General features: G+C 49.3%; 8 protein-coding genes and 2 long non-coding RNA genes across 39 annotated transcripts in view; 4 read left to right on the forward strand and 6 right to left on the reverse strand.

The window, feature by feature from the left end:
* Positions 1–1,896: 1,896 nt before the first annotated feature.
* Positions 1,897–15,180, reverse strand: ZNF821 (zinc finger protein 821). Of its 19 annotated transcripts, XM_075039709.1 has the most exons (9): positions 14,948–15,176; positions 14,528–14,736; positions 12,922–13,013; positions 10,647–10,992; positions 5,907–9,390; positions 5,268–5,410; positions 4,579–4,683; positions 3,524–3,690; positions 1,897–2,798 (listed from the first exon to the last, which is right to left on the reverse strand). In XM_075039709.1, the coding sequence occupies exons 5-9, from the start codon at positions 6,073–6,075 to the stop codon at positions 2,144–2,146; spliced, it is 1,239 nt and encodes a 412-aa protein (XP_074895810.1). In that variant the 5' UTR covers positions 6,076–9,390; positions 10,647–10,992; positions 12,922–13,013; positions 14,528–14,736; positions 14,948–15,176; the 3' UTR covers positions 1,897–2,143. The 19 variants fall into 19 exon arrangements, with proteins under 19 accessions (XP_074895810.1, XP_074895818.1, XP_074895814.1 ...); XM_075039717.1 differs by having other exon boundaries at positions 10,754–10,837; positions 14,528–15,176; XM_075039713.1 differs by having other exon boundaries at positions 10,647–10,837; positions 14,528–15,176.
* A 138-nt stretch (positions 15,181–15,318) lies between these two features.
* Positions 15,319–26,288, forward strand: IST1 (IST1 factor associated with ESCRT-III). Its single transcript, XM_075039726.1, has 10 exons — positions 15,319–15,522; positions 18,646–18,745; positions 19,404–19,584; positions 19,851–19,938; positions 20,260–20,343; positions 20,759–20,869; positions 21,271–21,477; positions 22,580–22,672; positions 23,862–23,907; positions 25,023–26,288. Exons 2-10 carry the CDS (start codon positions 18,658–18,660, stop codon positions 25,220–25,222), a joined length of 1,098 nt encoding a protein of 365 aa, XP_074895827.1. The 5' UTR covers positions 15,319–15,522; positions 18,646–18,657; the 3' UTR covers positions 25,223–26,288.
* Positions 26,289–26,644: 356 nt separating this feature from the next.
* On the forward strand, positions 26,645–31,028 carry DHODH (dihydroorotate dehydrogenase (quinone)). Of its 7 annotated transcripts, none has more exons than XR_012652118.1 (10): positions 26,645–26,678; positions 27,068–27,268; positions 27,687–27,886; positions 28,107–28,189; positions 28,733–28,920; positions 29,406–29,519; positions 29,875–30,028; positions 30,102–30,261; positions 30,391–30,565; positions 30,772–31,028. XR_012652118.1 is itself a non-coding variant. In XM_075039345.1 (10 exons), exons 1-9 carry the CDS (start codon positions 26,661–26,663, stop codon positions 30,537–30,539), a joined length of 1,260 nt encoding a protein of 419 aa, XP_074895446.1. In that variant the 5' UTR covers positions 26,645–26,660; the 3' UTR covers positions 30,540–30,565; positions 30,772–31,028. The 7 variants fall into 7 exon arrangements, 6 of the variants coding, with proteins under 6 accessions (XP_074895446.1, XP_074895443.1, XP_074895448.1 ...); XM_075039345.1 differs by having other exon boundaries at positions 30,398–30,565; XM_075039342.1 differs by having other exon boundaries at positions 30,398–30,488; positions 30,768–31,028.
* Positions 31,029–33,447: 2,419 nt separating this feature from the next.
* On the forward strand, positions 33,448–35,517 carry LOC142036220 (haptoglobin-like). Of its 2 annotated transcripts, XM_075039348.1 has the most exons (5): positions 33,448–33,532; positions 33,870–33,931; positions 34,098–34,199; positions 34,440–34,514; positions 34,705–35,517. In XM_075039348.1, the coding sequence occupies exons 1-5, from the start codon at positions 33,522–33,524 to the stop codon at positions 35,466–35,468; spliced, it is 1,014 nt and encodes a 337-aa protein (XP_074895449.1). In that variant the 5' UTR covers positions 33,448–33,521; the 3' UTR covers positions 35,469–35,517. The 2 variants fall into 2 exon arrangements, with proteins under 2 accessions (XP_074895449.1, XP_074895450.1); XM_075039349.1 differs by lacking the exons at positions 33,448–33,532; positions 33,870–33,931; positions 34,098–34,199 and adding an exon at positions 34,219–34,314.
* A 571-nt stretch (positions 35,518–36,088) lies between these two features.
* On the forward strand, positions 36,089–46,525 carry DHX38 (DEAH-box helicase 38). Its single transcript, XM_075039727.1, has 26 exons — positions 36,089–36,656; positions 37,178–37,365; positions 37,523–37,627; positions 38,043–38,208; positions 38,323–38,441; positions 38,579–38,655; positions 38,878–39,033; positions 39,711–39,872; positions 39,958–40,065; positions 40,986–41,098; positions 41,202–41,339; positions 41,593–41,779; positions 41,870–42,055; positions 42,507–42,647; positions 42,827–42,937; positions 43,013–43,129; positions 43,365–43,472; positions 43,591–43,703; positions 44,240–44,448; positions 44,527–44,681; positions 44,759–44,914; positions 44,990–45,124; positions 45,202–45,327; positions 45,723–45,818; positions 45,987–46,108; positions 46,255–46,525. Exons 1-26 carry the CDS (start codon positions 36,328–36,330, stop codon positions 46,337–46,339), a joined length of 3,708 nt encoding a protein of 1,235 aa, XP_074895828.1. The 5' UTR covers positions 36,089–36,327; the 3' UTR covers positions 46,340–46,525.
* On the reverse strand, positions 46,511–49,463 carry PMFBP1 (polyamine modulated factor 1 binding protein 1). Its single transcript, XM_075039728.1, has 9 exons — positions 49,234–49,463; positions 48,953–49,106; positions 48,415–48,603; positions 48,106–48,261; positions 47,853–48,020; positions 47,265–47,371; positions 47,109–47,183; positions 46,838–46,931; positions 46,511–46,636 (listed from the first exon to the last, which is right to left on the reverse strand). Exons 1-9 carry the CDS (start codon positions 49,443–49,445, stop codon positions 46,517–46,519), a joined length of 1,275 nt encoding a protein of 424 aa, XP_074895829.1. The 5' UTR covers positions 49,446–49,463; the 3' UTR covers positions 46,511–46,516.
* A 367-nt stretch (positions 49,464–49,830) lies between these two features.
* Positions 49,831–105,611, reverse strand: LOC142036193 (uncharacterized). The gene is made up of 5 exons (XM_075039313.1): positions 105,177–105,611; positions 76,855–77,001; positions 51,034–51,285; positions 50,220–50,321; positions 49,831–50,130 (listed from the first exon to the last, which is right to left on the reverse strand). The coding sequence occupies exons 1-5, from the start codon at positions 105,210–105,212 to the stop codon at positions 49,831–49,833; spliced, it is 837 nt and encodes a 278-aa protein (XP_074895414.1). The 5' UTR covers positions 105,213–105,611.
* A 552-nt stretch (positions 105,612–106,163) lies between these two features.
* On the reverse strand, positions 106,164–170,714 carry LOC142036511 (uncharacterized). Its single transcript, XR_012652162.1, has 4 exons — positions 170,661–170,714; positions 170,145–170,251; positions 108,421–108,488; positions 106,164–107,232 (listed from the first exon to the last, which is right to left on the reverse strand). It is a non-coding gene; the product is annotated as an uncharacterized LOC142036511 (long non-coding RNA).
* A 13,535-nt stretch (positions 170,715–184,249) lies between these two features.
* LOC142036512 (uncharacterized) lies at positions 184,250–188,851 on the reverse strand. The gene is made up of 3 exons (XR_012652163.1): positions 188,806–188,851; positions 186,644–186,737; positions 184,250–184,291 (listed from the first exon to the last, which is right to left on the reverse strand). It is a non-coding gene; the product is annotated as an uncharacterized LOC142036512 (long non-coding RNA).
* An 18,987-nt stretch (positions 188,852–207,838) lies between these two features.
* ZFHX3 (zinc finger homeobox 3) overlaps positions 207,839–269,261 on the reverse strand; it is a 665,716-nt gene continuing 604,293 nt past the window's right edge. For all 5 annotated transcript variants that reach the window (XM_075039729.1, XM_075039731.1, XM_075039732.1 and 2 more), the window contains 6 exons: positions 246,953–247,060; positions 234,721–234,854; positions 234,313–234,513; positions 225,140–225,242; positions 218,296–223,758; positions 207,839–213,346 (listed from right to left, as the gene is read on the reverse strand). In XM_075039729.1, the coding sequence (XP_074895830.1) occupies positions 211,755–213,346; positions 218,296–223,758; positions 225,140–225,242; positions 234,313–234,513; positions 234,721–234,854; positions 246,953–247,060 (7,601 nt within the window). In that variant the 3' untranslated portion in view covers positions 207,839–211,754. The remainder of the gene's footprint in view (positions 213,347–218,295; positions 223,759–225,139; positions 225,243–234,312; positions 234,514–234,720; positions 234,855–246,952; positions 247,061–269,261) is intronic.

Consider the following 269,261-nt stretch of genomic DNA (forward strand, 5'->3'; position numbering starts at 1 on the left):
GTTTTGCTTCTTGTTTTAACTTTACTCTTCTGATCTCAAGTAGGAATCTTGTGGTCACCATTTCTAACTTAATGCAGAGAAACAGCCATCGGAGAGAAGACAGTAGCTGCCAACATATTTAGACCACCATGGAACTGTAGTGCAGACCTTAACTGGAGATGCTATGAAAGCAGTAGGGGTCTTCAAGCTACAAAACATAGATGTGTGGCACACCAGTGTCTGGTGGGCTGATGTTTGGAAACCACAAAGCTACAGCATGCATTTTTAGATGCTCATTCTTAAAGAAACCAAATAATGGAGAGTGTACCACCCCTTTGCCCTCCCATGAGTCCTTCTGTGCTAATGTTTTGCCTTTTCCAGTTTAAACATGCCTAGATTTAATTCCCATAGTTGTGTAGTTTCATAATGATTTCTATTAGCAATGGGAACCTTTTCATATAGGTACAGACTATGATCACATTTTGCCTTGGCTACCTCTTGAATAAACTAAAGAAGGTTTAAATTCCCTACCCTCTGGCAGGTTTTTCCAGGCTCGCTTACTGTAGCTTCCCATTGTAGCTCCCCCCTTTTTCACATTCCTTTCATTGGTTTTGCTGCTGAGTGTGGAAGCAAAAGCAACTTTCTTTTCTACTTGTGTGGTTCTGTTTACTCATGGTCCCCCCCTTGCCCCACAGTGTTATCTGCAGTGACCACTGAAAGTCACTGTTGGTCACAGAGGAATTTACTATGAGAATGAATAACTTGAGTGTGATCCGTGGTCCTAAATGAGCAGTGTTGCCTTTGGTTGTATTGAAATGGTTTAACAAGCTCGGCTTACTATGAAGTCACAGAACGGCTGAGGTGGGAAGGGACCTCCGGAGGCCATCTGGTCCAACCCCCCCTGCTCAAGCAGGGCCACTTACAGCCAGCTGCCCAGGACCATGTCCAGACTGCTTCTGAGTATCTCCAAGGTGGGAGACTCCACAACCTCTCTGGGCAACCTCTGCCAGTGCTCCGTCACCCGCACAGTGAAAAAGTATTTCCTGATGTTCAGAGGGAATTCCCTGTGTTTCTGTTTGTGCCCACCACCTCTTGTCCTGTCACTGGGCACCACTGAAAACAGCCTGGCTCCATTTTCTTTACACTCTCCCCTCAGGTATTTGTACACATTGGCAAGATCCTCCCCTCCTCCCTCAAAGCCTTCTCTAGGCTGAACAGTCCCAGCTCTTCCAGCCTTTCCTCATGAGAGATGCTCCAGTCCTTTCAGTTATCTTAGTGGCCCTTTGCTAGACACTCTCCAGTATGTCTGTGCCTCTCTTGCACTGGGGACCCCAGAACTGGACACAGTACTCCAGGTGTGGCCTTACCAGTACTGAATAAAGGGGAAAGCAAATCCGTACAGTACTAGAGAACTGACCTACCCTTATTGTTTACCATTCAGTCAACTCTTTCACTTGCAAAACTGAAATGCTGTTTAAGTGAAAATTAACTCGTGAGTAAAGCAGCAAACTTGTTTGCTGTTTGCTTACCTCAGTCAGCCTTTCTGTTAGTGTTTATATGGGGTATCTTAGAACAGGAACTCAGTTTCCTCTTAGTTTTTCCATGGCTGCTACTGCAAATAAGCACATAATGATAGTGTTAAGAGAAAGGATGTGCACAGCCATTTTCAGGGAGATGACATCCTTCTTTGCTTCCTTTTCATGGGCGCAAACTGCGAGGTATTTAATCCTGGAGGAGTTGTGGACTATCGAACTCCTCAGCTCCATAATTCATGCTGCAGTAAACAAGATCCCTTTTTAGTGAGGTAGGCTTTCACCTACAGCAGAACTGCAGCAGCCCAGACCCATCTACGGGGCAAGGGTCCAAGAACAGGACAAAGCACAAAAGGTAAAGAAGGGGACTAAATAAACATGAACATTAATTTATTTTCCCTCTGTTCACAGGCTGTGACTGGCCTGCAGAGCAGACTGTATCCTCAGACTCTGCTCCCACCACGGCTACTTTGGCAGACATCTCTCAGCTCTGTTCTCCTATGTTCAGGAGGAAACCAGAACCATCTGTCAGGGAGAGTCAGCCAGGGACCCACAGCAGCCTCCCGAGTGTAGAAGCCTGCTAGTGCACCTGTGGCAGGTGCAGCAGAGGTGGCACAGTCCTTGGCTGCAGCTTAATGCAGCGCACTGTTGCTCTGCTCCTCAAAGGTCATTTTACCCAGCAGCTGGCTCTCCAGCTCCACATTGCTCACTGGCAGCTGGAAAAAGTTCATTTCAGCTGCCAAAGCGGCCATGGCAGAGGGGTCCTGGCCAAACTGTGCCCGGAGCATCATGTCCATTTTCTCCAGGCGCCTCTTGAGCCTCTTGGCCTCGCGCTCCCGGATGAGCCGGGCCTGTCGTTTCTCTGGAGTCTCGTTTGCGCGTTTCAGTCGCATGGCTTCCCGGTCTCTCTGCAGCCGCCGTGCCCGCTGCTCATCTGTCTCTTGCATGCGCTGCAGGCGCTTAGCTTCTCGATCCCGCATACGCCTCACTTCCCGTTCTTCAGGTGTCTCATTGTCCCGCCGGCTCTTCTTGGCCGTGCGCTCCCGCTCCAGACGCTGCAGCCGCACTTCCAAGGGCTCGTTCTGCCGACGAAGTGCCCACTTTCGCATGCCAGGTGTCTGTGCCTCCAGCAGCTTACGATAAGCAGCACAGTTGTTGCACACTAGGAGGATGCCTGCAGGATACACAGGGGTGTGAAAGGCAATGTCTTTCCCCTCAACACTGGAGGGGCCCTCGCTCTGTGGTGCCGGCAGGCGATCTGCACTGAGCACCTCTGGCAGCTTCTCACTGGAAAGCAGAAAGAGCAGAGAGTCAGAGACTTGGTGCTGACAGAAGAGTCCCCATCTCAGACTGCCCAGGGGGCTGCAGTGAACAGTGCCCCTACTACAGCCCACGACAGAGGCCTCTGCTAAACCATCCCTGCCCACAGACACATGTGAGTCACTAAAATGAAGCAACATCATATCCAGGGGTAGGAAGCAGGTTAGCCCAGCGCAGTATCTGCGTTGGAAGAGTGCAAGAGCAGGAATTAGCCAGCAAGCTGCTCCTCCCCATCATCTCCAGATTTCTCCTTTCAGCCCTACTCTACTGGTCAGTGGATAATCTTCCACCAGGCAGGACACAAACAAGGAACATTTTGGTTTCTGCCTGTAGTCCTGCTCTGGAAATGATGAACCTATCTGGACAGTACAGACCTACTCTGACAGATTGCTGGGCAAGGGAAGCAGCTGACTGTTGTCCAGTGACTGGAGACCCCAGTGCTTTCTGCACAGTTCTAGTTCTTCACATTGCTAAGGAACACCCTTTTATCAGCACAGCCCATGGAGGTCTTAGCAGGTGATGCAGAGCTGCAGGCAGGAAGGGATCAAGGGAATCTCACTCACTGAGGGTGTTCACAACTCTTCTACAGGCTTTAGTGGGTCCAGAGCTGTGACTTCTGTGTCATTTAGGGCAACCCACCTAAACTTTAACGTGGGTACCCTAGCCCACTCACCAGCCAGGGTGACCCTGACCTGTTGAATGTGGCGTGGCTGGTGAAGCGTGCTCCACACACTGCACAGTTTGACAGCTGGTCCTCTGAGTGGATCAGGAGATGTCGCCCCAGGGATCCTGGTGAGCTGAGGGCTCTGCCGCATACAGGACACATGTAGCTCTTGGCACTCACCACAGCTGCAGTGTGCTGCAAAACAGCCACTAGGTTGTTAGTTACAAATTGCCCAGCTCCCTGCCCAGTCTGAGGCAAGCTCAACAGATACGGCAAACCATTCAGTTCAGCCTCTTGGAATGGGAACACTTTACCACTAAACCTCTGTCTAACAGCTCCTAGACCAAGCTCAAGACATTTGGGGTGTCAGAGGTCAAACAGCAAGGAGGAAACCTTTCTACAGAGAAACAATTAAGGCCAAAACACTTGGATCCTAAGACCTAACCCTTGTTTTCAGAAACACATCTGAGGAGCTGCTGTTGATGGAGAAAGCATGACTGGACTAACAGTAGGCAGGATGCTGGTGAGGAAGCGCTTAGATGGAGACAGTCAGCTGGTGCAGGTAAGTGGCCAGTTCAGTTCTGTTTCCTTCCTTCTTTTACAGATTTTGATGTGCTGTGAAGAGAGCACTGACAACAAAACCTGTGAGATACCAGCACAGATTTCCTGCAATACTGGAATCATTTCAGAGGAAGAACAGCTGTTTTCATGGGTAGGAACTGTGATAAAGGTACAAAATAAAGAACTGAGTGATTAGGAGGAAGGTTTCTTATCTCACTGAATGATGTAAAAATTGCTTCCATGTTTAATCTGAAGGAACTGCCTGGTCTCAGCCTGCAACTGCTTGCAGACACTGCCTTGGGAGAGAGTTGTGTTTTCCAGATCTGCAGGCCAGTGCCTTGCTGATTCTTTCCCCAGGACACCTTCTGGACACAGTTTACTGCTGTAAACTTCAATCACATCCTAGCTAGAAGCTCAGTTCTGTGACTGCAAAGACAGAACAAAGCCACCCTGTGCTTTGGGTTGTTTCTGGATTTGGGGCTTAAGGCCAGAGATATGCCACAGTTTGGAACCATTCCGTACCTGGTATACGTGAGCAATGAGCTGCTCTCTGCTTCCACACTCCAGCTGGCAGAGGGGGCACCGGGACAGTCCCACCGTAGGGTCAGCATTCAAACTCTCAGGCACCTACACGGAGGAAAAGCCACTTTGGTGTAAGGCACACAGATCCCCCTCCACAACAGCCACCCCACCCTCACTTAGTATCTAGTCAACACTGCAGGCAGGTCTTGACCAGATCAAGTGCTGTGTGCCCAGTCCCGCTGGGGCTGGTTTGTGTTCTTGCAGTCTGAAACTTCCTTTATGTAGCCTCTGAGCAAAACTCCTGCTGCTCCAGGGAGGACAGGCAGAGGCCTCTTAGCCTCCACTTGCACCCAGGCTCTTGCCAGCACAGTGGCTCTGGTAGGCAAGGCCTGCTCCGTAGCAGAAGGGAAGGGGAAGTCAGTCAGAGAAAAGCACCAGAACTGGAGGAAGGGGGCACAATCTGCACAATCATCTTGGCCAGCCAGGAGAATGGCAGTTTGTGCCTGCTATCTCCTGTTCCTGGCAGCCCAAGAGCTCTTCATACCCTTTCCTCCTGCCAGGAGATGTTGTTTGGAGGAGGTGGGAGGGACAAAAAGGTAAGAAACCATGAAAGGGAGAGGAGATATTTAGACAGTACCCTTCTCTCTCCCTGGGAGGCTAAGGTGAGTGCAGAGCCAGTACACACTTGCCTCATTTTCTCTCATCAGTGGAGTTCCAGCCACAGGTTGTTCTGCATTCTCTAATTCTTTCTTCACTTTCACCATTGAGCCATCCTCCTCAGATGTATGGGAAGAAACTTCATCCTGCGTGGTTTCCTCGTCATCACTGCCACCTGGAACATGCAGAACAATTATTCCAAGTGTCAGGACCCTCAGGGCACTCATAGGCCTTAATTGTCCTGATCAGCGTCACCTGGGGCCTCTACCCACCCCCTCCAACCAGGGTTGAGTGCTCTGAAGTGCTCTGCAGAGTTCCTGGATCTAGCCTCTCACCCTGCCTTGCTTGACAGTCAGCGGACCATCAGCTGGATCTGCTGCTGCTACCACCACCCTGCTGTGGTAAATTGGGACTGCGTCCTGGTGGTGAGGCTGTTGCCCAATCTGTGTTGTAGTGGTCCTTGGCTCCTGGCTTGCCTTCCCTTAGGAAGCAGCCTGGCTCTTGCTATTTGCTTACAAAGCCCTGCACAGGCGCCAAGGGCTAGCCCAGAGAAGGAGATGGAGAAGATGGTCCTCAGAGGACCCCCACAAGCTGTGCAGTACCTAGCCTCACCCCTTGTCAGAGTCTCCCCACACCGCTACCTTGCCATTATTGGAAGGGGCAGAACTCACTGCTGCTGGAGTCGGGGTCTTGCAGCGGATGAATGGCTGGCCTTTGGTCCCCAAGAGCTCCAGGAAAGTTGTTTTTCATCATGGCTTGGCGGGCTTGCTCCTCCAGCCCTGCAAAGACTTGCTCCCCTGGCAGCCACAAGGACAAAGAGTCAGATTGGTGCTGTTCCATTCCTTTCACCACCAAGGTTTGCCAAAAACCCAACAGGTGGGGCTGCTCACCTGCACTGTGCAGAACCTCTGAAGTCACCTCTCAGAAAGCATTTAAGTAACCTCTCTGCTTGCCTACCCTGCAACACCAGCCTCTTGTACCTGATGATGCGAGTCCAGTCCCTGTGTGTAACACAGTCTTGCTAGTGGAAATATCCAGCATCAGGGTGCTCTCTGCACACTCTTTATATGCCACTCCAGCCACAAAAAAACCTGGGAGTTCCCATATATCTGCCATATGTAGCCAGGTGGCTTTCTCTGTTACCAAGCTATCTGCCAATAGAGCTATAGCACTGCTCTAGACAGGGGGGAAGCCACTTGGGGATTATAGCAGGATCCCAGATCAGGCATAGTGCTATATCACTCTTCTAAATCATCAAGTCCTATTCCCTACTATAACAGGCAACTTGCACAAAAATAGTATCTCCCCAAGTGCCTGGCACCTCATCTGTTCTCCACAGTAATACTAAAATCAGGGGTTGTCGTTGGCATGCTCTGTCACCACCTTCTGTCCCAGGAGGACTGAGGACAAGCTGCCCTTCAAGAAGGTGTTTGTGCTCGGAGCTGGTGTTTCCCTGCTTACGTGATGCGTAAGTTGCTTCGCTACCTTGCCTTGCCCAGGAGTGGCTCTGGCTAAAATAAATCTCAGTGACACTTCATATGCTCAAAACAGACAACTAAGGGAATGAACTCAGAAAGACGAGATGCTTCTTTAGGATAGCTTGCAGTCTGTTTTGTTGAAAGACACTGATCACTAGTACTGCAACTCAATAGGAGATGGCAAACACATTGAAAGAAAGCAATTATTTGTGCTTCTCTGAAAGACACCTTCTTACAGCAGTCCCTGCTAAAGTCCCCCTTTTGGTTCCAAAGAATAACAATAAAAGGCAACCATTAATTTTCATATTAAATCAAAGAAATGACTTTGTTCCAGGTGTAGCTGTGATTTACCTCTCTCAGTAGATGAGCTGGGAGTGCTTGGGACAAGGTGCTGAAGTTCCCAGCAGGCTAGCTTTTGGGTTAAATTTATCAACTGCTTTGTGAGTTCTCAAGAACCACTCAAGCCTAAATGCTAAAATGCTAAGGAAGACGCAGTGCATTTTTCACATAAAACAAAAGTCAAAACATAGCTTTCTGAAGCAAATTGTACTTTTTAGTATAGGGCCGCAACTGGCATCAGCATAACCAGGGAATTGAATTCCTCACCCATTGAGAGAGCACCAGTCCTGCTACAAGGACAGGTATATTCCCACATGCTAAACTGTTTCAGCCAGCTCTGCCCCATACTCATACTCACACTGCCTTTGTGGTGCTTACCTCGCAATTTCCGGCAGTGCTTTAAAAAGCAGTAATTTATGGAAGATTTCAAAGACCTTCAGAAGTTTCACGGAGACTGGGAGAAGAGTTTTAGTTCCCAACATCCCCATGGAGGTTTCCAAAAGCATTTGAAGGCATTTATCATTCTGTTTCAGAAATGTGAGAGGTTTCTGTAGGGAAGACTTGAGAACACAATCCATGCAGGCTGAAGAGAGGTTCTGAGGAGCACCCTAAGTCTATTTCTCACTGAAAGGAGCAAGTACCATCATGACTGCTGTGACACATGTACCCCCATCAGAAGCCATTCCAGCACTGTATGGTCTTCATAATCTGGAGTGCTGCTTTTATGTCTGGACCACAACCTCACATTGGTGGGACTGAGATACAGACTGTATGAACAGTGGATGCTACAGAATTACAGTGCCTCTCCAAGAAGCAGATATCCCCAAACCACCAGGATAAAAGCCCAGACTAAAAAAGGATTGCAAGACAAAGTATGGTGAAATGAGGAAGCCTGCAGAACACAGGACAGATGTAAAACTATGGTGGGAGATGTGCTACCTCTGACAGAGTTACAAAGCAATTCCCAACTGCTAGTGGAAGCAGTTACGTGTTTGATTTCTTCCCCCTTTCCCCTTCCAGATGGCTTATGTTTCCACGGAGCAGCAGCCTGGAGTCTAATGGCAGGTAGGTTCCTGCTCAGATATACAGACTATGCAGACAGTCTGTAGGACTTTAAAAGCTGTGATCTTTGTATGAGGCGACTGAGGAGGGAACTCCTATCAGTAACACTAGCATCAATCACAACAACTAAGAGAGCGAGCATGTCTGCCAGTGGCCTTTCTGTACAACATACCCATAACCCAGTTAGCATTGATTCAGCGCAGTGCAGAGAACTATCAGCTTATAGCCAGAAATGCAAACTGTTAACCAAACCAGTGCTGTTAGCAGACGACATATTGTGCATTCTCCACTAGCCTGCATCTAAAAAGGCATCACGGGATTGGGAAGGAAACCTTTAAAAAACACTATCTTTAGCTTATACAGAATTTCTTATGTATTAAACTAATATTGCCTCAAAAAGAACTTAGGGAAGAGTGTCCTGTTCATCTACTGATGGACCAAGTCCTACTTTGATGAAGCTTTAGAGCTTTAATGTTTGATAGGTACAGGATTATACTTTTATTGTTTCTGCACACACATGCTCACATACAGACACTTACACCCCCACCTCCACCCCACTTTGAATACACTTCTGTTCATTTGGAAAGGGAGTGAGACAGGCAACAACTTTAGGATCACTGCTATCAGTAAAGGACGTTATGCTCATAGTGAATTCTCCAGAAGTTTCTTTATTAAATACAAAAAGGGCTGCAGGCTGACCACAACACCAAAACAAGTTACTGTATTTGTTTTACAAACAGCTAGAGGTGTAGGACAGTGAAAGATCATACAAATGCCTCTGCTCTGCATTCCAGTTCTCCTCTCCATTATCTTGTAAATGAGTGGGATGTCGGGTGAGCAGCCATGGAGGTAGGGGGCAGCCCTGCAGTACTGTGCAACAGGGACAGTAATGACTGCTAGGATCTGGTGGTGTATCAAGTTGGTAGCCAGAAATGACTTTTTTCCTGAGCCCTTCCCTTCTTGAACTGTATGAATGCAGGATAACTCTCAGGTGTTCTGGAAAATAAACACACAAACAAACAAACCCCACCCCAAAATCCACAAAACAAAATCAAAAGAAACTGCATCATTCCCCTGTCTTCCTTCCTAAACAGAAAGGTCTCTCAGAGATGAGCCACTTTATTCCCTCCTTGTACATCAATTTAAAGTCCCTGTTCGTGTAGGTCTTCTCTGTGTTCCTTTCCTGGACCTGAAATTTGCAAGTCTTTCCACCACTGTGGATCTAGTCCACCTGCCCCATCGCTATTCTGGGTTGTCCACACTGCTGTAGTGGTTACTGAAATGAAAAACAACACAATTGAAAGAGTTAATAACGGCAGCCCACAGAGCCTTTAAGAACGAAGGATTTTGATGCAAGTAACATTTCTGCTCAGTTTTGAATGCTGGGTGCTATTTCTTGCAAGATACTTTCTCTTCAAACTGGGAATGTTATAGACAGCAGAATTCAGGGAACACTGAAGAGCACAGAATATGTGCGTGTGTCAGAGGGAGAGGGAAGGAAATATAGGATTAATGGGATATTGGCACCATGATAAATAGAGCTAGGAAGTGGGAATTAATTTGACTAACAAAAGCTGTTCTCAAGAGTTCTAAAATAAGCATCACTTGCAAAGGGTACAAGCAATAGAAAGAAAAGCAGCTCATGGGACAGCACAGAGAGAAAATAAAAGTGCACACTAACACTTGCAGCAAATTTTTGGCAAGCACAAGAACAGCGAGTAGCTCATAACTGATGGAGTGACAGTGCAGCAATGGATGGGCTTGAATGCAAGATCAGATGCTTAGAGACATTTTATACTTTAGACTCTGGGAGAAAATGAAGACCAAATTGAATGAATTACAGTATCTCCACAGGAACAATGTAACTGCATTGTATTTTTCAGTTGAATGCGGAATGGGCAATGCAATAAGTATATTCCAATATTACAGTTTTATTTGTTACCACTTTGTCAGGTGTGTTTTCCATGCACCATGGGGCAAAACAAAATTAAATTATTAAGAGCCAATTATGTGCTGCAGCCATGACAAATAGAAAATAACTACAATTAAAACTGTAGAAGGACTGGCCATCGTGCACAATGAGACAATTTTTATCATTGTTTCTGCATCATTTTGAATTTCCTTACACATCAACTTCCATTTAAAACTGTTTTGACTTGTAACGACACAACTTCCCAGCCGGTCACTCTGCGTGCCAAACAAAGTGATTCTGTGCTAAGTGAGGACAGCAAACCATGTTGTTGTGACAGCAAGGTTAGATGGGGGCCATGCCAAGGCTGGAAAGTAACCCTGGAAAGAGATGGCACCAAGCAAGCCAGGGAGAGATCTGCAGCTGTAAGTTGCCCTAGTGAATCCAAGAAAGAAGATAACATGGAGTGGCCATGCAAAGAAGAAGTAGGCACCATCCTCCCACAAATTCGTCCAGTAAGATATTCACAGTGGTATTTATGCAAATCCAAAAAGCACCTCCCCAGCCCCGTAGCCTGCCAAATCAGACCCCAGCTGCAGACAACTGCGTAGAAAGCTGCATACCTGCTGTCCCTTTTATTCCTCTCCTCCCAACCACTTCAGTCCCTGTGAAGAAGTCTCAGTAACGTGTCTGCTATGTCTCAGCCTGACTCCTCATTCTGCTGGCTCACCCAGTTCTTGGAGCTGATGCTCTCTCCGATTATCCTCGTCAGTGCACTGCATGGCATTTCTGGGCCCTCCAGATACACAGCAGGCTAGGTAGACAGAGAAGTCCCAACGATTTGGTGGTGTTCATCATAAGACAGACAAGATTTTCCATCCCAAGGTGGAGACATCACCATTGACATGTTTCTTGTATCTTTCGGTCCCTTTATTTTCTTGTGGTCCTACTTGCTGCTCCTGATGGTTCCTGTTGAATAGTTGCTCTGTAGCAATGTACTGCATGTAAAGGAGGTGAACAGGTCCCAGAATTCCTCTCTATGGCATACCAGATGCCATAACCTCAACCTCATGCCTGTTGGTAGCATGTTTGTCAGATAGCTTCCCCTGAGACCAAAACTGGAGATACAATCACTTGTATTGCAGATTAAAAAGCAACGTTCACTGTGAAAATAGTGCACAGCTGAACTCCATAATATGTATAGTTTTGTATATAATAGTACAAGCTTCTGAAGGACATAACCCTTATGCAGTGGAGTGCAGAAAAAAGCCCACCTAAACACCATGGAAACTACCTGCACCATTACAGCTGTTGCATCCCTTGGTTTCCATACATGAGAGACCATGACTCTACACCAGGGGAGACAGCATAAGTGCATGCCTTATATAAGTCTGATCTGAACAGCAGCAGTAATATCTGGGCACTCTCAGAAGCAAAAGTGTGTGGACACAAGATGCGTTACTGGCATCATAGGATGAAACACAGGACATATCAAATTTCTCTAAGGAAGACAATTCCAAAGTCATTAATGTACTATCAGGCAAATCAAAACTATACTCCACCCACTGTTGAACCCAGCACCCAGAAGCAGAAATTGGAGAGCACAAGTCAGTGCAGATGCCAAAAGCCACGCCTCAAGACTCTTATGCTGGCCACCAAGGAAAGCTTTGCCAGCTCTCCCATGCCTAGCTCTAGCAGTCAATGGGGCTTTCAAGTCCCAGACATGGTAAAGTAATTCCCCCCAGCACACTCACTGAGTGTGAAGAGTGTTAGGCTATATCACAGTGTATTTTCCCCTAGTTCAGAGAACAGCATGCATATATCCCTGTTGCCGTACCCATACAAAAAGGCAGCACAGAGAAACACACAGAGACGTGCAAGCCAGCAGCATCAGCAAAGTGAGGCAGTGTTAGGGCTGCAGCATTCAGCTCCCTGTCCTGTACTCCTGACAGCTACTACAGCTTAGCAGTACCCAGGGCCCTCTCATCAGCCTTGCTTTCATATGTTTACAGAAATGGAAATTTGTTTTCCTCATCCCAGCCCAAATTCCAAACGCATCTCCAGCCACAAAGCTAGGTATGAACAAGGGCATAGCTTCAGTCTCCCCAGCTTCCCTCTACTGCAATCAGTCAAACGAAAGCCATATATATGCAATTTCCCCTTTGCAGCCAGACATCCATACGTGTCTCCCAGCTCCACTAACATCTTGCTGTAGCCTGCCCACAAGAAGTGCTGATGTACAGCATCTTCAGCCCTTTCACTATCAAACAAATGCCAGGGTCTTGACAAACGCTGGAGAAAGAGATCTGTCCTATCAGCTCAGCTCAAGAACAATCTGACAGATAGCATTCATCTGTCCAGTAAATTACTTAGCCACTGTCCATTCCCTGCAAGGAAAGAGCAAATGGCTTTATTTATATTATCTGGTAGGAAACCGAGGTACAGTGAGCTTAAGTAATATGTCCAGCTGAGTCTGTGGTAGGGCAAAGATCAGAACCCAGGACTTCCTGGCTTTCAGCCACACACCCAAACCACCTTGCCTAGAACCTTCTTTCCTACCCAAGACAGGCCAGAGCCCTGAAGTCACATTTCTTAGTATACTAACTTGCACTTGTGACAGTGTGAATGCAAAGCACAGCTACAGGCCCTGCACATACACACCCACCTTTACAGCATTAGTTGTTCGTTCAAGCCTATCCCTGTCCTGCCATGCCAGGACACAGCCAGCTCCCCTGATGCACAAAGCTCAGTTTCTCTTCTTACAGTCCCTAAGATGAAACATGAGTAACCACCATTCCCCCACACTGTACCTTTTCATCATTCCCCTCCTCCCCGTCTCACTCCACAACAATCCAGCTAGGGCAAGGATCCCACAATGCTGTGTAACAGAATACTCACAGTGAACTTTGTTAGGAGTGGTCTGTTTCCGACGGGACATGTTTCCCTGACCTGGGAGCACAGAGTGTTCGTTCCCTCAGCAGAGGGCTCACCTGAGAAGAGAAGGAACACACCACTGGAACCTTCTGAGCCTCTGGCAAAACGCAGCTGGCTCGGGGTCATTCCCCACCCTTCTGTCTACAGGTCTCATTCTACATCACCACAGCCGTACTCGGTGCCAGCATCCAACGTGAGCCACAAGCATTTCACAAATCACTGTGCATGGGCAGTCCCACCCAGTTCTCAAGCAAAGTTATAAGCAATCCTGTTCCCAGCATACAAAAAGCTAAGAGTGCCCCACTTCAAGAGTGACTGCAATCTCAGTCCAAACACCCTGCTCCCTCCTCTCCCTTCCCACGGCCGACAGGGCAAGAGCCTAATCAAACCTGCAGACCCTGCCCTACCTCTGGCCTCCCACCCAGAGAGAGACTGAGGGGACACAAGGCCCCACCACACCCAGAAGCCTGGTGTCGGGCATCGGATAACCCAGCCCAGACAGACAAAGGAACCGGCCGCCCTACGGGCACCGCTCCAGACACGGCCCGGACGGCTGGCCAGCCCAGGGACAGGTCTCAGACAGACATCCCTCAAAGGGCCCGACCTCACCGGGGCTGCTGTGCCCTCCCCGCTGCTGCCAGGGCCTCCCTGGGCAGGCAGGGCTGGGGACAGGCAGGTGGGGACACACCGCCTGCCCTCACATGGGGGGACACACCGACCCCCTCAAACTTTACAAGGGGGGAAACACCAACTCCTTGTCCTCAGACTGAGGAAGGAATCAATCCCAACGGTCCTCTCCGACAGTCAGACAAAAGGAGGAGCTGAACCCATTTCCCCCTGGACAGACGGACACGGGGCACCCGTCAGCCTCCCACCGACAGACGGCCACGGGGATCTAGACAGACGGACGCGGAGATCCCGTCAGCCTCCCGCCGACAGTTGGACACGGGGACACCCTCAGCCTCCCGCCGACAGACGGACACGGGGACACCCTCAGCCTCCCGCTGACAGAGGGATCCAGCCGGCAGCCCCGGCACACGGGAGGCGGCAGGAGGAGCCCATAAGCGGGCGGACACGCAGACAAACGGACCCCGCTCCCCCGGCAGCGGGACGGACGGGGGAACCCAGAGCGGGCGGGCCCCCGAGGATGCCGACGGAGACCCAGCCCGACAGCCCGGGTAGACAGACCGGCCCGGCCCCTCGCAGGCAGAAGGACCGACGCTGCCGCCCCTCAGGCGGACGGCGGGATCCGGCCCGCCCCTCGCGGGCGGACGTTCCCGGCCCGCGGCCCGGCCCGCCTTACCCGGTCCCGCTGCAGACGACGGGGAGCCGCAGACAGACAAAGGGCCGCCGGACAGACAGACGGGCAAGATGGCGGCGCCGCCAGAGCGCGCGGCGCGGGCACGGGCGCGGGCACGGGCACGGGCACGGCCCCGGGAAGCCCCCGGCCCGGCCCGGCCCCGCCGCGGGAAGCCCCCGGCCCGGCCCGGCGGCGGTAGTGCCGCGCTGGCTGTCCGAGACGTCGCCTGCACCCTCCGGGGCCAGCTGTTCGTTATCGGAAGCGCCTCACCTGTTTTTCATGGATCCGTCCCAGCCGGCAGCTCCTGCCCGCCCGAAGGAGGTCATCCGTGCCAGCTGCCGGCCTCGCGTACCCCGGCGGGCAGCCCGGGAAGCGGCGCCGAGCCCCGGCCCCCTCCGCTGGCAGCTGCCGAGCCCCGCCGCCCGGGTCGGGAGGCGGCTGCCCCTGCGCCACCCGAGCTCACCAGAATCTCGCTTACCCTGCAAGGTCAAAAATCACGATTTTACTATTAATTTAAAAGCCACCACGTGCGCTGTGAACTCATGCGTCCGTTTAGAAATGAACCGCCCCGCCCCGCAGAGTGGGGGGGCCTCTGGGCTGCTTCCCCGCGCGGGCCATCGCCAGCCCCAGAGCCGCCGCCTCCGCAAGGGTCTGCGGGCACCGCCTGGGACCGACGCCGGGCCAGCTTACCCTCGGGGCTGCGCCGCCCCGCAGGAACGCGGCGGCAGGACCGCAGCCCCTGGGACCGGGACCGGGCTCAGCCTCGGCCCGACCCTCCCTCACGGAGGCGCCACCGCCGCCTGGCCTTTAGAGAACCGGAGACCCCCTTCGCCCGCCCGCGACCCTGCGCGGTGTCTTTCAGCCGAGCGGCTCCCGTCCCCCGTAGAGGCGGGGCTGACGGCAGGGGCAGCCGCAGCCGGAACGCTGTACTGCCGGAACCTCCGCGCCGGGGGGCGGGTACCGGCGGGCGCCTATCGGGAGTACCACTGAGCACTTGCGCCAGTCGAATCCCTCCGCTGGGTCATTTAGTCCCTCGGCGCCGCTCTCCTCGCTTGTGCCGCTGCCGCTTCTTTCCCGGGACGCCGCCGCGCCGGTGCGGCCGGCATGTATTGCGGCCTTGCCGCCGTAGCTGCCGCAGCGAGCTCGGTCGTGCCCCGGGTAAGGGGTGGGAGTGCCGGCGCCGTAGATCCCTCCGCACGCGGTGAGGTGGTGCGGAAGGAGGGCCGCCATTTTGCGTGCCCGAAGCCTGCGCGGAAGGGCGGCTGGTGAGTGGGGCTGGGGCTGCGGCGGCCGGGCTGGGGGCGGTGGGGCGCGCTCGGTGGCCGAGAGGGTGCTGGTAGTGAGGCGGATGCCTTGCCCCAAGTGCTGGCTGGTGGGGCTGAGGGCAGGTCCGGGGCCTGCCCCGCCCGCGCGGTGGGACGTTCCCTCGCCGCCGCCTCGCTGGGGACGGCGGCAGAGACGGAGAGGGATCTCTCCCCCTCAGACGCGTCGGCGTGCAGCTGCGCCGGTTAACCCAGGACCTCCTGCGCTGCCTGCGCACTTCTCTGAACTAGCCCTGGCCGTTGGGCAGCTACGGGGCGAGTCTCGCCGGCTGGCCAATGCCCTTGGAAACCGCCCCAGCAACAGGCTAATTGCTGTACGAGTAAAGGTTAATTTCGGTCTGGTCAGAGTAGCAGCCCGCCTACAGGAAGGGATGGAAAGGCAAGGTGCAAGGAAGGAAGAACTGGGTCAGTCTTCCTGCAGCAGCGTGGCTGAGAGGCTTATGCGGGAGAGTCGGGACAACAAAACTTTATGGAACGACAGCAGGATGGTTGCAAAAGAGTGGCTGGTGAGCCGGCTGCTACTTAATGGCTGTATTTTGAATTAATCTGTTAAAACAGGTTGTTAATCAGAATAGTTATTTAATAGGTACTTCTACAGAGACGTTGCAGCTTGTGCTGAGACTGTTTCTTGCAGCACTGTGAAGTTATTTTAATGTTGTAGGAGTATGTTCCAGTTACAGAAGAGCAAAACTTATTTTTTATGGCATCAGACTTACATCATGCTGTGGTGGGTTGACCCTGGCTGGATACCAGGTGCCCACCAAAGCCGCTCTGTCACTCACCCCCTCAGCTGGACAGGGGAGAGAAACTATAACAAAAAGGCTCATGAGTCGAGATAAGAACAGGGAGAGATCACTCCCTAATTGCCATCCTGGGCAAAACAGACTTGACTTGGGGAAAATAAACTTAATTTATTACCAATCAAATCAGAGTAGGGTAATGAGAAATAAAACCAAATCTTAAAACACTTTCCCCCCACCCCTCCCTTCTTCCTGGGCACAGCTTCAATCCCAAATCCTCTACCTCCTCTGCCCCAGTGGCACAGGGGGATGGGGGTTGGGGTCAGTTCATCACATGTTGTCTCTGCAGCTCTTGCCTTCTCAGGGGGAGGTCTCCTCACTCTTCCTCTGCTCCAGCATGGGGTCCCTCCCACGGGAGATAGTCCTTCACGAAGTGCTCCAGCATGGGTCCCTTCCACAGGCTGCAGTTCTTCAGGCACAGACTGCTCCAGCATGGGTCCCCCGTGGGTTCACAAGTCCTGCCAGCAAACCTGCTCCATCGTGGGCTCCTCTCTCCATGGGGCCACAGGTCCTGCCAGGAGCCTGCTTAGGCTTCCCACGGGGTCACAGCCTCCTTCAGGCATCCCCCTGCTCCGGTGTGGGGTCCTCCGTGGGCTGCAGGTGGATATCTGCTCCACTGTGGACCTCCGTGGGCTGCAAGGGGACAGCCTGCCTCACCATGGTCTTCACTGTGGGCTGCAGGGGAATCTCTGCTCTGGCACCTGGAGCACCTCCTCCTGCTCCTTCTTCACTGACCTTGCTGTCTGCAGGGTTGTTTCTTTCATATATTCTCACTCCTCTCTCCAGCTGCAGTTTCTGGTGCCTGGTTATTCCCGCCCCCCCCCCCCCCCCCCCTTCTTGAATATGTTTTTGCAGAGCTGCTACCACCATCAGTGATAGGCTCTGCCTTGGCCAGCGGCAGGTCCATCTTGGAGCCAGCTGGCATTGGATCTGTTGGACATAGGGGAAGCTTCTAGCAGCTTCTTACAGAAGCCACCCCTGTAGACCACCCCCGCTACCAAAACCTTGTCACGCAAACCCAATACACATGCATATATATTTCTGTTGCAATGTTTTTTGAGCTTGGTTGGCTCTGTGCATCATTGAAATAACTTGAATAGACCAGTTAAATAAACTGGATGTACTGTAGATAGTAATAAATCTTATGTAAACCACTTGTTATGTGCAAAATGCTATCACTATCCAAAAGTCTGCACCAATGTGTCCTTCCGGTACAAGCCAAGGTCTTTCTATGTGATAGCTCTTAAGGAAGTGTTTTTTGATGAATAGTTCTTGGCATAATAAAATGTCTTCTGAGTTAGTTTTCTGTGGGACTAATGAGTTGAACTGGCTCATGAGAGACTGGAGAAGTGCCAGAGAATGTGTTCAGTAAGCAGGAAGAGTGTGGGGAATATGGAATGGCAACTTTTCCTTCTGATGACAGGACTGTTACAATCTTAGTTTTTATCTCCTTGGATTAATTATACAGCTGTTTTACAACTTGCATATTAATAGGACAGAAGCTGGCTTGGTTCTTGCAGTTGACTTTCATGTTTCTTTAAAAATGTGGTTTTATCAATGAAGTAACAGAGAGAGAGAGGATTTGACTGTGTGATAGTTGTTGCAGACAGCATCTTGAGGCATTGGTTCACTTCCCTCACCTTTTGAAGTACGGGAATGAAAGCATGTCTTCTAGTAGCTATGCTGTTTTTTGGGAAATCTGAGGTTTTTTTCCACTTGGGCGTCTTAGAAATCTAGGACTGAATAGAACCTCAAAATACCACCTCGGTAAGCTCAGCTTACTGAATTGAGGCACAATCACATTTTCCTAGACCGCTGCTGGCAGGTGTTTGTCTAACATTCTTAAAACTTTACTGTCCTGCAGTATTCACATCAGTGGCTAGTGTCACTTATCTAGGTTAAATAGACCCAGGCCTTTAACTTCTTGTTTTAGGATATGTTTTCTAACCCTGTTCCTATTTATGGAGTAGCCCCAGCTTTTTATCATCTTACATCTGTTTCTGGGGTGAAGGTTCAGTCTGACAGAATGGGAATATCCAGGAAGTTTCTGCCCTGTTGGCCTTGGTTAGGTGCAGCGTTGTAAAGTGGGGAAGGGAATCATGAGTAGGTCCAGTCATTTGTAAATAACCAGATGCAGGAATAGCAGGCCTGTGCCTCTTTGTTTGGAGAATTTGTTTGGCTTTCCCCCCCACCAAGTAAAACAGTGACTGGTGTCCTTCTGACCAACAGCTCTTGGTTCTAATGACCTTCCCTTCTTCTCCCACAGAAAGCATTTATCATGTTGGGCTCTGGGTTCAAGGCTGAGCGCTTGCGAGTCAACCTGCGCCTTGTCATCAATCGCCTCAAACTGCTGGAGAAAAAGAAGAGTGAGTATTTGAGGGGGCAGGTGTGACCCAAGATACTTTTGGGGCTCAGGAGACTTGAGGAGATTTTTATGGAGTCAGGGTACTTTCATGGGCTGAGTATGGAGTAGCCTTTTACTCTTCCCTGAGGGACGTAGGCCTTGCAGTCTGCCCCAGTGTGTGAGTACCTGGAGGAGCAGGCTGGCCGCAACGTGGCCTCTGTCTACCTTCCTGGCAGGTATTGGGGTGCAATCTATGGGGTGCATGGTGCGGAGGGACATGCTGTTTTGCCCTGGGGGGCCTTTCTCTGGCCTTGTGTGCTCACAGCATAGTGGGGAACTTCCTGGGTGCTGTGGGAGGCTCTCCCCACTTGTGCTGTCCTGCCCTGCCCTGCCCAGACACAGATAAGATCCATGGTTCTGATTGACTCTGTGGGGAAATTGAAGGTGTAGGAGTGTTTCTAGCAGCTAAAAGCCCACTGTCCTTTCTTCTGTGAGTTAGTGTGCTAGGACCTAGACACAAGGGCTCTACCAAGCCATGGCTGAGTGTCTTGCCCTGCAGAGGCTTGTTGAAGGAGAGAGGAAAGCTTGTAATGGCTTTGTGTGTGGTGGGGACTGTGGGTGGGTACAGAGGCAGCAGCCCTTGCCAGCACAGTGACTGGCCTTGGGGATATGTGCTGTAGCTGAGTTGGCCCAGAAGGCAAGGAAGGAGATTGCAGATTATCTGGCAGCCGGAAAAGATGAGCGTGCCAGGATTCGTGTGGAGCACATCATCCGTGAAGATTACCTTGTGGAGGCCATGGAGATCCTGGAGCTGTACTGCGATCTGCTGCTAGCCCGCTTTGGCTTGATTCAGTCCATGAAGTAAGCTCTGGCCTAGCGGGTATGCTGTGGGAGAGGGTCCAGGCCCCCTGGGCTCAGGGAGGGGTACTGCTGGGGGCAGGCCTGGGGTACAGAAGGGCACCTGTGTTTGTCTCGGTGTCCTAGGGCCTCCAGAGACCTTTTCTTCCCCAGTCAGGGAAGACTCTGGAGCCCAGCATGGAGGATGGGGACTTTCAGGCTAAGCAGATTGAGGGCAGCAAAGACTAGGTGCTTGGTGTGGAGATAGGATTGTCTTCTGTTGTCCTCAGGGAGCTGGACTCTGGCCTGGCAGAAGCAGTGTCTACGCTGATTTGGGCTGCACCACGACTCCAGTCGGAAGTCGCTGAGTTGAAGATTGTGAGTAGGGTTGTTTGGGGAGTGTTACATATGCAGGGTGGGGGTGACACTGCCAGAAACTGGTGGAAGCCTTTGTCTGGGACTCTGTGTCATTTAAGACAGAGGATGTGTTTTTATGGGCTCTGCTGATGGACATCCCATTATAGGTGTCCCAGGAGCATCAGGGATGGCTAAGGCTGCTCAGCTGGGGCACTCAGTGGCAGAAATGAGGACGACCTGGGGAGGGGGGTGTGGGCGGCTCTAGGGGCTACAGCAGATGTGCAGTGTGTGGTGGGGGAAAGCAAAGGTGTGCACATTTCCAGAGTTTCTTTCCTGCTGCAGGTTGCTGACCAGCTGTGTGCCAAGTACAGCAAGGAGTATGGGAAGCTGTGCCGGACAAACCAGATTGGGACAGTCAATGACAGGGTAATAAACTGGTGGAACAGCTGCAGCCAGCTGGAGCTGGCAGAACAGAGGTGCCTGCTGTGGCTTTCTGCCCCTTTTTCCTGTGGCCAGTGGCTGATGTCTGTGGCTCACTGCAGAGTAGGGTGGGCCAGCTGTGCTGCTAGGGGTCTGCCTGCATTGGAGCATGGGAGCGTAGTGCTGAGGTCCCTGGCAGGTGGGGCCCTGCTGTGCTGGCTGTGAATGGAGAGGAGCAGAGCCCATGGAGCCCTGGCCTGTGGTTGCCAGCAGCGTCCTCTGCAGCAGTGCCGTACTGGGAGGAAGGGCCTCCCCAAGGCTGCACTGTGCTCCCTGCAGCAGGTGGCCCTGGCTGGCATAGCGCTCTGCTGTGCTGCACTGCCCCGGTCCCGCTGAGTGTTTCTGCACCCTTGTGTTCCAGCTGATGCACAAGCTGAGCGTGGAGGCACCGCCCAAGATTCTGGTGGAGAGATACCTCATCGAGATTGCCAAGAACTACAATGTGCCCTATGAGCCTGACTCAGTGGTGATGGTGAGTGAGGCACCTGCAAGTCTGGAGCTCCCTTCTGTGTTCCAGTGGCTGAAATGTCCTGTTAGTGCTGTGCAGGCTTTCAGAGCACAGGGCTGTGGCATTGCAGCAAACTGGGTGGTAGTTGTGCTTTGGTAACTTCTAGACAGCCCTAGCGTAGCATGATCCCTGCTCCTTCCCACAGCCCTATGGCATGTGGCTGTAGTTAGTCATGCTGTAGTCAGGTTGCCTTTGATTCCCATTAATATCACTGTGTAGCTGCTGTCTGTTCTGTCCTTGTTGTGTTGTGTCCTTGTTGTGTTGTCCCATCTTGTCCGGTGACAAATGCTGCATCTAATGCTCTTCAGAGGGCTGTGATCAGAATAGAGATGTGTTGATGAGCAGAATTCTTCCACCCTCTCCAGGCTGAAGCCCCTGCAGGTGGAGAGGCAGATCTAATTGATGTGGGATTCACAGATGATGTGAAGAAGGGCGGCCATGGAGGGGGAGGAGGTGGTGGGTTTACAGCCCCACTGGTCGGTCATGATGGAATAGTACCCATGCCAGTGATGATGCCTATGCCCATGCCAACACCAAATCCGCCCTTCTCCTATCCGCCTCCAAAGGGACCGGTAAGTGCCTTTGCTTTGAGCATTCCTTCTTTCTGTGGAAGACTCTGATTGTGGTGCTTAGCCCTGTCCCTGCTGACTGGGAAGTGTCTGTACCTGGTAGCTTGATGTGTCAGAAGGCCATTGTGTTGGTGTGAGACTGCGTGGGATGGAAACTGTTGGCAGTTCAGCTGAAGCTTCATGTTGTTTCTTGACTGTGGAGGTTCTTACCCCTGTTCTCCAGCCAGCCCTCTTTGCCTTCAGGGAACAGAGGAGTCCAGACTTAACTCCTGAGGCAGTCTTCTGACTGCCAGGCTTTTGGCCAGGGGTTGGAGCTGCACTTTGAAGTTGGTAGGCTGGTAGTGTGCCAAGATTCAGTCAAGGAAATCAGGTGAGTTTTGTGGGGTGGGAACAGCACAGAAAACCGTGGAAGCACACTGCTTTCAGACCTGCAAGGGAAGGGGACTAGGCCAATGGCAGATGATTTGTTGCGAGGGTGGCAGGTGGGAGCTGAAAAGAGCACTCTTCTCTGAATTCAGTCATTTACAGGATGTCTGTGTAGACTGGAGAGTGGTAGAGCAGTGGGTTGACTTGGAATCTTAATGTGGTCCCAGCAATGCTGCAGTGTTTTTTGTGGAAAATCTGGGTCAAGTATCATCAGCCAGCTGTTGGCCCAGGCATAAATATGTTGAGGACTTGTGCCAAGTCTAGGTCTTTGAAGCACTGTTGTGTTACAAGTAAGGGTAATACAAAGCCTCGAGTGAGCCAGAGACCTCCTTCCTGTTTTGTTATACTGCACTCAGGAGAAATGGCTCAGGTGTGCTTATTGCAGGGTATTACCCTTTTTGTCCTGGTACTTCTAATGCCTTGAAAGATGAAGTGTTTAGTCATGCTGGTTCTTTAGAATAACCCATAGTCCTGTTTGCTGGGCCTGATTGCTGCAGGTGACTACATCTGACTTGAGAATCTTTTCCTAGTAAGTATAAACTGTATCAGGTTGGATACTTCCCTGCATTTATCTTAGACTACTACTTTCTCTGACTCCCATAGCAGCTGTAGGTGTATTGTGTCCCATGGTCGCTCTCAGGTAAGTAGTCTGGTACGTGACTCTAATCTCTCTGTACAGGAGAACTTCAATGGCCTGCCAGTGGGGACCTACCAGCCTTTCACTAACATCCATCCACCACCAATTCCAGCAGCCCCACCAACATATGAGTCTGTAAGTGCCTGAGCTGAATCACCGTTGTAGGCAGCAGAGGGAACCTCAAAGAGTGCAGGGTAGCCACAGAAAAGGCAAATGTTCATTAAGCACACTGCTGTCAACCTTTGGAGCTTTTGGGGTGGTGCTTGGCATTGCTTATGGGTGTGGTGAATCACGGAGTGCATGTGATGGGAGAATGACTTGTGAGGAGAAGTTCCTCATTCAGCTGTGCTGCAAAGGAAAGCCAAGATTTATTTTACTGCGGTGCTAAAATGGTGATAAACGCTTAACAAGTAGAGTCCACAAATTCTGTTTTTTGCAATGTGAAGGGTTTATCACCTTCAGTCTGTTAAATTACAGCTTTTGAACTAATTCATAGTTAGCCTGGATGATGGTTTTGGCTGACCCAAATGATGTATGTTTAAACACTTTTCCTTTCTCAGACTTTTCTCAGTCCTTGGGGACAAAGGAGGAAAGGCTGGAGTCTTCTCTTTCCATGCTTGTCTATGTGTTTGTTGCTGCAGTTCATGATCATGCCTCCCATTTTGCTTTCAGCAACATGCTTCTAGTTTTGGCAGTTTCCTGTATAGGGATGAGCATCGCCAAGCACCTGCGTGTACTAACACCTTGTACTAGCTGCACAGCAGTGTTTGAGTCCAGGAGATGCAGGCACAGATGCAGCAGTTGTTAGCTGGTTGAGGATAGATGTCACTGCAGCCCACAGGGAATGAGGAGTTACACCAGCAGAACTGACCATGCTCTGTGCCTTTGTCCCAAGTGGACCAAGACCTGAGATGGGGTCATTTAGTACCTTGCTGCTGGTTACAAGGACCTATCTATTGTTTATGAAAGAAAGGAAGCAGTAGCTGTGATTACGCGGATGAAGAGGGCAGTCTTCTCCCTTGATAAGTATTTCAGATCTCCTAGTGGATATGCTCTGTTTATCCAGTTCCAGAATATGGCCAGGGAAGCTTTGATTGACAAGAGAGGGAGAGGAAAGTCGAAGCACTGCCTCCTTTTCTTGGGAAGAGAGGCAGATTCTTCTGAGTGCGCTGGAAGCCAGGGTTGCCTGCCTTCTTGGGGAGGGGTGGGGTATGCATTGCTCTGCATGGGTGTGGCTGCTGTTGCCCATTAGCAGTGCCTACACAAATATGTGATTCTGTGTCTGGTAGGAGAGTGAGCTGTAGTAACTTAGAGTCTTTTTCAGATTGATGAGCCTAATACTGACAAGGACGCTTCTGCGCCGGTGGCTGGTGAGTATGTCAAGAGGTCTGGGAAACCTAGGGTGGTTAGGGGCTGTGGTTAGCTTGGGATCCTAGTGTCCTTGGAAGGAAGCTTTCCATGTAGGGAACAACGTGTAGAAGTTGACACATCTTGAGAGTAGGATTTGAGTTTGGAGAGGACTCTGATGGAGATGGAGAGTATCCTCTCAAAACAGGGAGAAGCCAGACTTCCACTGGGAAGCTCAAGAACTGGAATCTGACTTTGTAGTCAGTACTGGGTCTCCAGCTTAAGCTGCCTCATCAGACCGAGTATAGGGGATTGCAGGATAAAATGAGAAAGCAACAGCTGTAAGTGATAATATATTTTTACATGGCATTAATAATACTGTTCTGCAGCAACAGAATGAAAGAAGTAAGCACTAAGAGGGTAGATAGGTTTATATTGATGTCAGTGTTGAGGCTGCATACAGCAGAGCAGGAGTAGTAGAGATAGCTGTTATCCCCTGGTCCATCTGCCTAAAGGCTTGCGAGATGCTTCATGCATCATAATTGGATCATAAAAAAATTCTCCTGCCTTGTACAGTGTGATTCTGCTCTCTGTGTTTTGAAAGCACTTGTTATCTCTAGCACTTGATAAGGGTGGAGAGGGTTTTTAAAGTAAGTGGACGCTTGCCAGCTCCAGCAAGGATTTCTAACAATCTAGTGGAGTCCTCTGGGGAGTGTTGGTGGTGTGTGCTGAAGAAGGTAGGCCTATGGCTGCACTGGATCTGGCTGTGTGTCTTTAGGAGGTGCTGGAATGGAGGAGACAGGGATTTTTGAATCCCCATGATGCAGTCCAGCCAGTATAGGCATGTGGGAGCTTCAGCCCACTGGCAGCCGGGCTGTGGGCAGTGGAGGGGGATCTTCTACTGTCTGGTGCAGCCATAGGATAGCAGCCCCTTGCAGCCATATAAACCTGAAACATTGTGTTTTTCCCCATTGAGTCTACACACAGTTGGAGGTGTGTGATCACTGAGTCCTGTTCAGAAAAATACACTGGTGTACTGCCTTTTTGGTAGAATGACCTTTCTTTTGTGTGGCTCTGTTTGGCCTGGTAAGAGTGTGATGATGATGAGGTGAAATGGTATTTCTCTTATTCTAAATAGGGCCTGGGCCCAAGTCAGAAGCTTCTCCTAAACCAAAAGCTGGAGCTCCTAATACCTTCGATAACTTTGTGCTGCCTGAATTACCATCCGTGCCAGATACACTGCCGACAGCATCTGCTGGCGCCAACTCTTCTGCCTCTGAAGACATTGACTTTGATGATCTTTCTCGGAGATTTGAGGAGCTAAAGAAGAAAACATAAAGCTGACTGGGCTCTAACTCCAATATGAGGGGCAGGAGCTGTGACAGCTGCTTCTCTCTGAAACAGACTCCCCTTGAAACTGGTTTCCTGTATTAACCTCAAATGAATGCGCTCTTCTTTTTGAGCTCTCTTCCTGCTGTACTTAAACCAGGTGGTGCCACTTTCCCGATCCTTGTTGCTCCAGGAGCTGAACTGTGGGGAATCTTTTGAGACTGGAGCAGGGAACAGCCTTGTCGGACTGGGTAGCTCTACAGGAAAGCTGTGCTTGGTGTTCTGGGTGCCATTCCTGGCTGCCTCCACAGTGGCTCTGTGCCCCCTCCCACAGAGAAGAGAGGCAAAGGCTGGAACGGAACAGGGCTTTCTCCTCTCCCCTGATGGTCTCAAGAGCAGCACCATCCACAAACTGCCCCTCCCTGCTCTATGGCCTGTACAATAAGGGTGATTAAGTCCCTTTGGTAAGACTTCTAACTAGTTGGTGCAGGGAATACAGTCATGAGGAGACGTGGCATTGCCCTTGAGGCTGTGCAGTATGCTGGCACTTCTGCCATCTCTCTGGCTCCAGCCCTGTCTGCCTGCGGTTTGCTTGATGTCCTCTCTGGGCTCGCAGGGAGCCTCTCTGGCCTTTGCTGGCTTCTCAGTGTGGGGCTCTGTTCCCTGCTCGCAGGAGGGTGGCACTGTACGGTTTCCTCTTGGGCGGTGTGTTCCACCTGAGCCCGCCGGGAGGGTGAGGTGGCCGGGCAGAGGGCTGGCAGAGCCATGCTGGCTGCACCAGCTGCTTTCTCACTGGGCACTAACGTGTATGGAGAGCTGAGGTCAAGGGCCTCTGGTGGGATATGTGGCAGCAACTTTGCTTACCCCTGAGCAAGGGGATGGGAGACGGCTGACCTGAGCGCTGCAGCCGGTGCTGCTGCTGTGTGCAGGGAGCGGGGGTGCTGCTGGAGGTGACCTGCGCTCTCCTCCGTGATGCACCTGTACATAATCCTTTCACACAACTTTTCTTTGGAGTTTTTGGCCGATTTGTATCTTACGGGTTGGTTCCTAATAAAGTCTAGGCTTGTGAGCTGCTGTGGGCCGTGGGATGCTTTCTCGTGGGGGTCGCACAGCGGCGGGACCCTCTGCCGCAGCCGCCCGGTTGGGGCTGGGCCCCCGTCCCTAAAGCCCCGGAGCCCGAGGGGGTGACTGGCGTCAGCCTGGGCGGGGCCGGGGCCGCCCAGGGGCGGGGCCCGCTCGGGCTCCTCCCCGTGGCCGTCCGGGGGCGGGGCCAGGGCGGTGTCGTTCCAGCTCCCGCCCCCGCGGGGGTCCCTCCCCTGCCGTTCGTCCCGCGATCCGGCCGCCCGCCCCGAGTCCCGCCGCGCCCCTATTGGCTGCGAGAGCCCGGCCTCCGCCAATCATCGGGGCGAGCTCCAGGAAGCATCCCGCCACGTGTCGGGCTGAGCAGATGGCGGCGCCGCTGCGCGTGAGCGGCCGGCGGGCCCTGCGGCGGTCGGGGGTCCTGGGGGCGGCGGGAGGGCCCGGGACACGGCACCGGGCACTCGGGAGCCGGCCGGGCGGGGCGTGCTGACGGGGTCCCCGGGGGCTCGGGCTTGGCCGGGGGCGGCTAGGGCTGGAGCAGGTAGTGCCGGGGCGGGGGACGGGAAGGGATGGGGGCCGTGCCGGGGCGGCATGGGATGAGGAGGGGGACCGGTATGGGATGCAGACGAGGCGGGGTGCCGGGGGCGGTGCCGGGGGCGGGGTGCCGTGCCGTGCCGGGGCGGGGTGCCGGTGCGGGTAGGGGTACGGGTACGGGGGCTGGCTGCCGGTACGGGGGGCGGGCAGGACGGTCTCGCTGCTGACGGCCTCCCGCAGGGGCGGCTGCGGGCGCTGGCGGCGACGCTGGGAGGCTGCGGGCTGCTGCTGGGCTCGGCGCTGGCGGCGGGCGACGAGCGGCTCTACGCGGCGGCGATGCCCGCGCTCCGCGTCCTCCCCCCCGAGGCCGCCCACGGCCTGGCCCTGCGCGCCGCCGCCCTCGGGCTGCTGCCACCCGCCCGTCCCGACGGCCCCGTGCTGGTACGGCTCTGTGGCGGGGGGAGGCCGGGGCTGGGGTGGCCGAGGGGGTGGTTCAGGGACCGGGGCGGGGGAGAGGGTGTGTGGCCGGAGGGGGCGGCCAGGGCGTGGGGGGCGGTGGGGGCATCGTAGGGTCCGGCGGGTCCCGGGGGGCGGGGGGGCTGTGGCAGTCCGCGGGGGGGGCGATGAGCTCTGGCAGCCAGCGGAGGTGCCCAGCAGGGCTCCCAGGGCAGCCCCGGGTCCAGGAGATGGTCCCGGCAGAAGCCGTGGGTCCCCCGGGGCAGGCGCCCAATGAGGGCACCCTGTGGAGCAGGGGGAATGGAGGGGAGGGGGCCGGGGCGAGGCCCTGGCTGTGGCTCCTGGCGTCGGTGGGCTCTGGCCCTCCCGGCTGCCCGTGTCTGACCCAGCCCCTGCCCCATAGGAGGTGCGAGTCCTCGGGCAGCGGTTCCGCAACCCGGTGGGCCTGGCGGCCGGCTTCGACAAGCATGGCGAGGCCGTGGATGGGCTGTACAAGATGGGCTTTGGCTTTGTGGAAGTAGGGACTGTCACACCCAAGCCCCAGGAGGGGAATCCCAGACCCAGGGTCTTCCGGCTGGCGGAGGATGAGGCGGTCATTAACAGGTGGGATCTGAGGGTGGCTGCTCTGCGGTGTCCCGCAGGCTGTCCACCCAGAGGGAGCACCTTTATTTGGGTGGTCCCAGCTGTGTGGTCCATGCTGTGGTGGCTCTTGGGTTGGATGTGCTGAGCGGAGCTGCAGACACCATACATCTCCCTTGTGTTTCTCCTGGGTCCTGCTCAGGGCTTGTGGACACAAGCCCTGAACTTGTCTGTTCTGGTGCAGGTATGGGTTCAACAGCCACGGCCACGTCGCAGTGGAGCGGAGGCTGCGGGCCCGCCGGGAGACACAGCTCAGGCTCACTAGTGGTGAGACAAGCTTATAAGCCTTTGCTCTTGGGGTCTGCAGGGTGGGTTTGGGGGTCTCCTGGGTAGCTGTTGGCTAGGAAAGGTGTGTAACGCTAACCTCCAGGCACGGGAGGGCCCTGGCTGGAATGAGGTGGAATTGGACAGCAGGAACTCTCTTGGGGCTGTAGCCTCTTCCCCCTGGGACTGTGACCAGGCACCTTTCTCACACTATTTTCTCTGTGATAAGGGCTCTGCTTGCTGCTTTGGGCAGGACCTGTCTGCTGAGACTAGCCAAAGCCAATAGTGCCCCAGCTGGGCAGTTTCCGAGGGCAGCCCCTGCTGGGTGGCCAGGCTGGAGGCTGCGGTGCTGGGAGGTGCTGACCAGGGCAGCTGTGGTGGTGCTCCTGTGGCTGCAGAACAGTCCCAGGCCCACCCCCGTGAAACATGTGGGCTGCATATCTCCATCTTCATTTAGCTGGTCCTGGGGCTTCCCTTGTCAGGTGCTCTGGCCCCTTGGGTGGTGGTTGGTCCTGCTGCCCTGGTTCAGCCGTGTCTGTGTTGCAGCGGGGATGCCCCTTGGAGTCAACCTGGGCAAGAACAAGAGCTCTACTGATGCTGCAGCTGACTACGTGGCTGGGGTCCGGATGCTGGGCCCTTTGGCTGACTACCTGGTTGTGAATGTGTCCAGCCCAAACACGCCAGGGCTGCGGGACCTGCAGGGCAAGACTGAGCTGCGGGACCTGCTGACCAAGGTGGGTGACCCTCACAGCCAGCCCAGACTACAGCTGCAGCACTGGATGCATCCCATCCCCCAGCAGCGCCTGCTCTGCTCCAGCTGATGGGTTTGCCCCAGCGCAGGGAGGAGCGTGGCGGCTCCCTGGAGTGGTGGGCAGAGCCACCGAGATGCCCCTTGATCAGCTGCTGGCGTGGGGTTCACCAGGGCACTGTACTCCAGCAAAGGGCACGCGAGCAGTGAGGTGTTGTGCTCTGCTCTGCTCCTGGAAGGGGGCAGCGAGCCACCCACCCCGTGGCATCGGGAGTCGCTGCAGTCCTGTGCGGGTCCTGTGCCCCAGGCCCTGTGCCGTAGCGTGTCCGTCCCGTTGGCAGCGCCATGTAGGGAGAGCGGGGCCTGTCCCTGTGCTGCCTTGTGGCAATGGGTGCACGTGTCTCCCCGGTCTGAGGCAGGAGGTGTTCTCCAACCACGCACTGCTCTGTTCCCCCATGCATTCCCCTGCAGGTGCTGGTGGAGAGGGACATGCTGCCCTGCGAGCGCAAGCCAGCCGTGCTGGTGAAGATTGCCCCTGACCTCACTGCGCAGAACAAGCAGGACGTTGCTAGTGTTGTCTGTGAGGTGAGGAGGTGGGAAGGGGAGACTGGCGAGGAGCTGGGCTGGTGTGCCTCCTGCCTCACCTCGCACAGCATAGGGGCAAGACCATGGTGCTCCTGGCAAGTCACCTTTCTGAAAGGACAGGCAGACCCGCGGCTCTCTGGCTGCCATAAGGATGGTGTCCTGGGTAGCTCTGAGTCTGCGAGGGCCTGTGTGCATCACCCAGACCTTGGGGATGGTCCAGGCAGTGAGGGGCAGCTGCTTTGTCCCCGGGCATGTTGCTGGGGCACTTGCCGGGGGGGCCGGGCCTGGCAGCCTGGGGGATGAGAGTGGGGAGCTGCTCGTGGCAGCTGTGTCCTCATGCTGCTGCCCCCCCCAGCTAGGTGTGGACGGGCTGATTGTCAGCAACACCACCGTGAGCCGCCCCAGCAGCCTCCGGAGCAGGCAGTGCACAGAGCCTGGGGGCCTCAGCGGGAAGCCCCTGCGGGAGCTCTCCACGCAGACCATCAGGGAGATGTACTCCCTCACCCGAGGTAGGGGCAGAGCAGGGCTTGGGGGTGCGTGCTGGCATCGCCCGTGCTGTCCTGACCCTGCGTCTGCCCACAGGCCGGGTGCCCATCATTGGGGTGGGTGGGGTGAGCAGTGGGCGCGATGCCCTGGAGAAGATCCGCGCTGGAGCCTCGCTTGTGCAGATGTACACGGCGCTCGTGTACCATGGGCCGCTGGTGGTGGGGACAGTGAAGCGGGAATTAGAGGAGCTGCTGAGGTGAGTGAGGGGCTGGGCACCTCCCCAGGGAGCCCCTGGGCAGCCACATGCTGGCGCATGAGCAGTGGTACTGCGGGGCTGAGCCGCAGTGCCAGGCCGACCCAGCCGTCACATGCTGTCCCTGGTTAGGGAGCAGGGGTTCAAGAACGTCATGGAGGCAGTTGGAGCAGATCACCGGTGCTGATGTGCCACAGAACCAACGTCTAGCCAGGAGAAGCCGTGGCCAAGCAGGGACAAGTCTGATGCTTCCAGTGCTGGGCCCGCTGGGACTGAGCTGAGGTCCTGATCCCAGCCCCTGAGAAGGGTCAGTGATGGGTGAAGCTGGGGCTGCACTGGTGGGGAGCAGGGGAGGGGGCCTCCACACTGGTGCCGCTGTCCAGGGCTGTATTTTGGCTTTCTGGTGGGTTGGGGTCCCCAGCAGAAACCAGCGTTGAGTAAGGCTCTGCTGGGTGGTGAGGAAAGCTCCTGAGGGGACAGCCCTGCAGTCCTGTGCCCTGCCTCCTGCTGCAGCACTGCCCCATGGAGAGCACGCCTTCCCTGGTGTTACTGCCCAGAGCCGTGGGCCAAGCAGTGTATTGGGTGTCCCTTCTGCCGGGGATGCCACAGCCCATGCTGCCTTCTCTGGTTGGTGCTCGGTCCTCCTGCACCGCAGCCTCTGCAGGAGCATCTGCCCTCCCTGCCCTCCTCCCTTCTCCGCATGTGATCCTGTAACAAACCTGCAGGTCCTGGGTCCTGCCTGAGTGTCAATAAATGTTTGGCTCACCTGGTCCTGTGTGCTGATTCGGGGACACCTCTTGAGTCCGAGGGACGCAGCTCAACTCTCCTCAGCTGAGCAGGATCAGCTCTCTTTATGTTGTTACTGGTCAGTGCATCTTTTCCTGGTGGTAGAAACCACAGGGTAGCTGGGCTCTGGGATGGATCCATGCAAAGCTTGCCAGGGCTCCCCTTGCAAAGACCTCTGCCTGGGGCTGGGCCCTTGTGAGGTGATGGGTGCTGTTTCCTCCCTTTGCTGCTGGTGTGCAGATGTTTGGAGACAGCTGCGGTTATGCCCTGTCGCTTATTATGGAAAAGCCCTGTTCGTTCACGCTTCTGGAGGCTGTTGGATTTGTCTTTGGGGCCTCTGGCATTGACTGGCACTTTACCCTGGACTCCCCGTGGTCATCTCAGGCTTTTCTTGAGCAACACAACTTGACCTGGACACAGTGTTCCCTCTGCAGCCTCTTGCAATCCACCCTGCAGAGCAGGATTGCATCACAAGCACTTCAACAAACTTGTTTATAGGAGGAGTGGGACTGCTGACCCTGCTCTCAGTGGCCCTCAGCTCACGTCAGGGCTGTCACCTGCCTGCTCCCCTGCTTCTGCAGCCCTCTGCACCAGCCTCTTCATTTACTAGATTCTCTGCTTCTGGCAGGTGGTGCTTATTGCTGCTCTAACAGGGATGTGACCTGGTCCATTGGCCAAGGTTTTGATGCGCTTTCTGCGGAGAAGGCCTGGGAGGCTCTCACTCTCCAGGTCTGAATGTGGCTGTCATGTCATGGGAGCCCGAGCTTGAGTTTCACGTTGTCCCACGGCACTCTTGTCTGTGCTCTGCAGCTGATAAGTGACTGTGGCTTGGAGACAGTCAGTGCCTTGCACTGCCACAGCAGTCGCTGGCGGTGTTGGTCTCAGGCATGGTCCTGCGCTGCCATAGCCCAGTGCGTGGGCTGTGGTCCGTGCCCCACGAGCAGGCTGGAGCGGCTTCCCACACCTTCCTGCAGGCAGTCCCTTTGTCCGAGCTAACCTTGAGGCTGCCGAGTGGGTACCAAGGCACAGTCGTGTGTTGCTTTTTTCCCTCTGCCAGGACATGGCAGTCTCCTGTGGAGGGACAAGCCTGCTGCAGTGGGATGGTGCTATCTAAGCCTGCCATCGTCAGATGCCACAGCACCTTTCTAAGTGCTGGCGTGGTTCATGGATCGGAGCTGTCAAGCCCCAGTGCATCCTGTGCTGGACTCTAGCCTTCTGTGTTTCAAGTGTGGTTGCATGAGTATGACCAGTGCTGGGCCAGACGTGTCAAGCCCTGTGCTGTTTAGGGCCCAGGTGCCCCATGAGATGTGAAGAAGCTTACACAGGATGGGAAAGCCGCCTTCTGGAGCACCTGGGACCAGACACAGATGTCCCTCCTGAGCCTGACAGACTGGCAAGATGCTCGCTGGTGAGACCCCCAGCATGCCAGGCTTCAATGGCTCAGGGCCAGAGCTGGCCTCACATGCTCCACGTGGTTTTGGGGTGGCCTCGCTTCAACACTGGCACCCCGGGGTAGGTAAGAGGGTGGGTGCCTGTCCCTTCCCTTCTGTGCTGCCCCTTGGTTGTGCTCCTGCTGGAAGCAGACTCAGCTTGTAGGGGCAGGCTGATGTGCTCTGCCCCGTGCCCTTGCTGCTGGCCAGCCACATCCAGCTGGGCACTGGCCAGGGATTGCTGCTACGAGTTCCCGTAAAGCTGGGCTGGGCCCTTGCCTCTGCTGATAAACAACCTGCACCCGAGGGGCCAGGGGCTGCCAGGATGTGGGGCTGGAGCCCGCTGCGCGGGAAAGGGTGGGTACTTGTGGGAAGAGGTCGGTTTGGCCAAAGTCCATCGGAGCCTGCAGCGAGCGGGCATGGGACGGGCTGCATCCCTCAGCCAGCCGGGCTGGTGCTGCCCAGAGCGCTGGCAGTGCCGAGCCCCGCTGTGCCCCAGCTTTGTGGGGTGGCTGGCAGGGTGCGCCCCGGCTACGGGTAGAGCCAGGCACAGGATGGGATGGGACTCGGCTCCTGTGCCCCGGCTTCGCCTGCTGGCACAGGGACAGCTGCCCGGGCCCTGTGGGGCTGCCGGGTGCCCCCGCAGGAACTGCTCTAGGCGGTGGCACAGGGCAGTTTTGCAGGGGGCAGGGGCTGGCTCTGCTTTCTGTGAACCTCAGCTGGTGTTGCAGCCCCAGGGCACCAGCGTCTGCAGCCCGATCCCTCCCTGCATATTTGTAGCTGCAAAATCCCAGAAACTCCTGGCACGCTGGCTTCCCATGGGGGGGGTTGGCAGGCTCTCCCCAAGCCTCTGCCAGGCCAGCTGTGAGCCAGGTGGGGCTTTCTGTGCTCCTCCTGCTGGGAAAGGTGCTGGCTGCATACTGCAGGGTCAGGAGGTCTGGAGCACAGGGGCTGCCCAGGGCAAGGGAGGTGGCCATAAAAGGGGTGAGGAGGGAGCCCTGAACAGCATCAACCTGCAGAAGGAGGCTGCTGCGAAGAGAGGGAGCTATGAGCATGGGGTGAGCGATGTCAATGTGTGTGTCCTGCTTGCCTGGCTGAGGACCTGGCCCTGCTGTGAGCTGTGGCAGGACTCACGTTGGGCCGGGAAGCGCTCTGGGTCCCAACACTGCAGCCTTGTCCTCCACAGCAGCAGGGTCTGGGTCTGGCCCAGGCAACTTCTCCAGGCTGTGTCCGATGGGCAGCCCCAGGGGTGTGGGGTCAGCCCTCTGCCCTCTGGGGGAGGCAGCCCCCAGGGACAGGGCATGAGCCTGGCCAGGGCAGTGGTCCTGGTGGAGCCCGCAGACTGGGAGCGGGGGGTAGGGGCCCTCTGCTGAGTGTGCCCTCTCTTCCCTGCAGGCCTGCAGTGCTGCTGATTGCTGGCCTGGCCTGGACCGTGCTGGAGACTGCAACCGCCACAGGTACCTTCCAGGGCAAGGGTGGGAGCACCGGGGCTCGGACGAAGCCAGGGGCAGCTTGGCAGGGAGCAGGCGTGGGGCAGGACAGGAGTGGGGAGGGACCTGCCAGAAGTGGGGGTGATGTCCTGGGCTGAGTCCTCTGGGCCAGCTGAGCATCCTCTGCCTGCAGACTGGAGCTGTGCAAAGCCTGCGGAGATTGAACATGGCTACGTGGAGCACCTGATCAAGTACCGCTGCGACCCGTACTACCAGCTGCGCGGCTCTGGTGACGGTGAGGCAGGCGGCGTGGGCGCAGCACCCAGGGACGGGGCTTGTCCCTGGCTCCAGGGGATGCATGGGGCTGCCCCAATGCCAGATGATGCAGCCCACCCCCCCCTTCCTCCGGGGTACGACTAGCTACCCCTGCTCACCTAAGCCCTGGGGAGGTACAAGTACACCTGTGCCTCCCTGGCTGCGGGGCCCTTCCCCTCCCTCGCAGGGCAGGGGTGCTGACTCCAGTTTCCCTCCAAAGGCACATACAAGTGTGACGAGGATCATGAGTGGGTGAGCCCTGAAGCTGGCAAGGAGGTGCCTGTCTGCGAGCCAGGTGAGAGCAGAACAGCAGGGGCAGGGCGCGTGGGGGGCTGTAAGCGGTCGGTCTGGGCAGCCAAAGGGCTGCAGGGGCTGCTCACAACCCCCATCTTCAGTGCTGCTCCCTGGGGCTGCCCCGGGCCGGGAGGCATCCAGCACCTGCTGGCCTCAGAGGGCTCACCGGGGCTCTGCTCTGCCCTATGCAGTGTGTGGGAAGCCAAAGAACCCCCCCAGGCAGATGCAACGTATCATCGGCGGCCTGCTGGCCGGGAAGGGCAGCTTCCCTTGGCAGGGCCGGCTGGTGACCCGCCACAACCTCATCGTGGGGGCCACGCTCATTGGTGACCAGTGGCTGCTGACCACGGGCAGGAACGTCTACCTGAACCACAGCGAGAACACCAAGCCGGAGGACATCGCCTCTACGCTGCAGCTCTTCCTGGGCAGCCAGAAGGAGCCTGCCTTGGGCATCGAGCGTGTGGTGCTGCACCCCGGCTACCCAGAGACTGTGGATCTGGCCCTGCTGAAGCTCAAGCAGAAGGTGCTCCTCGGGGAGGAGGTGATGCCCATCTGCCTGCCCCAGAAGGACTACGTGCGCCCGGGGCGGGTGGGTTACGTCTCAGGCTGGGGCCGCGGGGCTACCTTTGCCTTTTCCGACATGCTGAAGTACGTGATGCTGCCGGTGGCAGAGGGCGAGAGGTGCAGGGAGTACTACGAGGCGCGGAATGAGTCCTACTGGGTCCAGCCTATCCTTAGCAATGACACCTTCTGTGTGGGCATGAGCGAGCTGCGGGAGGATACATGCTACGGGGATGCCGGCGGCGCCTTTGCCGTGCAGGACCCCGATGACAACACCTGGTATGCGGCCGGCATCCTCAGCTACGACAAGACCTGCACCGTCTCCAAGTACGGTGTATACGTGGACGTGCAGCGCGTCCTGGCCTGGATCAAGGAGACGGTGGCGGCTGGCTGAGGGGGGTCTGTGGGGGAATAAAACTGCGTGGGGGAATAAAACTGCTCCACACCTGGCCGCGGGCTCTGTCTGCCTGTGCACAGCACTGCAGGGGCGTGCACGCGTGTGTCTGTGCAGGGGGGCGAGCGGGTGTGTGCGCCGGCCTCTGGGTGGGGTGCGGCCTGTGGGGTCCGTGCAGGCCTTCCCCTTGGGGGGGGGGGGTGTGCCTGGGGCTCTGGGGGGGGTTCTCCCCCTCCCCCGCCCGTGGGGGTGTCTGTGGGGTTCTCTTCCCCCATCCCCGTCCGTTTGGGTGTCTGTGGGATTCTCCTCCCCCCTCCCCATCCGTTGGGTGTCTGTGGGGTTCTCCTCCCCATCCGTGGGGTTGTCTGTGGGATTCTCCTCCCCCCTCCCCATCCGTTGGGTGTCTGTGGCGTTCTCCTCCCCATCCGTGGGGTTGTCTGTGGGGTTCTCCCCCCCTCCGTGGGGGTGTCCCTCGCCGTCCCGCCCGTGTCCCCCCCCCCGCCGCTCTCTTCCGGCCGCGCCCTCCATGGCCGGAAGTCCTCCAGTGGCCACGTGACCGCCCCGTTTTTTTCCCCCCACGCCGGAAATCCGCCGAGGGACCGGTGGTACGTCTTGTCTAGCGGCGGCTGGACTCTATGGTGGCTGCCACTCCTATGGGCTCTGGCCGCTATGTCTGTGGTACAAGTGGCTAGAGCGGCTCTTCTCGCGGAGCACTGTGGGGCCGTCATGGCGGCGCTCAGGGCGCTGGTTTACGGTCGCTGAGGCAACCGCAAGCTGGTGTGGGGGCTGCGGGAGCGGGGCCGGGCCGGGGCAGCGCTCCGGCGCCTGCTCTCCCGCTGACGCCCGGCCCTGCGCGGCGATGGCCGCGGCGAGCGAGGAGTCGCTGCACCGGCTGGCGGGGACGAGCCCGGAGGCCGAGGCCGGCGGGCTGGTCCTGCGGAGGCGGAGCGCCGCCGCCGAGCAGCACGTCTTCAAGGCGCCGGCGCCGCGGGCCTCCTTGCTGGGCCTGGACGTGTTGGCGGCCCAGAAGCGGCGGGAGCGCGAGGAGGAGGCGGCCGGCGGGAAGCGGTCCCGGGTCTCCTCCTACAAGGACTGGGAAGAGGGCCGTGACGAGGCGGGCAGCCCCGAGGAGGACGAGGAGGAGGAGGCGGAGAGCGGCCGGCGCAGCCGGAGCGCCCGCAAGGACAGGTGGGGTCTGCGTGGGGGCTCCCGGCGGCAGCGGTGGCACCGGGCGCTTCGCAGCCCTCGGGTCCCCGCCGGGGAGGCGGGGGTGCGCACCGTCGGCGTCCGAGGGGGCTGCGACCTGTCACAGGCGGGGACAAAACCTCCGGTGCGGCAGGGAGGTCTGGATGTCTCCCAGGGGGAGGGCTGTGGGGCACCTCTGTGGATCTGGGGAGGTCTGGGAAAAGCTCTTTCGCTGGTACCCTCCCGGAGGCATTAGGGGTAGGCGCGCTTTTAGGTGCCGTCGGGCCTGCAGGTGCCAGCCGTCCTAGTTGCGAGACTGCCTGGAGGCAGTAGCCTGCTCAGAAGTGTGGGCGTCTGAGAGTGTCAGCAGACTTGGTGGGCTGCTAGCAAAGGACAGAGAGCGTGCTTTTAACCATAAGCTTCTGCTGTAGCAGAGGTTAGAACTAGAGCTGCGTGAGGCAGGTCAAAGGCCAGCCATTCCTCAGCACTCTTAAGCTTTTCTTCTCTCTGCTCTGCCATTGCAGGCATTACCGTTCTGTCCATGTGGAAACACCTTCCTACACAGGGGGTGTCAGCGAGGAGTTTTGGGAACGCAGCCGGCAGCGGGAAAGGGAGCGTCGGGAACATGGTGTCTTTGCTTCCTCCAAGGAGGAGAAGGAACGAAAGAAGGAACACAGTCGGGATCGGGACCACGATCGTAAACGGGACCGCGGTAACTGCTCAGAGACCTTTGTGACTCTTCCTGCTTAGGGTTTGGGCTTATCTCTCAGCCTGTTTGTAGTCCTTAGCTAACTTTCCTGGTATTTTCTGCAGCAGACTTGGGAAGCCCATTTGTGCACTGGGCACCTGATCTTACTTTCATTTTGCAGAGGAGCGGGACAGAAGTCGTCACAGCAGCAGATCAGAGAGAGATGGCTCATCAGAGCGGAGCAGCAGGAGGAGCGAACCAGAGAGCCCCAGACATCGGCCCAAAGGTAGAAATGGGACCCAGTAGAGTTCTCATGTGAGACTTCACAGGAAGGGTCTTGTTCTTTTTTGTTTGTTTGTTTCCTGCTGGTTTTGTCGGGACAAGTGTGATAGAAAAGCCTGTATCTGTTAATGTTTGTGGTTAGGGCAAGCATAAAACTCCTAGCTTGACCTGGGTCTGGGAGCAGTCTGCCAGCTCTGTGTGTGTGAAAATCTGGCTGATCGCTGTGCAGTGGGGTCTGCTCTGGGTGCATGTGATAGAAATGTGGTCCTTTGGCAATTTTCCTTGGAATTGCTGGGTCAGCCCCCTCTCTTAGAGGGGGTACCCTCTCTCCGTCCTCCTTGCTAGAAGGTGTAAGGTGGCTCTAGGTGCCTGGGGTCACTGTGTGAACATCAGGTGTCAAACCCCATCTCTTCTGCTAGATGCAGCCACACCGTCTCGCTCCAGCTGGGAGGAAGATGATAGTGGCTACAGTAGTGCCCGCCGCTCGCAGTGGGAATCTCCCTCACCCATGCCTTCCTATCGAGACTCAGAGCGCAGCCACCGGGCACCGTCACTGCGGGACACGGACCGGAGAGACCGGGACAGGTATCAGTGCCTGGGGCTGTGGCTATGAGCTGTTGAGCTGCAGAAAGGGGAGGGTGTGTGTAAGAGTAGCGTCTGGTTGTGGGCACCAACTCCTCCCTCGTGGTGTTTTTTCAGGTCTGTAAGGAGCAAGTACTCGGATAAGACACCGCTGCCCACCCCGTCATACAAATATAACGAGTGGGCTGACGACCGGAGACATCTGGGGTCCACGCCACGGCTGTCCAGAGGGAGAGGTGAGGAGCCTGGGCTGAGCTGCCTAGGCTGGGCAGTGGCAGAACCCCTTCCCCTGCACAGCACAAGGTCAGGCTCTGTGGGATTTCCTACAGAGCAGCTGGACTGGCGCCCAGACTGACCAGCTCACCCCCTCCAGGGCGGCGTGTAGACGGGGAGGAGGGCATTGCCTTTGAGACGGAGGAGGAGCGGCAGCAGTGGGAGGACGACCAGCGGGTGAGAGCCCAAAGGCGGGCAAGGAACAGTGCGGACAGCAGGCCTAGGGCTGGGCTGGGCTGGCCGGGCCATGGGGCTGCTGCTGGCCAGCGGGAGTGGTGGGGCGGGGGGCGGTGGGAGGACCCAGCCTGGGGAGCCTCTCCGCAGGTGTATGCTGTAGGGGGCTGTCCAGTCTGGCCTGCGGGGCTGGTGGAGCTCAGGGCCACGCTTCTCCCCTCCCAGCAAGCTGACCGGGACTGGTACATGATGGATGAGGGCTACGACGAGTTTCACAACCCCTTGGCCTACTCCTCTGAGGAGTATGTGAAGAAGCGGGAGCAGCACTTGCACAAGCAGAGGCAGAAGCGCATCTCGGCACAGCGGCGGCAGATCAATGAGGTAGGGACGAGATGCAGGGTCAGCTACTCTGAACATGTGGGTTTTGCTGCCCCTTGAGAGATCTGCTTGCTGGCAGCAAAGGCCGAGCCCTTGCTCTCGGGTGGAGAAGGACAGTCTGTGTCCTGGCCCAGACTGAACAAGGGCTCACAGGGAAACTACTGTTAAGTTCCCCTGGAAAGTGTAGCCCTGTGTCTCCTGCGTGGAGCAGAATTCACCATCAGAGTGACTGTGGTGGATTGCACTGTCCAGGGCACCACGAATGCAGAGACCTATGCTCTTGCTATTCTGGGACATGAGTTACATTACAAGGGTTTTCTAACGTTGGCCCAGTGGATGCTGCGGGCTGCTGCCCTCTGCACATGAGTGGCATTATGTCCAGGCTTCCTGGCATATTCTGGGTATAGCAGGGGTCTTGTGGACAATGTCTGTCCTGCATTTACTTGGAGACAGTCCTGTTGACCATGTGCTTCATATGGCCAGTCTGTGTTTCCCGTACCCTGCTGTTACTTCCAGTTACTGTTTCTTCCCTAGTGCTTACTTTCAGGCTCCCCAGGCTGGAACCATCAGTTTCATCCTATTGTCAGTGCGGGGCTCAGACCTGAGCTCAGTGTTCTGGTGTGGTCTCTCATGCTTTCTGTGGGGCTTGTGTGTATTTTCTGATACGCTGTTTCTTGCAGGATAACGAGCGCTGGGAAACGAATCGCATGCTGACCAGTGGTGTGGTTCATCGGATTGAAGTGGACGAAGATTTTGAGGAGGATAACTCTGCTAAAGTGCATCTGTTGGTGCACAACCTGGTGCCCCCTTTCCTAGATGGAAGGATTGTCTTCACCAAGCAGGTAGAGACCGTGGCTGAAGGTGCTGGTGGCAAGGAGCCCCACAAGTCTGAGCTCTCTGTACTGAAGCAATACCTCTTTTCTCCAGCCAGAGCCAGTCATCCCTGTCAAGGATGCCACCTCAGATTTGGCCATCATAGCCCGAAAAGGCAGCCAATTGGTGCGCAAGCACAGGGAGCAAAAGGAGCGTAAGAGGGTATGCTGTGACCTTTTGGCTTACTACCCCACTGTACGCATTATGTAGTGACTCACAGCCTTTTTTTGGACTTTGCAGAACACAGGCTTTGGCAGCAATGATGAGAAGGAGTTCATGTTTTTATGATCTGGGATATCCTGGCAGCCTAGCTCATTACATTGTCTCATAAGCAGCTGCTGTGATGTGATTTTCTCAGGCACAGCCTGGGACACGAATCACTGTGCACTTGTGCAGAGGAGTCCGATCCAAAGGACATGCGGATCATGGGAGAAGAGAGCAGGTGGAAGAATGCAAGGTAGCTTAGGGACAGTCAGCAGTCAGTATGACGGTAGGATGTAGCTTGTCATGTCTCAGCAGAAGAGTTGTGAGGAGGAGTATGCAGTAAGGTAGCATGTTAGTTTTGGGGGGTGTTTTCTAGGAACTTTCTCTAAAGCTTATGTGATAGCTGTGGCGAAAGCACAGATGTGTTCCTTGTAAATTGAAACTGAGCTGGATTTGAGCTACGTATACTATGAGTGGAATGGAGGTGTAAGCTAAACTGATATCAGAGGCAAGAGCACACAGGAAGGTGGGAGAGAGGCCTGTGAGCACCTGTCAAGGGCAGGAAGATTATCCCTTGTTCAGATTTGTGAAGGTTTAAGTTCAAATTTACTGGAAGGGTCAGCAGCTGGAACCATTTTCTTAAGAAGTGGTTGGTCATCCTGTGCCTGAAGTCTCTGTATCCAGACTAATGTCCAAAAGCTCTGCTCCAGTTCACTTGGAAGAGAGGGACTTGATGTAGGAATGGGGTGTGTGTTCTGCATTGTAGCGTTGGGGAATTGTGGGACTAATATGCTTTCTTAGTCTTATGAGTAGGATTGGAGAAGAATGGTTTGTCAGTGCTTGCTGTGGCAAAGTTATGCTGCTCTCTGTCCTTCCAGGCTCAGCATAAGCACTGGGAGCTGGCAGGCACAAAACTGGGAGACATTATGGGGATCAAGAAAGAGGAGGAGAAGGACGAGATGGTGACAGAAGATGGCAAAGTGGATTACAGGTAGGAGCTTGCTTTGAATTATTCCTGCTCAGCTGGTGACATGGGCTGTAGGCATAGCAAAGTGTGTGGAGAGTCAGTTTCAGAACTTCTGGTGCTTCCTTAGGACTGAGCAGAAGTTTGCTGAACACATGAAAGAAAAAAGTGAAGCCAGCAGTGAGTTCGCCAAGAAGAAATCAATCCTGGAGCAGAGACAGTATCTGCCCATCTTTGCCGTGCAACAGGAGCTGCTCTCCATCCTCAGGTATGGCTGCTGGGGAGCTGCTCATAGAGCATCCCAGGGCATTGGCCTACATGTCAGGAACCCAAGTGGGAAATTCTCCTAGATACACGGCCTGTCTGTAAACTGTACCCTCAGGAAACAAAGCCCATTGCTTTGTGTGGTTGGTGGCAGCTCTCCTGCCTGAGTAGGGTGATGCTTGGGTGGCCAGCCAGGGCTGTGAATGCAAAAGCGTTTCTTTGTGGCGTATGAATAAATGCTTCTTCTCTTTCTTCAGAGACAACAGCATTGTGATTGTGGTGGGGGAGACGGGGAGTGGGAAGACGACTCAGCTGACGCAGTACCTCCATGAGGATGGCTACACAGACTATGGCATGATTGGCTGCACCCAGCCCCGCAGAGTGGCGGCCATGTCAGTTGCCAAGCGGGTCAGTGAAGAGATGGGAGTGCGTCTGGGAGAGGAGGTGAGCCTGGCAGTGGGTGCAGGGGTGCAGCCTGATGACAGTGAGTGTATGGGCCTGTTGGAAGACTTGCTGGTATCTCTGCCCTCCCAGGTGGGCTATGCCATCCGCTTTGAGGACTGCACGTCCGAGAACACAGTGATCAAATACATGACAGATGGGATCCTTCTTCGAGAGTCACTGCGAGAGGCTGACCTGGACAACTACAGTGCTATCATCATGGATGAGGCACATGAGCGCTCACTCAATACTGACGTGCTCTTTGGCTTGCTTCGGGAGGTGTGTGTGAGCCTGGACTAGAGGACAGCAGCATAGGGCACATGAGCTGGTCTTAAAGCAGAGTACTGGTAGGGACAGCCCTTCTCTACCAGGTCGGGGAGAGGGAAGCAGAGCTGCCACATCTCTGTCTGCACTTGCTGTTCAACATCCTGGTCCCTGGTTCTGGGGATTAAATCTCCCCTAGTGCCTGAGCGCTGCCAGAGGCTTGATGGCTAACTGTCAGAAACTCTAGGTACAAAGATCTCTGCTGGCTTAAGGCTTCCTGGACTGAGGTCAGCAGGTCTTTTTAACTGCACAGATCATATAGCACCTGTGTTCCCTAGCAGTAGTGGCCAGTGCCTCTAGAGTACAGCAGAAGCTCTGTCCTGTGCTGTTGTCTCAGTAATAATGGAAGCAGCCTGCAGCCATCCACAAATGCCCTTCCTTATTGTTCCTTTCATCTGCTTTCTAGGTGGTGGCCCGACGCTCAGATCTGAAGCTTGTTGTCACCTCGGCCACCATGGATGCAGATAAGTTTGCCTCCTTCTTTGGGAATGTTCCTATTTTCCACATTCCTGGGCGCACTTTCCCTGTTGATATTCTTTTCAGCAAGGTATGGTCAATGTTGCAGAGGGAAGTTCTGTTCTGACGGGGGGGGTTGTGACCTGGGTGTACTGTACTCTGTGGGGGACAGAAGGGATAGAGAAGGAGTAGCTGTGCTATGATGCAGTCTTGCACACAGGATGGGGCAGGTGAGATCATTTGCGTCTATAATGAGGCTGTGCCTTTCAGACCCCACAAGAGGATTATGTGGAGGCAGCAGTGAAACAAGCCCTGCAGGTCCATTTGTCTGGTGCTCCTGGAGACATCCTTGTCTTCATGCCTGGCCAGGAGGACATAGAGGTAAGCTGGAAGGGCAGGCAGTGTCCTACCCCTTTGTTGTTTTAATCTTATGTTTACACCCCTCTTCGTGTCTAGGTGACCTCAGAGCAAATTGTGGAACACCTTGAGGAGCTGGAGAAGGCGCCTGCTCTTGCTGTACTGCCTATCTATTCTCAGCTACCATCAGACTTGCAGGCCAAGATCTTCCAGAAGGTGCTGATGTGTGCTCTGTGATAGGAGTGGGAGCAGGGGAGACTATTGAGCATGAGTGAGAGGTGCAGACACGCCTTTTGTATTGCATGTGGAGGGCAAGAGAAAGCACGTGTCCCCCTCAGCTTCCCAAGAGTCACCCCTGTCCTTCTGGGTTCTGTACTGCTGCTCTGCACTCTCGCTCAGTGGTGCAGAAGCTCTTGTCCAGGGATTTGACTGATGTGCAGTATGCTTGCAGGCTCCGGATGGGGTCAGGAAGTGCATTGTTGCCACTAACATTGCAGAGACCTCGCTGACAGTGGACGGCATCATGTTTGTGATTGACTCGGGCTACTGCAAGTTGAAGGTAAGCCAAGATGCCCTGTACTGTTTATGTCTGTGATCTCTGGGGTTGGGTTGAGGGAGTTCTGTGGTAGTGATCCAGCCTTCCTCTTACTTCAGTCCGTTGTTCTTGTGCCCTGCAGGTTTTCAATCCCCGTATAGGCATGGATGCGCTGCAGATCTATCCCATCAGTCAAGCCAATGCCAATCAGAGGGCAGGCCGAGCTGGCCGAACAGGCCCAGGCCACTGCTTCAGGTAGGCACATCACTGGTGTACCTGTTCCTGTCGTACCTGCAGCTTGGCTTCAGGTTATATATATTTTTTTCTCACTGGACCTGTTCATTATCTTGAACTTCTGGGTGGATAAGGGCAGTACGCAGGCCTTGAGGCCTTCTCTTTTGGACCCAGTGCCTCTGCAGGGAAAGGATATGCTCCAGTTTCTTCCCTTGCCCACCTTCACTTGTGGCTGTTCCACCCTTGGTGGTGTCAGGACAACAGCCAAGCCAAAGGCAGCTCTCTCAAGGCTTTGCTTTGAGACTGGTCTGTGCCCAGGGAAGGGCTGTCCTCGAGAGGGATGTACACTGTCCTGCAGCCCAGGCACCCATATGTGCTGGGGAGGCCACACTTTGGCCAGGGTAGAGGTTCCTCCCTGGGGTCCTGCTGGCTGGCCTGGCTGAGTGCAGAGTTGCTGCCCTGTGCCACACCTGGCTGGGTTGGGCAATGGCTGGCGAGTCAGTAAGGAACACGGTGGCCTGAGCGGGAGGAGCATGGTCTTGGCATCTGTTCCCCAGGCTCTACACCCAGAGTGCCTACAAGAATGAGCTGCTGACAACCACGGTGCCCGAGATCCAGCGCACCAACCTTGCCAATGTAGTGCTTTTGCTCAAGTCCCTGGGTGTGCAGGACCTGCTGCAGTTCCACTTCATGGATCCACCCCCCGAGGACAACATGCTGAACTCCATGTACCAGCTGTGGATTCTGGGGGCCCTGGATAACACAGGTATTGGTTGCCGGGGCAAGCTGTCAGCTCATGGGACTGGGACCTGCCCAGCTGCTGATCCCTATGCTGTTCCTACAGGTGGTCTGACCTCAACAGGACGTCTCATGGTGGAGTTCCCATTGGATCCTGCACTCTCCAAAATGCTCATTGTCTCCTGTGACATGGGTTGCAGCTCTGAGATCTTGCTCATTGTCTCCATGTTGTCTGTGCCTGCCATCTTTTATCGGCCTAAGGTACCTGTTTGTTCTTTCAGCACTTTGGGGCCTTCCCCTGCCCTTTGACTAACCTGTGTTCTTTGCTCACCCTTCAGGGCCGAGAGGAGGAGAGTGACCAAGTGCGGGAGAAATTTGCTGTTCCAGAGAGTGATCACTTGACTTATCTGAATGTTTACCTGCAGTGGAAGAACAACAGCTATTCTACACTGTGGTGCAACCAGCACTTCATCCATGCCAAGGCCATGCGGAAGGTGAGGCTGTAGCAACGAGGTTGGGGGAGGGAGCCTTATGCAGGAGAGGGATCTGACTGCCACACACCTTTGCAGGTGCGGGAGGTGCGTGCCCAGCTCAAGGACATTATGGTGCAGCAGCGGATGAGCCTAGCATCCTGCGGTACTGACTGGGATGTTGTCAGGAAGTGCATCTGTGCTGCGTATTTCCATCAAGCTGCAAAGCTGAAGGTGAGAGGTGTCTGTGCTAGTCTGGGGGCTGAGGCCCTGTCTGGGTATAGGTGAGCTCACCACACTTCTCTTTGCAGGGCATTGGGGAGTATGTGAACATCCGCACAGGCATGCCCTGCCACCTGCACCCCACAAGCTCTCTGTTTGGCATGGGCTACACACCAGACTACATCGTGTATCATGAGTTGGTCATGACCACCAAGGTGAGCTTGAGCTGAGGGCTAGCAAGAAGGCTGAGGAGTGCTCTGAGGGAGATGGGAGGGCTTTGCTGTGATACCAGGATGTATCAGAAGGGCAGTTCTCAGCCTTTCTCATCGGTACCAACTAGGCATGTCTGTGTCAGCTGCAGAGCTCTGTTTGTCCCTTTCCCAGTATTGTTCCTGGCCTGTGTAGGACATGTTTGAACCTCTTTGCGGTCTCACCAAGTCCAGCCCATAGCAGCTTCCGAGGCTGGGAGGAATTGTCTGGAAGGGCTACGGTCCCAGCCTGAGAAGTGCCATCAGCAAGTGCGGGAGGGAGGGAGCTGCCATGGCTCTGGAAATGGCCAGGCCCTGAGAGTGCCATCCTGCTACCCCGGTCTTTCCTTCTGTCCCTGCAGGAATATATGCAGTGTGTCACTGCTGTGGATGGAGAGTGGCTGGCAGAGCTGGGCCCCATGTTCTACAGTATCAAACATGCTGGCAAGTCACGCCAGGTGAGTCTCCCATCCAGGATGAGCTGGCAGACAGCAGGCCCACTGCATGCCTATTCTAGTGCAGTGTGTTTGTGTTTTGACATGGAGGAAGCAGGCCTGTGGGCCTGCAGAGAGTCTGCTGCTGGCCAGCCCTCTGCCTGTCCCTGACCTGCTGCTGCCTTGCTCCAGGAGAACCGCCGCCGTGCCAAGGAGGAAGTGTCTGCCATGGAGGAAGAGATGGCTTTGGCTGAGGAGCAGCTGCGTGCCCGCCGGGAGGAGCAGGAGCGCCGTAACCCACTGGGCAGTGCAAGGTATGTGCCAGCCCTGCCTGGCCATGGGTTGCCTGCATAAGAGCAGGAGTAGTGAGCTGCGTGGAGGATCCCAACTTCCCGAATGGGTGTTCTGGTGCAGGGAAAGGTTGCGTATTCCACTAATCACCCTTGTCCTCTCCTGGCAGATCTACTAAAATCTACACCCCTGGGCGGAAGGAGCAGGGGGAGCCCCTGACACCACGACGCACCCCAGCCCGCTTTGGCCTCTAAGAAGGCAGTGCCCAAGGCTTAAAGACTTCCAGGAGCAGCCGAGTCTTAGGAGACTGCCCAGCTCCTCTGATCGCTGTACTCTGTGAGGTGCTCTACAGCTTGTGGCCCAGGAAGGCTTTGGTGCTTGGCACCACTTTTGCTACAGAACAGAAAGAATTTTATTTGTTTTAAAGGTTTTCAGTCTAATCCTTTCTTTGTTTTCCACTGCTTCTTGTCCTGGAGGTGAGTGTTGGGTGGAAGTAGCCCTGCAGAATCATCATGCAGGGCTGGTACTGCCAAGTTGTTGCCCTGTAGAGCCTGGGACAAGGTACAGAATTACACTGACCTAGAGGGCAAAGACAGCTTGGCCCTGGCCCAGCCCTGGCCCATACTACCGCAAAGGCAGTTCTCCCACAACCCATGCCCTGGGCAGGCAGCCAGTGCCCAGCTGTCCCTGCACACGTAAGACCATAGGCCCAGCCCTGTTTCAGGCCACGCTGTGCCAGGAATTCTGCTCACCTTCAGCTGCTCACACTTGTGGTGCTGCTCATGTGTTCTGACCGTGAGGTACATGTTTTCCTCCTGCATCCTGCCCAACGTGTCTTGAAGATGCCTGGAGGAAAGGCAGTGGCGATGAGGTGATGCAGTGCTGCAGAGACAATCTTGATCTGCTGGCCTTGCAGGAACTTGGGTAGTCCAGCAGTTGTCCATCTGTCCCATACACCCCTGCCGGCAGCAGTAACTGGTGTGTGTGGAGAGCTCAGCCCTGCTTCCCATGTTCACAACTTACTCTTTTTTGCCTGTCGGCTCTGTGATCTGCTTGATTTGCTGCTGGATCTTGTGCCCTAGTTTCTCATTTGACTGCCTGAAAATAAGGTGTGAGCTGAGTGAGTTGGTGTGAGAAGGCCACCTGCCCCTCCCTACTCCAGTAAGGCTTCTCACTCACATCTCCTTGACACACTGGCTGATGTTGACCAGCACCAGCTCCCTCTCCTTGCGCAGCCCGCTGCTGTTGGAGCATGGCAGAACATGGGAAGAGTGCAGGATTTCTACCTGGAAAGAATGACCCCCCCGCCCCATGCCATATATGAGCCAGCATGTGACTGCTCTTCCCAGCCTCTATGAGCCCAGGACTGAAGGCAGTTGGAGAAACCAGGCTGTGCTGAGGCAGTAGCCTTGAGGCTGAGCAGAGGGTCTGGAGAGGCTGGTGCCTCAGGAGAGCTTCTCTGGAGAAGAACTGTTACCTCAGCACTACTGGCTGTGAACTTCTGTCATAACATGGTAGTTCCATGCTGAGGGGCTTCTTTCTAGCAATGGAGCAAAGAGGGCTAGTTTAAGGAGAACGAGATGTTCAGCCCTGCTGCTGCCAGACCCACAGCCTCCTCCCTTGGTGGCCTGGGATCTCCAGTACGCTGTCCCCTGTCCTCTCCACCTCTCCCCTGCCTGTGGGCCAAGATCTGTCATTCCCTGGTGCTAGGGGCCCAGCCTGCGCTCCTGCCCTCGGGCTGTGGTGCTGTCTGTTGCTATCCTGCACCTGCTCCGTGGCCTTGCTGAGCTCTTCCTTGAGGAAAGCCAGCTCCACCTTGCAAACAACCAGCTCCTCATCTCGCATAGCCAGAGCTTGCTCGCTGTCCTGGTGTAGCTGTTGCCATTGTTGGGCTCGGCTGCTCAGCTCCTGCAGCCTCTCCCGGAGGGAGTGGGCCTGCCGGTAGCACAAAGAGATAGTGAGAGAGCCAGGCTGAGCACAGGCTCCTGGTGCCCTGTGGGAAGGCTTGGGACACACTTACCTCCTGCTTGCTCTGCTCCTGGGCCCCCTGCAGCTTCCTCAGCTCCCACTGGAGCTGCTGCCTCCCTTCCTCGTAGGCTGCAATCTTCTCCTCCTGCTCAGCATTCTCTTGCTGGGCTTGGGCTAGCTCTGCCTGCAGGGTGGCCATGTCCTGCACCTGCATGCAAAGTTGTGGGGCAGGGAGGGTGGTTGGCCAAGCTGTGGGCAGGCTGGGGCTCCCCCCAGGGGCTAGTGCTGCCCAGGAGCAGGCAAGGGCTCTCTGCAGCACTTTGCTGCTCTGGCACTGGATCTGTCCTGTCCCTGCCCTCACCTGTTGCAGCAGCTCTGCCAGGTGCTTTCTGTTGGAGGCCACTTCTTGGTGCAGGTCTTGGATGGTCTCCTTGGCTCTGCTAAGCTGCTGCAGACTTTGCTGCTCACGGGCCTGGGTGGCTCTCAGCTCCTCCTGCAGCCAAGCCAGGCTGTGCTGCAGGCCCTGGCTCTGCTCCTCCTGTGCCCCCAGCTGCAGGGAAGGCAATGCGTTAGCGGGTGCCGCATCGCAGCACTAGTGCCGCTTCCTGGCAGAGCGAGATCTGTACCCTCTCTCCTGCTGCTGATCCCAGCTCACTGCCCACTCCTGCAGCACAGGCTTTGCTGCAGGGCTTATTCTCTCTCGTCCACTCCCTCACCTGCTGCAACTCTTGCTAGAGCTTTCCCTTCCCGTCCTGCTGGCAGCACAGCTCCCCTTGCAGCTCCCGTGGTGTGGTAGCCTGCTCCTGGCACTGGGCAGGCTCTGGGTTATCCACGGGGGCAGAGGAGACTGGAGCCAGGCTGACGGAGGGACCTCACAGCAGGTCTTGCCCACGACCTACCTGCTCCCTCAGGGCTTGGAGCTGTTCCTGACTCCTCTGCAGCTTCTCTTCGGCATGGGCCGCAGCGTGCATGTGTTGCAGCGCCTGCTCGAGGGTCACCTGCTGTTTCCACTGCCACTGGCTCAGCTCTGCCTGGAGCTGTGTTGCCAGCTCCCTGGGGACAAGGGGACAGTCTCAGCTGTCACAGCCCCAGGCTGTCCTCCCTTGATGGAGTGGATGCAGGCAGACCCCTAATTGGGCCCTGGCTGTGCCAGGGACAGCCAGCCTCGGGACCTGCCTACCTGCTCCGTGCCTGCTCAGCTTTGCTGCTGGCTGCTTGCTTCTGCAGTGCTTGCAGCTCGGTCTCTGCCTCGCAGTTGGCCTTGTGCTGCGTGCCCTTCCCCAAGCACAGGCACGGCTGCTCCTCTGTGTGCTGCAGGATGTTCACAGCTGGCAGCTGCTGTGCTGGTGCCTGGGCTGCTTGAGATGGGGGCGGGGGGGGGCAGGCTGGCATTGCCTCCCCCCACCCTGTCCCAGGGCTTCTGGGGGAAGCGGAGCAGGGCTCAGCCCTGCAGCGCAGTTTTGGGACGCTTGCTTTCGTGCCTCCCGTGCTCCCCTGGCTGCTTCCTCCCCAGGCAGCTGCCTCTCCACCTTGCCAGAACTGCACAGGGAAACACTGTCTGCCCTGTAACTCTGCAACTAGTGATGCCCCAAAAGCACAGGTAGCCTGTGGTGCCCACAGGGTCTTGCCATTCCCCTCCCCTTGCATCCCCTGTTGCACCAGGAAGGACTGGGTGCTGCTGTAGTGCATGGACATGCAGTAACTGATGGGGAGGCACTGCCTGCTGCCTCCTGGGGTGCTTTCCTTCCTCATCCTCCAGCTGTGTGTGCACTGACCCTTATGGGTGCCAGATGCCTCCTTGCTGCTGCTCTCTGCCATGGGGGCGAGCTCTGGCTGGGCCTGGGCTCCCCACTGGAGCCACCAAGAGCGTGGAACCCTGTGGTGCTGGCTGCAGGCTCCAGCCTTCACGTGTCCCAGCCCTGTGGCCCTGGGTGCCCCCCTCCTTGCCCACCCCACTATTCTCAGCACTGCTTCGCTCGGCTGCCCTCCCCAGCTGCGTGTCCTGTGCCCGGTACTGGCGCTCCTCAGCCGCCCACTTCTGCCTGAAGTGCATCATCTCTGTGTGTGCCACTGTGACCTGTATGAGCAGCACAGCCACGTGCTGTCTGCCGGCTCCCGTCTGGCCCCACGCACCAGTGCTGGGGCTACTGGGCTGCCAGCACTGACCTGCTCGAGCAGCTCCGTGCACTCCTCCTTCAGGATATTGCAGCTGGTGTCAGAATGGCTGTAGGCAGTGACCTCTGTCTGCACCGCCTCATCTTTCTGGTCCTGTGGAGAGGTGCATCACTGGGCTGTGGGTACCCAGCATGGTGTGGGACCCCCTGGATTGCCCTGTGCCCCTGCTGTGGAGAGGCTGGGGCTGGAGAAGCAACCAGTTTGGGACAACCCGCGGGCGAAGGGCTGCTGGGGAGGACCTGTGGCAGAGGGATGTGGCCCGCACCATGTGGGAAGTAGGATGGCTGCTGGCTCCTGGCCCGCTTATCCCTGTGCATCCCCCATAGTGCCCTCCCTGTTGTGGCAGTGTCTGCTGGACAGCCAGCAGCCCTGGAAAGGCAACCCCGTGGTCCCTGATCTGTGACAGGACACGGGCGCAGGAGGAGAGCAGTGAGCCCAGTGCGCTGGCGAAGCTGTGGGCTGCAGCAGTGCCACCAGCCCTGGGACAGTGCCTAGGGTGCCAGTGAGGCCGCTGGGGGCTGCAGACTTCCAGCCCTGCTCAGCTGCAAGGACCGGGCCATGCCAGCCATGCCTGCCCTCTGTCTGGGCTGCTCTGTGCAGGGTGCGGTGCTAAATCCCTGTCCCACATGTGGCTGGCAGGACATCCCCTGCCCTCCCCTGGGGGGCTCGTCACCCGCTGTTTTCACAGGCAGGGCTGTCGGGCAGGCATGGCGCCTAGGCTGTGATGGGATGGCGGGGGGGGGCATGGCCAAGGGAGGGGGATTCATGCAGCCAGGCCTGTGGCCGTTTTGCCCAGCATTGGTACCTTGCCCATCACTGCCTGGTACTGCTGCATCAGAAAGACCAACTCCTGGTGCTTCTGCTCCGCTGCACGCTCCCGCTGCAGCAGCTGGACCAGCCGCTTGTGGTTCGTGCCCCTGCAGAAGTCCAGGTCCAGCTGCAGCGCCTGTATCGAGGCCAGCACCTGCGCTGGCTCCAGCTCCTGCTGCTGCTGCGTGTCCTGGCATGCTTGGGGCTCCCTTTGCCGTGGCTCCAGCACTGATGTGTGCCTTTGGCCCTAGGACATAGCATAAGCAGCATCCGTCTGGCTCACTGCTGTGGCCAGCCCATCTTGCAGCTCCTGCCAGGCACTGGAGCTGGACTGCAATGCTGGCAGTCCAGGTTTTTTTGGTCAGAGAGCAGCAATGGAGTGTGTTGAGAACTGGTGGGTGCAGACACCCCCCCCCCCCCCCCAAGGCAGCACCCCCCTGTGTGTGTGTTCTGACAGTTCCCCTGGGCTCATGAACAGCCAAGCCCCCGAAGCTGCTGGCACTTGGCACTGCAGCGATGCCAGCGTGAGCTGTGGCTACTGTGGGAAAAGGTGGCAGTGGGAGCAGTGCAGCCGCAGCAGGACTGGATGCCCCTGAGCCCTTTTGTGCTTTCCCCAGACCTGGAGGCCGAGCTGTCTGGTGGCACAGGCGAGGGCTGGCCAGGGCCTCCTATACCACCCGGCCACCAGCCTGTGGCTACGTGACCAGTGCCTGGGGTGGCAGTGGGGTTGGCACTGCTCACCTGGAGCTGCCAGGTCTCCGTCTCCTGCTGAAGCTGGTGGATGGAGCTGCTCAGCTCTGATGTTGCCTCCTCCGCTCCCGGCAGCCCTCCACAGGGACCCTCAGGCTGGCCCAGAGGTGCAGGAACCTCCCTGGACGTGCCACATTCTGGCCACTCTCTCGCTGCTGGAGGGACCACAACATGGGACAGGCCCTTCCCACTGGCCCCAGACAACCCTTGGTCCCAGGGAAGGGGCACCAGGAATGTCACCCAGCCCTGCCTGGGGCAGCCCCACCATCCTGTGGCATTGGCACTGCAACTCCCCATCTCAGGAGCACCCCGTGCCAGCAGGAGATGCCGAGCCTGGGGCTCCTACGAGAGCATGGCAGAGCTGCGTGAGGGCCCATGGCCATCCCCTCCAGCAGCACCTGCCCCCTCTCTGCAGAGCACAGCCCCACCGCTGCCTGCAGCCCTCACCGCAGCCTTCACGTGGCATGTTCCTCCTCGACCGCGCTCGGTCCCTGGCATGTCATGACACTCTGCCCTCCCTGCAGCCGGTGCCCTGGCCCGGTTCTGGGGACAATGCCCAGAACTAGAACCTGGTGACCTCGTGCGCCAGGGAACTCCTCCTGGTGCCGGTGCATCCGGCAAGCCCCGTCCTGCCCCACTGGCATACACGGTGATCCTTGCGGCATCCTCGCGCCATGGCTGAGCCTCACCAGCCTCACACTGCCCTTGCACCCCCTTCTCTCCGAGCTATCCCCCCCCTTGCACCATCCTTGTGCCATGCTCTGGCCCCAGGACACGCTGCAGGCCTGCAGCCAGGGGCGGGTGCCAGTGGGGACGGCAGCAGTGCCACATTCGGTGTCGTGCCCCTGGGACAGCCGGGCACCGCTGCCTCCCACTGTGCTGGCCTGCGGCTCCCTGAGCTGCCTCCCAGAGCTGCACCGCGCTCTTGGAGGAGCTATTGACCACATCGACTGAGGCTACTGCTCCGTGTTTCTCCCTGTCCAAAAGGGTAAAAATAACAGGAACAAGTTGTCGGAAATGAAATTTCAATTTCTCCACGCCCTTCCCTGTCCATGCGGCTTCCCAGCACAGATCAATAGTGTTTAGACAGCCAAGGCGATTTTTTTTCCACTCTTAAAGCACCAGATCAATAGTGGAAAAAAAAAACCAAACTCAAACCCAAAACAAACCCTCTGCCTGTGTGTGTGCGCTACAGTAAATGTGAACAAACCAGGCCCAGGGCTGCCCAAGCGGTGTGACGGCAGCGGCTAGGGGTGGGTGGCTGTGCAGCGTGGGCACGGCTGGCGAGACCCCCCGCAGGGGCACATCCTGGCAGGGCTGCAGGCCACCGGCCCCAGGGGAGGCTGAGAGTGCCCCAGAAGCTTCTTGGGACAAGTGCAGTGCCCGTGGGCGAGGAGAGACTCTGAGGATGGAGATGAGCCTGGCTGTCAGCCCGGCTGCTGCTGGGGGAGTCGATAGAAACAACACTGCATCAGTGCGACACTGATCTGCTGGGGAGAGGGCAAGCAGCTTTTGCAAAGGGAAATCCTGCTGTGCAGCCCTGCAGGAAACCTTCACCCAGGGCTTTCAGGAAAACAATCGGTCGATGCACAGGGGAGGGACTGGCGCTGGCAGGAGGAATCAGTGTCCAGTCTTGGCAGGCAGTGACCTCCAGCCAGTTCTGGGGGCACAGGAGACCTGCCCCATCCCGTCGGGTCGCAGGTCACCCGGTAGCGGGTGGGAGGCACGGATGCAGTTTGCCGAGCTGCCAAAGGACCATGTAAGACAGTGACCAGAGGGAGAAGCAGTGCTAGTTCTGTGTAGATACGTGTGCAGATGTACGAAAACCAGTCCACAGAGGCAAAATGCTGCTGCGGATGGGATCGCTGTCTGGTCAAATGGGGTCTGCGGTGCCTCAGCTGGGGGGCCGCTGGGTGAGCCTCGCACGCCAGGCCAGCGTGCTCACTGAGATGGGGGGGAGTGGATGGGGCTGCCCCGCCATGGCTCAGCAGCTCTGGGCAGCAGGCGGCTGGTCTGCCCTCCCTGCCTGGGGCCGCACTGCAGCAGCGCGGGTGCCCCGGGGTAGCAGAGCAGCTCACTGGGTGCCAGCGCTGCCCTGAGCGCGGCTGCCCAGCGATGCTCTGGGCACACGCCTGCCGCTGGCCCTGGCTGCCTGTGCCACAGGGTTCCCTGTGCTGTCGCCTTCGCTGATGCTCGGTGCAGTTTCACAGGTAAGTATTTTAACTGGAAATTTCCAAGGCCAAGCTGGGCCCAGAAGGTGAACACAGATGTACCATAATAGAAATCATCAGTTGCCATGACGACCTGCTCCACCAGCGGGTCGCAGCCACAGGCAGTGGGAGCGGGTGCAGCACCAACAGTCCTGCGAGCAGGGCCACTTAACCCCCACTGTGCAGAACACAATTGAATTTAGCCCTAATTTCTGCCAGTGCAAGGGAACAAAATTTCCCTGCAGATTTCAATCTTGTTCAGGCAGTGGCAGCCAGGGCACAGAGCCTCCACGGCTGCCATCCTCTGCCTCGGTGCTCCGTCAGGGCCTTACTGCTGCTTTAATTAAAGCTGGTTGCCCTCCCCGGGCAGCACCCTGCACGTAGCACATAGGCTGGGACTGAGCCCAGAGCAGCCCGCGCCGCTCTGCATGGCGCAGCTCTGCCCAGCACACGGTGGCACAGCTCGGCACGGCTCGGCATCATTCTGCTGTCCCACAGCAGTACGCGCCCAGATCTGCAGCCTGCAGCACCACGGCTCGCTTGCAGCCACTGCTTACGTGGGCCTTTGCCACCTCGTTTACCCTCCTTACTGCATGCGGCAGCCCTGGCTGTGTTGCCAGGCTATGCCCGCTGCCAAGCTGGTTATTGCATGTGCTGCGACGGTCCGCACTGCCGTGCCGCGCGTGCTGCACTGTGCTGAGCTGTGCCATGCCATGCTGTGCTGCAACCTGCCACGCATCCTGAGCTGTGCCATGCCGTGCCACGTTACGTTGTGCAAAATGCAACGCGGTGCTGCATTGTGCCATGCGTGCCACGCCGTACTGAGCTGTGCTGCGCTGCCTGGACCCAGCCACCCACTCCTGGAGTGCGGGAGCTGTGGCGGGGCTGTGCCTTGGGCTGGGGCTTCCAGAGGCGCCCGTTGGCTCCCAGTGCCTGGGCATGTCTGACCCACTGCCGTACCCGTCCTCTCCTCTCCTCCAGCTGACGTGCTGCCGATCCTGCTGCTGCGGGGCTGCAGGCAGCGCCGACCTTGACAGGGCTCAACCCTGCTCCAGCTCCTTGTGAGCCTGTGGGGCAGCCCCACGGCCCTGGCCCACAGCCGCCCGCCCCTGCTCGCCTGGTGCTGGGAGGACGGGGGGGCCAAACTGGACCCTCTGCTGGGTGAGCCGGCACCACGCAGTGCTGGGGGTGGGAGTTGTCTCACTTTAATTACTGCCGTAATGTTATTCTTTTCAGTGCCACGTTAATTGAAATTAAACAGCTGCCACGTTCTGGCTGGGACAAAAGCGAATCCTTTTTCATTCCCCTCCGGTTTAATGAAGACTGACGTGCTGAGAGAAAACAAAGGCGATCCAGCTGCTGCCTCTCGCCGGCACACGCACCAGCAATTACCAGGGTCCCGGTGAGCCAGCAGAGACACCCTGGAGCACCCTGCAGCCCCCAGCCCCTGTGCCCAAAGGGTCTGGCTGGGGGGACGGGGTGCCCATGTTGCGGGGGATGCCGGCATGGGGGTGTCAGGGAGAACTGCGGCATGCCCAGGCACCGGGCCCAGGCTTTGATCCCGTCTGTTAAGAAGCGTCCGGCCACCAGCCCTGCCCCAGCGCGGCTCCTTGGCCCTCCCGCGCCATCGGGGTCGTCCCGTCCTCGAGGGCTTGGCCGGCCTTGGCCTCCAGACGTTCAAAGTCACCAACCGGCCCACGCAGCCTGAAAGCCTGAGCTGAGACAGCAGTATTAGCTGAGGAGAGTCTCCCTCTACAGCCTTAAGCTTTTTTCTGTTTTAGGACGAGGAGCTTGCTTGTGATGCCATTCCGTACTTTAAAATATGCAAAATGAGGCACTGGTACAAACCTCATTAACACCCGCCTCCAACATCATTAAGATGTTTCCAAGAAAATTAATTGAGAGACTCATTAAAAATAAATTAAGAAAAATGTGTTGCAGAGCGCCTGCTCTGAGCTCGTAAATCACGGCTCAAAGCTCCAGGCCGCTGCACAGGCAATTAACGCCAGCCAATTTGTTTTATCCTGACTGCGAAAATTAGAAAGCAGACATGGAGATTAGATTAGGGATGTCTGTCAAGTGGAACTTGGAGTGAATATTTTAGGATACAAAATGGAAATCAGGAAAACAAAGCTGGGACTTCATTCGGAGGAGCTGACAGGCAGAGGTGGGGAGGAAGGAGAGAGATTTAGATGTTTTCTGTTCCAAGGAGTGGCACCATGTCTGTATTTAGATATACACCCATCTCACTCTCCCACTACCAGACAGCTCTCCATTTTCATCTGCGCATCACCAGTCCTCTGTGGCTGCGTGCACAGATACCGACTGCCCCTTTCGGGAAGCGTGAGCTCATATTGAGAGCGCGCTTTGAAGTTGCTGTGTATTACACAGCCTGAACCAACATGTCGTCTATGTATACCCTGATTACACACTTGGATTAGCAAACACAGTACAACTGGGTGAGACCACTGCTTGGGACTTAGTCAGCTTTGTGCCATTAGTACTCCTTTGTCCATCGCTAGCACCTTCCATCAGAGGATCTCAAACCACTTTATATTCATGAACTGAACAGCAGAGCCCTTCTGCAAAATGAGCAAGTGTTATTATCCCCATTTTGCACAGGGAAGCCGAAGCAGAGATAAGTTAAGGTCTTGCTTGTAACTATGTGAATGCATAAATAGCTCATGCAGCAGCAGATATTGTATTTGCACATACCAGCAGTGTGTCCGACACCCCAGTGGCTATTTGTGCAGCCAAACGTCCAGCCATGGCTGTGGCAGAATCAGCCATGGTGCACACGAGGGGGCAGTTTGCAAACATGCACGCAGACAGCTAACAAAAATGCAGGTCACAGTGTCCTGCCTGTGATCAGCTGCATAACAGGAACAGATCTGGAGTGAGCCGGCAACGTGGCCCTGGAGCAAACGCTGCCTCTTCCCCCTCACACGGACCCGATGCCCGGGAGCCGATGGGCAGCTCTCTGCTGGCTGAGGGGGCTGTGTGTGGTGCTGTCTGATCTTCTTCTCAGATTCAACAGATGCTGGCCTCTTCCGTAGCTGAATATTATTTCCCAGCAGCCGTCCTAAATGGGCAGTTTTTAGAAAACAATGATCATGCTTTTGCACACAGAAAACAGGAAAATCCTGCCCTGGACAGGGCAGACTTTAAATCCTTGTTTTCTTTGCTTTCTTATCTCACATTGACTAGACATGCCTGGTGCTCATGTCCTGAGGTCCAACTCCATAATACACCTGATGGTTCTGTGTGGTATTTTAAAAGGAGAACTCTCCAAGGATGTAAACTCTTCAGTAGCTCAGAAATCTCCAGCATTTTAACCTGCCTTTCTCTGACAGCCCTTTCTTCACTGTCCCCTCCATGGAATGGCGGGATGCTGCCTTTGTGCAGCCACTACATGTCAGTTCAGTTAAATTTCAGTATTTAATGTGTATGCTAATAATATACACCTCCTCTGTATCCTGTCTGGTTTTGATGAGATACATCTACTGGCACCAGTGTGAGTCAAGCCTACTGATGGAAAGTTTGTTTGTTTGTTTGTTTGTTTGTTTGTTTGTTTGTTTTGCCAGTGCAGTATTTCTACTGGAAGCATCTTTTAACATAAGGAATGTCTGCTTTCCCACCGAATGTGGGCCTACGCATTTGTGCACATACTTTCCCCCACCCCACCCCAAACGCTGCCTCACTCTCTCCACGTGGGTTCCTGGACTGCATGGCCTCTGAACCAGTGCCCAATATACTGCAATTGAGCAACTGGAAAGGAAGAATCAGTCTGGAGTAAAACCCAGATGGGATCACTTTAACATGAGCAAGATCTTGGAGCATGCAAAGAAGCACAGAGGATGGTGAACTCCTCTAGCAACTGCAAGGCACCTACGTCAGAGCAGATAGTAGTATTTTTACCTAACCAATGGAGGAAAACAAAGAAATGACTGATCAAATCAATGAGAAATTCATGCACACAGGGACAGGGGGACAGCAGAGGAGGCAGCCCACCACTACAGAAACTCTGGATGCTGTGGTATGCCAGGTGCAGGCAGATGACATGAGGTCACTGCAAAACGTAAAATCTGGCTTTCAGGAGCAAAGCACAGACACTGCTCCAGCAGTGCAAAGACCTGTCCTGGGAGCACAGGCTTGGTCTTGGAGATTAATCAGCAGCTTGTGGGTGCTCAGTGGAAGCTGTGGGCTAATGAGTCAGCGTGATTGCTGAGTTAGCGACAGGCACATCTCAACAAGGAGCTGTGGTCTCTTGGTGGTGGCGGGAGCTGGCGTGCTCCTGGTGCTGACGGTGCAGGGGGATGCTGGAGCTCTGGGAAGGGCTCCAAGAGGAGCCACAGGCACTGCCCCAGCCTGCAACACTCAAGTGATGGTGCATGTGGGGTTTAGTGGAGAGGAGAGTGAGGGGTAATTTGCTCACACATCTGTATGTAAGTGGTTTTGTGGAGAATGGAGTCGATAAGAGAAGGCTCTTAGATCGAGCAGGCAAAAGCACATCTCAATCTGATGACTGTAAGATGAAACAAGCCAAACTTAAACTGGAAATAAAGCATATGCATTAACAGTTAACTCTTGGCAGAGTAAACTGAAAGCTGCAGGAGATGTGCCATCAGTGGACTTCTAAATCGAAGTTTGGACAAAGTTTGTTTCTCTGTTCAAACACTTACCGATTCCAAAGCTGACATTAATTCTGGTGGTCCTGGGATGGGGTGGGAGATACCGTGCTGGGTTTTCACTGACCCGTCGGTGCTGAGCCAAACACACCCATCCCTGGGCTTGTCTGGGGGGGTATTGCTGGGCTTGTGCTTAAAGGGGTGATCCAGGCTCTGGGTAAGCTACTGCAGAACTACTGAAAGAGGTCTTGGGCTGAAAGCTTTATTCAGGTTTTTAGTCCTGCTCAGAGGGGCTATTCCTGTGCAGCAGGCGAGCTGAGGTTACGTGCGCATCAGTGTTTGCAGGCTGAGGGGACCATGGGCATGATCATGTCATACTCAGGCTGAAGTCCTTCTACAACACTTCTGTTTTGCAGCTAAAAATTTCCATGTTGAGCCTTTGTGTAAAGATGCATTTAATTCAAATGTTTGATTAGCCTCCTTTCAACTGTTTCTGAGTTATGGAATGAGTGGAAAAATACTTGCATATAAAAAATTGCTAGTGTTAAAAATAATTCTAACCACAGGAAAAATAGCTACATTTTTTTAGCTTAACCAGACTTCATCCTCATGTGGCCTAACTCCTTCCCAAGAAACAAACACTTCCAACTACACCAAAAATGCTTTTGAGCATTTGGGCAACCATGGTATATGCTGAGCCTACGGGGGGGGGCGGGGGGGAGGAAAAAGGAAGGGGAAAAGAAAGAAAGAAAAAAGAGTAAAAACTAATGGAACCCCAGTTTAATCCCACTGTCTCCCTCAACCTGACCATGGAGTGATCTGTGGATGTCATTTGTACAACAGCACTGAAAAAGGAATCTTAAAATAACCAGGACCCCACCTCCCCATATACACCACAGAAATCAAGCACGTGCCTAAGACCTGATAAAGGAAAGAATGACAGCTTATAGTAACACCTGACATCCCACAATTTAGAGGCTCTATGCTTTTTTATTGTTCTGCAATTTTTCAGCTGTACTTTGTGTGTATGCTTGTTTACGAAGACCAGAGATCTTATGAAAGATGCCTCTGCCCGGGATGCACGTGCCCTCCCACCCATTAGACACGCGGTGCAGGAGGACACAAGCTCTGTCTCAGGGGGCAGCCAGAGCACCCACCCGCTGAGGCTGCCCCAGCAGATGCGTCCTGGTCTGCTGGGACCAGGGTGGGTGGACTGCCGCAGAGGGGCCATAGCGGGGACAACTGTGCTGCGGCTCTGTGCCGCAGTGGTCCACGTGGAGAAGATGACTCACTCAGGAAAGCTTCCCAGGTTATTTGTGGTTTCAGCACTCAGCCCAAGCACGACTGGAGGCAAGGGAGAAGGAAATCGGGGCCGCTGGGGAACAGCTGGATTTCTCCAGCAGGATTTAATGAGGAATGTGTTTAGTGTCTGATCGGAAAATAGGGGACAACCAACTTGCATCTAGAGCTAGGGAGCTCTTCCACCTCGTGGGATAGACACAATGCGAGAAACCACACTTAAGAGAAGTACAAACGTCTCCATGGCCATCCACTGACGCCAGCTCCGGGACAGTGGGACTGTCTGTGCAATGTCCAAAAAAACAAGTGCCCCAGAATTTATTTGGGGAAGGGTTAGTCCAGAGCTCCTTGAAGAGCTGTGGAGGGCTGCACCACTTGAGGACTGGTGATTGACAAATTTAACAAAGGTGACATGCAGCAGCCTTGCCGAGCTCCCTGCATGGAGCGCTGTTGCGTTGTGCTGCAGTGTGCCAGCTCCCAGCTGAATGATTCACGATAGCCCAAGCAGGAATTTTGAGCGAGCCAGACAGGCAACTGCCAAAATGCAGTAAGAGGATGACAAGAAAGAAGAAGCTGCAGAAGGGTGGGAGGCTGAAAAGGGGTGGGAGGCAGAAAAAAGGCTCAGAAGCTGACAAGAAATTAAAGGCCAAAAAGAGGTGGAGGCTGATAAAAGGTGGGAGGACCAAAAAGGGGTAAGAGGTTAAAATGAAAGAAGAGGCCAAGAAAGGGTGGGAGAACAAAAACAAAGTGGGAGGCTGAGAAGGGCAGAGAGGCCAACAAGAAAGTAGAGGCCAAAGAGGAGTAGAAGTGGAAAAACCAATAGAGGCTAAAAACGAGTGGAACACTGATGGAGGGATGGGAAGCCATCAACAAAGTAGAAGATGGAAAGCGATGGGAGACCAAATAAGGTTGGCAGGTGGAAAAGGACTGAGAGGCCAAAGGGTGAGAGGCCAAAAAGGAGTAGGAGGCCAAAAAAAGGATGAAAGGCCAAAAAGGTGTCGGATGCCAACAAGAAATTAAGAGGCCAAAAAGGGGTGGAGGCTGAAAATAGCTGTGAGACTGAAAAGAGATGGGAGGCCAAAATGGTGTGGGAGGATGACAAGAAAGCAGAGGATAAAAAGGATGACAAAAAGCACAAGAAAGTAGATGCCCTTTTTGGACACCTAACCCTTTTCGGGCTGCCACCTCTGTACAGCATCCCACCCCTTATCGGCCTCCACACTTGTTCAGCCTGCCACCCATTTCCAGACTCTCCTTTCTCCACAGCCTCCCACCCCTTTTTGACCTCTACTTTCCTCTTGGCCTCCCATTCGTTTTTGGTCTTCAACCCCATTTAGTCCTTCTACCTACCTCTTATTGGCCTCTACTTTCTTGTTGGTCTCCCACCCCTCTTCGGCCTCCCACCCATTTCCGGCCTCTACTTTCTGCTCGTTCTCCCACCACTTTTTGGCTTCCCACCTGTCTTTGGCCTCTACTTTCTTGTTGGCCTCCCATTTCTTTTTGGCCTCCCAGCCTTGTTTGGTCTCCAACCCCTTTTCAGTATACCACTCCATTTTGGCCTCCAAGTCCTTTTCAGCATCTACTTTGTTCTTGGCCTCCCCCTCTTTCTGGCCTCCCATCCATGTTTGGCCTCCCAGCCATTTTCGGTCTCTACTTTCTTGTTGGCATCCCACCCCTTTTCAGCGTCTACTTTCGTTATCAGCCTCCCAGCCCTTTTCGGCTTCACACCCTTCTTCAGCCTCCCACTCCTTTTCGGCCTCTACTGTCTTGTTGGCCTCCTACCCATTTGGCCTCCCACCCAAGGCTGGAGGCCAGGTGGATACTGAAGGTGGCGAAGCCTGGAGTACAGTTAGATGCTGAAAAAGAGTGAGTGGAGACCGAAAGAGAGTGGGAGGAAGACAGGGGGCAGCTGGAGGCTGAAAAGAACATGGAAGGTGAAAAATAAAGTGGAGGCCAAGCTTAAAATAGATGGGGAGGCTGATTAAAGAGGAGAAGACTGATAAAAAGAGGGGGGATGCCAGAACAGGGAGGGGACGCTGGTGGGGAAAAAGGAGGATGTTGGGGAAAGGGGCCACTGAGAACTGAGTGGGAGGACAGAAGGCAGGAGGAGGCTGAAAAAGAATTGGAGGCAAAAAAAAAAGTAGAGACTGAAAACCAGCAGGAGGCCAGAGGCAAGGAGGAGGCCAGAGGCGAGAAGACCAGTAGGTACAGGGTGGCCAGAAGGCAGCGGGAGGTTGAAAAGAACGTGGGGCCAGAGAGCAGATGGGGTCAAAAAAGAAGGGATCCAAAGGGGTGGGTGGCAGACTGGGCCACAATCAGTGAGGCTGAGAAAGGGTGGCGAGGCCAGAAAAAGTGGGCAAGGGGAGGCTTAAAAAGCGTGGACATCAGTGTGCAGGAGAAGGCCAAAAAAAGGCCGGGGGCAAGGCCAGAGGGAGGCTTAAAAAAGGGCAGAGGATGAAATGGGGGGGTGGGGGGCAAAAGGAAGCAGCAATCCATAAAAAGGGTTCGAGGCCAAACAGCAGCCTAAAAAAAAGCGCACGAGGGGGATACCGAAGGGGAAGGGGCGGCTGGAGGGGATGTGAGGCTGAAAAGGCAGAGGAGGCCCGAAGGGGATGGGGGAGACTGGGAAGGAGTGGGGGGGCCCGAGCAGCCTAAGCAGGGCAGAAGGGGACCAGGCGCCTAGCCGAAAGCCAGGAGGGGTCCGAGAGGCAGGGGGAGGCCAACAAGGGGGGCGAGGGTCCGGAGCGGAGCGGGGAGGCTGGACGCGTTTGATGCTGGAAGGGACGCGGTGCGCCGGGCAGCGAGCGGGAGGCCGGACGGGCCAGGAGGCAGCGGGGAGGTCGGTCGGAGGGGCCCGCGGGGGGCGGCGGCAGGGCCCGCGGGGGGCGGCAGGGCCCGCGGGGGGCGGCGGGCCCCGCCGGCCCGTCAGGCCCCGGGAGACCCGGGCGGGGGGCGGCGCCGGCACGTCCCGCCACGTCCCGGCCCCGCCCCGCCTCCCTCCGCCGGCAGGGGTCGCCCTCGGCCCGCGCTGCGGCGCTCGCCGAGATGGCGGCGGCGCCCCCGGCGCTCGGGACGGCGACGGCGACGGCGGCGGCGGCTCCTCCCAGCGGCCGCCGCGGCCGCGGTGCTGCCGGGCGGCTCCAGGCACCTTTGTTCTCCCGCCGCCCCCGCCTCGCCGGGCCGCGGCGGCCCCCGGGCGGCCGCTCCTCGGGCCGGGGCGCGGAGCCGAGGCGGCCCCGAAACGTCGCCGCCGCCGCCGCCGCCAGGCGGCCGGAGCGGGCGAGGAGGACCCGGGCGCCGCCGGCACCGCCTCGCCCGCCGAGCGGCACCGGGGCCCGGCGCCCGCCCGCGGGCACCTGGGGGGCTCCCCCCTCCCCTCCCTCCCCGCCTGGCCGCCGCCGGGGTCTCGTCCTCGGGGTCTCGTCCTCGGGTCACATCGGCGCTGGGCGCGGGGGCCGGCGGCGCTGCCCGGGAGGGGCTGCCCGGGGGCGGCTGCCCGGGGGCGGCGGGGGGTGCAGGTGCCGCCCGCGGCAGCGTGGCCCGAGCCCCGGGGGAAGGGGGGAGGTGGGTCCCAGGCCGCCCGCTCGTTGGCAGAGCGGCTGCGGCGGCCGGCTGGATGCATGAAAGGGAGAACGGGAACAGGGTTATGCGCTCGTGGAATTTTAATGAGCCTTAAAGGTTATTTCTCTGCAGTTCTAGTGAAAATTTCCCATTCTCTGTGTTCGCAGGGAACTGGTACCTCCGGTCTAATCACATCTGGGTACTGTCTAGGGCACACTCTGTGTGTTTGGCTGGTGAGGAATATCAACAAACATAAATTATCGGTAGCGTGGTCAGAGTCTACAGGGGAGAAATAACAAACAGGAAAGCCTTGCATGGCTTTGCATTCTACGATGAAAATGATCTCATTATCCTTTCCAGGGTCTCAGCCAGCTACTTGAAAAATACTTATTAAAAAAACATTGCAGCTCTTGGGAGAGGGTCCCCTCCAGAGAAGGGAGGAAGAAAGAAATGGATGTGTAAAAATAGAGCAGGAGGAAACAGCTACAGTGGCAAAAATAGGAACCTGCCCTGCTGCGCTTCCAGCACAGGCTGAGAGCCCAGGCCAAATCCTGGAGTAGATAGAAGTGCTCCGTGCCTCCTTTGTTCCTCCAGCCCTCCACTTCTTCCCTCGAAATCTCGGGGGGTGGCTGTTGAGGCAATCGCTGGTGCATGTGGGGGGCCCACCCAGCCCAGCCCAGTCACACAGCAGCCAACCTTTGACATTCCCATTGCTCAAACACCAGGTACCTCGGCTCATCCCTGGCACAACGGCGCAGATGCTGGTGCCGGAGGAAGCCTGGGTGCTTCACAGAGAGGGCAGAGGCTGCTGCTCTCTGGGGCACAGGCCCAGTGCCGCAGAAGCACAGAGCAGGCACCGCTTCAGGTCGTCCAGTCCAACCCGCCTGCCCAGGTAGGTCAGCTGGAGCAGGCTGCCCAGGGCTGTGTCTAGTTGGGTTTTAATCACCTCCACCCAGGATAAGAGGAACACGCAGGCGCGGGAGTGACCCCGCAAACCTGAAGGTGGGCACCAGCTTGCCGGGGCTGCCTCCTGCCCAGCGCCCATGTGCTGGCGTGCCTCTCTGTGCTGTCTTGTATTTAGTCCCATCACGGCAACCATTTCCACCTCTGCTACTGCAAGCTGCATCTTGGTTTCTTGTGTCTGTGGGTTAAGGACATACATAAGCTGCACAGGAGCTGCCACATGGTTCTATAAGGAAGCATGAGCTAGAAATCAGCAGAAAGCAGAGATCCTGCTAGAAGAAGGAAGGAGCGAGTGAAGGAAAAGCAGTGCTGCTCAGGTCCGGTCACAGAACACGATGCCTTGGTGGTTCTTGCAGGTACAGCCACTAAGCTGCTAGGAGATGGATGGTACACCTGGACAGCTACATCAGTATTGGCTCTGGGGTGCTCCTCCCGAACCAGGAGCAATGGCAACAGCAGGTGGGAAAAGATAAGGGGAAAACATGGAGGCTGAGAGGAGACAGAAACCAGGGAGAGCTGGGTAAGTGGAAAAAGACTCTTGTGGTGGGGACCACAGGGAGAACCTCCACAGGGTGGGTGGGCAGGCATGGGAATGCAGAAATAGAGGCAGAAAGAGAGGATCCTCGTGCCCTTCCTTTCCTTACGGTTAACCTTAAGTCTCTGGCCAAAAAGAAAGTATTTTTCTAAGATACAGAAAAGACAAAGCATAAAATCCAGGAGAAACAAAGTTGAGACGATACTGCTGCTGCATAGAAAGCTTCATTAGCCCCACTGGCACAGCAATAATCAGAAAAAAAAAAAATCAGTAGGAGTGATGCAAAGGGGATTGACTGCCAAGGGAGGAAGTAGTGCATTTGCCATCTCTTGATGTCTTCAAGTCCAGTTGAACTCCCTTCCGAAGCTGCCTTTGTCAAACAAGTTATCAAATTCAGCAGTAACATGGTGAAATTTTCTTGACTGCAGGTACAGAAGGTCAGACTGCATGATCCCTTCCTGCTCACTCTGTGAATCTACAGAAAGAAAATGCAAAGAATGACTAAGAGAACATGCCATTATTTGTGGTTTTTGGTAGTGACTTAACGTCACCATTTATCTGCAGGGGCTCCAGCTGCATTCACTGGTTCGATGTGCTTGTGCTGAACGGTGAAGGGTTAGTGGGAGCCACCCAGCAGAACTCAAGCGATGAAGCCGGCCACTCTTCAGTGCTGAACCTGTGCAGGCTGCGTCATCTGAAGTGCGTGGGCCTGTCCCTGTGCCGCGTGGGCCATCAGCAGTCCTGTGGCCTGTGTAACAATGGCCTTTGGGCTTGGTATGGTAAGTGAAGGTGGGATCTCAGAAGGAATCCTTGCAATAAGGTTGAGAGGGTGACCACATTCGACAGGCGCGGGTGTTTTGTTTAAGGAGGCTCAGTGTCCAAGTGCAGGGCAAACACGGGCTGTTCCTAGCGGTTCTGCCTGACCTGACCCTGAGTTTTGCTTCAGCGGAGAGTGGGACCCTGAGCTCTTCCCACAGCGTTATGCAGCCTCTCAGGCAGGGCTGGTGTACTGGAGGGTAGACATGCTTGGAAGAGGACAGGGCTGCAGTGTTGTGAGGCTGATCTTAGCTCATCGTTTCTTGTTTTTCAGGTGTTTAGCAGCTGTCCCCGATCTTGAAGGTACAAGACACAGCCAGGTGGTCTTAACCCTGCTAAAGTTCTGGGGCATTTGCACTTTCTTTCTTACAAGACTTCAGTTGCAGTCTCAGCTGCTGTAGCTCTATTCCCTCCTCAGGAGTGAGGGCTTGGGGCTGTACTAGATAAAACCAGATACAGATGGAGAGATGGTTCTATGGAAATGTTTGCTCAGTGCCCAGGAGCAGCCCAAAAGGCAAACTGACTGTTAAGAATTATTAGGAAAATAATGGAGAGCAGATCACAGTTATGCCACTGAATAGATCCATAGTGGAAGCTGCACTGTGATTACCATATGCAGCTTTGGTCTGCCTCTCTCAGGAAAAAAAGAGTTGGAAATGTTTCAGAGAAGGGCAACAAGGATGATCAAATACAAAGAATATTTTCCATATGAGGAAGAAGTAGATAGTCTCTTTAGCCTGGAAAAGAAATGACTGAAGAGAATTATAAAATCAAGTTTGGCATATAGAGGTTGTCTGCAGTATGATTTCTCATTGTCCCTTCAATATAAGAACCGGCAGCACCCCATAAATTAGCTGGTAACAACTACAAAACAAAAAACAGTTCTTTTTTTTTTTAATGTCATATGTTGTGTCAGACTGCTTTGCACAGGATGCGGTGAGCTCCCAAAGTTTATATGCATTCAAAAAGGAATTAAACATTTTAATGGGAGAAAAAGATCCACTTACACTGATTAAATGCAAGACCCCACTTCTGCTCCTGAAGCCTCCGAGCTGCGGATCAGTGGAGGCTGGCAGAGTATTCTGGGCAGCACCACGCTATCTATGCCCTCTTTTTACACTGACCGAGAGAGCAGTTCTTGTCTACTGTCAGAGATGAGACAGTGGCAGAGATGAGACAGTGGGCTAGACAGACTTCCAGCTGATCGCAGAGTTTTCTTTCCTTCACTGCTCCTGGCTCCTTTGCAAGGACTGATCCTGCCCCATCAGTCTGTTCTCCTTTTTTAAGGAGCTGTATCCAGAAAGCCTAGCTTAAAAATTTGCAGTGGTGGGCTAGTAACCCTACCTCTGCACTGCCATGTCAGGACACAGGTGAGCCTTCATAGAGTAGTCCACTTTTAAACAACACTCACTCTTAGCAGTGGCAGAGCTGGCAGCAGCGGCAGCAGAAGCCTCTATGCCCCAGCCCCTCTCTGTGATGAGCTGCCAGGATGTCTAGCAAGCAGTTTGCTGTTGTGTCAGCGGGCCACCTTCAGTGTGAAAAACCTGCGCTTTGTTCTCATGGGGAGCCCTCGAGCTGGGTCGACAGCACTTGTACTCCTGCAAGTCAGGGAGCACCTCTACCCTCGGCGCAAGTGGCGGTGCAGGCCCAGGGAGCCAGTGCCCGGCTGCGGCTGGCAGAGCGCTGAGGCTCCCTGTGGCATTTAGGGGCTGCCCGGTGGCCTCCTGAGGGGACTCGGCCGTGCCAGGGGAGTCTCGGGGAAGCGAGGCACTGTGGACCCCAGCTGGGAAGTCAGCTGCTCCCACCCACATCTGTGGTAACACCGGCTTCTGCTCAGCCCGATGAGTTTGGAACATGGGGTCCCGTCTGAGGCAGCCTTGCATTGTGCTGCATGCCTCCAGAGGACTTAAAGCAGGAGAGACAATGCTGGTCTGCTGCTGCTCCCCAGAGGGAATGCGGGGGCCCCAGGCACCTTGGTTTGCCACAGGCAATGGAGTTGTGAGGTACTCACTCACCTGCACCGAATGAGGGGTGTCTCAGCCAGCGCGCTTCTGAGTTCTGTCCTCTGGAGCAGGCCAGAGAGCAAGGTGTGATGCTTAAGCAATAGTGAGGGGGGATGGAGTGTAAAGAGGCACCAGCAGAGAAACTGCAGTAGCTCCCAGGGCTGTTTGCTGCAACAGCTCTGTTTACACATGCACTATCACCAGTTACAGCGGGTAACATCTGGGCAGTTTTCTAGGAAGTGTTTGACCATTAATGTTTGGTGAGACCTTTTTTTTTTTTTTTTTCCAGAGTACATAAACCAGTTTACAGCCATCTCTAATCATATCCAACTTTTGCTGTCACAGAATTACAAGTGCTTGCCATGGTACGTGTGGGAGAGGCACCCACCCAAGCACTGCCTTCTGACAGTGCACTAATCACAGCCCAGGATGCCCCAGCCTTGCAGAGATTGCTCTGGCAGTTGGAGCAGCCCTTTCTCCATCTGGAGGAGCACAGCTGGCACTCCTCCCCTCTGGGTTCTACAGCTAATAGAGATCACTCAGCCCTTTCCCCACTCCCCTATACCTCTCCACACCAGCAATGGTCCTTACCTTCTCAGGGCTACGTGGTCAGACAAGGGAGTTGGGCAGAGCCTGCTCAATTGCCTCAGCCAGTGCAAGTCTTACTACACAGTTCCCACCATGGAATTAGGAGAGCCCGGTGTAGGGCTTAGAAAGAGGAGACACAGGACCTGTCCCAAAGAGCACTCAGCCATATCACACACAGCATGTGAGGCTGGTAGTGAGGAGACGGCGTGCTGGAAGACATGGGCAGAGCTGTACAGCCACCCACTGGTGTGGGCCCCCTGCACACACCTGGATTGCTCAGCTGGGAGTTTTGAGATAACTGCGGACCTTCGCCTGCCATCAGCAGGATGAGGGTTGGCTCGGCCATGACTCCAGTTGTCTTTATCGTCATGCTCGTTGCTCCGAGTCTGCCCTCCAGCCCCACTAAGCTCAGGAGGCTCTCATTTACATTCCAGCCAACTCAAAGAAGAGATACGCAGCATGGGCAAAAGGAGACCCTCACAGCCACGCCAGCTCCTGGGCTGGTGGCTCCTGTAGATTGTTATGCCAAGCCCTGCTCCAACAGCATTTGCTGATTTGAGCTTTAACCTGCTTCTAACACTAGCAACTATTTGGTAGTTTTCCAGCAGGTTGTGGGTTTACCAGATTTGTGCAAAGCATGCTACTTGTCCATTGGTCAGCTGGAGGGCTGGTTTTGGCTACAGCAACTGGTGTCTGTCAGGAGCTAGTATAAGAACCTACAATAAGCTGTGGAGAGCAAGATGGATCGCAGTGGCTTCCTGGTGGGTGCAAAACTGCACTGTTATTCCTGCTGCACACAGTACTGGGCTCTCTGTCACATTTCTCATCTTCATGTGGAATTCGTCTGGGCAGCTGTCGTTCCCGGAAGACAACTTCAAATGAATGAAATAAATGACTGTTTTTCGTATTGCACAACATGATTCCAAACACCCCAGTGCAGATGCACTAGCCAGATTCCAAGAATCAATCACCAAATCGCACCGGCTCCTTCTGGAGCAAGCTACCATTGGAGAAACTGAAAACAGTTTTTTTGTAGCTATACTGAAACTTCACAGTCGATTTTAAGCCTCTTAGACAGTATAATACTAAATGCAAGTTCCTGCTGAGGGCTATCGACTTCAGTATGTGCCAAGCTGCAGGGAACACCCCGTGCCATGCCTGCATGTGACAGAATGCTTCCCTGCACCAGCAGTGTGACTCAGATCAGAGACCAGCTTCCTGGGATTTCCCATCAGCATCCTTTAAGATTGCCATCCAGCAGAAGGGATCTGTGCAGCCACAAGGTGCAATGCACCAGGAAACAGCATCATCTTCAAAACACACAAAGGGATTAGCACAGTCTGAAAACAGCAACATGCTGCCCTCTGTTCAGGGGTGGAGACATGCTGCCTGCTGGGGCCTTGGGGATGGAGGAGGCTAGCCCTTCAGATGTCGCTTTCCCAGGTCAGGTGTGCTTGTAAGTGCACACTGTGTCGAAGTAATGGCACATTCTTGCAGGATAAATCCTAACCTGACTTCTCTCAAAGCATCTGCTCTCATGCTGCCATGGTGCTAGGGAATGTCTGTGTGGAGGAATGTAAGGATGTACCTTAAATATTTGTAATTAATTAACAGCAGTGGTGTTTTGGTGCTGTAGGACCACACCAAAGCCACAGATTATTCACAACCCCTGTAAGTTAGAGCAGCAGGCAGCATGCAGTGCTGCAGCCATGCTTTGGCAGCACTGGTGACTGATGTCCCATGCATGCAGTGTCAGAGTAAGGAGCATAATGGCTGGTTATGTGATCCATATTGTCCCCAGCCTGCCCTCTGCTTTTGTCCCTTCTCACACCTACCTTCTTCCACATCTGCTCCCAGTGTGTCAGAGTTCCATAAAAGCTCCCAATATATGGAACTGATGGGACACGTTGTAGGTCTTAAAGCATCCAGATGGGTGCTCCTTTAGCCAAACCCTTTCCTACAGCTCTCCCAACTACCAGCACAAGGAATACAAGCCAGAGAATCCAAGATGATTTCCCTTGGCACCATGTAGAAGAGCTGCTCGATGGGCAATACGGCCAGGCCACCAGAGCAACTCCTGGAGGCGAGCTGCTTGGTACTGTTCCTGTTGTCACTTCAAGCAGTGACTCTGCTTTGTCACACACTTCCTATTCTGCTGCACACAGCTCTCTGCAGCAATCTAGCAGTCACAAATCCTCCATCTTTAGATCATGCAGTGATTCCCCTACACCATTATTTTTGTATACCTTCCACTGCAATAAAGAAGAGGCCAATACTGAGAGCTGCAATGAATGTTCAGCCAGCATTTCCCTTTCCTTTCTCTGTTAGATCATCCTGTTTAGTGGCAGAGCATGGTAATCAGCCAAATATCATATTAGAAAATGGTTTTAACAAGGGTAGCTCTGCCCAGCCCACTTCCACATGGTAACCAAGAACACAGTGAGTGAAAGGGGCCCCTGCTCTAGTTTGGTGCACCCCTATTTCTGGAGTTTGTTTGTACAATATCAAAATTACGGGCTACAACACTTTCCATTCCTTTCTTTCATTCTAAATTAAAGACCATCTATTGAAGACCCTCACTTCAAAAAACAGCCAGGCACTTTCTACTATCAAGCAAAATGCCTGAAGAATAAATGGCTCCTATCAGAAATAAAGCATTTTAGTTCTGCCACAAGCAGAGAGATCTGTGTTTATAAGTCTCTCCAAAGGCAACTCCATCTTTCCTGCTTTCCTCTCATTTTCTTTTGATGCACAAAGCCTGCATACTGCAGTGCTGTGATTGGATTCAGCTTTGGAGCAGTGTAATTGTAAATATTCATTGGAATCCAAGCTAGTTTTCCCAAGTCTCTCTTAAAGGCTCTGCAGCTATACAAACAGCCGTGGCTCTGCATTAGCCTCACAGCCTGGAGGCTGCCTAATTCTCCACAGTCCCAAAGACTGCTCCTTCAGAGGCTGCATGGAGAGCAATCAGCCTTGCAGACCATTTTAGTCAATGCTCTATTCTTTTCTTTATTCCCTCTCTAACATCTGTGTTGTAGAACTGGCTCTCAGACCCAGGTACCCGGTGGGGTTCCTTGCCGGTGTCTACACAAGTAACACAGTTCACCTTCACTCGCACTTCCCACTGGCTCTCGTGGCTGTGTGTGTTCTAGCCCTGTCTATCTACTGACAGTGCTGGGGTGTCTGTGTGTCCTGGTATACAGTATATGGTACATGCCTGTGCGCATTCCACCCTCCCACTGAGGACCCATAATCCAAATGGATGCTGCTTAGTACTAACACAGCAGACGTCCGTGAGGCTTTGTGGTAGGCAACACACATCTTGCTAACAACTGCACCCCCCTTGGTTACTGGGAAGAAAGCAGATAGATCAACCATTGATATCCAGGCAATTCTTCCTCTCCAGCTACTGAAGTTCCGTGACTGCACCCGAACAGTACGAGGTAGGCAAAGGGCAGTAGACTCCTACAGCCATCAAGGAGCAGAGGTGAGACCTTTCCATGTCAGACCCTGACCTCCGTGTCGCCTGGGCCAGCCACTGCACAGCAAGACTGCATGGCATCAAGCTGACCTTACTCTCCAGGTGGTCCCTGACTGATAGCCATGTCCTGCACAATTCATTTGCAAAGCAGCACATGTAAGGAACTGCACACAGTTATTCTACTGAGAATGGAAATTGAATCCAAAAGTTCTGATAGCAAATCTGCACTCCCATCTCTGCCTCATCTACTCTTATGTTTACCACCAAGGGTGGAACTGCAGTGCCTGGGCCAAAGCCTGAGGCACAGCAGCACACCATACAGATGGTGGTATCAGAGCCTTCATCACCCACTGACATCCTCCAGGCTCTGCTTGCTCTTTTCAGCATATGTTAAAGCACATGTTCTGGCTACTGGGTAACCTGTGACCAGATAAGTAGGTAGTAAAAGGGGCAAAATCCAGCTTGCTTTCCACATGCCAGTTCCTGGGTGCAGCTTAGCAAACAAGGCACCTACCAGTTCCAGCTGAAGCAGCGCAGACTGCCGGATGTATTGCTGAAGGGAGCAGCTCAGAGGCTGCCAGCTGTACAGTTCTATCCCGTGCTGCAGTGCTGTTGCCTGATCCTTGCCTGCTTCAGTCAGGGCCCTGGCACCAGTTCTCAGCCAGCTTCACCGAGGTCTCTGCTCACTCTGTGGAGCCCATCTTTACCCAGGAGCATTCTGGACAGCAGGCTCCTCTGGAACATGTGAAGGAGCACCAAGTCATCAGCCCAGTATGTTCAGGTGAGTGCTAAGGCTCCAGTATGAGAGATTAGGCAGGTCCACTTACTTGTCCTTCCAGAGGGCTGGAAGGGGAGAGTGTCTGTGCATATGGAGGCCTCCAGCCCACAGCACTCATAACAGAGAACCCTCTTCCCTGAGAAGAGAGCTGAAGGAACATCACTAATGAGGAAGACACGTGAGGATGACTTTACATGGGAAACCGCTAGTGTGTACTCCCCAGCAAGTCTCTCCTGTGAACAAGCCTGCAGGAGCGTAACGGTGAGGTGGAAGAATGGTCCCACAAACCAACACTGCTACCCAGCATGGGAACGCGGCCAGCACTGCTGGAGATGTGACACCACCTGAAGCACAAATCTGGGACTAAGGCTTGTGGAGATCAGGTGAACCACAGCAGGACGCGGGCACACATCCAAGACTCAAGTGCAGTCACTTTGCTAGAAAGGGGAATCAGCCTCAGAAATGATATGTCGATATCACATGAACACTAAAGGAGACTATGGTGGGGCTCTGAAGAAGGCAGAGCTGCGTTTCAAGGTAGGGGCAGGGATAGATTTAGGAAATGAGCAAGGCTGGTGTGCACCTCAAGAGGTTGATAGCCCATCTTCCAGTTCTAAGACAGGGCAACCTACAAGTGCCCTGTCTTTTGTTTATCTGTCCTTAAAGATCTCCTGTGATGCAGAATCCTCACACCCCTGGCAGTCTGTTCATGTGCTTTGTTCTCCTCCCAATTAGAAAACCGTTCCTAAGCTGAATCTTTCTTGATGCAGGCTATGCCCATTAGTTCTTGTGTGTGCTTCCATGGACATGGACAACAGATGGCTTTGTTCCTCTTCCCAGGAGTTTCTTACATGCAGCTGGTGGTGTGATTTTCGTCAGTCATGCAGGAGAAAAAAACCAAAACAACAAAACAGCCAGATCAGAAACAACAAAAGAAAACCTGTCTGGTGGAACTCACTGCCACACAAAGAGACAGCAACTATGAGTGTCCTGTGAGAACAGATAAAGTAATGAGACCTTTATAAAGATAACAGCTCCCAGAGTCAAAACAGCTTTTTGGAGAGAAACGCCCTGCTCCAGTAGATCTCTATCTCCTTGTGGTAGCCACCAAATTGTCCTCTTTGTATCCTTTCCCACCACAGAGGCAGGCAGCTCAAGGCCAGCTGCCTTCAGATGTGGTGAAGGAGGCGGCCCTGGAGAAGGTCCAGCCTCCAGCCGAAGGGAACGAACGTGGAAGACCAAGTGGTCACGAGCAGGGGCTGGATGGTGAGACATGCCCGGTGGCTGAGTGGCAGAAGGAGCCAGTCCCTGGGGTCACTGTGTAAGTCCATCCTCTCCTCTCGCAGATACGACACGTTGCCTTTCTCCCACCTGCAGTGTAACGCCATGACTCCTCTGGCGGCTGTCAGGGGAGGGAGCGTGCCCGTGGACTCTCCAGGACCTGACACCCAGCCTGGAGCACCGGCAGGTCCCTGGCATGAGAACACACCAGTCCTTTTGCTGCACAGCCCTGGTGCAGAGGAGCCTCCCTGGCATGAGCTGAAAGCACAGTCCTTCCCTTCCAGTTCTGTTTTCCAAAGCAGTGAGCGCGGTGTTCTTCAGAGCTCCTGCTATGATGATTTACCCAGGTCACGGCGAGGACAGCTGGCTAACTGAGGTTAACAGCTTTCTCAGTTTCATTTCAAAAAGACATTAGCATGGGAGCTGTATTAAACAATGGTATGCCAAATCCTGATTCATTCACCAGGAGAGCTCACGATCAGGTGGGGGACTCAGCTGACAGGCTGGGCTGTGCTGCTAGCCTTTCCTTAAAGGGCAGGACCATAACTCATGCTCCCAGTGCTAAATTACACCTGACACTCCTTGCAGAGGGCTTCTGGTATGTGCAGCCTGCTACAGCCATCCTGGGACTGCCCGCTGTGGGAGCCTGAAGCCCCCAAAGCAGGAGATTTATCAGCAACTGTGTCTGGGTCAAAAAATCTAAAAAAGATTGGGGCCCTTCTGTCTGGAAGAAGGATGATGGAAAGGAAACACCACAGAGGTCTATAAAATCGGAAGCGTCACAGGGAAGGTGACTAAGGAATGACTGTTCATGGTCTCTTCCAATAACACAACAGAAATTGTCATGGGACAGGTTCAAAATAAAAAAAAGGGTGTGTCTTTGCATCCCACGTGTGGTTAAGCAGTGGAACTTGCTGCTACAAGACATTGCAGAAGCCAGATAATATCTGAGTTACAAAAATAGTTTGACAAGTTATGGATGAAAATTCCTCAAAAGCTGTTAAACACAGACTCCTGCTTAGGCTTAGGAAGCCCCTTCACCACAGAAGGTGGGCAAGCATCTTGGGGCGATATCACAAGCTTCCCCTGTTTTTCCCAGGGGAAAAGAGCTCGCTCTTTCCCAGGCATGGGCATAAGCTGCTGCCTGACACAGAGCTAGGTGGAACACTGTTCTGACCCAGAATAGTGTTATATTTTTATGTAACAGGGCTTGATGTTCAGTACTTTAATTGGGAGGTTTGTAAGTGAAAATTTAGAGCCGAGCTGTTTTAGCTGCCACTTTCACACCAAAACCAAGTACCTAGGGTCAGCTGAACTCAGTATCAATGGATGGAGGGATAGGATGGGAAGGGAGTAAGACAGAGTAACTGTAAGAAGCAGCAGAAGTGTGATTCCTGCCCTGCCATGCTGTCCTTGCGCAAATCAATACATGGTCACCTGAGTACATACGCAGAACAAAACACAGGCATGCACTGACACACTCGCAGGTTCATTTGTCCTCCACCATTCATGCACATAGACAAAAGCACACAAACTTCCCGCGCACCCAGCCTTCACTAGCGGATAATTGGAAAACAGGCTCGCAACATACAGTTCAGCCCACTCACTGTGTTGTGCTGTCTCTTCACCCACCCACCCCCCAGTAGACGAACTGGCAGTAAACAGAACAATATCTCCTTTATTTTCCTTCAAATGCAATGAACATAATCATTGCATCATATTAATTTATGATGCAATATATATATTGTTCATATATGTTCATATTCATATGAACATATTCATAATCACCAAATTAAGTGAAACTAAATGTTTCCACTTTGAATAATAAGGGACACCCACCCCCCCGATTTTAAAATGCTGCCCTCTGAGCTGCTGCTCAGACAAACCAGCTGTGCTGAGCTCATTCCTGCTTTCCAGCATGCTGGTACCTGATACTCCAATATCAAGAGTACCTGGTTTCATCTTCCAGAACACTGAGAATATTTAACTATCAACTTGTTAAAACAGACATAATTTTTCTGGCTTATGGGGTGCTGAAAGAGATTAGAAGTGGGTACCATGGAGGACCGACACAGGTTAAGCAAGTAGTCCTGCAGTGTGCAGCAGCAGTAGCTGCACACGATTTCAGGATCAGCTGTCTTCACCTCTGTTTGCCATATGGATCTGAGTGACAGCTGGTGGTCACAATCCGCTCACGACTGCAGGTGCCCGGGTGGGCTTCAGGCAGACAGCCCTGTGGCTGAGGAGACGGGGGAGCGGCACGCTCTCCCACGCCAGATTCACATGCAGAAGGAACAGGCTGCCTGAGCAAACGGTCTGGCTCCTGGCAGCTTCTGAACTACAGGGATGGGAAGAGAGGAGCTGTCGCAGGGCAGGGGCAAACAGAGCAGGCGGAGAGAGGACTGGCACAAGCACTGCCCAGCAGGCCTCCTGTCAGGTCCGCAGGGCGATGAGGGTACTCCCACCCTAATTGTCTGCGTGTCCTGGAGCAAACCGAGGATTTCATCCACAGCAGCACAGCTGAACAGATCTGAACAAGCCTCGTCTCCTGGCTCACTACATGTCACGGTTACCACCAGCTAGGACAGTGCTGTCCTGGGAGGCATTGTCTCTGCCAGCCACCCTCTTCCCTTCTCTCCAAGGAGGTCAGCAGCAGCGGCAACATCCAGGACATCTCTGCACTACAAATCAAGTGCAATCCTAGCACCTATTTAGTCAGCAGAGCCGTAGCTGTCTCCCCGATTCCCTGGACTTTCCCCTTCTCACTGGGAGTTGACAGACTCTACTTTCGCGTCCTTAGCCCACCCTTATGCTGCCATGTAAACGAGAACAGTAGATTATCACTATTGCTGTGAAGTCATTAAATAAAGTTCCCTTCCCAGCCTGGGCTGCCAACCTAGAGTCGACTGGCATCTTCTCCTACCTGCTTCTGAGCTTCCTCCTGCAGCCGGTGGCTGGCCTCCAGGTCCTGTCTGAGCTGCTGGATTCGGCTGCATTTCTGCTCCAGTTCTGCCTGCCTCTCCCTCTGCTTGGTCTGCAGTTGATAGATCCTCTGCTCTTGAGCATCCAGCTATTGACCCGCCCAGGGAAAGAAAGAAAAAATGGAAAAAAAAATCAATTAATACTAAACGGCTTAACAAAACCCCGAACAGCACAGGCCTGATGCTGCTGGGGGTGGGGATTGTTGGGAGGAGACACCCCCCCGCACACATTAGCTGCAAAAACCTGATGTTCTGGGGACAGGAAGCCAATATGGTAGGTGTGAGCTGACACGCACGCCCGCGGCAGCAGTGATATGTCCAACTCGGGGAAGGCAGAGACTTTGCCGCACCAGGGTACCTGCCTCCTCTGCTCACGGAGTGGGTGTCAGACAGTCTGGGTGAGGGAAGCAAAGACTGACTGAGCAAAACCAAAGTTATTCTAACTAATAACTAAATAACCAGCTCCTGATCTGGCTGTATGTTGGGGCTCTGTGCTCCTCCACCCTGCACTAAGGACCCCTTCAGGCAATTCCCCCGCGCCCGCCATCCGTGGAGCAAAGGGGAAGGGGAGCTCCCGTACCCTGCAGATTGGTCACCCACCCCTCTTGTCCTGCCTGAACAGGTGCGGACTTTGAGGGCTCAGCGTTTTCACTTCTTGGTATCCCAGCTGTAAAGAGTTTACGCAGGGAGGGAGCAGGAAAGGATCATGAATGTCAACCAAGGAGCAATTAGCATGACAAGACTCAAGTATCGATCTGCTAGAGCTAACAGCGCTGCAGCAGTCCTGCGGTGGAGCGGCTCCCCGGCCACTGACCCCGATGCCTTTGCCGTGGATGTCTCGGGGATGCGGCTCGCCTTCTTCTGACGGGCGAGAGGAGCCACAGCCGGCGGGTGCAAACACGTGGGGCAGGGGGCAAAAGCTCTGCATGGCTCCTGCCCTGATCATGACACGGAGGCAAGAGAAAACGCTGGTCACATAGCTCAAGCATTGGTCTGCTTGGTGTTTTAAATTCAGCATGAAGAAATCCCCTGCGCTGCTGGCCAGGGTCTGTGCAATGCCTTGCCATCACCAAGGGTTCTGCATGCAGTAAAGTGATCGCTGCAGGTAAGAACAGAATGCTGCCTTTACTGCTCAGGAGTGACTGGAAGCAGCCCTGTTTCATGAGGAAAGGGGGTCTCCAGAGCTTCCTGGTGGGGAAAGGAAGGGGGTCTCCAGAGCTTCCTGGTACCACTAACGAGGTAACGCTCAGGGGACAGACACCGCAGACATCTCGCCGAGACTGGACGAGAGCAGCCTGTTCCACAGAGGTGCGGCGATGAGGCAGAACATACAAAGAACAGATTTCTAGAAGAGATCTAGTGCATTCTCCTCCGCTATCAATAGGTCCCATATAGGTTATACGTCTCGTCCTAGAAACAGGAAGAGCAGAGGTCCCGAGAGCCCGCAGGCGCTGAACGGCCCAGGACTCCGTGCCCGCGCGTCTCGCCCAGGCCAGTTGCCCAGCCCCGTCCCGCGACTCGCCCCTGCAAGAGCAGGCTCAGACATGGCTCACCGGTCTTTAAGGACCCCCCGGGCCAAATGCTGGGCAGGGAGGAGCGTCCCAAAGTGTCATGGCTGGCCTGGCCAGCACTGCAGGTCCCATCACACTGCACCGAGCAGGCAGGCTTCAGCTCTCCCGCGACCGTGGTGTCACACACGAACGTGGGACCTGCCTGGCCACCACCACTCTGCTCCAGCCGGCAGCTTGCCTGCCCTCGGGCAGCACTACACTGCATGTGTGGGGCTCTCCCAAGAGTGACATCTCCCGGAGACTTCTCCCTTCCAGGCACGTGTCCGTCTGTCCTGCTGGCAGTGCCGCTGCCCCCAGCCCCCTCCGGGGCCACCTGCCTGCCCGTGCCCCACAGAGCTGCCAAGCACGGCTGAGCCTGTCAGCAGCACCGTGGACGTCCTGCAACATACGCAGCAACTGAGGGGCCTAATTAATGTTCACTGTCTTACTAAACCTAGAGAGAATTTCGATATTAATTAAATGCTAACTGATTAGTAAAACATATTTACTGAAGACTGTCACCCAGCTGTCAACATTCAATAAATACATTAATAATCAATTTGCATGTAATTAACATAAAATGATGTTAATGTCTACATTAAAGATGTATTGGAGACATTGTTATTAGCACAGTAGCCTGCATTCCTCCAAGCCGTATTCTGTATGCCTGTAACCCATTCAAACCCACAGTGAAAAAGGTTACAGCTGTCCAGCAAAACGCCCACCAAAAGAAAAAAAAAGTTTAAATTCTGAGTGGATTTGAGCGTGTGCACGTGTGTTCGCATGCCTGTACACTGCAATATCAGAGACCATCTTTGTGCTGAATACAGGATCCAGCAGTGAACACCGCATGCTCTGAAGAGCAAAGGACGTGCTCCGGTGTCAGGCAGAGAGGGCTGCCAGACTCCAGTGCCGCTCTCACTCTGCCGGCAAGGACAGCCAGCTTCCATCACAGCATGAGCACGGGCCGAACCGAGTACTAGAGACGTTCTGCAAATCCTCAGCTTTGCCTTGGTACAAACATATCTGAGTCTTCCTGTATTTGCCAGAGACCAGAAGAAGAAAAGGGCATGGAGGACTTTTCATGTGCCACCTCATTCAGCCTGGCACAGACGAAACACTTTCTTCCTCCGCCGACTCTGCTGTGTAAGGCTGCCAGGCTGTGGGTCTGACAAGCTCCGCGCTGCTGCCTGCGAGCCTCGAGCCATGGCTCCTGGACTGAGGTGCCACCTCCCTCCCACAACGCCAGGTACCACATTTCCACAGCAGTCCTCAACGGCCTCTGCACGCTTGTAGAGGCGGGATGAACAGCCAGGGAAGCTCCTGGCAGCTGGGAAAACGGCAAAGCCAGACGCTGGCTGTGGCTGGAGACTGGGGCGCAGACTGGCTGGCTGCCATGCGGAGGAGATGAAGAACAAAGAGATAACAAAGCAGTGAAACATCTAGGGAGTGCTTGGTCTCCCTCTCTGAGAGGGCAAGGTGCAGCATCGTGTTTGAAATCCATGGAAGGACCGGGAGCCCCCTGCCACGTGACAGCACTCTGTCGAGGACACAGCAAACCCCTGAGCAAACCCTCTTGGCCAGGCAAACCGCACCGGCAGCACGGGTCCGCGGCAGAGAGGGCCGACAGGCGCAGAACACCCTTCCCTTCTGCACGGGGCTGCAGAGGGGCAGCGGAGCCTCCCGTCACCACCGACCGCAGCACCCACGCTGGGGGGCTGCGACCGCGGGGCAGGCACAGCAGCCGGGAGGGCTGCACCTCGGCACGGCCGCGTCCCAGCTCCCGCTAACCGGGGAGACAGAGGTGTGCGCTGGGCAGCTCCCAGAGGAGGCACAGGGCCTTTGGCGAAGGATGGGCAGGGAGCAGGCTGGATGGCTTCCAAAGCCTTGGGCTCGCAAAGCTTTATTCGCAGGGATAATTGAGATGGGTGAAAGATGGAGAGGAACCGATGTCTCCTCGGCATGTAGGATAAACACCCCCTTCCCCCAGCTGCAAGGCAGGCGAGTGGGTTTTGGAGGCAGAATAGTTCTAGGATTTTTTTTCAATGCAGTGAGGCTCCCTACCAGCTCCCCAGCAACAGAAATGCCTGTGACAACAGGGGATATCCTACGGTTTCAGGAAGCAGCATCTGTCTTTGGGCCCGAGTTAGCTGAGAGGATGTATCCTGCTCAAAGCAGCACCGCCTGTCTGAGCTCGCCTCCTTCCCTTGTGTGCCGTTCAGAGACAAGCCCACCTTTCCTTCGTCCTCACACAGACCCATGAAGTGATTTGCTTGCAGCAGGAAAGAAGGTGGCATGTTTAGGGTGAACATCCCCCACCCCCACCCCTTCTCCTCTCATTTAAGTGGAATCAATTGTGCCATTTCTGCTTTGCTTTTCAAAAGCAATTACTTTCATGTCATTTCTACAGACATTCACGGAGAGCGAGAGAGTGAGGGCTTGATTATCCCCCCTCCCATCCCCATCCTGTGGCTTCCGCAGTGGCGGTGAAGTATTAAATTAAATGAGGTGTCTATGGAGCGGCGATGGTTTCAGGTCAGAGGCGCTATGGAAAGCTGTATGCTGCACTGCTCCTGTATATGTAAATGGATATATTAAAACCACTGATGTCAACTTGCAGCACTCATCTCCTCTGCTCTCGGGTGATCAAAGCTGATTGCAGAGGCAATTACTGCAAAGGAAAAGAAAATCACGGCCTCCTGCTCATCCCTGAGCTACCGGAGTTTAATTGCTTAGTGTAGCTGAAGCTGCCTCTCCGTCTCCCTGGTGTACACGCACACACATATGTGGGAGCAGTGCACGCCATGAAACACAGACAGGAATGGACATTTTTGGGGATGGGCAATGAGAAGCACCCCAAGCAGGGGAAGACCACAACATGAAAAATAATGATGCTTAAAAATGAATTAAACCACTACAGCAGGCAGAGCTGTATCTTAGCAAGCTGCTGGATCGATAACACAGGGAGAAAATCAGGGCAGCATAATACATGCCCATAAGACAGCCTCTCTCATTCTCTAATTTTTGGTCCTAGATTCACAGTAAGACTTCTTCAGTCTTTTACAGGCTGTAGCTAATCAGGCTCCCAAATCCTTGTGACGTAGGTAAGAATTGTGACCCCTGTTTTACAGCTGAAACGACTTGAAAGAAAGATAGCGGTGCCTGCCCTGAGAAGTCCTGACTCCTCACCCTGTCCTTGCCTTTGTATTTCACATGCACTTCTGCATGAGTACCAGCAAAGGCAGGGGACATTTTAATGTAAGCACACTGCTCGACCAAGTCACAGTCGGCACAGTTTCAGAAACTAGCCTGAGCTGCCCAGCTGCTCCGCTGGTGGTGCTGGGTACTCGGCGCTGGCCAGACTTTAGCTGTGGGGTACCGACTTCACGTGCTGTTCATTCAGATGGCTTCTCTGGGTGAAGCATGGAGAGCTGGGTCAAGCCAGGTGCCTCCACGTATGCCGTCCTACCTGCCTTCCTACACCCGTTTCTCTCCGAGGCTGCACGCCAGCATCCGTTCACACGCTGGTGCTACACTGGCGCCCAGTCTCCCCGTGTGGGCGCGCTGTGCTGGGAGTGCGCTCTGGCTGATGCGGCATGCTAGTCGTGTGCACGTGCTCTCTGCGTGCACATCTGCACGAGGTCTGAAGCAGAGCTGTGCAAAACGTAAGACATAAGATCTATCACTAAGGTATTATAAGAGGACAAGTGTTGTCCCACAAGCAGGGTTTGATACCTGGTGCGCAATAAGCCAATCTTACACACACCTAGCACCCATCTTTGTGCAAACATGAAATAAATAAATATACTGCATCTGTAAGATTGGCTTATTGCACACTGGGTACTGAACCCCGCTTTTGGGACAACACAAGGAGGTTAATAAAGAAGATGGGGGGGGGGCAAACAAAAGACCCACCTTTCCACCTGAGGCAGGAAGACATTTTTGGAAGAAATAATATCCGAGGAGCGTCAGCCAGCCCCTTCACCCTCCAGGTAAGCCAGCAGGTGTGGGACCTGAGCAGCGTGAACAGGTCCTGCCTGAGCACCTGGTGCCTGCTCTGGGATTTTCTACCAGCAAGCTTCTTGTTATCCCCCACTGTTGCTAGAAATGCTGGTGCAGACCCGTTCCCGGCATTGTACTGTTATCTAATGGGACTCAAAGCAGCCTAGATTCCCCAGGTAAAAACCCAGCACGCCACCAACTCCCTTATGCCTGAGACGGGTGAGGTAAGGCTAGCAAAGGCTTGAGTTACATAGCCCTTATGGCAGCCACAGGTCTTGCACAAGTGAGGGCGTTCTGGACTGTGATCACATATAAATCTTGCCCGCATGCCGTGTCCACACCAGGGAACAGGAGAGGATTAGGACATGTCAGTAAGCACATGTTAGTAAACACATGGTAGAACTCTGCCTTGTCCCTGAATACGTGCTGACAGCTGTGCTGCTGCTGTGTAAGCATTTGTAAAAGTGCTGTGCTGGTCTGGCCATAAGGAGGTTTTCTGTACAGCTATATTGGATTAAATCACCACAGCACTTGATGCAACGGTAAGACAGCACCTTGAGAGAAGTTTTGCTCCCCACTCAGCCAACGCGACGCTCGCTGGAGGACAACAGGAGAGCCAGCAGCTTTGGGGAGCCTGGCAGGCTGCGTGGAGGGAACAAAGTGCTTGAGTGGGATGAAAAGCAACTGTCTTCTTTTCTGTAGGAGGGGAAGAGACCTGGCTGGGGAGGAGCACCAGCTGAGATGGAGGCTGGGCAGTCTGGAGGAGAAATGCCTGCCCTCTCCTGCTGCAGAGCAGCCCCCTCCCAAGGCCCTTCCCTCCCGCGGGCTGGGCTGGGGGCAGGTGCTGCCATCATGGCAGGGTGCTGGGCAGCCGGGGGTCTGCAGCGGGTGCAAGGGCTGCATCTCGGAGCGGGACCCGCAGGGTGCCACCCCAGAGAAGCCCGAGCGCGAGGTCTGGTCCCAGTGGGTGGAAAGTGCCCAGGAAACCTGCAGGGATGAGAGGTGCCACCAGCAGTGACCTGTGCGCCAGCAAGGCATCACAGTGCCAGAAGGGGTATCCTGAGGGAAGGTCACAGTCAGCCTTGAGACACCTGATGCTTCTCTGGGACTTAATAAGCCACTGGAAGCACCACCGTGGAAGCAGTGGCACCACATTCACACAAGGCAACAGAGACCCCAAGAATTTATTTTCTGCTGTAATCTAATTCTCTCAAATGGCTGCCACTCTCCTTTCAAGCTCGGCTGGGCTGAGTGGCTCTCTGTGAAAGCTGTCCTCACCTGATGCCTGGGGAATGAAAGACAGACCCGGAGAAGAGCAAATGCTGCGATGCGCGGCCAGAACAAAAAACAGCCGCAATTGCCTTTCAAAGGCGGATGAACAGAAACACCTAATGATGAGGACAGTTCTGCCATCCCATGACTGCATTTGGGAACCACGAGTCAGGCCCCAAATGGCAAGTGTTTACAAAATTCTAAGTGCTAAGTTACTTTTTCTTCTGAATTTTTGACCCTTGAGGGTTTCATTTTTGCACTTTTCTCCTGAAGCACTGGCAAGAGAAGTAGAATTTTTTTTAAACTGCAAACAAAGCCTGGGACTCTGTTCTTCCTGCTTGATTCTACAACTGGAGCTTCAAAAAACCCACAGAAAATCATGAAACCCAGAAGTAAATCCTGTGATCTGCTCAGGCTACAGGAACACTGGGAGCCTTCGGCAGCACCTGCCCACGGCCCTCCCTGCCCGCCGGGTGGGCTCTGCCACGCGTTCTCCTCCCTTCCTTGTGAATCTGTATTTTCAGCCCAAGGATGCAATTCTTTTTTTTTATGAGCTGCCTGTCTCTTTTTGTTTAGCCGAGAGTGCTCAGAGCCCTTCCCCCACCTCCTTTTCCACTGCTGCTGCTGGTTTTATTCAATTCAACACTTGAGGGAACTGCAGATGAAATGTCTCTGAATCTAAATTGCCAGCGATAGATCTAACAGCCTTTTTCCCTCTCCCCCTCCCCGAACTCCCCTCAGACAGAATGCTCGAGCACATTGTCTCTGCCTTACTCGGCTTCACCTGCAAAATACCAGCACCAGGACGGGAACCCAACAGCGGCAGCACAAAGCTCACACAACCCTCTCCTGCACCGGCGTGCAGGCAGGAGTGCGGCGCCTGCCCTGGGAGGAAGGGAGGTGTGGATGAAGAAGCTCAGGCCAGGTGCTGCCTAAAAGCAGCCCGAGTCTGATGGGTCCTTGCACGGGCACGTCACATTCTGCTCATGGCCACCTACGCGGGGCACGGCAGACAATCGCGGTACACGTATTTTGCAGAGCACAGGCACTCACTACGCTCTCCCGGGTCTCCGGCATGCAAACAGTGATGCCCTAAGCTAAGCACGGGCTGCTGCAGCCGGTCTCAGTGCTGCACACAAACCTCCAAACTAAACCCAGGCCCAGCGTGTCTGCAGGGGCAGCAGCCAGAACAGGCTCTCACAGCACGCGTTTCCTTACAGGGCACCATGCAGAGCTTCGGGAGGGGCAAATCCTGATCGTACCTCTGCAATCACAGCGAAGGGAGTGCCGTGAGAGCTGTGGGTGCTGAGCCAGCAGCTGAAGGGAGAGGAGGTCATCCAGTCTGAGCAGGTAATCACTCTGGCATCGGCCTGAGGAGATGGGAAACCTGCTTCTTCTTTGGGTGGGAAATGGGGGAGAACTCTCTCGCTATTGGTAGTGCCTATGTGCCTAAGCAGTCGCATGCTTAGTACGGGGCACACGATGCCATGCAGGCAAATGGCAAGGATAGGAAAGGCACACGCTCTTTGTTAGAGAGGAATCTACTGCAGTTCTTGCGAAAGAACTCCGCATGTCTGCAGCAAGCAGAGCACATCTGCCCTAGCCTGCACCCCACCGCTGAGCTCCAAGGACAGCTGCCCAGCAGAGCAGGGCCTGAGACGGCTCTGTCCTTCCGCTCAACATGGCGCTTTGGGAAGGCACCTGCAGCGTGGGGGGAGATGGGGTTTCATATCCACCAGGAACGGATGTTTCTTCTCCAGTGCCTCAAGGCAGAGCTATGCCAGTGAGCCTGTGGGGTCAGGAAAGCTGCCCCCACTCCTGCTGCTGCTTTCATCGCACTCATGCTTTGGTGAGGGGGTAGGAATGACACATTCAGGGCATGCCCAGAGCTTGAAGCACGTGGGCATGTCCTGAGCGTGGGGTACAGGACAGAGGAGAGCTTTCCTGCAAACTCCTGCAACCTCTGGACACATCACTGACAGCGATGGCATCGGCTGTAGGGTCCGAGGGAATCATAGAATCATTTAGGTTGGAAAAGACCTTTAAGATCATCAGGTCCAACTGTTAACCTAACACCGCCAAGTCCACCACTAAACCATGTCCCTAAGCACCACCTCTACACACCTTTTAAGTACCTCCAGGGATGGTGACTCAACCACTGCCCTGGGCAGCCTGTTCCAGTGCTTGACAACCCTTTCAGTGAAGAAATTTTGCCTAATATCCAATCTAAACCTCCCCGGGTGCAACTTGAGGCCATTTCCTCTTGTCCTGTCGCTTGTTACTTGGGAAGAAATGCTACATGATGGTGCCCTTGCCCCACTGCTGCCCGGCCCCCCAGGCTTCACCCACAGTCTCTGCAGTAACAGTGCGGCACGTGGGGTGGTGGAAATGGCATCAAGTTCTTTGCTAAGGGAGGTCTGCACAACACTCTGTTTCCATTTGAATGGCCTTTCTTTTTGTCCAGTTCAATGTTCGGTGATTGTTCATGCTGTCTGGAGAACCTTTGATTAAATCTCCTAATTTTTGGCTAAGCTTTTTCTTTCCACAGGGCAAACCCTTGACCTTAGAGCATAGAAAAGTGGTCAAAAGGAAAAATAACAAGGCAAAGAGGAAGGAGGGGTAAAAGCTGAGAGACACAGAGGAATTAAAAGCTTGAAGGAGTCACTACACTCCTGCAGCCGTCCTGCCAAACAGCCACCTCCGCAGAGCTCAGATTCATGGCAAGACCTGCGGTTCCCCATCGTGCCTGCCCATGCTGCTGGTGCTGCTCCACCGGGCGAGAGGACTGTGTTTCCATGATGCCGCTAAATCTGGTCCTTGGCAGAGAGGGAGGAGAGCTGGACAGCAGTGCTTTCCGTTTCTTTGCAAGGATACAGAAGCACTGAGGTCTTCCATGACTGTGTGTTACAAACAGAGGCTGTGGGGCTCACGTCGGCAGCGAGTGCTCAGCAGGGACATGCACGTGCAGGATGTTTCATCATTTTAAACCATGCGAAGAGGACAGGTAGAGCAGAGAGAAGACTGGAGAGAGCAGTAGTCCTTTTCTTTGCAAACAAACACAGATCTAGGTACTATGCCAGCCAGGGTTTGGCACGCTCCCTTCTTGTTTTCATGACATCCACAGGGCACTGCCTGGGGATATCTAACCCATTCCCCAAGACCTGAAACTGGACTGGGTACAGAACTACAGTTACAGTCACAAAAACACACAGATAAATGCCATCACCTTTGGTGCTGGGGAAATTAAATGCTTTTTGCCCTTTGGCTGCAGAGAAAAATATTAAAATGTAGGCAGAATATTATTGAAACAATAAATATTTTTTTCTGAGTGTAGAGACAGAAAGTGAAACATTAACTATATGAGATATGAAATACTTCACTAATCTCAAAAGCCTGGTAATCCTGAAACCTAAAAAATGTCAACTTTGCAATTTCAATATTATTTTAAGAAAAAGACTAGTTGGTGTGTTTATTCCACAGCTGTAAATGACACCCATTCCCACTCAGATATTAAAAACTCAACCAAGCTCTATCCTGCTCCCCAAGTCCTTCAGTCCTATCTGAAATTCATTCGTAATGCACAGATGGTCAGTATAAAAGTCTCACTCATAGTGAAAGCATATGTTGAGAACAAAAGCAAATAAATGGGGTATAAAAATAAACATACCAAGAGGCATCATGCTGACTGCATTATAGATTTTCATATTTAATTAAAACAAAATCTGCCTTTGGGTATCTGTCATGAGAACAGAGTCCTGCTGTGGAATCCGTGGCCTATCTAGGATCTGTAACAGAGCCAGTCGCTGCCGTATCTGCGCTCCCAGATGGGGCTGGATCATCTGGCTGGTCCTGACGCTGCTGTCGCCTGGTCTCAATGAGGAGCGGTGCCTCAGCCCCGCGCAAGGGGCCGTGGCCCTGGCAGCTGATACGTGTCTCCGGGGCTCCGCGGGCCACCTGAAGCAGGTCATGCGTGGTACGTGCCGCAGCGGCCTCTGGAGCAGCAGCAGTGTCCTGGACACCAGTGGTGAGGTGGAGGACCCGAAGGACGCTGTGCACGCTGCAGAGCACAGTCCCGCCAGCCCAGTGGGGCACATATACTACCACTGTTCTCTCAGATGGGGAAACTGAGGCCCAGAAAGGTTTCAAAGACTCGCATGATGCCACACTGGGACTCGGCGTAGGCTCGTACAATGGCTGGCTCCCGTCCCAGAGGGATCTGTGACACTGCATTGTCCTGTTGCAAAACCTGTCATTCCTCCCCCTCCTTGCCTCCACCTAGTAATGCTGCTCCTGTAATGGTTTTGTCCTGAACTGACCTGGGAGAGTCGGCAGCTTCTACCGAGCTTCAGAAGGAAAGACCCAACAAAAGTGTCAGCGCTGCCTGGAACAGCAAACATCTCTCCCTTCCTGGGAAGGGCTGGGAGATGTGCAGGGAGCATTGCACAGCGATGAGAGGAGAGGTGTGTGGAGGGCAGCATCAGCAGGAACCAGCTTCAGCAAAGCGAATCTGAGATGTACAGGAAAACAGGGGAGGAAGCAGAGTGCAGGAAGAAACGGTGCATTTCATTCTGCTGTTACTTATAAAGCTCTCTAGATCTCTCTCCCACAGGTTAGCAATTCATAGTATTAAATGATGTGTAATTAGATTTTCAAAAGTGTCTGCAGTAGGTTGAATTGAGAGATAGGGAAAGACAGGGGCTAAGCCCCCATCCCCAGGTAGAGCTGCAAGAGCAGCACAGGGGCCAATGTCCATGTGCTGACTGGCCCATGGCTCACCCCTCGGCACGTTGGCCTGACGACGAGTCAGTCCGGCATGGATTTCCACAGAAATCTGGCTCATTATCTGAAATGAGAGCTCACTCTTCAGAAGAGATTTTCTGCAGTAGGGCTGCCATGGATCCAGGCATTTTTACACCCGTCATAAGGAATAATCAGACAGCCCTGCTTGGTGTGAAGTGCTAGAAAGGGAACTGCTGGGGAGACTCTGCGTGTGTGAAAAGGAGCGGAAAAAGGATCATAAGGCAACGTCAGAATACCACCAAGACACAATCCCTCTGGCAGATCTCTGACTTCCCTCCTCAATGGAAAATTCAAGGTTTTGTGATGAAACAAGAAATATACAAGTAGGCAGCTCAGAATATATAAATCTTCCCTGCCCAACACTCCGGCATCCTGACTCACTATATGAAGGGTGTAGACATGTTCCTCCCACCTCTCATCTCCTCTTACTGTGGCATCCCTCATCTCCAGACAGCATATCAGGTGATGACACATGAAATACAGGTTATTGAGCACACTCTGAAGTGACAGGCACAGGGTCTGGTTTTCAGAAGCGATGGATCTCTGCAGCTCCTATAAGCATCAGCTGGGTTTACAAAACCCTGGATGCTGAGGAATGGGAAGCAGAGCTGTAAAATGACTACACTCTTCATTGACATGCACATGCACTCGCATGTAAGTGAGGGAAGCCCAGAAAAAGAAGATGAAAGACAGGCTGCGTACAACGAGGAACACAGTAAGTCAGGACGGTAACTGTCTGACATGGAGGTACTGCTCCTGAGACTGGTGCTGTGGTCTCCAGCAAGCACTCTTCCTGCACTTGACTCACTATCTGAGAGACCTTTAAGGAAGTTTCATGATGAAAACTCAACTGAACAAGACCCTGAGCAACCTTATCTAACTTTGAGGTTAGTCCTGCTTTGAGTAGGAGATTGGACTACAGACCTCCTGAAGTCCTTTCCAACCTCTAGTATTCTGTGATTTTCTGTTTCTAATTCTTAATCCATACTAAATAATACAACTGAATGGGCTTAACAAAGACTTGATATAATGCTTCGTGACTGCAATATTAACATACCAGGGGACAGTTCCTCAGAAGAATGCTGTTAACTCCACCAATACAAGACATTGTGCAAAGAAAGTGCTTCGAGTGTCGTGTGAAATGATCTCAGCTAAATCATGAGCTCCATGGTGACTACAAACAAAACCAGGAAACAATCAGCTTTAGGTTTTGAACAGAGAAAACTTCTTGGCATTTTTTTCTCCTCCAGCAAAACCCAGGGTTTTTTTCATCTTTTAGATAAAAGTTTGGAAAAAGCAGTCGGCAGCAAGCTGATGCAAATCAGAAAGGAATGCATGACTTTTCTGAGGTGGTCATCACACATCAGTCAGTCTACCTGAGACACAGAACTCAGGAAATTTGGGGTTATGAATTCTTTGTATTTTACACTGGAATGCTGGTTCATTTCCCCTTCACCATAAGCAAAGACCTTAAAAATATAACTGCTCATGCCAAGGTCCTGGTGGCTACAGTAATGTTAGAGCCAAGCTCCAAGATGGAATGATTTCTGCTGGAAGATCATTGAGACAAAAATCAGCTCAGCTGCTAAGTGGCTAGGTGAAGAACATCAACGAAAAAAAGCCTCCATATACCAGCTGGTTTTCATATCTTTACCGATGCCGTAAGACAGTCCTGATGCACACAACTGTATCTCCACTGAAGCAGCTGTGAACTCTTGTCTGCTCCACTGACCAACTATGTGGCTGCAGGCAAGTCATTCTGTAGCCTTTTGCTGAGAAGCTGAAAACCAAGCAGGAACCTCACTGGAAAACCTTCAAGAAAATTCTTATCAATCTATCTTGAGATTTCCTGAGGAAACAAATTCCCCAGATCTTCTCCAAGGAAACATTTGAGACGCAAATATGAGGAAAGTGGAAGATTTGATACACATGGCTGTATCCTCCCTGCAGTTCATGGAAAGGCCTGTAAAGTCGGGCTGATTATGTTCACTAGAGACCAAGAATATGCAGAAAAAAACACAGGTGAAGGCTGTGGCTTTTGAAGTTGGTGCCAATGCATTCGTGGTTTGCTCTAGGGACAACTGAGGCATACCTGTGAATATTGAGGACCCCATGGTGTCTTGATGAAGAAATACACAGCATTTATAAACACTGCAAGAGAAACCTGTTTTGTGAACATGTTGCAGACACGATGCAGAGCCCCACTTCACCCACTGTGGCTTTAGGAAGAAAAAAAACCTCAGCTCAAGCCTCCTAGCCAGACTCGATGAGCTATCTTTGCCAAATGGCGTGCCAAATCCCAGACATTCCTGATTCTGCAACTCTGCAGAAGCCCTCAGGAAAGCAGCTCTTCAGAGAGGACAGGGTTTCCCAAGCACATGCTACCACCTACTAAACACTACTTTGAACCCCTGCTCCTGTACCCACGAGAAATTACTTGTCTTGAGCATGACTCGCTGCTGAGATAATGTGACGCAGGCTGAAGAAAACAGATGGGACCTGCAGACTGTGAAAGCGGACCACAAGAAAAAAGCTTCAGGCCGATGTAATGCAGCAAAGACAAGACACTGGTCTTCCTGGGGCCAAAAAACGCTCTGTCAAACACCCGGGCTGAGCAGAGGGCCAGCACAGCGGCTGCGGCAGGTGCCCCTGGCTGCACCTGGAGCGTGCAGGTGCAGCCGGAGTGTGCCAGCGCCGAGTCCCAGGGAAGCGTCGGGAGCAGGTTCCAGTAGCGGCAGCCCTGCGGGGTCAGGGCTGGAGCGGAGCCCCTGCCCTGTCCCCCGGCCGGGCTCGCTGCGGATGAGCGCTGCCCGGCCAGCAGCCCGCGAGCCGGCTCCAAGGAGCCACAGACAGCGTTGGGGCTCTGTGGCACTGGCTGCTCCCCAGAACCTCACCCGTCAGTGCTGACGGGACGTTTCGAGGTGAGAGGAGAAAGTATCACACAGATAAAAGGAGAAGATAAGAGGAGAACCTTAACCTTACTCTGCAAATCGTAATAGCTTTGTAAAAATAAAAGTCAGAGCGAAATCCTCCTGCTGCACACCTTCCCATTCTGGACACCGTTCAAGCACAGACATTTTCTGCTAGCTGCAAACTCCTCACATGCAAGGCAGAGACTCTAGCACAGTGTCTGCACAACAGCAGCTCCATGCAAACACTATACCAGTAATGGGAAATTTTCATGATGTAAAGAAGCAAGGTCACACGATGTGTCCAGGCAGCCCTTGGAAAGGCACAGTCTCTCCAGATGCTAGAGAGGAAAGCTCAGAATTGCTCTTGGTTCATTAGCCTGAGGGGTTTTCTTCCCCTATTAACTACAAACAAGGTTCAGGTTCTTGTTACTCAGCTTCGTGCATGCAATGCAAAAAGGTGAAGGGGAAGGTTTACCAAGAGTCATTTGTAAATATGCTAAGACAATTCACATGTTTTTAAAATCCATCAGACATCACGTGTAGTAAGTCACCTTAAACAAGAACATTGAAAAAGCTCTGTCAATACAGCAACATCTTTTTCAGCATAGAAATTTTACATCAGCAGTGGCAAAGAATCTGTGCATAAATTACACATAGCAGAACATACAGTGCAATTTCCTTCCCTCTAGGCACTGACACTATGTTCCCCTGCAGCCTGCCTGTTTCTCCCAGCTTTATGACCCCGATGAGATGAGCTCTCACTGTTTTTTTCCTTGTTACATTTTGATATTTCAAAGCATGGCCTGCTTCTCACTCCCATCTCCCCGCTCCACATTATTAATGAATTGGAAAGCAGACATCATTAGTTTTTGGAGACCATTTCTTTTAAAATTTACAGAACCCTTCATCTGAATCCCCAGAGCCAGTCTGCTGTTCTCATCTTAGAATCTTATTAGCATCATATCTCCTGGATCCTGCCATGCAAACTGCATTGCTATGCACTTTCTAGCACTTGACCCTTTTGCGGACGGAATTAATTTCCTCTTTGAAGATAGAGCAGCATGCTGTTGTGCTTGTTAAAGAAAGAAAACTCAACCTAGAAGATAGGAAACAAGCAGAGGATATTCTCAGTTAAATATAGGCCACTACAAGGTTTTATATAGGCAGGCTGGGAAAGAGAAAGATTGGTCAAAAGAAATAATAGATTGATGACGCTTTATTACCAGCAACATCTTCTAAAAGAGCATGCAAATAAACCAATTGACAATACTCACTGGGAATTTCTGGTTTTATGGCATATTCCTTTTTAGCAGCATTGTCTTTGTCTGCAACACTCCGCATCCTCCACTTGTTTCTGTACCCAAAATACCCTCAGACATTTGGTTGTAGAATTAATGTGAATAATACAAAGAACTAGAATTTGCTTCCTGCACAGGGCAATGAAAAGGTGCCCGAGCTCTATCTGAAGTGCATAAAGAAAAATAGCCCTGGTAAAAAAAGGTCATTCTCTAAAAGAATATAATATCTAGCACCCCAAGTACATTGATGTCACTACTACTATCCCCTCAAAAGGCACAACATTCCTAACATGTGGAGTAAACTAGAAAATTAAAGTGTTTGTTGCTCAGTTTGGGCTATTTCTAGTTCTATAGGACTACTGGAACTGAAGAACTTTCCTCATCTGCATTGTTTTTACAGTTTTGGTTCTGCTGTCTAGTTTTAGTAGCAATTTTTACTGTGACTGCTGTAGAGGAAATTCCTTAGGATGAAGTCTTCATCCTTTCCATAAGCTCATCGGGAATATGTTAATAAAGAGCTGCTGAAGTTTATTTTTAAGTAACTTCTTGCAAAAATACAAACCCAAAGAGCCCTGAATAAAGCAAGCCTTAAACATTCTCTATCGACAAAGGTACCAGGCTGTACTCAGGAGTTGGAAAGGGTCCTGGATGGCTCAGACAACTGGAGGTGGGATGGGTCAGTGGTTTAAATCAATAGTTGACTGGATTGATATTTTCTCATGGCTGTGCAGTGACCCAAGTGAAAGGAGCAGAGAGGTATCCAGCTCGTCTCAACCACACCAGGGGAGCCACAACTCCTGGACAGTTACCCTGGAGTCCTGTTAATATCACGGAGTCTAAAGAAAGAGGAGAGCCAGATGGGGACTGGAAGCAGGGCAACTCATTCATGTCTGCACACATCTGCCCTCTCCACCAAAGCCAGCCCAGAAGTCAGCCCTGGAGATGGTCTTTGCTGTGAAGCTTGGTTCTACCTCATTTAGCTCACACAACAGCCAAATCTTGATAACTACATCTAGGCACCTCTTTTTGGCACATGTCAGAGAAACTAACTAGTTCCTTTTTGAAGAGCTGTACACAGCAACCCAGTCACCTCTCCTTCCCCCTTCTATCTTACCATGGCCTGTAACATCAGTCTTCCTAGGAAAGCAAAGCTATCAGGCACAAATTCCTCAGAAAGTGATAGGAAGGCACCCTGTGGTGTGTAGAAACCCCAGATATTTTTTACAGGCTACTGTGCTAGTAATACTGGGTAAGTGAGTATCATGTCCGTCACCTTACCCTTTATCATGTCCTGCAAAAGAGCAAGAGGACTGCTGGAGAACTGTGACTCACTCTTTTCTTCTCGTTTACCACTCACCTTCTGAAAATGTGGGGGATGTTCCTGCAGAATTCATCAGGCAAATGGTGTTAGCAGCAGCAGCACAAGTGCCAGACACAGACTGGCAGAGAGCTTATGAATAGCACGATGAATGATCTATAGCAAAAGCCATGGGCAAGAGCTAGCCATTAGTCTGGGGCTTAGTAATGCACTCTTCAAGTACATTACTCACCAATCCATCAGGCAACCTGCTAAAGAACTGAGAGATTCCAGCACTTTTAAATCTGTAACGCAATGGCTGGCAGCCTGCACTACATGCCCTAGGTTACAAGGGCATGGAGGAAGACAATTCATTTTGTGTCATAGCCAGTATTTCTTCTTCTCCTTTTCTGTGTGTACTTAAGAAATAGACCTTCTATTATCTGCAGATTAATAGCCAGGAGAAGGGTCTGGTGTCTCTGTTAACATTTACTATTGAGGAAAGCTTTCAAAGAATGGCTAACCCTTGCAGTTTTCATTAGCTGGACCAAGTATGGAAACATGCATGAGAACAGATGTGATTTCTTAATTTAAAAATAGTGCCTACAGTAGAACTATTTTAGAAAAATACTACAGTTACAAGACACTATTAGAATGCTGGGCATGACAGAATTAAGGCTGCCAGCATAATTTGGGCCCTTCTGTATAAGCATATGATGTGGACTCCAATACATGATCCTATACTATCCTGGACTTACTCATTCACAAGGTGGATAATGTGCACAGAAAAGGTAATCAGTCAGTATTTCCTTTTCTCTCTCACAACTTAGTGTGTGGCTCCAACTTGCATTTAGTGCAGTTTTCAAACATCATGCAGAACATTGTTATTAATCTCCTTGTGGGAATTTCTAAGACATTCATCATTATCTAAATTCTTCGGGAGCATTACCTAATCTCAGCACCCCTGTGAGGAAAAAGTTTTATTATCCGCACTCTACAAATGCTGAATAGAGGCAGAGAGAGATTCAAGCACTAGATGTGCCCTCTAATTTTAGGTGCTTGAGTCTAGGTGTCTAGTTCTGATTTGTGAAGCACTTAACAACTTTATAGCATTTCATATGTTTTAAGCAAAACTGTGAGTGCTCAGCAATTCTACAAAGAAACATCTTCATGTTCCAGGCTGAAAACTTTGAAGATAAGGACAATTAGAGCTGTCTACGACGGTCCTGGCTTGTCCACTGTCTCCAGTAACGTAACAAACCCATGGCTGTACCTGTCACTAAAAGCAATTCCCCACTGAGACAATTCCCAAGCCACCGTCTGTCATTCATTCAACACTTCCAGGTTTCCACAACGGTTGGGTGAGAAATCCCACAAACAGCAACACGCTGATCCATTCACAGAGCAGTACCATGCACGCAGCATGTCGTCAAAGAACAGTGGTGTAAAGCATATCCACAAAGAGGCCGAACTGAAGTTACACCATCATGCCAAGTTTTGCAATTTGGGAATGCAGTCAGGGTGTGGGACTAGTGTGCTCACACAAGGACAGAGCACGTGGGGAAGGGGGGTGGAAGAGAACCCCAGGCACTCCCAGCAGGGCTGGTGGCTGAGAAGTGTCGAAGTTAAAGCTTATTCTGAAGGCAAGGTGCAGCACATTGCTAAAATTTTTCTGGCAAGAATACTGAAATCTTTACATTGAAGAAAAGAGGCTTTCATGTTTTTCAAGGAAATATTTGTAAGGTGTGTCGTCCCCATCCCCCCGCCCCCAAATCTTGAACAAGTCATGTATTTTTTTCTGTTAAAATAATTTTTGGCAAAACTGGTTTTGTTTTTTTTTTTTGAGAAATATTAAAGAAAAATCATGCCAAAACAAAAATGAATGTAGAAAATTTCACATTTAAGGTGGGTAAAGAAGTGGCAAGCAACCAAAAAGAGAATCTTTTAATGGAAAATGTCAATACTACCTTTATGTGAGAATACAAGTTAATAATTACATGGAAATTAAACACAGGAACTTCGAACGTTAAAATTTAAATAGTAAATTAACTTTGAATACATAGTTCCAGGAACACTTTCAACCTTACCTTGACACAGTCAATGTCTGTAATAATGAACATACCAAACCCTCCCTGTTTTCCTCTGTAACTCTGTTTTCGCCAACCATAGCTGCTTGGACATCTGTTTTAACTGAGATACGTATTTAGGACTCTGAGCAGAAATAGGAAATGCTACTTGTGTCCAACATGGATGGATTCATGTTGCAGTAAGCACCTTAAATTTCTCATTTCATGGCTTTTGAGCACCCACATTTGCAATTCAAAATCACTGACATATTTTGGTTTATGTTCCTTTTTTGGAGTTAGTCTGGCAGTAAGAGAAATCAGGGCAACCTGATGCGTGAGGCATGACCAAAGTAACCTGAATGAGCTCGACTGCATTCCCATCCTTGCCCCGAGCTCCCTGCCCTGGCCAGCCTGACACCCACGCTTGCGGGTGCGGGTGCTCATGGTGGACTGTGGGCACCCAGCTTTCCGCTCCCGTGCCTCAACAGCAGTGGCGCACACGCTGCCAGAAAAGATGCCCGGCATTAGCTCTTGCATTTTGCAGTCTGTCCCACTTAGCACCTTCCTCGTTGTGCACTCTTGGGAGACACAGTTAAGCCTGTTCTTTCTTTAACAACCTCTGTGCACTCCACAGGGAGAAAAATGGACTCCACAGATTTCAAGGAAGGAGGAGAGGGGAGAGGACCTGCAGGTACATGCTACTGATAGCCAGGGAAGTGTAGACCAGAAGAACAGGAGAAAGTTGCCAGTGACACTGCAGAAAAAGGGAGAAGCTAGGAAGGAAAAAAATTTAAAATCCACTGCACTGGAGGGTAAGAATAGAGGGCTGGGAGGCAGGGAACTGGAAGAATGAATGAGAAATGAAAAAATAATGCAAGGAAAAGCATATAAGCATGGCAGAACTGAAATCAAAGCCCTGTCTAAAGTAAAAACAGCATCACTTAAAAATCAGTTTAAAAAGATTTAATGCAACTGTTCCAAAATCTAGTGCAAACTCTTAATTTGGGTTCAGAGTAGCTTAATTTGGTAATTAATCAATGCATCTGTCTTTTAAATGAAGATAAGAATGTTTAGACAGGATTTCACACCAGTTAAATAATTCATTTTTAAAGACAATTCAAGTTTTAATATGGATGATGCTTCAAAGAAGCATCAAAGAAGAAGAACAAACCACAGAGCAAATAGAAAATTCTTAGTTACACAAATGTAAACAGAAACTAAGGCTAAACCACTGAAAAAATCCACATGATTTCTTTGAATCTTTTCTGAAGGGGCAGACTACTGCTTTGCAGGGAGGGACTTCTGGGCAGCCCCTACTTCTGCAATCTAGATCCCTGCACCTACTGAATGTGTTGATATTGGCACTTTCTGGGTGTTTGCGTTATGGTGGGTTGACCCTGGCTGGATGCCACGCACACACCAAAGCCACTCTATCACTCCCCTCCTCAGCTGGACAGGGGAGAGAAAATATAACAAAAGGCTCGTGGGTCGAGATAAGGACAGGGAGAGATCATTCACCAATTATGGACACGGGCAAAACAGACTCGACTTGGGGAAAATTTATTTAATTTATTACCAATCAAATCAGGGTAGGATAATAAGAAATACAAACTAAATCTTAAACCACCGTCCCCCTACCCCTCCCTTTTTCCCAGGCTTAATTTTACTCCTGATTTTCTCTACCTCCTCCCCTCCACTGGTGCAGGGGGACGGGGAATGGGGGTTGGGGTCAGTTCCTCACACCTTGTCTCTGCCGCTCCTTCCTCCTCAGGGGGAGGACTCCTCACTCTTCCCCTGCTCCAGCATGGGGTCCCTCCCATGGGAGACAGTCCTTCACAAACTTCTCCAGCATGGGTCCCTTCCACGGTGTGCAGTCCTTCAGGTACAGACTGCTCCAGCGTGGGTCCCCCGTGGGGTCACAAGTCCTGCCAGAAAACCTGCTCTGTGGGCTCCTCTCTCCACGGGTCCACAGGTCCTGCCAGGAGCCTGCTCCAGCATGGGCTTCCCACGGGGTCACAGCCTCCTTCAGGCATCCCCCTGCTCTGGTGTGGGGTCCTCCATGGGCTGCAGGTGGAGATCTGCTCCACCGTGGACCTCCATGGGCTGCAGGGGGACAGCCTGCCTCACCATGGTCTTCACTGTGGGCTGCAGGGGAATCTCTGCTCTGGCACCTGGAGCACCTCCTCCTGCTCCTTCTTCACTGACCTTGGGGTCTGCAGGGTTGTTTCTCTCCTATATTCTCACTCCTCCCTCCAGCTGCAGTTTCTGTTGCCCAGTTATTTTTTTTTTTCCCCTTCTTGAATATGTTTTCCCAGAGGTGCTACCACTGTCGCTGATGGGCTCAGCCTTGGCCAGCGGTGGGTCCATCTTGGAGCCAGCTGGCATTGGCTCCGTCGGACATAGGGGAAGCTTCTAGCAGCTTCTCACAGAAGGCACCCCTGCTGCCCACCCCTGCTACCAAAACCTTACCACACAAACCCAAGACATGCATGCAAGTCTGAGGAGCATGAGTGGTCATTCACACCCTGTGCTTTGGTGTTTACTTAGTAGGCTCAGAGTCATTCTTTATTTTAAAAAGTCTTAAAATATTCCAGTGTAGGACAATTCACTAGGTATTTCAACATTTCATGGGACAACATCCTGAAGCCTTGGTCTAGTTTCTTCTGCTGTGCTTGGCCGGGTCGTTGTCTGTGCAGGTGGAGCTGGCCAGTTAATGCTCGAGCAGTGTCTGAGCACTGCAAGCTATATCAGACTCCGCACGCTGCCCATGCCACCAGAGTCCATGCTGCTCCTGTCTGGATTCTGTTAGCACTTTTCCTGGGCACTTCTGTGTTTAAAGCATCCATCAGTGTATTCACTGATGGCTTCCACAACTTCACAGTGAAAGGACCTGACTTGAGGGAGCAAATGGCTAATATAGAACGAATCAATCCAATGTGACAGTCTGTGCAGACCAGCATACTTCAGAATAGAAACAATCCAGTCTTGTGGGACAGAAGTGCTTCTGTTGGCTCCTGCTACGGCACGAATTACTCAAATCGCTTTGAATAAGGTACTCCATTCCCACTTGTAACAGCACAGCACTCTCTGCTTCCTTTCTCTGGTCCCAAGCTCTCTCATTCCACGAGAGCTCCTGCTTCCCCACCACGACCTTCTTGTTCCCTCTAGGACTACCTCCAACTAGATGCCTACCAGGGAATCTCATCTCCAGCCCTAACACCACCACTTCAGACAAGCCACTGCTAAGAGCCAGCAGTGTACGCCCTGTGTCACCGCAGGCTTTCTTCCAGGATTGGGCTTTCAATACACAGATCAAGCAGCTGAGCATGGGAACAGCTATGCTGCTCTGAAGCTGACTGCCTAAGCTCAAGGTCACTTGGAGCAGACTTGGTACCTGAAAGCAGGCAGAATGTACCTCTTCTTTTACCCTTTTCTGGCCATGATTTGCTTACCTGAGTCAAGTATTTGACCAACAAATAAGTTGCTCTTTAAAAACCTCCCTGTGCTAGTCTGGCCTGATGTAAGAGGGCTCTGTGGAGAGCACAGAGGTCAAGGGCTCAAAGCAGTGCCAGTCAGGCCCATCTCACTCTTTCAGGAGACAGTTCATGAAACAACACAAGATACGTGGAAGAGCTAGGTACTTGGCTACTCCAGGTAAACCCTTGTGTAAATACGAGGGCAGGATGCTAGTGGCAAGCAAACACAGAGCATGAAGAAGAGATCTTGTTTCTGGATCTTGATAAGTGTCTGGCCTGTGGGGCTTCTGCCCTTGCAGCTGGCAGCCCCTCTCTCCGAGCACAAGGCAATAAGTGACCAAGCCAACCAGCCTCTGAGAAGTGCAGCTGCATTTTTGCCTCTCCTGTAGCTCTTCCCGACAGCTGCACTCGCTGCAGCGCACACAGGGCACAAGGGCAATTCCTCAGCCTTGGAGAGCACCGCAGAGGGAGTCCCTGGCTGGGAGGTGGGGAGTGAAACAAAGGAGCTGAAATCAGTTTTCTGGGAGCTACATTAGTGCTGCCTGCTTTGACCTGAGCTACCTGGCATCAAAGCCCCAAAGAGATGCCTTGGGCTATCTTGACTGTCTTCAAGAAGATGTTCAGCTGCCTGTGACTTGTGCTCCAGATTCTGAGTGCGGAGAACCGTGAGGGAACCCAGCGCATGGGCTGTGTCTTGGAAATAGGAGACACAGCAATAGCCATTTCTCCATGCTGTAATATATTAATGTTTGCAGCATGCAAATCATACCCAGAGATGTAATCTCCACCTTTTGCATTTCTTCTGTTTCTCTGTCCTTGTCCCTTGCTTTTTGCACTTGCTCCCAAACAGGGGAGTCAAAACTCAAAGAATGACTCAAAGCATTGGCGAACAGAGAATTAAGACAAAACCCAGGCCTGTTATGCAAAGTGACAACTCTGCAATCAGCCATGAGGCTACACAGGTTTCCGCTGCTGGGGCAGAAATGAGGGGGGAGCACACAACAATGAAATGGGAGCAGTAGGTACTCATTCACCTTGAAGACTTCCCCACACATGAACTCACGAGCACACACAGAGCAAACACAACTCCACTGTTCCTATGGGGAACTCTCACCCTCAGGCTAACCCTAAAGCAAGCATTAACCTACTTATTGCGCCCTTGGGCAGTTTGCAGGGTGGGGAAGCTGACTATTTGGGCAGCAAGGTGAGCAGATCTCAGCACTTAAGTACAATATCCTACAATCATCTGAGAGCAACAGTAGGAGTTTCTCATCACTTTGGTAGAGTTGGGGGAGAAGCAGGCACCATCCCGTCCTTGTTTTTCAGCCATCTCCTCATGTGATTAGAAAAAACCAGAAATGTCACTGTTTTAGGAGAGAACGGCTATGGCAGCTTTGAAACCTTCAGCCAGCTTCTTCCTTCTACCACTAAAGATCTAACTGCACAGGGAAGGCCCAGGTTGAATCACCTGTATCAAGTCTGTTGTTCTGCCCATCTCACCAGATGAGGTAGAGAAGAGGGACATGACCACCCGCCTTGCTCCTAAAGCACCCTCAAATTTCAGCTGCTCTCAAAAGAGCAAAACACCACCTGCCAATGTGGGGAAAGCACTGAGAGCTCCCTTCTTGTGGACCCAGGCTCACTCAGGCTTTGCTGGTCAAGCAGCACTTGTCCCTTCACAAGATTTATCCTGCATCTCTTGTTTTCCCTTGTGTACCATAATCAGACTCAGAAAACCTGCCATTGACTGATTGTCACCCTGAATCTTCAGGAACTAACATCAGTGTTTCCATTCAGACATATGACCACGGCAGCAGTAGGTACTCCTGCAATTTTTAGCACCGGTCATCATGGTGCTGCCTTTGAAACACACATAAATAGATGCTGGAGCAGAAAGTCCTAGTCCTTGTTGGTCTGGGCACAGCGCTGTGACAAGAGTCAAAGGCGAAGACAGAAAACAGAATCACTGAACTGGCAAAGAAAGTGGGCATCACTGAAACAAGGGACCGGGACAGACAAAACACAAGAAAGACTGACAGACAGTATATGGCCCTGGGTGAGCAGGAGCCATGGACAACTCTATGAGCAGGCAAATAGGATGGGCAGATGGGTGAGCAGAGGGGAGAGCAACAGCTGAGAGCAAGTCACTGAATTACAACAGGAATGGGTTATAAAGATATGCCTGCCTGGCATTTGCTGAAGAGCTTTCACCTGTACCTGCGACATCTACAGCTAACAATGTTTATGTACTTTACATTGTGGAATACACGTTTAGAAACGGAACACGTGGTTCTAAGGAAGAGAAACCTCAAATCACTCCAGCTAAGAGTCTAATCCTATAAAATCCACTCCTTCAGTTGCTGAAGCAAAATGTAAGTATCTGGCTGAATTTCATTGTGCTAAGATGTTTAACCATTTCATTGCCAATCAGAGTTATGTCTACAAATAGAGATCACTTCCAGTGACCACTGTAAGGAGAGTACCAGAGGCCATGAACAGGACCTTCTGATGTTCACAACCTTAACACCAGGCTGAACTTTGAGAAGGAACCTGATTTTCATCTAGGACTTCAGCATCCTGTCTTGTTTTTCTGAAGATGCCATTCATACAGAACTGCTTCATTTCCTGAGTCTGCAGTGCATAGACAATATCTGCCTGTAGCATTTGTGGTATTTTTGAATCATGCTATATAGAATCATGCTGTACAGTCTCATCTCATTGAATCTTTGACTCCATTTGAACCCAAGTCCAGCGGTCTGACTGCCATCCTAGTTTTATCTAGACCAGGAACAAAAGAACTGCACATTACAGCCTATCTGTCTGACTGTTTTTCATTGTATATATTTTCTCTGTCCTACAACTGATCAGCTTGCTTCTTTTTAAAGCCTGCAGTCAGCTTTAATCTACTTAGCTGGGATTAATGAGAGATTTGTTAAAGATTTAAAGATTTTAAACACTTTGCTTACAACTGTTGTTATCTACAACCATCAGGCAATAAGCTCCATGCAGACAAGCTGTTCTTAACGTCAGGCACATCCATCAGGTGTGCCAAGGCTGGTAACGCAACGCTGATGGCTGATGCCTGTTGCTGGCAGACTGGTGCCTTCACAGACCTGTTCAGAAAGCAGTGCTCAGACCTCTGCCTGCACCTTGCCCTTCTTCTGCAAAACTGAGAAAGGGTGGGACAAAGCTGGCAGCTCAGAATATGGGTCACTACATTGGCATCAACACCTCACAGTCATGGAGCTCAACACCAGTAGGCGTGGAAAATCAGGAGTGTACATCCAACCCAGGCTAGCATTGCCTGATGTTCCATGCCTTACCCAGGAGAGGTGAGGAGGGAACTGCAGGTCCCAGTGGTCACCTATTACTGTATCCCATTGCTTAAACCAGCATTGGTACTCAAGGAATGGAAGGTGGCAGAGGTGATGTGATTCTTTAAAACAAGGACTCTACATCGGATGTGGGAACTCTTCTTGGTGGAAATTACAACAACAGGTAATGTTACTAGGCATGTGGCTAAACCATGCTCTGTTGGGGATGCCCCCGCGTGCAGAGAAGCCTCAGCTTACAAGTCTGCTGGATTAGTGTTTCAAATGGCTTACCTCCATTGAGGTCTAGAAAGCAAGAACTGCAGACAAAGGCCCTGTGAAGTCTGAAGGAGGGAGCTGCAGAGAACCCTTCCAACACTGCAGGTGGGGAACCACAGAGGCCAAGCATGGGAGGATGCTGGAAGAAAGCAACAAGGGTTTGCCAGGTGCGCTCTGTTCAGCTGGCAAAAAACCACCGCAATAGAAACACAGACAATAAATGAGTGATACTGTGTGAGGGATTCCCCATGCTACTGTCCCTTGTTACTTGACCTACAAAGACCAGAAAATCTTGTCTGGTAGATATGGAAGTTTCAGTGCCTGTGCTGGATGAGCTTTCATTCTCCCACCCCAAAGAAGCTGTTTCGCCCACAAGTCCAAAGCTCAGGAAATTTACCTGTCCTCCATGCAGCATCAAAGAGCACAAGGGAACGTTCATGAGCTTTGGTGGATTTATAAAAAAACCAAAAAGCAACACATAGCTAGAAGGCCCTGGCCACTGGAAGGGATGGAGTGCCCCAGCAGGCAGTTCTCCAAGGGGACATCAGGGCAGCCGAGGGTGGCATGCCAGGGCTCCCGGAGTGCCTTGGAGAGAGAAGGTGAGGTAGCAGGGAAACCTGAACTGTGCACCGTGCCCTGAGAAGAGAGCCGTGCCGCTGCTTCTGTCCCCGCATTTGTTGATATTCTCCTTGTGCCACGCGGGTTAGAAGCAGCGGCAGGGACGGGGCGCTGGGACCAGCACCCTGTGCAGACCAGAGCATGGAGGGGTGAGCTCCAGACAGAGCTGTGGGCTCTCCCCAAACGGAGACTGAATTCCTTCCGATGCCTGCAAACTGCTGCACAGCCGGAGGTCCTCCTCCCACCCCTCGACCCCAGGCCTTGGTGCTGGCCAGCCCTGAAAGGCTGCCCGTCACAGGTACTGCCCGGAGAACCAACTCAGGTCCCGGTGCAGGATCTGCCGACACTACACCAAACACCCTAACGAGTAAACAGATGTCCTCCTCTCCTTTGCAGCGCACAGGAGCTTTTGTGATGAGTGAAGCAGGGCAGTTTACCTCGAGGTTAAAAACGGCCCTGACTCCTGGCGTTGCAGGGCCACCGGTCCCCAAGCTGTGGGACGTTCCCCAGGGCTAGCATACCGCTCCCTCCCTTGGCCCTCCCTGCTGCCGCAGCTCCGCCACTCGCCACAAAACACCCTGCCTCCCGCTGCCCTCAGCAGACACACCGGTTATTCCCAGTGGCCCTGATCCTGCACAGGCTCCAGGTCAGACTCAGCTACTTCTCTGCCAACTGCACCGGTGAGGACCAGCACCCCTCAGGGCAGGAGGGAGGCACCAAAGGTGAGCAGTCAGGCAAAAGATGCTTTGGAGTCTGGATGTGCTGCTGCCTCTCACTTGCTTGGCAAGACAGAAGACGTGCCAGTTTTGCCTTTCCTTATACCTACTGCAGAGCGTCCTTTTATATTCCCACACCAGGAATCCTACAGTCACAGGTAAAAGCACAATTTATGAATTCACAACATTGTACTGGAGACATTCGGTATGACATATGCTGCCAGAGTCAAGACCTGCATCTACTAAACAGACCGTACAAAGACTCACATTATTTTGAAACAGACTGAAAGTGAGAGATTCGTCAGTTTAGATGGTAACTAACACCAAAAAACTTGTTTTGAAACCAGAGAGATAAACGCATACGGTTTTTACAACTGAAATGCAGATTCTCAAGAAAAGCAAATCACACTTTCTTGCCCAAAAGCCCTTTCAGGAACCTCCCAGAGCTGAGGAAGGCTGATGCTGAGCTGCCCCGAGCCCTGCGCTCACCCACCCTGCTGCTCCTCGCTGGACACTGCCCGGAGCGGGCAGGCTGTGATCCACGCACCAGAGCCACACCACAGACACGGCCACACCGTGGCTTTCCACGTGCCGGTGCCTGTTATTATTTACCCTGTCCCTGTGCAGACAGCTCAGAGCAGTGGCGTCCCCGTGTGAAATAGCCTACCTGCATTCTCCCGATGCTCCCAAGATCTCCAAACATGCAGAGAAGAGGAAAAAAAAGAAAGAGAAAAAAGAGTCTTGATACCCGTCCTGCATTTCCAGATATTCCAGAGACCTTTTCAGTGCTGAGGCTGAACACTGCCGGCTCTGAGCAGGATCTCCACTGGCACTGCCACCCCTGCACTGACCTTGCAGCTCTTCCCAAGGTCAGGCACGGGTCTCTGACTCAGAGCAGAAGTTAGACGTGGCGCATTGCAAATAAGCAGTAATCCCACCATGCCTATCAGAGGCAAGCGTCTCAATGCAGCTCCCTGATGCACACGGTGCCCACGGAGCTCGCTTGCCTGAAAGGCAGGGTGTCTCCTGCTCGTAAGAGCCCCAGAAACATCCAGAGTGAGACCCAGGCTGAGCCAGCCCGCACGGGACTGCCCGGCCATCGCAGTCCCGGCTCCCCTGCACCAGCCGAACGCCTCCTGGAGAAGTTTGAAGGGAGCAGGTGGGGGCTTGGCAGAGGGAGAAATGGAAAATAAAACGAGGGGGACAGGGTGGGAAGGGGGGCTTGTTTCTTATTAATGAGCGTTTGAGCTGCTGATCTCAAGGAAGACTTTGAAAAGAAAGCACAGAGCCCTCCTGGCAGGGCAGCCAGCCCAGCTGCCCTCCCTGCGTCTCACTTTTTATAAATTCTGGGAAACACTTTTAGACAGACACTGGCACTCATAAATTATACAACTCATTTGCATATTCCAGTCATGAGACATTATGCAAATGTGACCTGATTTACATAATGGATTCCTCTCGTCGCTTCACTTGCTTCATGCTTTTAAAAAACAAAATGAAATAAAATGAAAGCACGAGAAGGTGAAAGCAGCAAGTTCCCAGCATTGCCGCGTCTCCTCCCAGCCACACCGTCACTCACCCTCACTTGCGGCAGAGATTGGGGCGAGGGAGAGCGAAAGCAAAAAAACAAAGACCTCACATGGTTTATTTCTCCCGTAATTACAACGAACTAACTTTCCCCTGGTTGAGAGGCTTCACCCCAAGCGACGTATCTGAGCCAATTAAGGAAACGAAAAGGAGCCCTGGAAGACCGGACGAGCCTCTTAACAGACAGCGGTCCTCCGATGCCCCACCTCAGCAGTTGCAGGGTGCTCGGGCTAGGGAGCCCCGCGGTGCGAGACCCCACCGAGGCTGGTCATTTCTGTGCGGTGATAAGCCTTTGGGGGGGACGGCTTCCCTGCTTAAACTTCGACAGAGCTCGCCTTTCTGAAAGGAGGGTGGGTGGGAGAGGCGAGGGGAGGGGTTGCTTTGATTGTTTATAGCAAAATATAGCGGTGACATGTCGGGAGGACGAGGCAGGAGCGCGTCAGCCACCCCCAGCCGCACTCCAACAGGCGGACGACTGTCCGTCCATCCCTCCGCAGACGCTGGTTTTGCTGCAGGCTCTTCCCTGCCCCCCTGCACCAGCGCGAGCGGCAGAACCGTGCCAAGCGGCTGGCGTCCGTACCCTGTGGGAAAAGTTAACTGTAATTCTTCAGCTTTTAAAATCAATTAACCCGTGTGTTAATTAACATCAAGTCGACGGGAGGAGGAGGAGGAGGGGAGAGCGGGAGGGAGGAGGGAGGAAAAGAGCTGCAAGGGCGGATGGCAGCGGAGTTGGCACAGTGCCATCCATTCAGTGGCAACGCCACAGCTCCCTGCGATCGCGGCAGCGGGTATATGTTACGGGGGCCCTGTGCACGGGCCAGACAGTGCGGTAAAGCCAAGGGAGATTATCCAGACCCCCAGGAGCAAACGGCAGGCAGCGACCGGAGGCGCGAGTGCCAGGATTACAGACTAGGCTCCTCCGCTGCAAGCCCTTCCTCGGACGCACGCCGCTGCGGGGCTGGGGGCTCCCCCGCCAGCGCCGCGCAACTCGGACTTTCAGCACTTTTTCCCCCCTTTAAACGTCATTCTGCCGCAGTGGAGCCAGCACAACGGATGCTTTCACACCCTGTGAGACAAAGGCCGTCGTCTCCGCCATGACACCGCTCCGTTCCAAGCCGAGGCCGGCATCTTGGAGTCTTTAAAAATAAAGGGAAAAGGGAAATGCGAACAATAAAAACAGCAACAGAAAAAAACCTCAACAACAAACCCCTTGTGCCCATTCTCCATGCCAGGGGCAACATGGGCATCTGTCGCAGCAGAAGGCGTTTGTGTGGGGCTTTCTTTTTTTTTTTTTTTTCTTTTTTTTTTTTTCCGCAAGCTGTTGGCGTGTTTGCCATTCAGGTTCGTTTACAATTAACTCCAAAAAAAACCCCAACCACACCCAGCCCGGTCAACAACAAACAAAAGGGAGTAGCCGACATCGAGAGAGAAATGCCATAAGAAGCTGCAAGAATGCAAGCTACAGACGATGCCATTTGCCATTCGGACAACCTCAGGGAAAGATGCCAATTCTGCAGCTTGGGAGAGACTCCGAGAAGGGAGCATGAAGGTCTCCGAATAGCACGCCGAAGGAAGGAAGGAAGGAAGGAATACCGTTCTTATAGGGCAGGATCACAGCTGCATACAGCCTCTGCTGGGAGGAGAGGGAATGTTTATCGGTGTAGCGAGAGATGCCTGTGTATGCACATACGCACACAGAACAGTGTGCGTATGGACACACATACACATATGCACACAATGCCTCAGATAATTGCAGATTAGATGTGTGAGTGTGGGGGTGTGTATGACAGAGATGTGTGCATACCTCTGTGTATACACACATACGTCTGTGTGTGGATATATATTTGTGTGCACGCATGTAATACGCATACACACACATGCAGGGAGATGTATGTTTGTGTGCCTGGGTGAGGGAGAAAGACACAGAGTGAGAAAGACACAGACACAGACACACACACACTCACCCAACGTCAGTATACATCCCACTTTTTTGACCTAGGTATACACGGAAGACAAAATAAAAATCATACTCCAGCAGCAAGCAGGCAGTCAGAGATTTATCTACATTCACTGCTATCACCAGGGAGATGAATGGGGCCGATCTGAAGCCCTTTACAAGATCCACTATGGGAGTGAAGGAGGAGGAGGGATGCCACACAGACATGCACAAACTTGAAGACAGAGAGATTTGGAAGGTGCTACTTGTGAAACCCAGGTGGCACTCCGGAGGGGTGAGCGAGGGAAAGAGCGGCACAGGCGCTCTGCAGGGTCCGGAGGGCTTGGGGCTTTTGGAAGAGGGCGTCAAGGGACAGCTGGCTACTTACGTTGTCTGCGCTGCTGAGGATCCTGCAAGGTGTTCTGTTGGCACCGGGCGCTGAGCCAGGGAAGGGCACTGGAAACAAAAGGGAGAGACAAAAAATAAAGTCATACAACGGGAATATTAATTGCCTCTCTTGCGGATTTTACAAAACACACAAAATGTTTTCTTTTTGCTTGGTTTTTTTTTGTGGATTGGCGCGCTTCCCTTCTGCATGGAAAATACTAGCATGGGATTTACAGCCCAGCTACAGGGCTCGGGATTAACAGCGCTGGCATCTTTTGGGCATATTTTTTCTTTTAATGAATGAGCTTTCGCTGTTAATGAGGAATAATCGTTTGGCTAATGAGCTTTGAAACATTAAGAGAAAAGAGGTTTTTTTTTCCCGTTAATCGCCCTGGTGCGACCGCATGGATGGATTACAAAAGACAGCAGTAGGAACGCAGTACAAAGGGGGGGAAAACGTCTCCTGGAGTGGGATAAATGCAGAGATGGGTGATGCGTCCCTGCATCTCTCCTTCCTTCTCTCTCTCTCTCTTACTCTCTCTCTGCCAACTGCTATGGGTTTCCATAACTCCGCAATCAAAGTGGATGCTCGGGAAAGATTATTATAGTCAAACAGTGAAGCGTCGGCGGTTAATGTCTCCAGTGTTTAATCATCATACAGTAGAATGGTTTTATGCATATTTCATTTGCATATCATTAAACCGCGCTAGCGCGGGACATTCAGAGCTGGAGAGGTACAAAGTTGGGGGGAGAGAGAGGGAGAGCGAGAAAGAGACAGAGGAAGGAAGGTCCCTATGATGCCTATCTTCAAAAGCCAGGGACTTGTTCCATGATCTGTCTTCTACTTTTACTAAAATCATGATGACTTGGAAACCTTTGAAGTTGGATATAACCTTGGATTCTTCTAATTCCAGCAGAGTGATGTATTAGAAAGGGGGAAATGATGCTGCGCTAGACATTTAAAGGAATATAAGCTCCAGTGGAATGGAAACAGGAGCTCTTTGGGGAACGAACTGGCAGAGCCAGCCACAGCTTCGACAAACACCACACTTCTGGGTTAATACTAGTAAAGGATATCAGAGTAATACAAAAGAAATGAAGACAACATATACATTAAGATGGGGATTATATTTCTCTACTCTTTCTCTTTTCTTTTCTTTTCCTTTTTAAAGGTACAAAGAAGGATGGAACCAGCGGTAATTTACACACTAATTAGCGAACAGTTGCCTCTTTTTGTGTTTGTTTTTCTTCTCTTTATTTTGGAGAGGGGTGTTGTCACCGCTGAAGTGATTAATCAATTATTTGGTAGCTCAGATCCTTCTCCACTGGCACTGATCAGGAAGAGAAGGTGGTGGTTGCGGGGGGGGAGGAACACAGTGGGCTCTTTGTAGATCTTATACATGCACAACATATTAATTGGGGTCTTTATAAAGCTCCCTCAATAGACTGTTTCTTTCCTGGAAAAACAGCAGCTGGTTAGCCACCGTTGGCGACTCTTCAAATATCACTTTCGCTGGGGGCAGTTCTGTCGCTGTTTGTTGTTGTGCTTTATTTTCTTTCTCCACGGAGGGGGCTGCGTGTGCGATGCTACCACTGCCCACCGCTTTCGAATGGCAGACAGACAGACAATATCGGTATCAAGATGATCTCTTGAGCTGAATGCGGAACTTTGCTTCAGAATGAAATGCTGTTTTATATTTAAATTCTCCTCCTTTCCCTCCCCCACTTTTCTTCTCCTCCAAGTCTTTGTCTTGGTTATGAATATTCAGATGAGCCGTGATGTGATTACACTGTACAATTACTGGTGTCCATGGTGGTGGCGAAGGCACTGAGGAAAGATAGAGCCAGATGAGCTTGGAGCTCATTTGGGGTTTGTTTTCCGTATTTTTCCCCCCATCTCTGTAGCGCTGCGGCACATGCAGATGTCGCTGTTGTTCTTTATAAAGCCCTAATGATATGCGAAAGCATAACGACCCCATTTGGGTGCACGGCATCAACGAAATATTATTGGGGGGGGGAATCCTGACTGAAGGAATGTCCACATAAATTATTTTTATTTAAATGAGTTGAAGAGGTGGCGGTGAGGCAGAGGAAGTCACATGAATACATGCATAATGTTAATATGCAGAAAGGTTATCGCCAAGGAGAAGAGGGTTTTTTGCACTGTGCTTGGGACAAACAGGCTCATTAGGGAATAGCACAGCCCACTGCCTGATTTACTTATTTATCATTACTCATACTTAAGCCAGGGCACCAGGCACGCTCGCCGCCTGGAGACCCGGAGCGCTGGGAGCTGGATGCCTGGGCGATTCCCGGTTTTCATTCAGAAATCTCAGTGAAGTGTGTGGTGGGAGGGCGACAGGAGAAGAGGAACCGGAGGGAGAATGTGTTAAGTGCCACAGCTCTGTGGCAAAGGAGGGGTCCGATGGCAGCCCTGAGGGTGGAATGACGCACGGTAGTGCGCTGGTGCTCGGACTCTGGCGCTGCTGGTGCCAGGCTTGCGTGCACTTCCCACGGGACAGAGCTGTGACGCAGTGCCCAGCGGATCCCTGCCCTGACGGCTCCGTGTCCCCACCATGGGTCTGCAGGACACGGGGCTCAGCTGCAGCTGGGCCCGGGGCAGAGCAGCTCCCGGCCATTGTGCCATCCGGGAGACTGCTGAGGGGACAGAGAGCCGGGAGCTGGCCAGATCCTCCTTCATCCATTTTTCTCAGGGCGGTGAATGTTATCACTGGATATTACAAGTACAAAACTACGTGCGTGTGGAAACAGGACTTTTTTGGCTACCCTGTTCTGCTAAGAATGCTCTTCTGGGCCAGGGCTTTGCACCTACGTATATCAGCAAGGGGTGGACAAAGCAAGATACAGTGGAGCAGCAGCAAAGAGCAGCATCCTCACTTCAGCTGTGTTTGACATCACCTTTCGGAAGGTCTGTGTCTTATGTGCTTGCCCTGCACTGACCCTGAACGGCTCTGCCTTCACAGCCTCTTCCACACCGTTGGTATTGGGTAAGGCTCCAGCTGCAGCCAGACCTGGGCTCCAGGGAGGGAGCATCGCTCTCCTCTCTACCCGAAAAGGGAGCAGGCAGGACGGAGAGGAAAGGTTGTTGCAGATGGGACCCATTGTGAGAGGAGCTCTCGTCTTCTCCTGTGCTGTGGGCATGCACAGACTTCACCTGCGGCTCTAGAAACCCTACTGAGCAGATCCTCAGCTGTCGGCGTGGGGTGGCTCGACTGCCTCTAAAGGTATGCTGTTTGTCACGGACACGGAGGTGGCATGAGAACCTGCCCAAAGGAGGCTGCGGACCGTAACCAGGTCTCCTTAGGCAGGGCCCATCACAAAGGGAGCCCCGAGAGCCCCAAACAGGAGGATTACGCTCTAGTCTGTATCTGCTAAGGACCAAGGTGCAGAGGATGCAGTGACCCGTGGCAAAGAGGGAAAGTGCTGCCCAGTGCTGCTTAAAGACTCCTAGCCACAGGCCCATCTAGCTGTCATCTGCCTCCAGTTCCTTCCCGCATCTCAACAGATGCATCCCTGTCATGCACATGCACACACCCTTCTGCAAAGGCACCTGGGGACTGAGTAGAAGGCAACAGACTGCCAGTTCTGATCAAAAATAGGACACCAGTACTGCCTCTGGGCAATAATCCTAAATTCAGGCTCTCTCTGCTTGCAGTTTCAAACAGCGTGCAAAAATTCAGGACACAAGGGATAACCCAATCGTCAATCTAACTCAGAAGTTAGATGTGAATATCCTGTCCATGACCACACAGCCCTCTCAAAGGCATGGCTAAGACATTGCTGTCCTGATGAAAAGGAACTGGTGTGCTAAAATCAACCTAGACCCAAGAGAGCAGCCCAAAGCTGGTCTACTGTGAAGAACTGAGCAGCCACAGTGAGCCGGAGTGATCTGAGCAGATCACTTCCACCCCATCCACCCTAACTGATTGCTTCTTGACCCCAGAACAGTGGCACTGCTGGTCTGGACCTTGCAGAACAGCAACCCAGAAGGTGCCGCCCCGACTCTGCCTTGTCTTTCTGGTCTCCAGCCTCAAAGCAGCTTAATGCAGAGGCTGTCTGCCAAAGACCAAATGGAGCCTGGGAATATGGAATAACTGAAACAAACACAAAGTAACTCCACAGAAAAGCCATGCACATGCCATGCCCTTGCCATGTTTCCAGGTATTGAATCCATTCCCCAACCTGGTTTTACCCTGGCAGCACAGCAGGGACCCCAATCCTGAACAGCACCTTTGCATGCCATGAGCTTTACTCATTAGGGAAGAGAAGGGGTTCACAGGGCAGAAGCCTAAACACAAAGATGCCCTAAGGTGGAGGGTAAGATAAAGACTAAAAGAGGGGCTGTGAGGCACAGAGGTGATGGTGCAGTCTCACAGTCCCCTTCTGTGCCTGCACTGACGGACGATTCTCACGGCGGAGCACAGCAGGGCAGTTTCCCCTCTGCCCATGGGTCTCAGTGCAGACCAGGCAGCCTGTCCACCCCGACCAGGGTTTGTTGCCAAACCCTAGGAGGGTTTTCTGACCAAGACGTGGAGCAGGTTGCAAACCAGATCAATGGCTCTAGCAGTGGCCTCACCTGGCTGACACTTTTCCTGCAGTCCTCAAGGTTCCTGCTCCTGTCACATACAGGAGAGCATCCAACACCACAGAAGGAGGGCCAAAGAAAGGAGAGGCTGGGAACTGCCAGAAGAATTCACGCAGCCCACTGCCTGCTCCTGGGTAAGACAAACCCCCAGGGAAGACGGAGTCAAGCAGTTTAGGACCACAAGCCTTGTCAGAGTCACTCTTTTTACAAGTGCTCCTGAAGGGAAGCAGGAAGGAGGCTGCAGCTGGGAAAATGAGCATAGAGTGTGCTGTATATCCAACAGGTCCGTGGGGGAAGCAGAGGAGGTGGGGATGCAGCATGTGGCGAGAGGCAGTGATGCTCACTCTGTGATACCCGTACAGAAAGGCTGGGCACCCTGCTCCGAGCAACACTGAATGTGCTCTCACACAGCTTCTGCAAAGGTGTTCTGGCCCACATAGGCTACTGCTGCTTTTTGACATGCACAGGTGTGAAATATTACCTCCAGTGTCCCAAAGATTTTCTGATTACAAGTCTGTGACCATTTGGAAATGAATCTCCCCACGGAGGCTTTAAGAAGGACAGCTTTTACAACACTACAGGAACCATTGCTCTGCTTGTCAATTTACCAAATACCCTGAAGAAATTGCTATTTAGAAAAAGGAAATTCAAGCATTTATAGAACATATTGCTATTCAAAAAAACCAAAAGAATTGTTTTGCAAATAGTAGCACTGCTGAAGAGGGGAAAGAAGTACATCAGTCATTTGATATTACATATAAGCAGTTTATTAAAGAATTAAATATTTATAGACTATAAAGCAAGCAGGGCGATGAGTCGCAAACAGCTTGCTGAGAAGTATGTTATAAACAATGAGTCTGTCAGTGACTAATAAAGTATGGAGAACGCAAATGTTTTATAAAATCACCAAGCCAGCTATGAATCTCCAAAGCTGAGATGCTGCAGGACCCTACAAGGTTCCTGCTGCAATGTAAGCCTGGAGCCAATATGGGAGGGACAATATCTGATGAGATATGTAGAGTGCAGACACATGCTGAGCACTCGTGGGAACGCACATGATTCAATGCCTTAGAGAGATTTAATTTTTCACATTATTTTAAACAGAGATCTATTAATAGGAAGTTCAGGAATTTTCAAAGAGTTCAAGGCACTTCGCTCTTCAGTTTTTCATTGCATCTACTACTCTTCCATTTTGAGCAAAATTATAGTTTGTGATTCAGACTGAAATTCCTCTCTCTGCAAAGCCCTTTCCTTCCCTCCCCAAAAGAAAAGGTGTAGATACCCCAGGCACCAGCTTCCCTGTTCTGAACAACCCTCTGGATTGACTCAAGGGCTCCAGCCTGACTCAAGTTTGGAGAAAAACAGGTCTCTCCATCACAGACACAGCACACTTACAAAGGACAACTAAGATTTTCAGAGGCTGTACAAGAGGAACAAATAGACTGTAGCCCATGAGGACAGGAACACTGTTTTGTTTGCAGACACTGGGGGAAACTGCCACTGACAATAAAAGTGTGCATTTTTTTCCTACGAGAAAAGGACAGGTCTCATTTTTCAGCAGAATACAGACATCTGTCACAGTAATTTTGGGGGGCATTGCTGTTTTATTACTAGTGGAGATTAAAGACTCTCCAGATTATTTTTTATTTTTGTGAAGCCAACCCAAGGCCCAGAAATTATTTCTAATGTAGGATGAGCTGACACCTTTGGTCATGTCAAAGCTGATCCCTATAGCTGTCCCCACAATTTTAAGTCTGGTGGGATGGCTGAAGCTCCCAAGTGGTCTAGCCATTCATGACCCTTCTGAATTCACTCTCTTTGCAAGCCAGCAGGACTTAGACCCTCCTGAAAAATGCCAGTCATCACAAATCCCACTCCTCAGACAGTCCCTGAGTAACTACCACCCTCCCAAGGCAGCAAGCCAAAGTGTTGTCTGCTGAGACAAGGAGGGGAGGATCTGCAGAGAGACAGGAGGGGGAGCATAGCTGCTGCCTCCTTCTTTTCCTCAATTAAGTCCCTATGAAAGGCCATTTTTAATTAACACAGGAATAAGCAGGCTAAGAACTACCTGGGGTTGGTGAAGACAGATTCCATTTAGATTGTAGAGAGAAACCTCATTTTGCCAGCTGTTCTTTCTGCACTTAGACAAGGTGGTAGATTTTAATCCTCTGAAACATAATTAAGACAGATATTTTTTTACTGATAAAATGCAGTAATTATTCAAGCTTATTTGCCAGGGAGGGTATATCAGACTAAATTTTGGTTTAAATAGCAACCTTTGTTGTCTCGTGTGGAAATGATTACAGTGTAGTTCAGATCTCACTGGACTTTTAGGCTGACACAGAAGGTATATAGAAAGCACAGTCCAATCAAAGGCACAAAACCCATTAGTTCCAGACGACTGTTTGAATGGTCCCTCTCTCGAGAGCCCAGAGCCTATTATCTTCAGGGGTCTCTACAGGAAAGTGTGTTATCTCCCAGAGAGCACTATAACCAGTCAAATACTGCTCTTCCTGTGCTAGTGGAGCCATTGCTGTCTGCACCACCTTCACCAATTACTGAGCACTGCAAGAATCCTTAAGCGTGATGCCCAAACCAAGACACGATCAGTTGAGCTTCACCATTCTTTTCTCCACACTACATTCTCCCTTCTTGCAGGCCAGCTCTCATCTCTCTCCGTACCAGCACACCATGACATTTTTCACGCCCAAACAGGTTTCTTTACCCCAGTGATTTTACCAAGCATTATTCTATCACTCTCCTTCCCTGCAATCCTAAAGTCATGGAACACGCTACAACGTACTTAGGGTTACTTGTAGCAAGGGTCTTGCCTTCATTTCATAGACAAGCTGTTTGCAGGATACAAAGGTCTGTTCTTGACCTGTCCTCATCTCTTTTGTTGCAGATTTCAGTACTGTGCTCATCTCCTTCTAGCTCAACCCCACGGGGCCATCAGGACACATCAATTCATGACATAACTCACTGACCCAGGATTTGACACACTTTTCAAGTCTGTATTCCCTCTTTGGTCCTTTGCTCCTTTGGTCTTTACCCCCGTCTCCAGGCACCCTTCAGCACTCATAACTCCCGATATCCTTCTCCATTACTGATTCTCTTCCTTCCACCCAGGCGTTTTGGTGGGTTTTACGTTGCTTGAAAAATAAGCACTGCTGAACCTGACACTCCTGTTCTCCCTTCCTTGTCTGCCACTGCCACACTTCAACATTGACACCTATTTCTAATGCTGACACCTATAGCCGATCTAATTTCTTACTTCCACTTGTCTGCTGTAGTTATGCCACTTTGGACATGGCTGCAGCTTTCCCTGCTCCCTAGGTATGGATGGAGTAACACCATCCTACTTTCAGACCAGCATGATGGGTAGATTACCAGTACTCCTTTTGTACTTTCTTCTCCCAATCACATCCCCGCCTGAAGCCTCACTGGCACCTGCCTTAATTGCTGCAAAGTTACCAGCTCCCTGGCCCCCAAAGCATCCACCTTACCTTATTTTTCAGGACACAGAGCACATTCCCACTGGGTTTATCCCCTTACCCTACAGGTCTGATGGTAACACTTCACACTCTGAATCCCTTTCCTAAGTGTTTGAGAAGGTCCTTACAATTATGCAACACTATCTCAATAAACAAAGCATTACAACCTTGCTAACAGACCAAGGACATGCTGCCCAGCTCCAGTAAACAGGCTGGAAGATTTCTGCTTCTGAAGCTCTGCTTGTGCACAGGCAGTCCCATCAAACAGATCTCCTTGTGGAGGAGATTGCCTCTTCACAAACACAGAGACAAGCTTTGCTTTTGACATTTCAGGACAGATTGCATCCCAACTGAAGGGGCTTCTGCACTGGGAATAAGGTGTGCACAGGTCATCACTTCAGGACCTGACTTTTCAAGACCCCTTCCCATTTGCTCTCATACTTGCAAGACGCCTGCCTTGTACCACTAAGTGTCTGGCACATGGATGGACATGCCTCCATGGCAATGTTATCCAGAGCCAAGACTGTGAGGTGCCATGTATATTCACCTGCCTCCTAAAGGCACTAGGAAGAGACAGGGAAGGCAGGGCAGTTGTGTGAATGTTCAGAGAGAATGCTGCAGAATCAGAATTATCTGTACATTTTATTAGCATATTCCCACTTGCTAGCATTATGACCTGCAGGATGGAGGGTGAGGAATTCCAGCTAAGTACGGATTAAATAGCTGCGTGCTCAAGCAAGCGTCAGATGTACAGGTCAAGTCATAAAGAGGTGATATTTAAAGGTGTGCTTACTGCTACTCCAGTAAGCATTTTGCAGATCTCTCTATGATGCTAAGCATTAGCAAGGCAGGTAATCTGCATCACTCAGGCCAGGAAACCCTAGGAGTAAGGTAATGACAACTGCGATACGAACACAGCAGCATGCTAAGCTTAGCCTATTTTGATCAGCACTGAGTGAACATGGCATTCCCTCACACGTATTCAGAAGGTTACATCTAAGCCATTGCAAATTTCCCAGGTACATCTTTCCTATCCACGTATACATGCAAAGCCTGTTTGTCACCCGTAGTCTGGAGCCAGGACTTCATGAACGGAGAATGAGCTGTTTAGACTCAGAGACCCGCTGCTCCAAAGGCTGTGGAGATGGGGGGCAAAACTGCCCTGGGAGTACGGTAAGAGGACAGTCAGCCTTTAAAATCTAAAACTTTCTCACATGTCTTCATGATTAGAAAGGCTACCTAGTCTTCAGCAGCATAAAGTGCATACTCCAAAGGCTCAACAGAACAGCTGGATCACATCTCCATGAAAGCAAGTACTTTGTTGTCCTCTATCTTACATACCTAACTCAGAATAGGAACGTATTTCACAAGACAATAAACTGTCTTAAGGCACCCTGTCTCCACTGAGCAGCTCTGAATGTACCTTATACAAAGTAGGTGCTATGCCATTCTCACAAATTCAGGTTTTAAATACAGCAAATATACACATATGCTTCATATATTTTGTTATACATGTTCCCTATGTACATTAAGATGGGTTTATTTTACTTTAATGGACTCCTGTAAGGAGTATTTGTCATCCCGGAAGCCTGTGAGTGAGGCTACTGCTTAACACACTCCTTCTGCCTGCCCGGCCAGATATATGGTCACAGGATGCTCGCGAAGCACCTGGCACGTGTCCCACAGAACCACTGCCTCCCAACAGAGCACGTGGGAGCGAGCGCTCTGTTTGCTAACGTGATGTATGGCCGTCGTGCTGCCTTTTAGCTTTAACACCACAATCCTTGCGCACTGAAAATAGTTTAGAGTCCACCTTGCCGTCCTTCCATCCCAAAGCAGTGAATACCGAGCATCCTGCACCCTGCATCAAAAGTCACGCTGTGGCTTTACCATGAGTTTAATCTAATATGCCTGGATAACTTCCAAGGAGGAGGAGGAGGAGGATGTTCTGCCATCTCCCACGTGACATTACCCCATGTCAGTTCTCACCCAGACTGCCTCTCTGATCTGGCTCACGGTGCAGCTGATGGAGCACCAGTGCCAGTACAAGGGAGGGGCAAGAACAAATTTCAAGGCTGGGAACGGAAGATGGGAGGGATGGAACTCTCCCTTTTAGCATGGTTGGTCATCTAGGTTTAAACAGCTCCAGGAACTGCACCCTTAGTTTCTGAAGAAGGGGTCTACAGCAAAGACCATGAATATTTAAATGTTTACATTGTGAGGACAGAAATGAGCTAACCTGAAAAATGCAGCACTACAAGACAATACTTTCCACAACACATGATTAGTCCTTGCATGGCATTGCTGCAAAGGCACTTCTGCTTTATGATGTAAGATAGTTTGTGTGTTTTTTTTTTTTAAATGAGAGAATTAGAAAGAACACTTGGCAGTGGACAGGCTGCCTTATAACTGCCTGCAGATGAATTTTTCTGCATCTTGTTAAAAAGATCATGATTACGTCAACTCCTGATTTATCCCAATCCATCATTTTCCTGTATTCCTATTGTCTGAGAGTTCTCATCTTCGCTGAGGACTTTGAGAAACTCTGAGCAGAGCTTCAGATAGTTATGTTTGGAACCAGAGCCCTAGCTGGTGGTGGGGAGTAGAGGGGTTCGAGTGCAGTGGGACAGAGCTTTGGACACCCAGCATAACAGAAAACCTGTAAAACCCTTTTCTAACAGACAGTAACTCAATAAACATCCCCGAACTTGTCTTCTATAACAAACATAGTGTTATTATATAAAAGCTTCCAAATTGAAAATGATCAATGTGCTTTTAGGAGGTATCAAAGATATATCACCGGTACTAACTGAAAGAAGAGAGGCAATTTTAGAAGCTACTGTTAAAGTCTGCTCTCTTCTCCTCCCTTTTAAACCAAAGAAAAGCATAGAAAAGAGGGACAGAGGGAAAAAAATAGTTCAGGTAATGCACGGATTCAGTCTCTTGACAAAGTCTTACCAAAATTACACTATGGTTTGGCATGCCATTGTTTCTCCTTGCCACTGCGGTTTTAGAGGTTTCTATGTCAAGGTTTATGCCAGATTCATGAAATATAAAGCAAAGGACCACGAGGGGTAAAGCAAACATAACATAAGAAGAAACATCTAAAGCTTCAGCTGTCCCCATGTATTGACAGTGTAGCTTCCTTTCCTTTTGGCTACAGTGAGACCAGGAGGGAACAGTAATACAATAGGTAATGCAGGGTCCTGTCAAGGACTAAAGATGATGGTATGATAACTTATTCATCCTTCTCCTCCTCACCTAGTTCTCCCTGCAACATTTACATTTAAAGCTCTTCTTTGGAACTGGAATTATATTGATGCCTATTACAGAAACAATCCAACTCCCAAAATGCCCTTTACTACCCCAAATAATTCTTTAAACTTAAAGATGCTCAGGTTTCACTAGTGTCTTTTGTCTTGAGCCTTGGTTTATTTTACATGTAGTCCTACATACAAGGTCAAGCTAGACTTGTGCTACTTTGCCCTTGTCACAGAATAAAGGAAGGCGTTAGCACAATTAATATGTCTCAGCTTACAAGGCCCTAAATAGTCATTAGAAGTTAGTGCGACTTGCATCAGGCTGCTCAAAGTCATGCCACAGGCCACATAACCCCGGTATCCTTGGGGTAAAACATACAAATCATAGAATCATAGAATGGTTTGGGTTGGAAGGGTCCTTCAAAGGTCATCTAGTCCAACGCCCCTGCAATGTGCAGGGACAAAGAAGGGCCAAAGTTGGCCTCTCCCTGCCACCTTGCAAAAAGATGCCTGTGAGCTCCCAGAAAACATGTATACAGAATGATTTAGGGTGGAAGGGACCTCCAGAGGTCATCTAGTCCAACCCCCTGCTCAAAGCACGTCTAATTAGACCAGGTTGCTCAGGAACTTGTCAGTATATATTCAACCTTGTTCCTGAAGATGACAACCAAAATCTACATATGAAATGGTTCACAATATGAACAATTACACTTAACTGGAGAATGCACATGTCTGCTAACACTTACAAACAGATGGACCAGAAAGCTTTCAAAAGAACCCCAGGGGTCCACAGGCTTCAGGTTCAGGCCTGCTGATCTAACCTAGTTGCTATTTAAGCCATTAATTCTTAAATACAGAAAACAGATTATTCCCTTCCCCTTGGCAGCAGCTTCTTCATGTTTGAAAGCTGTTGTCATATCAGCCTCCTCTACTGCTATCATAAAATTTGCACCTAAGAGCCAACAGGACAAGACGGAAGACAGTTTGGCATGCTGCCTTTTGTACTTTTGCTGATTCATCTTTTTAGAAGTATCACACGAGCAACTGTTCTAGAAGCAATATCGCATTAGCACCAAAAGCTTTCCAAAGTTGATTCCTAGCCTCCATTTACTTCCATAAATAAATGCACAGAATCAAGTTGTTATCTTATGATCAAACACCATGAAAGACTGGACCAAAATAGCACTTCCCATCTAGCAAAAGGCTCCCACAGTTTCATTCATGTCTGTAGAAATATTCTGTTCTGTTTGTACAAGCATGCTGAAACTACTTGCTCTTGACAGGTGAGATAGGTTCCTAAAGAGTCCGACCCTTTGTGATTCATAGTCAAGAGACACTCTTGAACAAGAACAGGTCAGGTGGTAATCCCCTCTATTTTGTCTGCAGCAAAAAAGCAGCATAAGACACATCAAGAGTTTACACTGAATTTCTGTGGGAAGTATGTAGCTATCTCCAGTAGGATAGCAGCTTGTGATGTTAAGCACAGGTTTATATCTGAGGATGGAGAAAGCAAACATGAGACTGTAGCACAACTATGTCTGGCCTGGTTTTAACAACTCATAGTAAAATATTTTCCTCCTGTATCACATAACTAAGCAAACAGCATATTGCCTTTGAAGACAGACAGTCTTGTACATCTACTAGAGGTCAAAAGGCTTGGATCCTACTTGGAGGTCTGTCATATGCTTTCTTTATGAGCTGGATCTATCACGTAAGGGTTTAGGGAAGAACAACCAACTTGAGTAAAATTGCAGTATTTATCAGCCACTTAATGGAAATACTTAGAGGTCCTGATTCTTTAGTAGGTTTTAAAAATGCAAGGAAAGGTGGAAGAAGTTATAAATAAGCAAAAGAACACAAAATCATCATCTCAGAAGGAAGAACAAATAACTAGCCAGTAGACCACAAGTGTCAGGAACCCAGCAAGTGCAAGGAATCAGCAGGGTTAGACCTTCCAATATCCCAAAACTAACAGTTGTGCACACTAGGGGGAATCTGCTGCTGACACTGGCTGCATTCGAGGACTTTCTCCAGATAGCACCTCTCCTGCCGCTGTTGGAGAGAGAATATCGGACTAGATGGACCAGGCAAGGCATTTCTTCTGGTTTTTTCTGTTTTTAGAAGTGACTGATATGGCAGAGCTGCTCAAAAGGTTACCCTTCCTAAATTCTCATCTAACTTCTTTATTTTTACTTTAAAACCACTGTTATTCAAAACTGTGATTTGAAGGTGTAACTCAAAAACGGTAAGCCTAGAATTACATAAAACTGGCTTTTCTGTTAGTAGCACGACAGGAAAAATTCTCATTAGTACCCAATATCTCTCCTATGTCTACAGTTAGCATCTACAGTGGGCAAATTATAAACAGCTAAAATTATTTTTTTTTTTTTTCAGTTCTTAATTTTATAAAATACATACATGTTCTTTGCCACTTTTTCTGCTCCTTTTTTTCATAATAGCTTTATTATTAGAGTGAGTAGACATATCTTGAAAAGCAGCAGGGTGGAGAAGGGATTTACACTCAGGTACAACCTATTAGGATTCAGCCAGGGCAGAAGGCTCAACTGCAATTTCAACATGTGTAGATGGGGAAGAGGCTGCTTTTAAACAAAGAAAGATGGTTGTTTCATCTTCTAAATGGAAGCAGATTGTATTGAATATCCCAACTGGGTATGAAGAACTTGTCTACTGAATGTAGCACAAAGCCTCCATGGGAAGCTGGAACGCTGCAAAAAAGTGGCCGAGGTGCAACAGAACATTTAAAACACTGAGAGAATGAAACATGGTTCTAGAAACATCTCCTGGCTGGTCTCTCTGCTCTCTGTTGCTGCACGCTTGCATGTACATTCCCTCTTCTGGTGGCTGCTCACTTCTAGTTCAGGGTAGAACCGAGAAAGCAAACTCCTTTCTTAACGTCCACCAATACAAAGAGCCAACCACAGAAGTACCAACAAGATTAGTATTAAAGCAGGACAAATGAATACTCAGGGCTCAAAAATGATGAAGACAGGCTCTTTGCATACAATACTATCCCTTCACATAAGTCTCAATTACCTCCTTGAGTCCTGGCCCTTGTTCCCTGCCCATGCTGGATGGCTGGCAAGGAGCAAGCCCAGCCTGGGTGTTGGAGTGCACGTTCTGCTCATGATGAGATGGCGGTGAGCCAGGGAGACAGAACCGGCATGGAGGGGAGCACAGTCCTGCCACCCAACCTCCAGCATCAATGAGAAACTTTAAGGGGAGCAAGACCAGTCCTAGATGGGGCAGTGGCAGAAGCATGTAATGAGATTCTGACTGAGTGGAACTTCTCATATTTAGGCATTTCTTTATATTTGGACAGTTAATTGTGCAACCTTAATATCTTTTAGCATATTTCCTATTATACCTCACAATGTGAAGGTGAATCAAAGGTCTATGCACCAGCCTTATTCACTGTGCATTTTCAACCTCTTCCTCTGAGCTCTGCCCATTAATTCTTCAGCCACTACTAAAGCTTCTGGCGTCGGTCTCGTTGGAGTCAATGGAAAATGGTGGATCCAATTATCAGGGACACTTTACCTTCAAGTGGAGTAAGACCATCTTTACTTAGGTCACAAACTGCTTTCAACGCCTTAGTTCACAAAGGCATTGAGGCATCCTATCAGAATAGCCCTTTCAAATAAGGAAAAACACGAATCTGCTAGGAAAGATAGAAAAAATAATTATTAATAACTTCCAAACACTGTCTAATAAGTTTCTGCTGCCTGTAACGTCAGAAGCATAAATAACAAGTCAACCACTTACAAGTAAAAACAGATGAACCACCCCACACCTTTTCCCCAAGTCAGACATCAGAAGTGTCGTAAACATACCTTACTCTGACCTCGCTAAATTGTTATAAAATATCAGGGATATAAACATCTCTCTATAGGCTCCCTTCTTTAAGTGCAATTCCCTGCAGCTGCAAGTTCAGTCATCAACGTAATACATATACTACAAATGTAATTCGTCTTTGCTTGCTATCTCTTCCATCACTCCTCTTGCCACCTAGATCGCAAGTTAGATGTCATAGTCAAAGAGCTGCACAATTTTCCCAAATTTGTGTAATTGCTGGATTTTTTTCTACTCTTTCTCTGCACTGTCTCCAAAAGGCATTCCTCCTGCAGAAGCTTTACTTTGTGGTCTTTGATCTCAGCTGTTGGCTGTAATGATCTCCACATCTGTAGCCTTCCCAGTTATTGCACGTCCCCCGTTTCTCAGGTTATCCATCCGAACTCCTCCAACGTGGCCGGCGTTCCAGGCCGGCGCTATGGATTTGGATTCCTTTCTGAAGCACGCTCTGAGTCTCTGCTGGCTCCATCTCCCGGTCCCCAGGGCCACCGGCCAGGGAGCCAGCACGCGCCTTGTCCCGCGGCTCCCCGCGCGGCGGGGATCCGCGCTCGCTCCGCGGGCGGGCTCCTCTGCCCACCCGCAGCCGGTCGGCGAGGACGGGACGGGGTCCGAACCCGGCTGCGTCCCAGACGGCGTCTCCTCCGGTCCCGGCCTCCCGGCTCGGGACCGTCTCGGGCCGCTGGCCAGCGGACGCCGCTGCCGTGGTCTTGCCGGCTGCCGTGCTCCGCGCTCTGTGCCTCCCCGGCCCACCGGCCTCTCGCCCGAGGACTCGCCTCCGCCTGCCAGGGTGTCCCCGAGGGTGCCGGCCTCCTTTCAGGGGCCGCCCGCAGCACCCGCGACCTGCACCTCCCGCCGGCAGGTCTGTCTTGCTGTTCCTTTATCCAAGTATTTTCAGCTTCCCATGATTGCTGTGCTATGGTTACATTAGATTACGAACTTCTCAAACACAAGCACTGCGCACACCTGGAGTGCCCCGTAAGACCAGTGGCTGGTATGGTAAACATTAACACATTAAATCTGCACACTGCCTTCAGCCTGTCTGCCTTTGGAAAACTCCCTCTGCATGAAATTCTCCCCATCCCCACTGATCATTGTTTTAATTTAAAGGGTTTTTTAAAGGATGTGATTTTAATGAGTGCAAGGCTCAGACCAGAAATACTGTATTTCTTTCTCCTGAATGATGAAGTAGGCACTTGGACTCTCTGCATTGATTTCTAATCTGCCATTTCATACTCTTGACAGTGAGCCCTGGAAACCAGGTTCATTCGGCTGTACGGTGAAGGTTTCCGTAAATAAGAGTAGCTGAGGCTGGTGAGGCCAAAAGGGAGGACCTGAGTATCAGGGTCACAACCCTTACTCAGCCTACAGCTCTTCAGCACAGCCGACCAGAGTAATAACAACAACAACAACAAAACCACCACCACCAATAATAATAATAATAATAATAATAATAATAATAATAATAATAATAATAATGAGAGAAGACATGTACAGACTTTCATAAGAAGGAACTCAAAGTGGAGGTCTGCTCCTCGGGATGCATGCAGGTCCCCCCTTCCCAGGGAGAGCAGAATGATTGAGAGGCAGGAAATTAAAATGGCATGGATCTACTGATCAGAAATGCAAATTCATGGGGACCACCACAAGTAGACTCACACTCAGATACACTCCTGAGCATACATGGATTTTGTCTCATTCACCATGTGCACCAGACCCATGGCTGGGTAGTAAGCCTGTTCTTGTTTCCTACAAGCCTATCTATCTTGTAGAAAACCCTCCAATACAGGCGTGCTGCATTCTCCAAACAGTGCAGCAATTATACCCCCTTCCATCAAACTTGGTTTAGGTTTCTGATGAGAAACGCTTATAATTAAAGTGACAAAATCCTTCCCTTCCCAGGTGCAAAGAAGACCTGTCTTATTTGCTGCTATAAGGCAAAGTCCGGGTTTTTCATTTCAGGCACTTTTGCTTCAGACATCAGGAAACATACACTCCTCTTCTTAAATAAAGACACTTCAGAGATTTAATTCCCATGCATTCTGACGAGCCATATCATGCACATGCATTGGCACGCACCAGCTATCTGGGTCTGGCTGTCTGCAGAGCCATCAGTGCAGGTGCTCTTACCAGCCCTCAACCACCCTCACACCACCCACTACTATCATTTTTGTGGAGCCAGAAATATTCTTTAGATTCATCCACTGCTGTAAAGTCAGAGCTGTAAAGTCAGATCTTTTCCTCCTTTAAATGTGACTAGCTATTTACTCCCTAACAATTCTGCTTCAGAGCTGATTTAGCATTTTTATTGGAATGTGAAAGCTCTTAAAAGAAGAAAAAAATCTAATCAGGCAGAAGAGATAGAAAACTTGCTGAATTTTTTCTCCCCCCCTTTGCACCCCTTCAATCCTATCAAAAGCACATCTTCCATTCATTGCTTCCCGATGTCATTATGACAAGCGGCTACAAATCAATAGCAGAAGCAAAGGCAGGCCTAGCCCGCACTCACCAAGTGATAAAGATTCACTCTCAACCCCGATTTGCTAATAGCACATAATAGCAGCCATTGGCGCCCCGCATTAAATCATACATTTCACTCTGCGTTTATTATGGGATTTTTAAAACTCCTCACCAAATTGGATTTTCTCGACGGTCTCTAATTTCCACATTTATCATTTAAAATTAAACTCCTCTGTGGGGAGGGGGTTGGGAAAAGGGGAAGGAAGAGAGAAGCCATGCAATTCTGTATTTTCCTCTTTCTTTTTTATGAAAACCCATAAATAATCCCAGGTATCATTGCCATCAGCCCTGAAGTTTTATATATATAAAATACCAGAACTTAGGATAGAATAGCTTTGGGACTCAGCTTACCTTCATGCAGCCCTGCTAAAGAAGAGGAAATTAAAGAGAAAGCCATAAGGAAACAGATTTTAAAGAAGAAATCCAATAAGCAAAATAGTCAACAAAGTAAGGTGGTATGAAAAGCGCTATGGAAAATTACTGTGGATTTTCTTGGCTGGAAGAGCTAAGTAGCAAGGAAAAGATGGACTGAAAAAATTTAAAAAAAACGAACAAAACACACACACACACAAATAAACCCTTGTTACCTCTTTTCAGTTCACAGAAAATTCATTTGACAAATAAAATGAAAACTTCACAACAAACTCATCTTTTAAAGCAGATTTTTCTTAAAACTCATTTCCTTGTGATCAGGACCAATGAAGAAAGGTGACATACCTGAAACCATTGTTCTTTGAAATTTATTATTTCATCCCATTCATCCTACAGGTGCCACCATGTGCAAGGCTACTGAGCAGATCATGATGTTTAGCATCTGCAGGAGCATACACAAGTTTTTAAGCCATCTGGCACCCAATTACAAACAGGCAGAGCCATGGATGGCAACTGCTCTCTGAAAGAGTCCTCAGGAAGACGCAAAGATGACTTGGGTTTTGATACCCTGTGGCCATGCAGACAGTGCAGTCTAAGTGCTCCAGATATAAGGCTAGTTGCATGGCTCCAACAGACTATTTGGAAATGGTCTCTTGCCCACTGGTACCGATAAACTGGGATCCTTATAGTTCAGGTCAGTATAATCCTATGCTATTTCCTAGAGGAGTGCAGCTCCTAGCGATGTCCCAGATGCAGATGCAGACTGGCCACTGCATTGATCACTGTGAGCAGACAATTGTGCCAAGTGCTGTGTTTTCTTTAGCTGACACCCCAACCGAAAGGAACCCCTTGTTCAGAGGACCTTCGCCCAGGCAGCAGAACAAGAGAGTGATTTTGCAGCTGTACAGAAGGACAATGCCATAGGCTGGTTTTCAGACTTGGAGATCATCAGTCAACTGGTGCTTTGGTTCCAAACTATAAAGCCAGTTTTCAACTTCACATGCAAGTAAGGCCATGTGCTGAACTCCAGAAAAGAAAAAATACAATTATCAACATCTGTCTACTGTAGAGGAACCAAAGGAAAATAGTATGAGAGAGATACAGGACCACACTGGTCTAGAGGGAGAATGGAAGGGATGCAGACGTACCTGCAGCCAGAACGGATGCTACTGCTTATGACTGCAGTGCAATGGGCTTAAGAAGCACACACACTATGAGAAACTGTTGGGCAGACCCTCAGAAAACTTCCTGCTTTATGAGTGGATGTGAATGATACATCCTATGATCTGAGTGACCAGAGGGCTTATCAGAAGAGAAGTGATCAGGGAACACTCTCTACCTCCTCCCTGGTCCACTCCCAGTACAAGACACTTGTTCAGAGAACATGTGTGACAGCTACTGCTCTTACACCAAGCAGAGCTCTGCTCTGCTCATGAGCATCGAGGTCTAGATTTCTCCACCTGTCTCGGCCTTGAAAGAAGCGTCCAGATCCCAGGCTATTTGAAGCACTATATGTTAAGACATGAATTTGAGTCTAATGTGAACAAAGGCCAGTGACTTCTGAAACAGAAGGTGATGTGATAACGGCATGGTGAATTAAGCTTTCACTGCTCGTGATTTCCAACCACGAGATGTGAACACAGTCAGCCCTCTGTCTAATATCCAATTAGTACAATCACCTCAATTCACAAACTACTAAGCAGTTTAACCACGACTCTGCTTAAAAGGACTTGAAGATTTTTATTCTGGTAAGTTTTGGTTTCACTAAAGAGCTCTTAGAGATAAAATTCCTCATGAAGTCTTGCCAGTTCATCTGCTACACATCAACCATATCACAGGCAACACTCCAACAGCTTCTGGCCTTTTTGCGACTGCATCAATGTCATTCTGAATCCCAGCTGAATGCAGGGACAGCTTCTGTTTTACTCTAAAATTACCTTCTCTTAAAGAACATCCTAGCATGGTTTTTCCCTCCTTGAAAGTGCTGGTAACTTCCAAGAAATACAATGGTTACAGGTATTGAACCTGAATATTGGCTGTCACTCAATTCAATAAGTCATAAATTGGATCTCTGGTATCTTCCCAGGAAGCAATATGTGTGTTCCTCCATCGACAGCCAGAACACGAATTTGGCCAATGCAAAACTGAATCACCACTTTCTTTCACTCGAGACAGCTGTTTAAAGTTAGAACATCAGTAAGAGTTAATCTAGGAACAGAGCAGAGGGAAAGAATGCAATATTTTAGGTTAAGAGCCTTTTTTACTTCAGTTGTCCCATACAGTATAGGGCAAAGCCTCAGCAAAGACAGACATCTCAATTTTAAGGATGTGCTGGGGTCCCATGTCTTTTTCTTTGCCCATCCACTTTTTCTGTCACCTTGTCAATTCAGTTTGAGGCTTTCTGTTACCGCTTCTTACTTTTCAGTTTCGTACCTACATTCAGGCTTATGAACAGTCCCTAGATGCTGGTCTCTTTGGGAGACAGCTGTGAATACATACCCTTCCAATGCCTGCCACGTATAGTTGCACTGTTTCTTACTGCTCCAGAATCCGAAACATCCTGTGGTTTATTGATCCACCTAACCACACTTTGCCACTGATCTTTATCTTCTGCATTCTTCCTGACTAGTGCATCAAAACGGGAAGCGTGTGACACATTACTCTCCAACTGACCTGCAAGGTTTTCATACCACATAGTCAAAATTCCCTGACAGCCACCACCTCTCCTTCAGTTGCAACTGATGGAGAAGTATCCTGAACTCAGTATCATGAATTATCAGAATAATTCTGCAGCTCTTGAATACACCAAGCATGGTGACAATGAGGGTGGTGAGACACTGGAACAGGTTGCCGAGAGAAGTGGTGCATGCCCCATCCTTGGAAGTGTTCAAAGCCAGGTTGGACGGGGCTTTGAGCAACCTGATTGAGTGAAAGATGGCCCTGCCCATGGCAGAGGGGCTGGACTAGATGATCTTTAAATGTCCCTTCCAACGCAAACCATTCTGTGATTCTACAACTTCAGAAAACAGTTGCTTCCATCCTGCCCCAACAGAGATCTACTTCTTACAGGGGGGATCGTCCACCAAGGAACAGCGAGTTATCTGTGAACACCTCACTTAAGGAGGTGTTCTTGAAATGGACAGCAAGGTCTACAGGATACCCTACAATAAAAATTATTCAGAAAAGATTTCTTAAGAACAATGCCACAGAAACACAGTTCCAACAGTTCTGATGGCTAGGGAATCACATCCTGGGTTAGCACTTTTGTGGTAAGAATATGACAATAAGAAGGGGATCTAATTTCTCTAATTGTCAAGATTTGGATATTCATCTACAGAAAGCAAATCTATCGCTGCATGTGTAAACAAAAGCATGGATGCGCTCCTCTTTTGGCTTGAAGGGGACTGCTGGTTAACCAGGTCTAAACTCTACCTGACCCAGCTTTGCACAGACTTCTGCAGTTCCTGCCGGAGTAAGCTTTGACCACTAAGACCTCTTCTCTGCAGGAATTATTTTCCCCATGAAACTTCCCAAACTACAGTCTGTACAACATGTTGTTTTAAACTCATTTGCTCAGACACTTCACATTTAGAAATTATGATATGTACTGTAGTATTTCATGCATGCTTTGGGGTAATAAAACAAACAAAACAAAACAAAAAGCCCAAAGGTTACGGCATTAATTGCTACTGCAGAAAATCCTGCATTATCAAACCAGTCACAGCTACCATGGGACAGCAAAAGATCTATGTCCAAGCCCTGTACTGCCGTGTTCGTACATCCCAGATGAGCACTCTGAACATCAGGCTGCACAGGGATGTCTTGCACTCTTTCCTGCTGGCGCTAAGGCACTTCATAAAAGAAACTGAATAATCACTGGGCTGATGTTATAGCCCAAGGGTCAAAGTAGTACCTGGAACATAAAGCAGTCAAGTTCAAGCCATTACTCCAATGAGCACTGAAAGACTTAAAGAAATGACACGGCTGCAACTGAGCAGACTGCAAGAGGCTCGTTCCAGGACATCCAGTACCCCGACAGCCGCAGCACTCGCTCAGGACGTGCAAGCCAGTGACACCAGCCCCGGGTGTGAATCGGGCAGGCATGGGCGCTGGCATCCCACAGGGGAGGCAGGCCAAGGCAACATGTCTGTTCTTTCAAAACTTCTTTGCGTTATGTTTCTGTTTCCACCAGCTGCTGCCTCTTTCTCCATCTCCCACTTCCCAAGAGAAACTCAACCCCTCTGCTCCTCAGGTGTCCATCTGGACACTCCATAAGGCTCCTTCAAAGCCTGTATAGGCTGTGTTTTGCAGGTACAACCATCCAGCAGCCCAGTATCAGCAGACATTTTGTTCAGACTACGGATGCCGGAAACATACAGGAAACTCAAGACTGTTGTGTGGACACATGGATTGATTTGTAGGTTTACGACAGAAAAAAATAAACAACCCCACAACTAAAAATATCAGAATCTTAATGACTTCAAATCCAAAAGGCAAACGGCCTTTTAAAAATCCTCATGATTTAACAGAGCTCAGGGTCAGCAAAAATGTAAGATGGCAAAAGCTCCCCAATGTTTCTGGGGAGTTGCTTTTATCCTCGTTTTACCACAACAAGTAAAAGGTTTAGCCAAAACAAATAAAACAGGACTTCCACAAGGCTTCTTAAGCTAACAGATTGTTCTCCCGGTTCTGGCATCAGTGGCATGAGGCACGGCAGCCAGCTCTGCCGGACTGTCCCCTTTGGGACAAATGGACAAGATGACAGAAGACAGAAGTTGTAAAATGTTTTCATTTTCCTACCTCATTTGAGGACACACTGAAAAAAGTTTCTCCTCACACCTTACCAAGAGACAAATTCTGACACAAGTCTAGCAAGAGCCTGGTGTACTCCACGCCCTGATGAACCAGTACCCGATGGGATCTATACCAGGCACGTTAGGCCAGGAAAGGGACGCTGAAGACTGGAAACCTCGCTGGCACACAGCGCCGAGTTTCCTTTTCAGACAGAGTGGCTTGCACCATGATACTCAGTAGCTTCTAACCTCTTTCTGTGAATGATCTCCGGTACTGAAGTTTAACACATAAATAATCAGCCACCCAGCGGCTGCAAGGATGCTGAGATTCTGCATCCTTTTCCATGGAACTAGGACAGTGAGACACTCGAGCTAACACACCTTGGTTCTAGCTAAGCCAAGAATTAAGACACAGGGCATTTTCAGCATCATGTCCTCAGCGTTATAATTTGTTTCTTTCATTCTGTCGGTGCTCAAACTTGTTGACCTTCCAATCATACTTGCCCTTTCTATCCTCATCTTCGCTTTCAGGGAGGATAGCAGTTTTATTACAGGGCAATTGGGAGTGTTCTTAGTATAGTCATTTGTCCAAGGCAGTTACTGCATTACTGTTACTGATCAAACAGTAACAGGGAGCCAGGACTCAGGTTAAGTGGCATTCCTACTTTTGGAATGCTGAAGGCCAAACAGAGGCACATTAGCAGAGCTATGAACAAACGTCTGCAAATTGAAGGCAACTCTGCGTACTGACTGCCTACAGGTTCCATCTGGGGCAAGCCTCAATGTTAAATACATTTATACTAAAAGGCAAAGAAGCTAAAGCAATGTTTATGCTTTCTGAGAAAGATGAGAAGGCAAACAATGTAAGGAACAGGGGTAAAATGTATGAGTATCTGCCAAAGTGATAGCTTCTGCAGTGCATGCGTTTAAACTGATTCACTGCCATCTTCCTAATATAAAGGAGGGATATTTTAGCAGGACAGTCTGTAACAGCTGCTGAAGTTTTGGCACTGGAAGGCAGCTCTTCAACGCTTCAAATCAAAGCTGTAAATGCCCTCAAACAGCTTAGAGACAGGTCTACTTTTAAAACATTCATTTAAATGAGGCAGAACCACTTTTGACCAGTACAAAACTCAGATTCTAGCTAGAACAGGTTTGTTTTGTTTTGTTTTTTAAATTGTGTGAAAAGGTACCAGGCAATAAAGATCACCTGCATTTCCACATCATACATTGCAAAAAGGTATGAAAGGTCTCATCCAAAAACTGTGCCACCGTGTTAATGCTATGCCCAACCTAACCAGCCCTGCCGAGCAGCAGTGTGTTAGCGCAGGCTGTGCGCTCCTCTAACACCCTTGTGTGGCTTCCAGTCGCCCCAAAGAGCACGCAGTGCTTGCTCACATCCTCCTGCAATACACCAGGTAGACAAGGGTACACAGGAGCTGGTCTCACACTGTAATAATATGCAGATAGAAATGAAGACCTGTACCTTTAAAGTTCTTAGGCATTAAATCACTGATGCAGAGCTGCAATTATATCAAGTTATTCTGCCAACATGAATCCTGGAGATACATATCCAAACCAGCAAAGCTGATTAGTAGTGTGGGAGCTCCCTGCATGCTCCTTCAAAACACAATTAAAAAGAGTTTTATTCAGAGTAACACAGGGGTTATAGGGTCAGAAGAGTTTCCATTTCAAAAGGCAGCAGGATACAAACTAGCAGGAAGGGGAAAGTAAATTGCCCAGATTTTGTGCTAGAAATATCATGGGTATTTAAGCAGCTGGGCTTCACTTTCTTAGCAAAATGTTATCCTACCATTTCTAAGGAAAATGAAAAAAACAGTGCAAAGAAAAACCCTTCTATATTGTGATGGTGAATAACTATTGTTCCACCTACAGCAAGTCCAAATTCTGCCATCTTGCTTCAAACTTTGGGCTTCCCCATTGATTCTTACAAAGAACAGACAATAACCCTTTTGACTTTCTACATTTTAAAACCTATTATGATTAAAACAGAAATAAATGGATTTCAAAACTGCAGAGGAAGTTCCAGCAAGTAGTCTTCTTGTCCAGTACTGCTTCAAGAAGTCAAGAATGCAGTCTCCTAACCCAACAACAAAAAAAAAGGACATATTGTCCAGTGTTTGATAGTCAGTAATTCATTACCTTGCCCCACAGTTCTTTTTGTGGTCCAGTCTGGTTGTAGTCAGCTACCTTCCTGTAGGCTTCACAGAAGGCTGCTTTTAGTAGATTTTATATATATATATTTATATATATATATAAAAAAATTGAAGCAATGTGCAGAGTTTCTGTGAAATGTGGTTCTGCACAGATGACAAAAACTTTGAAGATTTACTTGGATATCACTTAGAGGAGAAGAGCTGTTGGATCTAACAGATGCCAGCTAATACCAAATTAAAAAAAAATAAAAAATTCCTAAATGTCAGTCAAAGCAGCATGGAAGTTGACTTCACCTAAGTCTGAATGATGGATAGATCTTGCATCGTCAACTTGATTTGACATTTCCAGAAGCTACTTGGCTTTCCTCAGACCAGTGCAACTTTGTCTCCAGCTATCTGAAGCTGTTGGAAGGGTAAGATTTTTCCTCAATCACTGTCAAAACAACAGGCTTCTCCTTAATTTCCTAGCTTTTGCGCTAATATAAAGGTAGAAGCAGAGAATGACTTTTCTCCCTAGTTTCTCTAAATGTATCTATAGAAATAAAACAATCCTGTTCTGAATAGACCTGTTTCCGAAAGCCTAAAGTCTATCTAAATTAATTTGTCGTATTTCAGGAGCCCAAAGAAATATCATTATAAAAAAAAAATAAAAAAAATCCAAGATGAAGCAGATCCCAGGTTTGTAGGAAAAGACAAATGAGGTTGGAATCTTGCACCCAAGCTTTTGTGTTCATCCCCTCTCCCTACCCCTACACACCATGTAAAAGCTTTATCAGTATAACTTGAAGGATGGGGAGCAGGGAGGAAACAAATTTATCTCAGCAGTTCACTCTTCATATTTTGGAAGAAAATAAGTTTTGCGATAGTTTTGAAGCCAAAATGTAAAAATCACCTCCTGCTATACACAGAAGTTTCTCTTTATGTACTTACCTCCTCCCCCCCATCAAGACAACTAAGTATGTTAGAATCTCACGGAGCACACAATTTTCCACATATTTTCAAATACATTTTCTTTACTATTTCAGATAGCTCCTACTTATGATTGGTTAAGCTACCTGTGCTCATAAGCTTTTATAGCAAATAAAAATGGTTTTATAAATAATCAAGCCTTTTCTGCTTTATCAAAAGCCTTTTTTCCCCTTTTATAACTCATCAGAAAAATATAGGCTAGTTAAATATTTGTTTTAGTAATCTGACTTGTCCATTAAAAAAAAACAGGGGGGAAATAATTATTAAAATCACTATAGAAAATACTGTATGCCTCCATATTAGAAACAATGAGATAGCTTAGCACTATGTACTTCTGACATTAAGTTTTCTAACAAAATAAAACCTTTACCAATAGTTAAATCATTGCTAATTCCTTTGGTTAGTAGCAGGAAGATGAAACCTGAGATATGTTTCCTCAGAAAAAAGAGGCTTTTTTTCCTTTTTATTACAACCTTAAAGGTATTGTCTTTGTTCCTTAACTACTTAATCTATGCATGCATTCATAAACTACGAATGATTAATTATATATACTGTAATATATAATATATATTACAGTATTCTATATTCTATAGATATATACTTAATGTACATTATTCTATTGCATAACCTTATAGTTGAGTCATTTTTATATCACAGCATTATCTGACACAATGTTGTCAAGGATTAGCACTGCAAATATTTTAAAAATAAAGCTGAGGTTATGTTAGCAATAGTAAAATGTCCTTACAGTTGCTTTATAAACAAATGTTCATAGACTTGAGATATCAATGTAATATTAATTGCTCATCCTACTCTTTGAATAGAAATCAAATGCCTTTTTACTTTAAGCTAGACTGCTATATACTTGGTTGACTCTGATGTCTAAGGTCTAAATGCTCTCCCATTTTTTTAAAGAAAACAACAGAATTTTAATTGGGCCTCAGAACTCCAATTGTTTTTTTGTTTGTATGCCTGATTAGACATTAGCAATAATAAGACTCCAAGCACCTTATTATTAATGCTTCCATAGGACTGAAAACATTCTGAACATGGACACACAAGAATATATATGAAGTGCAGTTACGGGACTCATGCCCAACTCTCTAAGAATACTTTTCCCTTGTCCTGCATGCAACTGTTCCCATGCCTCATCAGCTTCAGCCCCATGTGTTTTGTTATTACTGCTCTCTGCAGAAGAACCACATGCTTCTCAAACCAGCTTGCAGCAATTTCTGCAATATGCCTCAGACCAGTTTTTACTGCTCCATGAAATCCTAGTTCAAGGAAGATCCCACATTCAGAGTCTCTTGTGGGTGCTAACTAGGAGAAAACCAGTAATATTTGGCAGGAAGTAATCCTTTAGTGAAAACACTACTTGGCTTTTATATGTACTAATTATTTCATGAAATGCAGAACATGTAAATCTATGTACTAGCTTTTGAAGAAGTAGCTTTCTAAAGAAAGGTTTCATTTCAGTAACTTTGATAAGCCTGAATTCAAACCACAAAAAGCATGACATTCTCAGATAAGGTTGCAAAACCCCATCCCTGTGTCTTTTTCCGCAGCCTTGCCATGTCAGTGTACCAAAACCACATATTCAGATGCTCTGCTGCTTCCTGGTGCCTGCATGAGACCTGGCCAAGCTGCAACACAACAGAACAGCTGAGCTTAAGTGACAGCCTTTGTTCTTAATTTCTTGGAATTTGTCAGCCGCAGTGAGACAAACCGGGTTTTGTACTTAATTTCACAGAACCTTCCCCCCGCCGCCCCCCGCCTCCTGTTCTGCAGCCCACAACTATTGCTTTTCCCACGCTTACTTCCTGAGAGCTCTGGCCCTTGGGAAAGAGAACAAGAGGCAAAATGTTTACAAGATACAGACTTGTCGCAAACTGCACCCTGCCAAAGGTTTGGTAGCAATGTTCCTGCTCTCAGTCTAACCAACATCGAAGATCTTCAGAAGTTTTCATTTTTAATCATACCAAATCAGCTTATTTTTCAGACCAGCTAATCGAGACACCCACATCCAGTGGATGTCAGTAGGGCAACATATTGTTTTTCACCCAGAGAGCAGAGCCCATTATAAATAACACTAAAACCTTTGTGAAGATGACTGTCCTCTCTACAGCTTACAGCCTAGAGGCTTCATTATTGCATTGACCATAATTCAATTCATCCCTTCCTAAAAGGTCTATTTCTGCAACCAACCCCCACCCTTGAAAATACGTCCAACTAATAATTTCCGATTAATGCAGTCAATTACTAACTCTCCCCCAGCCCCTTACTATCACCTGATTGGGCCAGGATGGAAAGGAAGCAGCAACCTACCAGGGAGGAATAGAAGTAGGGGTAAAATAGCAATAAAAAGTAATTACATAAAAATGCTAAACATATTACATCTGTTAGTTTGCTTAGCCCAGTGGGCTTGACAATTCCAGGTTTTTGCCATTGTCCACGCTCAGACAGACAAGCATAAGAGAAACAGGGAAAGGATCTTTCAATAAGATTATTAAATCAGTGCATGAAAAATAAGTCGTCATTACATTGCAAAAGGGAGAGAGAAACTCGCTGAAATTTCTTTCTGCAGATTTGCCTTTGTGATCTGCAAGGTGCTGTTCTCCTGCTTACACTCTGTTGCCCTGGCAACGTACTCCTGTAAAATAAAGATTATTAAAGCGCATATGATTATTTGGCCGCACAGTGAATGAGGCAGCCGCTTCTGAAATTCCTTATCAGAGAAATTCAATTTTAGGCCAAATTGTGTTTTCACTGCCTCTCAGCTTCTCCCTCCCCCCCTGCAATACCAATAAAACCATCATCTCCCCAGCTGTACATGATATTTTGTCACTAACTCTTTCATGCCTTTCCTTTCCCATTCCAGGTTTTATTTTTATTCTGTCAAAGCAGAATGCTTTTCCCAATTTGTAGGTTTTCTTCCTCAGAGGTTTCTTTCTGGCAGCTTCACCCTTTTCTTCCCTGCACACGCAGCTATAGCATCAGTCCGCAGCCTCCTTGGAAGCAGCGGCAGCGGGAAAGGACGTTCCTTCTCCGGTCCGCACCGGGGGCGTCGGTGCCAGATCCCGGACTGGGGGAGCCTGGAAGAGGAGGCTGGAGCGCGGACGGGTTGCTGGAAACGTCGCCAACACACAACCGCCCTTCCCACCACACTTCCACCACGTGGAGCCTAAATCGGCTTTGGAGGTCTTGGTTGCCTCCGCTCGCAGCTCCTCTCAAAAGCGTCTTTGGGGAGCTGGCGGGCAGCCCGCGGAACCTCCCGGCTGATGGGTTTTACCCACCAACCGCGGGCAACCCCGCGCTGTGCCACGGCCGTCCCTCGCCCAGGCCGAGGGAATCCTCCGGCCTCCCCGGCTGACAGCCGCAGGCTGCCTCTGCGAGGAGCGCCTCGGCACGGCTCCGGCAGCGGGCTGATCTCGCCAGCATCGCAGAAAGCCACGGCACAGAGGCTCTCCTAGGCACCTTTGGGGCACCCCCCCGTGTCACCAAATGCCGACCACCGGCTGCAGTTCCTGCCCCAAGGCCCGTGACCGCCGCACCGGCAGCCGGCGGCGGAGACCAGGCGCCCGCGTTCCCCCCAGTGCCCGTTACGGGCTCTGCGGGTGCGTGTCCCACCGCACCGGGGGGGGCCCTGCGGGTTCCGCCCGGGCACGACGAGCCCGTCCCCACCTCTGCGGCACCGGCGGAGGCCAGACGGGCTCCCGCTCCCTCCCCACCCGCTCTCGCCGCCCGCCCCCCGCCGCGGGACCCGCGGGGCGGCCGGGCGCGGAGCTCGCCGTGGCCGGGGGGGGGGGGGGGCCGAAGCCGCAGCCGCGGCCCACGCTGCGGTTGGCGGAGCCGGGGCCGGGGCCGGGGCCGGGCGGCGGCCGCGGGGCCCCGCTCCGGCAGCGCGGGGCCGCCGCGGCGCAGCAGGGGGCGCTGCCGCCCCGCCGCCGGCCTGCGCCGCAGGGCGGGCCGCGGAGCCTCGGCCCGGGGCCGCGGAGGCTCGGCCCGGGGGCCGGCGGCCGCGGGGCGAGCGGTGTCCCGCAGGCGGTCCGGGAGAGGAGCGGCGCTGCCGCCCGGCCCGCCGGGGAGGGAGCGGCGGCGGCGGCGGGCCGAGCGCGGCCGGGAGGGGACGGGGAAAGCCCGAAGGCGGCGAGGCGTGGCGGGTTTCCTGCGGGAAGCTGCGCAAAAACCGGCGCCCCGGTGCTGCCGGGGCCGGGAAGGGGCCGGGAGGCGCGGGGGGCTGGCTGGGGTCCCCGCCTGCTTCGCGGTGGCACCTCGGCCGTGCGCGACCCCGGCAGCGGCCCCCGCGCACCGTCTGGCCGCTGGCGGCGCCTTCTCTTTCCCTCCTGCAGTGTCGAAGACGACGACCCGTCCAGGCGGGCGACAGGCGGATATAAACGCGCCCCCCCGGTCGGCGGGAGCCCAGGGGCGGCTCTGCCTGCGGGAGGGGGCCCGGGGCGCCCGCCGGGGTCCCGGCTGGGGCTGAAATTAAATCAAGGTAAACGCGCCTGGTTCGCTACGCACGAGGGAGTCTGCGTCTTCAGGTGGTACTGAAAAATCACATCGGCTCCGGAAAGGAAATGAAATTGCTTCTTTTAATATTAAACTTGTAATTGTTCCTATTTTTCCTCGATGTTTTATAACTGCGAGCCTAAGCAACTAACAGCCTTTGTGCAACTATTAGCGGGCAACTGCAGTGCAGCTAGGATGACTGAAAATTTCTGAAGGCAGTACAGTAAAGATGAAAGTGATTCTTAGAACTAACATATGTGCTTTATTTTTTAAAGATGGAACAGAGAGGAGGCACAATTACCCCAGATTTAGAAGATCTGAGTTCAAGCCCTGACCTACTGAAGCTTCCCATACCTCAGCTTCTCCTCCCCCTGTCTTAAAATGAGGGGAATAGCTGTTGCCTACCTTGTGGATAATTGCAAGGATAAATACCTCAGAGGCCAAGAGTTGGTTGATGCAACAGAAAAAATGCCTAATATTGTCAACACAATGTACCCCAAATCTGGCCTCCAGTTTTCTTATACTCAGCAGAAGATAACTATGATTAATAACAAGAACAGGATAGGAAAGGAGACGAGTGGATTTCAACAGAAATAGTATGGTTCACCAAGGCAACACCTGTAAAGATTCCTTTTTTTTGGAGGGGGGGAGGGTGGTGGTGTCATCCACCATCCCCTTAATAAACAAAAATATATTGCAGGGAAAAAAAAAAAAAAAGCAACAGTTGAGTCCTAGAAGCAGTACTAGACAGTTTTAGAAAATCCTCAGAGATAGTATCATTCCCTGCACAAAACAATGCAGCTTTCTGGGTTCTTTAAAGAAGAGTAGGCAGTTCCTGAACTGTCCCCTCCAGTTTGGGCACCATTCACCTACATTATCTCTTAAGACCATTGCCTGAACTAAAATACCATTTTGGTCACTTAGATCACTTATGGAGGGCTGCAGAAGCCTGTTTCCTCTACAAAAAGGAATAGGCTCAGTTAAAAAAAAAAATCTAGAGCAGTTTCTGAAGGCCTCAAACAGCTTATGCTCTTGTTTTAGAATGTAAAATACACAAAGATCCCAATTCCAAAAAGCTAATGATTTAAAATAGTTAATGCAAGTGGGCCAAAAAAGTGTAAGAGTTACACAAATCAGAGCAAAGGTCCATCCAGTCCAGTATCTGGGGTCTGACAGTGGCCAGAAGCAGCAACCTAGCAAAGAGTACAAGCAACAGGACAGCAGATAGGATACTGCTCACAGGTGCTTTTAAGGGCTCCCTCTGTTGCTCAGAATTTCCCAAACCAAGCATGATATCACCACATGTAAACTAAAGGATAGGGAAGAAATAAACAATAGTAAACATTAAAAAGGAGGAGCAATTATGTATCATCTATATTTAAAAAAAAAGGGAGTGGAAACAGATGTTCTTATCCATGCAAGAGGCTGACATACCCCAAAATAAGGTTTCCATGGTTATACTGGATAGGTGCCATGGACAAGGGTTGCAGAGAGCCCTTCTAGAAGCATGCAGTGCTAGCAGTGCTGGGTCTCTCTCAGAAGGAAAAGGCAGTCTTCCAGACTGAAAGCACTGGACATAGAAGGTTGCTGAGTTACACTTCTTCTGGCTTCTTCAAGCTGTTTTCCTCTCTCAGTGACACCTAACACTACTTCCTTGGCTAGCATTGTTTCAGAAAGCCAGTAAAAATACCATTTCTCTGTCACAGGCTTTCCGATAGACTGGAGTTCCAGAATGAGTGACAGAATTAAACAGCTTGTGGTCAAGTAAGAAAGACACTTTTAATAGGATATTTAGAAAATAAACTTTATCCCTTGTATTTCTCAGATGAAGTAAATTTAAGTTACGATTAAAGCTACAACGGGACAAGAATTCTGATAAGGATTACATTTTTCTGGTGCTAGATTACCTGTTTTGGAGCACCTCTGGCTCACCTGGAGCAAATGACATCAGCGGTCATGATTTCTAGGAGCTAGGAATAAACAAAAGTCTTCTACAGACTGGGAAAACCATACCATGGAAATAAGAGAATCTGAAAGATTTAGGGAAAATGGACAAACAGTTGACTGTAAATTCCCTGAGTGCTTTTGTTTCCCGTGTCCGCATTTTTAAAACGACACAGGAAAACTGGAGACAGTGCAGAGTCATAAAAATTATTTGAGAACTGGAATAACTGCCTCAGAACGAGAGACTTAAGGAGCTCAATCTGTTTAGTTTATTAAAAAGATCAAGAGATGGCTTGATTACGATGTATAAGTACCTTCAAAGGGAGAAAATACCAGGTCCTAAAGGGCTCTTTAATCTAGCTGAGAAAGGCATAACAAGAACCAATTGCTGGAAGCTGAAGCCAGACCAGTTTAAATTAGAAATAAGGCACAGTTTTATAGTGAGAATGATTAGACATTAAAAAACCCTACCCTATCAAAGGAAGGAGGATTCTTCATCTTTTAATATCTTCAAATCAAGACAGGATGCCTTTCAGTAAAGTAAGCTTGAGTTTTAAAAAAAAGGCTCAATACAAGGGTAATTGAGTGATATTTAATGACTTATAGGCAAGGAAAGCTCTAAGATCTTGATTTGGAATGAAGGCTTGAAATTTGGCGGCACATGGCTTTGGCAACAGGTACATGCCATTGGCACTGCAGAGGAAAAACTGCCTAGGTCCAGCTATGTTATTAGCCTCAGAGAAATATCAGATTGCAGATGCCAATCAGAGACCCAGTAGTTTAAAAGCTGATACCACTTTTCCTTATTTAGTACATTCCATCTCCTGAGAAGGCCTCGTGCTGATCAGAGCCATGGCAGTGTCACTATAAACAAATTGCTAAAGCCCAGGGCCACGAGTATGAAGCCATACTTCTACACACTGGTAAACTAATGTTCTGAATGATCAAACAGACTGTGGCTGTAGTTACCAGCTACAGCTGAAAACACAGCACCAGCCCTTGGATGGAACCTGCTGCGTTTTATCCCCTTTGCTGGGGATGGATGTCCCAGGACTTAGGGTTACCTGACCATTCAAACTAGGCCTAGATACTCCATGTGAAAGCAGATAGATAAGGAAACTAGGCTGCCAGCAAGAAGAGCAGCACATCCATTGCTAGGAACCAGCAAAGAGACGCAGGAAACCAGGAAGACAAGGCAGGATTTATTGTATTATTTAACTACACAGCAGTTGCAGACTTAGATAAGGCTAAAATATACCCTAGCATACATGAGGAACAGTTTTTGTACTTACATGATGACATAGGGAGTACAGAACTTCCCAGCAGCATTGCCTAGGTTTTTTTTCATTACTTTATATCTTTACATCATATTCCCTCTTAAAAGGTTAATCTCAGTCTTTAGGATTCTTTTTGTGGGAACTTTGTGCCATGGCCATCATCCTCATCTCTCTCTGAACATCTAGATCAGTGGTCTCCAAACTTTTTTGACTGTGCACCCCATCAGTAAAAAAATTTTGAGCATGCACCCCAATATATGTATATTTATGTATAAATTAAATACATGTACTGCTGTATTATGTACTTTGTAAAACATACACAAAAATAGAAATTAAAAAAGGATAAGGATGAAATAAACACTTTAAATTTTTACAATTTAACTGTACAAAAAATATTTTCTTCCTGTACCCCAATGGATTCTTTTGTGCATCCCACCTTGGAGACCACTGATCTAGATCCACAAGGGACCTTTCAAGGACGACCACTCTTCTAAATTCTTCTAAAATTTATGTGCAGTTGCCTCAGATTCCCTGAAGGGAAAGTGGCAAATTACTCAAGGCTGAGCATACAGCTTTGGTAACGTGATACAAGAGAACTGACAACATTGCTTCATAAAGAGCTAAAGTGGGGCAAAACCTGACCAACCACTACCATACAGAAGGTTCCCAGGAGTTGAACAGTGCAGCCATGTTCTTAGGAATAGAGAATAGAAATAAAACCTGCTGTTATGACAATAGCACTGACCCATGAGCCTGCGATGAAGTCAATTGTGGAGAGAGGCTCAGTAAATACTCAGAAGTTCTTTTGTGCTGAGCACAAAATATATATAAGATTTGGAGCAGTGCCAAAGAAACACTTGGTGCTAGATGCCAAACCATCAGTCTGCTTCAGCTCTGGCAGCAACTGACTCCTGAAAGCAAGTTGCTGAAGGTGAAAAAGAATGGGACCACTTCCAAGTCTACCACTTAGGCTTATCACCAGACAACCAGAGCCAGAGGTTTCTGAAGCAGTGCCAGGCAACCAGACTCAACACTCTTGAGCTTCTGAAGTGAGCCTTAGAGTCTGGGAGGCCTCCATGCAGGTGCCTGGGAGCTGGAAAGCAGAGTGAGATCAAGATCTTTTGTCCCCAGTTTCTCTGCAGATTGGTTCTAGGGACACTCGCTGGGAGAAGGAGCATATGACCATAGTATGATTTATGAACACTCACAGCTACAAGATTCAGATGGAACTTCGGTTGAGAGAAAAGCCCATGCTCAGCATGACCAAGGCACAGTCGCTCAGAGACTGTACACCTGAATTCTTACACCAAGACAGAACCTATGCATCAATGAAGTTGAGGGAAAACCTTGAAATACATCTTAGTTGTGCCATGGTTTCACTATAGTCTGAAATGTTTGTTAGGCATATGACAAGTTCCTTTTCAGGGCTGAACTGTTCTACATCTTCTAATCCAATTTCAGTTGACTCAGTCAATGGACTTTCCATCATTTCCTTCATACTTCTATCATGATGGGTCTCATAAATCTTGCTAATGGAGGATATTACCTGATATCTGAGATACATTTTCCATCTTGTATTATGATCACAATACATTTCATTTGCATTCCTTAGGCCCTGTCCAAAGCAATTCTTCTCTATGGTTTCTGTTTATGCTCTTCATATGCTTGTGGACAAGTACAACACTCTTCATTTATTTTGCCAAGTTAAACATATCTAATTCTTTTCATATTTCTTCATAAATCATTACTTCCAGCCCTTAAATGCAGCTTTACTCAGAAAAAACATTTTAGAAATGGTGTTGCCTGGGATCCACATTTACTAATCTCACAGCAACTATTTCATCATTTTTCTGTCAGTGCTTTGCACTAATTCCACATTTTTTTGTGTGTGTGTGCTCTACATAGTAGCATGGGGAAAATCTTAGGTTTGTAGTGTCAACCTTACACATTTTCATTTTTCACATCATTCACCTCCTTCTGAATTTACTTTTGCTATCTTGCATGAAAAAACTAATACAAAAATAATTGAGAAATTTACATACAACTTAACAGAATTCTATGGTGCTGTCACGATTTCTCTCTTCTCTGTTTTGTGCATGTCAAACAATATAATCCTTGGTTAGAAGCTATTGGTTAGAATCTTTTATTTATTGTGTGGCACCTACTATATATTAGGCGTTTTAAAAAAAATTCTTCCTGTAAGTGCAAAACTCATATTCTTTAATGTAATGCAAGTAACCTGATACCTTCAGTGGGTTTTACATTACTGTGACTGAGTAGACTTTAATTCTGTTGAAGACTCATTAGCAGAATAAATCCAACCTGGTTGATCCAAGCTTACAGGAACAACACACCTTAAACAAGAAGTTATTTTACTTCTTTAAGTACCCAGAGTCATCAAAATTTACTAAAAAGACAAGAACAAACATCCAGGCAGTTCCATCTCAGAACAGAAGGTACTTTAGCAGAGTTGCACAGATGACAGACACGCTTCCAAGTTTGGTGGTGTTCCAGGCTAATTTGTGGAACAAGCTGCCTTGTGAGGTGTTCTCCAGGAAGCAGCGCAGAATTCACAGCCTTTGAGGGACTGAGTGATGTGGTATTGTATGTCTGTTCCCACCCCCCCTCTCTCTGAGTTGGTTTCAGAGCCAGTGGAGTTCCCTGCCATTGTCAGTGACACACCTGATGGTGATCTAGGGAAGGTGGGTGCTAAAGGACGGTTCCCGGCCACACGCTGGACGTCCGGCAGTCCTTCCAGTGCTCCTGCCTCCAGTGCTGGCAGAAGAGAGACTCAGCTGTGGTGGAAAAGCCTATATATGCCCATGTCCTCACTTCTCAAGCACTAAAAATGTCTTAGAAGATATGGAGGTTTGAGTTGAGTTCTTTTTAGTGAATATGCCTCACAGATAATGAGACAAAAGAATTCTGACAACATTTTACTATGTACTGAGTAATACTAACTTGAATCCCTTTTCTGAGGGGAGGAGAAGGAAACATAGTGCCTCATATGGATTCTGCAATCCTTATTCTCTCAGTAGTTTATTATCCTCCAGATTAATTCTCAGTGTTTTGCAAAAAAACTATAATTAATTTCTTTAACATAAAGGACACATATTATACATAGAACTGGTTTTCTATTTATAGTCATCTTTTCCAAGTATTCTATTACCATCCCACATTTTGAAATGTCTTCATTACTTATGAATAGGCTATCTGCTGCTGTGTTTTTTTTTTCCCCTTTGTAAAGGCCCATTTATGAAATCAGTTCAGTAGCTCATCCATTTTAGATTACTGGTTGACTCTCTGTTTAGTAATGATTTCTTTACACTCACCGTCCCCACCCCCCCCAAATATACACTGTAAGCCATTTCTTATTTCTTTTTAGTTCTCTGCAGAATTTACTCAGCCTTTTTTATTACTGTCCCTCTCTCTACATCATAAGTAATCCTGAATATTCTGATTTTTGCCCTAATTCCTTTCATCATTTCAAGTAAAGGCACCTTTGTATCATCAAATCTTTGAGCTACATCAATCACTTCTTGTGTCTCGTATCTTCCTTTATCAGATGAATTAGTTGTGATGTGCTTATGATATATTTAAATCCTTGCCTGTTTTTCTCTCTACTTGTGTTTATCTTATTTTTAAATATTTCTTGCACCTATTTCTATTCTACTAGTTGCTTAGTTCCTTGAAATTTACCAGAATTTTTAATAGTCTGTTATTTCCTGTTATGTGCAACTTCCCCACATACACTCAGTACAGTGAATTCAAGAATTTATCATGTTCAAAGCTAATACACAGCTGCTTTTCCTCTGGTCAGACTCCACATGGCTCAGACCCAGAGCTGCAGATCTGACATGCAAGTTTTCTCTCTTTTCACTCCCCTTTTGCAAATATTCCAGCAAAGGAGATTAGTGCTAGTGTTCTACTTAAATTTTATTATTCTGAGCAATTACTTGAAAGAGCAAGAAAAACAAGAAATTCACTATAATTACCAAGAACAAAATGAATACCAACATTTAACCTTAAACTTAGGATAAAAGTTATTGTTTCATGTTCCACCTCAAATTCCTTATCCGACATTTAAGTTTCCACTAAATTCTAAGAAAATCAGGGCTGAGAAGGGTCTGCCCTGCTTAAGATCATCTTATGGTTTGTCTGTTTCCATGCAATGAAATGTGTGCAGTGTGCTTTCAGGGATTCTTCAAGAATGTGCTATCATGTTTTATCAACACAGAGTACTTATCAAGTGTTGATGCAAAAAGCCCAAAGGAACATGTGTAAACTGACTTCTTCAGAAGAAATCATGAGGAAAACCTGAGGGAGTTTAATATAGACACCAGCAGTAAAATTTGGTTATTAGAAACACTCTTCCAATGCTGAATGTATCCAACTGACTAACAAAAACCCCACATGCACTTGGAAGGGAACAAAAGAACATAGAAGAAATGCAATACAGACTATGAAGAAGAAGGCTCTATCAAAAGACTGAGGAAGTCAGAAAATGAAGTGTCAGACAAATCGGATATCTTCATTTCAGTTTTGTCAGAAATACTGGTACTTCTGTATGTTGGGATGGTAAGACCAGGTGAGAGAAGGGAATTTTTAAGATAAATGTATTTGAGTGTCACAATCCCTCATACTCATGAGCTTGGGGTGGCATTTTTATTAGCAGATGAATTGGATATTTTCAGTCACAGACAGACCTACACTGTTTCTTAACTGATTAAAAACAAAACAAAAAACTTTTGCAAATTTAAATAAATTACAAAACTTAAAAAGAAGAAAAAAAGGTTGAAGTAATTTAAGATGCAGAGTAACCAGCTACCATTCTACTCACTGCTGAGTACTGCCCAGCATTGGTTTGTAGGCTTCAAGAAGCTTCTACCTGGTAATGCTAAAGTATTTGAAGACACAAAAAGCTAGTTAAGGGTTCCTGAGGAATACATTTGGACTAAGTTCTTCTAAGATTAAAAAAAAAAAAAAAGAAAGAAAAAAAAGGAGGGAAAAAAAGAAAACTATACCAGCTGAAGTTGAGGAGATGATGTATGTAAAAAAAGAGAATAGGATCCTCCAAGAAGTGGACTATATTATTTCCCACAGTAAAATTTGTGCACTGAAAGCAATGCTATAATGAAAAAGCATCAAAGTTGCAGTTTATTATGCCTCAATGATCTCCAGAGTAAATCTGCTTAGTCTGCAAACCAAAGGAGGATTTTCCCACCTTCTAGCTATGAAAATCTGAAACTAATTCTGTGTTCTCTGGCCACTCATAATACAGGCTCTACAATCAAAACATAATTAACAACATTGCTGCTGCTGCTAATGAATAAGCTAGAAAAGAATCTACCTCACTCTTATCTAACATTAATTTTCCAAGGAGAAAGGGAGGGAGAAAGGCAAGAATGACAAAGTAATATTTTGAGGTCAAAGCAAGCAATTGCAATACCATTCAATAAGGTAGTCACTTTCTAAGTATAATTAGCAATGATTAGAAAAAGAATCTCACCAAGAAAAAAAATAAAGGTCCATCCACCTTTCATACTTCCCTGGTTTTAAACTTGACAAATAGATATCCATTCTTGCTTATTATTATCTCAGTCTTGTTCCTTAAGGCAAATGTTATGCTTGTGGCAATGAGTTCAGCTTCCCCAGCAGTAGGGGCAGAGAATATATTTCAAAACCAGGATCAAGGCAAAGGTAATTGATAATGCTGTTACCAACATCTGCAGGCTGGCTACAGATCCTTTCACAGCTGGATCTATGAACAAATCAGCACAGGCAGACCAACAAGAAGAAACAGCTTAGAAAATACTTCCTATTCATGCTCAGACCTTTCTTTCTTTTTTTTTTTTTAAGTAACAGTAGATACAGATTATAGAACCTTCCCCCATTTTTTCCAAGACTTCTTCCTCAGTTTTGTCTATGAATTCAACCTCTTCTGTCACCCCAAAAGCCAAAAAACAAAAGCAGAATATATTCCCCTCCTCCTCTCCTTCAGAACAGCACAAACTATTCTCAACATCAGGTCAATAACAACAAAACTAGGAGAAAGCTTTTCAGTATTAATTTTTTAAGTTAGTCCAATTAAAGATAACACCTTCAATCTCCCTTATGCTGCATTTTCCAAACATTTTAAAACATTGGATACAAAATGCTGATCATGAAAGAAGCTGAAAGCTAGCTGCTAAGCTCTGCCAGGAGTACAAACTTTGTCCCTAGGGAATTGGCTAGCAATCGGCCATGTGATCCAGTAAGTTACACCAACCTTTGTCCTATTCCAAGGGCTTCCTTTAATCCAATTGTTTAGATACAGCTTGACATTATTATCCCAGATCTCATTACCACATTGCAGAAGAACAGACTGTAAGTCCTGAATCAAGAATAAAGAACAGACTGCAAAATATACTCAATTCTAATATTGGCTAAACTAAAAAATCTCTACTAACAAAAATGCATCTTTACTTGGAGTGAAGGGTAGACAAAAGAGTGCTGGAAAAAATAATGCTGATATACTATCAAGAAACTACCAAGAAAACAATGTCCAAAGCTCCTCTCCTCCAAACTTTTTAGGTGTAGTTTGCACTTTCATGTGAAAGACAGGGCTGGTGTCAAAACCCTGTTCGAAGACCTACCTACTTCTATTGCAGCTGCAGACAATAATAACATGTCATGAAACAACTTACTAATAGGTCCTCCACTTTCAATGGTCTCTCAAGCAATTATTTGTTGTCCCCAGGTTATTAAGTTTACATTTCTAACTGTTAAAGCATTGTCTATAGCTATCTTCCATCTCTTCATTTCGAGGGGCAAGCTCAGTATTTTCTCTTCCTGAATAATCTGAGTTGTAATCAAAGTTAGCAGGACAGCAGAAGATGACATAAAAATCTCAGTGCATTAGTAACTGTAAATGCTATTCCTTAGAATTACCATTTCACACAATGATTTCTCATCATCTGACTCACAGGCCACAGAAAGTGTTGCACAAAAATGCATTTATGTTTTTGGCCTTTACAGTGAATTCTGTAAGTTTTACTAGGTATTGTTAATAAGTATTTCCTTTTCTTTTTGTAAACTAATTGTCGTCTGTTAGGTCCTGCATTAGAATAAACAGAAACAATTAACCTATTCATATTCATCATACACCATGATGAAGCACTCGGTAAACTCTGCTCTCACCGTACCACTGAAGTGTGCAAGTGCACAGGCACTTCTCCCTGTACTCAGTGAAAGATTTTATTGGATGGAGCATATCAAACAACTCTCAGTTCCACTCAGGCAAAAAAACTCTGATAAAAAACTTGGAACTCTGAAGATGAGGAGGAGAAAAGAAGATAAATATACACACACAGAGTAATCTGAAAGCAACCTTCCCCTTACAGCTTTTGTGTGTGTATACATTTACTCCAGAAATTATTCCAAACAGTATCTTTCTACACACTTTACTTACCAGGAGGCAGATCATGAAACCTTTAAGATAGGCAGTGACGACAGGCTCGCTCTGCAAAGCCGAAATGCTTCTGCACTGGCATAGTGCTGAGCAAGTGCAGCATAAGCAGAGGTACCAGCAGCAGAGGCAGTCTTTCAGGAGGCTGCTGAAGTGGCTCGGGTATGGGCGAATGCTCTCCTTCCCCCTGTGGCAGTTCCACTTTGACAGCCTCTTGAATGTGATGCACAGCCTGTTATCCAGTTTGCATGTTTCTAGGTGAAGCCTTCAATCATTTGGCTATCAAAATAAGTAACAGCTGTAATTATTTGCAAGGCTGCTACTGCTTCTATCTTGATTTTGAGGGCTACTGTTATGATAAACCTTGGTTATAGACCTCTGGAAAGTGACAGTAGACTCTTGTGACATCCAACATGGAAGCTGACGTCTCAGCCCTAAATGTAGAAGTATTGATAAAAAAGCACACACAGATACACTAATCTTCTGGTCTGGATGAAATTCAAATAAAAACCTAAATGAAAAAAAAGCAAAGGCTTAAGTTGGACCCAAGACTGCAAAACTTGGTACAATGTGGAATGCAGGGAAGGAGGAAGCTCAAAAAAGCTTCTAACTAGCAATTCAGACTCGACTTGGCATATGAAAGGGCATTCTCCATGGAGACCTAACAGTGAGACAGACAGAAATCCTGCTTTTACTAAAAATCTGTTCAGTGAATGTTTCATGATAACAATATATAACTTGTTGCATAAGACACTTAAACACTTACTGTAAATAGTAAGAAAGCTATTAAAGCTAGAAAAAAAAATATACCAAAGGCATGCAGCAGAAATAAAAGTTCAGTGAAGCTCTTGGAGAGAACTGTCTCGGATGTTGCATTTGCACCTCAGTGAAAGAGTGGATGGAAGAAAGGCCTAAAGTTACCCCAGTGTAGCAGAGACCCCCTTTTACTAAAATTCCCTTTCCTTTGAGTGGAAATGCCAACACTAGTTTGAGAGAGGAGATACAGCATAGGCAATTCCATTCCAAACCAAGACAAAACACAGATTCAGAGTGCTCCCAAGGGCTAGCAGCCTGTAGGGACTGCCAAGTCCTCAAGCTGGCAGACAAAGGAACAGCTAAAGCAGAACTGTTCAGGTGGTCTAAGATCATCTCTCACTGCAGCTCTGTTCTCAGTTTTTTAAAAGACAGATAAATCAATGTAGGATATAATCCTTTAGTTTGCTAGAATAAACTTGTGGTTTTCCATTTTAAAAGGCATCTAGTGTTTAAAGCAAGCCCAGTGAATGACAAGTCTAAAAGTTCTCTCTCTTCACCCTTGATAATGAACCCAAGTAAAGCTACACTGCAGACGAGCTCTCTGCATGTCCACAACCCTTGAGAAGTTTAGAAATCTCAGGAACTGGACTGAACTTACCAGTACTTATCACTGAGCTTCATGCAGCAGTTTGGAAGCTGTTATCAAGTGCCAGGGCAAGTCTCTCCTGGCAGTCATTAGCCAGCCACCTGCTGTCTACAGGTAGGAAGCAGAAAGGCAACCTGGAACTTCAGGTAATCCAGTGTCATCACAGCGAGAGACGTTATACCAAGGAGGAATACTTTCTTCAAGCCATTGGCCAACAAAGCTTAAGACATAGGAAAAATGATGACTATCAAAAAGGACTCTTGAAGGAGATGCTCAATTGAGTAGGAGACTAAAAGCTCAAACAACCGTCCCCTGAAGGCTGTAAGACAGGAAGTATTCTTCTGAATACCTTTCCAGACTCCAGTTCATGCATCCTGAATCAGAGGGATCTTTTTATTTCTTAGTCCTCAATGATTTATTTTTCTATCATTTTTAGTCACTGTTGAACCCATGTAAACTTGTAGCACCAACAACTGCAAGAGTTCTGCAGCTTAATCATGCAGCATGAAATACTACATCCCTATGTTTGTCTTGAACCTGACACCTTCTTTTATTTGATGTTCACTAGGTCTTGTATCAGTGTTCAGTGTGTGATCATTTCCTATTCATCTTCCTCATGCAACTAATGGATTTATACTTTGCTAGCACACCCTTTTCTACACCCATTGTCACCCATAAAATGTTCTAGGCCCTAAAATGACAAGTCCTCAAATATGAGGGACCAAATCTCACACATAGCTCTGAAGCTATGAGTTTGGGGGTAATTACTGCTGTGCACCATTGGCAGTGGTATTGATAACACTGCAGGGTAGTTCAGGGTTAAGTACATTCTGCTAATGAATATGTATGATCTAACCCAAAACTAATGTGTAGATTGCTAGCAAGAGACTGATGAGTCTTAGATTGTTTGCCAACTGAGACTGAAACAATGCCAAAAAATATGCCTGCTTATGCAATACATCTAAGCCAGTTAAGTTTGGGTTTGTTTTTTTTTCTTTTTTCCCTCAAGATGTTCTGGAGTTGTTTCCCTTCCTTGGGGATTGCAGCAAAATTTAAGAGATGCAAAGCAAAGAATAAGCACAGGAATGTTGGAGCTCCTCAGCAGTACCTTTAAACCCACCCACCCCAAACCCCAAACCACTTAAAAAATTTCCCTTGCTAGTGGGATTACAAACTGTAAATTTTTACCAGAAAGGGTGGGATAGCTCCATAATCATGATGTTGATGGAAATGTTGGCTGATGAAGGGTGATGACCTTATGAAAGAATTTCTGTAAGGCAGTGTGCAGGATCTACACAATTCTTCCCAATTTTTCCAAGAAAGAGTCAAGTTACCAAACAGCCAGAAGCAACTCCAGGAGGAAAAAGCGCTGCTGGTTGTGAATGTTCTAGGGTGCAAATGATGTGTTTGGAAAGTAACCTAGGAGACATTCCAGTATGATAGTTTCAGGGCTGAGATCTACAGGGCCTGGAAGCCAAGGAGCAGTGTCCATGCAGTCAATGATCCTGATCCTCTTAAAGACTGTGAGCTGATAGCCAGAATAAATGGGGCAATATGTGGAATAACAGCATGCGTTTTTTTTGTGGATGATGAGCAGCAGATTCATTGCCTAACTTTAGTTGCTGTACCTGAGAAGTAGTCTAGGTACAAGTTTTTAATAGTGTTCTGTACCAAGCAGTCTCTCCAGCAGGACAGAGCAGGAAAGCAGACAGACTCTGACAATGAAACTTTGTAAGACTGAAGGTAAATCAACACAGTGAATCACAAAATACTTGAGGCTGGAAGGAATCTTGCAAGATTGGTTAGCTCAACGCCCTTCCTCAAGCAGGGTTAGCTAGGGCAGGCTGTCCAGAACCATGCCCAGGTGGGTTTTGAATATCTCTATTGACAGAGACTCCACAACCTCTCTGGGCAACCCGTTCCAGTGTTTGACCACCCTTTCAGTAAAAAAAAAGGTGTTTCTTATGTTTAGATGGAATTTCCTGTGTTTCAGTTTATGCTCATTGCCTCTGGTCCTGCCAGTGGGCACCACTAAAAAGAGCCTGGCTCTGTCTTTGTACCCGCCTATCAGATATTTAGAGAATCATAGAATCATTTAGGTTGGAAAAGACCCTTAAGATCATCAAGTCCAACTGTTAACCTATCACTGCCAAGTCCACCAACCATGTCCCTAATTGCCACATCTACATATCTTTTAAATACCTCCAGGGATGGTGACTCAACCCCTACCCTGGGCAGCCTGTTCCAATGCTCGATAACCCTGCTCCAGTCCCTTAATCATCTCAGTGGCAGTCTCATACTGAGGAGCCCAGAACTGGTGTGGCCCCACCAATGCCAGTAGAGGGGAAGAATCACCTCCCTGGACCTGCTGGCAACACTCCTCCTAATGCCCAGGTTACTGCTGGCCTTCTTTATCGCAAGGGCACATTGCTGCCTCACCGTCAGCTTGTTGCTCACTGGGATGCCCAGGTCCTTCTCCACAAAGCTGATTTCCAGCTAGTCAGGCCCCAGTGTGCTGGCGAGGCCAGCCAAGGCAACAGTAAGTCGGTGGCTAAGCACTAGATTTTGAGGTGGACTGGGAGGTTCCTGAGGCCTGGGAGCCCCAGGGAAGAGTGGAGGGACCTGGCCAGAGCTGGCAGCTCTCGCGAGAGAGGCTCTGGGCGCTGCGTGGGCATTGCCGGGGGCAACCGCGGGAGATTTAAATGGCCCTAAGGAGCACCAGTGACCAAGGGTGTGGCGCGGCAGTTTGCAGCCCCCCCCTCTTCCCAGCTCAAGAAGGCTACTCGAGCTGTGGGCATCAGCCCAGAGGGCGACCCCAGTATGGTTGCGACTCGGGTGAAAGCCATTGCTAGGACAAACGTGGCGACGTGGACAGAGCTCCCATGTAAATGTGCAGCTGTCCAGGTCTCTGGCTGCAGGGTGTGCCTGAGTCTATCACTGATGACAGAGGGCAGCGGGGACACCTCTTGTGCGAGGTGTGACCAGGTGGAGGATCTGCTCAGCCTGGTGGCAGAGCTGAAGGAGGCAGTGGAAAGGTTGAGGAGTATCAGGGAGTGTGAGAGGGAGATAGATCGGTGGACCCACACCCTACCATCCCTGAGGCAGAGGCAGCAGATGGAGGCTCCGCAAGAAGCGGAGGTTCCCCCACCCCCTTGCCACCAGGCAGGAGGGGACCTAAGAGATGGAGGGGAATGGATACAGGTCCCTGCTTGGGGAGGCAGGTGAGTCCCCTCCCAGTCTCCCTCACCTTCCCAGTTGCCCCTACGCAACAGGAATGGGGCTCTGGAACTTGAGGACCAGGTCAATGAAGATCAGGGTGTAGGTGAAGCCCTATCCAGGGAGGTGCCTAGGCTCAGTCGGGCAGCCCCACGCATTCTCACAGCCTCTGAAAAAACAAAAAGGAGGGTAATTGTCATAGGCGACTCCCTTCTGAGGGGGACAGAGGGCCCAATATGCAGACCTGACCCATCTCACAGGGAAGTCTGCTGCCTCCCTGGGGTCTGGGTAAAAGACATTACCAGGGAACTCCCGGGTCTGGTTCAGACCTCTGATTATTACCCACTGCTGGTTGTGCAGGTTGGCAGTGATGAGATTGCAGAGAGAAATCCAAAGGCAATCAAAAGGGACTTCAGGGCACTGGGACGATTAGTGGAAGGATCGGGAGCACAGGTAGCGTTTTCCTCAATACCTTCAGTGGCAGGGGAATATACTGAAAGGAACAGGAAAACACACCTGGATAATACACGGCTCAGAGGCTGGTGCCATCGGTGGAATTTGGGGGTTTTTGATCACAGGGAGGTTTACATGGCACCGGGCTTGCTAGCAACAGATGGTATCCAGCTATCTCAAAGGGGTAAAAGAATCCTTGCTCGTGAGATGGCGGGGCTCATAGAGAGGGCTTTAAACTAGGTTTGAAGGGGGTAAGGGATAAAACTAGGTACACCAGAGATGAGCCTGGGGGCAGCATGCCAGTGTTAGGGGTGGATTCGATAGGCCAGCTCAAATGCATCTATGCCAATGCACTGATTATCCAGGTCATTCATGAAGATGTTAAACAGTACTGGCCCTAACATTGACCCCTGGGGTACACCACTAAGGTTTGAAGTGCCTCCAACTGGACTTTGTCCCTCTGATCACAACCCTCTGAGCCTGGCAGTTCAGCCAGTTTTCAGTCTACCCCACTGTTCTAGAAAAATCAAATGAGTAAGAAATCAAGATGGAAACTTTGTGTCCAAGTTTTCTTAAGTACCCTTCTCTGAGCTGCCCTAATTTCACAAAAGTCTTTAGATACTAAGAGAACAACATTCCAGGTTTTGGCATATTATTTAATTACACTGTAGGTTTAAAAAAAAATAAGGGCTCACTAGCTTGATTATTTTAAAAGTTGCATTTAGGAATTTGAATGCTTGGCCTCTAAGTGGCTCCAACAATCCCAGTTGGTGACCAGTATTCCTCCATAGCTGAAATAATGATTTAGCTCCCAGTACCATATACTCAAGTCAATTATTTCCTCTTCAATACATTAGATTTCTTTATATTTGTTTAAATTCTAGGCAGCAAGAATGAAAAATCTTGTCATCTTCTTCCAGAAAAGCCTCAGATAGCACTGCTAAATATTTGGCAAGATAAATGACAGAGCTGCTCTAAAATAGTCATGCATTTTAGAAAAAAAAAATTTGGTACATCTGTTGTCTCTTTTGTCAATGTGAAAGGTGAGCCAAGTAAAACGCAAAGTGGCAAAATACTGAGGAGTGACAGAAAACATGTCCATGTCACAATTCAGTTGTAAGGTTATCCTATTTCCTCTCCTTTCTGAGGATGTGACATGCTTATTTTTTTAGAAAGATGCACAGGAGACCAGAGTAAAGGTTTTTGGATCTTGCTGGCCTGAAATCAAGGATAAGAATAGCTAACTGTTAACTTTCCATACAGGTACTGTTTGGTTTTCACTATGTTGGTGACTCAGAAGCAACCTGGAAAGGCTCAGACACCTGTCAGCAGCCACCAAAACAGTTAACCTTTGCAACCAAATTCATAAAAGTGTGCTACAATGCTACTAGCCCTTTGGCCAGTTAAAAGACCATGACTTTCAAATCACACACTCATTTGGGACCATACTCAAATAGTGCTGCATAGGTTTCCACAGATGCTCAGAAAAAGCAACGGATCAGGAGTGCCAACACCTGGAACTTTCACAGCAGTAGTGTCATGCAAGGCTAGGTGAAGACTTTCATTTGTAAAGATCAAACCGGGATACCTCCCTCATAGCTGAAATTGTGCTGTGGACCAGATTATCCCATTAGTCCTCCCATGTGGGAAAAAAAAGTACTTTTTTTTCTTCAATAAAAGAACAAAGACCATTGATTTTTCTGTTTATAGAGAAGGAAAACAACTCAGGCAAAGTCCTCATTCTCTAGTACTTGGTTTAAATATGGTATGTGTTTGGGTTTTTTTATTGCTGAAACAATTACATCTCAAATCTATGAAGCTTGAGTGTTCTCTAACTCACACCTTGTGTCAGTGCAGTGACTTCAGTGGAGGTTTCTCTGAGTTATAGAAACTTCTTTTGTGGAAGAGAAAGATGCTGGCATCTGACACAACTGGCCTTCTAACCGAAAGGAAGAGAGACTGCAAAGCTTTAATACATTATCTGATTTACACTATTATTCATAGCTATGAAAATATTTAAAGTACAGCAAAAATGTATTATTTGAGTTCTTTCTTGGATGCACACAGAGCCATTGTAGCACGCTGACTGACAGCAATTATATTTTACCACCCTTGAAGCAACTACTCAGTGCAAATTTTAGGTAAGAAATTGCTAAACAGTTCTCTCCATTACTGTGCAAGAGACCTGATAAAGCAGCAGATGATTTTTTTAAAATGCAGGCTCTATCTAAATCCACTAAGAATTACAGCTTCAGCTGAGTAACTTTCCTTCTAGCAGCACGCTTACTGTTACAAGATTAATTGTCAAAAATCCTTGTGATAGTAGCACATGAGACTATAGGATTGGTCTCTGGAAGTGGACAACAGCAGGTGTACCACGTAGTAGCATTCTATACTTCTGTAGAAAAAAATTCACCAACATTGGCCAATAGTTGCTATGAGATGAGGACCATATTACAAAACATTCTGCTATTGAAAGAGCTGTGTAGCTCAGTACATTTCAGGATTACTTATGCTAAAGTTTAATTTAGGTTAATTTAATTCCTCATTAATTTAGGGAACTTGATCCCTTTGCAAAGGGTGGCACAGACACTTCATAAATGTTTACTCCAGGATTAAAATATTTTTCGTTTAGTCTGCATATGACTCAGTAGTAGCCTCCTAGATTTATCTGGATTATTTGTTAAATTTATTGAAAAGTACACATACTAAATTAATTAAAAAAAATCATCACAGAAGACTACTATTCAGTAAATAGGAATGCCAATATCCTCAATGCTAACAGCCCCAACTGAAGCAGTTTACTTAAACAGGAGGAATTAACTTCAGCACAGTCTCCTGAATGTCAATAGACAGTAGCACTGAGAAGACTTCTTTTTTAGTGTGCTATTGGTTTGGGAAACAGAATCTTTGAAAGTAGAAGACAGCAAAGAATAAAACCAAACACACTAGTCATTAATGGATGACTTCTAATACCAATTATTAAAGATAATTCTAATATTTGTCTCCTAGAAAATGAACTTTTCACAGAAGAAACAGTACAGGAACATGAACCAGATTAAAAAAAAGTAAAGACTTACCTGTTTTTTTTTTTAATCATCATCAGAGGAAAGCCAGCTGTAAAAGACAGAGCAACTCCTGATGCTCAGTTATTTGCCTTCTGTAAAAATAACAAAAACATCCTCTTCCCACCCACCCAAAAAACCCACATGCACAAATCTGAGAGGCCTCTCAGATCAGTTGAGAGCTGTAAGAAAGTTGCTTCTAAGCCTGAAGAGTATCTTATGGATAAGAGAAACCAGACAGGAAGAGCACATGTCAAATTTTTCATTCAGTCAACATACCATCCACCTTGATGTTAAAGATTCCAAACCCTCAAAAAAGGTAATTCTACCTAGATTTTGCCACCACATAGCAAAGCAAATGCTTTGTGTTAACTCAACCTAATTACTTGAAATCATAAGCCTATACTCCAAATTTGAAACAGAATAATGTTAACATTGTATTTTCTACCTTTGTCTAAGTACCAAGGGAAAAATCAGAAGATCAAGCCAGTTGGAACTTTTCAGCTTTTTAGACCTTCCTGGATATTTTCAAATCCAATCTGACATGTCTCAGCACTGTGACACAGTAAAAGGGACAAGGACTAGCCCAACAAGCTAGGCTGTCTTCAGTCTGCAAGGAAGGACCTAGATAGTTCCATTTAAAAAAAAATTTAAAAAATCCCAAAGCCATAACAGAGTAGTTTATTTGGCAAGTAATTTTCTTCTGGGTACGTAAAGTACAGGATGAGCAGCTTTCCAACCATTATTTTGCAATTGCAGAATAAAGTTTGAGGTAATACCTGTCTTTGGCTAAAATAAAACTCTGTAAGTTAAACAAATGCCTAAAGGACAAATACAAGTGTTGCTCTACATTGCGACACGTTAAAGGGAGGTGTTACCTCAATAACTAACACTTACTGAAATTCCAAAACATTTAAGTTCAGGCAAAACCCGAAAGCAGACTAAAAGCTACAGGGGAAAGAAAACAAAAAAAAAAGAGCATGTAAAAAAACCACCTGCTTTCCTGCATGAGATATCTGTTAGTGCTGAAATCTCAAGAAATAAGCACAGTTTTGGGTAAGTTCTAAGAAAATTACTGCCTTTTTCACCATCCCATAAATTAGGAAACACAAGACACACTGCCAAATAAGTTTGTGTGTAGCTACATCAGCAGTTTAAATAGGAGATCTGAGAAACTTTCAGATATTCAAGACAGTGGGCATTGCCCAAATATATACTTCTCCCTGGAGTCATCAGTCAAACCTGTACTATAAAAAGTGCCATTATGCAAATAAGTTAAAAAACAAACAAATAAAAACTAAATAAAAAACCCACCACCAACCCAGCATCCTATCACATGCTTAGTGCAATTAATGTGACAGCGGTGTAGTCTTTAGACTGATCAAGTCTCAACTGGTACTTTTTTCCTGTGAACATATCATCCAATGGGAGCACATAAATAAGAGAAAGGTATGGGGGTGTGGGCACAGGCATTTCCTTCCCCCTGCCAAATTATCTCAGAAATTTCATTTTGCATACATATCAATGATGAAAATGTTTAGCCTTGAGATTAGGCTCTCTGAGTTACAGAAACATTAATGTGATTATAGTCATCACATCTGATATTTGCAGTATGCTGTCTGTAACAGCCACAAGTACATGAAAAATATTTGTCAAATGAGGGGCCTAGTGAAAAGTGTTCTTGGTTTCACTGACAACCATAAGAGGAGGTAGCATAGTATTCCAGTGTACATAGACAAAATAATTATAAACAGGAAAGTCCAAGGAGTAAAAATATTCTAAACTACTGGGCCTAAATATTTGAGATTAAGTGTAAAATTTTAAATGCTATACTAAGTTAGAGCTGTTGCATGTAGTACTCTGCAGTTTAATGTGTATTTCTATATTAGCTTAAAATTGAATATTAATTTCCCATTGAGTTTTAAATCAAATTATGGAACACCACTCCTTTCCCGTTAGTATTTTGGTGAAGAATTTTGGAAAACCTAACTGCGCTATTTAGTTCCATCTGTTGATGTTTCTTTCCTTACCACTTTATCCGATCAAGCTCGCTAGTATTTCTCCCTTTGACAGCACACATTGTTAAGTCAGTCAGTAAACCTCGCTGCCATCCCACGCCTGTCCACACTGAAGAAGTGAAGAAATGGGGTGTTGTTTATCTAGGCAGCAGAGAGACATGGAAACAGCCTTTAAATATTTAGAAGGTTGTGACAAAGAGTGAAAGCCTTTCTCCATGTTCATGGGACACAAAAAAAAAGTGGAAGTAGGTATGAATTGTAGTAAGGGAGATTGAGATTAAATAAAGAAAAAAAAAAACCAACCCTCTCAAATAGTAAAGATAATTAAGCACTGGAATACACTTCCCATAAGGGTATCAATCATCTCCATAGATGGAGGAACCTTTCATGGTCTTTTCCAGCCCTATATCCAGTGATAAATCCTTGACATCCCTTTCAGCCTTTTATCTCCTTACACAGTTTCACAGACAGTTCTTCACCATTATCTCACAAGATAACCAAGTTTGATTTTTTCATTTAACAAATGGTATAGGGTTACTAAATCTTTTGGTATAAGAAATTGCTTGTCTAAAAGACACCAGTGATCCATAAAGTGTGACAGCCTGTCTGCAAGAGCTGCCAGCATCAGTTTTGGGAGAAGAAACTTTACCTAAGGGACTTGAAGAATAATCAGTCTCCTTGTGTCCTCCTGGTCTCCAGCCACTAGAGTCAGTAGAAACTGCATACTTCACAAAGCTGTTTTAAAAGTAAATAATCAGAATTTAAGATTTTCTTGGTATAGTTCTGAATCTTACCATATTCTTCACCTGCATAAAATAATCCTAAGGGCTAATTTTAAATAAGGTGGGGAAAAGATTTCAGTTTATTAGTTTTGATCTTGAGTTTTGAATTGTATCAGTGCTTTCTACTTTTGGATATAACAAAGACTGAATAGGAGTCTCTTTCATACATTGTATTTTTGTGCACTAACAATCTTTCAGGAAAGCTCCAATTGTTTTGGCAGATTACACACACTCTTTATCTACACAGAGTATTCTCCCATTAAATGGGACATATATAGGTTCTACTGTAAATTCCTTTAGAGGAATTGCAGAATAAGCATTCATGCCATATTCACAATGGGAGATAAGTATCTGATTTGAAATTTCAGCACTGTGGTGGTTAAAACAGTGAGAGAAAAACAACATTGTTTTGCACTTAGAAACCTGTTTCTAATCAGCTGAGCTACTCCTATGGGGTCAAATAAAAATGATTAGCTTATTAAAAGCATAGCTTTGCTATTTAATAAGCAAAAATGATTGAAAATTCTGTTCCAGATCCTGATAATTTTAGTGTTTCTAGTTAAGCCTGCAAAATTGCATTCATTATTAGTGTCTAGATTCATTAACAATTCAATTTATAGATATTAATGCTTATAATGCATGCTTCGCTTGCCAAAACTTGAAGAGAAATTGTTTCAATTAGCTTTCATGGATCATGAATCCTACCGGCTGGGTATTTTTAGACAAAAGATACAAACACATCCCCAAGCAATGCTAATGCACAGCTGGGATTCGTATGTAAGGTCAGCTAACAGTTTAAAAGGAAAAACAGTAAATGAGTTTTACACGGAACAGTTAGACAGGAACAGAACCAATCAAATATTTGCAAGTCACATTACTCCCCTTAAAAAAGCCAGGATTCCCTGGTTTTTGTGCTGTATTTTTAAAAAGCCAAACTGGGAAGATATAAACTAGTGACTAGGTTAACAAATATTTTTCAGCATGTGACTAAACATACTAGGTATAGGTACAGGCCCAAGGCAAATTGTTCCATTCTAATTTTCATTCAAACTATATAATTAAAATCAGTAAAGATAGACAGATGTAACGAAGGACATAATTTTGCTCAACATTTTCTCTCCTTTCCTTAGGTCAGTTACAGTCAGGGAGAAGAAACCAAAATCTACACAAACCATTTTGCACTACACATATAAAATAAAAGAACCACTAGATCACAGAATAAAATACTCCATTGAGCTGACCAGGTGGTAGGTTCAAGCACATTATGACCAGTGCTATCCAGCATGTGAACAGAAAGCTGGGGAGTAGCAAAACCTTCACCAGTCTCACAGCGACGCCACACCAGAAAGATGAACCCAGCTCTTATGCAATTGCATGTGCTGCGCATGAACCAAGGAAAGCATGCAGCCTCAGGATAGAGATTAGCGATTTTATCTGAGCACTTAAAGGAAAAGCAACCAGAATTGCTTAGGTCCACAGGCTGGACTTCATTAATATAAAAAAGTTGCTATAAAAAGTTGGCCTTTATTATTGCCAGTAATCCATTACCCTTCCTTCTCTTCTGAGCACTGTAAACACCAACTGGAAAATGGTGAGATTTTAGTGCAGCTACTACATAGAAGGTATCATGAGGTACATCGGATGTCTCTAAAGTCAGTGCAAGTCCCCACAGACGAAGAGCTGACCTGCTGTTCCTGCTTCCTTGAATACAGGGTTACGTGGCACGAGGACTTCAGTTGAGCCAGAGCCCATAGTCCATAACTGCTATGCAGCCCCACAGCTTCCCTCCGATCTGGCACATCTACCTCTGAGATTAGACTTGTCTTCGAGTCCTTACAGATATTAACTCCTCCATGATTCCATGTAACTTAGCACCTGATGTAATGAAAAGATGCTGGCTTGGCTTGGATTTTCCTTTTTGGTGGTTCATTGCCATTTCTGTGAGTAACATCTCTTTAAAAACAGGGTGGGGGTGAATTTCCAGTTCAGCCTTTTAACAGTGGAGGGAGGGGAAAAAAAGTCTTCAACAGATGAACAGCATATCTAAGGAACAGTCTGCATTCAACTCATGCCCATGTTATTTGTCTAGAAGGTAGTTACTATATTCTCTCTGAAACAGACCTAAGGAAGCCGTTTTCAGGAACAGGAAAAAGTCAAAGAAAATAAGTGTTTCTGCAAATGGGTAACTTCAGGTTGTGGCTCTCCTTTCTGAGAACAAGGTAAACTAAATTCCAGGAATATTCAAGATACTCAGTATTTAATGCAAGCAGCCTGACCAACCATTCCTCCGTAAAGCTGGTCTTTGTTTCAAAAGTGTCTAGACTATACAGATCAATCAAGTTATTTCTTTTGGGTTGGCTTATTTTTGGAGAGCAGCACTCTGGAGAATACCACCCTAATGGCTGACCACAGAGGTGTCTCGCACAGTCATTTCACTGCTAGGCTTGAGCATATCTGTCTCATGTTTATTTGTAGGGCAGAAAGTCAGGCCCACACTAAATTCTTTGCCAGTGATGTGAGATCATGTGTTCAGCTGGAATTTCTCTGCAGAAAAGCAATTAAGAGAAAGATTTAGAGGACTAACACCAGCACTGAAGTTAGCTGGAACCCGGTCTACAGAGCAGCAGTGTTAGCAGCTGACCCACTGCCGCTCAAAACAGCTTCGGGGCCAACTATCTCACAGAAGCATGTCGTTCTAATTAGAAATTTTTGTGGAGTTAGGACTTGAGTCAGGGTAACCTTGTTATAACTCAAGAGAAGGCAAAACCAAATGACCCATCTTCCACAGTTTAATTTCACCATATATTTGCCAATGCATTAGTAGATGATGGACCACATTTCACCCCTAGTTTGAACCACATTGCTACTTAAGCACTGCAAGGCACAAAAAGCTGCTGGGAGGAGGCGGGGGGTGGGGTGGGGTGGAATAAATCAAGATTCTCTCACAGATTCTCAAAGAAATCTTCAAAAATTTTTGAGAAAAAAATTTGTCTTAACATTTTCCAACCTTTGTTCCTTAACTCAGATATTCACTCTTTTGGATTCAGATTAGGGCCAAACAACTGGGAACAGCGGTACCAGAGAACAGATCACTCCATTCAGGCTTATATTGTGGCAAAGCAGACAGTATGAAGAAGCCCCTAGGCTACTTTTACTTATACCCATTCTATTTCAGGCCTCAGAATTAACACAGAAAAGTCATCTAAACAATGATTTTTAATCTAATGCATGTCCTCACCAGCATCCAGCAAAAAGGAACATAAGCTTACAGACCTTAACCTGCACTATCCATGTTCCTAAATTCATAGCTTGAACATTATGTAAAAAGAGTCAACTAATTTAATAAGCAAAATACCTCAAAAATGTATCAGAAATGAAATGACAATGCTAGCCTTACTGCCAACAGCTGTGGTCAGCAATGAAATCATTAGCAATACCACATTACTATTCGAGACCATAATTCATTTGGTTTAGAAAGTCCACAGAGGCCTGACTTGCTTTGCCATGAAGAAGAGAGAGCAAACAGATTCCAATTACGAGAAGATCCCGTTCTTTACCTCCACCACTTCCTACAAACATGCTTTCAGACATCTACCGGCCTCTAAACAGTCTTGATTATTCCTTTGACTGTGCAGAATCATAGAACAGCCCAGGTTATAAGGGACCTTGAAAGATCATTTGGTCCAACTTTTCATGGAAAAAGGAGCCTAAATGAGATTATCTAGCACCTTGTTCAGTTTAATCTTGAAAACCTCCAGTGATGGGGACTCTACCACATCCATGGGGAGGTTATTCCAGTGATTGATTGTAAGAAATTTCTTTCTTACATGAAGATGAAACCTCTCCCAGTACAACTTGTATTTGTTGCCCCTTGCCCTCTCCCTGTGAAGAGAGAGCCTCTGTCTTCTTTGTAGCCACCCTTTAAGTACTGGAAAACTGTGATGAGGTCCCCCCAAGCCTTCTTTTCTCCAGGGAGAAAAGACCTAACTCAATCCTCTGGTCTTTCCTCATAGGGCAGGTTCTTCAGCCCTTTGATCATCTTTGTGGCCCTCCCTTGGACCTTCTCGGTTCTGCCCACCATTCGGTCTCTTGAATTGTGGGGACCAGAACCAGACACAGTACTCCAGGTGGGGCCCAACAAGCACTGACTAGAGTGGGATGATCACATCTCTATCTGTGCTAATAATGCCCCTGCAGATGCAGCCCAGGATCCAATTTGCCTTTGTTACCGCAGCAGGACATTGCTGACTCATGTACACACTTACTGTCCACCAGGACCCCCAGGTCCCTTTCAGCAAGGCTGCTCCCCAGCCACACAGATCTCAGAATGTACTAGGCTCTCTGGTCATGACATCCCAGGTGCAGGACTTTGCACTTTTCTTTGTTAAACTTCATACAGTTCTTGCCAGGCTACTGTTCCAGCCTGTCCAGGTCTCTCTGTAAGATGGCTTTCCCTTCTGATGTGTCCACCTTGCCACCCACTTCGGTGTCATCAGCAAACTTGGTAGGGGTGTTTTCAATCCCATCATCCAGATCATTTATGAAGATGTTGAACAGCATGGGGCCCAGTATCAATCCCTGGGGGACTCCATTTGTGACATGCTGCCAGCATGAATAAAAACCATTGATCATCACCCTTCGTGTGTGGCCTGTTAACCAGTTTCCCACCCAGCTCACAGACCACCCATCCAATCTATGTTTTGCCATGAGGAAACTGTGGGAACACTTTGCTGAAGGCCAGGTAAACAATATCCACTGCTCTCCTCATATCAACAGAAAGTGCTACCTTGTTGTAGAAGGTGACCAGGTCAGTCTGGCATGATTTGCCTTTAGTAAATCTGTGTTGGCTTTTCCCAATCACCTGCTTCATTTGGCTTGCAGTAGTTTCTGAGAGGACTCACTCCATTACTTTCCCAGGGACTGAAGTAAGACTAATGGACCTGTAGTTTCCTGGATGCTCTTTTGGGCCCTTTGTGTAGATGGGTGTGACATTTGCCCTCTCCCAATCATCAGGGATATCCTCTGATCTCCATCGCTTTTCAAAGATTATGGACAGGGGCCTTGAACCAATGTCAGCCACTTCCCTTAACTTCCTGGGGTGGATTTCATCTAGGTCCATGGACTGATGTGGGTTGAGCCCTTGCAGGAGGCCACAGATCAGCCTTTCCTCCGCTAGCAGTGGGTCGACACAAGTACTGCTCTCCTGCGGTCATCCTAAGGTTGGCAATCTCCTTTTAAATATTGTCAGGTTGATAAAGTGGATGGTACAGTTAAATGGATTTGCAGACTACATTGCTTCGAAATAATTAGGTTGTGTTCCTCTAAGGCACAGAGTGGTAGCAAAGGACACCAATCTGCGCAATCTCAAAACATCCTACAGGGTATTAGTCTCATCTAGAACTGGTTATAAAGAGTCAGCACACCTAGTTGCCAGCAGGACGTGAACCACTGTTGGAAAGCAAAAGTCATAGTTAGAAAGCAGAAGCTTGCAAGAAAATGGCACTCAGGTCTGAACTGGTCCTAAATCAAAAGATGAAGTATCTGTCTCCTGTATAGCATTAAGCTACAGTGAATGAAGAAATTAAACTCTTGAGGTCAGTTAGCCAATCCTCAGCAAGCATCCACATCTTTAGCTAGATTAAGAATTTTTTAGAGCTGGCCTTTGGACCTTCATATTTTGCATATACTGCATGAGGCACTCGGACAGTGTCATCGAGAAGCATCTATTCAAAACAGAACATCAAGAACTACCCAAGTATGTCACAGCTCTGGCCTCTCCTGACCATTCTTTTACAGCATCCAGGACATGAAAACAGCTCTGTAATTGTCTACTGTCATCCTCTTTGAATCACCCTGCAGTATGAAGAAGTTTTCAAAAATCCTCAGGTTACATGTATACATGTAAACAAGTATATAAAAACAACAGAAGGCATTAGAGTGTTTCGAGTGTCAGCAGATTATCAACCTGTGATCTTTGGATGATTACTAAAAGGAGGTAGAAAAGTCAGAAAAGCAAGAGTATTAGCAGATTTAACTTGAATAAACAGGGTTTTGCAAATCTGCTTTGTTCCAGAATTTGTAAGGATGCATGATCAGAAAGAGAGCGGGTGAAGAGACACTGTTCTCCATTTTTAATTACACACAGATACAGATTTTTACCTGCTCTTAGTACTGTATAGTTTGTAACTTAAAGTTGTTTTGTTTTGTTTTTAAACAACTTAATTTCATAGTTTAAAGAAGATTCCTCCTAAAAAAAATAATAATAAAAAAAGATAAATCAAAGCTCTCTCACTCTTTAAACGCAATTTTGTTGAAGGGACACACTGCACTGCTCACCATCATCATTGTATGTTGGATTATCATCTTTACTCCACTCATCCTAAAACACACCATTTGGTCACTACATTACAGGCTTATGCAGACCCTAAGAAAACCAGCAGAACTTGTAGTTCTTGTGCTATTGAAAAAACCTAGAAATCATCACAGTAGATTTGATTAGAAGTGGTTTTAGACACTTGTTTAGTTTATCAGTTCATAGTTGCTTTTCTCCCCCACTTCGAAGAAACTTTAATATACAAATGTACATGGCATTCTACATCTGCAGCCCAAAATTAGAGACATTTAACTAATTTCAGACTGCTACCACTGTTCTCCATGTCTACCTCTTGATAGACTGTAGTATAGATGGACCTTGTGGTTTCACAAGCCCTAGCCCTAAACTGGATGATGTATCATACATATATGCTAAACCTACCTACACTGCAGACCTCCTAGTGCTAACCTCACCTCTCTTCTTCACCTGTGCAGATACACACTAGAGGCAACAGTACTGCCCAGTTTTAGCCTTGACTTTCCTAAATGCAATCAGTTCTGAATTTTTATTTTAAACAAAATGCATCCTTTTCCTATTCTTTGTTAATATATTAAAGAACATTTTAAACTGTATTCTTAAAAGATTAGTGGTAACAAAGATGGGACAACATGGTACACCTGTAATGGGCACCTTGGAAAAATATATGATGGCAAGTAGCTCCTTTTTTCAGAGGTTTATGCAGGAAAAGTGCAAAGAAGACCAACAAACTGCTTTTCACTGTCAAATGAAAATTTCCATCAATAACGGAAAGTTTTCCAACTGGTAGTTTGGTTAGTTGGAACATCCTGTATTATCAGCAAAGTGTTTTTATTTTTAATTTCTTGGAGAGTAATTCAGGGAAAGCATTTGTCATTTTGTTGGTTTTTTCTGTTGTTGTTTTTAATTACATCCCTGATAATAGTTTGTTTCCTTTGGTAGGAAATGTAGTAACAGAGTCAGTTTCCTAACAAAGGAAGCAAACAGGTAAATTCTCCAATATTCCACCCTTAACTCTTGGGCCAGTTTAGCTATAATTAAGGATCTAAAGTAACCCCAGATAGTAACATTTTCATTGCAGGGCCAAATCTCACTATTTTTCCACCTTACAAAAAGAGAATTACTAGCTGCATTTCCTATCCCTACTCCTAAGCACACCCACATCTGAATTATAATGACTGGCAGATAAAGACTGAAACCTGGCATCTTATGACATCTCCCATATTTAGGGTTTTGTACATCAATGACACCATGCTGCATCCCACCTGGAAATTAAGTAACTGGATAAATACACTCAAAAAGGAAAAGGACTCTGTACTGTTGGATTATGCTTAGGTTCAGCATTTTAACAGTTTTCTAGGTTTTACAACCATGCAGTCAGATCAATGCTGGAAACACAGAAAGAGTAGCATAGACAAGGAAGCCAGCTTTTTTTTTTTTCAATTAAAAAAAATTAACCCTTTCCCTGAATAAGCCTAGACAAGATTGCTAAAGACAAAGGCGTGTACAAATGCTCCCACAAACACTAAAGAAGTATATGGAATATTCCCTAAAGTCCTATGTGAAGAAAACTAGTGTGTGTCAAATACAACTCTTAAATAATTGGGCCATCATGTTCTGACTTCGCCTCAGTTTCCAGATGTTCTTCAGATGGCCTCAAGATGTTGGTCAATCTACAGCTCATTTCAATTGTCTAGTCCTGAAGTAACTGAACTGGGGTCTACATATGAAAGCAACTATACAATTCCATTTGTCTTGTTTTGAGCAGATGGAAAACCAGCACACATGCCATAGCTGTTAAGTACCCAGAAGCAGAATAAAAACTAACAAAAAATAAATTAAGAACTTATGTTACAAGCAGCTCGTCCTGCTCCCTTCAAGATCCTGGTATAAGCTTCTTCCAATCTACCAGCATTATGCCAGGCTTGTCTAGCTCTCATACAATCTCATACTGTCACCAAGTAACACTTTCATTTCACCAGCCAGCTCACAACAACGAGGCAAAGCTGAATACTATCAGCATATAAAACACACTGTAAGAGATGCAGTCATGGAAAGAAGCAATACTGCAAGAAAGGGAGGACCCAGACCAAATGACTAAGTGCCCCAAACTACTTTGCTTAATGGGCAAGTCATGGAGGGACAACTCCATCTACTGCAAGTACTGTAGATGCAACAAAACTATCCATCCATCTGCAGAAGACCTGTGAAATCACACATGCACTCTTGATCTTCCCCCATCACTGGAAGGCGATCAGCTAGAGCTAACAGTGCATCCATTCCACATGTCTGAAATTGCCAGATTCTGCCTATGAAAACAAACACAAGTCATCCCCACTGACTAGAGGATATAAAACAAGCTTGCAAGCTGTAGCCTGGAAGTCTTCCAGGACCTGCAACACATCAACAAACTAAAATGTTGTGACACTTGAAGGGAGTGACCAGAGCTGAAAGGTGTTCCTGTGATGCCTACCCCCATACACTGAAGAACACAAATTGGCACCCTTTCTATCTCACACTTAGTAGTATCAGATTTTGGACCAATTTCTACAGCTTGACATGAGACATTTTGCAAGCCACAAGTCCCCTTTATCTCAGGATGCAAGTTTCCCCTTGTGGTGTCTACAGATTTATTAGTATTTATTATCTCCAAAAAGATACAAGTATCCCAAATTTGTCACTGCTATCTGTACTCATCTCTGACACAAGATAGCTGAATGGTTAAAAATAAAATACAGATTTATACAGAGTCAGGAAGGTCAGATTTCCAATTACAGAGCTAGAAACAAGATTAAAGATAATTAAGAATTGCATATATTATGTTTAAACCAAAAAGATTGTCTCTTCTGTATACCTTGTCTAGAATGCTTCTGTGTTTTGCTAGCCACAACAGTTGTGGACTGAGTCCACAGATTCATCCCATTTTCCATGTGACCATTTCAGACCACAAGCGTTTAGAGCTGGCTGGGAAGAATGACAAACCCAGGCCTGTCCATCCCAGACTGCTACAGGCATCTTGCCTTCCTTCAGCAAATTCTATTTTCTCATGCATTCCCTCATTTTAAATTTAGTTTCCCCATTTGCTTTCTTAATCAAATCAAGAACGTAACTTCCATGATCTACCTCTCCTTACACCAAATTTTTAAAAATTTTTTTTATTTTCAACTAAAAATGTTACATTGAAGACATTGGCGCAATGACTTACCTTCAGTATTCACAACATCCCTTGGTATTGACTTTCTCCTCCCAGCTCACTTAAGGCAGACAGTCTGTTGTGTTGCAGCTTTAATCATCTCTTCCTTCCATGGACACCTAGGACATGGTTTAAAAATACTTCTTAGACTTGCAATACTTCACATCAGTTTAATATTTTTCTTATCTTCCTTTCCTATGGAAAGCAGGCATAGATTTTAGACATACCAATAGCATAGATAACAGAGCTGGTACCAAGAAATTTACGCTTATAACTTTTCCATTATCACCACCACCTTTGTCAATTTTAGGTGCTTCTGGCATCATGTTCCAGCTGGGGGAGAAAACAGTGAACTTCCTACTGACTGATACTCATTGTTTGGTGGATCTCAAATAACCTTTATGTCTTACACTACACCTCAGATATCCTTCACATGTTTCACAAGCACTTCAGCAAGTGCTATTTAGGCAAAATTAGTTATAACCTCTATCAGAAGCCAGATAAAAATGCAGCAAGCAGAAGACTTACCTATACACATCTGTAGACTCTTACATCAGATCCATGCACTTCACCATCCTATCTTGCAGTTGCTAGACCACACTATGTTCACTGCAGAGAAAACAAATGAGTCTCAATTCCAGACGTTCTCCAGTTTTACAGCAATAGCCATTTGAAATAGAAGAGTCTTTTACATTCACTTCATCATCTTTATCTCACTGTAGCTGCTCAGCAAAGAAGATGAACTGTACATTTTTACATTTAGTTGTACCTACAAGCTCAGTCAGAAAAGGCCTCGGTTAAAATTCAATTCATGACCCTTAATGGGCTAAACACAGCCGGAGTGGGGGGAGCATGGCAAAACCTTAAATTTCTAATTTTCTCCCCAAAAATGAGCAGCTGCCCATATTAAGAGGTCAATAAGGTTTCAAAATCAAACATTAAAAGTTCAGAAACACTTCAAGGTTCCCTATCCTACTCCAGTTCATTTTCTTTTGTCATATACAACAGCATTGTTGTGCAAGACTTCTACCTAATTCGGCTTATAGCGCTAAGCTGAAAGGCTTTTCTAATACATAAAGCATCAGGCTAGAAAACATGTTTCATGTCTGCTCCATCACAAACCCCTTGTAAAAAAAGCTAGCTGAAGCCACACCATAATGTACACAAAGGAATGAATTAAGACTTTACCAATATTGTGCTAAGAAATTACCCATTGTTTTGAGTAAAACTGCAAATTAGTTTTAAATTTCAACTCAGGACACCAAAGAAAGAGAAAAATTAAAAAAACCAAACCCAAACCTACTGCTTTTTGACAAATGAAGTAAACTTTGGTTGTTAAATAACTGTTTATACAGAAATGCTTCAAAACAAAGTCAAATTCTTCTTTCAAAAACAAAGCATGGGCATTGATTTCTATAAGTTCTTATTTTTCTGACTTTTTTTTTTTCCCTCCCAACACTTGAATGATTCAATAAAGTGAAATTGTTTTTGGCAAAGAGCACTCTTCACCAGGAATTGTTTAAATGCTTTTCTTGAACAGTTTCTTTTTGTCTTTTCTAAATTCAGTGATTGGTTTTACAACCTTCAAACTTTTGCAACTTGTAATTCTATGGTTACATATTCCTCCTCCCCTTTAAAAACTCCACCCATTTAACAGTACTAAATACAGCTGACAATTTTTGCATTTTATTTTTTGCAGGAACAGACAGGCCAGTGGTTAGAGTAAGGAGGTTTACATGGTGAGAGGATGATGGAAGAGAAACAGGAGAGACAGAGTAGGCACAGAGGGACTTAAGTAGTAGGACGTAGGCTAGACTGGCAGAAGGAAGTGTTAATAGGCATAAGCAAAGATGAACAACTCCCCTTATTTTCACTACCACCAGAGAAGTTCACCCATTTCTTCCCCAGATACTTTTAGCTTTCCATTGTTCTACCCTTTATGCCAAAGCTCCCTCTAACTGATCTTTAGATTATGTCACTTTCCCTTTTCAAGGATCTTCAAGACTCACTGCTACAATGATGATGACAGGAATCAGCTGAAGGGCAATTAGGAAAAATTGCTGTTTGGTACATTTTCACAAAACAACAACAGCAACGCGCACAAAAGTTAGCAAATACATTAATTCAAGATGTCAGATATTTGGCAAAACGCTCAGTCCTAGTTTACAGAAAAGGCACTGGGACTGCAAGCACCCAGGATCACACGGGAGTCCCAGATTTACAGTCTACTAAGCCATACTGTCATACTCTGCCCAAAAGATCATCTTCTGGCACCCCAAGTCAGGTACAAGCTGATAAGCTGGACCAACCTCACCATAAATGAGCTGCATACAGTCCAAACATTTAACTTCTCAAGCCACCAGGAGATGACAAATTGCCTTCCTCTGGTTATTGAGAAAGGTTCAACTGCCTCCCCCCCACCTCCCAACTAAAACCAAACAAAAAATGCTCTCAGCAGTTGTTAGCAGCGTGAACAGTCTATAAAGAAAGCAAGTTCATCCCTTCTTGGGCTAATGGAAAACAAGGCTCCAGAACATGAGACAAAACATAGGTAATGATAATAAATGGGAAAAGGAAGAGGAGAATTCTGAAAAAGGTCAAGAGAGTATCAGATAAGCTGTCATGAGAAGGAAGAGTTATTGTACTCATGAGCTACTTGTAACTTCGTTATCTGAGCCTCAGGTTTTTCCTTCCCTCAAGAGACAATTCCTGTGGTAAGCTCAGCAGATCCCACCCCCATACAGTCATTTTGTGCATTTTGGAAAACAACAGAGTTGGGTGCTCCAAATATCCCCACAGGAAAGGGTCAATTTCAGTATTCCTGAGCAGCCAAGTATTAAGCCTATTCTTCAATATTTTGGTTAAAAAAAAAATTGGTTTGAAGGCTTTCCATCTCAAAAAGCTTTGATTCTGATATGATCAGAAACCCCAAGTTTTACCTTGTTGCAAAGACTGGAAATTTACATCTTGCATTAAAAAAAAAAAAAAGTTATTTGTGTGCAGGAATGACTGCCTAGTTAAAAAAACAAACACCAAAAAAACCCCAAAACCCACCGCTCTCTGCCCTTCTACTTTCACACACCCCATGTTCAAGAGGCAGGCTCCTTGCTGGTATTTGAACTTAGTAAAAGGAAGCCACTTCCTCATTAAGACATACCCAACTATGGTAATAACATGGAGAGCCAAAAGTAGTAACAGATTTATTATTACCACTATGTGGAAATAAATTTTTTTTTTTTCTCTGTTACTCAATCCACTTAATTATCCATGCAAAGTAAAGTTATTCCTGGCAGCCACAGAGGCAAAACTAACTTCAATAATGCTGGGGGTGGAATGGTTGTTACGCAGGAGAAGAAACTAAATAGTTCAGTAAATTAGCCCAAATAGATACACACTGGGATTGGCCTCTAGAGATTCAAAATACCAAATTCAATGCTTTTAGGCTTATCATACTTTTTATTTAATAGAGAAATGTCTGATCTGAGACTGCATCATATCCCAAAGACTCTACAAAGAGGTAATTTTTTCAGAGAGTGCCCTGAGGGTAACAGGAAAAATTACAGAAAGCTTCAAACCATTCAGCTCCCACAAGTATCCCTGCATTCTGGACTTTCACTTAAGCAACAAAGCACAACCAGCAAGGAATTTGTGGTGGTTACTGAATACTTGGATGGGTAGTACAAAGCACAGCACTAAATGCTTCAATATCCCAACATTTTCCTGGAAAAGCATAGTCTGATTTCAGTGAGGGGAGCACCAGGCTGAGATTGCAGCATCTTCTTGATGTTACTGGCCTCAACACAGCTCAGCCTGAAACACCATGTACCCCCAGCTCCCAGGGCATTCCAGAGGCACTGTGTGTTTGCTCTTAAGCTTATTTGTCCTAGAAAATGTCCCTACAGGCAGGTTTTACCTCAGGGGTGAGGAGTGAGGAACAAACCCAAAACATGTACCTATGACAATTGGAGTATGGAGAAATCAAGCCAGAGAGGGAAAAAAACCCCAAAGCTACAAAAAGCACACAAAAAGCAAGAGCTGAAAGTGAAGAAAACCACAGAATTTATTCAAAGTATTTATTTCAACTGTCCACAGGCACATTGATTGTCTAAACAATGAACAACAGGAACACAAATGAACACTATGGGAAAAGAAACCCCCTCACATTTTTTCACTGCAGTAAAGTACAGACCACCAAGAACAGCTTGACTCAAATACCCAGCATCAGTTCCCACACGAGAATTGTTATTGTTGGCTTCAACACCCAAGTCCAACAAGAACAGTAAGAACATACATTCTGCTAATGTTTGAATAACCCTTGCCAACAAATTGATCCCACAGCAGCAAGGCTGTAGGAGATGGGTTAAAATAAGTAAATGAGAGAGAGAAAGTAAGTAAAGGGAAACGACATGCAGCACTCCTCTTTTAGCATAGAAGTGTTCAGTGGGACCTCTTTTTATTTCCCTTATTTAAAACAGATTGTTTCTCTCCCCCCCCCCCCCCTTCGGAAAGAAACAACCCAAAAGGGCATTGGTGAGCATCTGTAATTTACATGCAAGGGAGACACAACTGCCAGAGAAATACAGATTCCACAGATGCTAACCCAGAGGACAGCCCAAATTAAGCAAGTCTCTAAATAAGGAATGGGAGGCACTTTCTGAAGAAAAGCAGCATTTTTCCAAAGTAGGCAATTACAACTCTCAGCTTAACCCCAGTCCAGCAGACAACCTTCTACATTTACCTGGTTACTCTAAAATAAATCCATCACTTCCGTAGTTAAAAAGGATGAACAGATCATTGAGATAGGTAACAAACCCTAGTGTCTTCTGTATCTGAGTTTTGCTCTCTCTATCAGAGACAGTATTTTGAAACATCAAAGTGGGCTTGACTAGTAAACCTGAAAACCAAGCCCCTGTTAATCCACAGATTCATTGTGGCAAAGAGCGATCAAGGCTCCTGATACACAGGCTAACGGCCTGTTCAGAGCTGAGTTAACTGAACTGTACTGTTCCAAGGGCTTGAGCTCATATTTCTGCACAGCATGATATTGTATAACTGCTACCCCACAACCAGCTTAGTTATCTCTTGCACAGTGGAGTTATAATCTACACCTCCAAACCAGTTTCATTATCACTTCTCAAACTGCCAAGGGAGCAAATCTGCAGAAGACGAACAGAATTGTAATTTTATTCTTATGTGACCATTTCTTCTCTAGGAAAGATAGCTTCTGTCTCCAGAAACAGGTCATATAGCATCAAGGACAACACTGACTTTTGACCATTCTTTTCAGGTACCTTCATTCTTCTCCTTCTCAAACACATTCACCTGTTTTGTACATTAGCTCATCAGAGATGCAGGCATGTACACATTGCTACAAGTGCAAAGAAAAGACAGAGTGAATAATTAAAAATACAGTAAATTTATAGTTGTTTTAAACTGCCATGCCCTAGTATAGCCTATTTCCTGAAGACATTTCATTCTTTCAATCTTTTAAGTCCTTTACAGACTCTTAATATTAAATGGAACTCTGTATCTTTAATTGTGATTTTCCATCTTGCACAAGTAAACCTTTTCCATAGTACAGTCTCTTTTTAAGTTATAAATAAAACACCCAAGTATTTTCTTTTTCCCACAGATGAGAACATTAAAACATTGACATTTTAATCTGTTCTATACAAGAGTAAGTTGTGTCAGCACACTGCTTCCAGCTACAACAACAGAAAAACCCAAGTTTAATTAAAGACAGAGTGGAGAAGCTGCATTGTGGTGTCTGAACCACAAAGATGCACGGCATAGTCTCTCGCTCACTCACAATTTTGGGCTCAGTTTCCTCTTTGGATAACTGCTTGGCAGACAAAAGATGATTGAAAAGAAAGGGGAGGGAAGAAAAGAAACAAATGTATATCCTCAGATAGGAAACGTGAAAGATGAGACAATATACCTGAGACTTATATACATTAAAAATTGTACCCAGAAAATAGTAAATGCATAGCACAAACAACCCTATCACAAATGCATAGCAGAAGCCAATCACATCCATATCAACCCTGTCACTTCAATGCTAGGGCTTGCACTGATCCAAGCTTTAATGCTGTGAATTAATACCCCTTTCCACTGAAAATTTCTTTCCCCCAGCAAGTTCCAGTTCTATTTTTAAAAATGAAACCACAAAATTCTGTGTTTCTACTTCCAAGTAAGCAAGAAACACACTGTCTGCCAGGTAGCACCTAATACTTCTAGCAGGAATCTTCCAGCTATTCATCAGCCCAGGCCCTTTCAAGGTACAGGATTGCTGCAACAGGGGCACGGTGGGTGCCCTGTCCTGTGATGGAGAACACCTGAAGGGAACAGAAGACTGCTCTACTACATCAGCAACTCCCTTCCTGCACTCCTGCCTATGAGCTAAAAGATGGAGCTTTGCAGATGTCAGGTTATTTCTACCAGCACTTCCTCAGCAGGACAGGCAGCAATGCTTCCCACACCATCCTGCCACCTGTGCTCACTGCTGCAAAGGAAGGCAATGTGTAAGGAGAGGCTGAGAGAACTGGGTCTGTTCAGCTTGAAAGAGATGAGGCTAAGGGGTAACCTAATTCCTGTCTGCAACTACCTAATGGGCAGTTGGAGAGAACTGCAAGACAGACTCCTCTTAGAGCTGCTCGGCGAAAGGACAAGAGGAAACGAAACATAAGAAAGTTACAGCCAAGGAACTTTCAGCTACAGACAAGAAAAAAAAACTCTTCGGTGAGTGTGGTCAGAGAGTGGAACAGGTTGCCTGGGGAGGGTGTACAATCTTCAGCTCTGGAGTTACTTCAAAACCAAGGGGGAGAAGGTCCTGATCTGCCTAACATAACATCAGTAGCACTGCTTTGAGCAGGGGGTTGCACCAGGTATCCTCCAAAATGACATTTCCATCAAAATTATTCTACAATCATATGACAGACCTGCTGCTCACACCCCTGCTACTACATGGAAAATGGGAGCAGGTAGACAACAAAAAAGTAACCCCCAATAACAAATTATGTATGACACTGCAGACCAAAAAAAAAAATAAATACACCTTTGACTCACATAGCCATGTGTGTTCAGACTGCACATGCTAATAGTTCCCAAATAGTTATGGCAGCATCAGAATTCTTCATGAGAATGACTTCCTCACAGATGATAGCCTTGGGCACTTATATTTCCAAGTCCGGAACCTAACTTTTACATTTAGGTCTTAGAAGTAGTATAAAAATTAACGCAGAGTTGTTCTGCACCTGGCACCTCCCAGTAGCCATCAGTTGGATGAGAATTTCTTTCAAAACTGCAAATGCTGTCATCCTGAAGTTTTTCCTTGCTCAACAGGAAAGCCACAAACACTGAGCCATTTACTATGGTTTCATTACATTACCCAGAGGTGCTGTGTCATATTATTTGTTTAATAATGCACGTGTCAAAGACACTGCAAACAGGAATATCAAGGGAGTAAGATACAAGTGTTTTCTGCACTAGAAGTGAGACTCATCACTTCTAATGAGTTCATTTTGTCAGTATTTCACATCCAAATTTCATCTCCAAGTATGTAGAAGTCTTAGTAATATGCCTCTCAAAAAACAACAACACCCATGTCATTTCATAACATTGTCACTCACTGGTTGGAGAAGAATGTTGCTAGTGTTTGATCCTGCTCTCTCAAAACTTCACTTCAGTTCCGAAGTAAAAGGACAACAGTTTAGGCTAGCCAATATCCCTAAGGTGGGAGATAAATCAAAGTGAATAAGAAGAGTTGTGTAAAAAGGAACAAAATGGAAAGTGGATAAGAAACTGAAAAATAAGTAGACTAGGGAAAAAATAGTAACACAGTTCTTTACTATAAGGATCAGCAGCTACTAGCGTTTGCAAAACTCCATACCAGTCTACTTCCAGTTAAATGAAGCTATGATTATCTAGTCTGAAAATAAAGCTGGAGTGTAATATGTATAACTCAAACTGTACTAGAAGTCACAGGCAAGTTACAATATATCTCCCCAAATTTGGAAGAAAAGCTTTTCAGCTGGCCAGCAGAATAAACGATGATATAGGTGAAGATGCAAAGGCGAGGGGGGGAATACCTATTCACCTCAAACTTTTATGGGTAGGTATGTAAAATTGTTTCCTGACCCATCTTTCACACAGAATAGGAAAGATATTTATATCAAGGAAAATATATTCACATTCTTGACCACTTTCTCAAAAAAACCCCAAAACCCAACAACAAACCACCCACCAACCAAAACACTCCTCACAAGAAACATACCCAGCTCTCATTAAACACTTAAAGAATAGCCAAATTTTCAAACTAACTCAGCATACTGGATGCATGTTGATTGCCAAGCTTCTCTGAAAATCTGGCCCAGTTACAGATCCCAAGCTCTTGAAGATGCAGCCACATGCACTGCATTCCTGTTGGACATTACCACCTCTTCTGTTCGTACATGTACCAACTACCAAAAAAGGCACCTGTAGTATTGTACCTGATGAAAAGGAAGTATTAAATATCTGTTCGTGAGAGCATGGCAGTTGATTTATACACCTGCTTTCCTCAGCAGATGCACATGTTTCACTGTATTTTCATTTTCAAGCATGTCAGTAATGTGTGTCAACTTTGCAATTTTTTCCTGTGCAAAAGCACCATGTTCTAAACTTGACATTTGTGAATGTAAACTATGAAGGAATTTCCAAGAGTGCTTTCTCCATCTACTTCTCAAAGATGGAAAAAAAAAAATCCTAAGAAAGTCAGTGAATCCAAGTAGAGACTTCAGAAGTCCTTTCAGACAATCAAAAGCAGGATTTTCCAACCAAGCAGCTGTAGTTCATTAGATCCGCCATGGACCGTGAAAGCCACTTGCCAATAGTGTCGAAAGACTATTACTCATTTCAATCTCTCTGAAGAGGACAGCTCTCTGACAAAGCATTAGTGAAAAACACAGAGTTTGGGGCTCTGACTGGAACAGCTAAGCATGCAGGCGGAAGTTCAATACTTAACACAAAGCTGAGTTGCGAAGGCAGATTGACGTCCCAGATTTTCACCTTCAGAGATCAGAGCTTCTGTCTAGATTATAAATGGAAAAAAAAATATTTTGGAAATAAAAATAAGCTGGCTACGTGGCTGATAATCATACCATACAACCTGCCAGAAGCCTCTTTGTGAATAGCAAGTTTTCTACACCCCTTTGAGTCTTGCTAACCTGCAATTGACAGCAAGAAAAAAAAACAAACTCTGGGACTAGTCAAGTCAGCTAAGAATCTCTCAAAATCCACCAGTCAAGTTAATCAGAAATACTAAGATGTTGCCCCCAAATAAATACAGGATTAAGGCAAATGTAAGGAGGGAGTCTGAAAAATACTAATATTGTTCCTTTCATGAATTAAATTTCTGCATAAATAATGACAAAAACAAGGTCTTTTAACCATAATACATAACTGGATGGGCTTGGCCCACCTAAGCATTTGGCTAGCAGATGTTACAGTTGTGGGTATAGCATCAGAATTCAAATATATTGCCTTCCCCTTGAGTGGGTTGTAATAGTCTAACCCGTTCTAATAATTGTTCTCTTCTGTGTTAACTTGCCTCTTCACTTTTAATGCCTATAGTAGCACTCCGGACATTTTAATAACAGACTCCTCAGTTCCAGACAGTATTATGCTGTGGTCAGACATCACATAGCAAGTTACACATCTCTCACAGAAGACAAACGTGCCTCATGTTGAGGCCTTTACTACCGTATACCATAACCTATAAATATTCCAGCTGCCATCCCCAAGTACATCAGCTCTGGTATCCTGTATGCAATAGTGGCTAGGAAGAGTTGTCAGAAATCCAGCAGATGAACTAGAGAGATGATTTCTCCATTAGTGTCTGTTAATCAAACACACACCACCACCACCCAAGCCTCCAGATATTAGTATAAAATCTAAAGCAATGAAAAGGACTTAAAAGAAAGCATTTGCTCTTCATCCCTGAGAATCGATAATCCACTTTGTACCGTTCACTTGCATTCTATTTTTAAAACTGTTTTCACAGATCCAGAAAGAGAACAAGTAGTTTTCATTCCTAACATACACCTTACTTTAGAGAAGAATGATTGCAGAAAGTTGTAAAAAAGCACGGTGTATATTCCGCAAATAGCACAAACTAATCAAATTATATACTTAAATATTTTCTTAGTATTTCAGAAAAGTAGCAGATTATATTTTACCAAGGAGATGTACTGCAACATATGCAATATTGTGCTCACAGTAGAGTTGGCTTTTCTATGTTTTGCTCTAACTGAAATATGTTCTATGAAAAGGACTCAGAGCATAGCCACACAGCCAGTATTTTCACAGCCTAGATAAGCGTCAATGTCCTCCTTGCCTGGGCAAGTATTTTAGGAAAAACCTTTAAGTGTCTGATGTCATGTAAGCTACATTAAATGACCCTATGTACACTTTATTAAAAAGCCAAACTCTACAGTACAGAAACAAGTAGCAAACAGAATGATTGCTCTTATTGTATGACTGCATATCAAAGAGAATCCTTTCCAAGAGGGTACCAGAAAAAAAGACATTCAATAGTGAATTTTATGAGAGAAGGATAAAAACCAGGTAGTTCAACAGATTCCTGAAATCCCAGTAGTGGTCAATAAATCGACTTCTGCTTCACATTATATGAAGAGGCTGTACTTAAGAAATCACTGTGTAAGCTGCCTCAATAACAGCACTCCTGCTATCAAGTTTACTTGCAATGATTCCAACAAAGAAATTAATTTCTTAGATGACAAGAAAAGGTTATCTAGAATGGGGAAAACACAGGAGACAAAAATTTCCACTAATAAAACAAATACCAGACTCTGAACTGAATTTGAAGCTATTTTTTTTTCCTCTGAAAGATTTGAAATCCCTATAGCCCAAACACTAGAGCTACAAAGAAAACATCCTACAAACTGCATTTCTAAAAATACAACAAAAGCATAACGAACTAGATCTTTTTTCAATATGTGATTCACTAAAGCATCCCCATGCTTACTATTCTTCAGGCAAGGCCCATAACAAGAAAATATACTGCAGTCAGAGTTCTAGACTTAAAAGCAAACCTTAGTTTGAGCTACTAGTTGATTTACTCCTTCTCAAAAACTTTATTACAATATAAGAACAACTCTGCAAGAGCTTTCCAGATTCCAGAATATGCCCTTTTCACAAGTATAAAGGTGTTTCTCATGACTTCAGTAAGTAATAAAACACATACCTTCCTAGTCTCACCTTACTGATTTTATTGATCTGTTTATTCCCAAGAGACATTCAACAGGTATCAATCACCCATCTTATTTTCCAGTTGAGTTATCAATTTTTTTCTGAAATATATATATTTATATAAATATATAAATGAAGAGACAGCATTTTACTCTATGACACCCTTTATTCCTCTTACTATAATACACAGCCTTCAGGTATTGTTCTCAATTTATTCTCCTCATACTCATCTTATGCATATAAAGTAAGCAAAATTACATGTTTTATATACATGCCAACAGGAAGTCAACAAGACAACACAGAAGTTTGATTGTGAAAGTCATTATACAAAATAGTGGATTACCTTCCTCTATTGCCCAAAGATCTACTACCACCAGTTCTCTTAAAGCAATTCAATCAGACATCTAAGAACTATATGATCTAGATATTGACATCAAACAATTAGCCTCTATGCTAGATGGATTGATTATAATACTTTACTTGCATGATCAATTTCTATAGATTTGGTTTTAGCTGTAAAAGTTTGTTGAATTTCTATATTTCAGAGCTGCAAAGATTAGCATCAAACTATTGATCAATTATAAACCAAAGCAATGTAGGTCACCTAAAATAATAAACCAAAGAGATTCAGACTCTCAGCTTCTATCCCACCTTCATCTAGCCACAGATGCCAAAAACAGCGACAAGGTCTTCAAGGTCAAAATCAACCATTTAACGCTGTCGATCTGGCCTATTAAGCAGAGGACCTCTAGGAAACATCATACTGATAAAGGATTAATGCGAGCTGAAGTCCCACAGGAAGTCATGTGACTCTGCTAGGACATTTATAAATTAAGTGAGTAGCTTGAACTAGGTCAAATGGGAAAGAGTTAAGATCTAGGTTTCAATTTCTATGGTGATTAGAAGAAAAGAGCTTGTCTGAAGAGCTGTTTGGACCATTAATGCTCATTTTTAGTAGCCTTTGGAAAACATGGGGTATTTGAGAGAACAGAGAGAAACAGTAACAGTATATATATATATATTTTTTTTTTTTTAATCTGGTGACTTCAGTAACTATAATCTTGTCTGTCTGACACTGATCTCAAAGTAACAGAATGGCCAATACAAGACTCTCGCTAGAAAGAAATGGAGAGGATAATACAATATTAATGACATGAAATTTCAGGAAATATATTCTTGGACTAGCTTGATTTTTAATTATAACTTTATTGCTAATTAATAACACAGATATAGCAGATTTTTGTAAGGCAGTTGACTTGATGCAAAATGACATTTGATTAAGAAACTCAAAATCAACATGACACATCAAGTGGGCTACAGACTGATAGGCCTCAAAATGTAATTGCAGATGACGCCAAACACTAAATAAATGTTTTCAGCTTATATCAATTAAATATCAACACAAAAGAGAATGGTTTCTTTTATCCCACCTTCAAGAGCTTGACCCTATGTTATTCAGCAGTTTTGTCTATGCTCTGAAAAAAAAGCACAAGATGATTACTGAACAAATTTACAGATTAGAGTGATAAAAAACAAGGATCAGTGACAGAAAGCCATTTAGTTTGCCTGGTAAAGAAGAGTCAAGCAAAGATCATAGTTTTTAATATAGCTAAATGTAAGAAAACATGCCTAAGCCACACTTACAGGTTGGAAGCCTATCCTGAAAGCAGGTATTCTAAAAGGTCACTGTAGAAAAACATTTGTAGGGAGCTTCAGTGAAATACTGTGGGTAAATAGGACTATGGAGATAATTTTGCTTTCAAATTTCCTCCAAAGCTAACATTACACAAGTGAGGCTTAGTCAGAAAACAGCAGACAACAGCTGGTGGCAGAAAGGGCCACATGCTGTACAGAAGGCAAGAAGGACCTGGGAGGCTGGTGTAGGCAGTAATCAAAAGCATGAGTCTGATGGGCTCTCTGCCCTCTTTCCCTGTTTATCTGAAGACAAGCAAGTATATGGGGGAATGCTTACTCTGTGAGGTTCCCATTTCTTCTACTTTTCCCCATAGCATCTGGATGCAAATTGAAACCTCAGGAGAAAAACCAAACCAAAACACACAACAGGAAACACATAGTTAAAGAATACGCTATTTTGTGTGGGCTGGGGACTGACCTAAACCATAAAGGGAAAGAATATGGAATGACTGAGCTAAAGGCATGAATGCATAGCTTCTCCTGAAGAAGGTGGCAGGACTTCAGAAATAAGCAAGTAATAACCTAAGAAGCTACTGCCAGTAGCATATGCAGCATATTTTCCTTTTTAAACACAAAGACTACTAAAGTGCCAATTGCTTCAGTCTTGGCCCAAGATGGGAAAATAAGCTGGAACCATTGGTGGGAAACTATATGTTGCAGCATACAATAAACAAAAGACAAACCCTTGTGTCCTTTCATACATTTCAAGTTACTGTTAGCACCTCTGAGTAAGTTTCTCAAGTTACCAAACACATACCATGTCCAAACTCTCTGCCATGTGTCAGCCTTTGTTCTTGCTGGTATTAACCTTATTCCCACACCATTATAACAAAACTCAGAATGGGGAAGAATACTTTGAAATTGCTTGACATCAGCTTTAGCAAGTTACAGCTGAACTTCAATATAAACTCACATACTTAAAAAACAAAAACAAAAAAACCCCAACAAAACCCTCCCCTAGAAAACTACCAAAAGTTTAATTGAAACAGAGGTAAGGAAGTATTTGGGCTTCTCATGCCTTCCTTGAAGGTTAAATTGGACAAAACTCAAGCATCTGAAAGACAATTAGAAAGCAGTATGATGGTACACATCTTAACTCTAATCATAGTTCTCCAAGTAACTTTCTCATATGCCAAAAACATACCTTCGAGCTCTCCTGCTTCTTCCTTTTTTACCTTGCCTTTGCAGATAATGCAGAGTATTAATATTTCCTTTCCCTGAAAGGAAGTACAGCTTTTCAAGATATGAGATTAAGAGGAGCTACTTACATACGGTACAACATTTCACTTTCTTCAGCAATGAAATTCCACTACCAAGTTTCACAGCTTTTTTCATCTGATGTATAGAAATACCACATCATGCTATGATCTTACTCACCTGTTACAAAACCTACTTAGCAAGCACTCTTAGATCCCACCCAGCTGCTGACAATCCCAGGACAGGACATGAAGCATACCAAATACATCCAGAACATTGTCATCTTTGTTTTGATCATAAATATATAGAAAGGAGAGGAAGAAAAAACCCTCAGAAAAATTTGCCTAGGATCTCTTTATATCAAAAACCATCCCACCATGCTCTTTCAACTAATCCCACATATTTATATAAAGTTGTATTTAGTACATAACACACATAAGGAGCATGACAAAGCTGAGGAGTTACACCCCTGCCTTGTGATTCCCAAACCAGGGCTTTAACACTTGTGTTTAAACCAGTCAGACGTTAATGAAGTCTGTTACAAATTCTGAGCAGGGGCCAGAGATGTGACCTCCATCAGCAGTCAGGCCCACCGACGGGATTCCTCAGGTTCCCACCTGACAGTAGCTGTCAGCAACAGTCACAGCTGAACCATGTTGAACAGTTTAGCTGTAATTCTAGCCACAATCAAGCCAGGTACAACACTACTTCAGCAGCTGTGATTAAACAATAGCTCTGATACAAGATCTTTTAATAACACTAAGGGGAGATTTCTGCTACAAGAAGTATTACCACAACAGGAGCAACTAGACATCTCCAAAACAAGTTTCTCTCAACACAGTGAGCCTGCCCTTGAGCCAGGATCCAGCTACAATGAAGACATTTGTGGTTTTCCTATCTGCCACCTGCCTCCCTCCAACATCGATATACAGCTTCAAAGTCCAGAGGGACACTCAAACAAAGCTGGAGGGACAGAGAGGAATCAATGGCAAAACAAAACCAAATAGCTTTCAAATGATTTTGGACTCTAAAAATGAGGAGTTCTTATTTTTAGACTGCATACAAGTAGCTCAAGGTGCTTTTTCTTTCGTCCCCATGACAGTAGTTAAGTGAATACACCTGCCTCACCTCACTCCCTTCTGATGGTAAACAGAAGGTCTTGCATTTAAGTTACAACATGGAATACTTCAGAGCAGCCCTGTGCCAAAATAGCACATTTCTGAGGGATGCAAAGGTATTCAATAAAAAGCTTTTAAAGGCATATTTTTAAACTTGCAGCAGGAAAGCTTTTCTGTGTCAAGACAGTAATTCTTTTAACAGCATTGATCAAAATGTCATTCTTTTATGAGTGTACAATACCTTTTAATGGCATACAACAAGCCATTAGGGTTATACACCTCCGTACAGCAGACAGCTTACTGGAAAATCGGGAACACTGGCCAAGATACAGTCACTAGTTTTTATGCTTCTAATAAGAGAGAGTTTCTTCCATTTCCCCCAGCTCTACTTCACCCTAATACCCACAAGTGAAGTGACCCAAAAATTAAGCCGAACTTCTCATCACTTCCACCAGAGTTATTTTCACTGTAACCCACATATTTTCCCCAACAAATACCTCTTATAAATACAATTAATACTCTGGTTTTCTAAAGTGGGATTATATCACCAAGGTCAGATCTGCGTCTTTGTTTTCCTCACTAGTAATCGTACTTATCCCCAAATCACCATTGGCTGAGGAATCAAAGGTGGTTGAATTGCACGTAATAGTTTTGATTTTCAGAAATGGGAGAAAACCCACCTGCCCTTTCCTAATACTGAGGCCTGGGACAGAATCTGTCTACAAATCATCCAATTCTTTTCAAGTGCTCCAACCCTTCAAAAAGGGTAAAAACACTGGTGATTGCATTTGCTCTGCTTGAATGGAAAGCAAGCATGGACTCTCTGGATGCATTCAGCAGCACTTTATAGCCTTATTTTAGTTACAAATATGAACAGGAAAGGGAATGATTTCTGTCAACCTACCTTCAAAGGTTTTCACGTTAAGGGTAGGAGAATATTTATGGGATAACATCAATGTTAACTGAACAGTGGCAGCAGGAAAAGAACTTTATTTCACTCTCTGAAACACTTAGGAACAATATCAAGATCTTCTCAGCCACTTTTGAAAGTGTATCTAAGCCATGAGTATACGCAAATGAAAAAACAATTCCTGATTAAAACATAAGGCAAAAACGTAAATCAAAGAAAGGCAAACCGACTAGAAAGAGGACTGACTAGAAAGAGGCTCTAAAAAAATTTCAGGCTCTAAAATCAAAACCTGGAGTGAAACCAATTACAATCAAAAAAAGTTTAAGGCTCTACTTGTCTCTTACCTATGCAGTTCCATAACACAAAAGCAGCCGTTGTCCCTATGACTTCCAGTTATGAAATAGCTGCTATAAGTCTTCTTGGTCACAGCAGTCACATCTGGAAATTAAAAATCGGAGTTAATACTTTTTTTTTCTTTTACACAATCTTTAAACGTACAAACTCAACTCAATCAAAACAATTTACAGAAGATGCCATTGTCTCAGACATAAACATAGTTGGCTCTGTGGTATTCTATCTGCCCTGCATTCATTATTAAACACGCAGTCAGATACAAAGAGCTGTCCCCAGAGAATGACCAGGTCACCCACAAAAAGCATGACTTTGCTAGATGGTTCAGTTGATAATTCAGACAAAAATCTAGTCAGAATGAGACATAACCCCCACACACTGATCACCAACCAAAGCATGGTGTGTTCAAATAACAAACACATCACACACTGGTGAACGTTATTTTAAAAGCCAAGTTGCAAAATCTCAGGTAACATCTGAAGATGAGGACTGCCTGGGACTGCAGATCTGTGACACAGGGGTTCTGACACTCCAGTGACAGCCACATAAGAAGGGTAGCAAGGAGTAGCGTGCAAGTGCTAGTAACAAAGTCTCTGCCCACTGTGCGGGCTCAGGCTCCTCTCAGTGTACTTACCAAGCCTGTCTAATCATTCACTTTGGGATTTCTTACCTAGGTTTAAGCCATGTAACTTATAAAAGTAAAAGAAAGACTGGAATATTTTCTGGAAGGCAATATAACAGGAATATAAATGCTCTCTGAAGCAAGCTACACAAATTTCATAGTTAATATGGACTGATTTCTTACTATTACATACCAGAGAGTTCAGAGTTGATCCTTCATGGCTGTTGTAGTCAAGAAAGTAAATACAATTCAAGTACATGTCTGGTTTTGTTTTTTTTTTTTAAAAAAAAGATGATTTACTAGGTTCTCTGATGCAAAATGCAATTTTTTTAGTTGATATACAATAGCAACGAATTTCTTGTTGACCTACACTAAATTCTGTGCAATAAGTACTGTGGCAGGATAGGAGAGCTGCTGTTACTGTCCCCAGGGTGCAAAGAATCAGACCGTGAAGTTGCTCCCCCTGTGCCTGGGACCAGGAGCTGTTTTGACCTGGCACGCCAAGTTTCAGGATGGAATGAACTTTTCGTTCTTGAATACAAGCATTTCTAAAATACAATTGCATTGTAGTTTCCATTTAGAAACAAAACCAGTTCGTGTTCAACAGCATCCTGATCTACCCAATGCTAAAGATACACATCTTTCTTCTCATTTCAATTCAGTTAAACACAATCAGTAGGGCTAGAAGCACTTTCTGGGCACAAGGAATGTGGCTATAAGTTAGTGAATTGCGCATTTAGTTTCTTGAGTAATAAGTGCAATCTTTTTCTAGAGCTTGATTCAGTGAAAGCAACTCCCTACTTCTATATTTCTTCAGTGATGTAAAAATAAACTAAGGTCTTGAATTAAGGAGGTCAAATAGGACCAACATAAAACAGGAACCCATCTCATTTAGCACTTCAGCTTTTAACAGCCTGGTGTTTCAGTTTAAATCTCCATCCCTGAAGGCTTTTAATAACAGGTTTGGCATACATTTCTTAGAAGCTACATAGATACATTTGATCCCACTTTTCAGCAAGGAAACAGACCAGATTGTGGTTCCTACTACCTTTGCAGCACAGCCTGCCTAGAGAGAGTTTTGCACCGGGCTGCTAAAACCAGTTACCACTGCAGTGATAACTATAGCGGCTCACTGACCTTTGTCTCTGTCAGCCCTCTGCCAGAGGTCCTGGTGGCCAAACCACTCTTTCCTACAAATAGTTCAGGAAACTTCTTGGCTAGGTGGAATCCTCCCAAGCATTAACCTGTTGTACAAATTGGCAAGTGCTAGATTTTTCCAAGCCCCTGGCAGTGCAGAGTCTCTCTTCCTTGCCGAGGCACTCTGCAATGATGTAACTGCCATCATCTTTCCCAGAATGGCAACAGAGAAGTCTGAAGGAACAGCACGGCCTGCCCAGGCTAGGATAGAGTGGAACTCGGCCGTGCAGCAAGAACTCGGGAAAGGAACTCTGCCTCCCTCCAGCCTCCCCAGAAGAGGAGGAAGGCAAGAGGACAGCGTTAGACAGAGCGGGGAGCTCGTCCATCAGCTCTTACCTGGACTGCACGAGGGGAGCACAGCACGCTCGCTGCCCCCTCAGCCGCGGGGCCCGGCCACCACAGACCCTCTCCAAGACGCGCGCGGCCCCGCCTGCCCAGAGGGCCGTCCCGGGCCCCCAGCGCGGCCGAAGTCGCCGTCGTCAGGGGTAGGGGTGGCGGTGGCCGGTGGCTGGAAGCGGGGGCCCGTCACCTAACGGCCCACACGCCCTGCCGTTCGAACGAGACCGCCAACCCTTCCTCCCGCCTCGCCCCATATTGACGGCACCCCCGTCCAATCCTGAGGAAGGAGAGACAAAACCCCGCCCCGAGGCGCCCGCTAGCCAATCAACACTCGCCAAGGGTGGAGACGTTGCTGCCTGGGTGAACACCTTCCCGCCTTCCCGCGCGGAAGGCCTCACCAGCCCGCTGGGCCCCAGAGGCGTTGATTAACGTAAATATTGCCCAACAGGAGCTCAGCTTTCCCCCCGCCCGTGTCGACGATTGGACAGCAGAGAAAGGGGCGGGACTTCAACATCGGTGGAGGCGGACGAGCGTCGGGTTGCCATGGGGACAGGCGGCGCGGCCCGGCCCGGCCCGGCCCGGCCCGGCCCCAGCGGGCCCCGGTCCCAGCGGGCCCCGGTCCCGGCACCGGCCCCGCACCGGCCCCCGCACCGGCCCCCGCACCGGCCCGCTGTGCGTTCAGCACCTCCAGATCTGGCGAGCAACGCAGCGCGCCGGCTGCTTCCCCTGAAGGCCAGCGGCGGTGCTGCGAGCCCCTGCCCGCTTCTCGGTGGGGCGGGAGGCGGCCAGCCAGCACCCTTCCCCGCTTTGGAAACGGCCTTAAGTTTGGGGAATCTTTCTAAATGGTGTCCTGTTGTTTGGGGGGAAAGAGGTAAAAGCTGCCTGCGGCCCTGCGAAATGGCTGAAGCAAGCAACTCTTCAAGTCACCGCTCTCACCTTGGAACCCCAAAGAAGAGACGGTGCCAAAACTGTCCCAAGCTCTGCATCGCTGCGATCAAGAACACAATTCTCCCTAAAGAGAGCCACAGGCCCCACCAGCTTGTTCCAGGCTACTGCTCTACCTGCCTCCCGTCTTGTCCCGATATTAAGAAAAAAGCAGGTTTCCCCCCTGCCCCCGGGGAGCTTACCTTGGCCAGACACTGAAGCAAGAAGACTGAAGATCTAGGTAGCATGCAAAAGAAACACATAGCTGAATATCTGCAACTCGAGAGCTGTCTGTCTGGAGAGCAGCAAGGCTTGTGTCCTCCTCTGTCATGCAGAGAAGCCACAGAGAGAAAACACAGTGATTTTGGTGACTCAGGTCAGATAAGTAACTGTCCTTCACTGTCCCACGGCCGTGGCTTTCCTCAGTGCAGCTGCTGGAAAGCAGCCCTCCTAGGTCCTGCATCAAATCGCCTCACAAGCATTCATGTCACAAGCTATAAAACAAGCCAGAGCTATCAAGGCAGACACCTGATTTATGTCTATTACAAGCAGTTGAAGGAGTTACTGCTGCCTCTAAGCCATACACAGATCTAATTCTAGATAGGGGAAAGCATCCAAATCCAGGAGATGCTGAAGTTGGCTTGCTCTCCCTTGTAAGAAAAGCAGCCAGTTTCAGCAATGGTGGATGAAAAAGATGGCATTAGCACAGGTGAAGTATAAGCCAAGCTTTGGAGCTGGGAAACCTGCATGATTCAGGCATTTGTTCATGAGAACACATAGAAAACCCAATTGCTGTAGGCAAAGAAGAAAAAAAATTTACAGACAAATGCTAAATCACAGGAAGCAAGGAACTGCAAGGCTGTCCCAACACTCTTGATAGAGAAGCAGGGAATGAATCAAGCTTACTGAAATCCTAAAGGCATAAATATTGACAACAGAGCTGCAGTTCCTTCCAGCCATAGCTCCTTGTTAGCAGGATGAAGTTTTCCTTGTCCAAGGGACTGCTCACAATGATGGAACTGGGAAAATAAGTGAAACAAAAGCACTGGGCTGTGATCTTAGTAAAGAAAAATAGCAGTGGAAATTGACTTCCTTTTCCTTCTTTGGAACTGATGTGTGACCGCAAAGCAAGAGAATGCTTGGAACTTTGTCTTCTGTTTCAAGAGGAATGAAGAAAACCAAATATTTTTGTAATAAAAATTTAATATAGTTTTTTTGGACTGCATAATCAAAGCAGCTTTATAAGCTATGTGCGCATGCATAGTAATCCTTCACTAGTCCTACTAGCCTCAGGCATACAAGATGCTTATGAAATAACAAGGCAGTTCCTACTACAGAAGAAACTTCTGGGTTTTTTTGTCTAGCTCATCGTAAGGCCAAGCAAAAGACCCAAGTTCAATGGACCATCCTGTGAAAAATATAAAGGAGCTCAAATGTAAAATATTCCTGTACCCAAGTTTATTGATCAAATACAAGATGGCATGAATGGGGTGACATTGTGGTATGGTATTGAGAAAGGAAGTCCAGTTCCCAATTCTTTTTCCAGAATAGAATATCATTTTAATGTGTGAAATCCAGTGAGACAGCAAGAAAGCAAGAGTACTGTGGGGTTTAGAGCATAATTATGGCCACTGCTGGGCCCTGGTCATTACAATCATATTTCATAATAATTTCCACTACAACTCTTTTCCCCATCACTCATAACTTTCTAACGATTTTCTAACCAGAAACTTTCCTATCTTGAAAAATATATTTAGAACTTTTTTCTCTTAATATTCCTTCAGCTGAAATGTACAAGGGTCAAAAATTTGAAATTAGGTACAGCGGCGATACACACTGAAAAGCAAAACATGACTTTACGTAATTTGGCTTTGATTCACCATTCATGAGTGTATGAAATTCAGACTGTTTTTACTAAGCTGATTAAGACAGTCAGGGACATCTGCTGCTAGTTGATGTAGCAATGCTTCAGTCAGGGAAGATCCTTTTCTTTCTCCTTCAAGGACACATTAATTCAACCAAGTCTGCAGAAATGCACCATGGGTGTGCCCTGTTCTATTGTCAAACTAGCGCCTGATGTCGAACCTTTGGTGTCCAAGCCGGGGTGTAAGGAAACCCGCCAGAGGCCAACTCCTAGTTTATTTTATTGCAACTAATAGACTAAGACCCATCATAGTTTGGAATCAAGCCAAGGCCTGAAACTGAAATTGCTTCCTAGTAAGTGATTTGCTCCAGTCAATGAATCGAGAGAAGACTTCCATTCTCATCCTCCTAGACCTACAGTCTTGGCAATGTTAATAAAATAGACCCTGACCAAGGAGAGGTGGCAGGATGCCAGGACAATGCATCAAAACTATCTTTCCTGGAGAGAGTCATCCAACAGGTTGTCAACAGGAGTTGCACCTTCACCAGCCTGCCAGGCACTCTTCTGGAAGAGTCCTGCAATAACCACAGCAAACTGCCAAATGAACTTGTGAGCTAGCAATACAAATCCATGTGCCAGCAATAATCAGATGACACACAATGCTGGCTATTTGCCACGAAGCACGACTCCCCTGCCACAATGGCCCCTCACGGAGGCATAACGAGCTTGCAGGTGTGGAGACCAGCTGGTCTGACCTAAAGCAGGGCAGAGCTGGTGCTGACAGGCTATGAAAAGTACACCAAGACATGTCCATCACCACTGTGTCCCCCAGGCTGGAGGCAGAACCCTCTTTGGACAGTCCCAGGGCTGTACCTGAGGTGTGTGCTGGGAACACTCGTTAAGAGTGAGCTCTCCAACAGCAGCTCGAGCAGCAAAGCTCCCCCCTGGTCCTGGTGCCAAAGGAGCCTCATCCACTACGACACGATTGAGCCCAGATGCAAAGCTTTGCAGCCAAAGTGGCACCTGTGGCCAGGACAGCAGGGAGGTGAGGACAGGGAGCTTCCCACGAGTGCTGGAGTGGTTGGAGAGAAAACCCTGGCAGCTGCTCGGCTGCCTGCCAGGCTTGTTTCTCTCTTGCGCATACTCCACATGACTCACTTCTCTTCCCACTAAAGGGTGCTGGATACACGAACTCACACGTGTTGTTAATCCAGTTGTGAGATGGTGCCTGGCTGTGCTAGTGCTGAGCACAGTCTCTTAAGAGATTACTGGTGGAGCCCGTTTGTGTCATGTGTGCTCACAGCTGGACAGCTTCACACAGGGACCCTGCAGCACTGGAAGATGTGCGAGGGAGCTTGTCTCGCGTGGTGGCCAGAAGAGCTGTGAATCTGCAGGCTGGCAGCGTGTGCACGGGCAGGGGCGAATGAGCGCGTGACTCATTTATGCAGGACAGGAAGGTTTGGCAGAGCTTAAGCCAGCTCAGGAAGGACCATGCTTTGAGCACTTCTCCCCCTGCCCCATCTGTAGTGCTCCAGAATCTTACTGTTTTTCATTTTCAACAAAATCCCCTCAAGCTCCATTAGAAAATAATACTCAATTACAAGGGTTGTACAGTTAAACACTCAAGAAAAGCTATGAAGATGAAGTCAAGGCTGTACACACAGCCCTTAACTCTGCCCCTTGCATGTCTGCATCTTTACAATGCAAGCTATTCCTCAGCTCACACAATAGTTTGTAGTCTTTTCAATCCTTTCTACAACCTTGTTCATATGACACCTTGTAGCACTCTCTACCATGCAATGTAGCCCAGACAAAGAGTCCATTAAAGTAATTTATGTGAAAAAGTTGCAGTAAATCACAATTAGACAATATACAACTGGTGAAGTAAAAGAACAGACTAATAGTGAGGCTAGGCTACTACATTCAGGACTACCATGTTAACCACTTTAATGCCAACAACAGCAGCCCTTATGTTTCAGTGGTACCACTCTCTGAAAGTAAAGAAAAGGGAAAAAAAAGAGAAAAAGGTAAAACAAACACCCACCCCACCACCCACACCCCCTTAATAACATTAAGTAAAAGTGCTTTGTTTCTGAAAACATACTAGTACTTTATATCAATGCATGGAGGTGTTTTTTTTTTCCAGGTGTGACTGTGGCTTGCATTCTGGTGGCATGTAAGGCCCCTGTCAGGGGTCAGGATTCCATTGCATTACACGGGTGCCAGCATGCAGAGAGTTTGCTGCCCAGGGCAGTGAGCCCTCATGCTGCAAGCCAAGTGGGATGCCAGGTGTGAAACATAGCTAAAGCAAAGGAAACTCATAGGAGCGGTAGCCACCAAGGCTGCAAGGCCCCACGAAGATGGTGTGAATTCAGAGCATGTATTTATAATGACTTTTAAAAGAAGTCTTAAATGTTTTCTTAAGAATACATTGATTGTACAGCTAAAGTGATACTTTGACTTGATTAGGCAGTGTAATCAATTTCCCATGACTGGAGCGGTTGCTCTGTGTCAACTGAGCTGGGGTAACCACATGCACAGCTTGAACCTCTGGCAAGACAAAGGTGTTTCTACTGAGCCCCCGGCAAAGATGGCTGCAGCACATTTCCCTGTGACCGTCTACACAGAGGGTTACCATGGATTAGTTAACAAGCATTATTTCAGCACAATAATCCCCACTGAATCAATACTCCCTCACAAGCCACGACTCTGAGATGCCTCAGCCCTCTGGCCAGCCCCTTCTCTAGAGAGAACGCCCCAGCCAGACCCTCTGCTCCAGCTGAGATTTGTCTAGCTTGGATCAGAGGGAAAAAATTAGTCTGAGGCCATGAAAAGTTACAAAAACACTGGACCTAGAGCGGAAAGTCCTCCCCAGTGAATGTCTCTGGAGTAAGGCCTTTGGCACTGCCGATGGGCCAGGGCTGCTGGAGCTCCCCTGTTGTGCTGGCCCAGGTCAACGGGGAGTGGTGGGATACCACGTGTTAGCGGGATGAGGAGCGGTGAGATACCACGTGCTAGTGGGCATCATGCAAGAAGCAACAGCGGAAAAAAGAGCGCCATGGCCCACACGGAGGATGCGCGCAGGTGGAGAGGACCGGGTCTATGCATGGCCAGCCCCAGGCTGGTGGGAGCTGGGTGCTGCAGAGCACCCGCAGCCAGGCACGTGGGGCCGGGGCTGGCCACACTTGCTCCCTGGGTGGGGAGGCCCCTCAGAGCCTCCCATGGCCCTGGCAGAGGGGGCACAGCCACAGCCCGTGCGGAAAAGCCGGGGTCACTGCCTGCACTGCCTATTTAAACTGGGATTTCCAAGGGGAAGTGGCTGGATCTGCAAATAGCCCCACAGATAAAGCCTATTTAAAAACTGGAGTGCTTATGCCAATACCGTGCTTTTGTTGCCAGTGGGACACTGCAGAGCTCGATGTGCCGGGTGCTCAGGACAGGCAGCCCAGCCCACACAGGGTCCTGAAGGAGCAAGGTCCCGGACCTCTGCCAGACCCATGGGAGTTTGATTACACTTCGGGGCCAAAGCACGGCACTTTTGTCGTTGTCTCTGACGTAACCCAAATTCCTTAAAATGCGTGTCTCTTGAGCTCAGCTCACTTGGCTTTGGCCCACAGCAATCACATCTCTGCACTGCAGGTTTAGTGGATTCTTCTCTCTCAGCCAAGCAGAGACCCCGCTGTATCACTCCAAGGTACCTGGAGCAGCAGTGCGGACGGGGGAGCGCTCTGGCTGCAGCCATTTCAACACCCACTGAGCCGTCCCTCCCCACGAGAGGCCCCAGCAAAGGACGGCTCTGCAGGGCCCTCACGCAAGCACGGGGAGGGCAGCTCTGGTAACTTCCAAACTTTGTGAATTGTACGCGAGACCACTGCTCTATGCTGCTTCAGGTCCAGTTCTGCCATGCCACCTACAGTGAACCAGTTCAATTCTTATTTTGAAGGACTCCACACCATTTTCTTCTTCTAGCCACTTACCTGTTTGTCCTCACCTGAACTCTCAGCTTTCCAGAGCACCCAAAAAGCCCCTGGACCTTTGCAAGCACCTTCATAAGGGATGGAGAAATGCTGCCGCCTTCCCCAGCTGGCTCCCACAGCAGCACTACAGCTCTTCTACCAAGATCCAGTCTGACAGCCCCAAACTCACCACCCAGTGTCAGCTATGCTATCAGGTCTGGCCATGATCACAGGTGGGTGCCTGGGGCCAGCTCTCAACTGATGTAAATCAGAGCAACTCCATCCCCTTCAGTACTTCTGCATTTGGGGTGAGATTAAAAGCTGTAAAGTCAAGTATTAAAATATTAAAATGATTTTTTCATTTTCCTTCTGCTTCCCGGGGAGCAGTGGCATGTAGAAGAAAGTTTGCTGTGATTCCCGTGAGGTGTGAGACAGTAACACTAGAGAAGATGAGATACAGCCCTGTGATTCCCTGGAATATCTGCTAAACCTCAGGACAGTTTGTATATGTTTGAGCCCCTCCTCTACAAAGAAAAGATAAACAGAATGAAAGACAGCAATGAAGCAAGCAGCAGCTCTGAATAGTAACTGGTCTCAGAGTTAATCCAGAACCTGGTAAATAAAGCTGCAGACAGTTAATAAATTAGATGAATAAAGCCTAGAAATAATATTTTACAGTAGGATTAGTTCATCTAGAGGGTACCTGGTGAACTCATAGGAAGTATGGGGAGAGAGGTAAAGAAGACACTAAATTACCTTCAGGTCTTTAAATTATTTCTGCAGATCCTATTACAGGAGAGAAAGGAGAAATGGCTGCAGAACAAATCATATGAATTCCTGTATCCAGAGGTCTGACAGTCCCTTTAAAAAAAAAAGAGAGAGAGAGAGAAAACGCATGTGTGTGGTGGAAGCAATAAAAGACGCATTTGTCCCCCATTCATCACCATGTCATCTTTGGATGCATGCAGATATTGCTTAGCAGGGCTGGGGGTAGGTGGGAATTAACACAGCCCCTGACTCTGGAGCATTTGCCCCGGTGCTCCCCTGCCAGCTCTTTTTAGGGGGCCCTCGTCAGCCCTGCCTCTCCCCCAGGCCTTGCGGGGTGGACAGGACAGTGCCTGGGGGGAACAGGCACAAACCAAGGCATGTTCTTGCATGGTCTCTGTGGTCCTGAATCCAGGCACCAAAACTACCCTGTTTGGGCACAAAAACCTGCAAGTCCCAAGCTACAGCATCCCCTAATTGTCCCATCTGAATGAGCAGCCGTCGCAGAGGGCAGCTCGGGTAGGCACACTCTGGCACCAGAAGTGCCATATGTAAACTAACACAGGTAACAAAGAAGAGGAGGAAGTAAAGGTTTCACATAAGGTCCTCAGAGCTAATTGCTTCAGCAAATGGAGGAGAGTTTGGCGACTGTCTTCCTGCTTCTCATCACTGACATTTTGACTGGCAGGTCTGAGCACCACTCTGCCTGTCCAGGCCCATGACGGACCGGCTGGCAGTGCCTGCCTGCAGTGTCGATGGAGATAGCGTGCAATTAATTGCATGTAACTCTGGGCTGAGGGTGTTTGAAAACTGAATGTATTCTCGGGAGTCAGTAGTTTTTACCTGGGCTTAGGCACAGAACGAGCACTCCTTGACCTGCAGCCAGCCTGATTCAACCGCACTGAGCACTGAGACTGGCGTATAATTACAGGCAGTGTGTTAGCCCCAAAGTATGAAAGATGACAATGCACATGCCTAAAATGTTAGCTAATATACTACTACTCTGATACAGAAGCATGAGATAACTGCATTTTAATCCTGAAATATCAGACGTGAAGACTCAGCCACTCTGGCTTCAAAGCTGCCTGCATCAGCTACCACTCCCTCTGGCTGCCTGCCGGACACTGCTCTCCCGTGGAAAGCCGTGGCCGTGGGCATGGGGGGTGCAAAAAGATTGCAACAACTTTCAGAAAAAGGAACAGCTCTGTTGCACCATTTCTTCAAGTCCCTGCATTTCCAGTCAAGATCTGTGCAAATTCCCAGATGCTGCTAGCGCCTCATGGTAAGTTTTTTTATGAGAGCAATTTACAGCACCTCGGAATTTTATTATTTCTCAATGTCATGTCCTGCTTCACGGGACATTGATGCTCCTGCATTGCTCCTACTGTGATCTCTTAGGTCTTCAGCAGTTTAACTGTATGTCCAGTGCAATAGACAAAGTGATCCACCTTCACCTGCATCTCTCACACACACTCACACAGTTGCCTTTGGAAAATAATTACAGCACGGAAGCCGATCCTGTTAGATTAAGACAAATTAAGAATCTAATATATAGGTTTGCTGTCAGGTTCTCAGGGTCAGGGGTCGATACAGTATATTGCAATGAGGCTATAGGTTACCCTTGCCCCAATATTTTATCATAATAAACCAAATGGGGACGAAACACCCAGCAGTAGCCCATAAATCTATTAGCAGTGAACTGTCAATGTCCCATATACCAGGGTAATTTGTTAATTCAGAGCTGGGTCTCTTTTTTCACTAGACCTTGTAAACTCCTTTCTGAAACATCAATAAACCATCTGCTTTGACTTGTTAATCAAACGACTTTATTCAGTCCAAAGCAATTTTTTCCTAATAAAAACAGAGTATTTATCTCCATGGCTATAAAAGAGGATTGTTTTCAACTGTTCACTTATAGTTAAGAAGCACATTTAGTTTGGATTGATTTCCAATGCTTCGGTCATATCTTGTCACTTCCCATTTCTTACACACAGCATCTCAGTTTAGCTCCTTAGCAGGGAAAGCACAACCTGACCCAGTGCTGGGAGTGGCACTGGGGGAGCAGCAGCCAGCAGCAAAAAAGGTCATGGAAATCAAATTTTAAAGAGCTAAACACATCACCTCTGGCTCAGGCTGCTCCCAGCTTTCTCCCAGTCTCTAAGCCCTCTTCCCTGCAGCTGCACCCCTCTGGTCTGTCTCTGGGCAGTGACGTTCCCACCTCCTCCCCAGCCGGCCCAGGATTTTACTTGGGACAGCCTCCCCAGGCCGCCCCTGTTCCCTCGCTGCCAGTCTCGCCAATGCTCTCCCAGCAAAACTGGGGCACGAGCCCCTCCAGCCGCATCTGTCCGCAGCAGCTGACGGAGAGTGGTGCTGGGCGCGGGCGGGATGCCGGGGGCTGTAGTGGGCTCTGCGAGCCCACCGCCCCGGCAGCAGCTCCAGGAGCGCTGGCTGCCCTGCTCGGCCAGAGGCAGCAGGCACGGTGGCACGCCGCCCTTCCTTCCCCCCTCAAAAGCACGGGCGTGGGGGTAGGGGAAATCCATTAGGACACTATTACTGAAGCATGCAATTCCCTGGTGCAGCGCAGAGGGGGAGATGACGGGCAGAGGACCTGGGGGATGCATTAGAGAAGGAAAGCATGTTTTTAGTCTGGCCGGTTGTTTTCTTTTCTCCAGCGGTATGTCACATCTGCGGCAGGAGTTGATGAGTTCAAGCAGCCCTCTGGCACCCCACAGCACAGCCCACGCAGCAAGACAGGGGCCAACGCCAGCCCAGCCCCGAGCCCTTCCCCTGCCGCGGGACAGTGCTGCTTCCCAAGCCCTCCCGGACACCAGCGCAGCACGGGCCGGCCTCTGCTGTGCCCACGGGACTCAGGGAGCCATTTGCAGCAACGCCTCGGGTCCGCCTCGGCTCGGAGCCATTTGCAGCAACGCCTCGGGTCCGCCTCGGCTCAGGTGGAAGGTCTTTCACAGGCCGGTGGCCTCGACACGCAGGCTGTAGCCAGGGTCCTCCCAGGGCATCCCTGGGCTCACGCCTGGGGCGTGGGACAGGCAGGAAGGGCAGCCTTGTGCCCCGTCGTGCCCCGTCGTGCACCGTCGTGCCCCGTCGTGTCCCCGTGGCATCACAGGCTGTGGACAGCGGGGGGCTGTGCCGGGGACACGGGTGTTTCTGGCAACACCCAACACCTGGGCACATGGCGGAGGGTTGTCCCCGGACCGCCAAAGCGCGTCAGGCCGGTACATGCGCCCACCCGTGCAGAGACGCCGCGTCCGTAGGGAGCCGCACGCAGCCCTCGCGGCACTGCCGCCGTGAACCCAGCTCTTCTCTGCGGCGGCTTCGAGGAACCGGCGGGAAACCCGTTCCCCGACCCGGTCTGATCCTAACCAGATCCCGCCCTTGTCAAGTACCTTCCGCCGCAGGCTGAGGAATCGCAGATCTTCCGCATGAAGCCTCCCTAACAAATGCCTTTTCCCAAACACAAAAGGCAGTTTCTGCGAGCGCGAGATCGGAGCGGTAGTTCCCCAGCTGGGCGCAAACCCTCCCGCCCGCCGGTCGCAGCCTCGCCTCCTCCCGCCGGCGTGCTGCGCCGCGCCGGGCACCCCCAGCTGGGCGGCCTGCACGCGCTGCACCGCGCGGCGAGGACTCCGCGGGACCCTCTTGTCTGGCGTTTCCCGGGTGTCCTCGCCCCTGCTGGTGCTGCACCGACGCTCGGCTCGGCCGAGGGAGCTGCGGCGGGCCAGCTGCGGCTCTGACCTGCTAAGGGACATGCGGCCAGCGTCACCTGCGTGCCACTCGCCACGCAGCGCCGCAGCCTGCGCTGCAAAAGGCGCTGTTGAGGCGCGCGTCACCAAACGCCGGAGGGGCGTCCCCGTGGTGCCACGGCCGCCGTGGTCTGATGGAGGCTCAGCCGCCAGCACGGCCATCCCGCAGCCTGGGTGAGCCTGGGGACCACGGAGGCCACAGTCCCCGCAGCGCCAGGGGGAGCGCGCCCAGGGCCACCGGCCAGCACCGGCACCCGCCAGCGGCGCGGGAGGGGCAGCGGGGCGAGGGACGCAGCCCTGCCGCTCTTCGTTCCCCGTCGCCACGTGGCACCGGAGGAAGGGGACCCACGCCGAGGTACCGCGCGCCTTCGAGGGTGGCGGCTGCTGAAGGGTCTCTGCGGAGCGTCCCCCAGCCCCGGCGGCCTCCCCGCGGCTGCGCCCCGCCTGCCGCCCCGCAGGATGAGGCTCGCCCACGTCCCACTGGTGGCAGGACCCGGGGTGGGGTGGCTGGACCCCCCGCCCCGGCAGGGCCGGCCGCGTGTGCTGGGCGAGCTGGGGTCCCCGCATCCGCGCTGCGCCACGAGGGCAGCTGTGCACCAGCCGCCCGCTCTCCCCGGGATGTGCAAATCAGGAGCCCCCCAGCCCCGTCCAGAGCACCCCGTGGGGGGGAAGGGGCAGAGAAACAAAGTCATTTATATAATGTGTCTCCCTGCTGAGCCCCTAATGGCTGGCGCTTTTGTTCTGCAGTGGCTGGCTGGCTGTGATGGGCAGGAAGCCGCAGTCTCCCTTTGTTCCACGGCCTTATTCAGCAATTTAGATCCATCATAAAAATCAAATATGCATGTTGCAATCGCCTTGCGTACAACAGCTTCAATTTTCGCCTTTCTTTAATTTGAACTCCGCAGGAGAAAAAAGGCAGGTCCAGGGAGCAAGGGGCAGCAGGAGAAGCGCTTTGTGTTTTTGTTCAGCGGGCTGTGAAAATAGGGAGTAATGAAAATACAGAATTTTTATCTTTGCCTCATTATTTCAAAAAAAAAAAAAAAGGGACAGAAATCTTTAATAAAGCCTCCCTAGTAGAAGGATAGCCTGTGTGGGGAGCAGCCTTCACGTCCCCCCATCCTGGGGATGACAGGCTCAGCGGGGCTGGGGGGACGAGGGACGGCCCTGAGGGCTGCGGCACTGTGGCAGGGGCTGGTGACAAAGCTGGCAGCTGCCTGCTGCCACGACGCACGCGGCTGATTTGACGCACCATGGCTCTCTGCTCGCAGACACGTTTCATCCTTCCAGAATGTCAAGGTGCTCTTCTGTTGCTGAAAGCAAACATATACCCTGAAATATTTTGCCAGCACCTCCCTGCACCGCTTCCGCAGGGGCCGATGAGTGCAGCTCCGTGGCGCTGGCAGGGGTGGCGGTGCACCGAGCGGCTCTCCCAGCCCCTCCTGCGGAGGTGCAGAGGCATCGCTGCAGCAGATGTGCCGGGGCTGCTTTGCCTCCGCTCACCCCACACGCTCCCCATGGCCCCGCAGGGTGAGGGGGCAACTGTGGAGGGACAGAGCCACCGATGCTGAGTGTACGGAGACCGATCCTGGGCTTCGGAGCGCACTGGCGGGCAGGATGTGGGCATGGAACATTTTCACCTTGCGTCCCGCCTTCTGTGAGGAGGGGACACGCTTTCTCAGGAGCAGAGCACTGAGATCTGCTTTGACTTGCATGGTCCAGGTGGGAAGGCTGCTGAAGGGATCCAGGGGAACCTGCTGGGTTTGTGCCAGGGACCTTTCTGCGCCATCGCAGCTGTGGGAAAACTCGCGGCACAACATGGGGCCAGACTGCTGTGGGACACTGTTCTCCGTGCCACTGGAAATCAGGAGGAGCCCAAAGAAGCAGAGTGAGCCGGGGAGGCAGCCAGCACAGTGGAGGGATGTGCAGGTCCCCAGCAAGGCTGGGCTGTGATGTTTGTGCCGTCCAGCCTCGTGCACAGCCATGGTCCCGCACTTGCAGGGTCAGCGTGCCCCCGTCCAGCACGGCAGGTCCCGAACCGGCTGCGATGGAGCTGTGCCCCTGGGAGCACCGCAGCAGGACACGGGCAGGCAGGGCTCACCAGCGCGGCGAGAGGGGATGCTGCACCCAGCCGCGACCCACCCCGCTGCGCTCGGGGCTGGCGCTGCCGTGCACGGTGCTGTCAAGGGTGGTGGGTCCACGGTGCACCTCCCGGCTGCTCGGCCAGGAGCCCCGTTTGCTGTGACAGGGTCCCAGGCGTGGCTGGGGCCGGACCACAAGTCCCCGCAGCGTCAGCGAGCCCCACTGCTGCCCTGGCCCCGAGTGCGGCATCCACACACACGGCCCCCTGCCCTGGCACAGCCCCGTGCCCCAGCATGGCGAAGCTGCCTTGGCATGCAGGACCTTTGTGGCGTTCCCTCCAGAAGCTGCCGGCATGCCCAGAGCCGAATCCCAGCCCCATGTAGCCCTGCAAGCATGAGGCGAGGCCCCTAATGCATGGTCTCGCTCCTGTGTGGGGCACCACGGCCCCCCCCGCCAACGCCTGCATCCCCCGATGCTACGTGGCCTGTGTGCCCATTGCTGTGAGGTTTGCGACCGTCCTGGGGGCCAGGGGTGTCCCGGGGGAAGGGATCCGTCCCCTGGGCTGTCCCTCACCACGGGCACACAGGGGAATCCCTTCCAGCTGCTGCTCACCGGGGCACAGCAGGGCCGAGGGACACGCGGTCATATCCCTTCTCCTTCTCCCCCACCATGTGCACTGATCAAAGGCACTGCGTGGAGCAGGAGGGATACAGCTTCACATAATGGAAAGTGAATTTCTGCTTAAAAAAGGAAAGGCGCCGCTTTGCCAAAACACTCAGCATTCTGCGCACACATTAACCTGATTATGGGAGGAAGGGGGGCTTTTCCTTGTCTCTGTCCTGCTAATAATTTTCTGTCAATTTTGATTTGTCTTTAACCTCCCTCCAACCCCTGGTGTGCCTGGCTCGCCAGTGCGGCGGCATCAAGGGGTGCCAGAGAGCTGCCCCGTGCTGTGGCCATGGCAGGGTTTACCCCCTACTGACCTGCTTCCAGCCGAGACCCACCACCTCCGGAGACAGGAGCGCGTTGGAGGATGCTCCTGGAAACCTGTGGGAAACGGGGGGAACAACTGGACACACCTTCTCCAGGAAGCCCACCTGCCCCACGCGTGCAGGACCCTGCAAAATAGGACACAGAGACCAAACTAGCAGAAGTTCAGAAAACACCGGCGATCCCCAAAGCCACGACTCAAACCCATGCAAGCTCCAGCCCATCCTTCAGTCCCTGGTCGGCTCCCTGCCATGGCAGCGGGCTGGCTGGGCAGCAGCAAGGCCCCCAGTGACCCACGGGCCCACGACGCGTGGCGGGCAGCCAGGACAGGACCCCGGCCGCAGGGCACACGGCTGCTGGCTGCAGCAAGAGCCCGGCCAGCCCTGCAAGAGCCACTTCTTGCATTGCGTGTGCCCAGGCACCCAGGGTGGTGGCACAGGGCTGGGGCCAGCCCCCACTGGTGTCAGCCCCCACCGGTGCCAGCCCAGCAGCAGCTGGAGGGGACGGGCTGCTCTGCCTGGACCCAGGCAGGAGGAAACCCCGTGGACCAGGGATGGCGACACCCAGCAGTGCAGCATCGCTGGGGCTGGCACCGGTGGCTCTGTGCATGTGCACGTGTGTGCGTATCTGCACGTGTGTGCCCAGCCCAGCTGGCAGTGTTTTGGCAGAGATTCCCCTCCCCCATGCTGAGAAAAGGCCCTTTTTTGCTGTGACAATTCAATATAATTGAAAGTTTGCTTAGGAAAGAGAGTCTTTTTAACTGAACATGCTCACAGCTGAATCGATATGAATTATACGGCACAGAAGATGCCTAGGGTATTAAAACATTAATTAAGTAACATCATGCTACCATCTAACCAACAGCACAATACCATTTATAGGTACTGCTATCTTTTCTCTGGGGCGCAGCGTGAAGTCTCTCTTCCATCACCGCGGAGGCCGCGGGAGACTCGCAGCACCGCTGGCTGCAGCTCCTCCGCAGCTCGGCCTGGTGCCTTCCCTTGGGGCGGCCGCGGCTGCTGCGGCTGGGCGGGACGGCGGGCATGGACGGGTGCCTCCCAGCCCAGCGGTCCCGCTCCTGGCCCCGGCAGGCGCATGGAAGGACCCCCGTGGGTGCGGGGCTTTGTCTGTCGTTTCTGCGGTGCCACCGAGCCACCGCCACCTGCGCCCCGCCGGTGGGTAGGGGGGGACCAGCCGCCGGAGGCAGCCCCGTGTAGCCCTGCCAAGGAGCCGCGTCCTCGACCGGCGGATGGTGCCAGCACCTCTGCGCTGAGCTGCCGCCTGCGGAGCCGAGCGGAGGCAGTGCCCACGCGGCCGTAGTTGGATTAGCTCACCACATCAGCCCGGGGAACTAATGCACCGATTCTGCAATATACCAAAATAGAAAGTCATTGGAGTGAAATCAGTGTCTTCACCACATCCCCTCTGGCAGAGCGTTAATTAAAATGACTCTCTAGTGCTTTAGATCATCAGGTGTACATTGTTAACGAGCTTGGAGGAGAGAATGGGCTCCACATTTGTAGTTTAAGCGCTGATGGAGTTAACCCTTCACCACTGCTGGCACAGCCCGAGCCTGGTGGCAGTTTCTCAGAGCATCCGTCTGCATTAGAGAAGTCGGCTCTCTTAGCAGACTTCAGATGTCATTTAGCAAAGATGTTAACGTGGGACCCTGCTCGGTTCAGCAGAGGCCTGGCTGGAGAAGCGACGTGGCTGCAGCTGCTGGTCTCAGGAGAGGGGGGTCTGTGCCCAGCCCGAGCTCCCCGGGGGCTTCTGTGCCCACGGCGGGGGCTGCAGGGCCCGCTGCCTCACGGACTGAACTTGCCCTGTGCTGCAGCAGGTCTCCTGCAGCAAACCTGGACGTGGCGGGGAGGCGTCCCACAGCGCAGAGCAAAACGGGTCTCACTGGAAGCCGGCAGCCGGCAAGGTTTCGGGGTTCCTTTTGGCCTTGTTTTAGCCCCAGTGATCTGCCGCTTCATGCCCCGGACACCTTTACGAGTGCAGCTCTTCTGTCACTTGGTGGCATTGAAGTGTCCTTGATGCCTCACCTGGATGCCGGGGAGCTGGCAGCACTGGCCACGGCATTGAGGTGGCGGCGAGGGAGGGAAGCCGGTACCCACGGCTGCTGGCACAGGAACGGACCCTCTGTAGCGCTGACCCGACTGTGCACGCTGGGCTGCCCGGTGCCATCGCCGTGCCTGTCCCCCGCCCTGGCACCCCCCTGGAGCCGACGGTGCTGCCTGGACGCAGCGCTGCACCCAAGGGGACGCGGGGCCAGGGCGAAGGGCTCAGCCGCTGGCTGGGCAGCCCAGGAGCAGGGTGGCTCAGCGCCGGCACGGAGCAGCCCACAGCTGCCGTGACGTCCGGCAGGGCTGAGCGCCAGGAACGGGTGCGGGAGGGAGAGCATCTCCGAAGGCATCCTCCATCCGTGGCCTCCGAGTGCCGCAGGGACCTGCCTGTCAGGCGGGATGTGGGTTGCACCGGTGTCCGGCTCCTGCACCCAGTGCCCACGCCGGCCCCGTGCCCGGGCTGCCGGCAGGGCTCGTGTGGATCCCCTGTGGAAAAGCTGGTTGGGAACAATGGGGAGACCAGCGGCGTTTCCTCCTCTGGTGTCAGCACACACTGGGCATCCCGCGGCACCGCATGCTGGGCTGTGACACGGGGACCGCCCGGGCCACCCCCCCGGGGGCAGCTGGCCGAAGCCCCTGCTCCTGCTGCATCGACAGCAACGCACAGGCTGCACCCAAGGGCAGTGGCACCTCCAGCGGGGAACTCTGCTCCAAACCCATTGGCAAGGTTACTGTCTGTAGTGGACACCTGATCACTGCTCTGTTTTTATAAATATGTATTTTTTGGCCTGTAAGAGTGTACTAGTAAGAGCTAAATCTTTTCCTTATCTTTTAGGTGATGCCAGTGAAAGGTTATTAAAAATCACTCCCGGTCTCCTCTTACCAGAATCACAGCATGGAAAACCCTTTTTATTTCTGTCAGAGGTTTGCACAATTTCCGCTGATGCACTGCTCTGAGCAGAGAGGCTCTTGCAGAGGTTTTTAGTTTGCAGCTTGTGCAGCTACTAGAGGCCATTTACACCTTTCTGAGCATTAGAAAGGTGCTTTCTCAAGCGTAGCTGTTTTAAACTGGAATTCAACCCAGGAATAAACAGCAACGTTACATAATAAACTTACAAAACTGCAGGTCTGTGAACAACAGTGAAGTCATTAACGCGGCACAGTGCAAACACCGGTGGAAGGGTTGCGCTGGTGACCCCATTACTGCTGCAGTCCTGTCTGCTTGTGGAAAACACAGAATGGATTTTTTTTTCCCCTTTAAAAAAAAACCCAAACAGCTAAGAGGCAATCCAGATCCTCACCTGTTTAGGCTCATGCCAGAAGAGCAACGCCTGAGCCTGGGACAGGACCAGGCAGCCCAGCCCGTGGAGAGTTTTGGGGTACTGAGTTGCAGTATGTGTTCGGGTGCAATCGTCCTCGCCATTTCAGCCGCCAAAGCGCAGGATCTCCTCTTTCAGGGCTCCACGCTGGGGCCAGGGCCTGGCTGGCTTGGTCTGGTTACGCCATAGCACCAGGAGTCATCGGGGGCTTGGCAATTTTCACCTGCTTTATTTCATAATTCATGTATTTTTGGAGCCTGAATCAGTACGAGTGTTAGTTTTCCTTTTTCCTCATGAAGGTGCATCAGCAACCCGATTATTAAACTTACTGGCTTGCAAGTGAATGTCCTGACCCGATTAATTGAAGAAAGCTCCCACTCCCTGGCTAGCGGCAAGATTTTTTCCCCACGACCTCTGCTCCGGCCGGACGACACCGTGGAGCTCAGGCCTCTGCTCCCCAGGGGGGAGAGGAAGCCCCACGTTGTCAGGGAGGCGGCAGAGCGGCCAAGGACACCCGTATGTACCAGACTGCTCATCCCACCTGCAATGTTGGGCTGGTTCTTTTTTTTTTTTTTTTTTAAAATTATTTATTGCTGCAGTTATAAATTAGAGATGAACGGTAGCCCCCAGGGCTCTCTTTTGGATGTGGTCCGTATTAATGAATTTCAAGCATTTTCTGCTGCAAGTGGCAATTTTTGGTAAGAGAATTGTGTATTTAACACTCAGCAGTTCATCAAGTTATCCTCCCTGCTCAAGAGGCACTGCAAGCAAAGGGAAGAGCAGTGAGTCAGCCACTTACCTTTCTTACCTTCGTCTCCTTTTGGTTTGATCAGTAGAAGAAAACAGATGGCGATTTTAGTTCACTTACTTGTAGTTTACAGGTTTCAAGATGACCTCAACCCATAAAGGCATCATGCTTTCCCTTCAACCATTAATTACAGCAGTGTGCCCAGAATTCTTATACAATCATTTAGTAAAATTAAATGCACTTATAATGTCTTTTTCATACACAATGCAACCCGAAGCCATAATATGAATCGCGCTACTTGGCTCATTACTTCCACTTTAATGTTAATTTGCAGCATCAGCCCGGGCGCGCTCGCACCGACGGGCACCCGGGCGCCCGCCTGCGGGGGGGGACGCGGACGCGCGTGCGCCGGCGCCTGCGCCGCGGCGGTGCACGAGGGCGCGTGCGTGCGGACACGTGGCTCCGTGGCAGCGCCCGCCTGCTGCGGGATGCGGACACTCGGGCGGATGCGCGCGTCCCGCCGAGCCGAGCCGAGCCGCACGGCACGCACCCACCCCGACACAGACCCTGCACCGCACAAGCGGGGACATCGGAGACGAGAGCTTTTGCTCATTTTTTTTTTAATGTATCACAATGAGCAGGAAACATACGTGATGAAATATTTCCAAAGGAGTATATTCAATTACCATCTACAGTCAACTCAACTATGACAACAAAGTCTTTTGTGACAAATTTTTTAAAGTTTTGCAAGTTCCATGTGGTTTCTGTTTCTGTTAGTCTCCATGTATTTTGGTACAGTTCGAGATCAGCATTGTTACAGTAACAAAAAAAAGCTAACAAGACTACATTATAGAAAAACACCAAGAACATCATTTTTGGTTTCACTTGCTCTATTTTTTGTACATTGCAAAGGCTGTTCATATCCCTCTTCACCTCATTTATGCTTTCTGTTCTACCCAAACTCGCCCCCCAAAAATAAAAACGAAAAAAATAGTCAAAGCTTTGTGTTTCACAGTGGGCAGTATCTCAGCGCCGACAAACGAACCAACCGACCGACCGACCAACCCAACTTCTGCTTCTATTTAAAAGTTTAGGTTTTTTTTTCTCAAAAGCAAAATATATTTCCACGAACAGCGAGTGTGTTGGCTTGTGTCAGCGCCTCCCTCGCCCCCCCCGCCTGCCCCCAGGCGCGGGCGGCCCCGACACACCCCTTACGCCTCTCTTTATTCTCAACCGTATGAAACTTTGGCCATCTTCACCACTTAAAAAAGCCTTTTATTAAAAATAAAACAGAAACCCGCTCAATGCTAAGTTCAAAATCCTTTCCCCGTGCCCGGCCCCGCTCCGACGCCCGCTCCAGAGGCCGCGCGTGGGCTCGGGGGGGTCGCGCGGAGGCTCCCGGGCCCCGACGTCGCTCCTGCCGCGTCCCGGGGCGGCCGGGCGGGCTGGGGGGCGCGAGGCCGGGGCTGGCGGGGCTGGGGGTCCCGGCGGGGCCGGGGGGGTCCCCGGCCCGATCCAGCCCGGCCCACCGCGGCCGGCGGGGCTGGGGACGCGGGTCCCAGCACCGGCCCCGGGGCGGCCCGGCTGCAAGAGGAGGCGGCAACCTCGCACTGGAAGTCTCTAGAAACATTTAGAAAAAATACAAGGAAATGAATTTATAAAACCTTTTAGTGGGTGGGAAGGAGGAGGGGGAAGAAGGAGAGAGAAATTGCACTATGACCAAGCAATATAATTAAAAAACCGAAACAAAAACGAGACAAAACAAAAGGATTTCCAAAAGAGACCTTGCGGAATTTGACAGATAAAGCTAGTGTTAAATTGTTAACTCGTATCACATAGAGAATCAAAAACAAAACAAACAAAAAAATTTCTATATGATACAGACAGAGTAACATACAACAGTTAAATGGCAAAAAATATATATATATATATATATTTCATAGAATTACAAACAAGATAAAATAATGGAAAACAAAAACTGTACAACTTTAGAATTTAAAAAATGTTCATCTCAAACACGGGGAGAAATACAAGAACTTTTGTTAAAAGAAAACCGTTTGTTAAAACAGCGAACGCTTTTTGTGTACTTGTTTCCGTTTTTGACACCTTATGCTACAACTGGGTACTGGTAGGAATATTAGATGGTACTCTCTTTAGTATCGTCTACTTAAAAAACAATTAAAAAAGGAATTTGCACTGTGCATTAGCCTAGTTAGAAATATGTACAACAGTTCAGGATCTAGTCTTTCATCGAACTAAAAACAAAAATCCATAAAAATAAAAGCGTCCCGCTAGAAAATGAACCCCACGTTCGTCTCTCGAATGCTCCAGTCTCTCGCGGAGTCGACGAGCGGCTTCAGCACGGGGAGGAGAAGCCCGGAGGCAGCGGGAGGAACCTGCGTTCACAGTCTTCGAAGTTCCCTTTTGAAGCAGGAGGAGGATGAAGATGACGGGGAGAAGGCTCTCGCACTTTCGGGGCAGAGGAAACGGGGGCGGGGGGGGAGGAGATTGTTTCTGTTGACATTTGGCTACAGAAGTGAAACAGCAAGCATCTATTTGTCTCCAAAATCTACATTTTAGCAGCACAAAGTTTTCCTTTCAAAGTCCGGACCGTAAGAGATGCGTGCGTGCGTGCGTGCGTCTGCGTGTTCCCACGAGCAGGGTGCGGAGCTGGACGGGGACGCCAGAGCCTGGCAGGCTCCTCGCCTGCCCGCACGTGGCTCTGAGCCGTGGCACTCGCCGCTCCGCCTGCCTACCACGGGAGAGAACTTGGAAAGAGAAACCTGCCTTTTGGTGCGCTGGGTTTTCGCTAAGAGTTGTCTCTCTGCTTGCAGAAGAAGCACAGATAACAACCTGGGTACTTTTTTTATTCTTTATTTAAACTTAGACTTGTTTGTTTAAATCAGAAACAAATTCTCAAGTAAAAAGAATCCTTTTTGCTCATTCTGCACCAGTGGTGAAAGGGTATGTCTTTGGATTTTATTTAAAGCATGAATTTTCTTTAGAGAAAAAAAATGTAACAAAAACGTTTTTTAAAAGAAGGAACAGAGTGCAGCCTAATTACACAAACAGAAACAAATGCTTATAGTTCAGGAACAGAGTCTTTGAAGCATTTACAAAATGAGGAAAAGAAGAGGGGAAGAAAAAGAAAAAAAAAAGGAAAAATGGAAAATAAGAGATAAGTGCACAAGGGTAACAGACATATGTAAATCGTATGTATACGCCTTAAAAAGTTTCAAACCCCCAACAAAAAATATTCTGCAAGGGATCCTACTGACCCCCCAAAACCCTTTGAACTTCTTTCTTTAGTTTTTATAAAATAATTATGCAACCACCCTCTAAGAAATGAAGGTAGCGACCATAAGTGGAAGATTACAGGATGGGGGAATGGGGAGTAAAGGTACAAAGGGGAGAAAAGCTTAGGCGAGTCAATGGATTGCAATCTATCTGGCTAGGAATGAACAAGACAACATCAAATGAGAAGCCGTCAGCTGGACCATACAAAAGCTAAATGTACACAAAAGGGTTTTTTTCTTTTAAATCTACCATACTGCTTCAGTTCATTTCCAATGCAACAATCTACTCAACACCAAAAATGGTCATATCTATCATAAATACAGAAAGTCAGTTGTTTTAAAACTTATTTTTTAAGCTCCGAGTCCTCAACACTCTTTGTGTGGGTTTTTTTTTTTTTTCTGAAAAGTGGGAGTGCTTAACTTTTCCCCTTGAAATTGGCTTCAGCAGAAAAGCTACCCTTAAAATCCCCGAAAAGCTAAAGCAGTTCACATTGTTTTTCTCTTGAATACTTTCTGCCCATTTTAAATTAACAAAAAAAAAAAAAAAAAAAAAAAAGAAAGAAAAAGAAAAAAAAAATCCTTTTCTGGAACGAAAACGAAACAAAACAAAACAAAAACCCCAAAACAAACGAAAGAAATTATATATATATATATATAAAACAATGATTCTGAAAACAGAACAAAGTGTGAGCGATTGACCTGAGAATAAAAAGACATTACATTTCTTTTTTCTTTTAGCAAGCCATTGGTATCTGAATGCTAAGATAGCAAGAAATTTAAAACTGTAACAAGGTGGGCTGCTTTCCCATACAGTGCATGCCGGCCTCTGCTGTGCTATCGACGTGGGGCGTTATTGAAAAGGGGCAATATACAAGGGGCTCAAGCTCCGAAGACAGTAAGGAGGCAGCACGGGCTTTCGTCTCCCAGACCAACAGTACCTTCGAAAGGACAAATGTAACAGATTTTTTTTTTCTTTTTTAAGTTTTATTTTATTAAAAGGAAAGGAAAAAAGAAATGTAAAACCCACCGGCATCGTTATATGGGAAAACAACCCACGCTTTTTCTTTTTTCTTTTTTCTTTTTTTGGTTAGAAGCTTTGGAATTGCAGTTAGTCTATTTTTGAAATTGGTTTGTTATTAACTTTTTTATTTAAATTCATTTTCATTGTTCATCTTCAAAGCTTACAATCTGAAGGTGTCCATTCCTACGCTAGCTAGACCACTGTCCTTAGGGCAGCCGGGGTCCCGGGGCCCCTCCGCCGGGCTCGCCGGTCCATCTGACTTTTGGCTAAGATCCGTGTCAGACTCCTCCGAATAGTCGTCTGTTGGCATCGAGGGCTGAACCCCTGAGGTGCTGCATGAACTTGAGGTAACCGTTGAAGATGAGGAGAGAGGAGGGAAAGGCGGCGGCGGCGGCTTCCCCGGCGGGGCGCGGGGGGCCGCCGGGGGCCAGGGCTTTCTGGAGGCGTGGGGGGAAGCCGGGGGGGGCCGGGGGGGCGGGGGGCTGTCGTTTGAGTGAGCGGCCGACTGCGAGGTAGATGCGGTGCTGGGGTCGGGGGGGCAGGCAGAGTGAGGTAATAGACTGGGGTGCTCTTTGGCGTTTCTTGCTGCTCTTGTGATTGTTCGGTGTTTGTGCGGGGCTGACTCGAGATGCTGACTGAGGGCTTCGTCCCCACACACCGTGCTCTCGCACGCCACGCACTGGTACGAGCCGCTGCCCTGGCCGCTGCCGGTGGGCACGTGAAGCACCATCTCTTGCAGGTTCGCCACGGACTGGCCGAAGAAGCAGAGGGACTTCAGGTGGTCGCTGGCCGCCTCCTGGTCGCCGAAGCCCGCCTGGCACTTGCGGCAGACCAGCTTGTACTGCACCTTCGGGACGATGAAGGGGTCGCAGAGGGAGTCCGCGCCCTTGCCTTCCGCTTCGGGCTCTTCTTGGGGTTTGGGCAGGAGGGGGGACACCTCGCGGGGTGCGTTCTTCTGCTCTTCTTGCTTGGGGGGTTCTTTGGCAGGGTCTTTGTCCGGGGTGGCAGCCCCCGCGGGGACGGGGGTTTGGCTTCCTTTGGGCTGCTGCGCTTTCTGCTGCTGCTGCTGCTGCTGCTGCTGCTGCTGCTGCTGCTGCTGCTGCGCCTGCCGCTGCTGCTGCTGCAATGCCTCCTGCAGACTCTGCTGGTATTGCTGGTACTGCTGCAGCAGGGAGCCGGGGGACAGCCCCAGCAGCGCCTGCGACAGCGCGGGGCTGTAGGGGAAGAGCCCCTCCATCCCGTACATGGGCTGCAGGTACCCGCTCTGCAGGGCGCCGGGGATCTGCGGGGCGTAGTAGGGGGAAAAGCCGGGGACGAAGTAGGGAAGGAACTGGCTCGTCAGCAAGGTGGTGGGGTCTGAATTCAGGGCGGCCTGCAGCGCCTGCAGCTGGGCGGGCTCCACCGCGTACTCCATGGCGGGCAGCGGGGCCGAGAGGGCGCCCGCCGACGCCTCCCCCTTCTCCTTCTTGGGCCCTGGCAGTGGGTCCCCCTTCCCCTTGGGTGCCTTCTCCTTCTCTTTTGCCTTCTCGCTCTCCTTCTCCTTGCGCTGCGGCGGGGGCGGCTGCTGCGGCTGCGGCTGCGGGGTCGTCGCCGGCGGCTGCTGCGGGGCCACGGCCGCCGTGGCTTGTGCCGGGGTGGGCGAGCTCAGCGCGGCCGGGGGCTGCTTATTTGGTAATCCAGAGGTGGGGAGGCCGGGCGAAGGGACGCTTGTGCTGGGCAGGCCCATCAGGTTGGGTTTGGGAGAAGTTAAAGCTGCAAGAGGGAGGAGAGAGAGGTGAGCCATCACTCGGCGCTGGGCAGCCAGAAAGCACAAGGCGGGGTGACCCCGGGCCACCCCACCACTGCCCCTGCACCACCGCCTCCTCTGCACCGGGGCAGAGACCGTCCCGAGCTCGCGCGCCGCGGCGGCGCGGGCTGGAGAGCCCATCAGCTCCCGCTTCCTCGGGGACAACCGCTCCCCGAGGCCCCGTGCCGTTGGGACGTGCCCTCTCAGCCTGTCCCCTGCGGCCGGCTCGGCCACGCTGCCCAGCAGCACCGAACGTGGCGTCTCTCCTGGGGACAGCCACCAGCCGCCCGGGGTGGGCAGCGCTGCTGCTGTTTTACTGACCCCTCTGAAACGCCCGGATGATTAGCAGCTGATGTCAGGGGGAGACACTTTTCCTACATCTGCACTAACTGCTCCTTGGCCAGCAGAAGAAAAGCACTATGCCAAAGGGCTGTAACGCCAGATACTGTCAATCTCGTTAAAATCTCCACAGATTAGAAAGCCCTGGTCATGGCAACTGAATAGGACTGAACAGGCTAAATCTAAGTTATTTTCTCCTTATTAGGCTGATGTTCATGAATCCACAAACCTCTGATGCAACCCCTTCCTTCCTTCCAATGTAAGAGGCTTTGGGTGCACAGCTTCTGAGTAATTTCAGAGTTTTTATGGTATTCAGACATCCCCCCAGGGCACGAACGTCGTGTTTTGGGTGGAATTAAAAGCGTAGTGATGCTTCCTCACAGAGGAGATGGATTAATGGTGGAATGTGAAGTCTGCTCATCTTCCCAACAGCAGGAATAGCCAGTAACAACACAGTCCCCCGGTGCCAATTTCTACTCTCGCAGCTGATAGTAGTTGGGGGCAAGAGGAATGTGGCTCCTGGAGTCACGTCCATTAGTCACATCCACTGCAGTTGGCGAACGTGCTCCTAAAAAGGAACGTTTTGCTTGGGATGTCCCTCAGTGCCATTTAGGCAAAATAAAAATGGCTCTAACGTTCTGCTGGCGCAGCCCCGCATGCTCCGTGGCTCTGGAGCCAGGAACCGGCTGCAGGATCCACCCCTGCCACAAAACCATTCAACAAAATCCAACCCGTCATTAACAAAGCTGCGATGGTAACTGCTCAAAGGCAGCCTGGGTATGAACAGTTGCAGAACTAGGAATCAGCCATGGAGGCACAGTAACTTCTATTTTAGGTTGTACCTCTTCAGTGACACATCCAGTGAGAGGAGGGAGGAGGGGAAAGGAGAGGAGAGGAGGGGAGAGGAGAGGAGAGGAGAGGAGAGGAGAGGAGAGGAGAGGAGAGGAGAGGAGAGGAGAGGAGAGGAGAGGAGAGGAGAGAGAAGAGCAGAAACTGCCCCTTTTGGGGATTATTCAGGGCATGGTGGCAACTTAAAGTCTTTTCCAAGGGGAAGCATGCCAGCAGGGAAATGGCTATGCACAGGGCTCCTTTGTCTTGCGAAGGCAGCGTAAAAGGGACTCAAACACAGCTAGGGACTGGGGCCAACAGCTCTGCCTGAGCTGCAGCTGCCTCCTTTATCCTGGTGAGGTCTTAAATCATCATAATTGATCCTGAGGAACAAGTGTAGGCATCCTCAAGCATCTCATCCCTGCTGCTAGCAGGCAGCCTGATACCCGGGGCCTCGGCCAAAGCTGATGGCAGGACCGGGGGCAGAGGCTGATGGAGGGAGCACAAGATGTAAATTCTGTGCAGACACACGTGCTCCTCAAGCTTCTGGACACCAAGCCCCAGACTGCTGCCGGCACAGCTGCATCGCAAGAGCCTGTCACTGAACCATGCCCTGTAAAGTTGGTGTAGCCCAAAGGGAATCCACGCTTCTCAGCATACAGCACAGGAACCGCTTTCTTGCAGCATCGTGCTCTGAGTAGCAGCTGGCAGCTAAGGGGAGCGAAGCACTCTCCGAAACCTGGCTGCACTACACCCTGGTATAAACAGCTCATTTGTCTACAGCGCTGCATTCATCCACTGACGCTGGGAACCCGCACCCGGCGCTGGCCTCCCGAGCCAAAGGCAGGAGACAAAGCCACCGTGGCTCTGCAGGGGCCAGCCTGGCGAAGGAGCCCGGCAGGAGGGCTGGGAGGAGGGCAGCCAAGAGCTGGGAGAATTCAGCGGCGGCTGGTGCAAAGCCCTTCTGAAACCTGCTCCCGATGCAGTATCGAGACAATAGTGATTTGTGAAGGTATGAAGTGTATGAAGTGAGGCTCCACACAGCAGCCTTATAGATTTCAGATAAGGGCATATTATGGATAGATGCCATTGAAACTGATGTTCCCTAGTTGAACAGTCCCTGAGAGGTTCAAGCGCAGGAGCAGCGGGTAATTCATAACATTCCTGGATGCACAGCCTTATCTGCTTCGACAGGCTTTGAGCTGAGATGGCCTGACCTTTGGAGCTTTATCTAAAGGCCACAAATAGTCTGTTTGACTTTCTAAATAGCTTAGCCCTGTCTAGGCAGTCACTGATGGCTTTTAACATTCATAGTACGTAGCCCCATCTCCTCAGGACACATACTGGTCTTCGGAGAAAAATAAAAGCAACAATATAGATTGAAGTGCAAAAAAGTGATTTTAGATCTTGTTATAAATTTGGGGTACTGAGTAAACAGCACAGAGCTATCTGTGATAGGCTGACAATATAATTTGCCAGAGAGATCCTCTTGGCCTAGTTCTGGCCTCCGAAACAAGATCTTTGGTAAGAACAGAAGTATCGCATGAAAAAGTCCTGGCATGCAAAGATGCCCTTCAGGCATATAGCTAGGACTAGATTCAAGGAGCAGGAATGGGCAGCAGCCCTGAACAGAAGAATTTCTAATAGCAACTATTTTTAAAAATGGTTTAATTACAATGACCTATCTTACAACTGTAGTCAAGAATAATTTTACTTTTGCTTTGGGAGTCGTTGGAAGAGTTCTGTAACTGCAAAAAACCCTTGCAGAGGCCCTAACTCCCAGCAGAAAGCTCTTCCAGATTCCAAAAAACTTACTCTGATCTTTTCTGCTCTCTGATAGGACGTTCTGACATGGACATCAGCAACCATGCTGCAAGGTAATCCCCTCTGCTACTCTCATAGAAAAAAGGATCTTGACCCCAAGAGAGTGGATGATCTTTGGAAAGGCCAGAACTCAACAAATACAGGGAGATTTAACTCTTTTTCGTTTGTCAACAGATGATATTTTAGAGATGGGCAGTAATGGAGAAAAAGCTGAGCACAGCAACTTCCAAGGGGAGAGAAAGATGCTTGTTTTGAGTCATGGGTCTCTAGTATGCTCTTTAGGGTGTTATACCCAAAGTCACTGCAACCACACACAAACGTCAGGCGCTAGTGATGTGATTTACAGCGAGCAGCTCTGCACCCAGTCCCCCTTGCGAATATCAGATGAGCTGTTCAAGTTCCACATAGCTGCTCACACCAGCTACTGTCCTTTTGTCTAAGACTTTGATTTGCTTATCCACAGATTTACCTCCTGGATGATGAAAAAGGATGGCAATTTTATTAACATGACACAACCATGTTACCTGGCAGCACGTGCACTGAGTTTTTCAATCTGTTGAAAAAGGAACTTCAGAATCAGCCTGCTGAATAAAAGCATCAGAAAGTCTTTTTGGAGACTGATAGCACTCCAGTTTCCGAATAACAAGCCAGGAAGATGCTCAGATCCTATTTAGGCTTAACGCCATGGATTAGAACTCATTATTATTCAATTAGTTCAGTACAACAAGAGAAAGTTATTGTTTCTGGACACTGCCTAATAGCGGAAGACCTGTATTGCCACAGTGTAGAAAACAAAGGTGCACATATGGTGCATACAAGGCATATGGTGTAACCATAGCAGGCGTTACAGTGTCATGGGCTGTCCAACCTGAGACAGTCTCAGCCTGCTGCTGAGACAAGACACTGGAATCAGTTCTCGGGATATCTCTGTAAACATACAGCAGCCCTGGTGAAAGTCAACTTGAAGAGGGATCATCAGAAGTAAACAGAGAAGTCTGCCAAGTGAAAGCAAGTCTCCTAGAGAACATCAATTACTCTGTCACGAGTGGCAACTCAGACACAGGCATGTCTCTGGGATGCCACGGATGCAGCAGGGGTGAAATAAGGCCCTTGGATCAAGTTTCTATGTCACTGCTAGTCTACTAAGCAGTATCGTCCACTGCCAGTGTTTCTGCACATCTTATACCTTCCATCTGTCCACCAGGTACAAGGGAAAGGAGCATCCTCAAAAAACAAAGTCCAATATCTGGGATTAGGCCACCTAAAGGACTATGCCAAATTTCATTTTTATGTAGTGTTGTTAAGAAAAACCTTATTAAAATACAAAGTAGATTTGTCCCACAACTACACTGTTGTTTGTTGAGAAGGTACTTTCAGGTTGTGCCCAGGCAGTGCTCAAAATCCAATGCACAGCTGCATCAGGATTTGTCCCGGAGGTCACCATAAGGACATTACCTAAAGATGCTCCAGGTTTCTGTCACCAGTGCTGTCATGCACATCACACTTTTCCCTAGAAACAGTTCAGAATTATTGAAAACTTGGGATAGCACTACAGAAACTGAATTTAGTAACAAAAGGAAAGGTATAATGAACAACGCGTTCAGCACATTAGTCCTTTTCCTGTTCCATTTGATAAATCCTCTATTTTCCACTTCCTTGGAAATGCTTCAGAATTTTTAGTCTGTGCTAATAGAACAGAGATACGCAGCATGTCTAGACCTTGCTCTATTTCAGACTTTGCTAGAAAACCCGAGTTCAGGAACTAAAGATAAAATACCTATTGCTTATTTGCTGTCAAGTAAACATGCTCAACTAAAGGGCTGGGTATCCTATTATCAGTCATTCTCAAGGGAACATTCGCTTGTGCTAAAGATGCATGAAGTTAAGCTGTGTCTCTGAGCAGTGTGATAATATCCATACCCACCTGTGTTGGATGGGGTGAAGCCTGGTAAGGATGGGCTGTTGAGGCCTGGGAGCAAGACTGGAGGGATGCCCTGTAGTGCTGGGTATGCAGCAGGAAGGTTAAGAGCTTGCAGAGGGGTGTTATCAAACATGCCCTGCTGTTGAGCTGCCAGACCAAGAACCTCATTGGCTTTTTTGATCCGGTCCAGCTCCTGCTGAGCCATCAACTGACGTACAGTAGCTGGGTCAAAATACTCCTTTTCCTTATCCAACTGGCTTCCAATGGTTTCTTTAACTTTGGAGATATGCTGTTGAGAGAAGATATGGTCACGTACAGACAGTCGAGCGCTGTACTTGATGCCACACAAAGTGCACTCTGTTTTGGGTCCCTCGTAACTTGTTTGGTTTATACCAAAATGCTTGGCCATGCTGAGTTTGGACTTCTTCTCCTTTGCCCTAGCATTCTGGAACCAGACCTGAACAACTCTCTTTGGCAGTCCAATGTCATTGCCCAGGACCTCACACTCCAGCATGGTAGGTGTCCTGTAGTCATTAAAGCATGACTTAAGAACTTTTAGCTGGAGATTAGTCATCTGAGTGCGAAAGCGTTTCTGTCCGGGCCGATCCCCGCTCTCTCCAGACTTGCTGGCTGAACCACTTGCACCAGGGCTGGGTGAGCAGGGGTCTGCAAGGCTGGATGTTTCGCTATAGTCCACAGTACCTTCATTATCGTACTCTTTGCTGTAAAAGCTGGGAGCTGGGCTGACCAGGCCAGAAGACAGCCGATCTTCATATTCAGACATTGCTATCATGGCAGCTTTTGTCAGACCTTCACTGGGTCCTGATGCTGATTTGGTTTCGGTTACAATCCCTGTTGCACTGTCGTTGTCTGCATTTCCTTCATCTCCTGTTGTAGTGTCTGTGATTGCAGTGTTGACAGAAGAGCAGTCATCGTTGTCCAGCTTTGTTTGGTCAAAGCTCAGATTGACCGAGGATATGGAGGGACTCTCGAAGTCTTCTATCCCTTCCACCTTAATGGAGGATGGACTCAGCAGAGTTCGAGGTGACAGTTCCATGCTCTTGTTCACCGGGGAGAGAGGAACACTCTGTCCATCACTGCTAGTTGGTGGCATGTGGGAAAAGCTTGCTCCATCAAAGATGTCTCCCTTCATTTGGAGTCCCCCATCACAATCTAAGAGCATAGCAGACAATGTCAAGTTGTATCCAGCTCTCTTGGCCTCATGCCAGTGACGGGATCGGATATGAGCTTCAAGAGCTGTCTTTGCTTTAAAAAGAGCTCGGCAGAAGGGACACCGTCTATGGGCTTGGGCAGGCCCTACAGCTCTGAACTGCCCCTTCCTTTCCCGTGCACGGGTGTTCTGAAACCAAACTTGCACCACGCGTTTCTTCAAGCCCACTTCATGTGCAATGTGATCCAACATTTTCCGTGTTGGGTTGGAGTCGAGCAAGTATTTCTGATAAAGAATTTCCAGCTGCTCTGGGGTAATGGTTGTCCTTAGACGTTTATCCCTTTGCGGTTCCTCTCCTCCAGTCCCACTGTCATTTTCTCCAGGGCTTGCACTGGCCTTTTCCTCCAGCTTTCTCTTCAGGGTATTCATTGTGGATGTTGGAGTTGACGGTGAAGTGGCTGAGCTTGCTGGAATCTGTGGTAACGTTCCAGACAGCAGCTGGCTCGCAAGTAGTGGATTACTGGGATCAAAAAGCATGAACGGCATATCCAGCGTTCTGTCCAGGAATGGGGGGTGGATAAACTGGTTCTGTGCACTCAGAAAATGAAGCTGCTGATGCTCCTGCCAATGCTCAAAGGAAGGAAATGCCAGCTTACACTGGTCACACTGGTATGGGATTAGCTGAGGAGGTAGGTTTGCCAGCTGTTGAGGGGTGGATGTGTGAATGGGTTTGAGGGAGAGATGTGAGAGCTGAGACGGACTTGGGCTTGACTGTGACAAGGAGCACTGAGGGGGCTGAGGAGGGGGAGGTGGCTGCTGCAATGAGGAGGGGGAGGATAACTGTGTAATCTTTTGGTGTGCTGAACTTGACTTTTGTTCTCCTTGGTCCTGTTGCTGCTGAGACTCTTGCTTTGGTTGCACTTGCTTCTCTTGAGTTTGGTTTTGCTGTGTACTTGGAGGTTCGGACTGCTTTGGTTTCTCATCTGTAGCTTCTACTTTAGAACTATAGGTGGAGGAATCATCTGCCTCTGCTGTGAGCTGCAGAAAAGCTGAGGAGGTTGCGTTGGCTGAAGACGTAGGTGTGCTGTAAGCTTGTGAGGGCATTGGTGTGCTGCAGGAGGAACTGGTTGGAGTCAAGAGCTCCATTGCATCCATAGAGTCTTCATTCTGGCTATCATCCTGTCCATCCTCATCCTCATCTTTGTAACAAAGCTTTTTCTGGTGTTTAATGAGATCGAAAATGCGCTGAAAGACTAGACTGCACTTTTTGCATTGGTAGTTCAAGTTGCTTGTTCTAATATACCTGTCATTTGTAAGCTCCCGTCGTTCCCCATCTTTGCCTTCTCCCTGATTCTCATAGTTTTTCCTAGCTTTTTGACGGGCATTCTGGAACCACACCACTATAACACGCGTTGGGAGGTTCAGCAAGTTTGAAAGCTGCTCAAATTCATCATCCTTTGGATAAGCATTGGCATCAAAGAAATCCTGCAGGACTCTGAGTTGGTAGTCAGTAAAGCGTGTCCGGGAGGATCGCTTGCTTCCCCAGTACTCCTGCTTTTGAGGTTCTGGAGAAGGAGGACGTGAGTCTATCTTCAGTTCTTCCAGGCTGGTAATGGGAGGATTACTGAAGTTGTATGGGGAATCCTTGTTGCGCTGGCGTTCTTTGAAAAGAGTGTTTCTGAACCAGTGCTTGATCACTTTCTGAGGCAACCCAGATTTGTCCGCCATCTCTTTGATCTGTTCCTCACTTGGGGAATTGTTAATATCAAAATACTGCCGAAGGACTCTGAGTTGGTCGTCAGTGATCCGTGTCCGTGGCCTCTTGTTCTGCTGCTGCTGGAGAAGGCTAGGGTTGAGCTGATGCTGGTACAACTGGGCCAAGTCGGCAGGCAGAGGGTCTACGGGACCCAGCTGGGGTGGCAGCTGAGCAGGTAACGTTTGTAGTGGCATGGTTTGCATCATAAGTGGTGAAAAGATGGGGAGCTCCATTGGCATGGAGAGCTGGGTGAGTGGCACAGACGGCTGGGCTGGTGCGATTGTAGGAGAGGTAATCGGTGGGGCAGAAGTAGGAATGGTAGGAGTAGAAGCTGGCTGAGGAGGTGCTGGAGGGAGCGGAGGTGGGGGCGGTGGAGGTGGTGGTGGTGGCTCTGGGGTCTGAGGCCGTAGCGGGTACAGTTTGTCATAGTGTTCTCTATATTGTTTGGCAAATCTCTCTAACTGCTTAAAGGGAAAGTAATGTTGGTGAACATGCTCTTGGTGGCTCTTCAGGATGAGGATGTTCGAAAAGAACTTGCCGCATGTATCACATTCAAGCTTTTCCAAGTTCTCACCTTGCTCTGTCTTCCCATTTTTCTTCTGCACCTTCTGCTTGTTCTCGTTGTATTGAATGACAAGCTCAAAGCCAAAGTTTTCCAGCAAGGCTTTTGTGGCATTCCCTCTCGCATCAGAGGCAATACGCGGAGGCAGTAAGGAGGCTTCTGAACTACTGCCTGGTACAAAGTCCTTCTTCTCTTTGGGCTTTAAGTTATCAGGCAGAGACTCCTTAGATGCTACATTATTGTCTCCCCTCTCTGCACTTTCCCTTTCCCGTGGGGTTTCTTTTTCTTTCTCCTTCACTACAGATTTATTCTTCTTCTCAGGGTGCTGGCTCTGCTGTATAAGGACAGAGTGAGGTTGTGACAAGGACAGCTGACCTTGCTGCTGCTGTAAGAGCTGTGGATGGCTCTGCTGAGGGAGCTGAACTTGAGCCTTCAGGTCCTCCAGCAAACTTGGACCTGTACCAGTCAATGTCAGCGCACCACTGGTGACAGGCAAACTAACTTCTGGATTGAGCTGGAACTCAGCACTGGGGATGTAGAAAGGAAACAAAAGATGCTGCTGTTGCTGAAGCTGCAGAAGGGTCTCAGTGGTCATCGGAAAGTGCGGCAAAAGTGCTGGGTTGAACAGCTGAGACTGCAGGAGAGCAGCTTGCTGCTGCAGTTCTTGTTGCAGATGGGCCTGGACTTGGGCCTGTGCCTGTGCCAACGTTTGAGCTTGTTGCTGCTGCTGCTGCTGCTGCTGCTGCTGTTGCTGCTGTTGCTGCTGCCTGGATGCAATCATGTCTGCCAGCTTCTTTCGGTTTACCTCTTTGGGCTCCGAAGGGGAGGAGATATTAGTGCTTACAGGGTTACCTAAAGGAGGAATTCCCACATTGTCGCTGGATACCTGGTTGAGCAGGCTGGGAATGGGAGTTGTGCCCGAATTACTTGAGTTGGTGGTTGTAAAAGTATTACTGTTGCTAGCGCTCACTGGACTTGGCGTGGATGAACCCAAAGAGAGACTGCTGCTGCTGCTGTTGCCAGCTCCGTTACTACTGCCGCTGCCCCCAGCCGCCTCCAGCTTGGCAGCGCGAGCCTTGGTTTGGTGCAGGACAGACCTCATGTGGATCTCCAACGTTGAGCTTTGACTGTAGGCCACGTTGCAGGTGTTACACTTAAAAGGTTTGTTGTCTGGGCTGCTGGTAGGTTCGGGCTGCCCAGTAGCAGACTCCTGGAGGGCTCTTTTCAGTTTATGCAGATGAGAAACTGAATTGTAATGGACCAGGAGAATGTTCTTTTGCGTGAAAGACTCCTTGCAGACTGTGCACTTGTAAGGGCGAGACGGATCTAGGAATTTCTCCATAGTGAAGTTAGGGCCTTTCCTGAAGGGTAAGGCCCTTTTCGGTTCTGAGCCAGAGTCCTCTTGTACCGACCCCGAATCGCTACCTGTTGGGCTCTGCTTATCTTCCAAGTCGCTCTCCTCCTCCTTATCTTCCTCGACTATTATAGTGTGGTCTTCTGCAAGTGAAGGATCGCCCATAGCGAGGAGGTCCCCGTTGACCAAGAGACCACCATACAGCTGCTGAATGTCGGCCTCGCTCAGCTCCAGATGGCTGGTTTCCAGGTGCTTCTTCAGGGCCTGGAAGGTTCGGAAGCTGCGCTGGCAGAGGCAGCACATCGTGGCTGCCCGGATGACGTGGTACTGGGAATGGAGCTGCAGCTTCTCAATGGTTTTGAACGCCAGGCTGCACTGGTTACAACGGTACTTGTAGACGTGGCGATCGGATACCGGCAGTTGAGGCCGCTTTGCGTGAACTTCATTGAAGTGTGTCTGCAGGGCTGCCGAGCTCTTGAACACCTGGTTGCAGCCCTTCTTCCAGCAGAGGAAGCCGGAGTCCTCCCTGGCAGAGCTCTGATCGGCCGGAACGGGCTTGGGATCTCCGCTGTGCTCTGCACTTTCTGATGGCAAAAGACTCTTTCCCGAGTCCTCAGAGATCTCTGCGAAAACAAAATTAGAGCAAACCTGAAAATTACACCAGCACACAAGGGCGGATCAACACCCTCTTTTTGTCCCTAATATGTCTTTGTTTTTTTCTCTGCAGGATGATAAGTATTTCTAACATTTCTCCTCTATCTTCATTCATTTATTTTAATACCAGCCCATTACCCTCATCATGGCCCACTGCATAAACCTACAGAATTTGCTTTCTTGCCCACTTTGAATATCTGGAAATTATTCACACACACACACATTCCCTTAGTGCATTTATCACCTTTCATTCTTCCTTTTAAGTGAAGGCCATTCAGGCACCTGTCTGTTTTGCTGTTTTTCTTTGATGTCCTGCCTATTTTCCACTAAGAAGGTAGTATTTGAGTCTTGGTCCTATCAAAGCTAGAAAAAACAGGAATGAAATTCAGGTCCTGCTGGCAGCAGCTCAAAGGGTGCTGTTTGAGGGAGGACAGGAGAAGAAGGAACAAGCACTCAGTGTGCCGCCACTTTTCCAGGGTCTAAGAGCACAGTCCTGCTGCAAAAGACAGCATGATATGGCTAGGGGCCAAAAAAGGGATCCTATTGCCCAGGGCAACATTAGCTACCCTGGCTGTGCCAGTGCTGCCCCACCAGCATCACTGCCTTGAGGCTGCCTGCCTGAAAGGTAACGACGGCTGTCTTCATCCCCAGATTCCTTACAGACCTTCCATGAGGGCACAGAAGGAAGACCGGCGTTGCTTCCCTGCCAGGCTTGAGATCAGACACTTCTGCCCATGCAGAACAATGTTCTTATGATCTTCTCACATCACACAACAAAGCCAGGACTAAACAGCCATGGATTTACAGCCATGCCTTCATAACACAGACCGGCAATGAAATAGGCTGAGGAGATTTGAGCCAGATAAGGACCACAGCAGCTCAAAGCTCCCCAAACCGTATGCCCAGCATCCGTACTTGAGCTATGATGGCAGCAGAGCAAGGACAGCAGAGGTGGTAGCACAGTCTGCGGCCAGCAGCCGCAATCTTTGGCACTTCTCTACCAATCCCCTCAGCCCTCCACCACCTCTGCTTTTCACCGCTCACATCTGGTCTTCTACTTTGCAAGGATGCAACACCATTTCCATGTGAATGGCCACGGTGGTGAGCTGTGCTCCTCAGCTCTGAGCTGCCCTGCTCTGCCCTGCCATGGGGACGCCCCGGGCACCAGCCTGTTTGTGGCACTGATGAAGGGAGACGGCCCTGCTGGGCACCGTCCGACTACTGTGGTTCCCAGGGCACAGCTGGGCACATGGAGCTCACCGGGGCGGAGATGTCCCAGACACAGTCCCTGACCAGGTGATGGAGCTAGGGGAGTGGTGGGACCCGTGGACCTCACTGACCCACACTCACCAGGCTGCTTCCCCAGCTCCTCTGTGGTGGAGTTCCCGTCTTTCTCTGGAGCGGCTGCCGGGAGAAACATGCTGCTGGGCATCATCACCTCAGGTGTTGTCACCTGGAGACAGGGAGGAAAGGACGTGGCGAGAAGAAAAACACAGGAAAATATTTTAAACATCTTCAGTGGCAAAACTAGACACCAATATTGTAAAGTCAGAGGCATCACTTTTCATAGCTCAGTGAAGACTCATATTTATTAGACAAAGCTCACATCAGTCAAAAGTGTTTCTACAGTTACATTCTGGACATAATTAGCAGTGCACACTTGAAGAATAATCTTATTATTAATATTTTTCCTTTATGTAGAATTCAGACTTTGATCACTGACAATGTTTTGTCATGGGCTGTGAAACTTCTTGTGCAACCAATTAGGTAGATAAGTTGAAAGGCCCACCTTAAGCTGCTGAAAACATAATAAGGCCCCTAATTAAATCATACCTCGTAAAGTACACTGTAATCTTGAACTAGGGAGCATTGCAGCACTGTTTTCAAAGTGTATCGATGCAGGAAAAGGAGGGGCATGAGAAAGAAAAGTACAAATAAGGAGAGAGGTGACAAAGGAAAGGATGAATAAGGAAAGACTAAAAAGACAGCAAATTGTCTGCAAAAAGAAAAGCTTTTGGTAACCCTTTCCTTGCTCTGACTGATGTGTTCCCTTCGCCTCTCTTCAAGCGTTTGTCTAGAACCTGCACCATCAGAACCAATGCAGTGCTTGAACACCAACATTTTTTAAGAGCTGGAGAGTTTGCGTGCTTCAACTAGAGACGCTCTTTGAAAGAGTCAAATGCATACGCTCATCTTTTTCCGCAAAACTCTGTTTCTTAGGGTGTATCCAGTCACACTGAGAACATACAAACTACCTCGCTAGCAGTTTGCACGTGGCTGGCATCAGACACAGGACAACAAATACCCTTCTGAACATCCAGAGCCAGTATCTCACACCACCTGAAAAGCTGCCCCACAGCGCTTCTCCCCAGAGCAGCAACTGGAAAAACAGACCCGTATCACCGTCACCGTCCATGCCGTATTCCAGCGCATGGCTGCCAGCACTGGTTAGATGCCTGCGGCAAGTGAAGACACCTCTACAGCTCCAAGCAGGTGCATGCTTCACCCCGCTGACACTCAGGGAGCATTTCCCATTCACCAGGGCCATGGTACTTGAAGGTACAGAAACCAACACTGACTTGCAATGCTCATGGCGCTTCTGCTCCCAGCCTCTGACTGCTGGGAAAGTGAGGCATACATAAACACTCCTAGACAGGTCTGTTTCCTAGCGAAACAAGTCCCTCTGTCCTTCTGTCAGATACTAAGAGGGCATTTGAACCTTGGATTTCAGAAGAGAGTGAGTGAGTGAGGCTGTTATCTGCATGCAGTGTTACCTTGCTTTCTGCGAAGTCAAGGACCACAAGGCTCCCACTGAACTGCACGAGACATTAGCAAATCTGTGGTGAAGCTGAAGGTAAACCTATGTGCAGGACATGAAATCTTCCTTATCTACACACATGTCAAATCCAAGCAAACATAGACTAGACCTTGGCTTCACTAAGCGAATGGAAGCAAAAACAGTCCATGAAAAACCTCAGAATGAAATGTTCACATATGAGTGGCTGCAGACCTCTGAACCGCACTGGGGAGCGATGCTGAGCTCCCTCCCTTTACTGGGATGGCTGGTGCACGGAGGTGAGCGCTGGGTCTCACAGACGTCTGCAGGAAAGGCAGCTGGCACTGATAAATCACCAGGAGGGAAGCTGAGCACACCAAATTCATTCCACCTTTTACTCTAAGCAGGAGTATCTGACGGCTGTGGGTGGTGGGTCGGGAGACGTGAAAGGTCACTGGTTAATTCCCGGTAGCCAGGCTCGGAGGAGGGGGACGAGCAGGGATGCTGAGGAGGAAAGGCAAGAAGGAGCCATCCCTCTCAGCTTTATCAGCAGGGAGAACGCTTTCCTAGGATCTTTAGGAATTATGAAAAATAAATCATGAGAAATTAAAAAAAACCCCAACAGAGTAGAAAAAGAATAAAATTATCTAACACCTCAGCTGCACATCATTATAGAAAACTGTGGGCTTTTTATACGCATTACAGTAAGGCAGCCATCCCCACTACCACACTCAGTACGACGGATCAGTAATTGTTTTCATACACTTTAATTAGAAAAACTCAGATGGCTATGAATAATAATGGAAAAGAGAGACTTTTGCACTTGAAAGGTTGAAGTCAATCAAGTGTGAATGACGGCAAAAAAGAAAAAAAAAAGACACCAATTCATCAGGCCTCTGTTGTCTCGCCGCGTCTTTAATCATAATTCCTGATTGGGATTCAAGAAGGCAGTAAGCAGCGGTTCTTTGTCTGCCTTCACCTTCCGTCAATTAACTCTCCCCGAAATATAATCATCAACCTCACATGCTCCTCTGCATCTTAATCTGGGTCTCCAAACCAGTAAGTCCTGCCCTATATGTGTTTAAGTAATTACCTTTATCTACCTGCATCTCCATAGCCACAGTTCTCACCCTACTTCTACCCCTCCCTCCACAATAAAAAAAAAGAAGAAAAAAAAAGGGGGGGAGGAAAAAAAAAAAACAGGCTGTGGTACATTAAATTGCTACAGGCACAAAAATCCAAAAGGCAAACAGAAAAAAGCTTGGAAAAAAGTGCAGGAAACTAGAAATTCTGGATACGGATGTAGGGCAACTGCAGGCAGCCCAGGCAGCCACACAGGGCTGGCCCTGGGAAGCAAAACCTTGAAAATAAGGCACTGGTCTTCCTTCAGCAACGGGACCCGCTTTAGTCCTCTACCTGTTTAGCACCATTCAGGCTTCTTCTGAAAGTGCTGTCCGTTTCCTATGGCATTTTCCAGGGCAGGACTACTCTGTCTCTTCATCCCCAAGGACCACCCTCGAGCAGGTAGCAAAGATACAAATAGTGAAAATAGGCTGCACGTCTCAAATTATTTTGCATTTACACTGAATTCCAGACTGCCCATTTTGAACTACCTGTCCTTTTACACTGCAAACCTGTCCGAGGAGATACCATTTCCTTGTACGTGCAGAAAATGCCTCGCATGTTGCAGCTGCTTTTATTATAAACAAGTAGTGAGAGTACCAAGGGGGCAGGAAGGTTTAGTAGGCCACGGCCACCCGACAGGTAAACAAGGAGCGGTGCTCTACGACACAGCAGTTTGTACTTCAGTTGTATTTAAACGGCATTAACTGTTCTGGTGATAGAGAGGAACGTGTTTATCTCGAGCACAGCCCATGTTAGCGTGTGCTCTTGTTAAATGCTCTCTACCTCCCTCTTGCCTGAGCAGGCAATACCTGGCATGTAATCCTGGCATCCATCCTCAGCTCTGCTCAATACCTCTACCTCCCAGTTTAAATGTTTCCAACACCAACTGTTTCACACCGGCAACAAGTCAGTCAATGTGAATCATTATTAAAAAACAACCCTACAGAGGTAAGTCCAACAAATGTGATTTGTCTTCTCCCTTTCCTTCTTCTGTACATACTTGTTTTGCTCTGTCTGACATTAAACTGTGTCCCCTTCACAGCTGCAGCCGTGATCTTCTGGCCCACAAGCCGCCAGCAATGCCTTCCAGCTTGGAAACACCACTCTCACACCGGATCCACCTCTGTGCACAGCCCCGAGAGCGCCCGTCCCCCCGCCGCCCCTGTGTCCAAGGTCTCCTGTAGGTCGCTCTTCCAACGTTACCGCACAGAAGCAAACGGTCCCCTCGACCCCTGTTGCTCTTGACCTTTCTGTCCAAATGAAACCAGGAGGTGGGGAGGAGTCAGCAGCTCACTCCTACCCGCTCTTTCTGACAGCTCAGCATTCGGATACCAATACGTGGATCAGGTTCTGTTTATCGGTACTTCGACGACTAGAGTCACTGTCTCCAAGAAAACCCCCGATGCTGAGGCAGGCGCTCAGGGCACACCCTTTGCTCTGACTGCCCCGTCCCCATCCCCGTCCGCTCAGTGGGACAGGGAACTTGCCTGGGTAAGGAGCAAAGGAGGGGGAAGTTTGGGCCAGAGACTGTGGCAGCCCCTCCTGCGCCCCACTTTGAAACATTACCCCTGTGGTCTGTACTGGAGATGGGAACACTGGCCAGAGAACCTCCCCCTAGAGCAGACTGCAGAGAAGCCAATTATCTGGCTTAGAAGACGGGAAGTTGTTGGGACAAGCCCCTCTGCTTCCAAGGACCCTCCCTTTTGGATGAAATTCAGATCCCCTTAAGCAGATAAATTTCGTCATGATGATGAGATCCACTGACATGCACGGGCACCCCAATTCGATGGCCATTTCTACAGACAACATGGTCCAGCGAGTGGCTGTTACAAAAAACCCAAAGGCTGACACGCCATGTCTCCTGCCTCCCTGCCCCATGAGTATCCTCAGTAGACTATACACACCCTGACACCTACAGCCCTGTCACCAGTCTGGAGAACAACCTGCGGGTCCACTCCTCACTGGTGACAACCTACAGCAGTGACAAGCGTGGCTCCTGCCACTATGAAGACGATGAACTGCAGAGCCGCTTATCAGCGTGGACTGGAGGCTCAGAGCTGCAACACCCCTCCCGCTCTGGCCCCAGCAGCATGACACAAGCATATTCCTGGCACGTCCAAAAAATTAATCTTGGATAGTGTGAATAGCCAGCTCCCCTTGTGCACTGCATCAGCCTGCTCTGACTTTCCTCTGGACCAAGTGACCAAACGTGTGGACAGCCTATGCAGTTCCTCCGTAAATGCCCCCAAATGCTGAAATCATGCGGCTTTGAAAAGAAAATCTCTAGAAGGGGTCTGAGGAGAGATACATTACTATCCCTATGTCCATGCAACCAGGGGGAAATACACATGCAATGCAAGGTTCCCAACCAGACAAAGGAGGTAATTTCCATTACAAAGAGAGAGAGAGGGTGCTGGAGTGAAAAGCTTCATTAGACTCAGAGAGGCAAAGCGATGGCAGTATACCAAGGTCACTTCTAATTTAGACCATCTAATTGGCAAACATGGCTCCAAATGGCTATCATCTCACAGGGCTCAGAATTAATGAAGCCCGATTATTTTCATTACCTTCATCCGAGATGGAGAATGAGACACAGAGTGAGAGGGAAAGGGGGGAGTGAGAGGGGGCGAGAAGGAGGGAGAGAGAAAAATTGAATGACAGCAGAAGGGAGAGAGCAATAAGAAAAGACAATAGGAAAGAGGGAAAAAATGTAAAGATAGCGAGAGGGAGAAGTGAGCATGGCAGGGACGGGCAAGAATTACTCTTAGAGCAAGGGAGAAAAGAAGAAGATGGAAAGACGGCTGAAACACTGGGAAGACGCCCTAAACCGAGGAAGAGAAAACTGACAACAGAAATGACGGGAGAGGAATGTGCAGAAGGATAAAGCCGGCCGCGGGAGGAGGGAGAGCTCCCCGCTCCCGGAGGCTCTCGGGAAGCCGTCCCTTCTCCCGGCTTGAGCCCATCAGTCTTGTCAATCGACTGTGCAGGCGAACTGCACTTCACCCTCATTAAGGGGCTCTCTGCTGAAGCGGTGCAGGCCCAAGATTAGCAAAGAGGCTGTTATGTGGAAAGATGGCGATTAGACCCGCTTAGAGCGGCTGAAACGCCACGTAAAATGAACTCGGCCACCTTGGCGCACCAGCCCCGTGGAAGGGAAGCCGCAGGAGACTGGGACGGGGGGAGCCCCTGCCCCAGCCCCTGCCCCGCGGGGGCTTCCCCGGCCGCCCTGCCGTGCGGGGACGTGGCGCGAGCTCCGCTCCCCTCACCCTGTGGCTGCCGCCCCGCCAGCCCCCCGTCCCACGCCTGGGCCGGCGGGGAGCACCCGGGTGTCCCGTGGGACAGCCAGCCCGGCTGCTCGCTGATATGAAAAGGACGAGGCACGGAACAGCCAGCTCTGAGATGCTGAGCACAAGCAAGCAGCCGTTACTATGGCAACAGACATATTAGACACTGCAGGTTCCTGAAAGGCGTCTGATAAGGTATTATTAACTGGAGCCTCCTCCAAACGCCAAGCGCAAAGACACTATGTCGAAAGGGACCTGGCTCCCAGTTACTGGACTGCAATTCCCTCACAGTGGCACCAAGACCTGATTCACGTGTCAGACTGAGACGGGAATCTTAGCTAGAATGAGCAAAACTGGCAACCTTTGATGCTGCCACGTTCTCCACAAGCCATACTGACTTCTCAAAATATGCCATTTAATACAAAAAAGAACCGCTTTCTTGGCCCCCGTGCTATTTGACTGGAAGCAGGAGAGGCCGTCTTCCTCCCCAGACACATCTCTGGGTACCAAAGGAAACAGCTGCCCAGGGCCAGGGCCAATGGCAAGGTGGAAAAACCAGAAACGAGCAAGAGGATGAGCTTCATGGCTAAGCCAGTCTCCACGGTTCTCAGCAGAAGACCTGTGCTCTGCAGCAGAAGGACAAGGCCCTGCTCCAGCACAGCAGACGCGCTCACCTAAGGGGCTGTTCTCCACAGTACTGCAGTTGCTTTGGCCACGTCCTCTGTGGGGTGCCCCAAGCTCCTTAAAAAGTGGCTTCTGCCAGTCTCCCTGTATCCTGGAGGACACAGATCTGCCCAGGCCGAGAGGATGGACCAGCCCAACCGCACCCGTTCCAGACTGCGTGTTCTGCCAACAGCCCAACTCAGAAAGGAACCATTTCACATCAGCGTAACAGATACCCTTAGCAAACTGGTTACGCTGATTGGCGTAAGAAAGGGGCTTAGCTTCTGCTCACTGCTCTTCTAAGGTCAAAATGCCTTCCATCAATTTAGTTAGAAGCTAACAAGATTCATTCAAGTCCTCAGAAGGTTATTTACAAACTTAAGCACCATCAATCAAAACGGACGCAGGTCGCAGAGACCGAGGTCTTTGCGATGGGACAGATCCTTGACCCAGGTGCACAAGTGGTCGGCAGAGCAGAGCTACCCCCTGCTAGCGCCTGCGAGCACGGCCAGCTTCGCAGGGTTAGTGAACGGCTGGTGCTCTTCTTCCCTACCTCTCTATACTCTGTTACTCAGAGAGGGCCAGGGGCAGACAGCCTGGCTGGATTTTTAATGGGTTTTATTTACGATGCGGTGCCTACTCGGGGCATACACGGTTCTCGCAGGCGGTCGGGAGCATTGGTCCAACGGTGGCCACCACGAGCCTTCACAGCCTGCCGGGGCGCAGGACACATCTTTGGCTCCTGCGGAGCCCAATGGGGCTGAGAGAGAGGGCAGAAAAGTGAGAGGACAGGTAGCTGGTAAAGCAAAGCAGGAAGATAAAAAGCATAAAGGCATTTGAGAAGGAGCCACAAGAGGACTGGAAGGGTGATTGAAAGAGAAGACGAGGGAACTATAAGAGAAAAGCTGGGCAACGCTGCACATGCTTGCTCAGACAACATCAAAGGAGGGGAGCTGATAACATGAGTATTACGACAAACATGATATTATCCATGTCCATTGTCAGGAATTGGCAAAGAAGGGAGAAAACAAGCAGAAATGGGGTGCAAGAAAAAAAATCACAAAGAGAAAGAACTGACAGGAATCAAAATAAACACTTATTTTATATACTTGGTGACAAGTTCTTAAATGCAGACACAACCTTGCCTTGAAGATTATACCAAAGAAATAACAGTGTAGAAATCTGACAATACATCCCATTTGTGAATTTAGAAGGGTTTTTGAAAATGTGCCTTATTAATTCTACCTGTATCTTAAACTGACACTAGCAAATGGAAACGCGCACTCATGTGAAACCTATGAAAAGGGAATTCATGAAAGAAACATTCTGGGACTCAAAATGTTATTTACTGAAGCAAGTGCCTGAGTGCTGGAGAGTGGGGTAAGCCTTTATGAGCATTTCTGCACCACGAGAGCATGTACAAGTCCTGGAGAAGAGGTCTGGGAGCTGCACACACAACTCCACGCGTATGCCAGCAGCAGAGAGGGGCTCTGGGTCAGTGGCTCTGGGGTAACGCAAGCCAGAGCACAAACCCAGGTCTCACAAATGAGAACCTGAACACTGTGCTGTTAATTTGCTACTCCTCACCAAGCACTAGCTCTGAAGTTAGATGAATTTCGATTCCTTGGAGATGGTGTTGGAGAAGGATTCCCATGCTAGGTGCTGAAACACAATCTGCTCCCCATCAGAAGCTGCACAAGCAGTAGCAATCACAACCCATACACAGGCACGATGCTGTCTGACAAACAGCTCGAGAAGTGGAGTTGTTACAAGTTTGAGCTCTACATGAAGACAGTTAACTTTACCTAGCAAACTTACACTCCATGCTTCAGTGGCAAACTTCCTACTTCAGAGGATTTTAAATGCCTGTGCTTAAATTTTAATTTAAAACCAGGCATTTCCAAACATTTTAAAAACAGCACTTGAAACAGCAGGTCTAGTATTCAACAGTCCCATAATAAGGTTCCGCCTCCCTTGGGCCAACTGCAGCGTATCCCTTGTTCAGGTTACTCTGAAGAAAGGGAATTGTTACACAACAAAAGCATTGTAATTTTGGATGGAGCGACTCCTCACAGAAGTAACAGATCCAACTTATCTCATACAACCATAACAATGATTCCTCATTAAGTGAACTAAGCGCAGAACATGGGCTGCACAATAGGACTGTCTCCCCTCCACGAGATGAGACCGCCAAGGGAAGTTACTCTGTTGGTTCTTAAAATCATATTTTAAGCAGAAACCTGTTATCTAATTTCCTGTAATGTTACCTTAATCACCCTGGCTGTCCTTGGGAAGTGCTCATCAACACACGAGCACTTTTTCTCTGCAACAGAAGCAGCACAGTACATCAGCTACTGCATCTCCCAGAAGCTTCTGTGCAAATGCAATCCCAGGCAATGACCTCAGTAGTTAAAGGAAATCATATTTATTCTAATCTCTTCACAGGGAAATTACTCAACACTGAAACACTGCCAGTTTCCACAGTGGTCAGGCACGGAGAAGATAGTCTCTGCAGACAGAAACCTACAGGGATGGGGAAAACCTAGATGACAGAGCCCTGACAGATGAAGGAGCTGCCCACTACAGCAAAGTCAGCCCGTGCAGGTCAGGCCATCCCGTTACTCTTCATCTTCGCTAGGAAGGCAGCAGACATGCTTGACTACGCAGCCACTTACCGTCATGATGAGTTTCTCGACACAGTCAGGTGACACACTGTGCAGATGGGTGAGGTGCAGCTGCAAATGGATCTTGTTGTTCAGCATGTCCTGGCAGAGCGGGCAGCGGAGCATGGGCTGCACTGAGTGCTGGGTCATCGCGTGCACCCGCAGCCGATTCACGTCTGTGTTACTGTACTTGCAATATGGACACTGATACATCTGCAGAGCAAGACAAATGAATCACACAATTGTTACAGCTGCTGCTTTCCTCTTTCCTTACAGCTAGACTTTAATAATTTGATGCCTTCTCCTACCACCAGTTACCGCCTTTCATCCTCCTTCTCCTATTTTATTCTTTGCTTTTGGCACATATGAAACAAATTGCCTGCTTGTAAATGCACAAAAAGCTGGGTTCTTCTTCCTTACCTGCTCTGATTTGGTCTCCTCTGAAGTTTTTGACCACTTAAAGGAGAGAGGCGACTCAGAGCTGCTGGGAAACGATATTCGTTTAGAAGATGCTGGAGGCTCTGTCAGCTCCTTCTCTGCCTGGCTGGCTGGTGCTGCAACAAAAAGAGATTTCTATCAGGACATCCCCAAAGAGGCTTAAGTTGGACGAAGACCGTATTTCCATTTGCTGCTGTTGCTTGAAACATAGCGAGGACTTGGAGGAGGATGAGTCTGTGGACTAACTTACCTCCTACAAAGCACGCCTGGCCAAAAAAAGTTTTCTTGATTATCTTTAATAGTGTCATTTACAGTTAGAAGCAATCTCAGCTATTTCTGTTGGCTGCTTACAACCTGTTAGGTACAGGACAGTCTTGTCCTGTGTTTACATCGGACACACAAATGCTTGGCCAGACGTGAAGGCCAATGCGTCACCTCCACGAGCAGCTGGCTGACTCAACAAAGCAGAACTCGTACTCCTCGCTCACCTGGGACTTTTTGCATATGAACGCTCTAGAATACATTTCCCTTGGAGACGGCTGGAAGCTGTGGCCTTCAACCCAACTGACTTGCACGCTGGGCTGGAAGCAGCGGCACACTGCCAGGGCAGCACCGGCCAGCTCAGCCTCAGGGAAGAGCGGACATCTGAGGGTACTCCCCAGCATGTGGTACCTCCAAAATGCTCACGATGGCAGTGACCCAGCCTACAGCCAGTGCTGGGACGGGACGCAGATGTTCTCACGCTGTAACAAGCTGAGGAAAGGCGATTTTATTTCAGCAAAACAGAAAAAGGCAAATGAGCCCAGAAGTCAACAGCAAAACACTCTGCAAGTTGTGGCACTCCGAGAAGCACATCCCTGACCTTTACCCCTCCCCCGAACCCTGGCAGCCTGCAGTACATAAATTTGTGGGACATCTATTATTTAAAAACTGTAAGGACAAGTATATTATACACAGCCCCCGTCTCCTCCTCCCCGAACACACATTCATAACAGTACTTTAATCTGTCTCGAATCGACTTCAAACCCATTTCGCCCTTAATGGGAGTTATTCATTTTCACTTGAAAGGTAATATATGACAGCTGGATATTTAATATGATGGATCGACTGCCGATTAACAAGGCACTGTAGCATTCTTAGACCGGTCCCCCCATACTCTTCCCCTTGTCTCATTCTCTTTGTGAACCCTCTGGTATCCGCTCCTTGTTTCAGAAGATGCCGTCAGAGTAATATCCAGGCAAACTGCTTCCTTCTCAAAGATCCTTCCATTCACTGGCATAAGCTATATTTTGAAAGGTACCACATCACAGTAAGAAATACAATCCCCACTTATAACTGCCTTCCCTGCCAGACCCCACCTCTAAGCATTCAGTTAAATAGAGGCAAAATGACTTCCAGGAGAGGGAAAATAGGTTTTCCAAATAGATAACAATGCTGCCAGAGGGAGGCAGGGATCAGAGGAGCTCTGGTACTACTGAACTTCTCCTGGTAGACTTGGCCGTGCCAAAGCCTGCTTAGGGGCAATTTCCTTCCCTGTAGTGCTGCCCTGCCACATGCCTCTTATTTCAGCCCTGGCTGGTTATACAACCTCCATGCACGGATGTAAAGTCCTGGCTGTATCTGAAACCAAAACCACAGGACCCCACTGTGCTGCCAACTCCATGAAAACGTCCAAACCTAGAGTTTCTTTGTGTAAAACAAGTCTGCGGTGTCAGTGCTGACACACGGACACTCACACAGACCCCGCTCTGGCCCCTGCGCAGAACGGTGGACTGCTGCTCAGGTCAGTCCACTAGCTTGAACCCGCGACCCTCCCTGGGGTTCAGACCTGGAAAGTCATTAAAGACGTCTACAGGACCAAAGCTGGCCTTCCTTACTTCCTACTAATAAAATCCACTTGGAGCGTGAGAAACACGGCACCACTGCGGACCCACCTGCAGCTCCTCCGCTGAGGAAAGCAGTCCCTCCCAGTGGGTTTGGGGAGGCAGAGACCACCACCGAGAGCCAGCACCGTGGTGGGCGAAGGACCACCCTGCCTTAAAATGCCCTGCCCGAGCCTTGTGTGATGTAAGTGGCCCTGATAAGGAGGCTAATTGCTGTTGACATAGTCCACTCCTCGGTGTGACCTTGGACATTGAAGCGTCAGCCCCAATCAGGCAGTCAGGCGTCGCGACCGGCGTCCAGAGACCCCAGGGCTGGCAGTGCGGTCATGCAGCCGTGCGAGCTCTGCTCCAGCCCTGCACCGGGCTGGGATGACAACGCCAGCCACAACTTCGGGTCCCCTTAGACTTCTCTGCCCCGGATGGCGATTGTGTCTCCTGGGTGGTCTGGGCAGGGTCTCTCTGGGCTTTGTATCTGTCAAACCGCCGGTTCAGATCTTTGGGTGTCATCTGCTCTGCAAGACTACTGGCAAGCGCTGCAGTGAGCCGTGCTGGCCCTGCCAGCCCAGGGAGAGGGTCAGGGGACACAAGGGAGGAAAAGGGATGACCGGAGAAACCTCTGCTCATGTATATGGGTTACCCTTCCAAAAAAAGGATGATGCTTTCAGCTTTGGCAACAGAGTGAGACCCATGAAATACCTACAAAACTGTATTAAAAAAGCCAGGTGTGCTCCTACAGCGTGAGCTTCGGACACTTTCAAAACCCCTGGTGCCCCCACCAGTGGTAGGATCTGCACTGGCACAGCGAGGCATGAGCAGCTCAGGGAGCCCCTGGTCCTCACCCTCTGACACGAACTTCACTGTGCACCCCTTCTAGCAGCTCACCGATGTGATGTTTTCAGATGCAGTGACTAAATTCAGCAACCCAACTGTCAGTGACCCCGTAGCTGCTGAACACTAACCTCTGGAGTCATGACAGGGTATTTTCTTATTTCCTTTCTACTGCGAAGCAGCCTGCTTAGAATTAGGGAAAATTAAAAGGTCATTAAAATTTACTTTTACTTATCACCTCCAAAGTGGCCAATTTTATTAAATGCACTTGATCCAACCCATAACTTTAATCCTTCAAAACCTGAACTATTAATGATTGTCCAGACCCCAGAGTAACTGGTTTGTTGCAGGATTCTAAAAAACGCATACGGAACATTTGTTCTAAGTATTATTTTTTGAGTTGACAGCTCAAGTGGGAATTTTAACACCGAGACCGAAGTTTATTGTTGATAAACAGCCAAACACATGAAGTGACACATTCAGTCCACATCACAGATCAGAGGAATTAAAAACTCTCTTCTGCCTGGAGAAACGAGGACACACAGCTCGGCACCTGCCTGCAGAGCTTCCTGGCAGCTGCGTGGGACCTTCGCGTCTGCATGGAGTGGATGGGACAAAATGTCCTTGGCTGAAAATGTCAAAAAGGCCTCAGCTCCGAATGGCAGCCTGGCACCAGAGAAGGTGGAGCACAACGCCTGTGCTCTCACCATGTCCAACACCACGCTTAGAGGTCTAGGCCTTGCAGGAAAGAAAAAGGAATCTGGGTTTAAAGTATGACATAAGGCTATGCATCACTCAGTATTTTTACTATTTTGACTCTTTAAATGGATTTAGTTCAGGTTTGCCGACCTTAGAGAAAAATCTGCGTTTCTCAACAAATGTACCCAAAAGCCAAGTGCAATGGGCCCGCGCTGCTGCAGGCGTGCTGCCCCACCACAGCACTTCTTGGAGACCTACTTGTCTTCTCATTCTTCCTCGGCAGCTTCTGCTTTGCAGAGGAGGAGGAGAAACCCTCCCAGGCGTTAATTCAGAAGTGAGATGGGACACTTCCTTGGAAGTGGGGATCCTTTCCTTTGCTAGGTCCAGAGGCAAAACCGGCAAGGGTTCCCAAAGCTGCCTGCTCTCCATCCTGGTGGGAAGGGAGTTGCCACCCCGCCTCCCAGCCATCAGATTCTTTTAGCTAAAGTACCACTGACAGCCCCTTCATCTAAACTTCCATCTCCCAACCCAGCAACATAATGGAGAAGCCAATTAAATGATTATTAATTCATGCTGCTTTCCGTAAGCCAGAGGTTCTCATCTCCCTGCATTCCGTAAACCAGCTTGCCACTTGCCCTAGAAATTTACAGTGGGGTTTCTGCTATCTCCATTGATTTAAAAAACAACACCCTCCCCGCCCCCAGCCTACTGAAAAAACTCCCTTCCTACTAAGTTCAGCAGCCAGCCTGGGAAAAAGTTTTCAGTGGGACCAGGGAACTGTGTTTTCACTGTCCGATGGAAAATGAAATTCCATATTTGGTGGTGCCTCCCTCCTCAAACCTCTCCTGACGTTTTCTTGGAGCAATTACTGAGCATCACGAGCCCTTGGACCAGACTGACCTGCCTGCCGTGCCTGCACAGTCCTGCAGCTGGAAATGCCCACGACGGCAGCCATCACCCCTGCATCGGTCTCACAGAGGATCATCCTTAAAGTGGCTGCGGTTTTCCTCCCCAAACTCCGAGGCTGGAGCAGACTGTTTGATCTGTTTTCATGCTCACGCAGCCTTCACCGTGGGCGATGGGCAAGGCCAGGTCCAGTGGTCCAGACCTACCTGTGCAGTTCCATTAACAGCGGCTCAGGAGCCCAGAATAACGGCGCAAGAAGTTTCACTCTCAGTCTCTCTGGCAGACAGTTGCTACCCCACAGAAACACGCAACACAATTTGTATTAATACGGCAAGAGTAAGTCTGAGAAAGTAACTCCACCGAGAGACTGCGGTGACACAAAAGCGGCCAGAGCCCTGCTCAGGTCACCCCGAAAGGGCACCTGGGCGTACAGCACTGCTACAGCGCTGCCCGTTTGCTGCCTCCTGTCTTAATAATATATGGTTGAATGTTTCTTTCTGAAACACCGTCTGTTTACATTCCTTATTCCCTGAAGGTACCATTCGTTCTAATAAGATGTTGTAGCCATACTAACAGGCCTGTATATTGCCTGTTGCTCTACAGTATTTTTTCAACCCTGTATTTGATAAATAACGTGACCGTATGATAGACAGAACTAACTACACAGAGATTTGCAAGCACACTTTTGTACCCAGACCTTTATTGCTGCCTTTCAGAAATGTGGCCCTGAAAATGGTCAAATAATTTATTTTTCTAATGCTGTGTCATACCTTCCAGCCTGCAGTGAGTACGAACAACTGAATTACTATTAAATATTCATATTACAGTACCCAGAAGCCCCAACCGCCACCAGACTTTTCGGCCATGCTCTATACAAACACAGAGCACCCAGAAAACGTCGTGGTGAGATGCCAGGCAGCACAAGGGGCACGCGGAGGCAGGTCTTCCCCGCAGCCCTGCAGATCAGCTCATCTCCTGTCGGCTCCTGACGGAGGGCCTGGGACCTGCCGGGAGCTGCGCTGCTCCCTGCGCAATGCTCTCACACGGTGCCGCGCTGTGAACCAAAAACGAAGGCACCGGGGGAGAGAAAATGACCCACACAGACCGGGCGAGAGATCAACGGCACGAAGTTACGGCTCAATCCCGAAGGTTACGAGATTCTCGACTCTGACCCAGGGAGCAGGAGAGCTGGTGAGCAGCGCGGCCGCGGGCGGCCCTGCCACGCCGGCATGCTGGGACCGGGGTCCAGGTGCTCACAGATACAAACGTGGCAGCGACCGCAGCAGAAGCTCACCTTGGCGCTCGAGTAGCAAAATGCTCCAGTTGATGTACCTGAAAGAAAAGGCCTGGACCGAAGCCGGAAGGCTTCCCTGCCCCAGGAGCGACAGCTCCCTCTTCGCTGCTCAGAGCCTTGTGCAGGGCAGAAGGAAAGATGGGGTATGTAGAATATCATCCCATCTTGTGCCCAGTGTGATCCCACCTTTGCAAAGTGGTACCCTAAAGCACTGCACCTTTTCTTCCAGCAAGAAGATTTTATCTTTAGAACCATGGGAAATCTTGTTTTTTTTAAATTACAAAGTGGCTGAAAGGAAACAAGCAACAACCTTTTATATTTACCTATTTCATATGGTTCCTGAGCCAGCTATCAATCTGTGTGAATATTACTGTCCAATTCAACTGAATAAATATTTCAACTAACCTACCACGAGAATCCGTATCAACTAATTTGTTGAATCAATATGTTGAGCTTGGGAGATGGTCTATACAACAGTAATTCTGCTAACTCCTTAAAACCAGCAAGAAGGGATCACCACCACTGCCGGGCAGCACACAGTTACCTGGTGAGCAGAAACTACTGGTGAGGAAAGTGTGAAACTGGAGAGTGGAGATCGCAGAGATGTCGGCAGACACCTGCTCGCCTAAGAACATGCATGAAAAGTATCTGAAAACAAACAGCAAAGCAGCCATCGGACAGGCTCCGCTGCAGCACAGCAATTCATCCAGCAGTGCCACCGAGACGGCCCCTCCGCACTCCCAGACACCCTAGAAAACAGGGACTGCCGCACAGGCGGGTTTTAATATGTGTCTTATCACTGCTGGGGAGGGAGCAACTGGGTTTTACTGTGGTGAACACAACACACACGTGCTTTCAAGACTAGCAGCTGGCAAAGGCAGCCGAGAGCTGGCAGGGAGCCGTGCAGGCAAGGAGGGCCAGCTCCGGTTTGGGGGCATGCAGGACCACGTCTCCCAGCCAGAAGTCAATGACTGTTCCACTTGGGCCAGAATGGTAATTTTGCAGCTTTTTTAAGTAGCCATACTTCACTAGGCATAAACAGAAAGTTCAAAAAAAGCCATAAAAATGATCAGGCCGACCACGAGGAAGAATCGAAGGCACCGAGCACATGCCTGAGCTCAACGGCCCCACCGGCGCGGAGGGGGCCAGGCCGGTGCGCTGCGCACAGGGCGACCGGGGATGCTCCGGGGCCGTGGCTCGGCACAGCGCCCACGGCCGGCCGGCTCTGTCCGGGAATGATCCCGCGGCGTGTCCCGGGGAAGGGCCAATGGGCCTTTGGGGTCCCCCCCAGAGCCGCCGCCGGGCCATCGCCTCCCCTTCGCCCCCACAGAGCCCAGACACGGCGCTCCCGCGGACGCTGCCGGGAGCCAGGAGCGCTCCCAGCCCAGCCTCCCCAGCGAGCCGTGGTACAGGGGCACCTGGCCTGGCTGTTTTCCTGGGCTTGAGCTGGCACGCAGGGTCCTTTTGTGCTTTGTAAGTCCTCAGGAAAAAAGCAGAATGACAGCCAGCCTTCCCGTCCCCTCTCCTAGGTTTCCTTCACACGGAAGCCAGGCTCGAGAGCTGCGCCATCGCGCCCCTCGTCCCCTTCCTCCCAGCCCGCTCTTGCCCTCGTCTTTACTCTGGTCCATGGAATATCCCAGCCATTAAGTGCTCAACAAACACCATATATTAAAAAAACAGAAAAAAGCGGCAGCAGGGGGAGGGGCAGTAATAGATTTCCGTCAGGATGTGCCTGACCTGTTTTTTTCAATTTCAGTAATTAGAAAGGCAGTGGGCCTGTAGGAATTATTCATAAACTGCAGGAGCTGTGCAGTATACATTTATGTTAAACATGTCAAATCCGATTGAAATCATGCCTGCCAGCACCATACTCCATAAACACACTTTTCTGCAACAATTTCCCAGCTCTCGGCAGCCCATTAATACCTCCTTTAATAGCAATCTACCACGGATTCGAATCAGGGACGCTCCATTGCACTAATTGCTCTGTTAGGTGAGCATCATGGATTAAAAAAAAAAAAAAAATCATTAAAAAAAATAAAAGCCCTTCAGGCTAGTCCTCTAGAAATATTTCATTTCAATCTATATTTTAAGTAGAGTTTGTTTCTTGTTTTTGTGGAAAAAAATCTGATATTCTGCATCTATACAACTGACAGTGCATTAAGAAAGTCTCTTTCATAGCTGGGTCACTGCAGATGAAGTGCTTCTCTCTAGTAAGAAAACACATATAAGCCCCACCCCAAATCTCAAAAGTCTCGTACTGATCTACCCTGGCCTGACACAGGCTTTAGCTGGAAACCAATGTGTTGAATATTAATCATTTACATCCTGCCTTAAAAATGGAGTCGGGAAGAGCCACGATTTCTTTCCTCCTTGCTGGTTTACTGGTGATAAATCTCATGTTAGTCATGATGAGATGATTTCTAAAGCTCAGCCATCAGGCAAAGAGCATCTCCCTTCTCCAGCACGGAGGTGGACGACTCCGGAGCAGAAAGAGGGAAGCAGGCAAGGCAGAGGCAGCTCCGGTGTGAGGGGGCTGCACTGAATGGAGCTTGGGAGCTGCTTAATCCCACTGCCGGAGAGAGAGGAAAAAGAGAAAGCAACCAGGTCCCGTCTAGAAACAGGGAACATCAGCCCTTTTCTCTCCACACAGTAATTTAGGAGTCACATAAGAATGTCAGCGCCTGTGAAGCACTGCTGCTTGTTAGGAGTTGAGGCGAACAGCGGCAGCGTGAGCACTGCTGAAAGCAGACGGCACTGCTGCTTTCCAGAAATCTTTTAGGAGCCACAAAGATGTATGTGAGAATCACGGTAAAACAAATCCTTATTTGGGATGGAGTTTTCCACGTGTATATTTTAATGGAAAGTACTACATAAAAAAATGTTTCTGCTTAAGATTATTCTGCTTTAAAATAAATAAAAACCCAAATTGATAAATTTATTTTGCAGCTGAGACATTTTGACAAATTTACAACAAAAGCAGAGAAGTTTTTCATTTCAGTGCTAACACCAACACTGGTGCAGCCTGCCACATGCGGATGTATGTACCGAAGAGCAGTCAAACAACCCTGACTCATCACTTGCGTGTTTGTGCACACGGAGCTTGGGAGTCACACTTGACATTTTGTTAGAGATCTCACAAATCTTTAAGAAAGTGGAAGAAATAATCACCCAGTGCACAGTTAAGAAACTGAGGCACAGAAGGTGAGTAAATTGCTAAGGAACGTAATGATCAAATTGCAGCATGATGAACAGAAAACACGTCTATCAACCTCCACCTTCAACGCACTATTTATTGGCTTTGAGCCTGCACTTCTTTCTCGCCTATCTCCCACTTTCACAGAATTGCATGGCTCAGAGGCACCTCCAAAGGTCAGCCGGTCCATCCAAAGCGGGATAAACTGTGCCTACTTCATTCCCGACAGCAGCTCGTCTAATCTTCTTGAAAGACCTCTGAGGAATCTTCCCAGAAAATCTACTTCAGTGCTTCACAAGCTGTACAGGGAGAATTTTTTTAAAGTTTATTATCTAACCTCAATCCTTCTCCCTTCAATTTAAGCCCATTGCTTCTTGTTGTCTATATCCTGAGCATAGAGAACAAATTATTTCCTTCCTTTTAGAAGCATTTTATGCACGAGAAATCTTATCTTGTCCCCCCCTTTGGTCTTGTCTTTTTGGGTCAAATAAGCCTGTTTGTTTGTTCCATTTTCTCCTCACAGCTGACGCTATGCAGACCATGCTCTGTTCTGGGTTGTTCTTGCTGTTTGGGCTTTCTGAAATTGCTCCTCAACTTTCTTGATACTCCAAGCTTAGAAATGGACAGCTTTCCAGTGCTGAAGAAATGCACCCATTCCATAATATTTTTACCTACACCATAATGGCTGTGATTCATTTTCAGACTGTCCTGAAAAGCAGCGTCAAAAGTCTTCCTAAGGAGAAGATACGAGATACTGACTGCAAACAGGACCTTCTTCACACAGAATGAAACTGGGTCGTGTTGACATGATTTGCTCTTGACAAATCCGTGTCGACTGTTACTCATCTCATTATCTTCCCGTCAGTACTTACAAACAGTTGTTTGGTCAATTCCCAGGAAAATCTGGGGCAAACGGAGCTGGCAGGTGTGCGGTTCCCCAGCTACTCCTTTAGTCAAAGACAAGCACCGTGCCTGTCCCCTTGCAGTACCTCCCTGATTTTCTGTAAATTCACAAGAGATAGCAGCTGACAGGACTGAGGATGCTTCAGTCACTTTCTTAAAACACCCAGGTATGAAGCAGCAGGTAACTGATGTGACAACATTTAGCTTAACTAAGTACTTTGCAGCCTGTTCCTTCACAGCTGGAGGACGAGGTCTCCCCACAGCGCCACTGGCATGGTCTGCTCTGGTCTCTGACGTGGTCGGTCTGTTTAGTGAAGACGAATGCAAAGAAGGCTTTATGTATGCTCTCCAGCTTTCTTGACATCGTGGTTGATAACATTCCCACTCTGCTGAGCTGCAGGCCAGCTCTTTTCTTGCAGTCTCCTCTTACAGCAAGTGAGTGCTTCCTTAATACTGCCTGTTTCTCTCCCTACATCTTAATTTGTACTGTGGCGTTTTGATATTCCTGCACATGCAGACACTGCTCTTCTGTGGTTGTCATGAATAACCTGACCTAGTTTCCACTCCTTTCCATGTCTGAGGTCCAGAAGGACATGGCAACGCAGCCACGTTCCTCAAGGGTGCTCGAAAGCAGAAACAATAGAAGACCAAGGTGTGATACCTGCTTCACATATCCACTGTACATAAACAGCGGATAACATTTTTTTGGTTTTAAAGTTAAGGGTAATGTTGTTACATGCTTGAAAGTAGGACCTGAAATCAACAACAGCATGTGCATACAACTTGCTGAGGCTGTACTCTTCAGCCTTGCAACAGCTCTGGACACGGCTTGTCCAAAGCTCTGTGGGCTTATGTACATAGCCTGCATATTCCTTTGTGTGTTTTCCTTTGAAGACTTGATGAAGCTGTCCATTTCTTATCTGCCGTTTGACTGACAAACACCAAAAATGGGTTAGGAATTTCACTGGCAGGATGAAGAAAAAAAACCCACCCAAATTTAGAGTTTCTGGATAGTAAAGGGTTTAAAAAGTAGGTTCTTACAGGTTTTAACATATAAAAATAATCTTTTCACATAGATTAGCTTTTCTAAATGCTTCAGGTTTGGGCAAAGGGCCCTACTTACCCTTTAAAAGATTTAAGAAATAGACAACACATACATCTTTCTGTGACACTTACAAAGTGTGCTTTTTGCTTAGGATCACACAATCCCACACAACAAGAGACTAAGAATCACCTACAGCCAACCAAAATCTGCATCTGGGTTGAAGAATGGGTCTGTGATTGGGAGCAACATACAGAGCAACCTCAGTGAGTGCAGCCTAGACTGAGAACATGAGCTTCAACAAGCATTAAAGCACAGCTTGCTTTCTTCACCAGTTTGGACACATCTTCCGACTGACTGAAATTGAGAATGGTTGAGATTAAAACAGTACTGAGGTGAAAGACCACATTTCATCCTTTTGAAGACTATGTAAGCCAAAGTATCTCTTTGGCTGTGGCTCACTAAGAGGCAACCACAACCACGGCAGGAGAAAGCTGCCTGGAAGAAGGGTCTTTGTGCAGACTGAGAGGAATCGTACCAAGCAACCCTAAGTCTGCAAACTGACTGGGCTACCGTGCAGAAACAGAAACAGGGAGTCAGAACTGCTCCATCCTGGGTCAAGGAAAATGAGTATTGTCTCCAGCACCTCCGTTTCCACAGCTACACTGAAGCGGTCAGCAAGTGCCAGCTGAGGAGGGGAACGGCCCTCTCCAGAGGAGGACAATCTTGCAGCTGCTTTCTGCTCAAAGGCAAGGAATATTTAAAAGTTTCCTCCCACTCCCCTCTACAAGACAGCAACCATCTTCTGGGAAAGACAGAGTAACATAATACCTTCATAATTAATCCATCTAAGGATTTTTCAAAGGGAAACCTTTCAGATTCCACTGCAATAACGTAAGCGTTGTTGCGCACCTGCAGTTTCCGTTTCAGGATGCCATGGCTCTAGCAGAAAGTGAGCAGTTAACGGAGCACAAGCACAGGCTCTGCCTCTCTGCTCTGCCCTTCTGCGTCAAAATCTGCTACCAGGGCCGGGACCAGGACCATGATGAAAAAGCAGGCTAACAGTCTCTCAAGTCTTAACAACATAGGGTGGGTTTTCATGATACGCTTAATCCACCCTAAGTGCTGGCTGCTGCCAGAAGGGGCAGTCCCTTTCTCCCTCCTCCCCTCCCAGCTGCCGATTCCCACTGCTCGGGTCAGGCCCAGCACCACCGAGCCCAGGGGAGCTCCGATCCGATGCCCCAGCGCGAGCCTGGGGCTGGGAGGGGGGACGCGTGACTGACCACGGCTCAAACTACGCGAATGCATTGCAAAGCTACACCTGAAGACATCACAGAGGACGACACTTATGTCATGCTTACAGTGCTGCGTGGCGCGGTCATTTAAGGAAAAGAGTTTTGCAGACCACTGCTCTTTCCGCTTTCCTTTCCTGGATTTAAAGAAAAAGAGGGATCAAAACCCACCTGTCCATTTACTCTGGTCCTTGTCCCCTCCGCTCTCTTGCTCCTTGGCAGGCTCTTCAGCATCACCGGCTGTTTCATTGGGCCCTTCCACATCTTCAATGGATTCTTCTGAAACAAGAGAAGCAGAAAGTGTAACATAAAAATGGAAGTCAAAACAGAAGAGCAAGTAACTGCCACTGAGCAAAAGCAACAGCCAACGCTGAAGCACGAGTGTCGAGAGGCAGATGTCAATGTCATCCAGCATTCTCCCAGCACTACCTGCTACCTGGTCAAGTGAGAAACTACAGAGGAAAAAAGTGAGAGATGAAGACGAAATGAAGAATCTCGCCCACTTCTACCGCTTATAGCTACTGACGTCCCCTGTCCCCTGCGGTTTAATGTACAGTTAAACATTTGCCTGGTATGAGAAGTTTTTACCCAACCATGCCATGGATTAGAGAAGCGTCAGGGACTGCCTGGAGCCTCCAGCACCTTCAGCCTCAGCCTTCCTCCTCATCCCCATCTCAAGCTTTTCAGACCGAATGGCACTGCATAGTACTGACCCTGGTCACCGAGACCCCCAGGCACACTGCAGAAACAGCCCCACTCACTTCTGCTCAAACAAAGCAAGGAGCAGCCCTGTCTTCTGCAGACATGGCCCTGACACAAGGCACAGGAGGAAGCTGCTGGGGGTCTTATTTTCATCCCGGTCACCGGAAGAGTTTGAGCACACAGGCAGTATCATACAGGCGCGAAAGCATGAAGGAGAAAAAACACTCAGTGAAGTGCTGAAAGCTCAGAACAAAACACAAAGTGCCACTGCCTCACCCGTTAACCAAAGCACCGGTGTGCCAAGGCCGGTGGCATGGAGCGTGTCGACACGGCATGGTGCAGCTCCACACAGAGGCACCCTCGTCAGGTGGGATACTGGGAGCGAGATAGCTGCAGCTGCCAGACCTCTTACACCAGGGTATAACAGCTACACTATCATCTAATATCTGGGGTATTTATGTATAGTGCGTGCAGCTCGACAGCTACCACGTAATTGATGGGGGCTACATCAACACTGGGAAGAAAGGGTACTTTTAAGCCATTATATCCTCTTTTAGGCAAGATATTTCATAATTTTAACTTGCATTACCTGGTCATGGTAAATCCCAGACTATCCTGAGGTTTTATCTGAACTACCTAACCAGTTAAAGCACCGTCCCCCATCCTCCCCCTAACAAAGACAGGGCTAGAAATCAGGATTAAAAATATATATTAAGAGATTGGAGATACTCAGCAGTGCCCTTTAGAATGTGACAACCTAAATCAGGGAGGAACTTGTAAAAGCATCCAGAGATCAGCACTGATACTAAGTGGAAGCACTGTGATTTATGCTCTACCCCTCTTTCACTGTTTTAAAAGCTGGAAACTCTCGAGAGCTGCAGGGCTCCCAGTGGTCTTCGCCTGGGAAAGCAGGACCCCAAAGTGAGAGGTCTGATGGGTGGCATCGCTAGGCAAAGGCACCTAACATGTAGGAAGATACAAATTACTGATGCAGGGGTGAGATGAGCAGTCTGCCTTGTGAGGCAAGTGCTCAAGTTTGCTGGAAAGAAAGGCTATGAAATTAGCAGCTGGATTCACATTTCAGAAATTAAAATTCCCATTTTTTTTCCACTCTGGGGAAAAAACCCAACAAACTGCCCACCCCCAACCCAACCCAACCCAACCCAACCACCTTGCTGCCTTCAAAATGCTGCCACGCAGGGCGAGATAGCTCCTCTTCAACTGAGGCAGCTGGCATAGAAAGCAGATTTTAGCCTGTTTTATTAAAACCTTCATTAAGGGGTTTCTATTATTTTATTCAAATCCTCATTTTAACCTCTCTCCGGACACCCAGCTTGCTCTGCCGGGCCCTCTGGACAGCCTGTGCCGGCAGAGGTGGGCAGGGAGCCGGCCGCCCACCGCCCGCAGCCCATGGCTCATGGCCCACTGCCCACCGCCCGCAGCCCACGGCTCATGGCCCACTGCCTGCTGCCCACCGCCTGCAGCCCATCGCCCATCGCCCCAGCCGGGCTCGGGCGCCGCTCGGAGCTGGGGGCCGCCCTCCCCCGGCCCCGATCAGGGTCCCGGGCCGGAGCCCCCCGCCCCCGGGCCGGAGCCTTCCTCCCCGGCCGGGCCGAACAACAAAGGGTGCCCGGCGCGGCGGCACTCCCGGCTGCGACCCGGAGGTGTCAGCATCGGCATGGGAGGAAGAGGAAGGGCGAGCTGGCTGCCGGGCTCAGACGCTGTCTGGGCTCTAACCTGAGCATGTGGAAATAATACACGTCTTCAAGTGCACTGTCTGGTTCGAGGGGAATAAAATAGGACATTCATAAGCAGTTACACCATCTGTCTTTATACCATCATCATCATCAACAAGGGAAAAAATAGCTCTTTAAAATGGATGAAAGCCCAGGCTGACAGTAACCGGAAAAATGTGAGCTATGAATACCAATAACGGTAGAAAATGATTAAAAAACAAGGCTACAGACGGCAAGTCCTCCTGCCCCGCTGGGCCCGCAGCCCCCTCGTGCTCGCCGGCGCAGCCCGTCCCACCGCCAGCCCCGGCCGAGCCCTCGGCAGCCCCGAGCACCGAGCACCCCCCGAGCCCCCACCCCGGAAAACGGCTTCCCTCTGAGGACACGATCTGTCTCCTTGGCTCGGACACCTCTCTGCTGGGCAGGCGGGCTGCAAAAAGCATATGCATGCTTCAAACCCTTCTCCTCCCCCCTCCGGTCTGAGCTGATTTTTTCTGAAGAGTGTTTTTCTTAAAGCAGGATGGGAAGGGAGCAGAGTCCAAGACACATCTGCCTAGGGAGGCTCCCCATCAGCTGGGAAAGGCCCTGGTGCCGTCCTTACTTGGCTCCTCGCTCCTGGGGCCTTTGCCGAGGACAATCCTCCTGCTCCTCTCCCCGGCACACCCTGGGAGCTCCCCGGACCCACGGACCCTGGGGATGCGGCCGTCTGGCGCGGAGACTCAGGGAAGGGGAAGCGTTAACTCCTGGCTGCCTCGCGATCCTCTTCCAGCAGACTTTTTTGGAAGGCTGGATGCAACTCTGCTCCCTAAGCTCAGCCTAACTTGTCTTGCAGCCGCCAGTGTTTAAGCCGACCCCAGGGATGGTGGGGAGAGCGTCCTCAGCCACACCACTCCTCAGCTGGCTACGTGCGCCGCAGAGGGCTTTGAACCGCTGAGAACCAGCCTCCAACAGGCTGCACGCAGGGCTCAAGCATGTGATCTGACCCAGCTTCTAACAATGAGATCCTCCATCACTGAAAATAAAATGCAGCAGAGCTCCCGTTCCCGAAAGATTTGCACCCACGCTCTCTGATGACAGCTCTGCAGCTGCTGAGTTGCAGTGGCAGCTCTGAGGCACGATGACAGGTCTGGGTAGCAAACGCATGTGCAAATGGTACCCAACCATCTACTCTCCTGCATTTCTTTGGGGCGTCCTTCTGAGAGGACAAGGCCAGCATCATATCTGGTAGGGAAAGGTCTGCTTTTCTCCTCAATCCACTGCACAGACAAGGAGCTTTTGAGCTTCCATTTTAATTGTCTGCAAATCCTGGTGTCACGTTGTTCCCATGCTGCGTTTGAGCAGAGCTGAGCACCAGCTTTTACTTAACATTTGAAGAGCCCCATAGGACAGACCTGCAGCTGAGTGTGAAGACTACCTTGTGACCAGAGCTCCCAAAGGCTGAACGAGGCCGTGGTCAGCAAGAGGTAGGGAATTTATTTCCAAACCACCATGACACTTTTGTTTGACCATACCTCCTTGAAGCTGTACACACCGTTAGGACTCATTCACCTAACGGCTTGTCTGTATTTTCCTTAAGACGACTGATAAAAACTCCACCAGTCGTTTTGTAGTTAGAAAGGTACTCAGCTTAAAACCGTACATCCCAAGTATTGTACCAAATGAGGCTGATATCCAGAGGGTGAGAAGTCCCTGCAGTATTGCAGCAGTATGGTGGGAGTCTCTGCCAGTCAAGGACTCTGACCAGGACTTTTGGAGAGCGTGGCGGGCGCTGAACCCCAGAGGCGTGGAGGTCTGCCACAGAGGACGTTTTGTAAGAGGTGATGGGGTTGACTCCCAACCTGGGAACCTCAGTAAGGGGCTCTGGAAGGCCAACAGAGATGCTACTGCAGCCTGTGCCCAGAGGATGTAGGTGCCAGAGTGGTGTCTTCGGTTTCCAGAAGCTCCAACCACACAGGGTTTATGACTCACGAAGGATAAGCTGACTCCATCCTTTGCAGGGAGCTCGCCAGGGCACATGCAAGAGCTGCTGCTGTGGCATTTGCAGGGAAGGGATTGTGTCCCATTGAAATACAAACAACACAACTTGTGCACGAGTCCCCATGCCAGAGTGCCATCCATAAGGCCATGATGCTTTATTAATAAATTTTCTTAAAGGATTTTTCCAACTGCCGGGGTTCAGGTCAATACCAAGAGTGAGCAAGTGTAACTGTGGGGCATCTGGAGTCCAAGGAGCCTGCTCTTCCATTGTACCAGACCTGCTCCATGCAAAATCCTAGGAAGAGTCTTTTCTTCCTTCATGAATAAATCATTTTAGACTGTGGTATTTCCTTTTAATTTAAAATTAAACCATTCACTATGGGGGGGGGGGAAGAGAGGGAGAAGAGTCTGGAAAACCATGAGTATCTGATATCTGCAGATGTCAGGGAATCTCTGACTCAGTTACACACTGAAAATGTGCCCGAAACCCTGCACGCCATCGCACAGGACCACGTTGACGCATTCCTGCCCCTTTCAAAACCCAGAAAGTTTGAGGGTTGGAGAAGTCAGCAAATCCCGACTGGATCCAGGCCAGCTTCAACAGCCCAAGACCTCTCACCTCTCCTTCTCTCAGCTGGATTTTCCTTAACAAACACAGATCTCTTATCCGAAGGGATGAGGGGCATTTCAGGGGTGGCGAAAATGTAGAGATGGGAGAGAAAGAGCGTGCGCTTGCCTCTCCACCCTCCGGCAGGCTCAAGAGCTGAGAAACATTAGCTGTCATGAACCACAATCAAATCAGGTTTGAAATATTTAGCAGTGGCTTGGAAAATGCGGTGGTGCAGCTCTGACAGGCGAGATGTGCAGACACCCATTTTCCATTATAATGGAAATATCAAGCCTGTTCTGAATATGTATAACCTAGAAAAATGTATTGATTTTTCATTCGGCATTAAAAAAATGAAATACCCTGCAGCTGTCAAAAGCCTTTTGTTAAAAGCTCATCTTTCCTGGAATGAGGTTTACCAGAAACAAGTTTTAATTGTACACAGGGTCTCTCCTTCGAAACAAAAAGAATCCCTGATGCTCCCTTTTTCAGGATAAGTAGTCAAAAAAGCCCACAGAAAGACAGGATTGAGACCTGGCTGACTTCTGCAAGCTGACACTGTCAGGAGAGGTGACAGCGATGGCCTGTGTGCAGTCAGCTGCACGGCTGCACATGCACAGACACGCGTGCCGGCACCGCTGTGCTGCCGTGCCGGCTCCCCGCGAGCTGCCAGCTGGCGAGGGGCAGGTTCCCCCGCTGACGCGGGGGGTCACACCACTGGGCTGCGGCCCAGCGTGTTTCAGAAGTTCGCTGCTTTAAACGAGTTTAAACATGAGGTCCCAGGGCCCTGGGAGGAGACTTGCCACGGTCTGGGTCCTTGTGGAAGCAGGAGGGGCTTCAGGTGGTCCACGGGGGGACGATGCCCTCCTGGACCCCGGGAAGCCCACGAGGAGCTCAACTGCCCCCGAGGTGTGCCAGGGCCAGTGGGCACGGTCTGGTGCTGCTTGTCCCAACAGCGGCTTTTGTTTGACTGCCCACAAAACTGCACCCACGTGGGATTACAATGCTGACTCCGAAAGGGTTGCTCACCCCGACAGGTCAGAGGCACGGGGAGGGTGGTCGCACCTCGTGCCATGCCCACAGGCCAGGTGCGCTCAGCTGTGGGAACAGAGCAAACGCAGAGCCCAGGAAGGAGGTCTAACGTCAACCGGTGCCCACGGCGCAGAAGGACGTGCGCTTCCCCGGAGCCCCTCCGACCTGCTGCTGCAGCCCCGCGCGTGCGAGGTGGCATCTCCCCGCAGGGCTCAAAGCAGGCACCCGTACTGGGCGTCCCGCAGAAGCTGTTGCGGGAGGCAGGGTACTGCCCCCGCCACAGGCAAACCTCTGCGGCGGCACCAGCAGTGCACATCTATCGCCGGTCCCACCGGGTGGCTCAAAAGGCTGCGGAGTCTCCGAACTGTTGACGGTGGTCGTGGGTGCTGTTGGGCTCCAGTCCCACAGCCAGCGGCACGGTTCTTCTTTGGGGCATGCAAAGCTTCCCAAGCCAGAGGAGCAAACACTGGTTTGGCTTTTGCTTTTTTCTCCCCCACTCGCATTTCTAAACACTCACCCTGCCAGGGGATGTGTTTTAGTGCACACGGCTGCAGGTCAGCAGCTACGTGTGCTGCCAAAGCTGTCGGTGGCCCACAATGGAATGGGGCGATGGCAAACCCCACCGCAGCCTGCCTTCAACTTGCTGAAATCTGAGTGAGAGCACAGCCTTGGAACAGTTTTGTGGAAGAGAAGCTGGCAAGGGTCAGGACACAGAGCAACACCCTGGAAACAATTCGGCTGTTTGTTTGTTTGTGACCAGCCCAACAGAAAAAAAAAAATATTTCCCACCTCTTCCTGACTTGCAGACTATTTGCATTTGAAGATGAGACAATCCAGCCACATGGAAATGTAGGTAAATACATTTTCAGAGGTTTTTTTGCTGTCTTGTATTTCTCACCCAGCTTAAGCTCATCTGGGGCACGTCTCCTAAGGTAACCTTGGCTACCAGGCCGTCACTGCCCTTGCAGCTCAGATTCAGGATGCATATATATGCACAAATACACTCTGTGCTAGCGCCTAACTGGATTATTCTACATCAACTTGTTTATTCCTATCGTTTTCCTGAAAGGAAAAGCAGGACTCCAAGCAGTGAAAAGAAAGCACCAAGCACAGGTTATGAGAGGAATGCCACAGCTCCAGCCCTGATGCAAAAGCCATTGGGTGAGTCCTATCATCTAACAAAAGGCTGCAGAAAACCAGTAATAATCCTACATGTATCTTGGATTAATGACACCTATTTCCAAGATGGCCCTGTTTCAGAGCATGGTCAGAGCGTATCTGTGCTGTTTTCATTGACAAAAAAGAAAACGCTGACAATGAACGTGCTCCCAGCTGATAAAGCCATCCTCAGTTGCCTATCTTCTCAAGGCAGGGAAAGTTTATCTGGCTTTTGTGCAGTTAACTACAGAGGCAAGCGCTCAGATAAATAAAACAAGAAATTCAACAGCAAAAGAACTGTTTGTGAACTTGTAGCTTCTATTCCTTTGTTTTCTGCTCCAAAGAAAAAATTCAGAATTTTTGGCCAGTTGCCTTCAACAGATCTGAAAACCCTACAATAGCATCCAGGTCTCCGGTTATCTCCCAAACAAGCTTCTTGCTGTTGAGATGACCCTGTGCCAGACGTTAGCATCTTTTCATCTTAAATATGAATGCTTTTACTAATACAGTTATTATTTTTGCATTCGGTCACTTTATCTTATTTACTAGCTCCAGCCAGAGGCCCCACTTCTGGGCCCCACATGGCTGAGAAGTGCCCACAGTCAGGGAGCAGGCAGGGAGGACTGATAAAATCATACAACTTTTGGCTTTGTGCTTTTGGTAACAAAAAGTAGCAGCACTACGAAAGAGAATAATGCTATCAAAAGCAGATAATGAGAAGAAAAAACAACTTCTGTCTTAAAAAAATAGAAGCCAGTGGTGGTGAAACCTGCCACCATCTTTTTTAAAGAAAGAGAAGAGTAGGACACCACGCAGAAAGTCGAAGCCCATCTGCAGCAGCGTGCAGTCACTGCCGTCAGCTTTACGGGTGCAAGAGTCCCATCTGCTTCAGCGGGTCCAGATCTCAGACATGCGGGGAATGAGCTTGGGAAAGGCCCTGACTGTTCTGGAAACCTTCACCTCCTTGGAAAGTCAGGCAGAGCCTTGCCCTGCAGAAAACAGCTCTGCATGAACAAGCCAGCTACGAGCTGGTCCCATCTCACAGTCGCCAATGGAGGGCTGGGTTTATCCAGCACAGGAAGACGGAGCCGGGGATTTGGGCAGTGTGTTACGTGTGCTCAGGGCTCCTGGCAGTGTCAGTTCCTCATGCACCTTCTGAGGGGCTCGGCAGCACCGTGGCCGTCACTAGAGATACCTCCGGAGGATGCTGCTATCTCCACGCAAAGAGACAGAAGTCCAAGAACCCCTTCCCTGAGATGGCGCCGCCTTCTCCCTGTCCCTGGGAACAAGGCTGTCCATTTTTTTTGTAAACTGGGCTAAAGTTTAAGTCAATGGAACCCAACAGGGATTTGCCCCCTTGAATTTCAGCAGAACTAGAAAGGTTGCTGTTATTTTCACACATGAAATGTAAAAAAAAAGGCAAATTCCTTGAGCATGTTTGTAGTGGAGCGTGATGTGATTGTGTTGTCATTTATGGGAAATAATCGCAAGCCCATCTCTCCCTTTCCCCCCATTTTCCAGTCCAAATAACCATGAAAAATTACACTTCAATGTCAGGAGGACAACAAAGGAGGGGCTTTCTCCTGCGGCTTGATGGTTTTTCAGCCCCCCTTTCTTTGGACAAAAACTACCTTCAATTCTATTTCATTTTAAACGTGATCTAACAAATGCATCTTGACAAGTTCCTTTCTTTTTTTCTTTTAAACAGTATTTTGCACAGTTTAACCTAGCTCCAAACCAGAATCAGCTGGAAAGGAGACTCATGCAAAAACACAAACACAGATCAAACAGCAAAACAAAAGAAAACCCATCTCCAGCTTCAGGTCTGAAGGGAGAGGACAGTGCAGTTTCCAACACGGAGACCTGTGGGAGGAGGGTTAGGAGACAAAGGGTTGGGAGAGGAAGAGGGAGGAGGAGATGGGGTGGCAGAGGTGACAAAGCAGGAGTGCAGCAAAGGCGGTCAGGGGATGGGGAGTGCGGTGTCCAGCCCAAGTCCTGTGAACAAAGGGACGAGCAGCAGCCCTGGCCCAGTGCAGATGATTCCCCATCCCACAGCTGTCCTCTCCGGGACCAGATGCCCCTGGTGGTGCCACCAGGCTCGGGACAGCTTCTCCCACGGCCACCTCCCCAGCCAGCCCGTAGTCGGTACGCCAACACCGCGCTATTCTCATCAGTTCCTCGCCTCTCTGAAGAGGTCTGCTCCTCGCCGGCAGCTCTGCCCCACCGCGCACTTCTCATCCTCTCTGGTCTCACCCCTCCTCTCTGCCCGCTCACCTCCCTCCTCGCACCTCCTCCCCGGCAGCTGCCCCCCTCCCTCTGCGAAAAACACACAGCAAAACTGCCGAAGCAGAAAACGGTGGGTTTTGATAGAATCATTTAGGTTGGAAAAGACCCTTAAGAACATCGAGTCCAACTGTTAACCTAACACTGCCAAGTCCACCAGTAAACCGTGTCCCTAAGCACCACGTCTTTTAAATACCTCCAGGGATGGAGACTCAACCACTGCCCTGGGCAGCCCGTTCCAGTGCTTGACAACCCTTTCAGTGAAGAAATTTTTCCTAATACTGAATCTAAACCTGCCCTGGCGCAACCTGAGGACATCTCCTTTTGTCCTATCGCTTGTTACTCGCGAGAAGAGACCAACACCCACCTCGCGACAACCTCCTTTCAGGTAGCTGTAGAGAGCGACAGGAGGACGCCCATGGTGCTGACCTGTTCCAGGCTCCCTGCAAACTCAGCGGCGCGGTATCGCCTGGGCCAGGCTCAGTCACGCTGGAAAACAGCTTTGGTGACCTGCTGCAACGGCGCGGACACAAGCACGTGTTTTCAGAGAGGCCAGGACACTTCAGGAAATTCATGTTCCACCTTTCAGAAATCGCGCCGGTGCCGCGCATCCACGTGTCCTCAGCTGGCGACATGAGCGGAGCAAGGTGGTCAAAGAAAGAGGTGCTTCGTGCTGAGTATGAATAAGCTCACTCCAGAGAAACATTTTAGATTCACAAACAAAACCAGTGCTAAAGCCAAGCTGAAGTTAAAACTAAGCCAAAATTAAAGCTAACTTCAGCAACTTGGGGACAAGGTACATCTTGAGAATATTATAACAAAAAAGAGCTATAATTAATTCATGCTTAGCCTTAAGGTTTAGATATGCACGGGGTGCCCCCAACAACCTTAACTCTGCCTTGTAACATCATCATAAACCATATTTAAATAAAACACTAAAATATCTTTTTCCTGGTTAGTTTTTTTTTATTACAACTCCTACTCTGTTCTCACTCTCCACGGTATCTCTCCAAGGAAAAGTTAATTAACGTGTGGCTGACCCTCCTTCTCCCCCTCCCCAAGCTTTTCCCAACCTCGGCATGTTTGGAGTTCTTTTAAGCTTAGCTAAAAACTTAGGACAGCCATAATTATAGTTCCCTGGTTTAGGGACAATTAAATTATTCTTGCAACACAGTGCACCATAAGGTACAAACACAGACAAAGGGCAGCTAAGGGAGAGCGGTGGGGCTGACACAGTAGCAGGGGAACACGACCAGCTTGCAGCTTGGTGGCTGTGTCACGGGGGTCTGCAGCAGATCACCCTTCTTTGTCCCTGGTGAGGAAAATTTTTTTGTTACAAATGGGAAAAAATGATTAGCGGTTCTAAGCAAATGTCTCCAAGGATGGTTTGCATGTGGGGTGAGTCCAAATGCATCTGAAGTGTGCGGTCTGGTTGGTTCATTCTCGACTAGGTTGCAGTAATGTTGGCTGCGGTGTCGTGTCACTGGGCTCTTCCTGGAGCTTATTTTTAGGAACTAACAATATCTATATTAACATGGGAAATCATAAATGGCCATAAATAATATGTATAATAAAAAATAAAAGAGGACCACCCCGGGGCATGCTGCTGCCCGCGAGGCAGAGCAGGTTGTGGAAGCACGGGAGGCAGTCGCCAGGGCTGCTCGCACCACCGGAGTCAGGGAACAAACGGGGATAATTCCTGCTGAAGTAGATGAGAAGTGCAACTGTGCTGCAGAGGCGAGGCGTGCAGCTGGTGGTGGCAACCAAAGACATTGCTGCAGAGAGCCTTGCAGACTTTTAAGGGGACTTCAAAGTGAAAAGTTGAGGAGCGACTCCTGGGACTCCTGAGAAGGACAGAGCAGATATAACCAGCAGGTCTAGACAGAGAGAACACTGACTCCAGCTGACTGAGGGGTTCTCGACGCTTTGGTCACCAGAAGTGCGCTACCTCCACAGGTTAACCAGCCATAAAAACCAGCCTGATAGGAAGTTGCCATACCAAAGCTTCTTGGTGGGAACGGCCGTGGTCTCACTCCTCTGCTGAAGGACAGAGGCCACGGCAGCGAGGCAGCCCCTCAAACGCAGAGCTTTGTTTTCAGCCCTGCCAGTCGACAGCCCGCGAGCCATCCTCTCCATGCCTTCAAACCCCCCCCCGCCGGCCCCCTACGCCAGCCCCCATTCAGCCACAGGCAGAGCTCTCTGATACCAAACACAATTTGGGTTGGCGCAGAAGAGGGAGGAGATGACACGCGCGAGCTCTTGTACGCGCAGCAGACACCTGCTGACGAGAACAGGCAGCGGAGACCCAGAAATCTCACAGCTCTGCAGCCCTGGAGCTGTCCCTGAGGACGCACTTGTGGAGCCCCTCATCACCCACCAAGGCCGAGACGGCCGCATCCCAGGGCTGAGCTGCCCCTTACCCCGGTTTGGGTTAGTGGCACTGGCAGAATGTCAGTAATTGCTTTTCCGCTTGTACTAACAAGCTTTCAGCAGCAGAAGATTTCAGCTTCCTGGAGCCAACAGGCCCTTTTTCTCCACCTCTCTTGGCTTCGACTAATTGAAAGCGACTGCAATCTCAGCCCTGGCTCTCTGGTATTCAGCTGCACCAGGGAGGTCAGAGAATGTCAAGTGAAGCCTTTCCATTCGCCTCCCCACCACCGGCACTGCATTAACGGAGGCAGCCTGCTCCGCAGCCCAGAGGAACGGGCAAAATTACGGGGGCTGCTAACAGCCAAGGAAATCCGAACACAGCTTTTCTGCAGCAGGGAGGGAGGGCTACCTGTCACATCCCCGAGCCGCAGCCGAACTGCAGAGCCCTGCTGACCCCCTTTTTTTTTCTTTTAATTTAAAACAGGAGATGGGTTTCTTTTCAAAGAAACTATATATTCATCCTTATTTTTTTTTTGCGGCAAGACAAAAGACTTTCTCCTACGATGCCCAAGTCCCCTGCCACACATCGGGGAGGGTTCTTTCACTCGCCATCAAATCTAAGATAAAGATGGAGGGTCCCGAGCGGCTGCTGTAACTCCTGAGTGAAATGCAGCAGACCAAGGAAAATGGAGGAGCACGGAGAGGCTCCCAAGGAGATGCTGAAGGTACTCATGGCTCACAAGCTGCCCGGCCTGCGGCCAAGCAGTTAGGCAGCACCGGGTTGGTAATGGCTGGTGGGCTGGGAGGACGGAGCCTTTCGGTCACCCTGGGACAGTCCTCGGTGCCTGCAGTCCCCGTGCTCGGCTTCCTCAAACGCTAATGAGGGTATGCCGGGTGCTCCAGGGATTCGAAATGCTCCTGAAACCTGGACCAAGGCGCACGCACAGGTGGCGGCTCCAGCAGAGGCCTGTGATAAGAATTTATTTCTCTCAATTACGAGCGCTTGTCCCCAGTCTCAGTTCATCAGCGCGGCGCAGCCGAGTCAATGAAAGCTCAGTAATGCGCTAATCAGATGCACAGCGACTTCCCGGAGCCGCCGGCTGCGTGCAAGCGGCCGGTGCCGCTCTGAAAACAAGCGGCAACTTTGGGAAGCGGGTTCCCAGCCCTGCCCACCCCTCCGCTCCCCGAACCGCGGGGGACTCCAGGTTTATGGCCAATTCAGACACGGTTTCCCTGCGGGATCTGAGGCGTCGCCTCCACACGACCGGCACACGTGCTCAGAAGCAGGCAGATGAAGCAGCGCCCATCCACGCTACTGCCCACGCCCGACTCTCTTTAACAGAAGGCTTCCAAGAGTGCTTCATACATTTTCAGATGAAGTTTTTGGTTTTTTTTATTGGAGTTTGATCTGAAATATTTGTTCCCTTCAACACAAGACCATTCTGAAATAACCTGTGAATGTCCCAAGCAGACAGAGAAGGAATCTAAATATTGCCCTCAAAAAGCAAAGACAGGACAAAAACACCAGAAAAAAATCACTGATGAGATCTTGTCGGGTGTCCTCGGAAAAAAAACAGTCCTGCTTTCAGAAACCTGTATATAAAATAAGTGCTACAGGCTGCACATCCCAGGAGAGGAGGGATGGAGGGACGCAGTCAAACGTGGCTGTGAACTCCCCGAGGCCCGCGCGCCCAGGAGGCACGGCAGCTTCGCCCTTACTGTGGGATGCCTCTGGGCTTCATTTGGTTGGTTTAAAACAAACAAATAAACAAAAGCACTTCCCCTAGCTCCCCTTCCAAAGCGAACCATAGGAAAAGGCTGTTAATTTGATGCTGTGACTCCAGTCCTGCACAAGCTGCCCCCACCCCAGCATCGCCGGCGTGGCTGCCACCGCCACTGCCGGCACGAAGCCATTCCCGAACTTCCCAAGCATTAACCTCTCCCAGAGAGCAGCGTGGGGGGATGCTCGCCCACTGCAGCCTGCTCAAGAGCTCTATTGATCCAACACACACTTGGTGCCTTCAAAGTTGTTTATGATCAATATGCAAATTGCCCATGGCATTGATCTGGTATTAATTTTCAATTAGGGAATCCACAAGGGGTCTCCCAGGGTCAATATCTAACAATGCAAGGTAACTCCACAGCGGAATAGTGGGACCGATGCTGCCCAGGGCCTCTGGGGCTGCTCCCGCACCCCCTGCCCAGACCCCTCCGGCCGCCCTGGACACCGCTGCCTTCCGGAGAGGGGCCAGCGCTCCCGCAGCCTCCCGAGGCCCCTCTCCCACCCGCGGCTTCGCAGGGGCACGTCCCCCTCGGCCCTCTGCAGCAGGCGTTTTGCCTCCCTGCACGCAGGTCAGCACCTCGCAACCTCTGAGCTACCGAAGGCAGCACCGCGGGTGCGGGGCTGCCCTCAGAAAAACCCCAGGCCGGAGGAGTTTTGCCTGATAACAACTCGCGCCCCTTCCCCAAATCGTGTGCTGTCCTCCCCAGGGCGCTGCTGTCCCCCGGCCGAGGAAGAGGATGGCCCGAGCAGCTGGCAGCAGCTGCTGGAACCCTGCTCACACCACTGCGCCTCTGCGGAGGATCCTGCTGCAAACCAGGTCACTCCAGAAGCGCCAGCGACACCAGCAGCAACGCCAACAAACAGCTAGCACCTTAAGGCGACCCCGCTGCAAGTGGTTTTAGACAACAGCCTTCAGCGTAGACACTGTTTTTTTGCACTAAAGCAGTTATTCATAGGGATGGTGCGGAGAAAGTGCGATGCAGCAGCGTGCACAACAGCTCCTGCACGCTGCATGGAAGAGTTTGGGGTCCAGGCGGAGCGTGCACCAGCTCTCCAGTGACACAGAGCGGGGAACCAAACACTGCGTTCTGCCACCTGAACACAAGCTGCGTAAACCTGCCCATCTCTGGAAAACACATTAGAAGTGGAAAAGATCCGCACGTGTGCTACACAAAGGTTGAAAAAAAGAAAGAGATCATTGCAATTGCCTATAAATCTAGAGAAATGTGCCCCTTCCCAGAAAAAGGGACCCATCCCATCAGCCGTCCTCCCAACTTTCTTCCTCTCAGGGAGGCCCAGAGGGACCGTTTGTTTCCCTGAACCCCACGGCTGCACCGGAGAGGCGATGCCCTCTTCGCACCGGATGGCCGGTCTGCGCACACCCACGGCTCTGCCACTCACTGTGCTAACCAGCACATTAGCTACCCAGGCTAATTGGTTTATGGATAACATTAATTACCATGTTGCTCATTAATGGATGAAATCTTTATTGGTTCCATTGATCAGCGGGACTTGTTAGCCGGCCTCCTAACCAATGGCGGATGTAACAAGCTCTCTTATTGGCATATCAATTAATGCAATCAATTTCTGGCCAGCGGCTGCCATTCGCTTCCCTGCTTGTTAGACTGTGGAAGACAGAGTCATGTCAAGTAAGCATTTATTTAAACGGTTTCTAATTCTTCTTGAGCTGACTTCCCAGCAGGCTTTCTGCCACACAAGGGTTTTCTGCCTCCAGAGACCTTCCCCTTTCCTCCCGTTGCAGAATCAGATCTATAACAGTCACTGCAAACGAAATTATTTCTGTAAAAATATTTATCGAGTTACACAAGTAGGACAGCTAGGGGTGTCAGATTAAGAAGTCAGACTGTACGACTACCCCGATTTAACACGTTGGAGAGATGGGCAGGAGTACAAACCCACTCCCAAGGACAGGCAGGGGCTCAAGAGCTGTGCCAGAAAGCCTCCCTGCACATGGATTAATTTTAATTGCAGGGTCAGTTCCCCACAATTAGCATGGTTTTGTCAGAGAACAGTAAGCCCTTAACATTTCTGCCCTACCCCACCTTCCAGAGTGAAGCTGGACCATTTTGCATCTTTACCCCATCCTGTCACATGGGTCTGCAGGTATCCACATCCCAGTTGGTGCCTGCATCCTTTTTGTCAACCTGGAAAAGGAGAGCAGGACTTGTGCTGCTCACGTGCAGAATTAGCTGACGCTGGGAAACAGATGGAGAATATTACATGGTCTTGCATGAGCTTGGCAGTCTCGGCTGCAATGCTACAGACATTACTGGGCGTAATACAACACGCCCCTTGCCCAAATCTTTGGGGAAGGAAAGGCATATGAAGAAGACGGGATCTAAACCTCCCCTGGAGAGAAACTGAAGAGATCAGCCCCGCTTTACTGAGAAAGGCGGCAAAGAGGACAACCTGATAAAAGAGCACAAAACTGGTAGTGGTCTGAAGAAGACTGAGAGAGATTTTCTGAGCCCTTTCTCCCATGAGCAAGAAGGGACTTTCAGCTAACTTGTCAGGAGGCAAATGATGTTCACAAGGAGTAAGAGCCCCTATTCTGACTTACAGAGCCTTTGTCCTCTCCATTTTCCATTGATCTATTGGCCAAACAGATTTCAACAGCAGAACATGTTCAGAAAGAGCTCAAACCCCATCCTGCTTGGGTTTAGTTTTTCTCTGTCTGTGAGAGGCCATGCTTGGTAGTGATCATAGCTGATTTCAGCATCCAGCTGCTGAATTTCCAGCTGACGGGACTGGACAGCGGGGGGTTATCCTGTATGCCCACCACATGATGGGATTCTGTAGCCCAGGAGGATGATGGTGCTCTCGGACATCAGCTCGCTGCCAGAGGCGATAACAAGGGGTTCAAAGATGTGCCCCATCAACTGCCTTGATGCAGCAGGTTTTGTTTTCCTTTGGAGCTGCATTTGCACTGTAGCAATATGCCTGGTAAACGTTCCTGCAGCCACAGAGGCAGATGGAAATATCAGCATGCTGCTCAATGCTCCCGACCTCCGTCCCTCTCCCCAGCTGCTGACCTCCTCGGTTCTGCCTGTGCAGCTGTGTAAGTGCAGGAAACCCAGCGGCTAATGGATCCGCAGGACCTTGCAGGTGAAACAAACACTTTTTCCTATAGAATTAGACTTGGTAATTAGATTGTGGAAATCACTGTCACAGGATGTTGCTGTGGCCAAGAATTCAGCAATATTCACAAAAGGGATTAGATAATTAGGGTTAATGAGAATATCTAGAGATATAATTGCTAAATCTAACAAAGGAATTTGGAAAAAATATAAACCTACAAGCTTTAGGGCACACACGAACTGCCTCCTCGCTGCGAGGGTTTACGTGGGCACTCGCCTTGGCAGCAGGCGAGCTTGTAGCTGACGGCCGGGGGCTCTTCTCTCTCCCTGGTTCTCCAGTACACCATCACCTCCCGGTCCCTCCCAGGCCAGCTGAGCACATCCCACCCTGCTCCGCGTGTCCTGGAGCCTCCGCAGCTCTGGGGACACCGCTGGGTGACAGCTCACAGCCTCAGGAGCGAGGCCATGGTGCCGCAGCACGTCTCTAGCAGGGTTCCCTGCCACCACGGCGCCGGCATCCCCACGCTCCCTTCCTGTGCAGCTCAGCACCCTGCCTGCACTCCCCGCAGCGTGGCCCGCAGGCAGGGTGCACGCCAGGCAGGCAGGACGGTGGGGACGGGGGCACGGGACCGCGCGAGACATTGTCACTGCGGCGGGGAAGCACAAGGACGAGGCCTGACAAGCAGCCACAGAGGAGACGCAGCAAGTCAAGAAAGAAAACCTGAGCACGCAGCTGCGTGAACGCGCAAGACATGCAGGAGCTGCTGCTCCCTGCAGGCATGGTGCCGCTGGGCTGCGCAAATCCTATCCACCCATCACACCAGCCCCAGGAGCAGTGCCGGCAGGACACGAGGGGTGCGATGCCCGTAGATGCTGGCAGCTCCACTGGAACGCTGGGGTGACCCGCTGGCACGCGGTAGCCCTGCATGCCCACAGCAGTCCTTCCCGGACTAATCCCTGCTCCAGATCTGCACCCAGGTGATGATGTAGGAAGGATCTTCCCCGTCAAACACAATAATAAATCAAACCTTATCAGAGCTGAACTATAAATCTGTGAAGACTCCAATAATTTCTAGCCATGGGAATAACACCACAAAAGTACTTTTTAAACTAATTACTCAGATTCCGAAGTGCTGCCCTAATGAGCCTTCCTTCTGCCCAGAACTTACTAAGAGAAAAAAATCTACCTTCAGTGCAGTAATTACTGCTTTCCCCTTCAAACTTCTAACTGGAGATCAATGCTGCATTTTAAGACTCATTGATTTACAATTAGCCTGGCTTTCCTGCTAAAGTGTTTTTAAAGCAGAGTTTACTTTTATTTTATTTTGAAATCTCAAAGATCTGGTTCTTGGATTTTACACTCTCATGAGAGGTGTGCTGGAAACTAAAAGAGGAAGGAAGGCACACATCTGAATGAAAAAAGGAAAATGGGATTTTTGTTAGGCTGAGACTAGAAATAAAAGAGACTCTTAAATATTTAAGGGATAAACATGAAAAAAAGAAAGATGGAGGAAGAGAACCAAAGCTAAAAGAAAGGAAGAGAAAGTGGAAGAAAGGAAACGTAAATGCAAAGAGAAGGAAAAATGAATTGCAGGCTAAGAAAGCAGAGTCACTGTCAGGCGGATCAGAAAGCTCTTACTGCCTCTGCTGTTTATTAGCATCCTTGGGAGAAAAAGCAGCAGCTTTGTGCATCTTTGCAAAACAAAGCGCTAGTTAAAAATAGTGTGTACAGCAGGGACAGTGCGCTAACATGAGGGTCCTGGCAGCTTTTGCATTTGTACAATCTGTCCCACGAGGAGCGCAGAAGTAAGTGAAGCAATTAAGAATTCCATGCTGATTGCTTCAAACATGTTCTTCTATGCCATAAAGATAATAGCATCACAGATACATCCGCCTCCTCTCTCCTGCCTCTTCCCATCCCAACATCATCTACTTTGCATCCCTTCCCCTGGACTCCCAGCTCCTGAAGAGCTGGAACATGGGAATGGGCCCACAGAGGCTGAGGAGTCTGCATCCTTGGGCGATGCTTCAGACCCCAGTGGAGATGGTCCTGGCCAACTGCTGTAGCTGGCCCAGCTTTGAGCCAGGGGCTGGGCGAGGTGACCTCCAGAGGCCCCTGCCAACCTCCATTGCTCTGGGAGCCTCCGACTGTTCCAGAGCTTCGCAGCAGTGCTTGGTTCTGAATCATTTTTGTGTCATTTCTGCAGGAAATGAGCTACGCTGGACAAGCCACTTCAGCGCTCCTCGACCCTCCCCTTCGCCTCCTACTTCTTCCTCCAAAATAAACATTTGGAAGGTCTTCTAGGATTACCATGAGCAGCAACACGACAGGAGCCAGACTGAGGAGCAGAGAGGCAAGGAAAATTGCCTGCAAGGGTTTACAGTTTTGGAGCCGCCATAGCGGTCTAGCCTGCCATTTCGTTTGCTGCTCTCATAAATTTTGTTCTTTACTACTGTTGGGTCCCAGGAGTCAGTGGCAGATGATGATCCTAGAGTGATGAAAGCAAAGAAAGAAAATAGGAAAGCCAGTAACATCTCTCCTTTTTTATATTTTGTTTTACAGAAAGCTGCTTAGCCCCATTTCAAAGACTAATATGAAAAAAGTGCAATTAAATCCTCGAAAAACTGACAGATCAGCAAAACAAAACCACCCGGAGGAGAGCACGATTGAGCCTCATTAAGAAAGAGTTCAGTCTGTTTTTAAAACCTTTCTTAACACTTAGCTGGGTACCTCTCAGCAGCAACCGCTCCCAATGCGCCTGGCATAATTAGTGTCAGAACGGAAAGGAAAAAATCAACCTAGGAAACAGAAATTAAAACACCAGATTCAAGTGAGAGAAAAAGGTTCAGCTGTAGCAAAACCATCTAAATTCTAACAATAACCCCTCCTCTCGGTCTGCGGCAAAGAGCTACAGTTCCACTCTGTGCATAGACAAATACATGCCAATTAAAGAGAAAAGTGGCTGGGGCAAATTTGTGCTGTAAAATTTCTATCACTAACCACTCCCAGTCCCCAAACAATATCTGCATGGCAGTCACATCCACCCGTGAGGTCAGGTTAATGACAGATGGACAGTAAATTACACTGACCTCGACAGCAATTATAACTATCACAGTTGACAATAAGGAAATTGAGATACAGGGACAAATTCTGTGCACTTTCAGTGGCCGGACCCTTTTGCAGGCTGTGCATGCAGACACTCACATACGTACCCTACATGTTAAATTGCCAGCCTATAACAGGACGCTATACAGCCGAGATCTATTATTTTGCAGAGGGGGTGGGGATGAAACGCATGGGAGATAGAAAAGATGGCAGAGAGATGAAGCCATTTTATTAAATCAGGCAAATTCTAATTTATTCTGGGGAGACGGAGGAGAGAAAATGGATTCACTCTCAGCATGCTCACTCTGTATCGTCTGATCCAATCCCTACTGCCTCGCCAGAGGGGGAGGGGGCCTCGGCGTTCTGCAATTCTCCCACAATCTGAGAAAAAGATTAAAAAATAAGATGATTCTCCTTTTGGGTTTTGCAGCAGCCACGGGGAAAAAGCTTTTCCAGGGAATGCAAGGTGCCAACCCCTGCTGTCAGCCGTGCCGGACGGCATGCAGGGGTTCGAGGGGTTTGCTGCTTGGGGGTGTTATATCAGCAGCGCAAGGTCCAAGGCTCACCACAGTGCTTGCACCATGCAAGCAGATGTGTAGACAGAGATACACGCGCGGGAAGAACATCCTGTGGTGGTCCTGCTCGCTCTACCATTTTTGGTGTACGCCACAAAACGCGCCCTCAACAGTTAGTAGGATTATCATGATCAGTCTTCTTCACCACTGAAGAGACACTGAAATAAAAGTCACGTGTGCAGCGCTGTGGAGGTTGGTGGTACCTCAGTTACCCACGGGCTCACACGCTGGTGCAGAGCACCGCCGTAACACCACCACCGAGCACCAGCGCTGCCCTCAGCCAGCCAGTGCCTCCGAGCACAGGCTCCCTGCGCTTCGTGCCGCAGCGTCGGCACTGCGCTGGCACAGCCCTCGGCAGAAACTGGGGTCTGACACAACCGCGCACCTGGGAGCCGAGTTCCTCCACCGCTCCAGCGAGTGCTTCGGGAGCTGAGGGAGGTCACCAGCATGAACGCACAGCCAAGCTGGAAGCCATGGGCTTCTGCACCACTTGCGGCCGAGTGGCTCAGGTTATCTGAAATGACACAGAGAACCTGGGGGCTGTCATGAGCTTGCACACTGGGAAGACGGTCTGTTGTGACAGCCAGGTGGGGACAGCTCATGCAGAGACGTTTCCAAGTGAGGCTGATATCTGAGCTTTGTGTTTTATGGACAAGGGTGACACGCACAGCTGCCTGACACGCAGAACAAAGCCAAAGAAACTCTCTGCTCAAGAGAAGAAATGCCACTGAATGGTCCTTCACAGGTTTTGGAACAGGGACCAAGAGAAAACACAGAAGTTCAGTCAGAGTTAACACCACTAACAAAAAAAACCCACAGCTCCAGCTGCGGAGAACAGGAATCACTCAAGACTCACGTCCCCCAGCCATCGTCCCAAAAGGAACAGGTAACTGCAACACCCTTACTGCATTCGCTTGGGGAGAGGATAATTTGGGATGGACACTGCAGATGCACCCTGGAGAAAGAAAGGTGGGATGTTGTTGCACAAAGCACCACAGGCACGAGAATATCTCCAATTTCAGAATTAACCAGAAGGAAACAGAACAACACGTAATTAATTACCAGTGGCCAAATAAGTCCAGAAAAACAAACAAGACTTACAGCGAATTAGAAGAATGCTAAAACTAGATGGGGCAGAACGTCCTGGGTCATCAGGAGGTTATCTTCCCATGCAGAAATCATTCTAGTTAAGCTTGCCATGATTAAATCAACGCTTTATACAAAATCATTCAGAAAACACCCCCTACAGGAATCCCCCTCCCCTGAAACCATCAACGTTTGTCCAAGTTCAGAACAGAGCAACTACTGCCCTCGCACATCACGCCGGCGTCCTGGGGCCGAGCACGCCGTCCCGGCACCCGAGCGGCCAAGGCAGCTACGAGGACGCTGCCGCTGGAAAAGCAAAGTCCCGGCAGGCTGAGGGCTCCACAGAGCCCAGGCTCTAACCCGCCAGGCTGGACCCTCGCCCCCGGTGCTGGCCGGGCCCCGTCAGGGCTGCAGCCCCCGTCCCGTCCCGCTGCTCGCCTGCCTGTCCCCAGGGCCAGGGCTCGCAGGCAACCGGGCGGTGGAAGCGGAGCGGCAGCGGCTCAGGACTAATCCCTGCGCCGGTGTCAATTCCCACCCTGTGCCGCCCAAGAGGCCCCGGAGGTGCCGCGGGGCAGCCCTAGAGCCTGTCCTGCCGCCCCGGGGAAGAGGGAGCAGCCGGGCGGGGAGGGAGAGGAGAGGAAGCAGCTTAGCAGGAGGGAAAGGGCCTGAAGCATGGGGGAGAGGGGCTGAGCAGCAGCACCTGGAGCACAAATTCCTAACAGAAGAAATTCCTGTTTTGCATCCAACTCCAGTGCGGGCAGTGAAGCTGATTTTATGACTTATTTATTTATTTCGTCTTTGATGAACAGAAGGTTAATATAAGAACAACTCCTTGGCAAACCTTTAAGGGTAATTCAAGCGACACTGATGTGAATCAATGTTCCCTTTGTGAACGCATTACTTGGCAGAAACTGGCTTTTTGTAACCCCCTTAAACCTAGCTGGCAAAACAAAAAGAGAAAAAAAAAACG

Source organism: Buteo buteo, chromosome 11 (genome assembly GCF_964188355.1).
Source record: "Buteo buteo chromosome 11, bButBut1.hap1.1, whole genome shotgun sequence".
NCBI lineage: Eukaryota > Metazoa > Chordata > Aves > Accipitriformes > Accipitridae > Buteo > Buteo buteo.

Excerpts from the sequence above, each read along its gene's own strand:
- DHODH (XM_075039342.1), top strand. Across the intron at positions 30,029-30,101 it reads GATGTACTCCCTCACCCGAG|GCCGGGTGCCCATCATTGGG; the intron begins GTAGGGGCAGAG and ends GTCTGCCCACAG. Across the intron at positions 30,262-30,397 it reads GAATTAGAGGAGCTGCTGAG|GGGTTCAAGAACGTCATGGA; the intron begins GTGAGTGAGGGG and ends GTTAGGGAGCAG.
- LOC142036220 (XM_075039348.1), top strand. Across the intron at positions 33,932-34,097 it reads GGAGACTGCAACCGCCACAG|ACTGGAGCTGTGCAAAGCCT; the intron begins GTACCTTCCAGG and ends CTCTGCCTGCAG. Across the intron at positions 34,200-34,439 it reads GCTGCGCGGCTCTGGTGACG|GCACATACAAGTGTGACGAG; the intron begins GTGAGGCAGGCG and ends TTCCCTCCAAAG.
- IST1 (XM_075039726.1), top strand. The coding sequence starts at position 18,658 with ATGTTGGGCTCTGGGTTCAAGGCTGAGCGCTTGCGAGTCAACCTGCGC. Across the intron at positions 18,746-19,403 it reads ACTGCTGGAGAAAAAGAAGA|CTGAGTTGGCCCAGAAGGCA; the intron begins GTGAGTATTTGA and ends TATGTGCTGTAG. Across the intron at positions 20,870-21,270 it reads AGCCTGACTCAGTGGTGATG|GCTGAAGCCCCTGCAGGTGG; the intron begins GTGAGTGAGGCA and ends CACCCTCTCCAG.
- PMFBP1 (XM_075039728.1), bottom strand. The coding sequence starts at position 49,445 with ATGCCAGCCTGCCCCCCCCCGCCCCCATCTCAAGCAGCCCAGGCACCA. Across the intron at positions 48,262-48,414 it reads TGGCAGAGCTGCTGCAACAG|GTGCAGGACATGGCCACCCT; the intron begins GTGAGGGCAGGG and ends CTTTGCATGCAG. Across the intron at positions 47,372-47,852 it reads TCAGCAAGGCCACGGAGCAG|GTAGAAATCCTGCACTCTTC; the intron begins GTGCAGGATAGC and ends CATTCTTTCCAG.
- DHX38 (XM_075039727.1), top strand. The coding sequence starts at position 36,328 with ATGGCCGCGGCGAGCGAGGAGTCGCTGCACCGGCTGGCGGGGACGAGC. Across the intron at positions 39,034-39,710 it reads AGCGGCGGCAGATCAATGAG|GATAACGAGCGCTGGGAAAC; the intron begins GTAGGGACGAGA and ends TGTTTCTTGCAG. Across the intron at positions 43,130-43,364 it reads AGGCCAAGATCTTCCAGAAG|GCTCCGGATGGGGTCAGGAA; the intron begins GTGCTGATGTGT and ends GTATGCTTGCAG.
- ZNF821 (XM_075039709.1), bottom strand. The coding sequence starts at position 6,075 with ATGGAACAGCACCAATCTGACTCTTTGTCCTTGTGGCTGCCAGGGGAG. Across the intron at positions 5,411-5,906 it reads AGACCCCGACTCCAGCAGCA|GTGGCAGTGATGACGAGGAA; the intron begins GTGAGTTCTGCC and ends TGCATGTTCCAG. Across the intron at positions 4,684-5,267 it reads CACTGATGAGAGAAAATGAG|GTGCCTGAGAGTTTGAATGC; the intron begins GCAAGTGTGTAC and ends TCCTCCGTGTAG.
- LOC142036193 (XM_075039313.1), bottom strand. The coding sequence starts at position 105,212 with ATGTTTGGAGATCTTGGGAGCATCGGGAGAATGCAG. Across the intron at positions 51,286-76,854 it reads AGGAGGAAGCTCAGAAGCAG|GGCCAAAGGCACACATCAGT; the intron begins GTAGGAGAAGAT and ends GCTATGTCCTAG. Across the intron at positions 50,322-51,033 it reads ACCAGGCAGTGATGGGCAAG|GACCAGAAAGATGAGGCGGT; the intron begins GTACCAATGCTG and ends ACCTCTCCACAG.